Genomic DNA, 238,834 nt, shown 5'->3' with positions numbered 1-238,834 from the left:
CCACGCACGCTGTGTTCTCTCCTCAGCTCACGTCCCAACTTCATGCAGAAATATCAGGGGACTGACAGGAAAAAGTATGAGTCAAAACGAGTCAACATTTTTGTGTTTGCACATTCAGCTTGCAATGCATTTTATACATTTGTGAGACCAACAAGTTATATTGACTAGGAGGGGCTTTAACTCATTTTACAGCGACGAGGACTATAATCTCTTTTCTCTGTGCGCGCAACATTACCGCAAGGCTTTCCTGAGCCCTTGTTGTCCAATGTTAATGTATTGCTTATTGATTATATTGATTCAATTTGGCTGGATGATCCTCTAGATTTTTACAATCCATTGTCTTTTCAGTTGCTCAGTGACCAGGCCAATATGTTGTGCTTTTCAACGCAGCATTCTGGATTGAATCAAGCTTTGTGTCATCTGGCAGCTTGGTGGCTCTCTGGTCACTCCGCATCTCATTAAAAATAATTGGCTGGGACAGACATCCTGCAACCCATCATCACTTCCTGTTTGTCTGTCCATTAATCCGACAGCAGCCCCCAATCAGGGAATATTGGTGTTGCCAGTTTACTTCTTTAAAACACAACAAGGGGTAAAAACAAAACAGTACGCTCAGTTGAATTATCTTTTTCTTTTTCTTTTTTTTCCTGCTGACACAACACAATTTTTTACACAGAGAGGCAGACAGGTTCGGCCTCACACACATTCACACAATCTCATACACCTATCAACGCCTCAGCGCCTTCCCCTTCTTTTAAATGAGGCTTCTCGACAGCCATCCCCATATCAACACTTTGGTCTGCCATTATGTCACTTCTAACAGGCTCGTCATATTCTATGTGTATGTAAGTGTGTGATACTGCATGTGTTTGCAAAGGAGAAGGCAGATCCCCTGCTGAGTGATTTTCTCATTCTTCTCACTGCTGCCCCCTTGTACAACCTGATCCAGATATTATTACCACCATTATGAGGGCAAGCCAGTTCCAAGTCCATGCGCTATTACGACGCTCATCTGTCATGTAGCTTTTAATGACTTGCTGTGGCTGGGAGAAAATTGTCTCACACAGTGGTTTGAAAGGCTTGCAGGCTGGTGCGGAGTGTTTTCTGTGGTCATCTGGAAGAAATGTTGAAGGCAAAACAGCATCCAGGAGTACGAGGGAGTTTTTTGTCACAGGGTGCGTGTGAGACGGAGGGGGGGCTAATTGTCGAACAAGATAATCTCCCCCCACACCCTCAGACAACTCTTTACTTGTTGTACTAAATTCAGCACGGCGACGTTAAAAGCGTCCACAACCACAAAGCAGCAGCGTCTCGCACAATAAACGATGGAAATCTTTACACACGAGAGGCATCAGAGTGTCGGAGCAGGGGGAGAGATAAGGTATGAAAAGGCCAGACCCCGTTCCAGAACAATTCTTTTAATTGAACTCGACCAATCTGATCCAAGTGATAGCGAGCAGACTCCCAAGAGCCGAGCTAATGAGAAATCAATGATGACAACTACTGGAGAGAAAAAAACGTGCGTCACCGCAGCTAACCTCACAGGCCAGTCTTATAGGTATCTTTAAAGGACATGATTGCATATATGTTTCACAGTTACTAGATAAACTCGGACTTCTCAATGCAAAATTGACATTTAATTTATTAGTTTTTGTGCACAAATACATGCAGCATTAGGAGCTAAAGAGGACGAACATGTACGTGATTGATAGTGCATCCTGCTGCTGCTTGGAGAGGGTATTTAAATAGGTGGATGAATTGGAGTAGGAACAACACGTGAGGAATCTTTCCCCCACACTTTGCATCATCGGCCTGTCTGACTGCCTGTCAGCCGCATGGAAATGTTTCTGAGAAGAGAAGGGGGGGGGGGGGGGGGGGCTGTTGATTACTTGAGCTCTAGGTGATGAAACTATCACAGGGGTGTGACAGAGTGAGGAGTTGAATTAGGGTTTTGTGTCCCCCGTAGGTGGAGGACAGATTTGAAATGGCCATTTGATGAACAGGAGGACAGGACTGTTAAACAAAAAAAAAAGGAGGCTGCACCTGTGGAAAATAAACTCTGGCTCGAGTAAATAGAAGACAGAATTTGCACCTGAGGCCAATGTGTCTGAGAGCAGGGTGGAAAATGTTGTTGTCATCCTAAAAAGATGTTTGTGCACCCTCACATGGAGCTGATCCAAAGACGCATCTATTTTCTATCTCTGCACTGATTGCCTGTTTTCATCTACGCATTCTCATTATTCTCTCCAAAGAAATGATTTTAGCTTGAAGAGGTCGTTGGAAGCCACGTGCAACTTTCAGACACGGGGCCAAAATCCTTGATCCATATAAACAACTATTTTGAGTTTATCCATTATTGTGCAGGAATGTTTTTTAAAGTGGTCACATGACAAACAGAGGAAGATGAGTTAAAAAATGAAAAGCCTAAATGTTTTGTAAACTGTGAAGAATAATTCGATATGTCATTTTTTAAAACAAAACGTACTGTTCAGCAGTGTGACCTAACTAAAGGGTTAGGATCCTCTCAGTCACACCTAAAAAACCTGACAATAGTTAGGGACACGATGACGTGGCTTTTACATGGCACGATGTTTAGATTTGTAAGGCCTCTGTTTTTCTTGAAGTCGATGCATCCCAAAGAAATATGCCACCTGTGTCAAGAGGTCACAGACCCTCAGTGTTTTAAGATAAAAGTTCAGCAAACAGCAATGCTACAAAGGTGAGAACAATGGGTGCATTCGGATTGGTCCTCCTATGTACTTTCACTATCCACTTTGCCTTAACCCTGTGAAAACGTCACAGGAACTACAGTTTACAGAAAATGGACTACAAAAACTCACCTAAAAATGTGTCCCCTGTGCCTTCTTACCGGTGAAATAATCCTAAAAACCACATGGTGTGAATAGAAATAATAGGTAGGCTTTATTAGATACCAGGAAACTTCACTTTGATGGTTTTATAACGTCAACATCACGTTCAGAGCTTACCACTGGATTTAAGATAGTTTTGGTTAATTATTGCAGTGCTAACCTCTAGGGTCTGCTTCTCTTTTCCTTTTCTTTTTTTATAAACAAGGTTTTATAGGCCTATTACAATTTCACATATTAAATCATGAAATAACAGCAAATCATCTCCACAAACATGATACAAGAATGTATAAAACAAGGTTCACCTTCTTCACACACATAATAAAAAAAATGAAATACATTCAAAGGCTGTGACGTCAAATCAATATGCAGATTGTCTCCACATTCTCCTCTGACAGATGGTTAGTTTTCGTGAACGCTCGGACGCATGAGTCGCTTTAAAAGTTGCGGCCGCAATGAATTGTGGGGCGGCACTTTCATTCTTTCGTAAAGGATGGTCCAGTGTTTCCTCTGCTAAAGGAAGTTATAAAGGAAGGATTGAGCCACCTTTCCTTAACTTTTAGAGAATTCGAACGGCTCCGATCATGGCCGCCACTTAACTGCTCTCGGGATTAAGGAAAAAATGCTAGTGAAAGTGGATAGGAGGGACAATCCGAACGCACCCAATGTGTGGGTGTGAATGTGATTACAGCCCTATTATGACACTTTGATCACAGGTGTCAAACTCCAGTCCTCGAGGGCCGGCTTCCCCAGACTTTTAGACGTCTCCCTGCTCTAACACACCTGCTTTAAACCGATGTGTTGTCATCAAGCTCTGCAGAAGCCTGACAACGAGTCGCTCATTGGATTCTGCTGCGTCGGAGCAGGGAGACATCTAACAGTCTGGAGTTTGGAAGACTGGAGTTTGACACCCCAAATGATCAACTTGGAGACAACATTTACACTTAAGAATTCACGTTTTATTACAACTGCCAACAGAAAGAAAGAGAATAAATACTCATAGATTAATACTGCAAAGTTTATTGTTCCTTCTATTGATATGCTCCCTGATATGTTAATATTTTACTTTTAGTGCCTCACATCCTTTCCTTCTTTGCAAAGTATAAAAACAACATATATTTACTTGAAGATCATTTTTGATCGATTTAGAGTCCTTGTATGAAATGAACATTTAAAAAAGCTATCTGTTCATTTAAAATAATAAAATCTGTTCAACAGCTCAGGGAACTATAGAGTCTTATCTTTATCCTTTTTAGTCCTTATGTTTGCTCTGCACTGAATTTCTTGCTTGCAACCATTCATGTCAGGAAACATTGCCCACTTACAATAGCTCCAAAACATCCAGCTGCCTGGATTCTCTCTTTGGCTTTTTTTTTTTTTTTTGCAAGGACGGAATCTGCCGAGGCTGACAAGAAAATAGCTAAACCCAAAAACCTGTGTTTGTCTTCCCATCAGGCCGTGCCAGTCAGGCACACGGTTGCACCGTATACCACGTCCAAACATGGAGAGAGAAAATATGACGGATGGACTGATGTTGGTGAGCTCAGCGTGCGGTCAGCACGACATCACACATCCATCCACAATGCCACCAAATAAAACACCCAAGAGCTCATTTTGGTATCTTTCTTTGCTGAATGTAGGGCAGATATGACAATGACAAAGTTGTGAGTGTGCAAAAGGCCAAATATGTGGCACATGAGAGAGGAAAGGATTGAAAGAGTGTAAGGAGACTACTTTATAAAAAATAAAAAAAGACCAGCACTGGGAAAGTCTCAGTCACAGTGAGAGAATAAAGAAGTCAGTCAGTCGCTGGAGGATGGAGAGACAATTTAAGCTGCTTCAAATCTCTTTACTCCTGGTCAAATAACTACAAGCGCAGCCTCACAGCCAGTTGGAGGGGAATCCAGTGAGGACATTTTATTGAGTTAGCATGAGCTCAAACTGAGTGTAATGCGAACAACATATTAGCCAACAAACATCCAAGACACAAATCAAAAGCTCATTTCAGTCATGAATGGCGAATGCTGATTCCAATAAGGCAAATACAATCATTGACTCTAAAGTGTAATGTGATTTATATACTGGGCTGAGCTGAAGCTAAATACTGCTCATTCTAATTCAATAAGGTCAACAGAAAACAAAAAAAAACACAATCCAGACGTAAACAACTTAGGGCGCAAAGTTCAAGGTGGGAATAAAAAACGTGTTAATAACATTTGCCAACTGCAACAGTATTCAAGAACACAATTACTTTGTGAGTAATTAAGGTAGCCCTGGGTGTGATATTGCTGGCCTCTCTGGGTCCCCAGCATAGTATCCACAGTGTTAGAAACAAATTGGCTCTTATTGCTCAATTAGGAGTGGTGTAGTCCCTCCACCAGCCCACAGAGGTAACATTCCCACACCCATTATCTCCACAGCTCCCCGCTGAGAGACACTTTCACACCTGTGTGACAGGAGCCAAGCACAGGGCTGTTAAAAGCACCTTGTTAAAATCTGCTCATTTCGCTTTCTTAATTAGAAACATGCACGCTGTTCTCCGCCTTTCCCACAAAATCATCACCCAGAATTACTACGCAGAGTGGCAGAAAGCACCAAGCCCGAGCGAGGAGGTTGTCCGTCTGGCAGCCCAGGTTTTAAACAAAGTAGGAAATGACTAACCCCGGAGCTGTTAATGGAAAGCTGATACTTCCTCCCTAAACCGTCTGGACTGGTTTGTTTACAGGCCTGTGGAGACTGAATGGTAACGATGGATTAGCATGCTAACTGTTTGGGTCAGTGTTTTAGGCTCAGCAAGGCTTTAATGTCCCTCATGGAACAAACTTCAGTCATTCAAGAAGGGAACTGGTTCTTCTAATGGTTAGTCATTTATTAATTCACTTTTTACAAAACCTTTCCTTAACATCAAATTATAGCTTAGCAACACAGTCACACTGGTGAAGTGTGGGTTCCTTACTGAGGAATTGGCAAAATAAAACAGAAATGTATTACTGTTATGCAGGCTTACTAGCTTAACATCTTTAGTGGTAACACATTCACGTGAGGAATTTATTAACCAACTCCAGTCGTTTGCTTGGATACAGATTCAGCACAGTCCCAGATGTTGCTTAAATGGTTTTAAGTTTACACACCGGGCTTTTGCGGCTAGAGTTACATGAAGATGACACTGCAAAACTTTTGTTTGTTTTGTTTTGCTTTTCCTTGTCCCCAAAGCGTTACATTTTGAAAACTACAAATTAAACCTCCTATTTGAAGATACAAAGAAATTCAACATCAACACTGACTCACCAGGAACGAGTCAACCAGCAAGAAAACACATTATCAATGACATCCAGCTTTTATTACTACACTGAAAAAGCTTTACAGTAACATCACTATGCATTTCAAGTAGCTCAATCTGTACATAGGTGACCCATGAGAAAGTGACCTTTGAGACAATTGGTCTATGTAGCCAGGCTGGGAAAACAAGGCACAATGGAAATTATATGCTTAAAATGTCACAATGCACTACGTTAAGGTGGGATTATATGTCAGTAATAAAGGTCTATTAAAAAAAAGCTTACTCTTTGGACCGTGTGTTCACATGCTGAGAACAAAAGAAAAGCACTCAACACTTTTTCATATTGCAGCAGCAGGTCTCCTGCTGTTTCTTTTTCTACAGCAGACCTTTGTGTTGTGTGTGTGTGTTTACCTATTAGCCTATTTAGCTAATAATAGCTAATGGATGTGTGTATGTGGGAGTCTTTGGGATGCTTGGTCGAGGGAAATCGGATTAGTTCTCCTGTGTGCTGTGATGTGTGTAAGTGCGCATGCGTTTTTCATTTTATGGGTAACCACTCACTCAGAGCCTGCACTATTCAGCAGAAGACCTGGATTGTGTGTTTACTTGTACAAATCCTGTAATATCTAACACTATTGTGTGTATTTTTTTTCCAAAATATATACGAGGAAGAGCATTTCACTTTAGAAGAGCTTTGTATCATCTTGTGCGGCTGTTGGACAAATCCTGGACTGTGGATAACAGGATATTGGATCTCGCTATAAGAAGGAAAGCCTCCAGGTCTTCACTTCCTGAAGAGGTTTAATGTTGTTTAGGTCCGCCGATTTGGGAGGTCATGGAAAGTCTTTGAATTCTTACTGACACTACCTACTCAGAGAAAAAGAGTAACTACTGCAGGGTTTAGAAACTGAAGGGGCTCTCGGACTTCCAGGCTTACTCTATGTCAAGCCCTTGTTTTTTTCAGTTTCACACTAACTGTCTGGCATACTTGTAAATGACTGTAATCTGATCAATTATCCACTTTTTTTTCTTATTGCCCCGAGGCCCTCTACTAGGTTAATCTGGTCACGTTTATGACAGATTAACAACAGTCTTTTTTTTTTTTTCTTGTCAGGAATCTAGGTTAGCCTGCATTTGTGTGCACTAATAACCCCTCTCTTAATTCTCAACAAATCAGACTTTATTTTTTTGCTCAAGCTCCTGTGAGGAGTTTTTATCAGGCGGTGAGACATTCTCAAATTAATACAGATGCCTGTACGTGACCTACAAAAGTAAATGAGACCATCAGGGACGATTCCAATTGTGTCTATAGTTGCTTTTTTTTTTATCTCTGTAACCGCTGCCACGTAGGTGCCAGATAAGGCAATTTACAGCCCCTTTAAATGGAAAAGATTTACAAAGTGGGGCATTCATTTAAAACAATATTGTCAACGTTTTTTTTTACAGTTAACACCAACCACTCATTCCACTTCTTTTCTCCCTATAGCTGAACTTATAATCGTGTAATGCAGAAAGATAAGAGACTTGTTTGATTAAGTTTCTCCCCCTGTATTTGTGCTCAATAGCCTAGCGATGGTTAGCATTGCAAAGAAACAAAGAAAGTAAGATGCCAGTTATGATAAAGTGGAAATATTGTTGAACTGGTTTGCTTGAAACCCAGTACACTCCATGTAGCACTTCTTATACGTGCTGCCCCACTCACTCCCTGCCGCACTGTCCCCTCCCCTGGCAGCGGGACTTTACCCCCCCTGCCCTGCCCTGCCCTGGTACAGTATGACCTGGCCATCTTCCCAGCACAGTATCTCTGAACACTTTTAGATGAGTCCTATATTCGCGTCTCTTTTTCTCCCCGGTGTCCCGTGTGAGGCTGAGGGCGTGGGTGGAAGGATAATGGGTGGCTGTAAATAAAAAGGAACGGAGAAAAAGAGAAAGGGTGGAGGCCAAACAGGTTGCAGGGAGGCAAATTGTCTGCTTATCTATTCATCACAACTTCCCCGACACACTATGTCAAATCCTTTGAGAGTTCCCCCAGACCCCCCTCTGAGGCCATGACTGAATTTGAGCTCTTATTACAAGTTTTATTTAAAGAGCACCGCACTTCTTTGGGTTTGACGTCTTATTAGAATTTCAATGTTTTTTACGTCTCCTCCTCTGACTCAGCACTTTTTTGCAAAGACAGCATTCATTTCTAAATGTTACACAGACTTATTTTTTTAAAGGCAGTGTCCATATTTCTGGGGCTTTTCTTCCTTTTCTTCATACATCGTGTAGAAAAAGCAACCATATCTAACGGGAGCAAGTCTGGCATTTTAGCAGCACTTTTATTAAAGGTGAATTAAAGTAACTGTGCTACACAGTTCAATCTGACATGTGATCACATATAAGTGAACAAAAAGAGCAAAAAAACAGGTTTAAAAACGTGTTAATTTAAAAGCTAATGTCATCCCATCTTTACAAAAGTAGAAATGACATGTTGTTTTTTTTGGTACAGCTATCGGAGATTGTCTCTCTTTATTTTAAATTAGGAAAAAAATAAATGTAGATTTTCAAAGGTGAGGCCAAAGATGTGAGGTCTTTTTAAAGTCACAGAGAACTGATGACTTCCCCTCAATAAGAGGGAATTTATGCAAGGTGAACAAAGGATAATTTGCTGCCCTCTATTCTCTCTGGACGTGAAGGAAATGAAGCCTAAAAATAACTTTCGACTTCTTTTTTAAACTGCATTTAGGGTCAGTATCAGCGTAGTCCCTGTTGAGAATTTCCGTTACCAGGGTGTGTGACCAGACTGCGACCCGCAGAGAAGTGAAAAAAAAACCCCAACCCAGCGGGACAGGATGGAGAGGGGAGCAGATGAGAGGCAAATGGTCAGATACATGAGAAAACAGAGGGAGGAGACTGAAGAGAGGAGAATATGGGGAGAAAATGTGTAACAATGGAACAGCAGAGGGAAGAGAGAATAGATGGGGAATCAGATGGGACAATGCGAGAAATCCAGCATCAGCACTCTCATCAGTCATTTGTCATTTGGCATGCAGAGGCTGCGGGGGAGAGCGTGTCGCAGTTTTTATGATATCGAATGAAAAGAGGACAAATGGTTTGTGAGTGAAATGGAAGGAAAATGGAAAGAAAGAAAGAAAGAAAGAAAGAAAGAAAGAAAGAAAGAAAGAAAGAAAGAAAGAAAGAAAGAAAGAAAGAAAGAAAGAAAGAAAGAAAGAAAGAAAGAAAGAAAGAAAGAAAGAAAGAAAGAAAGAAAGACAAAAGGTTAGAAATGTAGGGATGATGTTGTCTTTTTACTGTCCTAGTCCCTCCCCACACACACACACACACACACGTACAGTATGTGAGTAAAAAACATACTCTACACAATCACACTCAAGACTGAACTAGAAAGAAGAAGAATGGAAGGAAGAGACTGCAAGAACATTTCCTCTACATGTTCACGAGGTCATGGACTTTTCAACCCTGGTTACAGACACACACACTCTCTCTCTCTCTATATATCACACACACACACACTGGTGTGACATCTGCTGTGGATAGGCCCTGTCACACTGCAGTCTCTGCAGGGGCCGGCCGTCACAGATGTTCTCAGCGAGGTCCTCAGTCCATCCCTTCCACCCCTGGGAGAGTTCAGAAAGGGAGTCCAGAGAGACAAGGAGACAGGAAATCTGTGCTTTTTCAATTTAACAGGCCAGTGGATCCACATCACACTCACAAACACCCACACACTGACGCACACACACAATCCAGAGCTTACTACCACTAATATGAAGACAGAGGATAATGACTTTGTGTGTGTGTGTGTTTTGTGATCGTACAGAAGCATTTTCACAGATAGGAATATTATCAGAAAGTGGGATTGTGGTGCGTTTAGGTGCAGTAGGAAAAAGGACGCAGGAGGTATGTGTAGGTGTATGAGAAAAGTGCAAATCTGTGGGAGTGTGTGTGGTGTCAAATTGACTGAAAAGTGTGTGTGTTTTTGTGTGAGTGTCTTTGAGACAGCGCTGAGATCCCGATGCCTGCTGGTCATTAATAAACATGATCATGAATGTTTAATCCACATCAGCGGGGTAGCAGGGGAATCCTTGTGGGTGATATTGACAAAGTCCAACCCCCCCCTCTCTCTCTATCTCACACACACACACACACACACACACACACACACACACACACCTACACTCAACAGATTGTAGCAGCGGCAGGAGGGAGGTTTGAGGCGCCCAGTTCTTTTTGTGTTTACAGTTTTTATTCACAAACCTTGAAATAAATCTCAATATGAAGTACTTCCTGTAATAAATACAGTCCCGTCCAGTGGAAGTCAAGAAAATGTGCCTGTTGTGAAATAAATTCGCTTTCACAGCAGCCCTTCAGGAGTTTTATTTGAATGTGCAACAAAGCAGTTATTGAAGTTTGACTGAAGAAAAGACTCTTGATTTAAGAGACCATTTGAAACAACTGAATCTATGTTGGAAACAAAAAATAACTCTTAACCCTTGATTAAAAAAAAAAGAAATGAAGAAAAAAATTCTAATGAGGGTGGATTGTCTTCAAAATTAAATTACTTCAATTAAGGCTGCTATTGTTTCTGAAGATGACAAGACCAAACTGATCTTAAGTTCCGTTTCCATGGGGTCCGGGTCTGTTCGCTTTGGTTCGGTACCCTCAAACTGGCGTTTCCACCATCAGAAGTTGGGAATGCTACCAAAATAAGGGATCCATACCATCCTACTTTTTTTGGTACCCTTCTGTTGGGAGGCCAAGAAGGGTACTGATCTGGCCCCAAAGGGTTCCTTTTATTTACTCCGTTCTTCACCGCTGAACTTAGATTAATAGCGGGCTCCACTGCATTGGGCTGCTGTGATGTCACACTATTTTGCAGCTATCTCCATCTGGCTTACACTCCGATTAACAAACAGCAAGATCTTAAGAGTTTACTGTACCAAACTACTGAACCAAACCGGACTGCTGGGTGGAAATGGGGCTTAACAGGACAGGAAAAGGTCTGAAGCAGTGGGTGGGTCGGGACCCAAAAGTGAGTCGCATGCAGTAAGTGTTATCAGTGGGTCGCGAGCAGTAGCTTCATTAAACCTGTTAGTTTGGTTCAGGTACAAAACGTCTGATGGAAGCTGCAAGCTGCACCATGAAATAAATCTGATTGGTTGAAAACCGACAGATAATGTGAGTCGCTGGGTTCAGTGGTTTGGTCCTGAGGCTAGACCAGTTTAGAACCACTGGTCGAAAAGGTCTTTAAAAAAAAAGGTTCCTTCTTTGAAACAAAACAGCTATCTGGACCAATTTCAGCAATAAGAGCGTCTTCAACAATGTATTCCAAAGTGACAGCTGTGCAGCAAGTTGCTACAACTATTTGTATGCAGTGTGTATTATGATTCATGTCAGAGATTACATTGCATTTCCTTCAGATTGAAACGGGTTTAAAATAACAGAATTGATTACGTTTCAGAAGCTGATGATGCATAACAGTTGAGAATTCAAACCATTAGTTCATCATTAATTCAGAAGAACAAACTACCACTCTAACAGCCTATTAAAGCGGCAGAGAAGAAGAAATGTTTTCACACACACACACACACACACACACACACACACACACACACACACACACACACACACACACACACACACACACACACACACACACACACACACACACACACACACACACACACACACACACACACTTGTTTTCAAACATTGGACTAAACCTCAGATCGTTCTATTTCAACATATCTACAAAAAAACCTCTCAGGCAGAAGTCTTCACTCTCGTCCTTCCAAAGCAGACAGTCACACTGTGTTTCAAACATCTGATATGACTTCATGTGGATCTAAGTGTTTGCCCAAACATCAGTAAAGGACACAGGTAGGTTTGATCGCAGAAGCTTGATCCCTACAAATCTGTCAACCCCCCCCCCCACACACCCCCTCCACTCCAGAATGTTTCTGGTGAGTCAGGAGTTTCTTATCTCTTTAATTTGACATCGTCTGCTCCGTCTGCTGCGCGCACTTCTGAGGGGACGCCTCAGACACGGAGGAGGGATCGGGCTTCTCACCGTCGTAAACAAACTGGCAGACAACAAGGAGGTCTTCTGGACTAATTACCAGCTAGTTGCTGCGCCGTGCTAACAAACAGCACAGAGGGATCAGGGCGGACCGGGGGCGAACAAACACTCACGTGTGGGCATGTACACAGACGCACACACACACTCACTGTGTGGAGTACTTAGTGGAAACAATGAGGCTTGTATTGCCGGTTGATGAACCAGGTGTCACATCTGCAGGAAGACGCTGAGTCAGCCTTTAATAACACCCGTTTATAAGGTCTCCTTCTCGAGGGATGACGGACGTGAGCGTGGGCGACAGTGACTGAGTGAGAACAAAGAGTCTAAAATGTGTGTGACGTATCAACGTTGTGATAAAAGGCTTTATTGAAACACTTCACTGTATGTGAAAACGCCTTTGAGTGTTAATATGACTGAAATGTATGCATGCATGCAGCAGCTCACTAATGAGAGCACACCGGTGTAAGTCTGACAGCAGGAAGCTGCAGCTCGTACCTGCCTGTCTTAGCTGATACATATCATACTTCCAAGTTTTTACAAACTTCCAGGCACAATGTGCTGCGCTGTCAATCGCTTGCTCAGCACTTTATCCTTCGCTGCATTCCTACCAAGCACACCCATAATGCTAGTTTGTGTTGGCAGATTTAATAAGCTCCCCTGTCACCTAGATTACACACAAACACCCAGCAACCCCCCCCCCCATGATTAATGACTGGGTCCTCTATGAAAACCAGGAGAGATGCTCACTGTTGTCTTCTATTCCGTACTCTTTTCTGTATCTTCATCAATCGGGACCTTTAACCTCGTGCGCCCCCCAGTGACCCCCCCCCACCCTCAGCCTGCAATAACACCCAGCTGTTTGAGACGAGAAGCAGAGGCAGAAACAAAGAATCACACTTTTTTTTTGGGGGGGGGGGATATAGTTCCATGAAATCAGATGATACGTTTACTGATTTTAGTTTTTTTGAAATGGGGCCCCTAACAGGAAGGATTAAGGACAAACAATGTCACAGTGTGGCACACACGAGTCCTAAAATGTGGATTTATTGTCGCTACTGTGTAAACCACATTTGCACTAATGGGTTTAATTGTAGTTGCGTTGTTTCACCACTCACACACGGTTTGCTATTTGTGTGTAGTGAAAGGTATTCAGTGTAGACCACTGATAACGCGCACACACACAGACAGACAGCCAGCAACCTCCTCAGAATGCAAACACACACCGACTTGGCAAACAGAGGCTCACCCTCCCACGGCTCCCGGCGTGCATTATAAAAAAAAAAAGAAAAGAAAAGAAAAACAAACTTTCCAGCCTCAAGAGAGGGTGCAATGAAATGTGCTGATGAAAGTTGAGAACAAATAGAGACAAGTTCCCACCTTCAAAAAACAAAAGTGGAGCAACACTCTCTTTGTAGAGGAGAACATTCACCAGAATTAACTAAGTCTGGGGATGATGAACTTCCTGGATTCTACAGAGAAAGGCACCCACATGCACGCTAACAAGACACGCTGTACAGCCACAAAGTGAAGCTGAAATGTCTGTAAATAAAACAAAACTTCCAGAGTGATCAAAACTAGAGGTACACAGTTTTAGTATTTTATTTATATTTATATATTTAGGCTTTAATTACACAATCTCAATAGTTAATTTTGATAAATCACATTTTTAATCGCATGTTTGAAATCCCATCATTACCCATTTAAACAAAAAATTGCTGAGAGAATTTGAATGGCTGTTCAAATTCAAACCTGCTTTTAAAGGTAGGGTAGGTCATTTTCTGCAGATACACTTTCTAAGATTTTGGTTGAAATTGTCTTTAGGTCCTGACAGTAATTAATAACTCATGTGCTCTGAAAAAGAAACGCAAAAAAAAAAAAATATCTATCATCTGAAGCACGGAAAAACTTCGACCAATGTCAGCACTTGACCACGTTTTATAAACTAATCAAGCCTCTCTACTCCATGCATGCATGAGCCCACACTCAAAGCATGAGCTGAAATCCACTTTTGGACCAATGGCGCTCGTGCATGTAAATGAGGGGCGTGTCTTTTGAGGAACGCAGAGGGGAGGAGGTAGGTGAATACGGAGAACGGAGAAGATGCTACTTTCAAAATCATGCTAGCTTTAAAAATTAACAACCCTGCCTTTAAGGGACCATCTGGTAGGTTGAAAGGCTACAACATGAACTTGTCCTCTGGACTGGAGTCATGAAAGAAAAGAAAAAAATCTGTAAGTTGTACTTTTATTTTTTTAATCATCCATTTGTTTTGATTTTAAGTAGAATCAGAGTTCATGATAACGATAAGGTGAGTAACTGAACTGACCAACAGTAGGCATGTTGTATCTGTTTGTTAGTTTGTTAGGATGCGAAAGGCCCTCCTCAGCTCCAGCTCTTTGCCTAATCCTAGGGAGACAGCATTTCCAAAATGGCGTCAGCCATTGATGGGCTTCAAAAATCTGCTTCAGAAACCAATGTGACGTACGTCCATGTGTCATACAGACTATGGCATGACTTTTTACGTCTCTTTTTCAAACAAGGCGGAAACAAACTCCTTTTGACTTCATTGAATAAAACTCCAAGCTTGAAATATTGAGCCGGAAAATAACACCACACCTTGCTTGAGTGCCCTTGAGCAAACCACTGAGTCCCCACAAAGAAGTAGCCTCAGGGCTTCTACCGCTCTAGCTTCCTCCACTCACTCTCTCCAATGGTGTAGGGTGGACAACTTTATGACCTTGGTGCCTCCCTCAGCCAGTTTTCAGCAGGGCGCGGCCTGCAGCAGAGCTGAGCTCATGACGAGGCCAAAAGTTCTCGGGTGAAGGGAACTTTGGACACCTCTGCCATGTCTTGAAAAGTCTGCTGGCTCTGATAACAGGGAGCCATGAGGGCAGAGGAGTCTTAAGGGCAGCAGAAACGTACACACACTCTCTCACCGTGGTGAGTAATTACTGTGACTGCAGAGCAGAAGCCGAGATAGGGGATTCCTCTCCTGCATAACTGGCTGGACTGAAGATAGATGACTCTGTGTTTTGCCCTTAATCAATCTCTCTTGCTCTTTTATGCGTTTGAGATGCCGCACATACACAGAATCTGTCTTTCTCAACTTGGCACACACTTCTCAAGGAAATATAATATCTGGCTATCTGGCCATGGCAAAAATAGAGACTGATTTAAGTATGCAGGCTTTAGGTGGCCTAATCAATCGCTTGAATCAATTAAAGCAGAAAGTGAGAAGCTGCAGAACTGGGCGCAGTCTCAACCTGCAAGAAGCTTATTCCATATATCACACCTCTCCTATATCGATCTGAAAAAAGGTATAGTAAGAGGTATGTGATGAATTAATTTCAGCCCGGCGGAAGTAGGAGAATTCTGCGTAGCAGCAATTTTCTGTGTCCTTCTTCTTGTGTCATGCCTGCTGTTGCTTTAAAGAAAGGAATTTCATGTGTAGATGTGTTTCTCTGTGGCACTGGAGGGCTTTCATTTGTCTCACTGCGAGTAAAGAACAGAAGGTAAGAGAGCTGTGCACTGCAGATTTTGAGCTGTCACACTCCAAGAACTGAGTCTGCCAAAAACATGCGAGCGCCTCACAATGAGAGCTGTAGTACCACACTGCCCTCTAATGGTCAGAAGTGGTACTGACACTACACACGCACAGGCTGTGGGGCTTTAAATGGCAACTGGAGAACAATATACATAGTGGTAATGAACCACAAGTCTTCAATATAACCAAAATTAATTAAACAGATCCTAACCGAGCTAATTATGCACTAATGTACACCTATAGTCTAATCAGAGATTTAGGATTTCTCCATATGTCATATTAAAGTCTATTTGCAAGATAAATCTTAACCGTCACCTTTTCCCCTTAAAGTGAAAACACAGCGGGGAGTTTCTGCCTCTGCCCTGCAGTAAAAGCATCACCATCCGGTCATGACATAACAGCATATCATTATTCAATCCCATTATGGGTTTGGTGTTCTCATTAGTTGCCTGTGCCGGGGGTCAGTCTGAAATAAAGGTCAAGCCTACTTTAGTTTGCTCTCATGGGTTTATATGGAGTCTAAAAAGGGCAATGCTGTGCATCATACTTGGCACTGGATCACCATCAGACCCAGACAATAAGGGCTACATTTGTGAGTGTCTGTTTTTTGGCTAACAAATCAGATATGTAGGGAAAGAAATGTATACAGTGGAGCCTAATCCTGTCCTGAGCTCAATCTGAAAAGCCACACGGAGGCCGATTTATCATGAATCCTAAATTAACACAACCTACGTGAGGGAACAATAGCTTAAGGATGCTGTCTTCCTTGTCGTGACGATGTATTATTTGGGTTCAGGGGGGTAACGTTGTTTGTTCAGAGTGTCAGTCTGTCAGAAGGTCAGACCTTGCAGAGCACCCAGGCCTTCGGGTGCTAGAAATGTACAGACAGTCATACTAGGAGGGCCTAGCAGATATTTTTGGCTTGGCCCTTGTAAGGTCTCAGGATGCTAAATCGAGAGCCAAAACGATGAAGCATGTTTTCCGGGTGTATTAATGTTGGGATTAGCAGGCTAAAGCTCAGGTGTAATTGCAGGTAAAAGCATTACGCAGTTCGTTGAGCTCTCTATTGAAAATAAAAGCATTGAAGCTGCGATGTACACGATTGTTTAAATAAATCCTCTGGCATGTTTTTTTTCTGCCACTAGCCGGGTCATAAATGAGCACAGAGGAGCTTTGTGCTGAGTTGGCGCTTCGTCCAGATGTAGCAGTTTCTGGCAGTGCTGGGTTGAAAGGGGGGGGGGGGGGGGGGGTGGGTAAAGTTGCAGCAAGCATCTTCTACCTTTTCTATATTGTGCAATATGTTCTGTATGCATGTTCCCTTATTAACCTGCTGTTCTGCTCATTGATGTGCCTAATGGATCTATACCCGAGATGACTGCTTATTGCGGTACATTGCATTGTTTTGTCAATACGGGATTTTGTTCAGTGTCTTTCAGCTGAGTCAAGTTATAGTCTAAAGTTTCAAAATAAGCAAACTAAGATTGTATTTGTACATACCCTTGTATTTAAGGGTATGTGGCACTTATCTCAGTAAACAGTCAAGTATTTTTACTTTTTCATGATTTCAAACTAATGTGTCTGGATTACAGTCAGTTTGAAGATCCAGTGTGGATGTGAGTGCTCGGGTTTATCTGATTGGCTTAAGCCAGGATTAATGACAATAAGAAGGGAAAAAAAAAATCTGATGCACCTTCAACTTTTATTCAACATCACAACTCCTGTAGTAGACATTTGGTCTGAGAGAAGAGCAGACTATGGATTTCTAGCAGTATGTCTCAACAGAAAAGCACTACAAGTATGAAATGAACAAGAGAGACAGGAGAGTTAAAAGGTGGCTACAGGCCTGCATGCACAGAACGATGGAGTAAATAGACGTGTTCTGCTCTAGGTGAGTGCTGTACAAACTGCCCAGCTACTATTCAAACGGTAGGCCAGTCAATTTCTGTGCTAATAGCGTTGTGTTTATAGAGCTATCAGATACCGAGTTGCAAGCACAGTCCGGTGTATCTCACACGGTAGTGTTGGGTAGCATCATGAGTCAAATCCGTTCAAAAAGGCACAATCCCATCCTCAACAGTCACCCGACAAAAGCTTAAAGAAACATAGTCAGAGGTCATCACAAGCTAGAAACTACAAATCCCACTGTTGCATCCAACAAAGTGCTCTGTGGATGGAAAGTATAGCAGCAACTTGAGTTACGAGAACATCAAATCGACTGAAGAGACAGCACACAATGTGTACCGGTCTGTATAGCAGTCTGAGATTCCGCTGGTCCTGGGTCAGAAAACAGTCCTAAAGCAACATTTTTTTTTTTTTTTTTTAAACAGACAAAGCATGTTTATTTCAAACTAAAACAATAGGTACTCAACATAAGCACATCTCTCTGTTGATTTTCTTTTTTTCCCCCCCCTGGCATGTCATTTTCTGTTCATGGTTACTGTATAATTGGAAACAAATTACAGACATTTATTTAGGGAGCACATTTCCATGTTTTCAGGTTAAAATTGTTCCTTTATTCCAATTATAGTAGCCATACTGGTCTCCCTGTACGCAGGCTATATGTTCTTCTTCGAAACAGAAAGCATTGCAGGTCACCACAAAAGTATTCATTGAAAACTTTGCAGCAGCATTTTAAAAGAAGAGTAGACAGAAATGGAGCCAGCAGCTGCTGTTTTTCGAGTTCTGTATCCATCGTCAAACACCCAGGATCTCTTACTCTCTTCCATAGGAAGGTCAAAGCTAATTTATCCCATACACAATTGAAACATTTTGGTAGGCAATTCAATAAAATTCGTCAAGCTTAAAGTCATTAAAACGGGTGGGCGTCAACACAACTTAAAAAAAAGGAAAAAAGGAAATCAAAGAAACAAAATAGTCTATCAATAAATCAGCTAATGAGTCCTCTATTAAGTACACTGGTATTTGTGAGAGATAAAATCATTTGTTATTGGTTATCAGACGATAACTGATGTGAGTCTGTATTCACCATGTCCCGTGTGGTGGTGGTGGTGGATTTGCTGACATGAGTACAGAGAAGAAGAGACAACTTTACAAAATGATCTTTTACCTACTGAGTGATGATTATGTCCCCTCAGTGTCTGTGACAGTGTCTACCACAGGCTGACTCGCAGCTTCCTCCATGGGCTCACTCTGTTCATTGTCTAAGTCCTCAGGAGAGCCAAGCTGCTGCTGCTGCTGCTGCTCCTCCTCCTCCTCTTCTTCTTCCTCCTGCTCTCTTTCAGGGAGCACGGACCCAGGAGAGGGTTCCTGAGTGGACTCGGGAGAGGGTTTTGGTGATGCCTCGGGTGAGGGCTCGAGGGAGGGCTCAGGTGTGAGTTCAGCCACAGTGCTATTGTCTGTACCAGATCCATTGACCCACTGTGGTTGAGGTGAGGAGGGTCTGTCTTGTGACTCCTCCTCATCCTTCTGTGGGCTTTCCTGCTCCTCCAGAGAGGGGGGCATCTCTTCAGGGGGGCTGGCAGCTTGAGCGAAGGCCACAGGTGAGTCATGGGGTGAGGCCTCGGCCAGCGGGGAGTCTTGGCACGGGGTCTCACTGTCTGGAGAATTGGAGGTTTTGGAAGGGGACTTGGGTATCGACTGGTTCGGGGATTGTGGAGGGATTTCGGGTGGTGGTGATGACTCTGCCTGGATGGGGGCCTCAGTCTCCGGACTCTGACCCTTGCTGCCGGACGAAGGCTCGGGTGAGTGGGCAGGGGTCGGTGACTGTGTTGGAGGCGTCTCAGACAGAGCTGGGGTTTCTGACTCTGGTTCGGCTTCAGCTGCTTGGCTCTGAGACGGAGGAGGCGACTTCGTCTGGGCCTGAGGCAGTGGCTGATTTAGGCCCAAGAGAGAGGGCTTTGTCTGAGCTTGAGGCAGGAGTGGGGACTGAAATCTGGGCTGAATCGGGGGGTTTAATTTAAGTGGTGCGAGCAGCTTGCCTTGACTCAGGGACAAGTTAGGATTGAGGGGAGGAGTTGGGAGCAGAGGCGTTGGAAGAGGGAGGAGAGGAGTCCAGCCCCCTCGTTCATGTTCTCTCTCGCGGTCTCTTTCCTTGTCACGATCTCTGTCGCGTTCCTGCTCTCTGACGCGATCTCGGGTTCGCTCTCTGTCTCTTTCCCTCTCACGCTCCCGCTCTCTCTCTCGGCTGTGACGGTTTCCATTCATCTCCCTTCGGAAATCAAAATCTCTCTCATCTCGGTCTCTTTGCCTGTCCCATGGACGCCTTCGTTCATCAAGGTCTTGATGTAACTCACTGTCGAAAGGCGCTGCAGCAGCGCCGCCCCGGTTCCAGGCCTGTGACCCTCCAGCGGCCCCAGCATTAGCTGGAACCCCAGCAGCTCCTCCCGCTGTCCCAGGGCGGCTCTCGAAGCGGTTGGGGAAGTTCTGCCCGGGTGTGGGGCGCTCTTCTTGGAAGCCTTTTGGGCCACCTGGGGTCTGCAGCCCCCCTCGCATGCTATCTCGTTCATCAAAGTCTCCTCTGGTCTGGTTCCAGCGGTTATCAGGGGTGAAGCCTGCAAGGGCTTGAAGACGTCCTAATAAGCTGGTTCTGGCAGGCTGAGTGCCTGGAGTCTGGAGCAATGGAGGCCTGCCTCCTCCACCACCTCCTGGTCCTCCACCACCCCCTGCCAGGGTATCCCTGTGCTCAGGTGGAGGGGTCCTCAGCAGGCCAGTGCTCTGTTTCTCCATTGGAGGGAAGCGGTAGTCCTGGTCCTTGCCCTCATCAGCTCCAGATGATGACTCCTCTTCTGTTTTGGATACATTTTCATTGGGTAAATTGGGGGCCCTGTTGAATACGTCCAGCTGAGAGAAAGGAGCCCTGGCTCGGGCTTGAGCCTGGAGGGAAGTGTCGAGGAGGCCTGCAGCCTGCTGGGCGGGTCCCTGCTGCATTAGGAGCGGGAAACGGGCAGCAGCCCCAGGTTGGAGGAGGTTAGGTCTCACATCGAGAGGCAGTAAGCCAGGCATCCTATGACCAGCCAGACCAGAGTGGTGCAGCGGGTGTGTGAGGGATGTAGGATGCATGCCGAGGAGACCCATCCCACTGCGGACTGCATTCTGCATACCTGGGGACAGAAACACAGCAGCATGAATTAATGTTCAAGTTTAAGGACAAACAAGAGCAACCTTTATGACCGTTATTAAAAATGATAATATATGATCAGAGTGACCTCCAAAATCAAATGTAAACAAAACGTCAGTGTGCTTTAACACTTCTTCACCTTGCAGTGTCAGCTCTGCAGCAGCATCCATACCCTCTGCAGACTGGGCCGTCTTGTCATTAGCGGCTTGCTGAGTTTGGACTCCCAATGGGTTGAAAACACTTCCAGGGATGGCTGAGGCCATGAAGTTACCAGGAATAGTGTTGGCCGGAGGAATCATGGCCCCGAATGGGGAATCCTTCATAGATTCTTGGCTGGTTGCCACTGAGGACTGCACGAGAGCTGAGGATGGGCACAGTAGAAGAACACATTTAATCAAAGATAATAAACTCCTGAAAAGAAATGCCTATTTTTTAAATAACTATATAGATTCACAGACGTGTATGTTGTATTAATACTGGTATGGTGGGTAATAAACACTCACAAGTAGTTGCTGTGGCCATTCCTCCTGTCTGTGCTGCCTGCATGAAACCTGCACAACAGCCAACAAACTTTGTGTAAGCAATCACGTCTTTATCTCCTATGTGTATATACACATATATGTGACTGTTTGTGTCAGATACCTGGTGGAGGCTGTGAAGTATTAAAGCCGGCTCTTATAAAGGGTGGCGGGGGCCCGTAGCCTGGCGGAGGTATACCCATGGCGACAGAAAAGTTAGGAGGTACCAAACCTACAGCACTGGGAACCGCTTGGGCCACTGGCAGCTGGATGGGAGAGATATGAGAAACTAATGAGTTTTACAGGGTATGAAGCTACATAACGTCCTGAACATGTCTGATAGCTTTGTCACTAGTCTGCGAATGTTGATCAGATCAAGAAAAGTGCTCTTTGCAAAATGCAATTTTACTGCTGTCATCCAAATATCACAACAATTAAGACGCGTGTGCATTCTACTCATGTACTGAGACAGAACCTGTACAGTACCTGCACAGGCATCATGGTGACCTGCTGGCTGTAGGTCTCAGTCTGGGTGTTGGATGCTGCTGTAGTCTCAGTGCTTACTGGCAGGCTAACAACTTCCTTAGCTGGCTCTGCGTTCTTAGCTGCTTCCCATTCTGTGAAGAAAACGTAAAGTCAATCTTTGAATTTATTTCCTATCAGTGTTTGGAAACCAATCAAAGGATTTCATTACAAGCCAAAAGAAAACAAACATCAAGGAGATGTAGTAGAAAACAAGATGATGAAATTCAATGTGCGTCTGTGAGCACACTTGTCTGTGTATGTTAAACAGATTTACAAAACAAACAAACATCGCTAACATGTGATGGTGCTAATGAAAGAGGATAAGTTGATCTTTTCACCATCATTAACTGTCTCCTGGTCAATGATTCCTCCTTCGGCAAAGCCATCAAGGTCATCCAGCTTCACCTTCTCCCACGGTATGTAGGTGACGCCGAGATCAACGTCCCAAAACTGCTTGTACTCTTGCTTTACCCCCTTGTTCAGAGCCCATGCAATCTGGTTGAAAAAAAAAACAACAAAAACAAATAAATGACAGGAGGAGTTTTTCAAAGACACTTCTGGGGGCATACGTGTGCCTGGAAAGCTAAAGTGAGGTTTTACATTTAGAGGTTAATGGAAAATTACATTACAAGAACCCACAAGGAGAAGGAGAAGACAGTCAATCACATTAGAAAGGTAATGCATACCTTGATGATTTTAGAGCCAATCTTAAAGGAGCCGGTGCTGAGCTTCTGCCGGGCACGGTATGCATCCTGTCTGTGGACCATACAGATGTATGCACAGCCTCGAGGAGGGATCATCTGCAGCCACACACACATTCACACACACACACACACACACACACACACACACACACACACACACACACACACACACACACACACACACACACACACACACACACACACACACACACACACACACACACACACACACACACACACACACACACACACACACACACACACACACACACACACACACACACACACACACACACACACACACACACACAGAGATTACATTGGAAGGTTAAACAAGACATAGCCGCACAGTGGATAATGAAAACGACTTAAGTGCGTGATGGATGAGAAACGAGTTAATGAGAAAAGGAGAAAGCGGGAATGTGTAGCCAAGAGGAATGAAAGTGAGTAGGAATAAAAAAAGAAAAAAAGAAAAGAAAAGATGGGAGAATGATACAGATTGTACAGTCGTGTGTTCATGACAAACCAACGTTCACCAGAAAGACATTACATTTTGGAAATCACTGCTCTGACCATGTCACAGGGTTCGGAGAGAGAAAAAGTGGACTTACATTGATAGACTCAATCTGGCCAAACTCTTCAAATAAGTTGGTGAGGTCCTGCTGAGTGGCCTTTTTGTCCACCTGGCCCACCCACAGAGTGGTGCTGCACACTGTGTGAGTACATGTTTATTCATTAGAGCAGCAGCAAACAACATTTATTCACGGGACAAGGACATCCACTTACCGCTGAGAGTCTTTGATCTTATGGGAGGCAGTCCCTTCTTCTGCCGCTCCTTCTCCCGCTCTCGAGCGCGCCTTTCACTCGAGTAAGAACGCGACGACTTTCTCTTGCGGTCTCTGGAGCGCGAGCGGGACCTCTTGCGGTGTTTACGTTTGCGTGAGCCAGAGCGGGACCTGGACCGTCTCCTCTTGGGAGACCTATACAAAGAAACACGAGACATTTGAAAATACTAGTCAGTTTCACTTCTGACAGCGTTACCATAACAACACGGACTTGCTATAACATAACACCCTTTTTATTCAGAGCTCATAATTACACTTAACATTTGTGCACTTCACAGATTCACTCATGTTACCAGTCAAGCCCAGGATGTAAAAGAAAGGAATTCAATAACATGAATAATTGAGGCTCTAAAGTTTTCTAACACAACAGCTCTTATTTGAATATCACCTCCTTATGGAAGTGACGAATAAAAAAATCAGTTTCAGATCTCTTAAGAATACGTTTGTTTCTTTGGCCATGAAGGAAACACAGTCAAGTATGTGACACAAAAGCAGTTTTAAACAGTGCAAGCCACACAGAACAAAATCAAGGGAAATGTTAGCACGCTTTGGTCATTTTAAATCAACTTTTCCAATCACAACTTGTTCAAGTGACTTTGGCATACAACTGCTTATCATAGCCTTCAGAGCCGCCCATCATTTTCTAACAAGGTGAAAAGATTCAAGTGTCTTCAGTTGACAGTAAAGGATATGTCAGCAATATTCCAGTCATTGAAAAAATCCACACGATGACAAAAACGGATCGTGGCACTGACCTGGAGCGCGACCTGGAGCGTGTTCGGGAACGTGTGCTCCCAATCTTCTTCTCATCTGCATCAAAAATCTCTTCCTCCATACCGTCAGGGCCTTCATCCAGGTCCATGTCCTACAAACAACCGAGTAAACAGCAGCTGTTTACACAAATACAAATATGACTATGATCAACTGTTTCTGTTGTTTTTTTTTACCACTGGCCAAACGTACCTGCTGCTGGTTGTCTATCGAGTCATCCACCTTGTTGTCTTGGTCAGAAAGCTGTTGCTGGCTGCTCCCCTGTGCAGATGAAACGGAGTTCTCTTGCCCAAAGATGGAGTCCTGCCCATCCAAGCTTAATGCCTGGAAGATAAAACAAGAAGAGGGGTTTATATATTTTGTGTTATTTATGATGAGTCGATGCAGGCAAGTGGAGCGTATTTACACAGATCATGTTTGATCTGAGAAATGAGCTGTGCTTTTGGAACCTGGGCAGCCTGCGGGAGGATTATCATCTCTGTATATGGGGCGCAATCCAACAACTATAGGTTTTTTTTTTTTTTCCAATTACCAAACTGAAGCATTTGAGTAGCTTGCAGGTACTATTACTATGACATTATTACTTATAGTATAAGCTGTTAGGGTCTATATGTGCAGACCCTCTGGGTGAAATGTGGAGCCTATAGGATGTCCAGATAACCAAACAAGTTGATTTGATTGCAAATACTTTTTTTTTTAAATATTTGAACACCAAATCTGTCAGCGGACTTAAAGATCGCAACTATCTCATGTTGCCGTAACAGGGGAAGCAAATATGCATTTATTAAAGCACAGAAAGCTTGTGCACATCATCCATCCTGCACTGTGTGTGTGCGTTGTGCGTGTCTACCTTCTGCTGGTGCTGTTGGTGCTCTAAAAGCTGCTTCTGAAACTGCTCCAGGTTCTGCTGTTGAAGCTGCTCAGCCAGCTGATGGAAGAGAGAGCTGTTGATGGGCTCTGACACCATGGGCCTGAAAGAAGTGAGCAGAAACATGCATCACAATCAAGTTTTAGAGAAGTAACAGCGTCATCAATTAAAGACACTGAACTCACAGCTGAGATGAGGACGCGTCCTTTTTGGACTCTTCGCCGCGTTCAGAGTCATTTCCAAAATCGAAAGGGCCCAGGAGCTTCTGCAAGACACAAATAACCCGGTTCTCATGAAGAGGCATCAAGGGAAGGAACATTCAGAGCACTTTGACTGCTGACTGGAGCATTACCTTATTAAAAGAGGAGACCCGCTGCTCCAGTGGGTTGAGGCTATTTGCAGTAGCAGCAGCAGTAAGTTGAGCTGTCAGAGCTTGCAACTGCACCACCAGGCCAGCATCCAAGGCCTGCAGCAGGGAGGGCTGGGGCTTCTGCTGCTGCAACTGTAGACTCTGCACCAGCTGCTGCAGCTACAACAGATCATCACACAGAGTCTTTTTATTTCATCTTTAACACAAAGAGTCAAACAAACTATAGAGGCGACTCAAGCTAAATGACTCTTCTTCAATAGCAAAGGTTTTTTTTTATTTTTTAAATCAACAGCTCATGAACTCCGATGTTGGTTACAGATGTTGACTAACCTGTTGTCCCTGGGGACTCTGCAGGATCTGAGCAACAGCAGCAACAGTGTCTGTGTTGGTAATCTGGGAAGCCCAATCAGGCAGACCCTGGACTATGTTAGCCGGGGTTGCTGGTGTAGCTGGCGTGCCTGGACACACAGAGACAGTGGCGATGAAGGATACGTATATCAATAATCACAGTTTGTGTGCATGTGTTTGAAATGCGTGTAACCTACCAGGTGTAGTGTTATTGACGGGAGCAGCACTGCTGGGCATGACCGGCGTGACACTGGGAGGGAGAATCCCTGCAGCCATGTCCAACAGGGGCTGGATGATGTCACTCTTGAATACCGCATTCTTTTGCCACAGGTTCAATACTCGCACTATCTTACTCTGAAAACGCCAAGAAGAACGACGGGAACAACAGTTAAAAATAAAACAAAGAAGTGGCCAGGCAACCTTTGTTTATGTATAAATACAAGACACAGAAGACATGTTTCTTTCCTTTAACGTAGAGGTTAAATCATTTTATTGTCATCGTTCTAAACACATGAAATGACTTATCATTAATAATGCTAAAAAATAATGTGCCACTCCCTAATCCTAAAGACACCTTCCTGTAACCCTGAGGCGTAATCGATATTTAAAGAGGTCTGATATCAATTATCATGACAAGCGAGGAGAAAAAAAAAAACCTATTCCAAGCTGTCTGACCTTGTCATCTGAAGGGCATCGGTAGAGGTGCTGAAACGTTGCGATGATGTTCTTGCTGAAGCGTGGAGCAAAAACATCCTTCTCTGTTCCAAACTGGTGTCTCGACTGTCTGACGATGGAGTCGATGACATACAGCCCGGGGACCTTGTATTCAGGTTTGCACTGTAGACACAGGGGTAGAAAGGTGGAGTACGTCTTAATAACGGGGAAATAATCGATACGTGCATCTACACTGAATATATAAACTATCCATCTATATTCACATGCCCTTGTCAGCAGTTATAGGAAAAATCTGAAATTTAACAGAATAAACCTCAAAATCAATTTTCATTTACAGTCCAAGTTTCCTTACAAAAAAGAACTTTAAAATGAAACCCCTACAAGCCCTGTTCAGATAGCTCACCTTTTGTATGAACTTCTCCACACTCTGGACAACGTGCTTGTAAAACTGAAAGACACACAAAAAGAATGATTTTGAGTCACTTGAACAACAGTATTTCACGTTGTGGTTGGAGAAACATGGTCAATAATGGCCGGGGTAGCTATAAGGTCATTTATGCTATGCTAGCAGCTCGGTTCAACAGAAAGATTAAGACTTTCGTTTGCAGAGGAGCAGATGGATGTTGTAGCTTTATGTCTGTTGCAGAAATTTACACTTCAGTGTATGTCCACATGTTTCAGTACACCTTATAATGCTGCTGTGTCACAAAACATGGCAGTAACTTTACCAATTACTCTGACTCCAGCTCTCTGTTGAGCTTTGGAGAGTAACAAAAACTACATCCCTCCAAACCTCTATCGTGGATACTTTGATTGTTTTCAGCTCTTCAAAAACCAACAGAAAATAAAGTATAAGGTCTGTCATCTTAATAAACAAACTATGTTCACATTATAGATTAATTAATTAATAGATTGTGGCTCTATACGCAAACAAACCAGCGGTCTTTCTACGTGCACTCGTGATATGTGAATAGTGTGTATATATGTGCATAGTGTATATATGTGAATAGTGTATATATGTGAATAGTGTATATATGTGAATAGTGTATATTTGTGAATAGTGTATATTTGTGAATAGAGTGTATATATGTGAATAGTGTATATATGTGAATAGTGTGTATATATGTGCATAGAGTGTATATATGTGAATAGTGTATATATGTGCATAGAGTGTATATAATGTGAATAGTGTATATATGTGAATAGTGTGTATATATGTGAATAGTGTGTATATATGTGAATAGTGTATATGTGAATAGTGTATATGTGAATAGTGTGTATATATGTGCATAGAGTGTATATAATGTGAATAGAGTGTATATATGTGAATAGTGTGTATATATGTGAATAGTGTATATATGTGAATAGTGTATATGTGAATAGTGTGTATATATGTGCATAGAGTGTATATAATGTGAATAGAGTGTATATATGTGAATAGTGTGTATATATGTGAATAGTGTATATATGTGAATAGTGTATATATGTGCATAGAGTGTATATACCGTAAATTCCGGACTATAAGCCGCTACTTTTTTCTCACACTTCGAGCACTGCGGCTTCTACTCCGGTGCGGCTAATGCATGGATTTTTTATGGGGGACAATGAGCTTCTGCCGCAAAAACATTTGACTTCGTCACGTCGGATCTTAATATCAGTCATTTTGCGCTTCATGCACGCACCCTCATGATGGAAAACACACGGAGAAATACATATGATGTAGCTTTCAAGTTAAAGGCGATCGACCTGGCTGTCAAAGAAGCTAACAGAGCTGCTGCACGTTAAGATGACACTGACAGCGACAACAGAGACTGAGGAAGTGAGTAATGAAGTCATTCTGAGGCAGTGAATGGATGGACTTTTTCTTGTGAAATATATTACGGTCATCTTTTTCATCAGCCGTGTTACAGACACCGTCGGCTAGGCTTCGTATTGTAACGGTTCATGTTGTAAAGTCAGTAGTTGATAATGTGTTCATAATTCCGATTATGTGGAGAGTCAGTGAATGCACCAGCGAGAACGTGTTGAGTGGCTGTATGAGAGAACGCTGGGGGAGAGAGTTGGATTGTTACGGCAAGTTATGTGTTGCTCTCCGCTGTAAACGGCGTGGTCACGGCCGACAGTGATCGGGTTATTAAAAGTTATTATTTGAACGCTCTCGTCGTCCTTTAACGTCCGTACGGACGCTACAGTATTTGCGGATGTTACCGGTAGCCTACGTCTGTGTAAATAGCTCTTGTTATAGCGTGGACACCTGCGGCTTATAATCAAGTGCGGCTTATATATGTACAAATACATTTATTTACTTATTTTTAGCCGCTGCGGCTTATATCCAGGTGCGCTCAATAGTACGGAATTTACGGTATGTGAATAGTGTATATATGTGAATAGTGTGTATATATGTGAATAGTGTATATATGTGCATAGAGTGTATATACGTGAATAGTGTATATATGTGAATAGTGTTTATATGTGAATAGAGTGTATATATGTGAATAGTGTATATATGTGAATAGAGTGTATATATGTGAATAGTGTATATATGTGAATAGTGTATATATGTGCATAGAGTGTATATATGTGAATAGTGTATATATGTGAATAGAGTGTATATATGTGAATAGTGTATATATGTGAATAGTGTATATATGTGAATAGTGTATATATGTGAATAGAGTGTATATATGTGCATCTTTCACAGGGATTTAACGTCACCACGCCATCGCACTCCAAGTGAAGTCTCCTGATTCTATCCTGCTGCCTCCTCACATCAGTTCATTCAGATTTTTGGTGGAAAAATTCTAGAGGGTGTGCAGGAGAAACTCCGGATGAAGTCTGATTAAAACGTTTTGGGCTTTCTGATTGTTAACAAGTCATCGATTCTCCAAACGATTAATCGACTCGTAGGATAATCTTCTACGCAAACGCTTCTATCCATCAGCATGTAGCTTTAACATGGCTCTCACTAGTCTCTCAAACGAGCCCGTCACAAATGTTTCTGCACTATTTCAATGGGTTAGCCCTGAAGTTTGTTCCAACTTCAGCTATGGTGCAGACCGATAAGTCTCCCCCCTCAGCTTTGTCACTACAGTCAGGACTCTGAAGCAAGAAAGGAAGAACACTTTCACAGTCGAGGGACAAATCATCTCTCAGTTTAGAAGTTTGAGAACCTGATGGGACTAAAATAAAAAGGACCAAACAAAGTACAGTAGTAGCTGAAGACAGACTACTTTCTTAGGGTGTTAATGACCTACTTAGAAATGAGGTACATTAAAGGTAAAGAGCAAAGCAAGAAGGAAAAACCGCATCAAGTTCACTTAAAAATAACATCATAGAACACTGTAAAGGAGCTTTTTCCTTCCAGCTTTACCAGTGCAGTCACTGTTAATACCAGAGTCAATCATGGGTTGCTTTACGTTTTTTTGGATCTTGTGATTTGGAGAGATTTATTTCAGGCTGACTACAATAACAGAGCCACACTGTTGCTCCTTGTCATCATCAGAGAAGCAGAAGAGGAGGCTCAGATCTTCATATTCAACTGATCCTCCATGCTTTAACAGCAGTGAAATAGAACTGTAGAAACATCTGACTCTTTATAAAAGTGTCCCACAGAAGTTCTTCAATCAGCCAGCAGATGGAGCCGAAGAACAAGAGAATGAGTGACCAAGAGTGGAGTGGAATGTTAAAAACCACTTCAAGTATTATTGCACTTTAATTAAATAAAACTTAAATAAATAAATAAAAGTTCAAATCCAACGGCTGAGTCCAGTTGAACTGATACCTTTGATCCTTTGGCTCTGAACATACGAGTGTTAGTGAGTTGTCATGAAATCCTTCCTATCCGGTTTAACGTACAGATTGAATAAGTACGGATCAAACCCTTTGATTCATTAACTGAGAGTATAACATTTTCAAACAGTGACGTTTTCTCCTCTCCTCTTTTGTATTTTTTCTTCCTATGTGTTCGTCAGGAACATTTTCACACATGGATAAAGGCATTCATGTGAACATGAAGTGTTTTGTGTTTCTGCACTATTTCAGAACTACGACCCAGCAGTGTTTCATAAAGTCATCCAAACAACAACTCCTGATTTAAATGCGTCTCCATCACAACAGTAGAGCCTTGTGCACGGAGGTGAGTTATTAATGAGACAGCGAAAGAGAGTGCAGAGTATCATCTCCAGTAAGCAGCAGTGTCACAAGCATCACAGTAAAAAAATGATGTTAAAGGGATCTCTCTGATCACCTGCAGAGCAGGAACTCACCACTCACAACACAGACATCAGAGCTGGACATAGACTGGGACAATAGAATACACTTGCATCTATGCTATGATGCTGAATAGAAACCAAAACCTGATGATGATGCTGATAGTTCGCTGTGCTGCAACCTACGGTCAAACTCAGAAGTTCATCCGTCTTTATTTTTTAAAATGTGCATCCTCAATTCACTCCACCAACTCCATGAGTCTCTACTCAAGTCATCAGGACATCGTTTTGATACGTATGTTTCCCTCGCTCACAAACACATCACGTTCTGTTCAGCTCTGTGTGCCCACACAGTCACAGTAAACAGTTTTTTGCCCTAACTAAAATAAAATAGAATTTTATGACTAACATTTTAAAAATAAAGTAGCAGACAAGTTGGACAAGTGTGTGGTTTGAGTATATGTTAAGTCATTTTGTTAAATATGTCACAGTATGTGTTTCAAAGTCCTGATTTATTCTTATACTTGATGACATACTGGAGTATGGAACCTATCATTCCACCCTGGGGCTGTTTGTAAAATACAGTGATCACATATAGCTTCTTCAGAAAGGCTGCAGGTGGAGCCTTAGGATTTTGAAAACAGAGTTTTTTCTCAGAGGTGGCAGCAGCAGGAAGGGCAGCAGTTTGAGCTCCTCTCTTTTCAGCACAATAAATCCCCTTTAAGAACTTGTGACTCGTACATCTGAGTGACTACTTTATCGATCAGGAAGGAAAACAGCAAACGGAGAGAAAGATGACAGAGATGCCACGACAGATAACAGCTGGTTAAACAAGATCACTTCAGGCATGCCTTACACTCCAGGGCTCGTAGTCACAAACATTCAGAGAATCCTCTCAGAGAACTTCTAACTTCGCTAAAAAATTACTAGCAAGGAATCTTTGCTTAGAAGGACCTGAGCAACTCTGAGCAAGGAGACAGAAACTTTTATCAAGCGTGGTTGACCCCGTTGCTACGTATGACTTTTTTTCCTTTTTTACAAGCTTTGATTGGTTTATCCCAATCAAAGCTTATCTTCATGAAGTATTTCATACAAATGTCTCCATTTTCTCTTCAGCCTGTTAGAAGTCCTCCTCACAGTTTTGCACCTTAGGATTCTTTTAAGGGCTAAAACAATTTGTTAATAACTTTCATCAACAAGTCAGATATTAAAAACACATTTCCAGCTAAATAAACGTTAAATATTTAGGTAATGCGTTTGACAAAGACAATTAAACTGAGATGAGCAAACCCTTAGAACAGTAGTGCCCAACCAGTCGATTGCGAGTTAACGTAAATATTGCGCAATCACAGGCGGCGCGACGTCGCGAGGAGGTCCGCGGAGGGTCTGAGCACTCAGCTGCGCATCTCCAAGACTTTGTAATGATGCGGACGTCTTTGCACCAACCGCGATGCGATGATTGGCTACAGAGCGAGATATGTATGACAGGAAGTTGACAGCTCTCAACAGTAGCAAGAAGCTAGCGATCAGAGCGTTTATACACTCCCAAACTTAACGTGTGTGTGTGTGTGTGTGTGTGTGTGTGAGAGAGAAGCAGTGAGAGCAGGTTTGTGCGACTTTGCACTATTAAAACTGACAACAGTGTGAAAGGAATTTGTCTGTGTATGAGAGAGGAAGGGGTTGTGATGTGATGGAGGGAGGGGATGTGATGTAAAGAAGGGAGGGAGGGGATGTGATGCATTGCTCTTAGTGTTCAGCACTTCATATAAAAATGTGCTATATAAATAAAGATGATTGATTGATGCTTCGTGGTTGTGTGACAACAAGGAAGAGCATTGTGAAGTTAGTTTCTGACGACTGGAAACAATGTGTGTGGGTTTGCGATGTTGACACTGGACTGGTCGATCACGGGAAGTTGGCTACTGGAAAGTAGATTTTGGGTCAAAAAAGGTTGGGCACCCCTGCCTTAGAAAGTAGGAGTATACATGGTATATATGGACTTGAGTTTCTGATGACTTCACATAGAGCTGGGCGATATATCGAGTTTTTAATAAATATCGATATATTTATTCAGGCGATATAGAGTAGGACTATATCGTAATATCGATATAATTCACGTAACATTAAAAGTTTCATCCGTAGAGTCGCCAGTATGCCTTTTTCCATCAGTCTCTCTTAACCCCGCCCCGCCTCTCTCCCGCTCTGTCCCTCTGAGTGACACTAAGCCCCGCCCCCACTCCCTCACAACAACAAGACATCATGGAGGCAGACAGAGACGAGAGTAACGCAACCGAAGAGGAGTTGGTCAGTAAAAAGAAAAGCACCGGCTCTATAATTTCGAGATGGTTCGGGTTTAAAATATCGGATGAGCAGCAATGACTCGTGCTGTGCCTTATGAAAGAAAAGGTGAAAAGTGGGGCCAGATAACCAAGGCAGTAGCCTACCATATTGCTAAGGACATTGTCCCCGTTGCAACGGTGGAACAGGACGGCTTTAAACGGCTACTAAAAGCCATGGACCCAAGGTACCAGTTGCCCAGTCGCAGTTACTTTGCAAGAGAACTTTTGCCGAAAATGTACACTGAAGTCAGAGAGACCCTTTCCGTCCGGCTAGCTAACGTGTCTCACTTTGCGCTGACCACCGACATGTGGTCTAGCAGGACCTGCGAGCCGTATATGAGTTTGACGGTACATTTTATGGAGGAGTGGGAAATGAAGAGTGCCTGTCTCCAAACCAGCTATTTCCCACAAGATCACACTGGAGAGTTTTATATGAAGATGCAAAGATATCTGTACAGGGCTGCGCCCAAATTAAGAAAGAAATCAGTACCTGTGTGGAAAATTATTTTTTGAGAGCAAGGAGTTATTTTTATTCTGTCTGCTCTGTTTACATTATTTGCATAGCTATACAGAAAACATTTATGATGTATTTTATTTGAAGGAGTAATTTCTTTTATAGTAATTTGTATTTCACAAACAGGTCATTTATTTTGTATTATTTCATTATTGTGCAGCTGACTGAATAAAAATGTCTGTGTGACTTGACATTTGGGCTATGTTGACTTGACTTAAAACTCATATTGTTTTTATTTTTTAACAGAAGAAAATATCGAGATATATATCGAATATCGTGGTTCAGCAAAAAAAAAAAATCGAGATATATATTTTGGTCCATATCGCCCAGCCCTAACTTCACACCCTGTCAGCAGTGGATGCTATGAAGTAGGGCTGGGCGATATATCGAGTTTTTAAGATATATTCATATATTTTCAAGCCAGATATAATTTGAGACAATATTGTTAATATCCATATTGTTTATGTTGTATTAAAATAACCTGTCTTCTGTAGAGCTGCCAGTTCACCATATCTCACTGTCTTCTCCCTCTCTCTCTGCGCCAAACTCAAAAAACCAATGGATAACTAAACGCACAACTTATAACGTATATAAAATTGTAAATGATTTGGCACCACCGCCATTAAGTCAATTTATTAAGTTTCGCTCAGTGGAGTCAATAAGATCTACAAGAGTATCTTCGACAAGGGATTGTTTTGTGACCATCTGTTGCTCTGCTTTTGGCCAATCAGCTTTCTGTGTGAAAGCATCGACTAAGTGGAACTCTCTCCTAGACGACATGAAGAACTGTCACTCAATCTGCAGCTTTAAACACAAACTGAAAGATCTGCTAAAAGACGCTCAATTCTGTAACCACTGACCTTCATACATTTGGGTGCGTCTGTGTGTCTATGTGTTTGTCACTGTGTGTGTGCTCAGTGTGTGTATGTAGAAAACCCCTGCTATGTTTGTCACAGACATTTTATATTTCGTATTACTATATTAGGTTTTAATTGTAACTGAGGGACTGCAGATGTAAATTAGCTCTGAGCTAAATCTGGTGCAATACATCAAATGGCAACATTTATGTTTCATATTGCACATGGTCCCTTTTCGATTACAAAAATTCATCGAGGAATTTTCGCTGCCTCGAGGCCTCGTTTAGGTTTTTTTTTTTGCGTCATCAAAACTATGCTATGAGTATAAAACATGTTTAATGTAGCTGCAGCTACCTGCTCCTCGCTCTGCTGCACTCTGACTCTTACACACAGACACTTCAGAGCTAACGCACACACACGTACACACAGTCAGCACACAGTTGATCCGTGATCCATACGACCAAGTCGGGAACACGTGATCCGGTCAAACGGTCGGCTTTTCTCCGTTCACTCTCTCCGTGTTTGCAGCTAACATTACGATAGCAACGTCATCTCACAGTCTCTGTAGTCTCAGTCTCTCCCTTTACAAATAAAGTTGATAATAATAATAACAACTTACGGTAGTTTATTTTGTGATGCAGAAAATGAATCTATTTTACATAAAAGTAGTTTATTTTCATGCACGTATACGTTGAACTTGTGTCACTAACTGTTAATATAAGACATCGATATATCTATATTGAGCATTGCCATTCAGCGAAAAAACATCGGGATATAAGTTTTGGTGCAGATTGCCTACTTTATAGTGTCCATCTATATAAACTAATCCATACATATTCACTGGTTGCTGACCCAGCAGTAATATGTTAGCAATTTTGCTTTCAGTGTCTTCAGTGTGCAGGGACACTGTGACTCACGAGTGCAGGAGCACTCCCGACCGTCCAGTTAAGAAATCATATCAATAAACCAACGTTAAAGATCTGAATGAAGTCCTGGATATGAGAGAACGTACTGTGAACCAGTCGATGACTGCAGGTTATAAACCGGTTTACTGAAGCTTTTCTTCCTCTCATGCATTCTGTGTTCAGTGTCTTTAATCTTCCAAGACTTTGAGTTGAAGCGCTCAGTCACTTTAAAGCAAATAGACAGTTGGTACATAGTTCATTAACAAGAGCCATGTGAACTTAATATGAAGGGAGAGAAAATTCTGAAAGTCTGTCTGTATGGTCTGAAGAAATGTGAATTACTACAGAATGATGAAGCTCATCTGTTGAAATAGCAAAACAAAACCTGTACCGAGTCCAAGTGGATCCACATTTTAAAGACTGACATCTACGGACAGTTTTATGACTACGGTTTGTGAGCATTAGGTGGAGGTGGGAGCATAGATTTAGGTAGCCTGCCGCGAAACCGCTTTTTGCACGGCCTATTTTTAAAAAACACGGCCTTGAAATTATTGCACGGCTTGACCTCGGCCGTGCAAATATCTACATTTAATAGACGTGCTTACTACACGGGTTTCTATACGGTGCGCTAAATATCTGATTAGGCTACATTCTAATTCTGGCAAAGAATATGTTTGTCGAATACCGGTACTGAAAAGCTTAAACCCGATCCCGTTTACGTTTCTACAGCCACCCGTGTCCTATTTGGTAGACGGCGTGTCAGCCAGATGATGATAGCCGCTATGTAAATAGCGTCATATGATAGCAGCTAACCGCTAACTAATAAATTCAACAAAGGAGAAAAACGCTACACAAACAAAACCAACGAAGAAGACATCCAGCAGTTCATCCACTTTGTCATTGGCATGTGACTGTTTATTACAAGAACTCAATCCAGCTTTGTTTCAGAGAAGGCTGTGAGCGGCGAGGAGAAATACACACGTAAACAATCAGCTGTGTGTTACAGTCAATGCTTTAAACACGGCGGAGTTTTGTTTACCGACGTAACACGGGAAGTGACGATTTTTTCAACCAATCAGCAGGCTGCAGTGTTTAGCTCCACCTTTTCGGGTCAGCGCCACATTCGAATATGCTGACAGATGATTGACTTATCAAGGTCTAGGGATCTATTATTACTGGATGACACATGTAATATTATGAATTTATTTGTTTGTTGTTTGTTTTTTAAAGAAAGTGCAGAGAGAAGTAGTGGGCCAACAAAGGGGTTAGACAACATGACCCAAGTGAGTCAAATGACAAAGGGGTGTGTCAGGGCAGGGGCTGTACAGTAAATCAATATTATCAAGCGGGAAAACTAAAATGTGAAAACTAAAATGTGTAACAATGCATCTTATTGAACAGAATGCACAATTTAGAGACTTATTCAGTTTTCTTCAAAACCAGTGTGTTAGGGAGCACATAACCTCCGCTCCGACGTGCCGCGCCGCCGTGAGTGACACTGAAAAAAAATTGGACCCCCTGTATTTTTTTTTGCACCCCCTGTTTTCCCATTTCTGCCTAAATCACTGCGTGGGAGTGAACGATTAAAGATCTCACATACATCCGTTTGTATGGACCTGGTGATCTTAAACATTTCATCATTGTACTTTGTAACAGAAAAGCTGGGCGACAATCTGTGTCCAAATATACAGTCTGAGTGCAGTGAGTGGCTGAGAAGCTGGAGGCAGTGGCTGCCTTTCAACAATGACACACACGCACACGTGGGCTGTTATTAAACTGATGCCTCAGCAGTTATCAACAAATGATCTCATCAGAAGGAGTAACAGAACACAAGTATCACAGGACGTCATGCTTCGTTATTAGTTGTGCGTTACGTCTTTTAAATGGCCTGTGAGGGTCAGTCGCCGACAAATTTGTGGTCATGAATAATTTGTCGAGGCGTTGTCCCAAACAACTGAACTGTCCCTCCCTTCAGTCCAGCGGTGGCGGTACGAAACCAGAAATCTAGTCATCAAAGAAGCTATAGTTTAAAACAGAAGACATTCACTCAATGACAATGATGGTGTCATGTGATAACAGCAGCACGAGCACTGAGGAGCAACGAGTAGCAAAACAATCCCACAGTCTTCAAAAGTGTGTTTTTACTCTTAACCCTTCTCGTGATGTGGAAGTTTGCTGACTATGCAACAATTCATCTGGTGAACCACACGAGTCTGACAATGAACGAATATTTAAAGAGAAAAGCTCGGTGTCAGGATGGCAGCAAAAACATACTGTGTGAATAGTTAGATTGATCAAGTAATGTGAGATAAAAACTGAAAAATCTATCAAAAAAAGAATCCCTAGATTTATCGTTTGAAAAATAATGGAGCAGCTCTAGTCAGGGAACGGTGCAATCCGCTGATCGAGTCTTTTAATCTATGTCCAGGCCAACTCTCTCAGTGAATGTTTCCATACCATGATGCACAAACTGATAAATAACAAAACAGGAAGCCTTGGATACTTTTCCCGCACAGACACTTTGGCTAAATGTAAACGACATTGTGACAACAGAATGGATGTTCAATGCAGCATCAGTTTGTGACGTCCAGAGAAGTCAGCAGAAACTTTTTAAACCAGATTCTGAATACATGGTGTTACTGTCTGCTTGGCCCTCATCAAAGTGTGACTGGTGTTTTTAATGGATAACACCGTTTTCAATGTAAAGCCACTGCTTTTGTCATTTCTGACTGCAACTCTTCTTTCATCCCCATCGATGACTTTGTCCTAAAATTGTAAACGTATACGGTGACCTCCAAGTTTATTTCAACTTTAAAACTAAACTGTGTTGTTTCCATTTCAAGCTGTGTTTTTTGAAATACTCAATAACTAAGTAGAAAACAGTTCATCCGATATGCACTCATTAGAAACAATAGTTAAGCATATTCACTGTAGACACCATGTCAGTGAACTATGAGGGCAAAAAAAACTAAAACAAAATAATTGTTCATTAATCATCATCGAGGTCAAATGTTCGACTGATCGTGAACATCTCCCAGTCCGACTTTCATGTTCATTATCAGACTCCATATGAATGATAAACTTGAATCTGCTTGAATGGAGAGTTCGACACTCGTGCTGAGAGCAGCAGAGGTTTCAGGTTTTTTTTTTTTTTTAATCTGACTGTGTGAACTGGGCCTACTCCTTTCTTACATTTCAAAATGAGTAGAATTCCTAATTTTGCAAGTATGCATGATTCATTAAGCACATATACAAGTAAAGGAAGGTACAATGCCCCCATTTTGGACCCTGTTCAGGTTGTTTTTACAGATAAAGAATAAGACAACAACATTAGAGAGAGGAGGAATCACTGATTACCAACATGGCAGCCTGGACAGTAAAATACAGTGCATGAATAAAAAAGCTTTTAGACATACATTTGAATTACTAACATGATTTTAAAGAAGACACTCCTCTGGCTGAACTCTTTCATAAACAGCTTTGGTCTATAACTATGGATTATATTCAGCTGAGGTACTGCAGACAGAGCAGAGAGTATAAGAAACTAGAGAGAGCGTGCTCTGCTGTATGTTTGAGGCAGCCTTTAAACAGTTGTATTACTGTTATCAGTGACACTTTGGCCCAGTGCTGAGTGTGCAGCATTTATCTTGTTTGTTTTCCTTTAAAAGATACATTCCAGAAAGAAAAGATATTTCAACGAGTCTGCATTGTGTTCTGCACTTCACGTTTCATTCCAAAAGGCTTCAGATCAGTGCATGATGGAAGGTGAAAACAGTAAGAGAGGTGAGTGTGGAGCAAACTATGATAATGCCAGCCGATATGACGATACATGGGTCGACCGTGCACATGGCTTTTTGAGCAACAGATCACCAGCACAGAATCTGAAATATTGTGTTGATCTCCACTGGATCACTTGGCCTCCTCATCCATATTGACAGCAGGTGTGGATGAACTGCTGCAGGTGGCGTCAGCCACCAAACATTATTAACATTTATAAGGACAAGGAACTAAATAATAGTGAGGTGACGATCAGGGATAAATCAATAAAACAATGATTCAATCAAATGGATTTTAAGTCAAAACATACATCTCTCATCATTTGAAATTCCGGCCCTATGCCTGGTTCAGTTTCCAGCCAGCTAAGAACTCAAACAAGCAGCTGAGACAAAGAAAGAAGACAACTGTCGGGCCACACAGCTCTTTTGATCTAACACGTTTGCATTTTTCAGTTTATGATCGCCATCTAAGATCTGGATTCAATAAACAAAAAAGCAACCAATCTCTCCTTGCTGTCCAATCATCGCTAAAGACGTTCAAGTAAATGTGTGATACAGACTCTGTACTCGGAATCTTTGGGTGTCTCATGATTCGATTTTGATTCTTGGTGTCCCGATTTGATTCAGAATTGATTTTCAATTTAAAATTATTCTGGATTTATTGCTCCATAGATTTAAAGTCTATTTTTGGAAAAGAAAAAAAATAATAATCTGGAAGTTATCAATCGATTTTAAATCTTAGAAGAAACTCAATTTTTACATGAATCGATTTCTTGTTCCGCCTCTAGCCTGTACGTAAACAAAAAGAAGTCTGCTGTTACGGGCTCTCTAGTACAGGGGTGGCCAACCCTGGTCCTCAAGAGCCACAATCCTGCATGTTTTAGATGTCTCCCTCTTCAACACACCTGATTCAAATGATTATCTCGTCATCAAGCTCTGCAGAAGCCTGATAACGATCCTGATCATTTGAATCAGGTGTGTTGGAAGAGGGAGACATCTAAAACATGCAGGATTGTGGCTCTTGAGGACCAGGGTTGGCTACCCCTGCTCTAGTAGAATATGTCGACAGTAGCGATATAAATATAATCTGCTAATAGTGATCAAAGCAGGACAGAAGCTTCTTCTGTGAGGCCGTTCTGCGTCCGTCAAGACAAATGTTTGTCCAAAGCCATCTATTCATCAATTTATCAAAAAACATCAATTCTTAACTACATGACCGTGTGCCACAGATGTCATCTCATTAGTATCCTGTCATTCAAACTACATATGAACACTTGAATACAGCTAGAGAAAGTATGAAGGTCGACAGTCATGCCGACACTAGGGTCTTAGATTATTCACCATTCGAAGAACACGGGCGGAATTGCAAACTTTGACGCCAACAACCATGTGCACCTGTTCACTTTTAAGCGCAACAGAACCACTGATGATCTGCACAGCTGCAGCTGATAGTGCTGTTTGGGTACATAATATCAAATCGAACTAGGACTGCAGACTGCAGACTGTGCGATATGGAAGCAGAAGATTGCCTAACTTGATTCCATTTAACCAAATATTCGGCACTATTACACCAGATGAATGCTCATCACTACATTACCCGTTTGAGATTTGAAGGAGATTTGAATGTGAAGAACGATAGACTGAATGTGTCACGAATTGTTCTTCCATGAAGCTGCGCGTCAGTGAAGCACAAACTACTCAGTAAACCGAGCCTGCTCTTAAATGGCTGGATCAGGTATCAGTGATAATGGGCCGATCCAAGGGACCCATCTATGAAGCCAATGTAATTAATATATTTCTATGCTATTCTGTGTTAATAGCAAGCATCTGTACAAACAAAGTCAATGTCACAAGAGTGTTGGTAGGCAGTGCGTAATATCCGCCGAGCAAACAAATGGACGTCCCAGAACACCTGACAGCAGAGTGGATGTAAATGCTGTCAGCTTCACTGCAGATAACTGAAGCTCTGACTGATCATTTTAACACTGAAAAATAACAAAAAATAAAACTGTAAACCGATCTTTCAAAGGTCAATATCAGGGTGCACCAACCACAAGTCACAGTGCAGGCTTTGGTAACTGCATCACATGCAAGACCTGAGGGAGAGGCCTTCTTTGTTTTGGCTGAGGATACAAGGAAAGACTCGGACCTAAATAAAACAGACAAGTTGTTTTTAGCTCAGCACACAAACAGAGAGGACTCAACAACTTGAGTTGTAAAGCACTCCATCTATAGTTACATATTTCAACAGGCAGTAGAAGTGATAGGCCCAGCACAGTCCAGGTACTGCCGACTTATCATGCCATGGATATGCACAAACAGGAAGACAACTCAAGGTTTTAAAGGGTTTTTGTGGATTTTCACACAGATACGTGTTGCAAAGTGTTGATACTACATTGCGTGTAGTGACTTTGTGTCAAACACTGCTACGTCTGTTCTCCTTTTCACCTCTCATGTGTTCGTGCGGGTATCAGCCGGTGGCTGCGTTTAACATCAAACATGAGAAACTAGAGACCACCGATCCACTTTCCATTCTGTTTGTATCGTCTGACTCACACAGCCCTCGCTGCAGGTGCAGCCAGTCGCACAGACACACAATCCTACTCAGTCCTGAGTCTAGGAGTCAATGCTTATCAAAAGAAGACGACGACAAAAAAAGGATTCCTATCGTTTACAGCTAAACTGCTATTCACAGAGAGATTTCTATTTTTTGTTGTAAAAGTTGATGTCCCTGATTGAGGAGAACATTTACTGTTCAGCCCCGTTTCCACAAAGCGGTTCGTCTCGGTTCGGCACGCATTTTGTGGTGTTTTCATAGACTAAAGGCGGGAAAGTTCCCCAAATTACCAAGACTGTACTGTCCTTACTTTTTGGTACCCTTCTGTTGGGGTGCTAAGTATATCGAGCAGACCCTAAAAGGTGGAGCTAAACGCTGCAGTTAGTTGATTGGTTGAAAGGATCGTCACTTCCTGTGTGACAGCAGCAAACACAACCCTGCCGTGTTTAAATACAGTCGATTCTTCACTCGCACAGCCTTCTCTGAAAAAAAAGCTTGATCGTGTTTTGTAACAAAGAGCCACATGTCAGTGACAAAGTAGATGAACTGCTGGATGGCTTCCATCGTTGGTTTTGTTTTGTTTTTCTCTTGTTGAATTTATTAGCGGGGCGGCTGTTAGCGATTAGCTGCTCTCATGTGATGATATTACGTAGCGGACACGGTTACCAGCTTACGCCGCCTACCAAAAAGGCCACAGCACAAACAGGATCAGGCTTTACCGAACCAAACTGTACTGATCCATACCGGACCGCTGTGGGAAACGGGGCTTTATTGAAATGATGCTTCTCTTTATGTGACAGTTTTTTTCTACCTATGTTTTAAAAGCAATGTCTGAATAGAAAGTGAGTTCAGGTTTCAAGTGTAACTGCTTGTATCATTACTGAGTGCGTTTACATGGACTCGAGTATCCCCATTATGAGCGGTTTCCCGGTTTTGAACATATTGGGGATATACATGATCAATAATAGTATCCCGGTTTCTGATCACTGCATCTTATTTGTGCAGGCGCACATGATGTTTCGTTTTTTACAACACAAACTGCAGACATTTACAAATATAAAAGACATGAAAACACAGTGGCTTATATATTAAAAAATTGAATTGTAACAAAAATATCCCTTTAATTTACCACTTTATGAATCCAAAATAAACTACTAAGTCCCAAACAAATGTAATATGAACTATGAAAGGTCCATTTAAATTGTCTTTTTAGTCTACAGGAAAAGAAGGAAGACATCCACCAACGCGGCCGTTTGCTCATGCAAAACAAACTCAGTCCATCCAAAAAAGTGAAAAAAAGCAATCCAACAAAGGTAGTCGATCGATCACTGATATACCAGAATAAGAAAAGAAGCGATCTGACCAGGATGCTCTATATTATAGCCTAACTTCAATTATATTTTGTTTTATTAGCTAAACAAAACTTATTCCTCTCTCCAGAATAAGACGCTCTCGTTGGGGCTGTCATGTTTGTTTTGCGTGCACGTCACTTGGCTGAGTCTGTGCAGGTGTTGGCAGCTGTCAGAAGCTGGTGTAAGACGTATACATGCCACGGTATTCGTTTTCTTTCGGAGTTCTCCACGGAGCCAGATCGAGTTTCTCAAAAAACAATCAAGATAAGATGTTCACATGGACAACTACAAAACCGGGAAACTCAAGTCCATGTAAACACACACACTATTTACAGCAATGTGTCTATGACTGAAAAATGATCATAAATGCTTTTTCTTTTTGGCCCATCAAACAGTTCAGTCCGAGAGAAAAATCTGAGATCTGAACTAAGAGATTTGAGACCTGTTACTAATAATGAAGGAGGGAGCTAACTGAATCATAGCAGTGCGTTTACAGGAGACACAACTCTGTTGCTCTGCCAAAAAAAAAAAAAAAGGCCCTCTTGCACCAGGGATCCCTCTTGAACGTATAAAATTACAATGTTTATGAATTCTGTCTTCGTATACTATACTACCAAGTATACTGATGGAGTCTAACCGTTGAACCATTTACAACTCAAAACAACTGTAAACAAGCTGCTTTATCCTCAAACACCGTCAACCTAAAGCATCTCAAACAAGACCAGCCCACGCCTTGTGATTCTGTCTTTAAGAAACATTTAAACAAATGTCAGATCTATTTGCATTAGTGCAGCACAATTAACCTAATCACAATTTTAATGTGAGAATGAGCACTTGCATGACGGCACAAAAAGCTGTGATTTAAATAAATGTGTGTGTGTAAACATTCTGATCAGGGTCTAATATAACACACCAAGCACCAAATGTGCAGCACAGGAGCAGCCAGAGATCTGCTCATGTTACGTGTGGAACAAAAAATAAAAGCATATATATATATATATATATTTTTTTTTTCCCCCTTAATTTCCATATCTGATCAAGAATCTGTAACTCACAGTTAATCTGACATAATGCCTTATTAACTCAAATAAGTGTACTGGAACAAAGCATCGTTTTGATCGGTAGATGTGAAGTCTACCCTTCATGACATCACAATCCATAAGAATCGTACAGTTCTACCAAATGGTGCAGCACTAGTTAGCATCATCACAGCTCGGTGATATGCCTCGTCAAGCAACATAAAAATGTTCTGACTGTCCAACCAAAAAAATAACTCATTGCCACATTTCAGTTTAAATGAGGTCATCAGACAATTTCAAGACAACAAGAGCTCAAAACCGAGTGATGACAACCAGAGGGTGATTGTTTCTCTGAGTGTGTAGGAGCAAATTCAAGTGAAAAGAGATTTCAGTCTTCTTCCATCTTCCGTTTGAAACAACCCATACTCCTACCTAAGCTGGTTAGGGACTCTCTTTATCTCTTTGTAACTCTCTCCACCCCATCCTCCTGCTTCACTTTCAGTGCTTTGGGGGAGCTGGGAGAGCTGCTGAGGGAAGGGGAAACGGGCGTTATTCACAAGAAACATGAGGCACAGCAACACCAACAGCAAAGCAGTTCCTTAATAAACAGGAAGAAAAACAGAGCAAGGAGACGTGATCAGTTCATGGTAAGGACGCGTGTTGTCAGGCCTTGAAATCTTCTATTAACAGACATGATGTGATACCAAAAACCATAATAATGACTTTCAAAACAAACTCCACTTTAAACGTGTTTAAACCTTTTTTAGCTCAGCTGTTTTTCAACTTAGATGAACTTGTGTCAGTGACTTATATAAAGACCGGATATAAAGAGAAAATTATATCCGACATGTCTCCCTTTAGCTCTATTCAGACAGCCATAGTTAGACCACTTTGCCTTCAGTGAATGTCTCACTTGTGTCATGGAAGTGTGCCGCCTTAAGACATATAAACATCAGCAGGTAGTTTAAGGGGTGAGATGGGATAGGGTGAGGGTTCCGCAACGCCAAAATGTCATGTGAATTCACACACTGGGACACCAGTATTAGAGTGCTGCAGAGTATGTCTGAGTGTTTGAAGGTGTAATGACGGCGGGGCTGAGACGGGGGTACTGTGCAATGAGAGGGCTTTTATCAGCAGCTGTGTCTTTGAGAAACTTAGCCTACCCTAAAAAAAAAAAAAAATAGATTACTGATCGCGATACAGAGACCGCGATACCATACATACTGTGACACTGATTTTGGATAATGTCCTACACAGAGTTCACTACAACACTTGTTCTTTATTGTTGAGAATTACAGCAGAGACTCAAGAATCCTACAACTTCAAACACTTCAGGTCCTCACAGATCCAAGGAATACATTTCAATATTTTAATCCCAGAGTAGTTGTGGGAAATACGGAAAAAAACATCAGGATTTTGCTGTGGCAGAATCTAGATCACCTGTTTTTTATCTTAAAGATTCATTTCCAAGTCATCGGCTAGTTCAATCTCTTTTATCTCTGTATAATGTTTTAAAATACACAGAATCTGTGCTGATAAGTTCAGTCTGTTTGAAAAACATCTTCAGGGGGTCTGGAGGTCTCCTCGAGAACATTTTTAGCACCAGAAATGTCTTTCCCTTCTTTTGGATTAATTTGGACACACAGTTTTCTGCACCACTCTGAGATTAAGCTCAAGTACTGTGTCCTCTTTTGTCTCCTTAAAATCTCTTTTCGTGTTCATCAGAATCATTTTTATACAGTGATGCATTCATGTGAAAACATGTAGACTTCAAGCTCTTGTATTTCGACAAGCAGCCTGCAAACAATAAATTATCAAATATTATTCAGAATGTGTTTATTCTGTGACATTCATAGAGTGGGCGGGACATTGTTGATTGACAGATAGTCACTGTGGTTACTAGGGTTCCGATAGCGATACTAGGACTGGAGTATTTGCCGATACCGAGAACCGATCTACAACAGTATTTAATGAATAACCTGTATTCTAGGATGAGACTGGGTATCCACTGTATGTAAGGCACAATCAGGGTTTTTCAACACTGAAACACAAAATAAAATAAATACATGTGTAAGCTGACTGAATATTCATTCATTATAAAAAATGAATCAATATGATCCAGTACTTTTGTTAAACTTAAAAGTGACAATGGGCAGGGGGGGCGCCGATAGCTCAGCGGCAGCGGCAGCGACAGCGCGCGTACCATGTTGCGAGGCTTTGCTCCTCGCGCGGGCGGCCCGGGTTCGCGTCCGGCCTGTGGCCACTTTCCCGCATGTCTCTCCCCTTTCCGACTCTATCCACTGTTCTATCAATAAAGGCAAAAAGGCCAAAAAAAAAAAAAAAAAAAGTGACAATGGGCAAACATCAGCGGTCCAGATGTCTGTGGTGAAACTCACTGCAGTCACATCTTTGAACTCTGATGATAAGTGGTTGCACAGTGTGTTTATGCTGGAGCCCGACGCACCGATTTAGCAGAGAAAAGCACAAGCGGGAGCGGAAGTCAGACACCGAAACAACAATAAAACATTTGCTTTATTTTCAAAGAGTAAAACACTCCGTTTTGACGGTTCAGAGAGATGACTATGTGTGTTTGTTTCTCAGTTTTACACCACATAATATGTATTTACTGCGGAAATTCCTGTCTCAGTACTCCAGCAAACTAAGAAGGCAGCCGGCGGGTGTTAACGGACGAGGACGCATGGAGCCGGACCAGAGCGGACAGATGCACAGGTATACTCTGCAGCACTACCGCCACCCCTTCAAACTTTATCTTTGCTTATATTGCAATTTGCTGTTTAAGTTGTTGTTGGAAAATATCTTCAAACTGCCAAGCCTTTGTTTGGAGCCTTTTCCATGCTATCTGAGCTCCGGTTAACTCTCCATCTTGACCAAAGCTGCTGGCGCACTAAAGAGGACATAGTACGTGCGCGTGGTTGGTGTGAACACAGCAACACAGAACTCAATCGAACAGCTCAGCTTTGAGGATTAGCTCATTGTCACAGATCCTCGATCCAGCTTTTTGGGTCAGGATTCGACCGATATCCGAAACCAGAATTGGACTGGTGCCATCTCTAATGATTCCTCACTCTCTCGCCTGCCTGCTGCCTTCATGATGAGAGGAGAACGAGCTGCTGACTGACATCACTTCAAGCAGCATGCGTGGAAATAAATGATTGTGCCGATCAAAATGTGCTTTTAACCTCATCGTTCTCCTCGCCTCCCTCTGCTTTGTAACGTCTTTTAACTCTCATTTCCGTTATCACAGCCGGTGAGCTTCGAGTGGAGAGACTTGTAAAAATTAAGAGAGCAGAAAAGCAGACTGTTTTATGTGAACGTCTCTCAAGCTTGTTCAAACGGTTTGTTGCGTCTCCATCCAAAGAGCAAACCTTCACTGTGCAAACTAAGCAGCTAAGTGATTCTTTTGCCCTGTCGGCTCAGAAAAATCTCTAACAGTTCTGTATCACTGGGATGGTTATTTTTTAAACAGACTAACTCTTAAGTTTCATTTTTATTGTCTGCGATGTATCACGCTACGCTGTGGATCAAAAGGGGAGGTGGAGCTGCGCAGGGACACTTCAACTCTTTCTATACAAACTCGTAAGTAGGTAAACACTTCTCATTAATAGCAGCAACATCACAGACGGTTCATCAGTAGGAGTAGCATGTTTAAGATACAAATTATGTTTTAAAAATACTGGAACTGACTGCAGTAGGGATAAAAAAAAAAAAAAAACTATATTTTTAACAAAGAGAATTTTCTATTTTTCAGTGGGAAGGGGAAACGAGTTCAAATACTTTAAACAAACATGATCCATCATCCGGTCTGTGCTTATTATCAGACAGAGAGAAAATATGATTTGATTCAGAAGTGACTACATCATACCATACATAGGAGTCTCATACAAGACTTGAGATCAACAAATTACATTACACATCCATGTAGTAGTATTTAAGTAACCTTAAATAGCGTGATAAAAACTAAAAATTAAGGAACTTGGATGAGTTCACTTCATCTGTTGAGTCTTAGGATCCATTAAATAACTTTTCAGAGGTAAAAATCGACAAATTGCTTGTTGTGCGATTGCAAATGTTTTCTTCTTGTGGGGTTATCTTGTGCTGAGCACAGAACGGAGAATAAGCAGCAGAACCTCAGTTCATAACTTTGAAGACGGACTATAAAAATCATTTTAAAATCTCAGCTCACACAATACCAATAAGCTTACCGGTTATGTGCTCGGAGAACTAATGCTGCATGGGTTAAATCAGGATGGAGCTTTGATAATTGACAGTAAAAACTCTCACAGCTGGGGGTTAAAGTCAGATATACGTGTATTTAAGTTGTCTAAAATACACACACCTCTTCTCCTTCTCTCTCTTACCAATAAACAAAAGCTTCACTTGTATCTTTACAAATATGTCCCATCAGCTTGACATCTGCAGATATTTCCATCTGATGTGTTTCTTTCATGATCTAAGGGACACAGCAGATTTGACAGGCATGCCTGCTGTTGCCATGGGGATTTCTGACGCTGTCTGACAGTTTTGGGAAGCGCAATCAGTTAAAAAAAAAAAAAGGTCGGGTGGGAATCTGCTCGTGTCTGCGCGCTCTCGGTGTGCGATTATGGAGGGGGTCGTATGACCAAAACCTGATCCGGCCATCGTCGGCCTTGGAGCTCCAGCGTTCACTGCAGAACTGACATCGAGCGATCAGGCTGAACTTCTGCCTGGCTTAAACTCAAATCATACGAAGAAAATCTGAGTCTTAATCGTGCGTACAATGTACAGTTAAGATTAAAGTCGAATGGGTAAATCTTTAACCCCTTAATTTATTTGCATTTTCCTTATTCTTTCATTAATGGTTGTTTGATGAATAACTAACATTCAACACTGCTTCAGAAGCTACTCTGAACAATCCAGTGACATACTGTGAGTCCTTAAATGTGCCGAGGTCTAAACTTACCCTCTACATATTTAAAACTTATTTCCCCATTGTACAAGGTTTATAAATTCAAGTTAAGGAAAGACATTTGTCTTATAAGAACTAACAGAACATTCCAGTTTCATGACTATTGGCTGTTGCCCATTACCTGCCTTAAACACAACATACTTACTTTTATAGCCTTGATTCCAGACTTGGTGATCTGTGTCATCTTGGCCTTGGAGATGGGCGGCTTGTACTCATTCAACGAGTACAGCTGAAAAAAATGAGAAGAAAAAAAACCCCCTCTTAAATCACTTGTTGTAACTACTAAAACATAACATTGAGCATCATTTAGCAGCTGAAGTTTGCGTTTTGTGAACCAGCAGCAATCTAACGTTTTAACCTCTTTTGCCTGCAAGCTTTGTTTACAATGAGTCAAACCAAAATCTTGGAAATGTGTTTGTTCAGAGCCGTTTTTAGTCTTATTAGATGTTGATATTGAGAGGATTCGCCTTTGACAGGTTTTATATTAGATCATATTTAAACATCTGCAGATATCAACTGTGTTGATGTCAGACGCTGAGATCTGTTATGATGCATCGATTTAAAGCTGTTAAGCAGGGATCTTTTAATTCTGAATACGATTAGAGGTTTGGCAAAGGACGAATTGATGTATTTTCATGGTCAAAGTATGCAGATTTAAAGACACAATCCAGGGACATTTCATTCACTTGATTGTAATAAATTAACTATAATGGGTAATTGGAAAGCAGTTTAAACAAAAAAAAGGAACAGGAAAATAAGAACAATAGTTTACACAATGTCATCATCAGAACAATTAAAGAATTCACATTAAGGGATTCACAATGTTCAGTGTATTTCTTAAAAGCTGTTCTTTGTGTTAATGATGACATAGTGTCAGTACATCCATCTCTGTTAGCACCTCCCGGAGCTAACGGTTACTGTTAGCCTAACAATACAACTGTCTCAGGTTATCGCGTCTCTTAATTATTACGGCCCGCTGTTCATCAATACGGTATCGCCAATACAGTCAGTACAATGTGACAATAAATATATGTCAAAGCGGAGGGAAGCGCTAACTATTTTAGTCTCGTTCATAAGAGTTAACTAGCTACCCAAGTTATCGCGCAGCTGCGGCGGGTTTTTAGACTTGCAGCAAGCTAGCTACTCGTTATTAGCACCAGTCGATAGAAATAACCTGTCCATAGTTTGGCAACGAAACAACTTATGTATAGAGAGATATATTCAATTCCCATCCATAGCCCAGACAGTTAACATGAATTGGACGCATAACAACTTCACATTCTGGATGTATTGTTGTGCACGGACAGCGGCCCTGTCTGCAACTTGATGCTAACGTTAGCCAACTAGCCACCGCAAATGTGAAGAATACATTTTCTACACTTTGTATGTTCACATTTCTGCTAGGGTTTCAAACAAACCTCGTTGTTAAATGCTTTGACGGCCTCCATTGTGTTGTATTCGGCTGACGGGATACTGTAAATAATTATAGATATCTCCTCAATAACCGGTTCGAGACAGGCATGCTCGACGGCTGCTGAGATGGAGGAGACTGCCAATATGGCGCAGAACCTCAATGGAAACTCTGCAGAGACCAGCGACTCCTAGCGGCGTCATTAAGAAACTACACATTGAACCAAACGTTCCCTTCGATTTGTTTGCATCAAAATGTTCACACAGTGGTTGCTTTACACAGATAGAAAAATCTCCAACGGTGACACCGACGCCACCAATAAATTCAATCCGCAGTTACATGTATTACAAGATTTTATTATACTGTACACAAAGAGGCAAACTGTCTCTCATACCAGAGATCAACAAATTACATTACATATCCATGTAGTAGTATTTACATGACCTTATAGTTTACATTTGTAGCAGGTGAAATGCCATTCAGAAATATGCAAGTATGTGCACAGAGCATGGTACGAGTACATTTTATTATCATTATCGTTATTCAGGGCTCTGAGCTGGTAAATTTACTTTATCTGGAGCTGTGGTTGTGTATAAGTGGGTACATAGTCATGCCTCAGATCCTCTTCATCACCAGTTTGTATATAATGTGCAAAAGGTTTTTCCGTCAAATTACTTAGTGCCCTGGCTCTGCCTTAAAGAACATTATTAGAGTTGTTCCTGAGAATGACTCACATGTATCCTGTGTAAGGCTGAAGAATACTACCACAACTTGCCTGGAGTCAACTAGAAGTTATAAACCTGGAAACTGGTTAGTATTAACGTCTTTACAACGTCAGCATTCATTCGCAAGTTATCTATTCTTCACTTAAAAATGGTTTGATTGGGTTAAATACATATAATTTAAGCTTTTAAAAAAAGAAATAAGGTAGATTTTTCAGTTTCAGCTTAGTTGAAATTAGACAGCAATGCAATTGATTTGACACTTTAAATGTACAATCTTTAAATATAATGACTTGTGTCCAACATGTATTCTGTTAGTGCAGGCCCTGGTGTTCAGTCTGAAAGGCTTAATGGTAAGTATGACATTGTAATTTCTCAACTGCACCATGCACACAAATGATTCCAAAAGTTACTACGAGCAAATGTAACAGACAGCGAGGGTGCATGGCACCAATAATTGACCAAAAACACTTACAAGTTTAACAACTGATAAAACATAAGTAGACAAAACACACTGTAAAAACAATGCAGAGAACAATGGAACTGATATTTCATCATGCTCCATCATTACAAATATAAAACAAGTTATACACAGGTTCACAGCGTTACAACATAAAAACAATTGTGTGTATGATTGGCTAATCCTACACCTGCGACAGTAAAAGGAATACTACGACACATCTCACACTTTAATGTGATCTGCCTTTCATAAAATGGTTTGTGCCATCTTCACTAAGGAATGTAAAACACTCTTCATCGATCCAAACGACTTATTGAACAGAGTTTTAAGACCACTGATGTGCAACAGTCGTCTCAACTGCAGATGCACAAGTCAGCCTGTGTGTCCAAAGAATGTGAGATTGGGGTCCTTTGAGTCCAGATCACAGAAATAACAATAACGAAGGCTTTATAAACTGGTCTCAGCTACTGGAGCAACAATGTCCGATGCTGCAGCTTTTGTGGACTCTGGTGCCCCCTGCTGGTGATGTTTAACATAGATCTCCTGCACCAAGGGTGCATGGGCCTCCTTCCATTCTCTGAACCTGCCTGACGTCAGCTCTTGGTCCGCCAGCACCTGCTCTATTGCCTGTAGGTCTGCCTCTTTCGCCTGTGCCATAGAAGAAGGCAAAGAAAATAGAGAAAATTATTTGAAAGTCTGTTTGCTGCGCTTTGATGTTCTAAGATAAGATAGTAAACAAGCAGGAAGAGTGAAAAAATAACTATCACACTTTGAAATTCAAAGAAAGTACCTTTAATGTGCTGTTGAGAGTCCTTATAAGGTGCAGTCTATCATTGACAGTCTGGTTTTTAGAGCGTTTTATAAAAGAGGCCCTGAACTCCCTTTTGGTTGATGGTTTACGATCTCCTATTGGCGACAGGCTGGCCTCTTTTAGATGAATATACAACTTCTCCATCTCATCTGAGCTGTTTCCATGAGGCCCTGCAACAAGTGAGATCAAAAATCACAATCGACTTACTACATGCCCAAAATGTGAAAAGGCTCAAAAACTTAAAATAACTTAGATATACATGTATACAATTCAACACATTATTTATTTAAAATCTACAGCAGAAAAAAATGTGAAAAGAAATACTACAAAACATTCCTATGAGCACTGACGTTAAGTGGATGTTCTCTGCTGGTGTGTTTCAACCTTTTAGCCTTTTGCCCTCCGATCAGTTTCATTATGAAGTGGGAGGACTGACCACAATCTCCTTCCTAAAATACACTTGCTATTCACAAGTATCTCATACGACCCCAGTCAATGAAAAGCAACATTTTCCTATTAGGCTCACCTTCCTCTTCAGCTTCTGACACAACTCTCAGTCCTTCGCCCTCCACACCAGGACTTTCTTCCTGGTGAGTCGAGCTCTCCAGCCCCTCAGAATCCTCGACTTCGGTCTCCCCGGGCGGAAGCTGACGTGAGTGTACTTGAACTGAGCACAACACTGCCGTTTCACTGGTGGGAGGGGTCGCCTGTGAGACCAGGTCCATCCAGGACTGCCTTTGCTTGGCCAGAGAGGAGGAGGAGCTCTGTGATGTCATCGTACTGACGGGGGATGATAGTGAACCGTTGGCTTCACTGGGGACTGCAGAAGAGTAAGGGGGAGGAAGGGTACCCTGAAACATGAACACATCCACGTCAGACAACATAAGAGTGGGAAAGAACATGCCGGAAAGCAGAAAAGAGTTAAATGAAGCTTCGCGACATGTAAGAAAATCAAGCCGGTCATCTTCCTTTCCAAAATGCTTGCAGGAAATTTCTCTGCCGCATTCACACAGCGACTTATTGCAGGAATTTGACCTTGAAAGGCTGGGAAAAGTCGAGATTCATTATTGGTAAAAAATGTGGATATTTGCATTTACAAGTTGCTCCAGCTGGAAGTTTCCGGAGGTGTGTGAAAAAAACAGAAATTTGCAGCGACGGATGTGACTGACCTGATGCGTGCTGCCAGGTGGATCGACCGCATCCACAGAGTCCCGCAGGGTTTGTTCAGAGTAAGGTGGCGGGGGGATCTCGGTGCTTTCAGCTTCTTCGTGGTCACTGGCTTCACTGTAACACTCTGCAGGGACACGCGCACACAAAAACTCAGAAGTGTATTCAACAAGTTACCAGGTGACAGAATAATGGTCTTTCATAGGTGCTCACCAGCAGTAGGGTTCGGTTCTGTTGGCTCATACTGAATGGAGGCTAACCCAAGCTTATTCAACCACCTAAAAAACAACAAGTGCATTCAACTTAATGAGACGACAAAAGAAAAGGAAATTCTTGGAGGATAGAAACAATGTTTGTACGTCTCTGACTTACAAATTCATGTCCTCGTGGCTCTCAGCAGCAAAATAAAACATCATGACCTGCGGGTGGCAAGCTTTAAACGCACTGTGTGAGAGAGAAACAAGGAGAAGAAGTTAAGAAAGGATCAGCAGAGCAAGAAAAGTAGAGCGAGGGCAAAGATCGACAGGACTTTCTGAAAAACTTTGGCGCTTGATTTAGAGATTGTTTCAAGAATAAACTCTTCCGATCACCCTGCGTGGGAATCCTTTCCGTGTCGTCGAGGTCCAGTAACAGATACAGAAATGAAAAGAGTTCCATCCTACAGCTTGTTGTGGGTGGTTTTAACATGCTGTCTGGATCAGTTCAAACAGAAAGTTAAAGGACTATAACGAGGAGCTTACTGTTTCTTCTTGCACTCGATGGCTCTGTCGATCATGAAGTTGGTGAGGTCAATGTATCCTTCAGCCTTTTCTGCCTGCAGCACACGCACAATAACACAATAACATTTAGGGTAAAAAAAATAATAAAAAATGGAGGATTTCAAACTACTTCCTGACTGTGACACCTGCCGTTTGAACCGTAGTACGCTACTTCTTCTATTTCCTCACTTCATGTGACGGTGACATACAGTAAATGTGATGGAAATCTTCATGCCGGTAAAGCGAACACGTCAGTGTGTGTAAAAGTCAGACCAGCCATTAGTGACGGTGTCGCATTCAGGAAACACAGTGACAGTGCTTGGCAGTTCCTGCAGTGACACGCTTGGCAGTGAGACACAGCTGTGACAGAAACAAGAATGACTCATCTGCAGCCTGTGGTGCCTCACGCTGCTTCTTTGACTCCATGGGTACATGTGTGTGTGATCACAAAGATTACCATTGATCTGCAAAAGACTTAACTTGATACGTATTGATACGTGTTGTGCTTTTTTTTAAAATGATAATCTGGATCTATTATCTGTGATCAGATTATTTATGCTCGCAGAGCTGGTTACTTATAGTTATTATTCAGCATTCATGACAGACCCAACAAAATTCTCAAATATAAATTGGTGTCATGTTTAACTGCAATGAATAGTTGGTGCACCCATGGGCACCATAGGGCTGTGCCCGAACACAGATGGAGCAAACTGGGAGCCTAAGTCAATCTCAGTTAGGTCAAAGCAGCAGCTGAATCTGTGTCCATCGGGAAGATAAGACTCCAGAGCAATATAACACTGAAAGCATCAGAAAACATTTCCATTACAAATTTGAGTGTTTTTTTTTTAATTCAAACGTCTTTTTTTCTAACTTAATGTCATGTGTTTGTATTTCTTTTGTTTTCCTGTTTTAATTGTTTTTAATATTTTTTTGTCTTGATGTTTTTTTGTGAAGCATTTTGAATTGCTTGGTTGAAGAAGAAAGATGCGTTAAAAAATTAAAATTGACTTTACTATGGGTCTGTAAAGAAGAGGATGAGGGCCACTGACATTTTATTTCTCAGAATTCTCAGGAAAAAAAGAAGTCTGACTCTGAGACTAAAGTCAGAACCACAAAAACATTTGTTCTGGTCCTTATCCTCTTCCACAGGTCTGAAATCAAGTATGAAGTGAAGTCAAGCTGACTTTTATTGGCAGCCCTACAACTAAAAATAGATAAAGTGTGACAAGTTCAAGTCGACAAAATGTAACCAGTTCAGAGGAAACTGAACTGCTGAGGAGAAAAAAAAGTGTTAACTTGTTACAAAAGCAGTTTTCAACAGTGTCTGTCTGTCGAAAGTCAGCCACATTCAAACATGTTTCATCTTTTACAGTGTATCTACGTCGCACTCTGATCATGCAGCAGGAAACATCCAACACTGAAATATCTTCAATAAAACACATCAACACGAACAATGACTCTATATTCTACTGATGCACTGAGGTTCATCACTACAATGAGTGACACAGTGTAAAGAGCGAGGATCACATCTTCCATTGTTGGAACAAAAGCTGCTTTCAAACTCACTACAGCACTAAATGCTTTTGCAACCATCGCACAGAAGAAGGGAAGCCACAGTTCTATCTTCAGACACTCCCGCTCGAGTCATAGATAGAGTTCAAATGTGTTTTTTTAATCAGGTCATATTTATTGTTCAACATTTATCAACCAGGGAAAAACCTTTGAATCTGTTTTTGCCACAGCTTTCAATAAACACTAAATGTTGATTGTATTTTTGACATTTTAGTAAAACACCTCGTCTTATGCCAACCACTAGTTATTCCTAATACTTGTTTATTACATCCCATAATACACTGCGTACATAGTGATACCAGTTAAAGCACTTTGAGACAGACTGCGAGTGAACAACATGGAAGAAGATCTGAAGAGAAATCCGGTCTTAACATTTTGAAACATTAAGAAGCTTGAGCTGCTGAACATGTTTGTATTCAAAACAGTTCGTCTGACCGAAAGGTTGTTTGTTTGTTTTTTCTACTCACCAGCTGGTTAGCGTACCAGTAGAGCGATGTCCTCTTTAGCACAAACCAGTACTTCTTCCATTTGATACCGAGGAAGCCTTTGCTCTCTTTCTTCCTGTACAGCCAGCCCTGGTGGTCTGGCTGACCGAGCTCTTTGACTGAGATCCGTCTCCTGCTCATTGTACCATTGCCTGTGCAAAGACAAATAAAGAAAAAAAAAAGCACATGAAGCCACAGCACAAACACAAGTAGAGCAATAGAGGAAGCAAGAAGTCGCAGAGATTAAAATCCTGAAGTGAACAACTAAAACATTTCCATTAGAGTAAAAACAGGCCACTGTGTTCGGTCAATAACGTATTGAACTCTAAAAATAACACAGGCCAAACATGGACAGCATCCACTACAGTCATTTCCAAAGAGGCCCAGCTGCATTCAGCCTACCTCTTCCAGTTAGAAATCAAACAGCACAAACATTTTGAAATGAATGAAATCAGTTGGAGTCTGAGAGAAATCTGAGACACTGGTACAGAGAACTAAAATAGAGTCAAACTGAAGTGAAACTAAGAGAGTAGGCTGAAAGCCCTGTGCACATGACACTTTGCACACACCCACAGAGGGTCCAAATTACAGCTGAGGGCACACAAAGAGACAAAGTGATGAGCGCTTGAGGGTGACATCTTACCTCCTCGGCTCTTCTTCTTGGATTTATGTCGGAGGGAAACCTTCAGGGAGGAAAGCGGTGGGGAGAAATGTTAGGTCAGAGAGACAACGGAGCAGGCTCTGTCACTTCAACTGAGGTGATGCTGTGTGCGGCGTGAAACATCCTGTTTCTCACACATGTCGCATGCATTTTTTTTCTCTCTCCATCGCCCCACTAACCCCCCCCCCAAAACATCTTCCTCTGTGGCCTGACTCCCTGTCTTGCGCATTGCCTCTCTTTGTTCCTGGGTCGCCGTGGCTGTTTTACTCAAAACAAACATGCCATTATTTGGAACCAGGCATTTTTTGTTTGTAGCATAACACATTATCTCAAGAGAGGTCACAAAAGAGCAAGTAAAGGTCTTACTCTTTGTTAAATTGTGTTACAAAGACCCAACATTAGAGCAAAAACTGCCTTTAAGAGACAGAAACTTCGAGCAGATCCAGAGTTTTGATAATGATGAAGAAGGCGAAGGATAGAGACAAACAGAGCAACAACAACGACGACAAAAAAATAAGATAGAATTAGAGCTACAATGTCTGTAATGATTGTATTTAACTTTGTCATCATAAAATAGGAGAAGCAGAAGTGGATCAACCATTAAAAGAAGAGAACGGTTTCAATTTCATTAGATGAAACTGAGTCTGAGTAAATGTCATGAAAAATAAGGAAGGAAGACTCACAGGGTTGTAGTCATCAGCAGCCATGGAAGGGGGCACAGATATGGGGAAGGCAGCCTGTTGAAGGAAAGCAGAAGATGCAACTTATGAGAAAAATCAGGTTGAAAATGTAAAAAAAAACAGTTTTTTTGCTTTAGCACGACAACAGGAAGTGATGTCATGGACGGACAGCAAAGTCTATCTTTCTCAACTTGACTTTTTGTCTTTCTGTAAGAGTGACAAAAAGCAGCACGAGCACCTTGAGGAAAACATGCCTCTCCTTTCTATGGAAATGCACGCTTGGTCACATGAGCAGAAAGTTTATAAACTTAATTAGCATTTAGCACACTGACTCACAATTGTCACTGTCAGCCGTTCTGCATATGAAAGATGCCTGCCTACACTACCTGAAACCTTTAACCATTCAAAGTCCTCTTTAAGGGCTGCTTTACACCAAAACAAGTTTGCTTCAAAGAAAAGAGTGTTTTCGCAATTCATCAACAACCCAAAGGAACGTTGACTTGAGAGATTTTGAGACATCCAAGTTGCCAATGTTGACCAACTTCCCCTTCAGTTAGGTTCCTTTTATGCAAAGTGTCACAACTGCCGAATGGAGACAGGATATATCATCGACAATTAGCCACACTTTTAACAACCTTTCTCTGTTGAGAAGCCTTTTAAGACTGAACAGAGTCAAAACCAAAAAAGGAATTTACAGAAATGAAAAATCAGGAGATGTCCTGTTGCAGGCTAAATGTGGTTGTCAGTCCTGTTGCAGTCTCTCACATTTAACCACACCTCACAAACCTAATCTACAAAACCCCATGAAAAAAAAAACATACTAGACATGTCGACACATACCTGATACTCTAAAAGTTCATCGATTTAAACACAGCGTATTATCCTCTGTTACAGCTAAGCTCCCACAGTGACAGCCAACCTGACAATGCTTATCTCCACTAAAGTCCTGTGTGTGTCTTTGTCTTGCACAACACAAATGCATCATTTCTTGTTTTCGAATGAACTGGCTGTGTGAGTGGGAGATGTGATGATTACCACAGAAACCGCAGCACAAGCCTGACTGTAGGTGCGTTAACTAAACTTTTTTTTTTTTTTTTTTTTAAATGCAGACGTAAAAGACTGCGTGTTGTTACACTTCTGAGATTCATATTAAACAGATGTATGTGCAGTTTGACATTTAAGTTCCCATGTGCACTAACTAAAAACAATCTGTTCATTTTGCTTCCTGGTCGACACGATCAAGAGGAAATGTGGAGTAGAGGTGATAAACAGCAACCAAGGCCAAACATCTTGATTTGTGACAGATTTTAGTAGTTAAGTTGAACCGAACAGGAGAAGTAAAGGCTACTAGCCTATGTAAAAATAGAAGCGAACAATAGCCTGCTCATGCTATAAAAACAAACATCAGGCGGAGTGATGGAAACAATCATTTTGTGTTTTTCGACGTCAGCTAAACAGGACGCCAAACTATCTTCAATGTGCTGTCTGTTCATTTTCTGTAGACTGAAAGGCCACGTCTAAATGGTTTAAAAGTCTCACAGAAACTAACGAAATTAAAAGCATCTTTAGTCTTATTTTTACCTGTATTCTAAACGACTCTAACACGTTTTATCAGAGCACGTAAACGCCTCATCGTGTACTATGTCCTGATTGGCTAGAAAAGCTGACGTTCATTGCAGCGTGTTGTGTTTTGTAGCAGAAGCCAAAAACACATGGCAGGCCTACGAAGAAAGAAAGTTTCCAAATAGTTTTTAACAATGTGCATAAGTCGTTTCTGTACCTGCTGCCACCATAATTCCAATGAAAGCAGTTTTGCCCGGCAGCTCTGCTCAAAGTCTGACCAAACCTTGACGAGCATTTCAACAAAAAGGTAAAAGAGAGAGAGCTGAGTGCGGCTGGTTTCAGGTGAGTCTCGGTCCTGTGAGGGTGTGACCCCCTTCTCCACCTCCACCTCCAAACTCTAAATCAAGTGACAAATACACATGGGCACCTTCTCTGTTGTTCAAAGCGTCAACAACTTTCGTGACGTTGCTTCATGGTTAAGGGGGCTCTGCAAATCAGGTAAAAAAATTAAAAAAACTGCCAAGAAGAGAGTGCATCCTTATCGCGTGAAGTCCTCGCAGTTTTCAATGAGGCCACCAGGCGGCGCCAAGTCATCGCGTTTAGCAGCCTCCAAAGCCAACTTAAAACAGGAGTTCTTCTTCGAGGTACATAAAAACATTTGGTGGCTAATAATGTAGGAGTTGGTTTTTATTCTACTATTTACGTGTTCAAGCCGCTTACTCACAACTTATAATATTTGCTAAAGCTTAATGAAAGAAATTCATAATGGAAAGGTGTTATAGTCAGATGAGAGCTACACACCGTAATAATAATAATAATGATAATAATACATTTAATTTATAAGCGCCTTTAGAAAAACAAATCCAAGGACACCGCCAGGGTTAAAAACAAACTAAAACATAAAAATTAAAAACTTAAAAAGGAGAAACATCTCTCCCTGAAATGCTTTCACAGTTGTTTCCTCCAAATAAAATGACAATGAGTGTTTAATATAATCCATTACAGCTGTGGCTCAGTGAGTGTGGTCTTGCTATCCAAAACGTTCACAGTCTTGTAGCCTATGAGGAGCAGAGTTTGTAGCCATAACATCGCTGCATGAGCTTTATCTCTTCAGACTCTTGGATGTTCTGGTCTATGGTCTGTTGTTGGCCTGTGTTTGGATGGCGGTGAACCAGCAGACACATTCCTTAGTCCTGCGTTATTATAGTCTCCATTTCATTTCTGCTTAAATGGATAGAGGCCTCTTGTTTTTTTTCCACTTGCTATTGTACTGCAGCGAGTGGAATGAAGTGACGATGAAAAGACCCCTCTTTTTATATCTCCCACATTCTCACACCGTAGCTTCCTCCTGCCCTTTCCCTCCCATTTGTCAGCCTATCTTTGTCATCCATATCGTATAACTTCCCTGTGTTACCCCTTAGCCCCAGGAAAAGATCCCCCTATCAACATTTCAATTAAAGGCATTGAATTAAATAAAAGATTTCAACACAATTCACATTCTTCTTATTTCTGTGATGGGTGGAAAAATCACAGCATGTCACTTTAGGGTAGTTTAAAGGGGCACTTTGCTGAAGCTGCATTTGGATGGAAGTGAGGTAATCTAGCCTGCGACTCGTGTCAAAGGCCTGAAGGACTCGTGGGAACGCAGATTGGTCACACTATTGTAGCACTCAATCTCCCATCATGATCCATGCTGAGAATTGTCACGGCACTTAGATAATGCCCCTCCCCCTCCCCCCACCAGAACCAGTGTGTCTGTGTGTGAGGGAGACACATGAGAGAGGGGGCAAACAGAGTGGCTATTATTCAGTAGGGGGAATCTCTCACAGCGTACAGGGGGAAGGGTGCAGGGGCTGGAAATGATATCAAATTCAAGCTTGCTGGGTTTGATTGCATTGCCTGCCACTCACGTGTTCAGGGTAGTAACTGAGTGGTGGCTCTGCAATGGTCAGCACATATAAATGTAGAGCTCACTGGATGTGTTAATTGACTATTCATAGCTCTGACTGAATCACTAAATATAAATAAACCAGGGTTGGGTTTGAATGAAAATAAATTACTCTCATGCAGCATATGTATCAGTATAGATACGCACACATACAATCAAAGTGAAGCCAGAAACTTAAACATATGCCAAAAAGACTTCATTTATCTCTGCATCACCCCTTTTATCTTTTATTATACTGTACATATATGAATGCAGGGTCAAGGTTTCCTTGTGCTGGGAAACAAAAAGTCACCATTAGGTCATAAATCTGCACAAATATGATTTGTTCCCATGTCCATACTGACTGTGAACCTAATCAATCTGACCCCCTGCAGTGGTCTTTGTGCCACTGAGGAATAGACAGTAACTCACGGCACTGGTTTATGGCCTCCATGTGTATTTTATTTTGATAGAAAGTAAAGAGTCTTCAGTTTCATCTCATTTCTACATCTGCTACAGCCAATACAGGCTGAATCCAGTGAACACTATTTGGATTACGACTAAGTCTACTGCCCTATCAGCCACTTTTTGACGATTCAGCTGAATTCAAATGCTTACAGTTTGACATGGAAACTTCTAGCATATTCTTTTATCATGTTCAACAGCTTGGATGGTGAACGGTCCACTAGTGGTGATTAGGGGCTAAACTCTCAGCGAATAAAACATGTACCTGTTGATGCTACAAGAGAAAAGTGAAATAGATTTCCCTCTCACATCTCAGTACCTTTTATTACATTATATACCTTAGTCATTGAGATATTTCATACATGGAGAAAGTTGTGCTTCTCTTGTTAACTGCTATCAGGGGTAAAAGGGGTTAATTTCCTTCGCCAAGCAGACTTTCACATGTTCGTCATGTTGGATTGTTGTTGTTCTGCTCTGTTTGTTGCCGATACAGAGCTGTGACTGTGTAGGAATGTTGCTTCATCTGTGTGAAATGTAATGAGTCTATAATTAAGGCTTTATCTTTCACTTCCTTCCGCTAAGCTCAAACCACTTTCATCCTTCACTTTGCAGAGCGGACTTACAAACACGTCCATGTTTGCTGGTGAACTGTAGGGATTGATCGCCTCTTCTTGGAGGCATCCCGAACAAACACTGAATACTTACTGCTTGAGAGAAGGACCAGGATCGGATCTGTGGTTGGTTATACCTGCAAGAGATAATACAAAGCAAACCTTTAATAGTTTGAAATAGTCCAGTAAAGCTGTACTTCTAAGCAGTGACGTCGTCTTTTACAAAAAAAAACATTTAATCATCGTATTTCAGATCAGACTAAAGTGGCTCGTGAACATTTCCAACACATACTTATCGCCTCCCAGCTCGATGGTAACCAATCATTATCATCATCTATGTTCCAATCCAGCTTACTTTGATAGAGCCTGAGCAACACAGATCCCACAGAGTCTGTTTAAGGACTGGTATGTCGTTTGTGTGAGAGAGCAGTTCTGATAATACATTTGGCAACCAGCCACAGCAGCATGGGTAGACAAGAAAGTTCCCAATGCTTAAAATACTCGATTTACCTCAGCCGGACCTCACCCTGCAATTTTAGAGTAGGAAATTGTCTCTGGCTAGTTTTTTCCTGTCATCCATAAATTTTCACGTCTTTGTCTCCTCCTCAAAGTACCAAGTTGCAGTTAGCTCTGTTCTCCAGCCTCCACAGATTGAGCACCACTTTATTATTTTTTTTAGCAAACGAGATTGTTTTGAGAAACGAACTAGAAATAGAATTGATTCACCATCACATTTAACTGATTAAAATTCATATGACATCTGATTATGCCCAGCGTCAATCACATTAAATTTCCTTCATCAGTGTCACACGTTTCTTAATCTCGACTGACGATGAGTCACCTGCTTCGCTGAATTCACGACAGCCTCTCTCTGTGTACACTAAATGTGAGTAATGAGTTTTGATTGAGCGTGCAACCAACCGGATGCAGGGTGTTTGTGTGCGCTTCTTATAATAGAACTGCCACCGAGGGTCTGTGCCTTTCGTGTGAGGCGTTTAGTCATCGATCCCGGTGTTAATGTGGGGAGTCACACCTCCTCGGGCACCGAATCCGAGACCAGAGGAGACGCCGAGGCCACGGATGACGAGCTGGAGGAAAAGCAATCCTCGGATGTAGTCATATTTTCGCAGTGGGAAGTGTCTTTTTTTATTAGTTGGAAGCGCAAAAAGAATCAGGATTTGTCATAACAGTGACATTTCAACAGATGCTTCAGCATGTGAAGGTGTCTTGGGGGTGGATGGCAGAGAATATACACTGGTGTGTGGGCAACATTCAAACACTTGGATGCTAGAAGTCCTGGGAGACAGCAGTGTCTCAAAATTACAGAAACTTATCGACCCTCCTCAGCTCTTAATTTGTTGGACTTTGAAACTTGATAGACTTGTGTGTACTGTTCCAAAAAAATATCCTACATTATATTCAGGAGGTTAATGAAGCTGGGATGTCTTAGTTTTTTTTTTTTCTTCCAAACTTAAGGACTTACATACAGTGCATGCCAATGAACAAAGATTTGAACATGTGATCAGGAGTCTTTGATGTTGAGTTTTTATTATCAGTCTAAGTCAGAGCTGTTCTACTTTTACTTAATCTGTGCAGGAGGGAATCACCCTCTTCCAACCACGTTGTTACAGTTTTTGTTATCCACAGACACAACTCACAATTACTTCAAACTCTATAAAAAGATTTCTGTACCATTACACACAGCTCTTGTTTTCTATCCCTCAGCTGTCACCATCTGTTTGTCTGACTCTCTGTATTTCAGCCTCCATATCCAGGGCATATTTTCCCTGATCATAAAAAAAGCCCACCCAGTGATAAACTTTTTTTTTTTTTTTTTTTTTTAATCCACAGCCGGTGCACTGTCACTTCCTGTCTGAAGTGTATACACACCATGGTCTTCTGTGTCTCTTTCTGACCCCGCAGACTGTGTAGCACTGTATCTGTGGATATGTGTGAGAGGAAAAGGAACTCACCGGTTGAGGAAGTCACTGCTAGAGTGCCAGTCAGGTCCCTGTGATACATAAAGATTCATGTGTTAACATGCCTGAGATGGAATCAGCTATTATGAAATGGTTGTTTTGAAAGCCTCAGGTAGATTCGATAACATCACCGATGCTCGACTGATTCATTTCTGTTTGTAGAATTACACAATGCAAAACTTGATGAGGTGCATTTGGAACACTCAGTGTAAACCTGCAGCACCTCGTCTTACAGTAACATTTAATTAATTTGATATTCTGCTGATGTGAAACATTGCTTGTTGTGGCCAAATGGAGCTCATCCCCAGAACAGGAAAAAAGGACTGATGTGATTTGTGATGAATTTACCAATAATTCAGACTATTATTTTCATCCAACCATTTGTGATGTGCAGACATGACATGTTAGTTGTTAGCAAACTTTGCAGTGGGTTAAACTAAGAGCAGGTTGTATTTAAGAAGACCTCAGGTTCCAGAGAGTGCAAATTAGTAAGGACCGCAGGCGACAACAGTTTGGCAAGCTGGGGCAGAGCAAGACAAAGAGAAAAAAAGAGCAGGAGAGATAAGAAAGGAGGCCCATCTCCATTCTAAGTCATGCACAGAGAAGTGAAGGAAAAGGGCAAAGAGGTGAGAGGTGGGTCATTCTTCAAAGATCTTCAGTTCCATGATGCGAGCTGATAATCATCCCCAGGAAAACTCTTCTTCAAAAATCAATAAAAAAAAATGGCAGAAGCCATCAGGCAAAGTAATCCTAGCCTCCCGTTTAAATGTTTAAACAGCAACATATGTGCAGGAATAAGAGCTCCTGATGGAAAAACCTGCTTTGACCATATGGTTCCCCAGCTGGAATTTAAAAACCATCAAAGAGTCAAAGTAGTTACATAAGCATCAACACCTGAGACGCAGAGAGAAGGTAAGTTGACATTGGCTATCCTGTTTCACCGCATGCTTCAAAAACAAGAGGCCGTGTTCACCTCACAGGTCAAAGCGGGTTAGAAAGCCAGCAGGCTCAACAGTGGAAGTTAATAACGACTAAAGCAACCCTCCGCTGACACTTTGGTGTGAAAAAATATTTACTTTTGAGGATTGTAGAACAACATGGTGTAGAGATGTAGGTTCAGAAAAAGAAAACGCCCAGCATGCTGTGGTACACAGTATTCAACAACCAACAGTCAAATGAAGACAGCACAAGGTATCACTGAAGTAAACCCAACTTTTTAATAAAACACTATTGAAAACTTACAAAAGGCAGGTAAAGCAACATCAGACACTACTTCCTCATTTACTTAAATAATACTGTCATTCTGTCCCTCGTGATCTGTTCGACAACCTCGACTATTTAAAGGCTGTTTGACCTGTGTGTCTTCGAGGATTTGTTTCTATCACTGGCTTAAATAGAACATGCATTACTGTCAACTTGATGTATGTATAGGCCATTTAAGTAGGTAATTAAAGAGTCGACTAAACAGGATATAAAAGTTTACTGACCTGAGTGCGTAGCCTTAAAACCAGCACATGTATTTACGAGTGATCAAATATAAACAAACCAACCTACCAATGCAGCATTGTCTCGTTGAGCGACTATAAAACTCTTTCTGCAGGAGATGCATAGCTTACAGGAGGCAACCTTTGGTAAAGGGAAATGGAACTAATGTACAGTCAAAGCAGTATGCCCTTTGTTTCGCTTGGTTGTTCCTTTTTAACTTAAAAAAAAAATGCAAAGAAAAGCAAAGAAAGCAAATATCTGAATTGATAACTTTCCTTCAGTTTGAAATTAAAGTACCAGAGAGCATTCGACTGAAACACAACATAACTTAATATTTACAGAGTCCTTAAACAGCACACAAGGCCAACGTGTATCCTCTTGAGGCAGAGATGGTTCTTGTAGTCAGGGATGAGGTGGGTTGTAGGCAGTGTTAAATGGATGATGACACACTGTAGTGAGCACTACAAAAGCAAGTTTGGTTGAGGAGTAGTAGTTGGTAGTAGTAGTAACACCAAGGAAGAATGGAGGTTGGGGGGGGGAGAGAAATGTGAGAAAGGCCCAAAAAAAACAGCTGGACGTTGAAAAAAAAAAAAGGCACTGAGGAAGGACACAAGACAGGAACAGGAAGCCCGAACAGGAAGCGCATCATCAGTGAGTCAATAGCTTAAGCCGCGTGATCCAACTGACCAGTAGGGAGCGCTCTGCTGTTGCGCGCTTGGAGACAGGGGCCACAGGAGCCTTTCTCAAGTCCTCCTGGTAGGGGATCGTGGCGCTGTTGTGCAGGTCTGAGTTGGAGTAGTAGCGGCTGCCCCTGATGTGGTCGACTCTGACCAGTTGGCGTTCGCCAGCTGGCCTGTAGGGCGGGGACACTGAGGGGACCTCCTCTGCGATGGTGGGGATCCTCTCATTGCTCAGGTATCTGTACAGGAGGTCTTCACCTAAAGAAGAGGGACAATGAGAAGTATAAGAACAGCTTTAAAAAAAAAAAAAAAAAAAAAGTGGTTTGAAACTATTTCATAAACATGCAGAAAAATCTTGTGACGTTGACATTGTGGTAAGATTAACCTCTGTCCTATGACTCATACTTGAGTCATGTGAACATGATCAGCACCAAGTCAAATCCTTTCAATGAGATATTACGTGAGTGTTTTTTGTTTCTCATTTGTATGAATTGCACCATTGTCGACCCATGAAGATGTAATCCGTTCTCACTGAGAGATAAACATGAGACAGGAGTTTCACCTGAGAGTGAAAGAATGCTCGTTCATACCTTTCCTTCCCTGTGCCCAGGGCTTAGCATAGGGATCTACAATTCCAACACAGGTGTCCACTGGCATGGAAAGAGGCCGAGGCTTCCCTAGAGATGAGAGTTAAAAAAAAATAAAAATAAAGATAATAATAATAATGTATTAGCTTCACTATTTGAAGATGATTTTTATTCTATTTCCTTTGGCGGGCTGATTGCCGGGATGAGAAAACACTGACCACGAGAGGACTTGTGCTCCCTCATTCTGGGCTGAATCACGTTGGCCTCGATGGGACAGCCGACGCTCAGCTTGTGATAATCCGCGATGGTGCAGCGCCTTCTGCTCTCCTGGTCCAGGAAGGAGTTGGGTGACTCAGAGCCCTTTGGTCTTTTACTAATGCTGGAGAAGGAGTTGGTTCTTTCCTCTCTGCTTGGAGAAAAAAAAAAAAAAAAATCTTCATCACTCATTAGTTTCCATACTTGACCGTTTAGGGCAGTGTGCCACAACAAGATTGATTTGTATGCTTGTGCTGTATCGTGTGTGATTTCAAGTGAAACATAGAAGACTCTCAGCTACAAAACTATCGAGAAAATGGAGTGTCTGGCTTTTAAAATCGATGTGAAGATGTTCTGTCATCCTTCTGGAGGTGGAGGATGAAACAGCTGTTGCGTAAGGTCTATGGTAGGACCGGGTGGGAGGTAAGTGGGCCGGCGAAATGCAGAACAGAAAATGCACTAGGATGGGAGGAAGGTGAGGCGACTCCTCCATCATTAAAGAGGATATTTGGCAAAGGTGGACTACAGGTGAGTGGATCACACGACGAATATGAAGTTATTTCATGCGTTAGCTGTGATCAGACTTTTAGGACTTTAGGTGGGTTGAATAAACTCGATACACAGAAGCTTGGCAGGTGAAATGAGACAGCTCACCGTGGAGTGTAAGGCATTGGAGGAGGAGGCGGGATGTATAAGTCCACGATCGCAGGCTTCTCCTTTTTGGTTGATCCGTTAGCTGAGCTGCAGGGTGACTGCGCTCTGATCAGGGACGAATTGTTCTGAAAAACACCACGGCATTATACATTTTAATAAACAGTTCACCTTACGTTTACCCTCAATAATTACTCTCATACAAGTATTTCTCTCCAAAAATATGACTAAATATGACTTGCTGCTAACTGGGGGGAGGGGAGAGTTTACCACAAGTGGTGAGACGTTTAAGTACTTGTGTGTCTCTCTGTGAATAAACTGTCTCGTTCGAGGTACGGAAATATTGTGAGGTTCAGAATAGCTCTTTAAACATGTACTTATAGACTCACCACAGTTAGGTTTCCTAAAACTCAACAACATTGTGCCCTTCACTGAAATGTAACACTGCCAGTCTAATCAAACATAAATAACATGCCTGATGATATAGTGCAGTAAAACGTGATCTATTGATGAAAAACTACATTGGATTTTCCGATCTCGTGAATCCTTCCCTTTCTTTCCTTCTCTACATTTCTCCCATGAGTACAAATGATACTGTGTTACAAAGCCTGTGTCATTCCTTCCTGAATCAGGGTGTGTGATTTGTGTCTGTTTTGGCCTCTGGAGCCTTATCATCAAAGATAAACTGAGATGTCTCACGCTGATACCTCTTACGACTTGTTAAAACAAGAGGCTGTTGGACATACTGACATTGTGCAGAGGGAGGCTTTGTTGTTTTAGAAAAAAAAAAAGCCCACTCGACTCTGATATCGTCTCATCTTGCCTTCTCATGCTATAAAACACGCGTGATAAGACAATACCAGAGGCTGACACTCGCTCGTCTTGGTTTACACAGGGCTCACTTGTCTGCCGCTCTGTTAAAGGGGACTCAGGTGGGGAGACGTGGTTAAAGTGAAGTTAGGCCTAATGTGTTCACGTGAGGGAGAATACCTAATTGGATTACAGTGGAATAACCTTATTAGCACAATGTATATCATCGAACCCTGACCTCTCTTTGAACATTAGTCATTTAGGGTGTTTCCTCTTTAAAAAAAAAACAACAAATAATAAAATACAAAAATACAAACAATGAATTCATTCAAGTCCCTTTGTTGCTTGTCTATTGCAGCATCTGGTCACTTTGCTTCTAATAAACATAATGCAATCTAAGCAGGCAGCAGGGAAACAGGCCGGCAGCGTCGTCTCTCAAACTGAATGACGTCAGTGGATGTTATTTGTCTCAGATGTTGCCCGTAAAGGAACACGTTGTTTATCAGTTCAGCCGAGCAGCACTTTCATGGTGGCTTTTTGACACTTGTCTGAACACGCAGCTTTGGAACCAACTCCCTAAAAAGCTGATAATTGTTTGACAGTGACTAGACTCACGGGCTGTTGTTGATCTTTGGTAATTAAGGAGGATGTGTGGCAGCTTGCGTGCAGGTGAATGTGTACCTGTGACACTGGGGGCTTCCAGCGCATGTTCTTGAGAGGGGCGGGGGTGAAACCTGTGGTGCCCGAGGGCCTCTTCTTCAGAAGCAGAACCACGCCTTTCGGGTCCTCCCTCAGTTTGACAACCAGGTTTTTCAGCTGCCAGCCCACCTGTTTAACATGATGAGAAAACACACCATTGACAGTGCATTAATATGTATAGCATGTACTTTTATTGCCATCATGAATGATTCGGTGTATAGACTTATTCGTACCACTGTCTGCTGGTTAACCTGGATCACCTCGTCGCCAGCGTGGATCTTCCTGGTCAGGTCTGCAGGTGACTACAGAACAAACAGAGATAAAAGCCGGATCAACCACTTGTGTTAAACAGAAACCATACTGCCATTCCATTCTGATTTCTAGCTTTTGAAATTCTCCACTCAAAAGGAAACATCAGTTGAAAACGAAAAGCAGTCCAAGTTCAAATCGTGAGAAAACACGAGCACCCTCTGCGTGTATGAATATCACTTTAATTGTTTTTTGTGTCACACGGATGTCGAACAGGATTAACTCGTCACTATCGGTGATGATTCAAGTCCTGATTCACAATTAAGGACCGGAGGCGAGGACACGACCGTGGCAGTGATGCTGGTGTATTAGTCACCGGCTGTTTGTCGAAGTGTCGGGAAAGGTAGGACTTCTGTTTTGTGGAGGCTGTTAACTGGATACTGCAAACAAACAATTCCCATTACAGATGAGCAATTCCTCCCTCCTGCAGATACTTCGGTGTGCCCTCCAGTCGAGGAGGAGGAAGATTTGTGGGTTTTTTTAAACTAGACGAAGCGTGTTGTTTCGACAACTTTGATGCAAAAAAACTCCTCAGTAAATTAGAAAAAAAAAAAAAAACATTCAAAAGTTTTTTTATAAGAAATTACATAATAATAACTGCTGAAATCAAACACATGATCAGCATTGCAAATAGCTAACTATTTGAAATGACCACAACCAGCCGTTCTCATTTCCTTTATAACTGAAGTTACTGACGCATGGGGAAGGGGGCGGAGTTTAGTCTTGTGGTTATTTTATTGCTATACTCACATGTTCTGTGGTTCCTGTGATGACATGTAACCCATCATAGGTAGACTTGATGTACATTCCCTAAGGAAGAAAAAACACATTATTAATGGTCTGAGTACAATACTCCTAGCAGGGGAGGAATGTATGACAGAGATCTTAGGGTCACAAGTTGGCACACATTGCATGGATCCCTAGCCTTGAACTGTGAGGCAGCCATCGGGTTGTGGACTGATTTATAAAAAAAAAAAAAAAGGAAGAAGAAGAAGAGAGAAAAAGAGGGAATTAAAAAAAAAACCAAGTTCCCAGCATTCCTTACCAGCCCCTCTCCTGGTTTGATATTGGTCAGCTGGACTTCGTCCAAGCAGGCCGACTGGCTCATCAGAGGGTCGGAGGTGGTTCTCACAGTCTGATCACAGATGCTGTTTAAAATCTTTGACTGCAGAGGAAAAAACACAATGGAATGCAACAATACATTACTGAAGGAACATTTAGCTCCAACAAACTTCTGAAAGCGATTTCAATTGTTGCGCAAGATCCTCTAATAATAGTATTATTCATAAGGACCATCTGAGATATGTACAGGGACACTGCTACTGTGACCTAAAACTCAGTTTGTTGTACTCCCTATGTACATGTGTGCAGTATATGTAAAGCTTAGTGAGCTAGGGGAGACCATTGTTCGGCTTTAACTGGATGAACCAGTGCATGATCATGACTGAACCAGTGCATGATCATGACTGAACCAGTGCATGATCATGACTGAAAAAGTCTTGTCCACCACTCTGCTTGTTGTAGGAGAATTAAAAAAATGTATGAAGGGAAATTGTTCTGCGGCGTGCCTATTGGTTGAACGCACAACGATTTTAAACATGTGCATGAAACAAAGAGCTAGACACAGATTGCTCTGCTCTAATGTGGACTGGACTTCAGGATGTGTTTGAGGAGAGACAGAGCGCTCGAGGAGGCTCAGTGTTAGCTCAAAGAGTCTGCAGAGCGTCAGCAACAGGAAACACTGATTGATGGGGGTAGGGGGTGGGGGGGGTATTAGAGCCTACGGACCCGTCTGCTCCATTCACTCAGAAAAACTGACCTTGCCGAGTGTCACACAGTCGCTATTTAAAAAGGCATTTACCTAAACAACCAGCAGACCTGTTCCTCCAATAGAGAAACCCCTCGGGACTCATTTAGCATACATTACGTGGAACAATGTGAAGAACTTACCACTTCCAGGATCTTCTCTTCCATCTCGTAAACACTGCAGTCCTAATGTAGAAGAAGAAGTGAGGACAGATTAGGCTTCTGAGCAGTAAAGAACCGGGAAGAGGAAGAGGCTTTTTCAGTGACTAGAAACGCAAAAAAAAGTACAGGGTTGACGTAAATAAGATATAATCAGCATTCCAGATATAGAACTGAGAAAAAAAAAAGAAAAGAAAAAAAAAAGCCACAAATAAACAGCTTTAGATTCAAATTACCTCTCTGCCTAACTTCTGGGGAAGCTGTAAGTGCATAATGTTCTCTGTGGTTCAGTAAACTGTATTGGAACGTAAATGCCACACTAACACACATATAGTGAGAATGTGCAGATGACATGGTGCGGAACAATAGGGTAAAAGAAAGCGTAATGGTGTTCAGAAAGCCCCTCATCCAAATAATGGGTCGGGTTTTCCTGCATCACTGCTTCCCGTTGTTGAAAGTGGGTGGGCTCGTGGGAGGACACAGTAGCTGTGACCCTGGTCGTCTGGAGGATGAACCGCTGATAGAATCTGCAAAGTCAGCCGGGAGACTGAGCAGCGTTCACTTCCAAGTCTCCCAACACCGCACTCATAGACTGCAGCTGGGCTAAACACAGCTGAGGCAACAGCCTCCTGCAACAACTGTGCTGTTGGTGGTGAAAGGGCCTGTGGTTAAGTGGGGGGGGGGGGGGAGTGGGGGGGGCTCCGCTTGTTTATAGAATGGCTGTTTGCTCGTAATGCCCCCAAGGCAACTCATTCATCAAAAAACGCAGGTGAAATGCTTCTGTCAAAACGTAAGAGCACAGAAAATCAATCCCCGTACTGAACATGTCTCCTATTTCATGAGGAGGTTCACAAACCTTTTGTCAGTGCTAAATAAAGAGAAAAATAGTGTTTGGGTCCTCACAGTATTAGAGACATGAAGAGGCAAGTGCCACGTACAAAGAAAGCTCTGTTACTCTTTGTAAAGCCATTGTGCACACAGCCAATGGGGGTCGAGCAAGTTGTTGTTTTTTTTTTCTTCCATATTTCCATGGCTTGCACATTCCACTGGGCTAAAGGGGAGCGTGTGTTTTTCAAAATGCACTGTGCTTGACATAGTGTTGGTTTGTTTGCACAGACCAGATTTGCATGACCGTCTACAGCCGAGAGAAGAAGGGATCCTACGCTCGCTGAAATCAGGCTTCAGAGCCTTTTTTTTTTTAGTGAAGTCAGAAACGTGACTTTGCCACGTTTCCATTTTTTGGGGGGGAGAAATAAAAAGCCAGTGTAAACAATAAGTAAGGGGAAAAAAATATTGGTGTCATACGACTTCTATTAATCCCAAAACTTTGTTCCTATACATTCATTCTCTCAGGCCAGTTGAGACTGTAGGGAGGTTTTTTACAAAGAATGTGGCTATGCTTGCATAAACGTGCAACTGCATATTTCTGTCAGAGGCTGTCGCTTGTTTAGATGACTGCACAGCAAACAGAGCCAAGATGGCTGAGCTAAAAATACAAACTTCAACGTTTAGAGAGGTCGTGAAACCAAACATTTTATGCTGCAAACACGGCTTGGAAACGCTCATGGAACAAAGTAAGACAGGAAATCAAAAAAAAAAAAGGAAGTTTGCGCTGGGAGAAGTTGAGGGACCTGGGTGTACTGATCCCTCACATTATGGACTTGATCCCACAAACTGTGTGGATCAGATGACTCTGTGTGTGTGCTGCTCTCTGAGCCTTTGATCTGCCATCAGAGCGGATTTGCATGGTCGACCAATGAAGTGGCAGAGAGAGAGAGAGAGAGAGAGAGAGAGAGAGAGAGAGAGAGAGAGAGAGAGAGGGGAGTGCTGGCACAGTGCAGAAACCTGAAGGGTAGCAGCACTTCCACTGGAGTGACATTAAGTCTTTGGACTAAAAAGTACGAGACATGTTCTTGTGACTCCCTGTTTTTCATGAGGTATTAACATGTCATGCGGAAAACTGTGGAGTTCAGTGTTTGGCCTACATAATGGAATCTGTGCTGAAATGAAAAGGAAATAAACCGTATATCTAAAAAAAAGACATAAAATGTGTTTGTTGAAAGCGAATGACCTCCACACCCTCCATGCAGCGATGGGCGATGCGTTCACAGTTTTATGGCTGCGGCCCTTTTGTACACACACACACACACACACACACACACACACACACACACACACACACACACACACACACACACACACACACACACACACACACACACACACACACACACACACACACACACACACACACACACACACACACACACACACACACACACACACACACACACACACAATATAAATTGTGTGATCTGAAAAGCTCTAATTCTTGGCTGAAGTTCATGAGCGAGCGGGCGAACCTCCGCCATCCTCCCCCGTCATAAAACTAATCACTGTGGCAGACTGCTGTGCAACCTGCTTTATTAAGGAGGGGCTCCTACTCTGGCCTGCGTGTTACTACGAGTATCACAATTTGATGTTGTGCAAATTTAGAAGATACTTAAGTTATGGGACGAGTTGGAATTAAGCAGTTGCATCGGTGAAAGTGTTCTCTGCTTAAGTCATTCGAGGGAACGTAATGGCTGCAGCCTTTAAAGACTCTTTCAGCACCTTTCAGGAGGTTTCTTTTTTTTTTTTTTTCTCCACCAAAGCCTCTCCACTTCACATGGCACTGTGGGAAATCTACACCCCCACTTCTGCCAGATGACCATGACCAAGACACCCACAGTAAATCATGAGAGGTGCTGAAATCCCAGACACTGGTGGTGAAACAGGCACTCTGGGAAAGACATTTATTTTGATGCAATAACCTTTTTAAAAAAAAAAAACATGACACCTGCAGTCTCAGTGTCCACTTTCACTGGCAGAGTAAAATGTTTCAGTCAAAGAATCTGGAGAACAAACGACACGAGCTTCCGCCTATGATAACGAGGTAAAGGCCGCTCAGCTGCTGCCTCAGTTTTGCACGTTTATGACCATTTACCATCGGTTGTATGAAACTGACACCCTTCCGTGTCCTGATGCAACGCAAGAGCAACTCTCAGTCAAAAGAAAAGTTGTAAAAAAAGAAAAGAAAAAAAGGGTGCACATTCAACCGTCTATCTTGAAGTCTCATGGCCCTCCTCCTCATCCTTGCATTAAACCTTAACGCAGGAAGTGTGTCCTGCTGCGAGCGTCTTAGAGAGGCAAAAACAGGAACCACATGGCTGAGGGAGTACAGCAGCATGCGGAATGTTGGCAGCCACCTTTAACAGAGCGCCAGTGGGTTTTATGAAACTAGAAACACAAAAGCAGCGTTTACCATTAAAGGTCCCTGCACGAAAGGGGGTCTCCTCATTAGGCTGAAGGGAGAAAAAAAAAAACCTCAAGGAAAACATCAGTATTTGCAATAATGTGCTCCAACTGCTGGCTTCAGGGTTATGTCATGGCTGCCAGACCACATTTCCCATAACTCTCTCCTTCTGCACTTTATACTCAATGTCTGTGCCCCCAGGTTGGGTTGTACTCAGTGGAAAAAAAGCTATTGAATGTGTATGTATGTGTGCGTGTGTGTGTGTGGAGGTTTGCCAGAGGCGAGGCACACGTGTGCTGTGGAGCTAACTGGCGTGCAGACCTGTTGAACTGTGGTGGTGAGCTCCAGGCACAGCTGAATGATCTTGTTCTTGGTGGCGGTGAAGTCACTGATCCCTGTAAGAGGCGTCCTGCGAGCAGACAAAGAAGGAAAAGGAGAAGATTAGAGGCAGCAGTGGGCAACAGAGCAGCAGAGTCTCACACACACACACACACACAGCACATGAAGATAAAAGCTTTTCTAACAATTGATATCATTTAACCAGAAACATTAGATACTGACTTTTACACAGCAGGAGGTTCAACTGTGTCATATTATACACAGGGCTTGGCCACGGACAAATTTAACTATATTCAGTTATATTTGAAATGGTCTGTTTGGTATTCATGTAAACTTAAAAGATTATTAAAGTGAAATTGTTAAACAAAAGGTCATTTAAAATGCTCCTCTTAACCCATAAACACATTTCAATAAAATGTCTCAGCTGTTTATCTGTGAAAAAAAAAAATCCCCTTCTCAAATCACGTCCACAGAGCATCAGGCTGAGAGGAGGCAGCACTGACTAAAGTCTGGTGGAGAGCAGTTACATAGAAAAGGATTCATCATCTATATCTTATTGTTTGAAAATCAGAAGACCATTCATGGTATCCAACTTAAAAAAAAAGGGGAAAAAAAGACTATTTATTTATTAAAACTATTGTGTTCAGACTGTCTGAAGATTTATTTTCTGTTTGAACATGTCCAGTATAATGTTCAGACTGATCTTTATTATGACAACAAAACAAAATACAATATCAGAATAAATGGAACACAAAACAGTCTGTAAATGTCTTTGTAAAAAATATATATTACTGTGTTACATCTGCAAATGTAATGTAAACTTTATTTACTTTTCAAACAATTTTTTGACTAAATAAATCAGAAAAGGCTGTTTGTGCATATCACCATTTAAGCTACATTTTAAATCATGATGTCATTTTAAAAGCTCTAGCCAAGCCTGCAGACAGATTAATTTCAGCGAGCTTACACATAATCCAGACAACCTGCTTAACATGTCCTGCTTTCATGATGTGGTGTGATTTGGAGCATGTCGTTTGGAAGAGCACGGTGGACTTCGCAAAGCGACCCCGATGACCTGCTTTTCTTCTGCCAGGAGCGCGGATATGTTCAAAACGACTCAACAGATCCGAGTGCACTTGTATAAAAAATAAAAAAAAGGAAGCGATGTGATTGTCGTTACCTGTCAAGCCAAGCCAGGAGGCTTTTTGCAGCACCGATCAGCTCCACCACAGACGTAAGGAAGTCGTTGGGAGGCTTTCGTGAGGGCCCGCCGTCGTCGTACGCGGGGCTGTTCCTGCGCTCGGATGTGGCCGTGTGCAGACTGTTGGTGGCAGCTCTCATCCTCACAACGAGATTCTTCAAGTTGTCTGTCTCTACACCATAGTTCTGAAAAAGAGAATTTAAAACCCCATTGTATCAAGGTGGAACCAAAATGAAAAAGAGAACAACTTGAGATCAAAGCAACCAACCCTGCTGCATAGTCTAGACATGGGAGGCACTTTAAACAGGGGAGGGGAAACATGTTGATTCCTGCACAATGAGAGTGCAATCGTTTCTTTGACGGATACGACTGGAGTGCACTTCTCTGTGAGGATGGCTTGGGCATGACATTTCCCAGCCCCGTCTCCATGTTTGTGTCCCAGCGTGTGCAGGAAGGGTGTGCACGCGCATGCCATCACCTGACTCCGATTCAAGCGGAGCAAAGTCTGCATTCTTTAGCCCGGGACAGTTTCCTGCTTTTGCATTCCTCAGATTTATAAGTTATTGATGTGCACAAAGCAGTTGAGCGTTGTGTCTCAAAGGGTCACCAAGTACACACTACAGACCAGCTGTGCACTTAACCGCTGCAGTCTGCAGAGCACCAACACTACGCATGCGGTTTTTTTTCTTCCTTGGCTGGTAATATGAGTGTCTGAGACTGAGCAGGACTGCCTGACCGAGGGCTGTTTTCAGCGTTTGTGCCATGTTTTGATTGAATAATGTGTTGGTATAAAAGGTAAACAGAGAAAGAGAAGCCTGGCTCCTTCTCCAGTAAATATCCATGGACATGGTGTTGCATCGCTGCCAGTAGTGTTGCTGCACGTGTGACGGACCAGTTGCTAAATATGCTTTTCAAGGAGTAAAGCAGCACGTGTTTGGGACACTGCGAAGGAAATCTGCAAGTGGTTAGCGTCTGCTTTTATTCCACTGCCTCTCTCCAAAGTGTAATTCCACTTGTTTCAGTGTCGCGGAATTACCTGAAGGAAGCTGCACTCGCGGTACACTTGACATGAAATGGATCGTTTACATCTCTTTTGTCATGTTTAAAGAGTCAGACAATATACAGAACAAAAAAAAAAAAAAAAGAAAAGAAATGAACCACTTCACGGTTCCGCTTCTCCTTCAGTCGCTCACACAGTGAAAGTGGAACTTGAAAGCAGTGCGAGCACTTTGCAGATCACACGTCTCGCCTGGCTTTTTCATTAGCGGGCGAATCACGCATTCACAGCAGCTCGAACTGGCTCGCAGATGTCCAGAGAGCCTCTGTCCCGCACTGCAGCTGAGCTCAGAGTCACGTCTGAAGGCCAAAACCTGTGGTTCCAGTCCAACGCAATTTTTCATTCTCATAACAGCGGTTGGGAGCCAAATCTTCTTGCTTTCGGTGGCTTTTTATAGACCTTCAGATAATCTAGAATCAAGATGTGTAAGCTCGAGCTGGGGCTCGGCGAGGGGACTAAACTCTGGTATCAGCGTCCTGGGGAGAAATGGAGAGCGGCTATCACAACAAAGCACTTCCTGTCCTCGCCACAGGCATTACATGGGTCCAACTTGGCTATAAAAGATACATATGCCTGTAGGGTAGATATAGGGTGTGTGACTGTGTGTGTATCAGTCCCTTTAATGTGCCATCTGAGGTTAAGTTGAATACATTTTCAGCATCTCTTTGGCTCACAACGAGGCCGGACCATCCATCATATGCTGTATGTTCTATAGCAGCTGCATACAGTGTGTGTGTGTGTGTGTGTTTATGTGTGTGAATATCATGTGGTGCTGATTTTTGAGTGGGTCACTTGGGTCTTCGAAAAACCAGAGAAGAGTTGGGTTTCAACTTTGACTCTGCAGAAGACATCAGGTCTGAGAGAAGTCCAATAAAATTAATTGAAATGTTCCCGTGTTGTCCCCAGACGGTTTTTGGCTCTTGATAGGTTCGGGTGAAGGAGAGTATGTTTCCTGCAGGACTGTGGGAGTTTATGTCAGGCTTTCATACATTCTGATTGAGCTTTGAACCGACGACAGCTCTGTGAAATCAAAACGCTGCAATTATCGGGGAGAAATCATCAGTACGTGTGCACAGGAAGCGTCTGACCTGACAGTAAACAAAAAAAGGGTAAGGAGGGGAGGGGTGTGAGAGCTTGTGTGTGTGTGTGTGTGTGTGTGTGTGTGTGTGTGGGGGGGGGGGGGGTTCTGGGTGCTGGTGGCCTGTGTTCCTGTTGGTAGCTGTGACCTTGGCTCAGTCAAAGCTAATTGAAGGGGGGGGCCTCACTTCCTCCCACGGGGCCTGCTGAACACCACAGTCTCATTCTTTATAAGGAAGCCTCTGACAGACAATAAGCATTTGGCTGGACTGCTTCAGACAGAGGAGAATGGTTGCTACTGTAAAATCCAAGAACTCCTGGGCCTAAATGACACAGAGAGAGAGGGCTGTGGCTCATGGAGAGTCGGTTATCTTTCAGCAGGACGGTCGGGCGTTCGATCCCCAGCTCCTACAGCCAAATGTCCGATGTGTCCTTCAGCAAGACACTTAACCCCACGTTGCTCCCGCTTCGTCTACGGTGGCACATGAATGTGAGTGAATTGGTTTAGTTATTACTGGTGGGGACTTTTCTGCCTCCGTGTGTGAATGTGTAGGTGTGACCTGCAGAGTATAAGCACTTTGAGTAGTCAGAATTCTAGAAAAGCAGGATGCAAACTCAGTCCGCTTATATACAACATGCCAAATATTCATTTCTGACTACAGAGTCGTACTAATCTAGACTTTACAGTGCGCACACAAAGAGTATCACAGCCTGTTTTAGGGAAGAACAAAGTGTTCATGCAGGAAAAGGGGTTCACTTAAAAAAAAAAAAAAAAAAAAAAACAGAACCATGCTGAGAAAGCACTTTGGAGGCCAAATTTATGAAGCTGCTCAACAGGAGAAGTCCTCGAGAGTTCACTGCCTTGATGTCGAGGTTCTGGGGTGAACGAAAATCTGGACCTGATTACTGTGGTGGTAAAAGAAAGGTGATGAACCACAGGATGTACTCTGTGGTACATATCCTATGAGGAGTAAATGTAGAACATTCTGCTTCAACCTTTTTTTTTTTTTTTTTTTTTTTTAAAAATCAAAGACATCCCTGCACAGTTTCCAGGTTGAAGCTTAAACAGATTAATCATTGTGACTCACAAACATACAAAATGGGCAGATAATGAAAATTATGAGCGATGTTGGAAGATCAAAGCTAACTTCATCATGCGTCTGCTCCATTCATAGAGTTAGAAAAACATACACGGTATATAGTGGCTTTACTGCGCTGAGCTAGCAGATCACTAACAAAACAAATGCACGATGCAGCCTGAAGATTGTAAAAAAAAAAAAAAAAAAAAAGACAAAAATAACCAAGCTCTAACACGATTACTGTAAAACACTTCTCAAAGAGATGTATGAAGTCTGAAACGCTGACGCTGATCAAAACGCAGGGACCACAATCTGGGCTTCTTTATGGCACAGGAAGTGATAAAACTCCAAATAGATCCCATCTGCCTGGAAAGCTGCGTCTCCTTCAGCTGGAGCATGGAGGGATTTCATCGTTCTCTCGTGCTCACGAGGTGAAGGAAGAGACATTTTGGTTGGCTGATCGTCTTGGAGCTGAGATGATGGAGAGAGAGGCTCAGCTGGTCTGCTCTCAATCGATTGAAACTGTACCAAGACGGCTAAGCGGGACAGATTTTAACAACGGGAAGGAGCCGACACTTCCAGCTTTTAGAGAATAGAAACTAAAAAGACAAATCCAGTTTGACCTTTTCTGAACGTTGTGTATAAAGAGCTAGCTTTCCTCTGATCCATCAGACAGATCAAACTATTTGTCGTAGCTACACGATAACCACCAACTGCCCCTTATGTCAAACTATTTTAAACTGCCAAAGCAAGCCCAAGGCCTCTCAGGCTGATTTCTCCTGATTTGAGGGACACATCTACTCCCTCATGCCCTGAGGCTTCCTCACGTGCCGTGATGCTTCAGCACCGCACTCTGCTCTGTAAGAAATGATCCTTTGTAGGGGGGCAAAATGACCAAAAGAAAGCTTCAGTTTTGTTAAAACTTTTTTTTGTTTTTGTTTTTTTTTTACAGATTATTCCATACAACACTGTATGGCACTGTATGGAGACATGCCTCATAAAAACCCAACACAGCAAGGATCTACCGACCAGAGCACACAGTAGATCGACAGCCTCCAGCACCAGTTCCTGATGTCCAATCCTGGCGACGCCGAGCTCCTCCAGGTCTTGGTGCGTGATCTTCAGTAGCTGCTCGCCGCTGATCTTCTCCCGCTCGAAGTTGTTCACATACTGCTGCAGGCTGTCGTCCAATCCTGGACACACAAGTCAAACGCAAAAGAGAAAAAAAGGGACTCGTAAGTTTTAATGTTCAAACACGATATGAATATGGCATGAACACAAAACCCCAGATATTATTTCTTTTTGTGTGTATCCTGTTAGACTGTGTGTGTGTGTGTGTGTGTGTGTGTGTGTGTGTGTGTGTGTGTGTGTGTGTGTGTGTGTGTGTGTGTGTGTGTGTGTGTGTGTGTGTGTGTGTACAGTGCAGATAAAGAACAGGTGTGACTGCTCTCTTTGCTCTACAAACACACCATAAACAGGGAGACGGTTGAGACCTTTAAGTCCGTTGGACAGGTTAAACAATAGAGGGCTATATTTGTGAGTATGTGTCTAAGTGGGTGTCGGCGGTTTTAGGGACGTCCCCCCCTTATTACAATTCAAAGCACCAAACACTCATTTGATGGACCGTTACTCTATTCGATTGCTTTGGGCTTTGAAGTACATCTAAACATAACTCACGTGAGTGTACTGTGTGTGCTTCTGTTAATCTATTTTAGAACTTCTTCTTCCCTCGCAAATACATGTAACGTGCCTGTCAAGTTTCAAGAAGTACAGATATACGACACAGAGAAGAACAAGCCTTTGTGTGTGGCTGTTTAGCGATGGGTGTAGAAGTGAGCGCCATCAAAGACCTCACAGAAACGGGGCAGCTGCAGATGCGTGGCCCTGCGCCCTGCGTTTTCTCAAAGACTCTCTCTCTCTCCCCATATCAGTGACGAGCCACTGGGTGTGTGCCGTGCTCACTAAGTCCTCTTTGTGAATGGCCCCTCGTATCTCTCTGCCTCTGTGATACTCTGGCTCTGCATGTCTGTGTGCATGGGGAGAAGAAGTTGATCCTGTGTCAATCATGAACACGTTTCCTTTCAGCTATTAGATGGATAGATTTAACCACTCAAGCTGCTTACTTTTTTTTTTACTCTAAAAACATTGTTTTATTTTTACAATGCATGAGTGCAATCAATAGGAGTGTACATTCTGCTACTTATGTTTGTTTAGAAACAAATACATGAAGTCACACGCTACAGATTTTAGATCTGTAGCGTGGAAAGGAAAAAAACAAAAAACACCTGATGAGCAGGACAAATGTCAGCCAGGCTTTACACAATGGGAAATCTTTTTACAGCAGGTGCAGTGTGCTCTTGAACTATGCTATTATACAGCATGCTTCTTCCAGTGGCAGCTAAAGATTGGCTGCTTACACTGCTGCTTTTTTTTTACAGCAGTGTAAGCAGCCAATATGTACTTAAAGACAGAAGAAGAAAGCCTTCTCCGTTTCTATTCGGACCTGATGCTTTACTTGTCTGGTGACCTACTGTATGTAATCAAACCCTGTGATGCAGGGCTTCCCAAACTTTTCAACCTCTGACCCCTAAAATAACAGGGCCAGAAGCGGGGGACCCCCAGTCTACCCCCCAAAGATACAATAGCCTAAAAACCACTATATCATTTTATTTAGTCATTTATTGTAGTAATTAAATGCAGCTGACACACTGATGCTACATTTTAGGATCTTCACAATACTTTCCTTTCAGCGTAAATCTCTCATGACCATGGTTTCATCCTTCATTGAATACTTTATACATATTTTTGAGGTCAAAAAATATACTGTTATTATACTGTTGCTGTGTTAATGTGCCTCTAGCGCAGAAACGATCTTTCACATGTGCTCTGTGTGTGTCGCTCCGTGGCTCACCCTACCAATAGAGGACTTCCTTCAAGTTCCATCAAAGCATCAACGTTCACTTTTTAATCCATAAGAAAATATGAGTGGGAGCTCGATTCATCTCCACTGGATCAAAAAGAAACTCTATCAGAACTTGTTAACCATTAGCCTCCACACGAGTCAGGTCCAGTTAGCCTGATTAGATTGTTCTCATTCCTCAGCACATTCATTCCCAGGCATGGCTTCAACCCTTTAACCCTTGACTGGCCGACAGTCTGCCGACAAATCCACTCCACATTGTAAGACTTTAAAAAGGGGACTCGTGTGGCCTTCACCCAAAACAGGGGGGAAAAAAAAACAAGCCAGCCACAAACAGCAGGCGGATCGCTAAATACAATCAGATGAAAACAAAGATAAAGGAGGAGGAAAGTTTCCCTTCCTGCTGGGTTAAAAAGGCATTTCCTGTGGAACGGTGCCACTCTCCTCATCGTCCAGAAGAAGAAAGGGCACCAGGGGAAACGTGTGGTTCTGTTAGTAAACTCGCTCAAGCTTTTGTTGCGCTTTTTTAGCTCCGCTCAATCAACATCTTCCAACCAAGAAATGTGGGAGCGAATCTGTCAACTGATCAATGAACAGCACAGTCTCTTCTCTACACTGCATTCACCTTCAGTGGGTTTTTTTTCTCCCCACACACTGAAGACAGGTCAACATGCATCCTGATCTGCTCTGACATGTGTTGTTGCTGCTTTATGAATCAAAGACAGAGCAGAGACATACAAGCAGTTGTAAAGGGCTTTCCACAGTACTTTTTTTCTAGTCTTCTGAGGACTCAAAGTGCTTTTACACAAGTCACACCTACACATTCACACACTGATGGCAGGGGCTACTGTGTAAAAGGGACCAGAGGAGAAACTAATCCCATTCATCCACATTCACACGTGGCCAACGAAGCAGCAGGAGAAACTTTGAGTAAAGTGGAACATGTAGCTGGGGATCAAACCCCCAACCTTCCGGTTAGGAGACAACCTACTCCACTAACTAAGCCACAGAAGTCCCACTTAGAGAGAAATCAGGGGTCCTAAGATGAAGGTACCCAACTGTTGACACCTCGAGACCGGGCGGGCGGGGGGGGCTTCTCTTACAGTGGAGCTTATAAAACATTTACTAGGCCTCAATCAATGGCTGCCGGGGTGTGTGGGACTATCAATTCTCATTAAAGCGAGAGTAAGCAGTAAAAGGAGATGGAGTGTCAGGTTACTGTGAATTGAGCGGAGGAGGAGGCGGCACAAGGGGGACGGCGGCGTGAAGGCTTTTCAAAAGCCGTGCACGATGAAACGCTTTGGAGTTTTACGGCCCTCTGGGAAGCACTCGACTAAACGTCCTCAGACCCCGAGCCACCAGGTGTTACCGTGAGTCCCACATGTAGCGGAACATGTAAGCCCACTTTTGGGGGTCTGATCTCTACCCATGAGTTGGGAATCACTTGTGTAAACAATGAAAAGCTCATCGTTGAATCAGCTTGTGTTGTGTTCCTTGTTACGCTCAAAAAGGAAAAAAAAAAACGTACTCCCTAGAAATTTGTTTTTATCTCACATCTGAGCCAAAGCTGTTCGAGGTGACCTGATGAAATCTGTTCATGCTTCTTGTACACAGTATGCAATTCAAACATCAATGCATTTTTGTAGGTAATGTAATAAAAAAACTTATCACATCACAAAAACACGGTCTGAGCGGTTATCTGAATGTAATCTGTCAACAAACAGACTGAACAGTAGGCACACAGCAAATGCCAGTCTGAATGTCACCTGCTGTTTCATGTGGGGTCTTACTTACCACCCACCATCTCTCCCCTCACTACACACTGAATATACGTAGGACAGGTTATCAACACAATGTTGTCAGTGTATCGACGCACGCTCATACACACAGGCATATTTTTTGGACAGCTGGGAACGCAAGAACCCCCCGATCGTCCAGCCCGGATGCAACAAGTGGAACCAGACCCAGTTGGAGGCCGACGAGCTCGGCAGCCTACTTAAAGGCTGTGTAAGCACACATTTTTGGCAACCTAAACAACAGAAGCTTCCCCCCCCCTCCGCTTTGCAAATGGCTGAGCTATTCTTGTCATAAACTCAGCCTATCCACATAGAAGCGGAAAAAAAAACAAAAAAACAGATTTTGTTTGATGTTGCCAAGTACAAGAGAGCTCAGGACCCATTTCTGGTTGTGTGTTGAAAAGGTCATGGGAACAGCAGGCAAGTTTGAATATGACATCTTAAAAAAATAAATAAATAAAAAAAGTTTAGGAAAATGTTGATCAATGGTGACCGACAAAAGTTTGAATGCAGCTTGTGGTTGCCAACTTTTTTTGTTCTCAGGGGTTTGATTTCACCAGAAACGAGTGAACAGTCTTTCACCTCCTACAGAAAAGAACCAAACAAGCTCCCTCCTCTTCACCTCCACCAACCCCTCCCTGTGCTCCCAGTGGGAGATAAGCCACACTGTAACACATAAACAGGAACACACACACACACACACACACACACACTATCCCCAGTGAGAGGGCCAGTGGGAAAGCTCCTGGGTGTAGAATAGCAGAGCCACTGTAACGCTGCTGTCTTTATTTGTCAGGCAAGCCCTTCCAACCTGCAGGGAACGGTCAGGAATTTGACTCATTGTTCTCCCGTTGAGCAGCTCCATTGTGGGAATTCACAGCGCCCGGGCACAATGGTCTCTGGTCAGAGCAGGCTGTGCTGTAATTAGAAGGAAAAAAAAGAGAGGAGAAAGCTCCACTCGGCTACTGCTAAGCTATGTTCTAATGCATGACTTCACAGGGCAACAACAAAGACTGTATATACACACACACACACACACACACACACACACTGGGCTGGCCCTTCCAATGGGAACTGGAGTTACACAATGGAGCTACATCTCTCTATTAAACATGCAGTATCCTCATCTGAGACCAGTTTACAAAGTTTACACAGTTTTCTGTGACGATCACTCCTACGACATGTTAGTGAGGTGAAGATCTGTGTGTCATGACTCGAGAATGGATTTGAGATATCTTGAAATGTTTTACAACTCTAAAAAGAAAAGGACAAGTATTTTTTTTTTTATTCTGATGATTTTCGGACAGCTGAACTGGCTCTGATTTTGTGCATGTTTTCAGGTTATCACCGTTTCCTCCAGCTAACAAACATGCAGTCTAATCTTCAATTTAGACCGCTACAAAATGACACCGACCTCAAAGTGAGACGACCCAGCTGAGGCTGGTCTGTCCACACGCAGACAAAGGCATCTCTGTCTCTAAAAGGCGTGATGGATGATGACGGATGACGGCAGATAGGGTCAAAGTTCGCGCAGGGCCGTCGTTGGTCGAGGCACATCAGCAACTCGTGCGAGCCTCTGGGCTCAAGTTAATCCTCACCTCAGCAGCTTTCAATCTTAAACATCTCGTCCGATTTGAAAGTTCGAGCTCGGGTAGGATCGCTCGGTTCATGTTGAGTGGAGAAAGGTGAAAGGTTGCTTTTTGGGCGTTGCAAGTCAGATCACAGGAGGTCAAGAGAAAAATGTTTTGGCTGTCGCGTGGGCTGATGCATGATGACTTTTTGGCTACGAGCGCATCTGAGGATTAACGAGATGAAGCAAGAACTGACACCAGAAACAGATGAAGCAGACGGCTGCAGGCCCAACAGCGAGCGTCTCCTCAAACTAAATCTTCTTCAGGTGGAGGCGTGGAGAAAAGGAATATGAAAACACTCGCACCACACAATCAGTCGAAATGCCTTCAACTAGAATATCTCAAGACAAAAACATGGATCAGGAAGAGTCCTTCCTCAGGGTCTTTGCCTTTTTTGAGGCTCTCGTCCTGGAAGAGAGAGAGCTGCTCAGTCCGATATAAGCCCGGCTACTCAACTGCATAAACGTGTTCCTGGAGTATTCAGTGTCTTCCTGCTGGTCGTCTGGCAGATGTTTGACTCATTCAGCGCTACATCAGAGCGGGGAGAAATCAACAGTAAGGTTTGGAAAGTCGCTTGTGTGAGGCAATTGATGTTTTCCTTCGTGCACACAGCGGCTGACTTTTTCCAATTGGAGCCCCCTGAAGTCAAATTTGATCATCTGAAAGCAGCAGGACTGGACATATAAGGAGTGGGGACATTTATCACGGGACCAAATGTTCAACCTGTGCAGTCATTAAGCATGCGATGAAGCTGCTTCCTGCTTCACAGGACGTCATTTTAAACTCATTCACTGATAATGGGAATATGTCCAATTACACATAGCATTAATAAAAAAATATATCATTATAGTGACAGAGTCTGTTGCTTTGCCCGACATCCTGGATTTATGAAACATCTGTTTATTTCATGTCTTGCACAAAGAAAACAAACGGTTTGTGGCGGATGTGAAGAAGCAACTGTGGCAGATTTGAGTGGGAGGTTGTTTGGAGTGCACGTGTGTGGAAAAGCAGCTGATCGTTCATGTAAAAGGCCTGAGACAGTGTCAGGGGAGTGTACAGCTGTGTGGCCCCCCGTGTGTTTGACAGGGACCAGGGGTCGTGACTGGAGCGAGCCTCTCAGGCCAACACAAACACTCGCTGCTCTCCGGCCACGCCGCAGCCTGTTAGCGATAGCATAAACAGCCACTTCAGAAAGGACAAGGGCTTTAAAAATGTCTCCACCACTCCTCTGCCCTCTGCTTCTTTTCCAAACCACCATAATCGTTCATCTTTTTGTGGCCAAGTATTCCAGATGAAACACCGTTTTTAAGTGTCCTTAAACGACACAGTGCAACACAGTGGCAGCTCTAGGATGGGAATCATCTTTGCTCTTCCCAGTTTAAAAATAATAACAATTTTTAAAAAAGCATCAAGAAAAGCAATTAAGAACTTCCACTCTGTGCGGCCCAGCAGGAGTCACTAACTGAAAATGGGATGTTGCTCAACAGGCTCTGGTGTGTTTTGTGTATGAACAGGATTTCTAAACTACTCACTCTGCTTCAATGTATACATTATGTCCAGAGGAAAACAACTGTGATTAAAGACTGTTGATCTTTGCAAAGACAAAGAGATGGAGGGAGAGAGGCTAAACGTTCGGGATCAAAAGGGCAGGGACGGGGGGAAAAAATACAAAGGAGAGACAAAGAAGAAAATGACCACGTTTAAAAGTTCCCTTCTTCGCCAGAGTCCGACCCACAGAGACATAAACAGGTTATAGAACCCCCCCCCCCCCCCAACACACACACACACACACACACTCCCGTACACCGTATGATCAGGGTGGCCCGACGTACTGATTACAGAGCAGTTTACTAACAACATAATAGTTGCCTATGGAAACCACAGTAAAGATGAACACGGTTTTAGGAGGGAACGTGTCCGTGGGAAAAGTGTGCTCTTATAGACACCATGTGACCAGTTGAGACTTATCTTTGCATACATTATGTTGTGTTGCAATGTTTTGGTCGTCTTTGATGGTTGAGCGTAGTACTTGCTCGGTTCCGTTGTGCATCACCCGTGGAGCGTCTCTTCATAAGAGCTCGGCTCGACTAAATCTACAGCAACACCTCTTAAATCCAGTCAGTGCGGCCCCCCCCCCCTCCCCCCCCCCCCCCCCCCTCCCCCCCATCACATCCAGCAGCAGGTCTCGGCAGGGCTGATTCCCTTCCTTGGTTTCCATTTACACATCTGACATTGTTGCCCGATTTCTTCCAAGGCTAAAGCACTTTGTTAACCCCCCCTCTTCACAATGAAGAGCCAAAGCAACGACTGGCTCTGTAAATAAAAGGGAGGTTACTATGGTGACAGTGGAAGTAGGGAAGGGGGGGGAGGGGGGGGGGGGGGGGGGGGGGGGAAGGGGAATGGGGGTTAGATGCAATTGTAGGAGGGTGAATTAGGGAGAGAAAGAGGAGACGTCAATGTCAAAATCTGAGGATTTACAAGTAGCTTGTGTTGAGGGTCAGAAGAGGAGAAGTCAAAATGAACATCATCTATCCCTTTGTAGAAGAAGAATAAACCACTAGCATGCTAACAACAAGATTCACACTCAATAAAGAGCAACATATCATTAGCTGTCCCTTAAAATCCCCAGGGATTAAACTCCTGTAATGTGGCAGCCTTCAGGCCCGGGGGAGCTGTTCTTCTTCTTCACCTGCAGACCGTGTCATGGGACCTATGACACATTTATTCACACACTGCATGTTGTCCTGTGCTCACCATACTGACAGCCAGACTGACTGTCTGTCATGGTGTTTCAGGACGAGTCCTCTCATTTTGTCTTTGTGCTCCAAAGCAGTGACAGATGCATCCTGAACACACATAAGTTACGCCGACATAGAGCACAAGAGAAATCCGCAGGTGAGGTTTGGACACCTGCTAGCGCGGCTTCCCTGACCTAAGTCGCATAAAAGGGACCGTCATGCTGCCATAAATAATACATGTACTGTTCTCTGGAAAGTGAACCGCGTACTGTACAAACAGAGATGAAGAGCACGTGAGTAGATTTTCCCAGGTGGTTGTACCAATGGGAACAAAAGAAAGGATCAACAGAATCCCCCATGATTGTTTCTCTGGTCTGGAATATCCTCAAACAGGAGGTACCACTCCCTGCTTGAACTAATTGAAACCCTGGGTTTGCTCTAATATCCTTTGTTGAAACCTACTGAATCGAGTTCAATGGAACACATTTCGTTTAATCAACTTTCTGCCGCTTAAAGATAAAAATAAAAATAAAAAATTCAGATAGTACAAATTTATTCAGTTTGTCGTTGTAGGAGGTTCAGAGGTTGCAAACCGAGTCCTAAATGGTGAAGCAGGTCAGGCTGGATCTTTCATGCTTGGCTCATATTCTTGAGTCACCTGCATACAGTCGATATACGTTACTGTTTGGAGAGGACAGGAATGAAAGCAGTAAATTGGATTTTACATCATTAATATCTAACCGCTCTAAGCTTGAGGAATCTTAACGACACATTCAGTAAAAACATCATGTGAGTCAGAGCTCTGTCCACGTATAAGTATTATGAACTTTCCAGTTTTGTGTTCTGCAGAGCGGCATGGAAAAATCACAGATGAAAAGAACCACAAACAAAGGATTGGGCCTTCCCATTAATCATACAGGTGTCTTTCAGTTTCCTGGTTCAAACACTTTTCACCCACCGAGCCAATCAGGGTTCACGGAGCCATGCCGGTAGCGTCTCAGGGCTCATCAATGCACCGTCAAATGTTGTGCAAACAAAGGCTAACACATTACAGCTGCCTTGTCTATCGGCACTCTCTAATGTAAGAAGACAGCACACGAGTGTTGACCGACTCGGGCACGTCAAAACAAGAACATGTGCATTGAAGCCTACAGACAATAACATGAAGTCCCAATGCGTTAGCTGCACAATGCTATCCTGCAAACACAAAATGGAATGGGGACAGAAAACAAGGGGTCAGGGTATTCTCTTGAGGTTTAACTGGAGTCTGTGTTTCCGATGGGTGACTGTCGTGTAAACTGTGTGAATAACTTGAAAGGAATTCAGTCACTCGAGAGTGGAGGACTGGGAAAATCTGGACTAGTCTGAACATGCACAAGCTCTGATCTGGCATCTGCCCAAGATCACAGTTAAACCAGAAGTGAGTAACAGTTAAAGATTCCTTCATGATCGAAATTAAACGACACGACATTAAAGCATAATCATTGATGTGACCATGTACGGTCAGGCGTTTTAGATCTGTTAAAAGCGTTTGGTGGCTCCAAATTCAACAAAGGACATGTGTGACCTGTTTTGACAGCCCATTCCCAGAGGTGCTCGGGTTTGGTCAGGGGGGAAAAAACAGTTGACTGCATTCCTGTCATGTTCTGGGGTTATCTGAGCATTAATGTGTTAGCAGTGCTTAGATAGCACTGCCAGCCGAGCCACGGGCTGCTTTATTTCTCCCCACCACTACGCGCACAGCTCTGGTACGGCAGCGATTTGAGACTCTTAATAACATTGGTAAGACTTCAATTGCATGACTGCAAGAGGGAGCCTTCGGGCACAGTAAAAGCAGCGAGAGCCAGCCCGGGACACGCACTTGACATCCCTGCACGAGAGGTCAGTCGGCATGTGATCCAAGTTGGCCCCCGCGTCCACTGTGCCACCTAAGGTCTGATCTTTTATTCCCGCGGCTTAAGCGTAGCACCTTACAAGCAGAGTCTCTTTGGGAGCCGAGCCAAAGAGCTTGCAGGTCCTGCTAAGCCGAGATCATCCGGGAGATTTGCAATGTGCATTTTAGATTTGAATGAAAAGCAAACTGGTCTAATGCGGTCTGGCAGGCATTTGAGGGGACACTCTCCTCTCACGGCACTCAGAGATGAACCGTTGGAGATACATGCAAATGCAAAGTGATTGTGGATTACTGATTAAAATCTTCCTCCCTGCCGAGGCTATAAACGCATCACAGATTATTAGCTGGAACTAGTAACACACTTTATCAAAGCTGTCTTGCAGCCTGAAGTGAGTGAAAACTTTCAAGCGCAATTTTAAGACACAGAATGTAGTTTTTTTGTGTGTCTTTGTCTCCTCAAGATTATTTCTGCAGAAGTCTCCATATGGAGCAGCTCCCGAGGCTATGAGACTTTGGACACCAGGCCGTGTGAGAAACAGGCCATGGAGGGGCCGACAGGAACCAAACCAAGCCAATCCCTTTCAGTCGCCTCTCCCCAGAGGGAATCCTCTTACAGCACTTCCCCTCAACTCTAAAGGTCATTTTCTATGGAAAGGTAACAGGGTTATCTGCTAAATCAATTGAACACAATAGGGCTGATTTAAAAAGCTAAATAAGTTGAAAGTGGTAAAATGACAAAAACAGGAGCTTTCTCTCTAAGGGAGGACAAAGAAAGAATAGAATAATGATTCCAATTTGTGACTTTCCTGTAATACATGGAGCCTTTTGATGGGCTTAACAGATTCTCGTTGTTCTTAAAGATTGCATTTGGAGTCATTGAACACCTGTCCTCTCCGCACATCCACACAGTCTGCAATCTTAGCTAACATGGATTAATCAGACCAGGGGTCTTTTAAACCCAAACGTAGTACTCCACTAGTTCCGATTGAGCGACACTTCACAGAAGCGTTGGACGCCTCAATAAAAGGTTGAGGGGGTCTGCACATCTGTTCACACTCCAGTCAAGGAAGTGTCTGTTTTAGCCCTGATAAGGATCATGGACCATCACTGGCCCACACCTCACTATCAGCTCGAAAGATAAGGCTGCTGAAGGTAGCCATCAGTGGAGCCATTCAAGCATGTGTCGACTCAGACACGAGCTTCATGTTTTTCCCCAAGCACTCATTTGGTCAACGACAAAAGCACATTCACGCGCGCCACTTCTCTGACCGGCGAGTTATCACCCTGGACCTTTGGCGCAATTTGAGAACACGGAGAATGCTACGCGAAACCTTTGCTACAACTCTTGTGTTTCCATCTGCATGACATCAAAAAAATCAACAACTGTGGGATGAAGTGGTTGAACTATATCCGACCGTTCATATCAGATATGTTGTTATGGGAAAGGGTCACACACAGATGGAGCCATTCTATGAGTAGATGTGTGTAAAACGGGCCTCTTTGTCAACAAGGGCTGTGAGAAGTCCAGCCTACATCAGAAGAACTCTTGCTCAAAATAAATCCTTATCAAAAATACACACACCTAATACAGTATGTCTGGATTAAGAACTCTGAAATGTGATGAGCCAGTATTCAAGTATGGAGAGCTGCTACTGGAGGACAGGCGGTGGATTTGTTGAAGTGGGGGAAAGGGCACTTAGTTTATTATATTATATCTATACTGATCTATACTTCTTTATATTATATTTTTATAACTATATATTTATACTCTAGTCAAAACTGCACTATATTTATTATACTTTATAACTATCAATCTACTGTTCACGTAACCCTCTGATTACACGTCACTTTAAAAAATGTTTTCACTGGCCATTCACTGCACATTATTAATGTTTTTTATTTTTCATTGTCCTGTTGAGTTCATCCCATTATAGTTCTCTGTATATATCCCCCCATACTACTTTGGAATTGTATTTATGTTGCTATTTTATTGGGGTTTTTTGTTTTTGTTTTTGAATTCTGTTCTGCTGCTGTAACGATCGAATTTCCCCACTGGGGATCAACAAAAGTCACATCATATCTTGTAGGATATAGCTCCTTAAATATAGCCTTCATTAAATTGCTAAATTGTGTAATCAATTTACTTGCAGAGCAGGGACATTTGTACTGTTATCAGTCAAGTGCTTGTGTCCTCCAGGTTAAGTAGTTGCACACGTGACGTATGGAATAGTGATCACATGAACACTGGTCCATCTGGAAGATCAGAGTTTGTGGGGAGGGAAATATGCCTCAGGGCCTCTTTAGTCCCCAAACAACAAATAAAACTGTGTTTAAATTGAAACAAGCAATTCCCCTTTCCCTGGCAATAAACATCCACCAACCACTGCTTGATCTCCTTGAACAATGGACGCAAGTCATTAACGACTGCTGCAATACACAAAAACAGACAACACCCTGAGGCGAATGAGAGCGTGTGTAGGGCCTTTTGGGTGCTTTCTGGGAGTTGCATTTCACTTTTGTCATGCAGGCGCAACCCCTCTGGAAACAACCGTGTTTGTCACTGTGGCGTAAACAGGTCAACATTAGGCCATGACCCTGCTCCTGGCATGGCTTCCACTTCGCTCTGATGCTGCTCGTCGTCGGTGTGAAAGGATTAAGCAGGTTGTTCTTCAGCCATCCGTGAGTACATTGTGGCTGTTGCTGCGTATGAAGGCAGCGCAATGTCTTCTTTGTCATGGACACTGATAAGAACTTCAGTCCCTTCTTGGCTATGTACTGGTACTTAGTCGTTAAACACAAACATGTTAGACCTGATAGTGGAACACAGGCTGAGACTAAACGAACATGTCCTCACTGAGATTGACTTGCACGTTGAGTTTACCTCAAGATATGACATGTTAAAACTTTCAGAATTAAAGGAATACTTCACCCCCTTTGCATTGAGCTTTGTATCATTAGAAACCTGGCAGTATTTTTTTTTAATGGTCTTGCATGCCACCCTCATTTTCCCCCTGAGTCGGTCGAGCTCTGTGTTTCTGTTCTGAAAAGGAGACTTCGACGTCACAAAAAAAATCTTTTTGGTTAGCAGGGCTGAAACTACATGGCTAGTTCCTCGTGTTATAGCTACAGATCTATCACAGATGAGTGGGCGGGACCTCACTCCCAGAATCCAAAACTGATCATCCGCCATATTGTGTGTTAGCTATATGCTAACAGGCTGTGTGGAGAAAGCTGATAATAACGGAGAATGGCGAAATAAAAAAGTAGGTTCCAACTTCAAACTGATAAAGATGAAGAGGCAAATCACTATTTAGAATCAGAATCAGCTTTATTGACGAGTTATGTTTAACACATAAGGAACGTAGCTTCAGTAGACTGTGCTCTCAAATGTAGACATGAAATATTAACAACCACTAACAAGTGATTAGAGACTGATACGTACAAAACTACATTTAGCCCTGCAAAACAACAATAAGGAAAGCTTCCTTTTGTAGACGACTGCATCATCTGTTTGTCCTCACTGTCACTACTGCATTATATTTTAAAGTTACATCATAAAGTTGTCCAGCAATAAATAGATGACATGTTCTGATGTCATCCATTGCCTGGGTTTGTAAAGGGATGAATAAAATGTCCTTATGAATGGCCTGCTGTCAGTTCACTGTTCAATGTTTGCAGGAAGGTCTGAAAATCCACTGGTTAAAACCTAGAGACAACTGCTGAGTCAGATTTGAACAAGACTGACAGCAAGGGGGGGGGGGGGGGGGGGCGGGGTGGACAACTAATCCTCTGTGCGTGGGTGCCCTGGCTGAGCCCTTTTCACTGGACACACTGAAACTAACCCCACCACCACCACAATCCCCAATAGCTCCCCACTATCAATGAGCACTGGCAGGCATGCTTCAATCAGCAGTTATAGCACCACATCACTGTTATACAGCCAAATATTTTCAAAAGCAGCTCGACCCGACACACTAACTGTGGAAGGAAGTCACCTACGTTTGCTTGGGGAAGTTTCCAAATTTTCCTGACAGTAAAGATCAACAACTTTGTGTCTTTTTGCCGGCCACATAAACAACCCATTACTCTGAAAGCCAGATAATATACACACGCACAATTTAGATATGTAAGTGTTGGAAACAACAACGCTGTAAATATGTCCAACCATACTTCACATGCCATTTGGTCTCCCTCACTGGAAATACCAACGCTGTGACTGATCCAAAACTGATGACGGCATTCCTCTGGGAGTCTGAAACAGGTAAGACTTTTATGGGTGTCAGAATCTACAAAGCACTAAAAGCACCAGATGACTGATGAGATTCAACAGATTAGACAGTTTCCCCAAGAAAAAACATACAGGTTTACATTAGAATGAGTAGTTTCATCCCACATCATTTATGAAAGTGTAGCCCACTATGAGTAAGTGATTTCATAAACAAGTGTTCATTGTTATTCCTCACCTGCTCAGTTACACAACGGAACTGGTTTGAGGTAAAGACCCGGGGGGAACAGTGTTTAGTGACTTGATGTTTTTGATATATCAATGTAAGACGAGCCTATAATCGGACGAAACACCATTTCTTCACACTACATCACAGTGTGGTCTTATGTCTGTCAGCCAGAACACAAACTACACTAATTCAAAGATTAGCAGGTGTATTAAAGTGCGGCGCGTGACGCTCGTGTGAATGAAAAAAGCTCAACTTGCTGACAGTGAGAGTAAAAGAAATGCAGTCGTGTTGTTTTGTGTGTCGGCTGAGGTATGTTGTCACACAGGAGCAGTTTCTATGAAACCAACCCGAGATAACTGAGGAGTTCAGAACACAGAAACTTTCAAAGAGGAAGCAATGTCGTTAATGGACAATTGTTTCCGTCAACAAAAAGTAAGTTAACGCGATACACACACAGCGCTCCGAGGCTTACCTTTCATCCAGTCTAAAACTTGCTTTGGTGTCCACTTCGTTATCGGCTCCATGACTTCTTTAACGCAGTCAAAGACACAAGAAACGTGTCTAAGTTTGTAGACGAGGGTCTATGATTTCAAAACCAAGAAACTTGCGCTCACATTCTTCGCAACAGGTCGGCGCTACTGCAACTCGTCTGTGTTCACCCAGTACACGACTCTGGACACGCGTGACTGGAGGCAGGACTGAAATCCCCCACAACTCCTCACCGCCCGGTCTGGGATCACTGCTGCGTTCACGGTCTATTGAGAAGTCCTGTAAAACTGGAACCTCGGTGCTTTGGAAATAAGACTTAAAAAAATCGAGTATAACATGCTCTTTTCAGATCCAGATACATTTGCAATTTGTGCAGACATTGTTATTCCACCATTTTAATGTTTTTTGTGTGTATTGCATACCTTTTGATTTGAATCCTTGTGTTTCAACAAGTAACAAGAGGGAAATCCTATAGATGAAGTTCACAATGTCGCCACCAACCTATCTTCTTCCTATCATTTTTTTTGTTTATTTGTACCTACCGGTTTGATTTTTTAATTTAGAAAAAGACACAAACGTAATTTTGTATTTAACTTGCAGTTTTATATATTGGCATAGAAATTTACAGAGTCTAAATGAATGTAGCGCATGATGTTTTTTCACCGCCCTGTTTTAAAAATGAAGGCATGTCATTGTGTATGAAAATGATAAATAAACAAGAACACGGACAACGTCTCAATCCGTCCATGTGATTTTAATGGCTACTTATGGTGTCTGCTCGTACATATATTTTTGTAAAATTTAAACACATTATTTTTCTATGGCAAACTGATCCTTTTAAATTGACATTACGTATGAACTATAATAAGCTGACTTTGTTATACCATTATTTAATAAATGAGAATACAATATTTTACAGAGGAAAAAAACATGTCACTCAGAAGGGACTCATTGTCTTTATTAAAACTGAATGTGACCCACTACTGCTCTCTGTTGGTCGTTTGCTTCTTCACAAGCATAATAATAGACTGAGCAGTCTGCCTTACATGTCTTGTACAGACATGCTCACAACGGTGCTTAACATTGTAACACCCACTAATTGTAAACATTGCTAATTTAAATGATATAATGTTATAAGTTATAGAAACGGAGCAGTGAGCGCTGCTTCTACTGCATGTCTACTGCTAGAACAGCGCCAAAGACGAGCACCATGTAGCTTTATCTGTCTGTATGCCTTACATTTTTAAGAAGTTTTATGGTTTCTGACATTCGATTACCTTTTTTCATCTTACTACTTCCAAACAAACACACCTTGCATGGGACAGTCCAGACCTTACCAATTACTTTACAGCTGGAAGATGTGCACTGCACTGTAATCAGCTGAAGATTAAAGCTCTGCTGTTATTAAAGTTCAGCACACATCAATTTGTTGTGAGACAAAACATACTGCCTAAATACAGTTACTTACAACAATTTGCTTAACTTCCCACTTGCACTGCCCTTACATGCTAATATTACTGATCAAATGACTGAAACAAGACAGACAATTATTAAAATTAAAATAAAAAAATAAACACAAAACAAAAAAACACCTCTGCAAAGAAGTTACAACAAAGATACAGGATTTTTTTAGGCCATGGAAATTGCAACAAAATCAAGTACATATTTGTATCTAAACAACAGACAACAAATGTTTAAATTTAGGATGTGTTCAGAAATCAATGACTGGTGAAATAAGCCTGAAAGTAAATCAATGCTAGAAACACAGATTTCAAGGTTAAATAATATAACACACTTCAGATTTAGGTGAAAACAGCTCTCCACAACATACACTTCAAATATTCGTCAAGATAAGATCCATCTAATGTTGGTGTTCTCTGTTGCCAGACATCACAAACATTTCAGATTGCAGCTAACGGGAGAGCCAGAGCCCCGCTCAGTTCTCATGGGAGAGGGCTGGATTGAAAGGGATTTTGGGTGGTGAGGAATTCAGGGGAGGTCCTCCCTGATAGGATTAAATGAATCATGGGATTGTTGTCGAGGTGAGGCAGAGGGATGAAAGGGCTGTTTAGTCTGTTTGAGGAAGTCAGCGTCCAAGCTCTGTGGCTGAGGGCAAAATGCAAAACTGGAAGAAAGTTATGAGCTATTCTTGGCTTTTTTTTAAAAGGTTAGGATAACAGAAAGCTTTCATATTTCCTCATACAAACAGTCAACTTCAATAATCACAAAGCCAAAGCTTTAGAGCAAAGCCAAGATACGTATCCACATTAACACAAAGAATGAGAAGACAAGCAAACTCTGCATGATCATTTATTTTAGCCTCATAGTACAGGAAGTCCAGTTTTGGCACTGTATATTATTCTGGAATCTACCTTAAATATCAGACTCACAAAGTCATACAAACAAAGACAGGAACCCCAGCACAGGAAGTTATCCACTTCACTTTCTAAAATGTCAGGATATGAAGGGATAAAGATGTAATTAGTGTTCAAATAAACGTACTTCATGGAGCTGACAAGTTTGCTCTTTAAACACTGAACAGATTTTCTACAGAGGAGGAAATGTTGCACATTAGCTGAAACACACACCGTGAAAGCGTCTCTGTTGTATACTTTGCATTGTCATCATGTGAAGCTTCATATGAAAAGCAATCTATTGTATATGTATGGTATCACAGATTTTTAAAAAAAGATTAGGGATACTGGATTTCATAACATGTAAGCATTAGAATGAGTTGGCTACAGCTGTACCTAGAGAAATACATCATGAAACTAATGGCCACTTTAAACTTGCAATGGATACATGCATTTCAAAGTGGCCTTGGAATTTTCTGAAAAATAGAATGTCATTGCATTTAAGACTCACATTCTTTTTTCATCCACAATGCTGCCATCTCTTTGCGGCTCTGGATTCTAGACTTTTGTATGGACACTGAGACACTTCCTCACTGTCTAAATGAAGGTTTAAGGCGAACATAAAGAGAGCAGTAGTAGCAGTATTTTAAACACACAGTCGATTCGATGGCCTCTGTTTGCTACAGAAGACTTAGGACTCAGGCTCCAAGTATCCAAGTCTTTCATGAATTGAACATTAAGCTATGCAAGCAACCTGTCTCTCCAAAGCAATAACCTACTGTAAACATGAACACATTTTTTCCTACAGTTTCATAAAATTGGATGTCTGAACTTTACATCTCTGGTATAAGGTCATGAAAAAATATTGGTGTTTTGAAGGCTTCAGACATTTTAACTGAAGATATTTCCAATGAAAAGGCAAAATAATGCTGCTGTTTTTTTTTCTTCTATAGGGCACCCTGTGCTGTTGAAACAACGATTGGTCTGGCATTGAGGTACTCTAGAACAAAAACCTGCAGGATCTTGTTGAGGTTCTGAATGGTGGAACGATCCAGGTTCTGCTCGTTGTCTTCAAACTTGTGCCAAACAGATGGGAAGGGGTAGGGGATAAGGTGCAGGACATGTACACCTGAGAGAGAGAGGCACATGATGAGCACCATCTATTAGTACAATGCAATGTATGTAACTGATCATGAGTGTCATTAGTTGTGTTTCCTGGTATGCATACTTTTGTTTAGGAATGGTATATGGTCATCTTGTATGGAGGCAATAGGTCGATTAGGCCAGAAATATTCCACGCTGTCAGGATGATCCACAAGCTGGTTCATGGAGTGTAAACGCTTTTCTGAGGATATAGGGAAGAGGACAATGAGGGGAAACTACATCTCTTGATTCAGATTTTAAAAAACTTTAAATTTCAGTAATTCACAATTTAATAATGCATCGATTTACTTATTCATGCTGACCAAAAAGTGGTTAATGCAAGTGCTGGCAATTCATGCAGCTAACCCCAAAAACAAATCATGGTGAATCCTAACAGGTGCACAAAAGCATGTGATATTACCTCAAATAAGTTATGAATAAAAATAAAATAAAAGTAGCTATAAGGCAATGATTAGAAACTAAATAATCTAAATATTCTGAAAGGCCAAATTGTTTCTTATCAAGGCATTAAAAAGAAATGTGTGCACATGGAAAAAGCTATTCAGACATTGTTATTTGTGGCCATATATATATATATATATATACACACACACACACACACACACACACACACACACACATACATATACATATATATGAATGGTTCTCAAATTAAAATGGGTTGTATGTGGCAAAGCTTTAAAAAAAAGAAGTGCAATAGAATCAGTAAAACATTTGATTATTCACCAATATTCTGCAGTCTGGAGAGCCATTGCACTGTGTTGGGGAACTGACTTCCAAAGCGTGGGCTAGGCGCCCCAATCAGGTCCAATAACACAAACAGGTCCTGGAGAAAAAAACACAAAAGAGGTCATGTGGAAGGAGGGTTATGCTCTCGTTAAAAACTCACTTTAAATCGTAAAAAAAAAGCCCAGAACCACTGCAGTGAGGTGTTGTGGTGTAACCCACTGACATCAAAGCTCAACTAAATCTCTGCATGACACTGAGAACCAATTTGTCTGTTTTATTGCATCAATCTCACACGCTCGGTCCTTCAAGATACAGCATGCCTTATCTCACACTGTCCACACATTTTGGTGTTGAACTGTAACACTATCTCTCCAAAGCTAGGATACATACAAACCTACATCAATTAATGTGGTGTCTTTTTATCTTGAAAGTATAATATATAATGTTTGATATCAAGACATCCAAACCTCCCAGATGATGACATATTTGGCTTTGAGATTTATTTTCAAAACAAAACTATTGAAGACATCCACCTCCCTTGCCTCAGTGTCTGTGTGGTCTGTGTGTGTAAGACAGATCAGGGTTAAGGAGATTGTACTGAAGATGATACGGGCTAACAAAGGGATGATCTTGACTATTATCAAGAGATTATGCTTATCTCAGGTTGTTTAGGAAGAGAAGAAAGAGAAACTGTGATGTACTATGCCGTGGAGTTGGTTGGTGTCTGAGGCTCCAGGGGGATGAGGGGTGTTCTCCATCTTCTGGGCCAGGTGGCGAGAACCATACAGGGAGTCTGTGGGGGTCCACTGGAAAAGAGCCTCCTCGCCATCAAAGAAGAGCAACTGCAGGGTCAGGTCGGGACTAGAGCACTACATGGGAAGTAAAGAAAATGAAGCTCTGCGCCACAGCAGTCTGCAATTCCAGAGTTTTGCTGCCACCTAGTGGCCCTGAGATTACAATGACACAAATGCTTTTGTTTTTCCTCAGGAAGTTTTTTATAAAAAACATTTCAGTTAATTATTTAGTGTCACACCGTTCTAAAAAATACACTTCTGTTTTGGGGAATTACATTTTCTTTAATTCTTCAATTGTATCAACTGCAGTATTCATCATCTATATGCCTCATTGGCAGTTGATGTATTTGTATTCAATGTCACGTCTATTCACTCAATGACCTTTGAGTCAGATAGCTGAGTCTGATAAACTTGTCCCATGGCTGATCTCTCACTGTCACAGGCATTGATGTTGTGTACCCACTAGACAGGGGTCTGAGCTCAACTATGAAACAGAAGAAGGCCAGAGGAACAAGCTACATGAATACCAATTTTTTTTTAAAATAAATCATAGTGGATTAAATCTCCATTGTTGTTGTTGTCACCATAGTTGTCTTAATTCTTATAAAATAGAACAAAATCATAACATTTGTTCTAAGAATGTTTCACGTTATATTTCGTTTGTTTATTTTGACAGGGAAAGTGTTCAGCAAATTAGCTGTACCAGAGTTAGCGAGGAGCTAATTTACAGCAGGAGACATTGATTGTGCTTTGATCATTCATTTTTCGCAAAACAAAAAATCTTATTGTTTTATGGTGAAGCTGGTGCCTAATAGAGAATATTTACCTGCCATAGAGCCCTATTTTTGTTAAAAAAAAAAAAGTCAACCCTTCATTTGGGTTGTCATGGGAACACAGATGACTGTAGGGCTAATATCACAAAGATGTATTAATCCGCAGCTACAGTAAAAGTAGGTCCTAATCAATGCATCACTATATGTCTTGTCTTAAAGTTGCATAGAAATGTGTGACAAAAAAATCTTCACTGTGCTATGGACAAGGAATAACAAAGTAAAAGGATTTAGAGATGGACTAAGGACAATGTTTTTTCCTTAGTTTGTCTTATTCTTCCTGTAGTTTAGTCCTGTCACTGTTTGACACAGGTGTCAAACTCCAGTCCTCGAGGGCCGGCTTCCTCAGACTTTTAGATATCTCCCTGCTCCAACACACTTGCTTTAAACCAATGCGTTGTCATCAAGCTCTGCAGAAGCCTGATAACGAGTCACTCATTGGATTCAGCTGCGTCCGAGCAGGGAGACATCTAACAGTCTGAGGAAGCCAGCCCTCCAGGACTGGAGTTTGACACCCCTGCTGTTTGACGTCCCTGCAACTCATGACCACAACTCGTCCAAGCCAGAACTACACAATGTAAATATAATGTGAAGATGGTCTATCCTTGAAAAGTCTAATTCAACCTTTCAAGCACCAGTAGTTGTAGTTGTAGTAGTAGTAGTAGTAGTAGTAGTAGTAGTAGTAGTAGTAGTAGTAGTAGTAGTAGTAGTAGTGTGTGCTATGTTGTTACAACAGATGATTTATGAGAATGGTAATAATTGTGATTGGATCATCACCTTCTGAGCTGTCAGTTCTTCATCCAGGGCTCGTGCCAGCTCCAACATCATGGCACAGGGTACAGCAGAGTCAGTAGCACCTTGGAACTCCATCCCATGCCACTGTGGAGGGTAATACTTGGAGTCATAGTGACAGGCCAGGACCAGACGGCGATTGGCTGATGGGTTGAGGGTGGCAATTATGTTGGTGAAGGGCAGTGGGCCATAGGGCGTTTGTGACATAAACTTATCCTCTGTTACTTCCCAGCCGGCTCCAAGGGAACTGAGTGTTGTTTTGATATGCTGTGAACAAGCACAAAAACAAACATTTGATAAAGATCTTTCATGATGTTGCTTTCCTAATCACCTTAATTATTAGCTTTTCTATGTTTGAGGCAATTAAACTTCTGAAGAAAACAACACAAAAGAGTGAAGGACATCCTAACAAGTATAAACCAGTGAGATTTATTCCCATGCATCTAATTGCTATAATGTGGCCAAATGAATAGGGTTTCGCATTAGCAACAAGAAACAGGATATGGGATTTTTCATTAAATACTTTTTCATTGTTTTCCATTATTCCCTTTTCCATGTTGGGTGAGTGTTTCTGTATTTTAAAGTCATCTAACCATGACATATTAATTTGCATATAAACTCACCTCTTGCACGGTCTGGCTGCCATCAGATCCTGGGTACCTGGTAACCAGCAGTGGCCTCAGGTCCCTCTGCCACATCTGCTCCAGGTCAGTGTGAGACAGGGCTGTTTGGACTTCATCTTGTGTTAGAGTGAGAGCTCTGTGATGGAACTGAACAGAACCAGAGGAAGCAAACCAAGATAATACAATTTAGATGGGAAACAGAATTCTGGTGTTTTTGTATTGCCACCTGAATTTGTTTCCAAGTATTAAAAGATCTGTTTCTGCTTTCAAGTATATGCTAAATTAATTGAGAAAGTTAATTTGACAAAAGCACATTAAAAAGATATTACATAAAAATAGCACATAAAATGGATGTTGTTCCGTCTCTGACTAGTGCTATGACAAACCAATGCTTGCAAAAGGCTCCTAGGTTAAAAGTGCATCAACCGGCAGTGGAGGAATACAGACACTATTTTGGCTGCATTTGTTTGATGCAAATTCTTGACAATAGGCGTTACAGAAATAAGTCTGTCAGAAGGTAATTTAAAGGGGACATTTTTCCCCCTTTGCGACCTTTTCAAACAATCCCCTATGGTCAAAATGAAACATCTGTACTGTGCTTTGGTCAAAATATAACATGAATCCAGCGCCAAAGGAGGTTTGTGACCCTATAGAAACCAGCTCTCCCAGAACACTCTGCTTTGGTGTGTGCATCTATTTAACTGCAATGACCCCCCCCCCTGAATTTTCCCAGTAAACATCACCCCTTTGCTAACGAGAATAAAAATGGCAGACCTGCGCAAAAGTTTTGCTCTAAGCTGGGGATGGAGTCCATGGGTGGAGAGACCAAATTAAGGGGAAATAATTACCACAATCCAACTTGTGATGTCACAAGTTGAGAAAATCAGAAACAGAGCATTCTTTCTGTGTTTTAAGACTAATGCAGACCACAATCAAAGGACTGGGTGGATTTAGTTTGCATTTTATGGATTGATAGACACTCTGGTTACACAAATATATGTTCAAAAACACTGTACAAGTGTTTTTCCATAATATGTTCCCATTAATGACAAGTATATGTCTATATCAGTTTATCAAAAAAACATAAGGTAACATCAGGTATTTAATTCAATCACATGTGAATAGAAACTCTTATCACAAACAGAGTACAAAGAATATTTTTAAGCTCCTACTTTCAGTCATGCTGACACAGCAGGGGCAGTTTTACAATGATGCTAGTAAATTGAGCAATGTGGTGGATGACAAATAGCAGAAGGGGACAGGTCATTAAATCTTACAACATTGGAAAATTTCAAAAAAGTTCTTACTGAGCTCAGAGGAGACAATCCATCCTTTAAAGGAATATTAAAGTCACTTACTGTACTATCCAGCCATGTCTAAAAAACCCATAGATTTTTTTTTTCATCAAACACTGTGTTTCAGACAAACTGTAAATTTCACTGTCACGCCTCCTCAGAGATACACAAGAGCCAATTAGACCTGTGTGAATAGATGTTGATTAAATGAATTCAAATACACACGTGTTCCTTTAGAAAAGCAGGGATCTTATGAAAAGTGAAGTGTGCCCATTAGCGTGCCTTTTTTTCTCTCACATCGACGTCTGGAAAAACATGGTTGTAAAATAACACATCAACCTGTAAACAATTTAAGGACGACAAAATGGTTTTGGATTCGGGTTTCAAGCTATTAGGATTGATTCATTGCTAACACAGAGTCACGGGTTAAGAAAACATATTGATCCCCTGATCCCATGTGTCCTTTTCATTTGGTCTCAAAGTTCACCTGCAGAGAACCACGGTAACAAACGAGAACATGAAAAAGGGCAGAATTCAGGATGTAAAAGAGTATCAGAGCATTGTCTTTGTATAGTCTGTGTATTACACTGATCAAGCTCTCCAATTATAGGCTGTTGATTTAATGGAAATTAGAGGCATTCTAGAGTTTCCGAATCCAAGGTTTACTACTTCATAGCTTGTTTTGATTAAATCCAAAACCCCAAACATCTTTCACAGTTCTATAAATCATATTATTTAAAACGCTTGCATGTTTTTGTAATTTGTTGATTGTTGTATAACTTAATTCAACCACATCAGAAAAAAACATTTACTTGCAAAATCAGTACACAATATGCATGTAGGTGAGGCCCACATTGAGTAACTAGTAGTCAGCCAAGTAATAACAGAGTGGCAGTGTACAGCACATCAGGTTTATACTTATGTGGTAACTGACTGAGTATAGTCATCCAAAGAGCTGGGGGGCATCAGACTCCCAGAGGGTTAAAAGGGGGTCCATTTAAGGTCTATAAATATCAAGACTTGCAATTGGAGGATCAATGAGGATGGCTGTGCTGCCATAGCAACTAGGCAAAGAGGAGAGGAAGAAGAACAGAGATGAGGGACATAAATGGCCAGGTTTACCTAGGTGTTTCTCAAGAGAGTTGCACAACAGTGCCAAGGAAGAGGAAATGAAAATATTATGAATATCCAAACTGAATTTGAGAGCTTATAGTTTCCCTTTCATTCACTACTATTTGAAGTAGCATTAACCCTTTTCTTAAAAGGAAAACACATTAAAAAGACACATTAACTAATTTGAAATACACATTTATATTACATTTCAAAAATGCTAACTGAATAATCTAAATTCTGGGAACTTTGAAACGATATAATAAGTTCAAGATAAATACATAATTGAAATAATTCAATTGAACACAGTAAATAGTAAGCAACATGACTATAGGGTTTTATACAAACACGTTGAAAGGATTTAATTTGTTTTAGTCACTTCCTCTCTAGAGACTGCTCGTGGTATGTGAACATGCAATTATGACTGGTTGGTTATATTATCACAACATCACATGTAAATAGATCATCTTGATGAACTGACCTTTTCTTGTGTCCAGGGAATTCCATTGGTGCAGTGGATGATTGTGAGCCAGATAGCCACAGAGTCAAGAAAACGCATTATTGAGAGACCGTGGCTCCGCTCAGCAATCGTTGTTGACTCGTCTCTCAACATTCCTGTCTCTCCTCGGGAAGGCTCACAGATCATGTGAAGAGCAGGAGGGAGGACCCTGGGAGGACCAGCGCGTCACGATGCTGCTTTGTATTTTGCGGTGTGTTTATGTGCTTACCATGAGAGTTTGCGAGGAATTTAGACAGAGTGACTCCTTATCTAATTAGATTGATAATTGGACATTATCAACCACAGACAACCATGTAAAGCATACATAAAGGCTGATGGTCACATGACATAGTCACTCCCGTCCTATAAAGTCTGTAACTATTGAGCAATGTGTTTTTTTTGTTTTCTAAATAAAAACAATATTTCAATTTACTAAAATGTATCTGTTCAAAAATATTATTCTTGTCATTTGCAGGAAATGTAGCTTTTCAACCCGTTTTTCATACAGAACACGTTTTAACGATACAGACCCATAATATTGATTTTTTATTTTCCTAATTGTAAATCACATGGTGTAAATATTTATCAACTGGTGAGCCTTCTATTTCTGTGAAACGAACACCAGTCATCGACGTCATCGACCACGTGGTCTCATTGTCACGTTGTCAACCCGGAAGTTTGGAGTTTGGAGCTGGAGTGTAGTCCACTCGTGGAGGCGTTAAACATGTTTCACCCATAGACTGTCAATATTAATTCACGTCAAACTGTTGTCAACGAGTCGCAGGATCTATCTGAATAACCATGGATGAAGACGTGTGCAGCTTAAAAGCTCAGCTCGAGGAGAAAGATAAAGAGATTTGTGCTCTGAAAAATAAACTGGCTCATCTGGAAAAGGTACGAAAGTTTGAATAAATTACGTCCTTAAATGAATAAGAGTTATATTCTTTTGGTTATCTGATAGCCTGTTTGTGTCTTTGGAAAAAGTACCTTTCAAACCACTCTTTTTTTAACTCGTGTTATTGTGCACCTAGCTATAGTTTTATTCAGGAATCTTGGGAAAGTGACATTACAATCGGTTACAGAATCTCAGTGACCAATACAGTAAGAATCAGAATATCTCCTCAACATGGCATTTAAAGAATAGCAGTGTAAATACAGACTTGGCCTACGATACAGACTACTATAAATGTGTGCATTATCTTCATCTTAAGGTATTTTGATATTTTCAGATTTAGATGGTTTGAGACAAAAACACGTCAGTTGCAAACATGCAGAAGCACAAAGATCAAATATTTGCTGGAAAACAGTAACCAAAAGTCTAATTTAAATAGGAATGGTTTAATATTACTTGAGCAAGACAAGGTTGTCGCTTGATAAAGCACACTTTAGTCTACATTTGCACATATCCCAATAAAAGCAACACGTCTGATTTTGTTTCTTAAGCCTCTTGTTATATTTCCTCTTGTGTTACAGAGCTATACATCTGTATTGGAACTTCATGACAAAGTGACCCCCCTGACCCCCCTTAAGGCCGAAGCAACCCTCAGCAATGAGGACATCATGCGTTACAGTAGACAGCTCCTTCTGCCTGAGCTTGGTGTACAAGGTACAGTATGGTGACAGACAGTGAGGGTCTTATATGCAGTACAGTGCTTTTGCAGCAAGTCTTGATTGAAGAACATTTTGTGCCTCTTCATTCTCCATAGGTCAGCTAAACTTATCCAAAACTTCAGTACTGGTAGTGGGCTGTGGAGGACTGGGCTGCCCTCTTGCACAGTATCTTGCAGCTGCAGGAATTGGTAGGTTATCCTGTTGCTTATGTCGTTGAGTGAAATAAATCATATATTTGGCATATTCAAAACAGTAAATCCAAAGAAATGAACGTCAGGTAGATATTTGCAACAATAATTAGTAATTTAAAATACCCCCAATTTTAAATATGTATTATATATATATATATATATATATATATATATTCACAACCCCTGATTTATAAACCACTTTTCTTGTGAGTATGTTTCTCTTTCAAAGTCAGAATGAATTTACCTTTCACTGCAAGTGAAGCTCACCAATTACACTTCCATCCATCTGTTCATTGTCTATTCTGCTTTTCCCGTTTGGGGTCAAAGAGCCCATCCCAGCTGTCATTGGGTGACACATAGAGACAGACAACCAGCCACACTCACATTCACACTGACTGACAATTTTAGAGTCACCAATTAACCTAACGAGCATGTCTTTGGAGGCACGGGGAGAACATGCAAACTCCACAGCTGTCCAACAGGAATTCAAACCAGGAACCTAATTACTGTGAGACAGCACAACCACCGCACAGCCCCGATTACACATTGGCTCTTTTAATAATCGGGTAGTGTACACTTGAGGGCAAATGTATACATAATTATGTAGCTGCTAGCAGAAACATGCTAATAATAGTCTTGTGTATGCTGGTTATATAGTTTAATATTTGCTGTTAGCCACCTCTGAGGGACTTGTTTGTCTTTTTGTCCCCACAGGACGTCTAGGCCTGCTTGACTACGACGAGGTGGAACTCAGTAACCTGCACAGACAGGTGCTTCATGGGGAGGAGAACCAGGGCCAGGCTAAGGCTCTGTCTGCTGCCAACGCAGTTAGAAGGTACTGATTAGAGACTGAAACATTTTCCTCTTGACATAGCAAGTACCAAAGCACCTTATGTATCAGTATAATCTAGTACAACAGTAATCGAGAGCGTTTAAGAAATGTATTCCTGCCTAAACCGATGTTAGTATTTTGATATGATGTGTACATTTTCTGTAACTATGATAATCAGTGTTTGTGCTTTTTGTGTGTAACCCTTGGTTTGCTGTATAATACATGCTGGCGCTTTCCAGTCTCACCACAGGTTATATTTGGTTGTGTATTTCTCCCGCTCTACAAATATTGTGTAAACATGTTATTTAAGAGACGGCTGTTTTTGGTGCCCCTCACAGTGGGCCTACTGTGGTTAAGTTATGTATCTACAACCTTGACCACATGAGGGCGCTATTTCTCCATCCAACAAAAAACCTAGACAGTGATTTGATGCTGTAACACTCACACAAACACTGACACTTATATATTTGTTTATAAATGATATTTCAATACACACATGCTACTACTAGAATTAAAATAATCTTGTATACAAATATCTGTTTTTAAGATATTTGTTTGTCGTTTTGCATTTTTCTTGAGTAGTTGCAATGCACTTTTAAACTGAACTACTACCAACCCCAGCTATGATATTGGTTTTGAAACGGTTATTTCAATTCTAAGGGTATCTATTACGATTTATCTCTCCAGGTTGAACTCATCAGTGGAGTGCATCCCCTACCACCTGCAGCTCTCGCCAGAGAACGCCTTGCAACTCATTCAGCAGTATCCTTCTGCAGAGAGATCAAGCGGAATTCCATTAGGTGTCGTTCCTACTTTGACCGCATTAAAAGAACTTTAAACTATTTGTAAATGTGTTCATGTCATTATAAAATCATATAGTGATGACACCTTGACTTTCCTGATGTCATATATGACATTGTGGCTGATTGTTCAGACAATGTCCCCACTCGTTATCTGGTGAACGATGCCTGTGTGCTTAGTGGCAAACCTCTGGTGTCAGCAAGTGCCCTGAGAATGGAGGGGCAGGTAAGGCAGAAAAGCCATTTGTTGCAACAGTGTGGCAAGAGTCTTCTCAGCTTTTCTAGATAATTTCATGTAACTTTACTCTTAAAATGCTCTTCTTGTTTGGTTGTGTGTTTGTGTAGTTGACAGTATATAACTACTGTGGAGGCCCCTGCTACCGATGTCTGTACCCAGTCCCCCCGCCCCCAGAGACAGTGACTAATTGTTCTGATGGAGGGGTGTTAGGAGTAGGTAAGTATTGTCCAATCAACTGCTTAGACACTGTTAACTTTGCACTGAGTTTTTATTAAACAGGTCTCTTTTTAAGTTCCAGGAATAATGGGCTGCTTTCAAGCATTGGAGGTGCTCAAGATTGCTTCTGGACACGAATGTATCTTTTGATTTTACACTCCTAACCATACATTGGTTATGGTTCCCCCTTTTTGCTAGTTTGTTTCTTCAATGAGAATTTTCCTCCAAAGCGTTTGGATAAATCAACAAAGACCTGCTGAAATAACTTTCACAGTAGCTAAAGTTAGGGATGGTAAGGGTGTTTTTGTGGCTATCTGATGAAATTATGCAAAAAAAGAAAATTTCCATCTGCACCGCCTGGACTCTGCTGACTCTGCATTTGTTATTCCTATGAGAACTATTATGAAGCTGCTCTGATAGTGATATTTCTCACGCTAACATTAAGACTTGCATCATTGAGTAGTTCTGCCCAATCCTGCCCGCTGTCTTACATTGTAATCCCAATGCTAACAACTGGCTCTAATGTGTCATCCTGCAAAGTTCTGCATTGTTTTCCAACCAAAATGCATTAATGCTTTGATTGCAGTACACAAAGGGAAGATGTAAGAGCTTGTTCTTTGAATATGGCAACATGGTGATAAAGTTCAAAAAGCAGCCTTTCCTTGACCCAGTGTGACAGCTTCCTGCAGACAGCAGCTGATGATGTTTGATGCCCAAGATGCCAGATTCAGGTCCATCAAGTTGCGCCCCAAGCAAGCTGGCTGTGCTGTGTGTGGAGAGAACCCCAGGGTGACCCAGTTAGTAGACTACGAGGCTTTCTGTGGGTCTGCTGCCACAGATAAGGTTGGTCAAAAAAATAAGCTTACTGCAGCTCATCATGAGTTTCTGCACTATACACAAGAATTTCAAAGACATTTTTAAACTGCTATAAGTGTTTTTTCAATCAACGGAATATTTGTCATTGATATAGCAGCTCCAAAATTTCCTTGCCTGATTATTTTGTATTCCAGTGCCGCAAACTCAACCTGCTCTCCAGAGATCAGAGGATCACTGTACAGGTAGGAAAATTGAGCTCCAACAGTTGGCCTTTGCGTGACTCGCTGTGTTTAGTGCTGATTATTGTATGATTAGTCACAATTTTCTCCATTTTCTTGTGCATTCATAAACTGATTACATCTCAGTGCTGACCCGGCCCCAAATGGGAAATGAGAGAAAATGTGCCTGTAGATTTTCTATGGGAAAGAATAATATGTTCTATTTGGCACTCAGTGAAGTTGCAGTGGATTGCATCTGTTTATGTTTCTGCAGAATTGGCGCTTTCAAACCCGCTGAGTCATTAAGCACAGAGATGGGGATCATGATTGATTGGGCTGTAATGGAGATTGTGAAAGGGGCTGCAGTTAGAAACAGTTTTGTTTCCTGTGATTTAAGGAAAAGCAATGTTCAAATGTTCATACTACTCCCCAAATACTAATACGGGCATCATTGCAACATTTGCTGAGGGTCATTCGGGTTTCCCTGTTTGACTAAAGATATAAATCAATGTTTTTTTCTTTCAAAGCATAACAGCCACGCCTCTGAAATTATGAAGCTGTTAGTATGTGTGCATTTAAGACTGTTGTGATGTAATTCCAGGAGTATAAATCCTTAAGGGACAACGCAGAGCCCCATCTCCTGTTGGATGTGCGCCCTCGTGTGGAGGTGGATATATGCCACTTACCTTTCTCTCTCAGTATCCTTCCAGTGATTGGGCCACAACATTTGCTTCATTCTGTCATGATGCCATACTGTCTTTTCATTTTCCTCCTGTCCTCCATATTCCTTATCGAAGAACCAGACATTCCCCTCTCAAGTTTAGAGGAGAGGAAGAGTGAGAGTATCCGATTACTTCAGGAGAAAATCAGCCAATTGAAACAGCAGATGGCACGTGACTGCCAGCCTCCAGGTAGCATGTCAAAACACCATCCGAGGTCTGTTTAAGATGAACAGACACGTAGAGCCACTCCTGAATATTCACAGTGGTTCGTGTACACTCATACTGCTGGATGAAGGCTTGTTTTGGACAGCTAGTAGCACATTGTAATGGGGTTGCTAAGTGACTCCTTTTCCAAAACAAGTCCGGTCAACCTGAGCAGCTGGCCTGGTTCAGAGAAATGAATATTAAATTTGTTATTTTGGTGATGTTCTGGATATTCACTATGTCATGCTTCCTTTGTCTATGAACTAAATTTAGCTTTTTGGAGCTTTAGCTTTGCATTTTATGAAGTCTTGGATGTTTATTTGGGCTCTATAGGGATTATAAACATGTTTTAACTTATTGTAAACTGATTTATTGAAAAGATCTGACTCATGCAAGTGAATTAGTTTATTCATTAAGAATACATGGTGTCAATACAGTTATTTCAAGGTGTTGCCTCTCCTCTCTGCTGTTTTCCCTCCAGTGTATGTGATCTGTAAGCTGGGGAACGACTCTCAGAAGGCAGTGCAGGTTTTGGAGAAGATAAGCGGATCAGAAATGGACAGTGTCACAGTGAAAGACATCAGTGGAGGTCTCATGGCCTGGGCAAAGAAAATAGACCCTACATTTCCTCAGTATTAACGCATTTTTACCTTTGAAAAATAAAGTCTTCAATCTGTCAGTCATCGTTGTTGACGTGCTTTTATGTATTTAAGTGCTGATAGTCCTGCTTTTGGGTGAATTGTCATGAATATTAAGAATGAGTTGCAACTTAGCCAGTATAACAATGGGGGCAGTTCCTTAAATCTGTTGTGCAACCTAAAGTGCATCAGTTCATCAAGGACATGAGCTGGCAGTTAGATAACATGTAAGCATCCTGGCAAAATCAAGTCTCTCTTCCTGTTTTTTTACTTTCTTTCAAGCCATTAAAGTTGCCATGTTGAAGATAGTATTTCCTTGGGCATTAAACTCATCCATTTCCCTTATTCAGTCCTAAATCCACACATTTGCTAACATAAACCTAAATGTCTACTGTCTGCTGACTTACAAACAGCTTAGTAAAGACTGGAAGTAGTAACCTGAAAGCAAGCTGCTACTTTGTTATTTTTTTTAAGTACAGACAATTATTTATGTTGTTGGGGATTTATAAGGATCCCTTCAAGACACCCTGCGGTGTACAACCGAACCTGCTCTTGTTTAATAAAGTTTTTTTTTTCTTACCTTGGCATGGTAAAGTTCAAATAACGGAAAAGAAAGGCACATGCGCATTGGTCCAGGGTCCATTGGAGGCGCCATTGTCTCACACAGACTGTAGTTCAAATTTTGCTCTCCACACATGGAAACTCAGTTATGCGGAGATAACAAAAAGACTCCAAGCCCCAGACACTGTCGCTGCCCTTTTTTTCCCCCTCAACGAGCAGGGGGAGTAGTCACAGCTGGAAGGATAATAAGATGCGCATGAATTTACACTCTGGAATAAAAGATAATAGAAAATAAATGGAGCGCTCAGTAAGTCTGTATGTAAAAGTGAAGTTGTAAGCTCGATGAGGGAAACGACGCGACGCCTTTGTGCCACGGAGTGCGGAATAATAAACTTCACACTCAGCTTTCCCCACTTGATGGAGTTGCAAAGTTTCTCCAGTCTGCTCACAATGGAAAGAAAAGCGCCCTTCGCTGACTGTAAAGGTAAAGTATGATACCACAGAGTGTTTTAAGCGACGTTTGGATTAAACGGGCATTATGTGAAGCTGCAGTGTGACTCGGTACAGCAAAGTCTCATGTGAATGTATTAATTCGGCTCTTGTATAATTTGTTTTGCTGGCATTCTTAGATCGGGTTGTCTTCTGCCAGCGAGCCAGTCGTAAGTGGGAGGGGTGCAGATGTTCAGAACAAGCTCTGGTTCCAGATGTTTGTGGAGGTTGAATTCTTGTAAACAGAAACGATACGCTTGAACAACTTTTACTTGTCGTTTAGACTTTTAGTTTAACAACCACACTGGTCATGGTGTGGCGTCTAAGTAATGTGTAAGTTGACAAAAAGTCAAGAAATATCATGTTAAAACCTTCGACATACACGAACGTTTAGGCTGTGGCTCCTACTGTACGGTAAAATGACAGTAAGAATGCATGGGTAAGCTAAGAGCTAACTCAGAAAAGCACATAGAAACAAGACAGTGCAAGTCAACACAAGTATAAATCTAAGGGCCACTACCTGTGGACTTTCTTTTCAAGTTTCAGGAAATGTATAGGATGAAGATGTGAAGATTTTTCAAACTAATGCATTCTTTTTTAAATATCTGTGGGTGGTTAAAACAATTTTCAGAGTGTGTTCATTGCAAAAGTAGGATGGCTGACGCACTGTTTTATTAATTTCAGAAAAAAATACAAACAATACAAAAGTATGTTCAAAACTGTAAGAGAGGTAATTGTTTAATTCATACTGCATTGCCTCTTCGGAAACAACAAAATTAGAGCTAATGTCCACCAGAGCTTATTTTCTCACCAAGGTGAATCGTATTACTAATCTTATTGAAACAAACAAACAAACAAACAAAAAACAGTAGGCTATGTGTTTTTCTTTGTGTGTGTTTGTGGTGACAGGCTTCCTGTGGTCGGAGTGGATTACTGACCTCAGAAAGGAGAAGAATCACCAATCCGGGATATGAAGTTTGTTGCAGTGATTTCACAGCAGAAGTCTGCGGATTGTTTGGAGACTTTTGATCCAACACCTGCCAGTCTTGAGAATCACTGTTTGTCCCGTCAGCTGGATTGGCTGCTATCCTCTTAATTTATGAAAGCAATGTTAATTTGATCAAAATAAACTGCTGACTCACTACGACTGATGAGGACCAAAGATCGCCCTTCCGAGCGTTTATCTACAGAGATCTCCCTCTGATTTTTTTCCTCACCAGCCTTTACTAAAACCTCCACTATTCAGCATTTCACGTTGCCATTGGAAGAAACCCAATGTCTGCCTACTCTCCTCCATCTTTACCTCGAGCCTTCCTTCACTCTCTCCATCCGCACCACCCATCCTCGACGAGCCCACCTGGACCGCTTTACACACGGCTGTCCAACGGCAGTCACAGCGTCCCCAGCCCCACAAACTCCCGCAGCTCTTTCCATGGGGTGTCCTTCCTGCTGCAGATAGGACTGACCAGAGAGACTGTGAACCTGGAGCCCAGTGACTTGTCGCTGTCCTCTGTCAAAGACCTGGTGTGCTCCATAGTGGATCAGAAGGTAAGTCTCATCTGTCACACACTTGAGTTCAGTATGAGTTCTATTTTTATTCTTATAATCTCATAATTTTGTGTGTGTGTCCTTTGAAGAAAAATCTTTTCCACATACATGTGGAGCGACTTCATGAGCTTGCTTTCAGACTAGCAGTTATGCCAAAGGTAGCAGAGGGCCAATATGATGCCCCCGACATGTGTTTCGCCATCTTCTACCATATTCATCTGTTTTGGTTTTGTTTTCCAAAGTTCTGGGCCTCGTGCCCTAAAATGAGTCAAACACCGCAGAAGCATGCACACACAACAGCACTGATGCTCCTCCAGTGACAGGGCAGCATCAAGTAGCGCCAGTTATTTACATTGCGGTATAATGTTGCTGGACTAACGCGCTGCACATGAGCTCATGACCACACACACACACACACACACACACACACACACACACACACACACACACACACACACAAAAACGACTCTGCGGTTTTGCTCTGCCAATGTGATGTCGGATCCTACTTTATTTTCCATGACATTGTTGATGTGTTAAAATGACACTGAAGTGTGGTCTCAGCGAAGGAAGTGCTGTAGCTTTTCACACAAGCATAGGCTGCATCATTCTCTGTCATTTGCTCTCTCATATTTCGGTGCGTGAGAATGTCAGCGCAAATAAACGGCGCCAGCTTTACTTTACCCGTTCTTGCATGTTTTTGTTGAAAGTACAACACGCCACAGATTGATCCGTTTTACAGGTCAGAAAATGTAGTGAGGAAACTACAACTGCAAAATAGCGAAAAACAAGTAAATCACTGGGCCTGACAATAATAATACGTTCATTTTACCAGCAAGTCATTCAATTACTGCAATGCAGATTAAAACTCAAGTTTACCAAATCTGTTTTTATTCATTTACCGAACAATATTGTTTACATATGCCAGGGCTTTATTCAGAAATGATCTTCTTTAAGCACAGAGATGTGTTCATCATAGCTGCGTGGGATTAATGGTGAGCAAAGCCTGCTTGAATAATGAAATGGCTCCTGTGTGCATCTGCAACTTTCTGTTTTTTTTTTTTTCATAAACCTCTTGTGTATAATGATGATTGCTCCATTTGTGTCAGTAATTATCATTGAATAAGTGCAAAGATGATTATGCAAAGCACTTTCATCAGCCACCAGGATCTGAACATTTAGGTCAGACAGAGCGACGTTTGTGCGAGAGACGCAATTAATGAAAAGAAGGAAGAAAGACACGGGGAAACAAACAAGAGCAAGATAGTGAGGGAGCTATTTGTATTGCGCCCGTGTCCTTTGGTTCCATGTTGTCCAAGTTGACATTCCAGAGGAGCTTGGTAATGTTGTTGTTCTTTACGAGGTCTGCTGATTCTCACTTGCTAGTTATGAACAGTTCTGGTCCGCAGAGCAGAAAATCCTCATCACTGCGCATACTTACATGGATCCTGTAACATATTGGCGTAGTCGCAAGAAACTGTCACAGGAAAGGGTGGGAAAATGCAACCTTAAAAAAAAAAAAAAAAAAATCAGTGCAGTTTACTCATTGTGGATTCAAAGTATCTGCCACAATGAGCTCATGGTCACCATTTGCTTATGTTGAATCTCCTTACTTAATGTCACTACGGATCACTTTAATTCATCTTAGCACAGCAAGCTTCTAAAATCATAAAACACAGGTAACTGTCTGGTTTTATGTCCAACAGTAAAAGAAGCATGTATACAATAAACATCTGAACATATTCTACATCCTATCCTCGTTTTATACTGTAAATCATTACTACAGAACACATTCAGCCTGTTCATCCTCATTATTGTGTATTTCTTCAACACTGCCAAACATAGTGTACTGCCTAAACTATTCGATGAAACGCAGCCATATGGCTTTAATATTAATGGAAAATATGACTGTGGGCCTTCTGCTCTCTGCAGTCCATCCCTGCTCTAAAATATGCATGACAATAGTGAGCCTCGTCCTGGCCAACTTTTTACAGCTGAGGAGCTCTGACCCTGGCTTAGCCGTTGACAGTCGTCCCAGGATGTCTCCAGTCAGCAGAACCTCAGGTGTCTGTCAGCAGAGGGGAGACAGGAAGACGTTTCAGACCTCTTGGGGGGATATCTGCATGAAGACAGATTTTGGATGGTGCATTCCCCCTCTTGGTGCTGCTGTTTCCTCCACTGAGAGCTGGCCTGTTTCACAAAAAAAGTGACTCACCACTCAGCCACGCAACAAACAGGGATGCTTATCCTGACTTAAATCTGTCCAGTCAAGTTTTTTCTGCTGTGTCAGTGGACTTTCAGAGAGGGGATTTCGTTGTATGTAAACCATGATATCAGCCAGCTGGAAATCTTGGACGCATATGACCTTGTGGTTGAGCGGTTAGTTCATCAAATTGCAGATTATCTGGTTCTAGGTCAGTCTGCCAGCAAGCCAAGAACTGACATTCAGTTTTTCTCTGTAGCTTATTTTGTGGCATCTCAGATTTCTCTTTCAGTATTCAGAAAGTTGGAGTTCCCCAACTGTGTCTTTTCAGTGTAAGAACCCAGATGACTTCGACTCCTCCACCTCTGGGAATCTTTAAAAATGACAAAACCTAATTTATTGGTGACATAAGGGGTTCATTGGAAATCCACTTTAAATACCACAGACAAGTCCTAGGGTCAAAGTAAAATACGAGATTTCTTTTTCGTTATTCTCCATGACATTCTGTAAAATGATCTGCTGATACTGATAGTTTAATATACACGTTTTGAATAATGGCTTGTAAGATGTCTTATCAAATGCCACTTTAGTTAATTCTTTGCCGTCGTTTTAAACAGGACTTCCTTAAGAACTTTCAACTTTTAACAGTCAGAAAGTACTTTAGCATCCCATGCTAACCAGTCATCCATACTTCAGTACAAATAAGATCATCTTAGATGATACATATACATAGCTGTAGATATACCACATCCACTTCATGCATATTTATAATCCCACCTAAACATTCATATTTTAATGACAGTCAAGATGCCTAGCCATTCTTCAGTTCAAGCCTGCTCGTATCTCCAATTCCATCTCAGCTCTTAAAGCTCGTGACCAGCTGGAGGATAGAAAGTGTGTTATCTTTGAACTTGTTGTTGTTATTGTTATGAGTACTTTTTTAGTATTATATTGGTGTTTCTATTTGGTTCAAGTTCCTTACAGTGTTTCCAAAATTTCCGACATGTAATAACTATACTACACACCACCATCATGACTGCTTTTTGCATTCAAACACTGCCACAAAAAAATTCACTCCACCCTCAAAGCCCTTATGCTTTAGCAGAAGCACTCTGTATGCAGTTGAACAGCTGGAAAACAATTCCAGATGCATGTGCTCCTTTTTCACCGTATATGACGTGTAATAGCTTTAAGGGTTGACATTTCACATCATTCCTGAACTCTTTACTTTTGAATCGCTCTCATTGTTTGACAGGGAGTCACGCACTCGGTTATAATAGCTGTATATTGTATAGATTTCGTATGGCCCATTCCTCTTCCTGCTTAAGATTCCACCACATGACTTGGCCAGCATCCAAAGGATAGATTTGCTTTCTCGCTCTACTCTGTGCTGATCTGGGATTCGTTTTGATAGTGGTGGTTTGGCCCACATTCACCGACAGTAGTGGTTAAAGTCAACCGTAGTCCAGACCAACCTGAACCTGATATGTTCAGTCTCAGTCATTTTGAGAGGTTATTGTGGTTACGAGTGCTGCAATTTACTGAATACTCTAAAATTTGACTGTTTTAGTGTCACCACTAGGCACAAGGGTATCAACTCAAAGCAAGGCTCCTTGAAGACTGTGAGAAAGGGTGACTGGAGCCAGCCAGTGGGTGGTGGAGACCCTCCCAGTCGGGTACCATACAGTCCAGATCTAACCCATGATGGCCCATTGACAGCCAACTCCAAGTCAGGCCAGCCTTGTTTCACTGGTCGGGTCTTGACTTCTCTGTCTGGTTTTTCGGGCTTGATGAATGGCGTGAGATAAACATCCATAGCTTCCACTTGTTGAGCGCTTCCTGTTTGGTGTCGCCCAAGTTCTCTGGTGCAGCAAGCAGGGGAGCAGTGGCGGGACAAAAGTTCACGACTCTCTGAGAATGACTCCCAGTTAGCCAGCTGGCCAGCCTGGACAGCCAGCCAGGCAGCCTGCTACAGAACATTCCTCTTCAGCCAAGCATTTTTTGAGGATGATGTGATGTTGCTCGAGATGGGTGGGATTAGACGGCTAGGAAACTGAAATATTTCAAGCCAAACACTTGCTTTGGTAGTAGGGTTAGGGTTGAACATCTGACAAAATATGACGGATGCTGTAATTGGATTGAAATAATAAAGCTTAGCTATCAGGTTTTATGGCGCTGTTTAATATATCATATTTTTTTTTCTGTGGATGCTGTCTTTTAAACGCTTGTGGCAAATCGTTTTAATAAAAACAAAGAATTTACTGTGAGGCTTGGCATCAGTTAAAAGTTTCTCCAGCTATCAAAGAGGATGCCAAAAGCTCTGCAGAAGGAAGTACATCTGAAGTGCTTTTGGCATAGGTAATAGAAAACAAAACCTGCAAACTATACCTCAAAGGTTTTGTTTTATGAATTGCTAAGTTTTAGCGATTGTTCTTGCGATGTTTTGCATTTTCAGTCCAGCTGGAATTGCGGTGAAAAGCATCTGCCTTAGCCACAGGTTTCCCCACTGGTTTTCTGACAGCGCTGTAACTCCCTGCCTCTGGTCGAGGTCTGTACAGCTGCCTCTGTAATTAGCGAGACAAAGACCTTTTTGAGTCAGAAAACAGTCTATGGTGGACACTATACGGTAGAATTGCAAAGTGTTATAAAAAAGAGAGGAATTTGGATTGTTCTTAACTGTTCAGTAATGTCACTGTTGGGTTGCAAGGTAAACTAACACTTGGCAGGGAGTAGAAATTAGGTCAACAATCCTTTTTCAAGATTCATTGCTTTGACTTAAACTGGCCGAGGCACTGCTTTGGTTGGCTTTTATAAGTTTTTATGATGGTGTACTACTGTAAACCCCTTCAAGTAGGTAACTGTGTCGTATTTAGCGTTTGGGGGATTAAGCTTTAAAATGTAAGATCAATACTGACTTTGAAGTCACCAGCAATTCAGACCTAAAGTTTGTAATAAAGACAGGTTTGGTCTGAGAAAAAAACCCCATCTAGACATGAGTAATGGAAAATGGAGTTACAAGGAGAAGCAAATGAAAGATGAAATAGCAAGAAAGGCGAGTGCAAATGGAAAATGGAGGCCGCAGTTCACATCGACCAAAACTAACTTAAACACACGAGAAATAAATCACCGCCATCTCCCTCGCTCCCTCCCTCCGTCAGTATAAGCCCACATCTGCATGTTCCTATGGAGCTGGCAGACATATTTCACCCCAGAGGACGTCTCAACAGCACAGGGCTTTATGTGTAATATACATGAGGCCAGACGTTTCCTGGAAAGCACATTCAGCTCTTTCTCAAGAAAACACAGGTCACATTAGAGTCAGAATAGTCAGTGCTGGTATGGGTTCTGAAAACGCTGTCATGGCCTTTGCCTTTTTCCAACTTAGATGCTTATAAATGTTCAAATGCAGTCATTGCCAATGTATTCTAAAGCCATATAGGAGCCATGTAGCCATATGAAGTCTTCCATTTACAACTCAAAATCCTGCTTGCACAAGGAATCTATCAATTTCCCCAGTCTTGGAGTAATTTGTGGAAAAGGGAGAGAGAAGAGAAAAAAAGGGGGGGGGGGGGGGGAATATCTCTGAAGTTAAGTGAGCTAAGTAATTTCTACCATCTGTAGTGCACATTTCTGCCGCCTTGCTCCCCTCTAAATGTAAAGTGGCAAGGCAGAACTCAGGGCCTGGCCACAGGAGTGAGCCAATGACAGAGTGGAGAAGAGTGTGGTCCTCTCTTGGGACGGGGGGGTGGGGGGGGCTGGGATGGGCCCTTTTGGCAGGCCTTTACGTGGGGCACAGTTAAGGTTGTGGCTGCCGTGCCCCTGATGTAAAGGCAGTGCCAGACCATCCATAGCAGGGTCACTCCCGCCAAGTGTGCCTCCGCTTTGGAAACATTCTGCTCTTCTACACCCTCGAAATGCCCTTCACCATACTCACGATTGGAGATGATCTTACGTCATTCCAATCTCTGTTATTACAGGCTGAATGGGCTTTGATTGTGATTATATTGAAGTGGCAGACACACAGACAACTGGAATCATTTCCTACTCAGGAATCCTGGTGACGTTGTCCTTATGAAGTCGGCCACGTGCGGTGATTTAAGAGCTACTTCCTAAGCTAGTTTCCATTCATAATTCTCTAACTGTTGCGTAAAACAGTTAGCTGAAACAGGACATCACATTTCCTTTATTAATTGACTTATTAACTACCAGGGTGTGTTCTCTCTTTAGACTCTTTCCAAATGGCTACACTCGCTGACAAACTCAGCACACTTAAGGACCTCAACCATAACAAATGCTGAAGAGCAGGGGCCTCTAACCGGACCCTCTTCAAGATATTAACCTTTGTGCATTTGACCTCTTTAATCATCTATGTCCCTTATTCTGAATGTAAAAACATTTTAAACACAAAAGTGTTATTGTTAGTACAGGGGCGCTGTATAGCGTGGCAGTAACGTTGCGTGCACCGAACACACAGGCTATGGCCGTCGTCGCGGAGGCAGTTAGCTTGAATCCGGACTCTGTCATCCCCCACTCTCTCCTTCCAGCGTGTCAATGTCCCGCGGTGAAAACAACATGCTTTTTTTGTTGTAGCTACAGTCCTTCTAGCGTGGCATTATTGATCCCTGCAGCAGGTAGCAGAATGTTTTATTCTGAGTTGTTTTCTCAGCACTGTTTGCCTTTCCTGCCTTTCAGCGTCCTGAGTGATTTGTCAAACTGATAGGAAGGTGGCTGGGGAAGTGCAATTACATGTCGATACAACCAGAATACAACAAGAGACCTACTGTTTTTGTCTTGGAAAAGGCCTGAAGGAGGGCTTGAATGCTGCTCATTTCACAAGCAACGTTTTGCCCCCCCCCCCCAATGAAAAAGCCCCGCAGGCAGAATGAAAAGATAAGTGGTTTTATTACAACTCTGCTTTTGTTCATTGGTTTGTTTGAGCTTTTTTAAACTCAAGGAGAAACAGTCACCCTCTTAGCATGACTCTGTTTGTCGTTGTGTCTTTCTCCAGGCATTCTCGCTGTTCTGTTAGTTCCCCTCAGAGCCACTCCCTGTTTCCATATTCTCCCTGCTCCTGATCTTCAATCTGCTGTGGTCGGCAGAGCGGCTAAGCTTGTTCAGTTTGTTTGCCTGCGTTAAAAATGTGGGTTTTTTTATTTTTTATTATACGATGCACTTGCTATTATTCCAGTCGTTGTTTTTACATCTTTGGAGAAATTGCCTGTGAGGTCTGTGTTGTGAAGGAAGAGGACAGCTCGGGTTCAAATAATTGTTCATTTTAGTTCGGTCCCATTCTTTCACCCAGTCACAACTTTACTTTTGTAAAAACACAAGATGAACAAAAGATCATGTTGTAAAAGAAAGTCCTTTTATTTGATCACAGCCAAAGGGACAACCAGTTGGTGCCTGTCCAATTTCTGAAAAAACTCCTCAGCCGTTAATGTTTCTGTCGAGTAACAGCGTGGCGTTCCTACATCTTGCACACCTTCATACCTCTTGTTCCAGCAGAACGAAGAGAAAGTGCAGTCACCATTAATCTCAAATAAACTCCCACTCGCCGCCACCTTCACCTGTTTATTTGCCCCTTGTAGAGTTGAACTCGGCGGTTGGGAAGATGGAGTATGTAATGGAGTATATCTCTTTGGCAGAGGTGCTCGTGGAAGATCGCAGCGGGGCAATAACTCAGCAGCAGCAGCAGCGTGCGGGGGCTGAGAGCGAGCATGTTTTAGATCACACTGTTCTCTTCCTGAGAGGCCTTAGTTCCTGTGACTCAGCCTTCCATTTCTCTACTTTGGTTCTGGACACTGTTAATACATGCAATACAGATGCACACACACAGACAAACATACACTCATACTGACATAAATGCACACAAGCAAACGCCCTCAGTTGTGCAGGACATCGTCATCATCGGAGGTTTGAGTCAGTTTCTGTCATGTATGTAAAAAATTGTGTGATTAGGCCAAAAGCCACCTGGCTCTCATCGGGGATAAGGTGGCTCGAGACCAAATAACAACCTCATCACCATTATTTCCACTCCTCTTTATGGCTTTTTGTATTGCAGGCCAAATTACGACAGAAGAGTTTTGTTTTTCTGGATACAAATAATCAAACTTGTGGTGAAATTGTTGAGTGAGTTTTGGCAGAGGTTTGGCTGAACACATGCACCAGCCCATTTCAGACTGCTTTTTGTTTGTTTTGCAAGGGAGCTGTAACTAAGCTTTTACTTTCATATTTATTCCATGGCAGGGGACAGGGTGGCTGACTGTGGCTCAGTTGGTAGAGTCAGTTGTCTCTCAAATGGAAGGTTGGGGGTTTGATCCCCAGCTCCTGCAGCAACTTGTCCGATGTGTCCTTTGCTTCCGCTCCTTCATCAGTGGTGTGTGTGTGTGTGTGTGTGTATGAATGGGAGAAGATGATGGTCACTTTACACAGCAACTTCTGCCATCAGTGTGTGGATGGTTGTGTGAATGTGACATCTGGTGTAAAAGCGCAAAAGACGAGAAAAGCAGTGTACAAGCTCAAATCAATTTACCATCCATTAACCATTACAGGTGTGACTCTGTGAATTCCAGCATTGTTTGGGAGCTCCAAATAGACACAGAGTCAGACACAGTGCTGTGCTCTCCCCTGCCGACTCAGCTGAAACCACCATGCCTCTCTAACACCTGTGTTACTTAATAAGAAGGTGGTACAAAAGGGGTATCACATTGTCCTCCCATTTCATCTCCACGACATTCAGAGCGAAGGCGAAATGCCACAGGGGCAGAAATATCACGGCTTGAATCTGCTTATGATTGTGGTTTGATTTAAGGGGACGTATAATGAAAAATCCACTTTTACAGCGTTTTTGAACAGTGTCTATTGACCTACAAAATTTGAAATCAATCCATCCAGTCCTTTGTTTGTGGTCTTAAGACTCAGAGAAATGCTCCGTTTCAAATGTTCTCAGTTTGTGACATCACAAGTTGTATTCTGGTCAGAGAATCCCCTCCCCTGTTATCTCCACTCATTGACTCCACATCCAGCCTAGAGCAAAACTTTTGCGCAGGAACGCCATGTTTATTGTCTCCACAGAGGAGTGTTGTCTACAGGGGAAACTCATTTTGCATTTAAAGAGACACACACACCAAAACGGAGCGTTCAGAGAGAGCTGGTTTCTACAGGGTCACAAACCTCCTCTGGTGCTTGATTCATGTTATATTTGGACCAAAGCACAGCACAGATGTTTCATTTAGAGCACAGAGGACTGTTTGAAAAGGTGGAAAAAGGGTCAAATGTGTGCCCTTTAAACTGGGTAAGATGTATAACTTTGTCAGTCTACTGATTAGTGAAAGAAATCTAGGGTGCCAAGTGTAGAGTCTAACATCACACTGTGATCTGGGTAGTACCTGGAACTGAGTTCAGTGGTTAAAGTTGTGATTCCAGAAATGCAGAAACATACACATGCAGTCAAACATTCACAGCTCTCAGTCTACAGTAAGAAGGAAACCAAAAGTGTATTTATTGCATAATGAAGCTTTTGGCACAGTTTTCGCAGGAGGTGAGACATTTTCAAAGGCTCTGAGATGCTGAAAAACAAATGTATTTGCCTTTAAGCTGCCTTGTTTACAACAGCTGCATAGACAGAAGAAGAAAGGTAGCAGATGAGTGATAGTGAAGATTCTCAGCTTGTGTCGTGCACATTACCGTCCTGAAAGTGCAAGGTTACGGTGTGATGCACAGTGAAACTGACTGTAACGCCAGATGTCTTTCAAGTCAAGCTTAATTCCATGCTTTGCTGAAAAACGGTAAGCGCCGAGAAGCATCAGATGTCATTCAGGCTGGATGTGTTGTTTGGAATAGCAGACCACTGATACAGCCTCATACAGAAAAACCAATGAATGAACAATGAGCCATACTCTGCCTGCCACATGGAAGGAAAGGTTAGTCAGCGTTTAGAGTGAGAAAAGCACAGCTTCTCTTGCCACACTCCCACCGAATGAGTTTCCTTTCCGCTGCATGTGGCCGCTTCACTCAGTTACTCTAAGTAGAGTCTTCCTTTTGCAGCGGAAAAGAGGCTCACTTGACTTCAGCAGGAGCACATGTTATGAATGTGTGTGTACTGGAGAGAGATGGGATGAGTTTGTTTGATCCTGCTCGCGTACAAAGATGCCTGCTTGAATATAAACCATATGGAGGCAGTGCTTTGTCTGTCAGTTACACAGAGACACCCGTCGCCTTCTGCCTCCAGCTTTAGTGTTTTCCTTGGCCCAGTTCTGCAAACAGAGGTGCAAATAGTTCTATGTTATATATCATTGAAATTAAGCATCTCAGTAATTCTTTTGCATGCACTGGCTGCAAAGCAGGAGGGAAGCACATTATGCAGCTGTGGCTCACTTCGTCAGTTGCCTCTCTACTGGAGGGGTCAGGTTCGAACCCCAGCTCCTGCAGCCTCATGGTCTATGTGTCCTTTGGTAAGACTCTTAACCCCAAGTTGTTCTCTCTGCTTCGGCGGCAGTGTATTTACATATAGAAACCTCTGCCTCAGTATTAGCAGATGGCTGTTCCGTCATGAGCCCGGGTCAGATTTAAACTGGGCTCTTGTAATAAAGAAATAAGTAAGGTCCTTTACCTGCTTTTTGTAAACATAACGATGAGCATGGTCTTGTTACCTGCTCTTTTGTTAATGTTAACAGACAAAAAGTAAGGTCCTTTACCTGCTTTTTGTAAAGCGTCTCGAGATGACACCTGTTATGAATTGATGCTATGAAAATAAAGATTGATTGATTGAGTATGGAGGTTTGTCAATGGGTAGGTGTGACCTGTGGTGTAAAAAGTGCCATTTACAATTTAGGATCACACTCTGATAGAATACCTGCAAAGTCATTTGTAGTTCAGTGTTGTTGTCGATGACAGCTTGCATCACAAGCTGTCATCGACAACAACACTGAACTACAGTTGTTTATGACATTGAGCGCTACACTGATAAACTAATATGAGAATCTCCCAAAACGTTGGGAAACGTAGTTATTCATTATGTTACCACATTAGTAATTGTTCTCTTGGCAAGGCACAGTGACTTCCTGGAATCTGGGCGTTACCATGAAGTTGCCAGACAACCAGCATACAGTAGACTGCCTCCAGCCAAGAAACACTCTCGCATTTGACTCGTATTAAAACAGCTATTTTTTTTGTACGCATACTTACCCTTTTGATTGCAAATCAAAGAAACTAAGATTCAGGTCTAAATGGTGAGCTTCTGGATTAAGTGGATATTTTTGTTAGCTTTGGAGGCTAGCGTTTTCCACTTGCTAATCATTGCACACCAGTTCACACTCCATTGTCTGACTCCAAATAGGCAGTTACAAATTGTGAAAACTAAAGCATAAGAACCAAGGAGTTTGCTTTTCTTTTCCACTTATTCTTAAAATAGTCCATACTTTATGCAAGAAATGGCTAATGTGTTCTGGAGCTTCTTCAGCCTTAAGTCGGTAAAGTTTTCATTTTCAAACACTCTTCCAATAAGGTTATCAAGACCTAATGCTGCTACCCCTGGACCCAATAAAGACGTACTCCACATTTGTTACTAATGCAGTGATAGCCAACACCTGTAAACAGAAATGACTGAACAGAATTTAGTTAACAAGGTTCCTTTTGCTATGCTAACAGTCTATTTGCTCTAGATATATTGACTAGTCAGGTATCAAAAGTCTTACTAAACTCTTGGTAAGTGAGCAAATGTGCATATCCTTTTAAAAGTCACACTATTCCTTTAATGTTTGTTGCCCAGCTAAAACTGTCTCTTGTAAATGTTCCTAATTAAACAATGTCATTTTGTGCTTAATATGACAAAGACACAAAAAGACAATAATTGGAAGGCTGGCTCTGCTTCCATCTATAACGTATCCCTAATGGACATCCATGCAGATACAATGAATCTGGTTTTTGTTTTATACATTCTTATGGTCTCTGCTTTTTGCTGATTCCAGTCAGTTTATTACACTTGGAAAATTTCCTCTCTTAAGCAGAACAATAAATAATGTTATTCAAAAACTTGAATTGGATACTATTGCTGAGAAATGTATCACATTATGTTTAAGTTGAATGTCCTTCACACATACAGCTCAGTGAGGACAAGTACATTTTTGAAAAACAAAGCACCCATATTACCGTATATGGAAACTGTAAATGGAGAAGCAGAAACACTTCATGTTGAACTGAACATTGGAAAATCACTTTCGATGAGGCTGAAGCCCTCAGTTAGTGAAACACTGGTTGCACTTGGGTTTTCCTTGCCATGCTGTTGGAAACCTTGATATTACTGTAATAGCAAATGAAAACAAATACAATTCCACTGTTGACTTGAACAAAGTTTTCCACAGCTTGTTTGATGTGACTTCAACCAAGTAATTACACATTTTCCCCCCAAATGTTCACATGAGAACATAATTGGATTTTCCAGTGCATTCATTTGACAATTAATTGAAGTATACTTTCTCTGTTGTGGCCATGAAAATACACCTCATAGTCAAACTATGGTTTCACCATTGTCTTCACATTAAAAACAACTTTCCTATTTGTAAAACTTTCCAGATGGCTCGTTAGAAGCCATAGTTTCATGTCTTCACTGGAGTGTGTCGATTTTGCACATGTTGTCGCTTAAAGGGGACATTTTAAGAAAAATCCACTTTTGAACAGTGTTTTTGAACATTTATTTGGGTAACCTGAGTGTCTATCGACCTACAAAATTTGAAATAAATCCATCCAGTCCTTTGTTAGTTGTCTGCACTGTCTTACCACACAGAGAAATGCTCCGTTTCAAATTTTCTCAGTTTGTGACATCACAAGTTGGATTCTGGTAAGATATCCCCTCCCCTCCCCTGGTATCTCCACCTATGAATTCCACATCCAGCCTATAGCAAAACATTAGTGCAGGTTCGCCATTTTTATTGACTCTACATAGGAGTGGGAGGAGGGAAAACTCAGGGGTTCATTGCATTTAAAGAGACACACACACCAAAACGGAGCGTTCAGAGAGAGAGCTGGTTTCTACAGGGTCACAAACCTCCTCTGGTGCTTGATTCATGTTATATTTGGACCAAAGCACAGCACAGATGTTTCATTTAGAGCACAGAGGACTGTTTGAAAAGGTGGAAGGGTAAAATGTGTCCCCTTTAAATTAACTGTATATATACGTCAGAAATCACCAAGCTCTTTTCAGAGTTATTTTCCAAGTTGGAATATTGATGCCATTTGATTCAAACCTCTTTTTATTTTGCTCCATTAAAGTGTTTTTATCAGGACTGTCATCATATATAAACCATAAAACACAACAAAATCCGAAGCTGCCTTGAGTCCCTGTGGGAAGAGTCTCGGGGGACGTGTGGTCCCAGTTCTGGCACTTTTATGTAATTGCAGGTTTATCATTCAATGGACTTATTTATTTGGTAAGACAAAGAAACGTTTATCCTTCTGATCTTGTGACAGTCTTAATCTTGCCACCTCAAGCTAAACCAACAATGGCCGTCTACCTCCTGACTGCGGTTCGATGTTTCATGTGGAGCATACCTTTCATAAGGATTCCCTGCAGAGGGTTTGCCCTTTCTTCGCATTGGCATCATGATGAAAACTTACCTCATGTTGTCTCTCCATGCAGTTTAATTTTCTAGGTTCAATGTCTGATTCTAAACAAAAATCTCAAATAATAATAATATTTTGGAGCATTTACAGTGTTTTTGTAAGGGTGATAGTATCAAATAAAAGTTTAAATCCTGGCCTTTCACTTAATTGACTGTTTATAAATTGGTGAAAAAAAACAACATTTGGTTGATATGTATAATGACAGTAATATATGTTTTTACTGTTTTTCTTCCACTAAATTGTGGCATGAATTCATTCAGTTTTTGGACTATGAGTCCGGATAGTTGCCCCAGTATGTCACAGTATGGGGCGGCAGTAGCTCAGTCTGTAGGGACTTGGGTTGGGAACCGGAGGGTCGCCGGTTCAAGTCCCGGCACGGACCAAGTCCGGAAACTGGTCTGGTAGCTGGAGAGGTGCCAGTCCATTTCCTGAGCACTGCCGAGGTGCCCCTGAGCAAGGCACCGAACCCCAAAAACTGCTCTGGAGCGCTCGCTGTGGGCAGCCCCCTCACTCTGAGACCTCTCCATTAATGCATGTCACTAGAACCCTGTTTGTGCATGAGTGTGTATCTCGGCCTGTGTGTGTTAGACAGAGTGTAAACTGAATTTCCCCTCGTGGGATTAATAAAGTATAAATTATTATTATTATTATAGGTTTAACAATTTGATCATTTAGAACACATAATAGATAAGCTTCATTAGCTTTAAAGCTGCATTATGTAGTTTTGGTAGTGAGATTTGAAAGTTGAAAAAGTGAAACATTTCTTTGTTATATTTTCTAAACTAGTTACACAAACGTTATTAAATTAAAAAAATGGGTCCCTGGAACACTGTTTAGAGCTAAAAAGCTCTGGTTTCACAGTTCCGGGCACCCCACCATAACTTCGTTACTATCGTTTTTAGGATAGTATTTTAAAGCAGTGTTCCAGGGACCACATTTTAATCTGTGTATATGGAGTCATGAACATGTGCTACAGAATCTGCACAGTTCTCCAACGTTCACATTTCTCTACCAATACGCCATCGTCCACCTCTAAACATGTAGCCAGTTGAAGGTGTGATAATTACCTTATTGTGTGTAATACACTTATGTGTAATACACTGTTACCATCACAAGTAGTTTCAGAGGTGTAACAGGTGTGAAACATCAGAAACAGCAGAGTGTGTGTGTGTGTGTGTGTGTGTTTGTTTGCCAGCTTGAGTGTGTTTGTATGTAAAGTTCCTGAATTTCCCTCGGGATCAATAAAGGACTATCTATCTATCTGTCTATCTGTCTATCTGTCTGTCTGTCTGTCTGTCTGTCTGTCTGTCTGTCTGTCTGTCTGTCTGTCTGTCTGTCTATCTATCTATCTATCTATCTATCTATCTATCTATCTATCTATCTATCTATCTAGTTCCATTATAAAAAAAAATGGGACACCAAAATTGTTTGTTTGCAACATTTCATGTATGAGCACGAAGTCCTAGCGATGTTGCAACTGCGCTCTTCTAAAATAGCGCTGTGTGAAGGGTTATTCTGGAGACTGCCTTTCAACTTATTCAGCAAGCGTGCCAAATCAAGCAGACGTGTTTTGTCTTGATATCTTAATACGTGAAATGAGTTAGAAGTTTTCATGCAGAGACAGCTATTATTACAACCCTTGTGGTTGCAGAAGTCTTGTTATGAGGCCACATCTGTGTTTTCCGTTTCTCTGGGTGGCTCCCAATGATCAAAACATGTTGTTAGTGGCAAAGGTTGTGAGGTCAAAACCTGACTACACAATGCATATCTTATACCCACTAAAGCTGTATGATGTATAGACACACAGCTTCCAGTATCCATGATTCTGATGTTGAATTCTTTGCCAATAGAACCTCTTGTTGTTGTTATTTGTCACCGTCCGGTTCCCCTTTTCTTTCTACTGACTCGTCCTCTTTCTGCTCCTCCCAAAACGCCCAGCAGCAGCTTTAGCTTCTGAGAATGAATTCCATATTCACACAATAAGAGCCATGTCAGATTTGTTGTTCAAAGAGGGAAACTGCAGAATCCATAGGCCAGCATGATAAAAAACAAAAAAAAACAACAAATCACATGACAGTGTGTAGCCAGAGATCACATGACTATCATACAGAATTACAAAACGGGCGTTTTCAAAAGCATCCACTTTGAGGAGTGTTTGTGAAAAGACCCATTGTTCAAATCCAAAAACACTATGTGAGTGCGGATGAAAGGCTGGCTGTGAAAAAAATAAAAGGGAATTTGGAATTTGAAAAAGAAAAAAAAAGTTTTTATGGAGAGTTGAACCAATCAGCCAAATCTATGAAATAAATTAGAGAAAAATAATCTGCAAATGCTTTGATTGCATATTTTTAAGGAATCATAGTAGTACTCATTATAGCTTATTCCCCTTTATGCAATGCTTCAATTAAACTTGATGTTTTTGTATTTTTTTTGGGGAATGATTCATTAAAAGGGAGGCATGTAACAGCAATGTTACTAGCCTATAAGCTATCATGACTTTTCAATGAGCCATTTTTGCAGTTGACTGTTTGTAAATGTAACTTTGTGGATTACGCTTCACATTCATGTAACGCGCACACACACACACACACACACACACACACACACACACACACACGCACACACACACACGCCCCCACACATCTGTCTGGCCTGCTGCCAGACCAATAAAGGTGTGAGGCAGCATGAGGTCAAGCAGCATACTTTTCCTTACTGTAATCACACAGCCATCTGCCAGAGCCTGTGCACCCATCTCAACACTGCTTCCCTTTTACCACCCACCTCTGCCACATGTCACACACACAAAAACTCAAACGTCTAACCCATAGACTGTAAAAAAAAAAAAAAACCTCCGTCATCATGTGAACACTGTTCTCTTTCGACTAAAAACGTTATTTCCCTCCGTGACCGAGGGCCCAAACACATTGATTTTGGGTTATTTTCCAGGGATGTTGAAGAAATTCAGCAGAACACACAGAGCACAAGCCGCTGCTTTGTTTTCAGTTTGAATGTCACAGTCGTTATCAGAAGAACATGCATAAGTTTTGACTTATGAATAATAACCCCTAATATAACATTTTGAGTTTTTTAATTCAACTGATAGTGCAGGACAAATCATCAGTGTTGATCAATGCCAAACTCTGTCATTTAAACCAGATCTTTTCTCAGAGCCGCCTTGAGCTCATTTGTTTCGCCAAAGAAATGGGATGATATTTCTGGTCGGCCCCGCACGTTGGCCTTCTACCCCTTTCGTCTCCCTCTTTTTTCCTCTCCTCTCTTTCCTCCAACTTTCTGTCCTTATAATAGGATTTAGCATATCAATGGCGGATTAGTTAGTTTAACAAAAGCTTACTACTGCAAAGCCCCCTTTCCACTCGTCTTTGCAGTCTGACTTGTGGACCTCACACACAGCTCCTCTGCACTGGGGTCTTTGGTGTGCGTGTGTGGTCGGGGCTGCTCGGCTGAATGGATCTGCGTTTGAAGTTGACAAAAGACATGCTAAGTCACTACGGGCTTCCGAGGTGTATGCAGTAGCATGTGTGGGATGTGGTGTGTGAGGGTGCATTAAGTGTACAGGAGCGCAGGGGAGGTTTATCCTGTCTTGCATATGTGTGTGTGTGTGTGTGTGTGTGCAGATTTCTGCTTTAAGCCTGCAATGGTCTCACAGGTTCGCCATCAATTATCACTTAATCTGTGATCTGAACAACAGACTTTTAAAATGTGCCCTCAACCTGCCAATCTATTGTTATTGTATCTTGGCTTCCTCCTGCTTTAATGAGGCAAGGAGAAAAAAAAGAAGAAAAAAGTAGAGTGTCCTCTGCCCTTACAGCCTTTGCGTGCCGGCGTGCAGATGCTGCCGCGGCTCAGGAATGGACTGCTCAGTCTGTACAGTGGAAAAGTTTGAGCAGGGTGCCAAGAGGAGGTGACTCCAGCTGGCTCAATTTGGACTTCCAACATATCATTTTCATGTGTATGTGCGGGAGAGTTCCAAAGCAGGCAAATGGAGGAAAACCCCACTGTGACACTGCACCCAGCTCAGGAAGGATGCCCCCCGCTGCCTGTGGTGGTGTTGGTTTGATCCATGTCACATTAATCACCTGAAAGGGTGACGGGAGTTGAGGATGTAGTTGTGTTAGAGGGGCGGGGGCAAGTTGGAAATGTTCCATTAAACTGGCACGTGCCTTACGAAACGTGTTTTTCTGTCGTTTTAATGCAGCTGAAAAAAAGCTCTTCAAACAGGTGCTGGTTGATGGTTGACTCTTATGTGACACAATGATTGCATCTTATGTAACACTTTTTTGTCTCATATTAACCTTACAGAGAAACACAACTCTATTCCTGAATTTTTCATGAGGATTATATCCAGTGGAGGGACAAAATAGGGATATGGCACTGCATCCGTTGTGTCACGTGATTATTGTATTTTAAGTTCCAAATATGGATTTTGTAAGAATTAGAAATACAGGGTTATATACATATTTCCCTGCCAGTTTGACTGACTCATGAAAGGAATGCAGGTAACACAGACAAAGTAATGTGGAGAAGTTAATAACATGATAAAAGAAGAAGAAGGGTGCAGCAAGAAGCAGTAAAAAAGTACACGATGTTCAAAGAAGTAAAGGGTGGAGTCAAGATGAGAAGAGACAGCAAGCACATTAAATCATCACCTTTTTAGCTGAATTTGATATTCCTCAGGTAATTAAACCTCTTGATGTGTCTTTACACGAGTCTCAGAATGGCTGCATCATGATATTTTCATATTTAGTTATCTTGGGCCAGGTATCTGCAATTCTTATCTCTAGTCTATTGCCTGGTATTATTAACTCATGTATGACACAATGGAAGATTTCTTTGTGGTCGGATATCAGATCTTTGTGAAGCTATTTCCATGTTAGACAAATGCATGCACACATTTATACATGCATGCAGTTATTGTAATTGATAGTGATAAAGTGAAGCACCTGCAAGCAAAGAGACTTTATCTAGACTGTCAGTGTGTGTAGTGTACTAGGGTTACTTTCTATCTGTACTATAGAAGAGGCAGCCAATGCATTTGAACTCAACAGAAAAGGGCTTTTTGAGTAATTTAAGTATTCTGATACTCTCAGTGCACTCTGATGCTTTGTTTGAATGCACCTAAAAGTGCTTCACCTTTCCTGTTCTTAGTGAGTCTTCCTAAAGGGAAGCATTGTGATCTCTACAAAAGGTGATGTTTTGTGTAACGATGTCGTTTTCTGATCCCTGTTGGGAAAATTCTTCTCTTCCGCTGGCAGATCAGACAGGGGGGACACGGGGACAATCCTTTGTTGGATTATCTTTCTCCGACCGCATTGCTGCCTCAAGCTGCTGGAGCAGCCCTCGGTAGCAATCAGTTTCTGTGCAGAATTACATTTTTGCCTTCTCGCGGAATCATTCTTCTGGCTTTTGGCGACACGAGTCATCCGATACACCCATGTTTTCCTGAGCCATCAATCTGTCTTGCCGTCTCTGGATCTGTGGTTCTTGGCAGGGGAAAAGCTCCAGGTGTCTTGTGTGTCCCCGTGCCCAGACGATTTGCCAACTCTGGTGCTCCTGGGCCGTCGCAACATTGTTCTATGTGACCCATTGTGTGTGACCCTGGTTCAGAGGGAAACAGCTGGTGGATCCTCCAGTACCAGCCTGCTTGGCACTGAGACTGATCCCAATCCTGAGCGTAAAACTTCGGTGTCCTAAATCTCCCTTTGATACAAACCATGAAGGATAACATGAGACTCCCTCCACTGGTAATCAGCTCCTTTAGCTCTGTCAGTTTGACAAAGTGATGCACTGTATTCTCTTTAGCAGAGTCACAGAGAGAGAGAGCCTAAAACATGTTGGATTTCCATTTTCTATGTTCATATTTGCCTTTGCATTGACTGCGTGAAGATTGTCACTCTTTAAGAGGCTGTATAGGTTGCCGTCGGAACAGGAAGTGACTCAGTATTAACTGGCGCTGCACTTCCTGTGAGCTGACTCTCCTCTGCTCCTCTCAGGATGTTTACCTCCTCCCTCCTCCTTTTCGGTCTCCCTCTACCCCCCTCCTCACAGCCCCACCCCCCCTCCTTGATCACGTGACTTTATGTCAGCGTACTAAGCTCCGAGTCGGACCTGGTCTGTGCAGGTTTAGCTTGACCCCCAAACTTTATCAGCTGTGTCAGCTGAGTTCATGTTCTTGGCTGTGATGGGACTCTCTGGTGGTTTAAAGATGACTTCATCTTTCTCTTGAGACACGTCTGTATTCCCCCCTAATATGTCACAGGTATCTATCTGGTCAGCCATGCACACGCACTCATAGGCCTGCAGCATACAATCAGTGGCAACGCAAAAAAAACAACCATGAAAATTATTTTTGGATTGTAAGAAAGGCTAGAAACACAATCTTTTGTACATATTTAAAAATGTATGGGTAGAACATTATTATCTGAATTCATTTTTTAAAAAGCACCTGGAGACCCCCCCCCCCCCTCTGGGTGTCTCACACCCCCCCCCCCCCCCCCAAAGGTCCCGACCCCTCCCTTTGGGAACCACTGCCCTCGATGTTTGCACATGCGGTTGTACCGTAGATTATGAAAACTGGATTTATGGTTTTACCATTACATATGAGATGTGTCATTGCATGCATCATCGTCACATCGCAGGCTGTGGGATGTCAGTCAACTGAGCAGAAGGACTTCATAGCGGCCACTCTTGTCTGTTTGTTCCCAACCAAGACAACTCCTTTTCTCATCTCCATGACTAATGTACAATAAAAGTCTTTGTGAAATCAGAAAATGACTCACTAAACGATATAAAGTACATTTGTTTATTTGAAAATGAAATTGATGGTGACGTTGCCCTCTTAGTATGGGGTTGTCCACTTTTTTTTTCTGCAGTCAGAACATTTCTTCCGGCACCTGTATGCATTCTATAATAATCATAAAACCATTGAATCTGAAGTACATTCAGAAACAATTTACCCTGCTAATAAAGACAAACCTGTCGACTGCTTTCAAACAAAACTCTTCTGCTGTTGTTGTTTATGATGTTGACAAAGACATGACATTTTCTTCCATCCTCGCTCCAAACTGAACCCTTTACAATTAATAATGATGAACAGTTGAAATGCACAGAAATTCTTGTCATTACATTGAGCTGTGTGTCCTGAAGTTAGACCAGTTGAGAACGCTGCTTTATGGGTGTTTCCTCTATGTAGAGCTCTGATCTCGAGTCCTTGGTTGTATATTATTACCCATACTCAGGGAGATGTAAGCCTTTGGAAATGACAGAAGTGAGTGTGCTCGTATGTATTCCTGAGAGATCGATTATAGAAGTGACTGTGAAACTAAGTCAAAGTGATGAGCTTTATCTGCACCTCTTTGTTTTTCTTTGTCCTTGTACTGTAGTTGTTATCAGATGTGGACCCACCACGATGCTCGAATCCTTTAACGTCTGACATTTTGCTTTCAGATAACTCTTTATCCTTAGTGATTGAGCTTGGAACTGAGCCAATAGCTTACATCTTCACTTTGTGTCTACCTCTTTCTCCAGTTCCCAGAGTGCGGCTTTTTCGGCATGTACGACAAAATCCTGCTGTTCCGCCACGACTTGAATGACGAGAACATCCTGCAGAGGCTCACGTCGGCGGAAGACATCCATGAAGGAGATCTCATTGAGGTGGTGCTCTCTGGTAAGTTAGCTGCACGCTGAGGTTCGTCTTACCTTGAATATGTTGTTCTCAGATACATCAAAACACGAAGTTGTACTTACTTATATGAATTGTTGCTTCACTTAATCTTTGTGAAGGAATACGACCTTATTGGCTCAGAACGTGAAGGAACAAAGGTGCAGAATGGATCACCTTCTTGGATATTTTAAAATGTACATCAGGTAGCTTTTTGCTCTTCATGGAGGTTTGTTGTCAGAGGGGAGTCTGGGGGGAATATGTTCTTAGTGTATGTAGCTGAATAACTTCTATGAGAAGTTTGTGTTTGTTTATGTGCGACAGAAGTCCAGTAGAAGTCTTGCAGTCTTTTTGGCAGGTTTTTTTTTTTTTTTCTTAAATCAATCTGAAAAGCTCAGTAATTGAACAGTCAGCAAAAGTTGTAAAAAAAGAAAAAAGTTGTGCAAAGAAGGAGATGAAAGTTATGGCTTTCCTCGACTTTCAAAACAGGACAAAGAAAGGTCATAAATTCCACCCTGCACTATAAACCAAGTGTTTTAAAGCCCAAACAATAAAAAAGAAGTCTTCAACTAATAAACTTCATGTGTTCAGGGTTTTTGTGCCTTGTCATACTTGACACCCATTCCAGTAAACACAGCCTGTAATGTCTTGTGTCTGTGTACTCACTTAAATATAGCAGCTCAGATGAAATGTTATTGAGCAACTTTAAGCAGACGGTTGAACGAGTGCATGTTAATTACCCAACATACAAGCTCTCCTTCTTTCTGTTTTTTTTTTCTTCTACCCTCAAAGTTTCCAGAAGATCTGCACCTTTTTTTTTGTCTTTATCAGCTACACAGGTGTTTGGCCTTTCTTTGCCACTTCCTGCCATGAATGAATCAGCTTCCTGTGCAGCGCTGAGACCTACACACGGCTTAGAGAGTATCTGTTCTGCTGTAATCCGTTCTCCTGCTCCATCTGCTCCATCTCCAGCGGGAAGCACCTGACACCACCTGTGCTGAATATCTCCCCCTTCTCTCCTGGGCTGGGAGCATTGTTTGCAGGGATTTATACGGGGGATGATTGTATAGGTTCAGGATCTGAGGATACTTCAGGCAGCAAGGCTGAGGAATGTAGACTAAAGACTGGAGAACTTCCTTCTTTTTGTTCCTCACTGTCTGTGTTTGTCTTGTGCTCTCTTTTGTGTCTGCCTCTGTTGCTCTCTTTCCCTCCTCGCTTTCTCTTTTTTCTAATCCCTCCTACCTCAACAAATCCATCTGCAGGTGTAAGCCTCAGCAGTGGAGCCTGACAGTTTACTGCCTGAGATATACTCTCCTGAAAGAAGGAGAGGAGGATCTCCGATTAGCTACATACAGTATGTAGCACATGCTGCCCCTTTTTTCTTCATCTTGCACGCAATAAACTTGGCTTTCTCCTTGAGGTGGGCTTTGCATGTCAGACTCTTGATGACTGTTTGAGAAACACGAGCTGAAAGATCAACCTTCCCAAGCCTTTCATTTGGTGCGGGAAAAAAATATGAAGCTATTCCGCCCAGCAATTTGTCTCCTATCATCTTCCCCTCCGTTTTTTTTTTTTTTTTTTTTCCTTAACCAACCTGTTTGTTGGATTCTGTGGCTGTGGGAGAGAGAAGATCTGGATTTTCTGTCTTGCTGCGAGAAGGAGGCAGAAGTGGCTTTTTCTTGGCTGCCGTCTCAAAGAAGTCCGCTTGTTTTTCCTGCAGTAAGTGATTGTAGTAGGCCCGTGGAGTGTAAACACGCTCTGATGTGCAAGGGCGGCCCTGGACACAGTGAACACAGCGCGGGCCACTTCGGCCCAGGAGGTTTGATGTTTGACCTGACTTAGTTGTCCCTTTGTTCTGTTTTTCACTCCCTGAAATTCCCACCCTGCTGTCACAAGCTCGGGGAATATTGATATTTCACCTTCTGTTTGTCATAAATACGCTTGAGTCAGATGGAAACTTGCAGCCTTCAAATGGAAACTCGGCCACCTTTGAAACAGATACTGCATTTATTCAAGCCCCCTTCGCTCGTGTGAAGTGCTGCTGGAAAAACCTCCCTTCCAGCTCATGTTTGAAGGTTATTAGCACGACAAGCCGAACATAACTTCTCACGACGTGCTAAGAAGCCAGTTGTTATGCAGACGTGTGTGAAAAAGATTGGGAATGCTGCTTTTTTTTCTGTGTTTGCTGCCAGGGAGCTATGTTCACTCTGTGACATGTGACCTGCTGGAGTTTTTTATTCTCAAACCCAAACACTGATCAACGAAGCTACCTAATCCGCTAAAAGGAAGTTAAAATGTTGCCTGATTGTGGTCTAAATTAATATGAATAGCTGAGAGGATTTTACAGAGGTGTTAAGAGAATAAATCATGAGGACAATAGATTTGTTTTTGCTTCCAGGACTTAAAGATCAAATAGGTTCAGACAGGCTTTTTTTTTTTTTTTATTGAATGTTGCTGTTCCTGTGAAATCTTAATGAAAAGATCTGATGTTCTCAGGCTTTAAGGATGTTTTTAGTTTTCTTCATCAGGAGCATGTGAAGAGAGGGAATGTGCTTTTTGTTGTGTATTGATGTTTCTGTATCTCATCACGGCCTCAACAGCTGAGAATGTCCTCAGCAGTCCAAAAGAAAAATGTGTTCGATTGGATCACTTCATGGAAAACGCAGTAGCACACACACACACACTATGACATTACCATCACCGGCTGTAAACATTAACCATTTCCTCTGGTTGGTGACGGTGGCTGTGTGAATGATTTGCACACACACACACAGGGACACACTTCCAATGAAAATCAGAGGCGAGGAGCCTCCGTGTTTTGGCGGTCATACCCGATCTTACTCATCTTCACGTCTTCTGGTGACTCACAGCCATGATTTACCAACTCTGGCTTCCAACAATGAGCTCACTGTGTCCGTTTGATTCAAAACAACACAACCATGTTGGAAACCAGAAGAGAGAATTTGAAAAAAGGCATCATCCTCCACTGAATCCTCTTTGAAGTTATGTTTGTGATATTGATGCACTGAAGTGATATGACAGCATCATTCTGGATTTCTCTGGACTTTTTGGGTGTGCCCTGAATATAGAGGTCGTTTCTGCAGATTTGGCGCCCTCTACTGTATAAAGTCACACATGTATTTCTTTGCCCCGCAGATAGAAACACAGATTTGTTTCTCAATCACGTACACACTAATGAAATAGTTGCCAAAAACGTGTAGAATGGCGGCTTCTTTTGTTTTTGCCTTTTTTGGCATCTTTGTTCATCATCTTTCCATCTCGAATCCTTTTTGTTTTCCTCGTTTATGTTGATTTTTAAGTGAGTTTAAGTTTTCACCTCTGTGACTTCTTTTAGCTCAAGCCACTGTTGAAGACTTCCAGATCCGACCCCATGCCCTTTATGTCCACTCGTACAAGGCCCCCACCTTCTGCGACTACTGTGGGGAGATGCTGTGGGGTCTCGTCCGACAAGGGCTCAAATGTGAAGGTCTGTTGCACACATACACACGCCTTGTAGTACAGAACCCTGTGTGTCATTACCACCTACTTATTGAATAGCTAAGGGACAAACGCCAGCTCTTTGCCTGCTGTCTCGTACACAATCCCAGTGGGAGATTAAAGGCGAGTTCAAGGCTTGACAATCAGATTGCAATGGAGTAATCGTGGCCTATCAGCTTGCCTTTTTCTGTCTTTGTTGGGTCAGTTTTGAATTATAATCTACAAGTTAATTCCTCTATTATATACTTTGAATTCATCTCAAGTGTTTGATTATATATTAATGCAACATTCATAGCTGTGTCTTATCTTATTTCGAATGCCTCCAACTGTTGATTGTGATTTTTATGCTTTCAGGATGCGGGTTAAACTACCACAAGCGCTGTGCCTTTAAGATCCCAAATAACTGTACCGGTGTGAAGAAGCGGCGACTTTCCAATGTCTCCCTCCCGGGACCATCCCTCTCTGTCCCTCGACCGGCACCTGCAGAAAATGCTGTGGTGCTCCTGGATGAGGTGAGTTCTGATTGGTCGAGGCTTGAGCGTATTAACCCCGCACAGACATGTAGAAAACCCCAGGCATACAAGGCAACCAGTCAAAAGCTGGAGAGGCATTAGTATCAGCTTATCCTCTGAATGACGGGGGGGGGGGGATGTTACGACTTTTCTTATTCTCATGGATAAAGTGGGCTTGCTGGAGTTTGAGACGTCGTCAGAATTCCGACTTGAAGCCAGATGGATTTGCCAAGAATGTGAGGCAGTCAATTATATGCTGCTCACGGGCTTTGTCTACAACAGCTAAACGTGTCCAAACTTATCATATTTGGCTCTCTTCCACGGCGGAATCTCCTGGGCCCTGTTGTCGAATAGCACTGATGCAGAAAATTGAATTGAGCGGCACATTACTCCATGGAGAGACCCTCGGCGACTCTTATGAAACACTTTTTGCATAAGCTGGAATATTCCTCTCTTGTCCGTGTCCCCTCCAAAGGTCATCAGGAAAATGAAATTATGCTAATGACATTGAAGGGCCAAGTTTATGTGGCTACTCGTCACGTTTTTTTAGAGAAAAAATGCAGAAATGTCTTCCTTCTTATTCCTTTCAGGAGCTTCCTGAGTTATTCAAAGTAAACCAGAGCTTAATGCTCTGATGTGGTCAAATGTGACAGAGCCAATCAACGTTTTTTGACCACTTAGATTTTATTAGCTACACGAAGTTATTCTAACTCTGTTCGAGACATTTCTTATTACCTCCGTTCTCTCTGTCTATTGCTGTGTCATTATTCACTCTTTTGAATTACGTCCTTTGAAGCCGTCTTTCCACTTTTTGTCGGTTCACGCCTGCGTGTTTTTTTTGTTGGGTTTCATTCTTTCTAATTTCCCCTCTACCTCTCTTTTTGTTTTACCACCCTCTGCAGCAGAGGTCTCACCAGGAGGCCGGGAAGAGGATCCTGTCCTGGAGCGGTCGGCCTATCTGGATGGAGAAGATGGTGCTGGGCCGGGTCAAGGTGCCACACACCTTCGCCATTCACACCTACACACGTCCAACCATCTGCCAGTACTGCAAGCGTCTGCTCAAGGGGCTCTTTCGCCAAGGCATGCAGTGTAAAGGTAGTGATGGGGGTTTATTACAGGATATTTAAAGGCGCTACATGTGACTTTCAAAAACACTGTGTTTGTAGAAATATCTCATGGCCGTCAGGCGACCTGCCCCAGTAACCTGTCGCTCGCTCTCCCTCACTCGCTCGTCACTTGTGCTCGCACAGCATCAACATCGCCCCTGAAACACTGGACGTTAATCAGCATAATGTTTCCAGAGGAGGTTAGTGGTCATACACACGTGAGAGTGAATGAGTCCGTGTGTCTCGTTCTCCATCCTACAAACGACAGTGCCGGCAGGCGCTGCCTGAGAGCAGGAGTGTGTGATGAGTTTGTCCGCCTGAGAGAGCTCCAAGAACGGATAGAAGTGTGTGGAAAGCGGCCTCTGGCTGTGTGTGATGAGTTCGAAGTTTGTTCTGCTGATTTCTGTAAGCGGAGCGGAGTGAGGAGGAGGTTGAGAATGCAAATAAAATGACACTGCCTGGAGCTTTGGCGGGAAATTGGACCCGATTTCTTTTTTACACAGGCAACACAGATAGACAGTGAACATCTACTTTTTCCACATCAGCTAACGTTTGCTTATTAGTGGGTCAAAAACTTGTAGCTATATATAAATCATGTGGCCATTAGGTAGTTCACCTGACAGCCATGCGGTGTCGCTATATAAAACACAGTATTTTTGAAAGTTACACATTTCCCCTTTAATTGATTCCTTACCATTTTATTGTTTTGAAACGTTTGCATCATCTTTTTAAATGTCATCTTTTAGATTGCAGATTCAACTGTCATAAGCGGTGTGCGTCAAAGGTACCTAGAGACTGTTTGGGCGAGGTGGACTTTAATGGAGGTAGGTTCTGCCATCCAAAACCCCTTTGCTTAGTCTCTATCACTTGCGATATAAATACAATGATAATTAAAATATATGAAATGCACATAATTATAGAGCCAGCCAGCCCTGGCCCTGACTCTGACACTACCATGGATACCATGGAGGTGGACAGTAACGACATGGATGGGGGCCGAGGGTTGGACGATTCAGAAGAATCCTCGACCCCCGATGAGAGGATGTTCGACATGGACTCCCCTTTGTTGGACAGAGAGAAAGATGAAGAGCCCATCAAGACTATCAGGTGTGATGATGTTTGCTTAAAACATGTTATCCACTTTCCACTTGTCATTTCTGGTTCCAGTTCCAGCTTTTTTTTTTGTTTCATGGCTTGTACTGTGCTGCTGCAGATGTTGTGTTTTGAGGTGTAGGGGGCACTGTTTACCCTACTACCAGCAGTTATTCTGTTCCCTGCTGAAAATCCCTTTCAAATTCTACGAATGCCAAATGCCTGTGCAGGGTGCAAAAAATAAATAAATAAATAAAACTAGGTTGATGGGAAAGCAAATATAAGAGGTCTCCCAAGTTGGCTATAGTCTGTTTCATAACATTATTTTGATCGAAAGGAGTTACAGATTGTCTTCATAATCGATGTGTTTGTCTTCTGGCTGTGCTTAGTCCTTCCACTAGCAGCAACATCCCTCTGATGCGGGTGGTCCAGTCCATCAAACACACCAAGAGGCGGAGCTCCACTGTGGTGAAGGAGGGCTGGATGGTTCATTATACGAGCAGGGACAACCTGGTAAGACTGATAACCCCAAAAAGTCCAACAGAGGAGCCCAGTCAGAAATGAGCAGTGCTTAGCCTGTATGCAGGGGAAAAAGTCCTTCTCCAAAGCTGTTCACATGTGTTGAATTCAGCCCAGTAGGTATTTTCCTCATGAAACTAAACTTTAAAGTGTGGAGAAATATATATATTAGATCCTGCACGCTCTACCATTTGGACTAACTTGTTGTTTGTTTCCTTGTTTAACAGCGGAAAAGACATTACTGGAGGCTGGACAGCAAGAGTCTGAGTCTGTTCCAGAACGACACCGGGGCAAAGTTCTATAAAGTAAGCACATCGTCTCTGCCTTCCTGAAGGGAAATCAAGATTGTGTCCTCAGCATCGAATATGTAGTAGCACTTTACTAACAAAGGGATTGTTTGTATTTTTTGAATTGGTTGTTTGAGGTAAAAATCAGTGGACAGTTTGTGTCTTCACAGAGATGGAAATCAGTCATTCTCTGTTTAAACGTCTGCCGCAGCACTGACGCAGACTCTAATCATCGGATTTCTTAAAGGAAGAATGTGCAACACTTTACATATAAATACAGAAGATTTCAAGTTAATCCTCATGAAATATCTCTCGTGAGTCGTGATTGTGTGTGTGGCCATGAGGGAGAACTGTTTACATCTTTTGACATGGGCGAGAGTCAAGCACTACAGAAAAGAAGACATATTCTCACTGGCTCATTGACGTCAGCCTTTTTTCAGATCCCGGTCATTCTGTGTGGATTTACATGCAACGTGAAGCTTCGAGCTAACTAAAGTGTGCTAACATTAGCCTACCATCACAACAATGAAGACCACTCTCAAAAGCAGCTAAAGCAAAGGACAGTCTTGTCGACCGCTTGCGCTTACTGGTGCATAATTATGGTGCGTTCCATTTGACTCCTTCGTGTTAAGCGAGGGGGGCTGGAGGTGTGCAGCTGGACGAGAGTGGATGCTTCCATACTCTATTTCTTTTTTTTTTCACTTTTCCTCTGAGCTTCGCTTTGCTTCCACACGCTCAGGAAGTTCTGTTGCCAGCCTTGAACTAAATCAGGCTTTTTATTGTTTAAAGACTTTAAAGATGTTACACTCTTGTGATTTTTCCTGAACAGGAAAAGACCTTGTCAACATATATGTCACTGTATCTAGTTGAATGATAACACTCTGTGGTCCAGCTGCACTGAGCATAAAAATCAACGCACAGTTATCATTTTATCTGTTGAGGTGTGAAGAAAACTACATTAAAATAGTGTTGCTTTACCTATCAGGAAAGATACAGTGAGCCAATTTGCACATCGTTAAATGATAACGGAGTAACTACTTCAGGACATCGTTGGTGATTGTCAGAAAAGCGAGCAGCTTCATGTACGTATGGCTCCTATAAAAGCTCCCAAAACGTACTGTTGCATTAGCTTGTCATGATTACAAAGCGGTGATGCCAAAGTTATCTACATACCCAGGTTGTCTGACACATTTATACGAGTGGTATGTAAATCATCTTTAGCTCGCTGTGTGACTCAGCCTGAGGGCTGTCGTGTTGCAACTGTAAACTACTCTGAGGTCAGTTCAGTCCGCTGACATTTCCCCCCGCGCGCTTCTTTACCCTTCGATCAGCGACTCTTCCTTTTCTGAAGCGGAAGGATCGTGTCACTATCCTCAGCAGTTGTCGGTCAGATCGGACTTTTGAGGGAGATTCGAAGGGAATCGAAGGGTGATGTGCTGCTCAGTTCTCTCACTTGAATGGATTTCTTTGTGTGTTTTGATCGAAATTCCTTCAGAGGAATTTTCTCTGAGCTCGAATTGTAAAGTACGTCTCGGGGAGTGTGACACTTTCCCCTCAGTTTCAGCAACGTGCTCAGTCATTTTCGCTGCCGCAGGGGCTTAAAAGCACAATAATTACACAGTGGGGACAGAGGGAAGGAACTACAGCCTGCAAGGTAAAGACTTCCACATGTGTTTTTTGCTCGGTTGGGTGTTTGTGTGTGCAGGGTGGGGGATATAATTCTTTTTATTGTGATGTCGCTGTGTGTGTGTGTGTGTGTGTGTGTGTGTATGTTTTGAGACTTTGACACCTCCTCCAGCTGTGGTCAGAGTTGTGCTGCAGTGGGACGCTGTGTAGGATGCAGCAGAGTTTCCACAGTGCTTCTGAGAGTGTGTGTGTGTGTGTGTGTGTGTGTGTGTGTGTGTGTGTGTGTGTGTGTGTGTGTTTGTGTGTGTCAAACAGGTGTTTTATACTCAGCTTTTTGTTGAACGCCTTTGTTCATTTTTACCTTCTCTCTCACTCCCTCTGCGATGCTGGTTGTTACACAATCTTAAAAAAAAAAGACTTAATGCACTCACTCTTCTCTCCCAATTATTCTGTCACACCCTGCGTGTCCTGCCACTAAAGCCTTGCAAAAGAAACCTCAGCAGGGGCCGACTCCTCAGGGTGTGTTTACTGGCAGCTTTATGTGGTTCTTTATTATCAACTTGGCACTCGGCTCAGTTAAGACGCTCAGAGGGCTAATTGAAGGCTAGCTGTAAATGCCTTCTTCCCAATATGCTGAGTTTTTACCCCATGCCTTTTGCTTCAGAGTTGCACATTTTCTGTCCATGATGGAGAGCCGTAGATCCTCTGAGGGTTTTCCTCTCCGGAACCACAGATTCTCCACATGTTCAATCTGTATCCGGGAAAGTGTTTGTCATGGGCATTTTTCTTTTATTTCTTGCCTGCTGCTCATCAGTGTGTGGCCACTGTCCTCCCCTCTCTTCATTTCTTTATACCTCCAATCTGATTAGTGGCGGTCGCGTGGTGGCCCGCTTGCCAGGCATGGCAGCCATTTTCACCATTTGGAAGCCATAACCGCCTCTCGTTTGAAGACGAGACCCCTGTACTTGTGGCTTTCTCTGAAGACCCTTTCATGGGGTGAAGGGGCTTCTCTCTGTCTCCCTCCAGATTGAGTCCTGTCACACTCAAACGTTGCACCCACAAACACACACATGCACGCACACCACCACCGTACGGAGGAACGGTACTTGCCGTGTCTTCTCTTCTTAGTGGCTGGCGGCAGCGCCAGCGGCTCGTGCTCAGATGGGGCCTCTGGCTGGCCCTGCCTTGTAATCAGGGAACCGGAGCAGTTGAGCGGCCGCCGGGCCCGCTCACGTGACCCAGCCCCGCTAACCACAAGCACTTCATCTGATACTCTTGTGGTGAGCCCCGTGGAGGGGACAGCGTGTGCCTCTGCGAGCCCCCATTGGCTGGAAGTTCTTTGTGTTTTTAAATTGTTCCACCCTCCCTCCTCTCTTTGATTTGACAGAAAGTGTAAAGGAGAAGGGGGTTTTAAAGCGTGCTCAGTCTGTCCTCTCTGTACGCGCTCACAAGGGAGAGAGAAGAGTAGCAGAGAACATTCGATTTCAGACTATTTTAATCATCTCTGTGATTTCAAACCAGCCTGGAGACTTTTGGATTGTGAGTGTTACCACTGTTTATCCTCATGCAAAGCCTCAGGGGTTTCAGTTTTAATGTGTTTAGATAAGATGCAGCATTTTTTAAAAAGCATGATTTTTAAAATAGAGAGATAAATTGTAGTTTAGTGTGTGTCTTTTCTACCTCCTTCCAGTTTAACGAATTTTCTTCATCAACATCCACCTTTAAATCAAAATGGAGATTTTTTTTTTTTCTCTGTTTTATTTGTACCTGTCATGTTCAGATTTGTGGATTGATCTGATGAATGGTGCATGCTTGTAGAAATGGGCACATGTGGGGTTTTTTCTTGTCCCATCCACTGATGACCGTTCTGTGCTTTGTTCAGACGTTTTTCATTGTTGGTGATGCGTCATGTAAATTTGGTTGACTATGCTGACAGCTCTTTCGCCCATGTGAATCTCATTTTAAGAAAAACCCAGAGATGTTCTCTTTGTTTCGGTATTAGTTGTAATCTCTTTCCTTGACTCCTCCCACAGGAAATCCCTCTGTCTGAGATTCTCCAGGTGGAACAGTCCAGAGACTACAGCAACCTAGCCCAGGGCAGCAATCCACACTGCTTTGAGATCATCACTGCCACCATGGTGTACTATGTAGGAGAGAACAACTGCAGTCACTACCACAGCCCGGCCCTGGCTGCCTCAGGAGTGGGCATGGAGGTGGCTCAGGGCTGGGAGAAGGCCATCAGACAGGCCCTGATGCCTGTCACCCCTCAGCCCAGCGTGGCCAGTGCTGCCGGACAGGGCAAAGATCATAGTGAGTAAAAACAAACAGCTCTACTTCTGCATTAAACATCAGTTTTGTGATGATGACTGACTTTGTTGTTAAAGACATTGTCTGCTGCTGAGTTTTTTCCGAACAAAATTGTTATTAACTTAGGCAGCAAATACAATAAAAACAAATATAACCATGGAGACGTTATTATGTGGGCTTATATATTTTGGGTTTACTTGAATAGTAAGAAAAGCTTTCTATTCTCTTGGCTCACGTGGTCCAAAAAAAACAACAACAACTTTTTGTCAGCTCGCCGAAGCGTTTGAAAATGTGAAAAAAAGAAAGTTCTTGTGTTATTGAAAGAAGTGAAGCTGTGACTCGAGTCTCTGTCTGGGGACCACAAATGAACGGACCTGACTGCAGACAAACTGAGATGACCTCACAGTATCAGGACGGAAGTGATTTTTTTGGGGGGGAAGCTGACGGCTTTTATTTGATATTGAATCTTTGGTAATTCATCGTTTCAAAGAGCTGAGTTCCCCATGAGAGTCACGCTTATTTGCAGCAAATCACAACTTGCTGTTGGCATGATCACAGAAGAGGTTACAACAGGAGACATGAAACTGAAGGCGTGACTTCTTACATCATCTCTGAAACTCTTTTATCACTCAACGATGCCAATAAGCTGTTCACAACGATCCTCATCGTTTTGACATCTGAACTCATGAAAGATTTTATGTTGGTTGATTAATTACCAATAGTTCATTAATAGTGACAGTGGCAAGGCAAGGCAGCTTTATTTATGTAGCACATTTCAACACCAAGGCAATTCAAAGTGCTTTACACAAGACATCAAAAGCATCAGGACAGGGGAAATAAAAGACACATAAAAAAAAACAGTTATTTAGAATCACTATAAAAGGTTAAATATCACTGAAATTATTCAAACTTAACATTTGTTCAAGTAAAAATAATTCAAATAAAATTAATTTAATTTAATTTATCCACAAACATCGAGAGAAATTTTGCGGTTCATTGTCTTCGTGCTGTTGTTCTTCGTCACCCAAGATGAAAAGGCATTAGATCATTGATCACTCCATTATGCTGTTTGCTTTTATCTTCGGCTTTCTCCCCCATTGGCTATGCAGAATTGCCCCAAGTGGCTGCCTCAAATTTCCACTTATGAAATGCATTGAATGCTTGCACCATTCAGTCATGCATAGCTTCCCTGATCAAATTTATAGCCAGATGATTGTGTAATAAAATGCTTCATTTGTGGGGTTCCGACTTATTGCAGTGCAGCTGGGATAAACTTGAAGCTTGTGTGGAAAAAAAAAAGTAATATGTGAGGAATTCCTCATGCACTAATAAGTTTTCCTGACTATGAAAAACAGTGGTAAAGTTTGTCAATTAGCTGAGTGTTTAAACATCTCATGTTTTTCTCTTTAGCAGAGCTGTCCATCAGCATATCTGTGTCCAACAGCCAGATACAGGAGAATGTGGTGAGTGGGGACTTCGTTTTTCTGAAAGACGCTCTGTTGCATGAATTCCCAGAACGCTCTCCACATGCACGCATTTATGAGCTATTAAAGAATCTGTGGTGGTAAGATCAGAAACGTTGTCCTGCTGTTTCTTTACCAAGAAACTCCAGTGGAAGCTTTCATGCGACAAAAAGGAGGAAGCTGCAGACCCATTTGTTTCGGGTCAAGGGATGTTTGTCTCACTTTCATTTCTGCATGGAGTGAAAGTTAAATATAAAGAAGTCCTTTTGCAATAGCAGAAAACATTTAGAGAGAGGGCCATTCTCTCTGTGGTTTTAATGTTGTAAATATCAATCCATTGCATAGGCCGACATGGAAAAAATGCACAAATGTTACAGCGGTAAAAGTTAAACACGACAGTAACAGTGCACATTATCTCTGTGCAGGATATTGCCTCAGTTTACCAAATATTCTCTGATGAGGTTCTGGGATCGGGCCAGTTTGGCATCGTGTATGGAGGTATGTTTGGCTCATGCATATGGAACCACTTATATTTTATATAACAAAAACTTTACTGTGGATTGTATTCAGTTTGTTACAGTTAAATTGACGTTATTCACTTTCTTGTGCCCCTTGATGTTGATGGAAAGGGAAACACCGAAAAAGTGGCAGAGATGTGGCCATCAAGGTTATCGATAAGATGAGATTTCCTACAAAGCAGGAGAGCCAGCTGAGGAACGAAGTGGCCATTTTACAGGTAAATATCCGAACCTTTCATCATATCCCCACAGGATGTTTTACTGCTTTTAAACCAACGTGTCAGCACCTGTGTCTCACGACTCCTTGATGTGTTTTGATGGTACTATTCTCGACAGAATCTGCATCACCCAGGTATCGTTAACTTGGAGTGTATGTTCGAGACGCCAGAGCGGGTGTTTGTCGTCATGGAGAAGCTGCATGGCGACATGCTGGAGATGATTCTGTCCAGCGAGAAGAGCAAACTGCCCGAACGGGTCACCAAGTTCTTAGTCACACAGGTTGGTGTTGCAGGGAACTCTTCTCTTCTATCTTTTCTCTTTCTTTTTTTTTTAAATCGAGATCTGTACGTTAAGATTTTATTTCTGAGCATCTTTGACTTTAATACACTTTTAGATCTACACCGAGTGTGCTGTGATTTGAACTTGAAATAAGATCAGTCCACCCAAGACATAATTTTCGACCTTTTTATCTTTAAGCTGCTAAAATATGTTAATAGCATCAACATGTAAAAAAAGATCACTTTATCTTTCAGGGAGCTTTGTAAATGTCATTTCAAGCAATTTTCAATTTAACCCCTTGACGCCTGAATTTGTTTCCAAGTATTAAAAACTTTTTTTACATGTGTTTCTGCTTTCAGGTATATACAAAATTATGTTGAGAAAGTTAATTTGACATTAGCACATAAAATAGATATTACATAAAAATAGCACATAGAACGGATGTTGTTCCGTCTCCGACTGGTCCTATGACAAACTAATGCTTGCAAAAGGTTCCTAGGTATGTATTGAAAGTGCATCAGCCGGCAGTGGAGGAATACAGACACTATTTTGGCTGCATTTGGAGCGGAAAGGGTTTGATGCAAATTTGCGACAATAGGCGTCAAGGGGTTAAAAGTCATTCATACGTTTCCTCATGGACTGTGGGATGTTCAGTACAGAGACTTTGTACAGTCAGCATTTTAAAGAGGACACAGAAAGGAGAGCACTTATGTGCAGGTACTAAGACTAAAGACAGAAGGACCCCTGGGTGCTGACTGAGTTTATTAAGACCTAATAGCAAACAGTTTGGAAGAGTTGGCTGCTGGTGTAAAGCAGCGAGTTTTAATGTAGACAACATCCTCACCGTCACGTCTTTTTCGGTTGGTGACTTTGAACTGTGAACTTTCACTTTGAATCAGTTTTGAACGTGTTGTCAGTGGGGCCATAAAGAGCTTTTAAATGTCATTCAACAAAAACAAATGTTGCTGTTATCCCTTTCTCTCTGGATACTTTTTAAAAAGTAGCTTCCCTTCCCTTTCTTTTCCTCCCTTCTGTATTTTTTTTTTTTTTTTTTTTTTTGGGGGGGGGGGGGGGGGGGGCCTCTTTTCCAGCTCCAGGGCCTGTTTATTCTTGTGGTCCGCTGATTGGGGGGAATTGTTTACTGGATCTGTCTTCATGGCATCGCAGCCTACTCCCTGGCTGTGGATTACAGCCTGCAGTGTGCTGGTGGCTTTGTGGCTTGATTAGAAAGAGAAGCAGGCCTCTGAGCCCCGGCCCCCCCCTCCGTCCCAAACAGGAGCGGGGCCATTAACAAGAGCCCCATTAGTCGCGGCAGGCCTGGCTCTGATGTGGCCAGGAGGACTTCTGTCAGAGTCAGGGTCAGGGTAGGAGAGCCAGGCGCACAGTGGTTTTGGTTCAGGGCCATAGGCAGACATGCGTACAGTGTGAGCTTGTGCCAAGCCTCATGAATATAGATGGGATGATGAGATGAGATCATATTTCTTTATGTAAAGGTGCTGGTCAAGATGGAAGTATTTAAGGGCATTTGCATGCTTATATTATTGCTGTCATGTTCTATATGGAACCACCGCACATTTTTGTACTGCCTAGATTAAATAAACATTGTCCTGTTTAATCCATACACTGTTAACATTAAAGGATTTTGATGCTGGAACTTAAAGCAATTTCATCTGGATTTTTTTGGGCTGACTCTGTCTGGGCTTTTCGATTTCCTCTTCCACTAGATCCTGGTGGCCTTGAGACATCTGCACTTCAAAAACATTGTTCACTGTGACTTAAAGCCTGAGAATGTTCTACTGGCTTCTGCAGAACCGTTTCCTCAGGTAATCAGGAGTTATATATATATATATATATGTATATGTATGTATATGTGTTTTTTAGTTTTTTTAATTATTATTTATTTATTCATTTTTTTGCATGAGTGTTTAACCATGTTTTCTGTCTACTTCCAGGTAAAACTGTGCGACTTTGGCTTTGCCCGCATCATCGGCGAGAAGTCATTCCGGCGGTCTGTAGTGGGCACCCCGGCTTACTTGGCTCCAGAGGTGCTGCGCAGTAAAGGCTACAACCGCTCCTTAGACATGTGGTCAGTGGGAGTCATCGTGTACGTAAGCCTGAGTGGGACATTTCCTTTTAATGAGGATGAGGACATTAACGACCAAATCCAGAACGCTGCCTTCATGTACCCCCCTACGCCCTGGAAGGACATCTCTGCAGAGGGTAAGAAGACCACTGCAGGAATCAGACCTTTTGTTGTCAAGGGTTGTGTGCACATACAAGGACTTCCCCCTCGGTTAACTTTGCTTCTGTGTATAAGCGTTAAAGATAGAATATTGAACTGGAAAGAAATAGTTTGACTAAAATCCAAAAAGGTTATCTCCAATGCTCGATCTTGCCTGGCCGATGTTAGGGCTTGTTGCTGCTGTAGACAGTCAGACCTGTAGCCTTGGATGCGTCGTCTCAGCCTACTCGTCTCAGTCTATTCGTCTGGCTCGTCTGAGCTTTGCTTTAATTTTTCTGTCTGTGGTTGAGATGAGTCACTTTGAAAACTACTCAAACTGCCGCTCATCCCACATACAGTCTGTTAGGTAAAGTTAACCAACTACAGTAAGCTGTTAGCTCTTGTGATACGCTGCTGATCCTCATCTTATCCAATATAAGAGTCACATCTTTTAGTATGCTGTCTGTATGAGATGAAAATTCACTTTACGAATGAAGTTCATGTTTTTTTACAGCCACAGATCTCATCAATAACCTTCTCCAAGTCAAGATGAGGAAAAGATACAGCGTGGACAAGTGTCTCAGCCATCCGTGGTTACAGGTGACTTATAAACGTATTCTCTTTGTACCTTTGACACAGCTGACTTTTTCTGTATAGATACATTATTTTTGATATTGTCTTGCTGTTTGCTGTACATTTTCTTCTTCTTTTCAAAAACAATGTTATTGAAATATTAATGGAGTTTATAACAATTAAAAAGATAGTACAGGGTCATGACTAAAAAGGCCTAAAATCAACCGCTACAAAAACATACCAATACCACATACCAGAACAAAGACCGGACAGAAACCAAACAAGGCAAACAAAAGAAGACATAAAATACCCCATTTCTTTGTCATGCTGATTTCAAGGTATATTGCTCTGCCACACTACATTCACATTTGTCCTTAGCAGCAGATGCATGTGATTTTAGATGAGCTCAGAATGTCCAACAGAGTTCTCTGTAACCTACACTTTACTCACTGAATACATCAATCAATCATCAATTTTTATTTGTAAAGTGACATTTCATACCAGGTGTTATCTCAAGACACTTTACAAAAAGCAGGTAAAAGACCTTACTTATTGCTATGTTATAAGGGTCCAGCTTAATCCGTCATAGCGTGGCAAGAAAAAACTTCCCTTTAACAGGCAAAAATCTTCAACAGACCCGGGCTCATGAAGGAACAGCCGTCTGCATAAAGCTGCACTGGGCTTGAAAATGGGATAGGGGGAGATGGGATAGGATGCAGAAAGAAGCTACATGTACATGTAAATAACCTCTGAACATACTTAAAGACTCAAAGCATGAACAATTGTAAACTCAAAATGAATGGCATTTCCATCTTAGAGAAAATAATGAAAGTCACATTATATTTAAACATGATTTAGGCGTCTTTGTACATAAGCTTCCATGCATAAAAGGCGGAAAGAACTTCAATAACTTAATATCGTGAACACCTTCCATCTGTTGAGAACGTACTGGTTATGCTGGTGTCTGTTTCCCTCAGGACTATCAGACGTGGTTAGACCTCAGGGAGTTTGAGACACGACGAGGCGAGCGCTACATCACGCACGAAAGTGACGATGCGCGCTGGGAGGAGTTCGCAGACGAGCACAGTCTTGTTTACCCCAAGCACTTCATCATGGCTCCCAACCTGGACGACATGGAAGAAGACCCCTAGTGGCACAGGGTCCTAACTACACCACCGAGTATTTAAGACAAGAACTGTCCCTGAAGCTTTGAGAGCTGAGGATGTTCCATCCCGAACTGTTTGTTTTAGAAACAGAGAGGGAGGCCGATCAGGTGAATGACCCTCTGGAGGCTTTAAAAGAGGAGAAACCCCGACAGAAGCTGTTGCGTGATCCGCTGCTACAAGCAGCACGCAGGTGGAGATGTGTGTTCAACACAGACACCTTGAGAATCTGTCAGTGGAGAAGAGTGTTCATCTTTTTTTTTGCACAATATCAAAACATTCCATGGATTTGCTTAAGTTTGGTTCATTTGTATTGTTTTGTATTGTATCTTTGTAAACGTGGTAGATCTTTGCACTATATTACCATTAAACAACAGCAATTGAACAGAGACACTATTGGCTGCTACAAAGAGAGAACACTTTTAGTGTCAAGTGAAGGTGCAAAATTTCCACCAGTGATATTCAGCAGAGTGCAGTGTTAAAAAGCCCCCAAAAAGTATTTCTAATCAACATCTGTCCTGAGTATTATGCTCGTAGTGTGCACTTTGTGTAAAATCTACTTTCAACAAAGTGAACGATAGACTTTTACCATTTATGTTCACCCTTTTTTTGTTCTTTTTTTCCCATTTTTTCCCCCTGAATGATCATGCTGGACACGCTGCGAGACCAAACCTCTCATCATTCAGTACAAGCAATAATGGAGCCAATTTTCCTTTGTTCATCGTGAAGCTGAAAAAGCAAGAACTCGAATGTTTGAGCATTACGTTTCTTTGTATCTTTCTCATGTTTTTCTTGAAGTAATGTGATTTTCCAGCTCTGGAATATTTGTTCCTGTTGCTCCTCATTTCTCTGAAGTGCTACAACATCCACAGAGACCAACTTTGGATACATTGAACAAATTATTTTTACGTCTTGTTTGTTATGTTGTCTGGACTTATTCAGCAACCCGATTGTTGAGACAGTCGACAAAGTAACAACTCTGTATGAAGACGCTTTGGTTACATGGGAGTTTAAAGTACTACAGTTTTGTAGTTTTTCTATTGGTGTATTTTGGGAGTACGTTCTGTCCCCTCGTTGTCCTTCCCCTGTCTTTGTTGCCGCTGGATTGGCAGGTGTCAGTGTTTTGTATATTTCAGTACATACCAATGGAATTAAAGTCAACTTCTTAAATAAAAACAAACGCTTTCTCCTTCACTTGATGACTTTAACGATATTTTTTCTCAGCATGAATGCAGCACATAGACTGTACTTAAAGATTCTACGTGCCTTAGCAGCCGTGTCTTGAAGGTCTGTGTGTGTGTGTGTGTTGCATCATGATGTGTGACTGAGTGAGTGTGTGTATGTGTGTGTGTGTGTGTGTGTGTGTAGTGGTTTCGCATGTCAGGTCCCATTTTTCAGCAGCTGGATGTGATTGTTGCACCACACCACACAGTTTGCCGAGCCAGTCGCTCACCACAACAGAGTGATGGCATAGTTAAAGAGGGTGGTGTTGATGTGGGGGTTTGTGGAAGACTTTGAAATTGTTTAAGATTCCTCGATCATAGAATCTCTGTAAGTACCAAGTGTTTGATTAGCATCAAAGATATGAATTGAAGTCCAATTTCTAGGCTTTACTTCAAAATGGGCTTTTTGTTTCAGGTAGTAAAAAAAAAGTCAGTTGCCCCAAATCTTTCATGTACATTCCCTGATTCCTCCACCCATGTTAATGACCACTGCTAGCAGTCATGACTAGCATTATTGCAATGCTATTATCAAATGACCACAGATGTGAAGTTGAAGATATCCCCTTTCCTCTTAATGGCACTCAGTAGCACTCGTGTATCTGCTTGTTTGAATGATTTCAAGATGTGAATCCTCTCTGCAGGCCAGATGACCCCATTAACCTCTGCAGAGGGGAGACATGTAGAAACTGAACAGGAACAGAGGGATCACAGAGTTCACTGAGTTGGTCCCCACACATGCAGCAGAGAATGAATAAAGCTGAATTCCTCTCCCATAATTTGTCTCTGTATTTGAAAGCAGCTCTTAAACACTGCGCGTCATGGAGAAAGAGGAGAAGTTACAGTTGTTTAATAGAAACGAAGATTATGGCAAAGCTGCTGAGAGAAAATAAGTGCAATGTCTCCCTCATCTGGCTGCACTGAGTTGTAAAGGTTATAAGACTACATGCTCAGCTTCTTTAATCTTCTTTAGAGCTACACAGAACTCCTCATTCTGCACCCTCTAAAATATTAGATAAGTCAATAAAATGAAGTCAAATAAAGCAATACTTTTGACAAAGACCTCAACAAACTTCAGAGTGTCTCCAAAACTATTGTGCTCAAACTATTATGTGCTCTGTAAAGAGAGGTGAGGTCTTGTGTTGTATTGCAGTGAATGGCATTTGCTGGCTTTTGCATGTATGGAGGTTTGATCTATGACACATTCACTTGCAATCAAACTGACAGGGTGCACTCAGTGCCTTTTATTTACACTGCATTGGAAGTTAAAATAGTACTTTAAGGTCCATATTAGAGGCCCTCTTGATTCACAACTTTGAAAAACTTTGAAGTAGTTTCAGGTCTGCCTTAACGCTTACATTTGAGATTATAAGTTGAGATAAATTTGTATTCAACATGAAAGAACTGTTGTAGTCAAATTAATTTGTATTTACCTCACAATGTTTCAAACCAATATGTTAACCATCTATCTCAGAATGTCAGATGTCACCTCTGCTCTGCACAGCCACTTGGTGTCATGCGATCTTAATTACAGATGTAAATTTGGTAAGCTTAATATATCATTTTTTCTCGTATCAATTATTCATTTCAAGTCAATACTCTTCAAGTTGGAAAACTTCTCATTAGTTGAGATGAAATAAACACCAAATATTGAATTATCACATTAACACTATAGTGTTAATGTGTGTTAATTATATAACTTCTAGTTAAATTGACTATGAAGTTACCATTACTTTTTATGTTTTTTCAGTGCAGTGAACGACAAAAAAGCCAATTGCTGTCATGTCAGACTAGTTATTATTACTTTGTAACATAGAATGTATTATTTATATTCTAAATAACTTAACACTACTGTGGAAAAACAAATATCACACGCATTCGTAACATTTTCTCTATATGGCTGAAAATATGTTAAAATATCCTTCATCTTTAGCCATTAAAAAGCAGTTCTCTTTGCTGCCAGAAGGTGTCAGTGTCTGTAAGATTAACTGGGGTAATAGCGACGCAGTCTTTGAGGACACTTCTGACACAGGATATGGATTTGGAAAATGATTTATTTTATAGAAGTTTCCAATACAAACAACTTTGAATTAAGGTGTCACACTTAATAAGTGGAAACACTTGAAATAAATCCAATTTATTGTGAGCTCATAAAGATCCTTCTAGAATTTAAGTAATCAAAGACTGTGGTGTAAGAAGCACGTCAGAAATAACATCTGGTGAAGGATCAGAGACAGCGATCTGTCTTTGTTGCCCTGATCCTTCAGTCTGTGTGTATTTGTCAAGCAGCTTTGCCTGGTAGCATCACTGCAGGTCTCTCATCACCTCAATGGGAGGTCTGTGTGTCACACATCCTCCTCTACATCATCCCCACCTTTCCTCTCCTCTCCTCTCTTCTGTGTCCTCCATTCCTCTGCTTCTCCTCTCTACTCCACACTGGGTATCCATGGGTTCCAGACCAAACAAGCAAACAAACCAACAAACAGAACAACAGAAAAAGCCATCACCCAGACGAGCTCGGCCTGAGCTTGTGGGGGGAGAGAGAGATGGGGAGAGATCTTGTTTGCTTTCTGGGACGGTTCCATTTCACTGTGATGGCAAAGAGGGCCTCCCAGGACACGGCGGCCCACACTTCTGTTTGACTTCCGAGGGGGGGCGGGGGGGGATCAAGGTGGTCCTCTTTGCTGACACATCACCTTCCGAGCCAATACACAGCTAGCTGCGGCCATGGGCCTGTGGCCTTTAACTAAGCTGGCCCAGGGTTCTTTACCTGAGGAGCCTGTTGGTGTGGCATTCAGCTGCTGGCCTTTAATCCTTTCAACGCTGTCCTTCAATCATGACCAGCAAATAAAGGGATTTATTTGATGACTTTCATCTGTCATCTCACACATACTGCAAACTTAAGCTGTGTTTTCTTTTTTTTTTTTACAGTAGATCAGAAATTTCAATTAAATAAAATAGTTTATTTACCTAAAAGGGGAAGTGTTGACATTAAAGCTATTCTCTTACTCAGGAGAGCAGTAGAAAATATATTAATGTAAATATGAATACATGACATAAGAAATGTATATGTATATATATAGCAATTGATACAGTGTGTCCAAAAAACACAGATAATTGGATAAATTCAGTGCACAAAATGGATGTCTCTATATGTCAGATGTCTCTGTAAGTAGTGTATTTCAGATGAAAAGGTCAAAGCTGTGTGTGTGGTGACTTGTAGCCACATCAGTACATTGTTTTGTTGTCGAGAGGAAATGAAAGCTGGAAATGGATTCCCTGTCTGGGAAAATGCAAATGAGCTACATAGGTATGTTTGATTTGCTGACTCCAGCTGTGCCTAGAGAATTTCCCTGACCCGTCCTATGCACCGGTTGCTGTGTGAGGCCACATGTACCCAATGCAATACACAACCCCCCCTCCTGAAAGGGCTGGTCATTGAACTCTCAGGCAAGTGGCAATATTTGCTCACCTGAAATACACACATCTTGCCAATTGGGGTCGGGGTGGGCTCAGGGACTAGGGATGGATCCCTTGATGCAGCTGTGGCCCCACAGAAAGACCAGACCAGGAAGTTTTGTGGCTACAGGAGGGTGGGGGGCTCTCTTGGCGGGGGGCTGTTTACCCTTTGTGTCTTTAAGGAGGCAGGGACTGTATTTGTTCGTAGCTGCAGGAGGCTGATGAGGTGCTAATCTGTTGAGTGGCTGTGTCATTGGGCCCCTGTTGCCAATAGCCTGTTAGCTGTCAGGGCCTGTAAAAAAGGCACAATTTACAGGCCCCCGGCCAGGACACAGTCATCGGTGTCCACGGGTAAGCAAACACAGATTGGACACTTATGTTGTTGCTCTGGTAGGGCAGGCTTTACCACCGGGCTCCTGGGGTGACACGTAGGCAGCCTCTTTTCAGCCCTCTTCATGGGCTGTCAGCCCCCTCTTTGCTCCTCTGTAAACACTACAAATTAGCCATCTGCATATGGATGGGCCCTCAGCTCATACAGGAAGGAGACAACCGCCCGATGGAAGGAAGAAGATATAGCCTCCCCTCCGCTGTAGACCAGATATACATTCTCCACTATCAGCCTTTTTTTAATTTCTACCCTCATGCATACGAAACAAGGATAGCACATTCAGCCGGAGGGATTTCAGATACGTGTGCCTGCTCAAGAGAGTGTGAGATTTTGTTGTACGGCGCTTTGAAGCATGGGGATAATGAAAGTGCAGGCCAGGCCAGTTGTGTGAGATGGGTTCGGGTCAGCAGTCAGAGGTAATCCCAAACTTGAATTTTCCCATCAGCCTGGAATACAGATAAGACAGGAGCAGATATGAGCTGCACTCAGTGACTGACTGAGAGACTGATGGGAAAGGGAAATAGGATGAAAGCCTCTCTCAGATGTAGAGCTGAGATGTGTGTATATATATGTGTGTATTTTCTCGAGAGGTCTGTCAGGGGTGTGAGGAAATTGATTGATTTTGGCGCTCACAAGAAAACTCGCATTAAAGATTTCTGCAATTTACGAATTATAAACCTGTTCATTTATAACACGTTGATTTAAAATTAGATTTAAAAAAGTTGATCTGTTTATTTTAGTGTCATGGACAGAATGCTCAAAGGTTGTGTTTATGTTTCTCGACTCAGTTAGGATTAGAAAGACCATCCCAGAAACAGAACTTTTTAATCAGCAGGCCAGGTTTGCCCTATCGTCCAGCCTGACGTGGATCTGACAGCACGTCAACCGGGCGTGAACGGCAATAGCTCATTGTGGATTATGGCGTGGGCTTGATGGCAGTGATATTTAGACTCAGAGCTTCCCATGGGAGACCGGCACTTTAATTAACATAGCACTAGTGGCCCCCCTCCTGTTTTAATTGCCTTCAGTCTGTGATTAAATGTGTATTGACTCTGCAGTTGGTCCACTAATGAATAACAATGTGCTGATTTGGTGATATTAAATCTTTTGGCCCTAATACACATCCCAGCCACGCTGCTTGAAAAGTTCAGACCTTACAAGGAGCCATGGCATCTAACCAACTCCATGTTCAAATTTAAATTAAGTACAATTGTACATTTTTTATTCATCACGTAACGTCTTTTACTGGTCTTCATTTTTTAATCTAGCGGCTAAATTACATCTAATTATGCACAACGTTAGTTCAATGTTTCTAAAAGTGCATCCAATTGGGCACCATGTCGGTGTGATATGCACATATCTGTATGTGCCTTTAAAAGGAACACATGTTGGGTTGCAAGATGGTCAGAACTTGCTTTTGCTGGTTTCAAGCTTCCTGCATTCTAACAACAGAGCTTCAAATGAAAGTTTTCAAAATATATAAATCCTGTGTGTTTCTCAATTTAAAATTCACAAGTTGGCAGTTTTGCCTGTTGATCAATTTGAATGAAGAGGTTTTGATGCATTTTCCAGTCAAATGTAGTTTTCACAACCTTGCAACCCTATTGCTGGTCATACTTATCCTTAAACAGATTTTTTCATTTAGTCTTCAATAATCAATCCATTAGCTGCAAAATTAAGCTTTTATCAGAGATGTCTCATCGAAAGCAGAAGCTAAATGTGTTCTAAAATCTTTAATGCAGATGTAATTCCTGATGAATTGTTTTCCCATCAATACCAGAGCTAGTACAAACACAAAGGTTATCCAATCACCAAGTGGAAGTTTAATAGGTTTTAAATTCTGTTTATGCTTAAAACTGCTTTAATAAGAATGAGAGCATTATTTGTTCATCAAAGATAAAGCCACTGTAGCGACAACATAAACCATGTCATATTGGATGTGTTCTTACAAAGTTGAAACTAAAAATCTGCTCTGCTAAAGAGTCTTATTGCTGCATCGTGTGACATCTGATCTGTGCATCTCCTGGGATCCTAGTGTCCTCTTCTCCTGTGGTCTAATAGATAAACTGTCACCTTGTTTGATAAATGAAGGGCAGCGGTCAACACAGGCTCCTTTACCATGACAAGAGACAAGTATTGAACCTGCCATGGATACAGTCAACATAAAACATATCGAATGGCATTCCTCCCCGCATTCCTCTCAATATCAAAAGGTGCGTATTTGAGGATTTCCTTAGTGCGTTTACGCCTGTGTTTGCGCCCTGACCCACTGAGGCCAGTGCAATAACTTTGGACTCCCTCCCACCCTGCATCTCGTTGCTGACCACTCTCAGTTTTTATTTAGCTGCCTTGTGTGCCTTCCCAGTCCAGTCGCTTTTCAGATTCATTTCCAGGTAAACACTGTGTGGCCAGCCACAAACCTGCAGCCAACAGGCGTTGTCACAGCTGTGGCAGATAATGGCAAGTCCAAACTCCAGCCCGGCTCTGGAATGTTTACTGTCACCACAGGCAAGTTGGCAGCAAACATTTTTTTTCCAGTACTTTCTAAGAGGAAGACTTTCTCGTTATTAATTTTATTTTGATGAATTACATGCTTAACCTCTTTGCCCTGTGCTGTTCAGAGTGACTCTTGCCATCTCAGAAAGATACAAAAGCACAAAAAGAGGCATTCTTGAGTGAATCTTAAAGTTTCGGCTAAAAAAGAATCCCTACTTTGAAAGCCGAAAGCCTTCAAGTTAACACATTCCTGCCAACAACTCCTGGGTGTTTGAAGGAATGCTGAAGAGTTCCGCCTTCCTCTCACAGAGCACAGAGCACCCTATTCTCAGCACCCCTGCCCCGCAACATCCAACAGCATCTGGACCAGAAAAAACAAGCTTAGTGGTGTCATTTTAGGGCCTTGCTCATGCAGGTGTTGTGCTTTCACTTCTTTAACTTACTCTTTAAACTTTCATCATTTCGTGTTTGCTCTTGTCATAACCAGCGAAGAAATGACACCCGGGAAGTGTGAATTGTAACACTGGTCATCATGAGGGCTAATTGATCAGGGAAGTGGCAAAAGTAGTGCTGAAAGAGGAGAGATGGGAAACACCACTTGTCTGGACTGAAAAATGCACTCATATGGAAAAAAGGTTTACTGGAACACAGTGTCCTGCTTTGTTTTTCTTGACTCATCCTTGTGAGAGAAAGCAAATACGTTCTCTTGTCATTTGAAGTGTACACACAGGGTTTTGCCTCTTTTTAGAAGAAAACACAATGTTTTTGCTATTTGCTACATTATGCAACGTACTATACCACCTTTATTTTTTTTGGGAGCAAAGCAATGAAAGAAAACTGAGATTAGGATTTTTTAACATTTTGGACCAAATTATCTCAAAAAAATAACATTCAAAAATATAACTGATGTTGGTCAAATGGTGTTGCTGTTCACTGGAAACCCATTTCAGTTTCAGCTCACGTATTTGCGAAAACACATCCTTTATATTGAACATTCCTCATGCCTACTTACTTAGAATGTTTTTTTTCTTTTCTGATTATTCCATGTAATGCACTGGCAACGATTTGAGGAATTATTTGACATACAGCCAAAAAAAAGCCGGTGAATCTGAGCTTCAACAACAACCACTCCTCAAATGCTGCAAGTTTGGTATTTTTGTTGTTGCAACATATCTTGAAGCTTTGTAGTTACTTCCCTTTACAATTTGTTTTAACATTCTAGGGGCAATTACTGATGAGACAAGATATTAATATCATGTGTTGTACAAACTCCTGATGGTCGACATTTGGACTTTTTTTTTTATTACTAGGCTTTATTATTTAATATATGCTTGAACCAAAATGTTTGCATTACATTGAACAGTAATTACTAAATCATTTTAAAAAATGATGGCATTACTAAATTGTCCTGTGTCTCAAATACTCCAGACAAGTACAACTAGCTCTCCAGAGACATTTTTTTTAATTACACACTGATTACTGATTACTGATGTTGCATTGTTATCATTCCTCATTTGAGGGTGTCTAAAGTGTTTTAGGCCAGTCAAAAGTTTTTTTAAGGTCAGTTATTATCCTGGGGGTTTCTCCCCTTTACATATGGGACATTAACCTCATAAATTACAAAAGGATTGAAAAAAAGGATCCAAACTCTGGGTGACAGAGCAGTGGCATTGGGCCTGGTTAAACTTGTTGTTTTTGACTAAATCCAAAAAGTGACCTTCACCCATGTCAGAGGACTGTGGCAGGTTGATGATTAACTGTGGAATTAGTAACATTGTGTATCATTCAGGAACATAATGTCATGCAGGTCAAGGACACTGTGGATTTGGTGTCTTTAATTTGGGGAAAAACTATAAGAATGTACTTTTCATTCCACACTGGTTTGGTTACAACAAACATTGTTGTGTGTAAAGTCTTTTTTCTTTTCTTTTTGACTTAGCAAATACCATACATGCTTACTAAACACAAATCACAAGCTTTCTTTTGTTTTCCATGAGGTCGAGATTCTAACAGTCCAACATTAGTTTCAAACTCATTTCATTTTATCGTCTTTATTCTTAAATATTCATTTTTACGCATTGTTTATAAATGTGTGTATATACATACAGTATGTTATGTGAGGGCCCACAAGAAACACTATATATGCGCCTATAACTGATCAAACATGAATTTGGCATTTGGTGCATACTGCTATTTGATTGAACTGTTTTGCCATTATTAACGTATTCAAGCCTAAAAATGGAAAGCCTAAAATTCTCGTGTTGACTGAAAGAAGCCGGGAAAGCGCAGATTTGACCACCTCCAGCTCTCTGTGCTGAAATCCCCAATCCTCAAACACACACACACACACACACACACACACACACACACACACACACACAGCTTTTTCTCATGATCTCATTTCCAAGTTAAGCAGACTCTGTTAGTCCCTCGTCAACACGACAGGTTTACTCGCCTTTACTAATGGCTCTCTATACTGATAGTTATGCTCTTGCGTAAATATGGAGTCAAATAGATGTACCACTACTGACACGTGGCTGGCACCGGACTGAAGCCTCACCTTGATGTTTGTGTCATACAAATACTGTACGTGCAGCAAGGATTAAAGGGCCTCTGCAGGCCAGAACCTGGCCGTCTGACGCTCAGAGAGTTGATAAATGTAGAAAAAAACTTTGCTTCTTTAAAAAAAAGGCTCTGGGGAAAAAACCAGAATACATTTATATTATATGGAATACAAATAAATACACCACGACGCTCTGTTTTAGCTCATTTGAGATTTATGGTCAATAATATATATATTTTAAGTAACAAAAACGTGTGTTATTAATAAAAGGGGTTATGTATAATACAGCAACAATGTTTATTGTGTAATCAAGTTTGCATCATTTTAGTTTCAAAGAATAAAGGAAAATCACAAATCACATCGCTAATTTTCGTCAGACGTTTCATTTGAATGAATATGGCTGCTTTATATGCAACAAACCAGATGAGGAAAACGACCGAGAGAGGGCGCTCTAAAGCTGTGCGAGGCATATGCAACATTGGTTTAAAACGTTTAGAAACGCTCTTTTTTTTAACTGTCCATGTTTAATATGGGCCAAGAATTGCTGCAATTATTTAGAAACAATGCGCGCAATTGAAAGGAAAATTAGATCTGTTTATTTGAACTGGAATACCATTGTTTAACAGCTCGGGGAAAGTGATGCAATGTCTTTATATTCACTTCTAAAGTGGTCAGTTTGTATCTAACTGATTTCATTTTCATGAATCCCCTGTGCACCTCGACACGCAGGCCCCAATTATAAATATGATGAATAGTCACAGCAGGTCAAGACTGTCGTTTAAAAAGCGGCGTTTGTTCTTATTGTTTGAGTGATCCATAAGTCATTGTTTTGTGCAACAAATCCCTCTCTATACAGTGTGATCTGCAATAATTAATTAATGGCTGAATATGCATGAACACATTCCTGTAAACGCATAGACCCCATTTTATTATTTGTTTTATTTGTGTTCGTCTTCTTTAGTGTTTTGTTTTAAAACAATGTCAACAATCTTCGAGATAGTGCAATAAATTCCTTGAAGGCATCACAATAAAAATGGATCATGACTTTAGCTCAGCTGGAGGAGAATGAGCACGTTGGAGGATGTGCGTAATGAAAAGCGCACTAAGGAAGAGCGCCAAACATTCCTTTTATGGCTCTTTTTTTTTTGACTTAGCCAAAATACAAGAAGATGTTTATAATGACGCTTTTCATTAGAAAGTGTTCTTTTCACTCAGTGCAGGTGTACAATTGGGGCTGGGGGGGAGGGGGAGCCTGAGGAGTCTCACGCCTAGGTGCGAGGAGATTATTCAAATAGGGCCCAAGGCGTAGAAGTAGGGATTGGAGGTTTGCCTAGCGCACAGAGCTATATCACAGCGTTAACAGGCAGCACGGAGCGTCATTTCAACTCCAGTCACTGACAGACGCATCTCACGGCTGCCTTCATAAGACACACATGCGCCAGTTCTCGACGAAGGGACACACCGAAGACACGCATACTTAGTGGTCCCCAGTCACCTGCTATTAGAGACACTTTCGGCTTTTCCACTGCTGGGAGACACTTGGTAAAAGTCCTCCATGATGCTCGGAGCAGTTAAAATGGAAGGACACGAACACACCGACTGGAGCACCTACTACGGAGAGCCCGAGGTGGGTACCTTAAATATATTTTTTTTTTCTGTCTAAAGCGATCCCATTTTATACAACTCAATATTAGCCCTGAGATAATATTAACTTTGTGATCAAATATTGACTTGAGGCGCCTCCAAATCCTCCCCCATCTCCACGCAGCGCACTATCCTAACAGAGTTGCCTGACATGTCGTGTTGGAAACTTTTCACTCGGATTATAATTTCACAAATCTATACGTATCTTCACTTGATCAGATTATTATGCTTTTGTCTTCTTTCCGCTCAGTTAACGCCTGAGCTGTTTGAGTTTATGGAGATGGATTCAATTATTTGGGCTGCAGTCGCTGCAGTGTGAGCACAGCCTGAGGTGACAGGTGTCAGCGTCGACATCGTACCCTTTTAGCGGATTGTTTGATTTATTTTTCTCACAATGCTGGTGACACTTAATGAAGGCTAAAATCAAACAAATTACAATTATTATTATTATTATTTTTTGTATTATTTCATTCAAGGGAAGAATGCCACGTCTACTTTAACATAACTAAGCCCGTGCGTAAATTATTTTTAAAAAAGTGATCTTAAACTTATTTAAATTAAAAATATTTCAATTGTGAAATATTTCAATAAACCTGACCCTTGTGTTGAGTTATTACAGTCGGTTTGATTCCTCACTGTAATACTTTGTTCCATGACACTGATGATCGCCTCTCTCCCCCTGACAGTGTTACACCTCCGTTGGCAACATGAACACGGGCCTGGGAATGAACTCGATGAACACCTACATGAGCATGTCCGGCATGAACACCACCGCCAACATGACGGCCAACTCCATGAACATGTCATACGTCAACACGGGCATGAGCCCCTCTATGACCGGCATGTCACCCGGCACCGGGGCCATGAACGGCATGGGTGCAGCAGGTATGACAGCCATGAGCGCAGCGCTGAGCCCCAGTATGAGCCCCATGACGGCGCAGCCCGCGTCCATGAACGCGCTGACATCTTACACTAATATGAATGCCATGAGCCCCATCTACGGACAGTCTAACATCAACAGGTCCAGAGACCCCAAGACCTACCGCAGGAGCTACACGCACGCCAAACCGCCATACTCCTACATCTCCCTGATTACCATGGCCATACAGCAGTCCCCCAGTAAGATGCTGACACTGGCTGAAATCTACCAGTGGATAATGGACCTCTTCCCTTTTTACCGTCAGAACCAGCAGCGCTGGCAGAACTCCATCCGTCACTCTCTGTCCTTCAATGACTGTTTCCTGAAAGTGCCCAGGTCTCCGGATAAACCCGGGAAAGGCTCCTTTTGGACTCTCCACCCTGACTCCGGGAACATGTTTGAGAATGGCTGCTACCTGCGGAGGCAGAAGCGCTTCAAGTGCGATAAGAAGACCATGAAGGATTCCGGCCGTAAAGGCGGAGACGGCGGCTCCTCCAACAGCAGCTCAGAGAGCTGTAACGGCAACGAGTCTCCTCACTCTAACTCGTCCTCCGGCGAGCACAAAAGATCCTTGTCGGATATGAAGCCGGGTCAGGCCCTAAGCCCGGAGCACGCCGCCGCCTCCCCGGTGTCGCAGGGGCAACACCTCATGTCTCAGCATCACTCAGTCCTCGCGCACGAAGCGCACCTGAAGCCGGAGCACCACTACTCCTTCAACCACCCCTTCTCCATTAATAACCTCATGTCTTCGGAGCAGCAGCATCACAAAATGGACCTAAAGACTTACGAGCAGGTGATGCATTACTCCGGCTATGGCTCCCCCATGGCCGGGGCTCTTTCCATGGGCTCCATGGCGGGAAAAGCCGGCCTGGATTCTTCCTCCATACCTGACACGACTTACTACCAAGGCGTTTATTCCCGGCCAATCATGAACTCCTCATAAACTCTTTCCCCTCCATCCAATGTGGACTTTCTCCCCCTGCAATTTGTACATTTGTAAAAAAAATATAGAGTTTGTGTACAATATGTATTTCAAATATTTTTGACGTTTCCCACCGTTTTAGTTGTCGAGTTTGTTAGTAGCCTAATTATTTTGAGAGGATGTTGACATTAATAATTAAAGTAATGATAATGTGACGAGATCTGTTCAGAAGTCGGCTTCAGGAAAGGACCCAAAGACCAACAATACTTTCTGTAAAATATTTCACATCTGCATATCTGGATTCCTAAATGCATTTAAATGCCTCCCAGGATTTCTTCAATCATTTGTGTAATTCTATTTATGGCTTGTATATGTGTATTCTTGTAGTGACAAGAACAGAATCTATATTAAAGTGTTATTGGGTTGTTTTCTGAATATCAAGTTGTTTGACCATTATTATTATTACGCAACAACAGAATACATTAATATATTTTTACAGCAACTTTAGCTCCATATAGTGAACACAAAAGAAAGGATAGAACAAAAGAAAGGATAGAACAATATTCAAATAGAAAAAAAATATCTAAATTTAATAGTATAATTTTTAACCATTTCACATTCTACTTTTGGTTATTAAAGAAACTTAAAAGGATGAAGAAATTCCCTCTTTCAAAATAAATAAGGTTAACGATAGGCTAGGTGTTTTAATTTAAAAAATGGTCCTTATCCCCGCGTGCTGTTCATAATGAGGCGCGTGTTTTCAGCAGGGATTAATAGCTTTGCTGGACAATATTGTGCACAATGCTCTCAATTTGTCAGCGGCAAAATGCAAACAAAACACACACGTTTATTAATCCCAAACACAAATTGGGATATTGATGGTGGAACGTTTAAAAAAACAAAAAAAACAACAACAATTCAGCCATGAATTAATATTTTACAAGTAAAGTGGTGAAGAAGTAGACCCTGTGTATCAGTGCGGAAGCATTTTAGGCAAAATCCTGCCTGCTACTCAAAGACAACATCATTTTCAAAAAGGCTTCTAAGAATGTGATTTATTTCAACAATTTATTTTATTCACTTTTTCAAAAAGAATTGTAGGCTACATTTACATATTTGACTCATTTATTTCCCTAACATTTAAGCTGCTGCTGCATGCTAACGGGTCAAATAATAATTAATGCATTAAATCAGCCATTTAAATTCCCCCACACAGTCAGACACATTATGATTCCATCCTATCTACACTCATTCAACACCATGCCTGCCTGCCACTCACCCAGGTTGATCTCCACTTACACACAGACACACACACAACCCAAGCACTGCACTCACTCACTCACTCTCTCTCTCTCTCTCTCTCTCTCTCTCTCTCACACACACACACACACACACACACACACAGCAAAGTTTAGATGAGTGAATAAGATTAAGTGTCATTGTCACATAAAACAGCCTCCCGCGGCGCAAGAGAATACTTGGTGGAAAAGGGGGCTGATTTGGGAACAGAGCCGCCTGAATGTGATGCTCTAACTTCTCTCCCTTCAATCTGGGGGTCCATTGTCTACCCCCTATTTTAAAGTAGTTGGACCCTCCCCTCTTGTTAGATAAGATAGGCTATAGTTGTCGCCCAAATGAATCGAACCCCCCTCCAAAACCTCCTAAATCTTGTCTGTTCATTCCCTGCTGAGCTCAAATCCAAGGCCAGGGGACTTTTTTTTTTGCTCCCTTCAGAACCAAACGACACCCCTTCGACTTCTGAACACGTAGGGCCTAAAGTGTGCGTTTATTCTCCAGACCCTCTTTACAGATCGTACTTTAAACAGTGTGATCTGCGAATAAACAAAGGCAGTAAACAATAGAGTGGAGGCTATGCCCACATATAGGGAGAGTACACACACAAACCAAATTGCACAAGTGTAAACTTTGAATAGGAAGCTGCAGCTCTGTAAATTTACACAGACATTAAATTTCGTTCTATTCATTTTAGACATATAATGCTAAGCTGATTTTTTTATAGCACACTGATCGATATCTCTGTAAAATAATCATTTTTTTAACTAGCGGGGCAGTGAAATCTTTGCTTTGTGCTAAAGTCAACAGTGACAGAGTTTGAGCTCAAATAAATGCCGTGATGTCTGGAGCCCTTTGCAGAAGGCAGAAGGCGAGCTTCTACAATGGGCTCCTGTGCGGCTTGCCAACAACAAGCTCCGGCTATTTTGCACAGGTATGAAGCTTTTAATTTTTATAACGCTCTTCTTCTTTTAAAAATATTTATTCTGTATAGAAGGGAGAGGAGGTTTGGAGGTCGATGTTTCTGGGCTGCATGAGGGGGGGGGGTCGTGGTGGCGGTGGTGGTGGTGGTGGTGGCAGAGGCTGATATCCTAAATTCATGAGAAAGGAGACGTATTGGATTTCATGACAGGGTGGTGCAAAGCTGAGGGGATCTGCAGGATGTGTGATGGAGACTGCTGCAAGTTTCTGGGTCATTAAGTTGTGTGATGGAGAGAGTTACTAATACTCTGCAAAAAAAAAAAAAAAGGAAAAAAAAAGAAGAAGTCACGAATTGGGTCAGTTTCATTGTCATTAAGGTGCACTTTTAACTTGTGAAAGAAGTCAAGAGAATATGTGTTTTGAGGGATGTTAATATTTAAAGAAAGATCAGCTTAACAGACACGAGCTCCTACAACATATATGTAAGCTCTAATAGATTTCATGTTGATTTGAAACGGCACGCAGATGAAGATTTGACTTTACTTGTGAGAGAAACATGGGATTAGATGGATGCTAAATTCTTGAAGTTTGATGTTTTGCAGTGTGCGTCTAACTCGTAGGTATTTTTCAACGTTTGCTGAAGCGATGAGCCTGGACCGCTTTTATCATATTATAGTTTTAAAAAAAAAAATCTTAGTTTTTCATGCTGTATTATAATCTGTAGTTATTAAATACACACAACTTTTATTTTTGATTGTGATGCAAACCTTGTAGGCTAATAAGTGAAGGTAAAATCGAGCCATTAAGGCAAATTTAACACAGATGTAGCCTATTCGAGACAGAAGATTACAACAACAACAACAAGAATAACAAACATGTTAACAGCCTAATAAAATACCAATAATAACATTATAATTATAATATTAATATCATCAATAATAAACGCCAAATAATAACACAAGACTTTCATTATTCCTTTTTCTTATCAATATTAATATTATTAATATTAATAATAATACATTTTAAGCCCTATTTTAAATGACTTCTTCTAAATTTTAAGCAGATGGAGAGCCCTCCAAAATATCCATCAGCCAGTATTAAACAATTGCATCCCGACGCAGCTCTCATCCGATCCTTTGTAGGCGGGATAACCCGAGTCAAGCCCTCTCCAGCGTGCTCTGAGATGGGAATGGCCTTTTGGAGCCCGGCCGGTTCAAAGGTAGCCAACCTCAATCTGTACTGGAGGACAAAAGTGCGCAAAGGCCACATCTCTGAACCTTCCCAATCTCCTCCTAACTGTGTGCAGGCTTTCCATGATGGAGGAAGAGACATCACAGACCTACACATCTGTTGTTATAGCAACTGGATAAAGGATGGTATAGCCTGTTGATCCTTTTTACTCCGCTAACCTAATTTCTTTGCAATTTCTTTGTTTGTATTTGAATAAATTCTTCATCTAAGGCCTGACAATCAGACCTCTTCTGTCAAAACTTAGACTCAAGGCTTCAGACTCCAGTCTGACTCTTCTGCGAAATCTACAAGAAATCACAACAGGCCTATAAATAATATGAGATAGGCTGTGTTTGAATAGGGCATGTAAAAAAGTAAAATAATAAGAATAATAGGGCAAATTGACTTAAAATATATGCTATTTATAGTTCTGATTATTTTGTTAAGAATAAAATCTATTGTAAATAACAAAAGACAATTTATTGTTTTTACTCCAGTCATGTCTTCTAGTAGCAACTAATTGTTCCAGACAAACAAAGTGAGATATTTCCCCTACAGCGGTTCATTTAAATGGTGAGGCGAGTTTGGGCCTCTTTTTTCAGGGAATGACTCAATATCCTAAGCCGAAAGCAAAACCACCCATGGGCGTCAGCTGAACACAATAAGGTAAAGGTACCACGATTTCTCAACAACATTGTTATGCATGAAAATTTGAAAATAACAATTTAATTTGTTAAGAATGATAGGCTATAGCCCATGTAAAAAAAAAAATCGCACCAGGGAATCAGCAGCTGCAGTCACTTCTGCGTCTTTTATTAATGACTCCTCCACTCGTTTTCTAAGAGCTCTTCATTAATTAGCTCCTCAGGCTATCTGAATGATATGAATCAGGTGTAAAGTTATTTCATGGAGTAAGATATTGTTAGTGCGCCTGCCGCACCTTTAGGATCCGCGTGCTGCAGCCCACGGACTGGAACACCCAAGTAGATCTGTCTCCATGGTGACGGCGGGACACCGGTCCAACAAGCTGTAATTCTGTCTCAGCCTTTTGCAGGGGAGGGACCGTTCACACTAGCCCGATTTAACTCCTCTTTCAGCAGAAATACTCCTAATCCCATATCTTAGCACGGCTAACTGCCGTCCCTCAGTATATTAAAGGACCACAAAGTCAAAAGCCACCCATGATTTCTCAGCAGGAGGCCAGGCCCGGCACGGCCCGGCCCGGTGTGACGCTCCATCCTCCCGCCGTCTGCACTCTTCCACAACAGACAATTGCATTTGTTCATTATGAGCAGATATTTGCAATTAATGTGTCTGGGAAAAAAAAAACAATGGCTGAAGAAAACTAGGTAATAAAATAATTACAGACTTTTATTTTATGGGAGATACTACCTCGAAAAATCAATTACTGATAAAGGCACAGATATTAATATAAACGCTAAACTTATCTGACTCGACTTTTAAAATGCATTCTTGTGTAGTCTTTACTTCAGCTTTATTGCCATGCAGTCTATATTTGCTTAATTATTGTTGTATTGTATTGTTAATCATTGTCGGGCACTAATTTGCTTATAATAATGTAATGTTTTACTAAAAACAGCAAGTAGCAGGCTATATAGTCTATATTGTGAAACGAACAGCACTACACCATAATTCAGACTTAAATAACCGATTTGTTTATGTCTTATTAAAAAAGCAACATGGATCATTCAGCCTGTTGCAATATAAATAAAATTAGATTAGGACTAAGCTACATAAATTATATCTTACATTTGCAGACATTTGTGTTGTCATCTTAATGATTTTAACTATAAAGAGAGAAATAATATATAAAAATAAAACATATCCAAAAATTAATTGTATATTAACCAAATATTTCAGGACAGCAACGAAATTCAGAGGGACTGTTACTCTGTGGTGGAGTTTCTGCTCCCACAGTTTACATCAAACATGTCTTAAAATAAAAACCTCAATAGTTATGTAGCTTAAATCATCCGTGGCAATATTCTTTTTTTGATTAAAAAAAAATTAAGACGGTTAAATAAAGTCAAAACAATATAGTATTTAAATGTAATAAATTAGAATTCTCTTAACATTTTCTAAGCTTTAAATGAGTTGTTTTATGTCAATGTCCTTTGAATTAAGAATTACGTTTGGATGATATTTTTGATGCAAAGCATTTGCAAAGTTTTATAATAATTTTTTACTGCATAGTTTAGATTTAAATCATTATCTTGTCTTTGGTGTACTGAAAACACTTTACCTGTGCTTTTAAAACAACACTTGCAGTCTGTTCTTCTTCTCCTCATTTGAGTTTAATCAGGGATGAACAGATGTGTAAAGCCTTACTTAACTGTGTCCTCATCTGGCTACCACTCTTGAGAAATGAGACATATTACTCTCTCTACCTGTCCCCTTTCTCTCATACTGTATATCTCTTATCAATGCTTAACTTTGAAATAAAGTAAAGAAGAAAACTTTTGTAAGTCTAGCTGTATAGAGGTCAGTCTGGGGTTCTGTTATGATGGAAAGAAGAGGTGTATGAGTGCCTGTGTATGTAACAGAGAGAGAGAGAGGGGCAGATATGGCAGGATGGACAGGGTGAGAATGCGGCCGCAGACTGTGATGTGTTCGCACTCTTCTGACACAACTATGTGACATTCCAGTTTAAGACTCCTTCATGTCCTGAAAAAAAAAGAGAGACAGAGAGAGAGAGAGAGAGAGGTCCACCAACAATGCCCATTGAGGGTTGTGAGGCAGCAGCTGGTGGGACGTGCAGTGACCTAAAGGCAATCTTTTCAGGCCAGCACAGGGTGCCTCTCACCAGCCTGCTGCTTTTATACATATGGAAGTGGATGGATGGTGGCTTTTTATCATTGTTAAGTATTGCAACACAGGTCTGGGAGCTTTTACTAAGAGGAGTAGAGTCCTCACAACAAAACAAAACCAATCACCACTTTGACTGCAAATCAAAGTTGATGGACATACTGTAAATATTGTGCTTTCCATCTTGTGCTTTGAAAGAGATAAAATGGAGATGACAAGCAGAGGCCTTTGTTTCTTGGGAGTGCTGAAGTGAGGCTCAGCGCACACTGGAGGAGGAGATTAGCCCCTCAAGGAGAAAGTGTACGCAAAAAACCTTCCATGCAATTGAAAAAAATGTGTGACCAACCAGGCTGAAACATATTGTATTGGATGGAGATTAAGATGCCCCATGTATGAAGTTAAGGCTTTGCTTGCTTGCTGATGGCTGGAAACATTTTTATGCATGCATGTCCTCATTCTTCTAGCTCCTCTTTGGTGATTCTACAGGTTTTTCCCCATGGGTCTGCCTGCATTTGAGATCAAACCTTGTTGGCAAAGCAACCATAAAATAATATGTCAGTCAGCTGTGGTAAATGGATGCCTGCTTGGACAGTGATTGATCTGCCAAGGCTTTCTTTAGTCCCCTTGAGGCTTGATACCTCCAGGTTTTAGATTCAGAAGTAGCCAACACTGATAGATATCTGGAGCTTCTGCTTTGGAACAGAACCACGTTATTTCCTCTTCTCGGACCCATTTCCCCCAGTGTGGCACATTTAGCAGCACATGGCCATAACATAGAAGCCAACATGCTGCAATCATCTCCTCACTTCCCCCTTAGCCCCAGTTCCAGGAAGTGAAAGCTGCGCCTTGCCAGCCAATCACACAGAAGGACACCCAACTCATTAAAAGTTAATGAAACCTATAAACGTGGTGCGCCAGCGATTCATTTAAACCCCCAATCCAATCTCCTCTCCCAGCAAAGGCAAACAAGCCCGTGTGCCCCCAGTGCCGTCCTCGGAATAACAAACTACGGAATATTTTGTCCTGCATATGTTCACCCATGCAGACATGTGCACTGTGATAGGCTCTTACAATGGGACTTGTCCAATTTAGAGAATGGCAGGATGGTGTTCTGCAGAGGTGAATTCTGTAATCTGCGTCTGAGTTGAATTTAATGCCTTTACTTTACACCGTTCAGCTTGTCAGAAATGGCGGCGATAGATGCCATTTCAACATTCATGAGAATCACTGACATTCAAATAATGTGCTCATTTTAATACCATAGAGTGGCAGACAAATCTGTGTGAAAATCCTGTATTTACCTGTTCATGGTCATGCCAGTGTCATGAACAAATCTTGATTCATGTAGATAGAGGAGACCAGATCTGAGTGTTAACTCCTCTCTTTCTATACAGCCTGGTCTGTTCATTTCAGGACACTCTCACCTAATAGCATTGCTACTTCAATTTGATAACAACCCGTTAACAGCAATAAATCCCCACCTTACAAGTGTCTGAACCTAAAGTGCGGAACAATATCCCCCCTTGTCTTTAAGACCTCCATTTCAACAGTGCCCCATAGTGCTTCCCTTGGGGGATTCAAATTAAATTCTCCCCATGTATAGTGCCACTGTCAGCCTGCTAATGAATTCCCATACCCTGACTTGAATCAAATTAATCCCCAATCTAATCCCGTATAAATGGCTGGGTTATTTATCATGGAGAGGCGGATGCTCAGCCGAAGGATTGAGGAAATCTGGGAGGTGTCTACAGGGTTGTTGAGCAGATTATGATGAAGGATGATGCCTCTATGTTTCCCCCTCTGCAGAGTAGTCCCCTGATACACACTATTTAACCCTCGCCTGCTTGACGCTGACAGAAACATCACCACGATTGACACTTTATATCCTTTCACATCAAGGAGTCAACTGGCAGATTTATTGGTAAGAGCTGAGGTACTCTTATCTGGAAGTATAACCTTTGATTAAAGGGGCCTCTGTCACGTCATGATTAATCTGCGGGTGCTTTGGTTACAGTTAAATAAGCTGTGGAGTTCAGACTTGTCACACGCACAAAAAAAACTCTGCTTTAGGTCAAAATGTCAGAGACAGTTGCCTGTATGTACTAATGCAAATTCCCCACTAAATTTCCCTCATATGCAAAACTTCAGTGAAAAGTGGTTGCATCTTTTTTGGAAATATTTCCGTATCATTATTATGAATCTGAGAACCACCAGCATGATGTTTTGTCATAAGTGCGGAGTGAGAGACAGGTAGTTTGTTAAACGGCTTCTTTATACAAATAGCACAGTATCATGCAGCATGTCGAAATATCGCTAATGCTTTTTAGATGCAAATGTGACGGTCCACACTGTTGTCAGATGCATTTGTGTGAAGAAAAGCAAAGTCCAGATGGTGGCTCCAGGTTCAGTTATTGGTGTGTGGCTCTGAAGACTGGAGCTGTCGGAGCGCCCTTTCCTGTGTTGTTTTTGGCTCTTTCTTATAGGAGCCAGCAGAAAATGAAAACACAACATCCCGATATGCCAACATCATTATGTTTTTTGTTTTTTTTTCAAACCAAAGCAGTTCTTCTTGAAAAGTATATCTGCATAGGATAAGTGTGATTTACAAGATTGATACATTGATTGGAAAAGTAGGAAATAAGCCAAAAAATAATTTGACTGTATCAAATGAAAGACTATTCTCACTATTAGTAATTAATACATCAACATATTTATAGTCAATGGTAAATTAAGATGATGCAGAAGTTTCTATAGTTTGCATATATATGCATATGTATGAGATTTGCAGATCCAAGTATATGATTTACTGTGTATAGTTCTTAAGTAAGCAGAAGCATGGGCCGGATGTGAGGATGACAGACGGTTCTGAAGTCACTTTGGCAGTTCAGAGGACAGTTTGGAGCCTTTAAAGCTCGGTCCACCAAATGTCTGAACAGCTATGGTTTATTGAGGCATCTGTAAGCTTACTCATTTTATTGCCAAGCTTGGCTCGTGCGCCCAACGTCATGGAGAGAGGGAGAGAAAAATCACCCACACAAAAGTTTGCTGTTTGCTCTCATTCCACCAAATCCTTGACAGCCGTGCTATAGCCCATCACTATTCACACCATTGTGCTGTCACAACAACTAAACACATCATTTGTGTTGCAGAAACTCATCCTGTATGTATCCAATACCAAATGTTTGGCCAGTGAGAAAGGCGGTGGTTGGGGCGGGGGCTGAATAATTTGCTCGGAAACATTTTACCGAACATTTGGTGATAAAAACGCCGGCGTCAGCCCCAAGGCTTAAAGCAATTAATTCAGGATCCTGACATAAACTCTCCAATCCTTTGACAGCTTGGAGCTGAAATAAAAATGCTAGTTCTCCTGGGAACGGCAGGAGATAGCTGGCTCTTTTCTGGACTGTTTGCTCACTGGCCCTGAGAGCAATCTTCCCCAGTCAGAATGAAATGCAAGGACACAAACAATGTACCGGCGAGAGAATGGGAGATGGGGAATGAACAGTTTGGACTATTTGCTCAGCAGAAGGGCAGCCACAATGGCCGGCCGATGGCTTTCCCATGCATCAAGCCTCTTAGTCTTAGGCCTCCCTTTGTTGCCTGGTTTCTTCTTCCCCGGCCAGATAAGAGCCCAGCTGCCCTATACTTTTAATTCCCATTGTATGGCATACTGTATGGTCATTTATCTGGGCACATTCTGCCTGCCATGATGCTGTTTTCTAATTGAACGGGTTATCGCGTGTGTATCGTTGGTCACCTTTGCATGTGTACTCGTTTAGGGGTTGAATCGCTCTCACTTTGCAATAAAAAGCCCGGCTGTCGCCAGGGAGGGGGGATAACGGCTGACCCCTCTTCTCTTCTTCGAGGAGGCAGCACAAGTCAAGCACAGAGTGCGATAACGATATCCAAGTGGTTGTCAAACATGACTGAATTATCACTTTAGAGCAGTTTAGATCATTTGTATTAGAAAATGAAAATACTAAACTATATTTCAGAGGCAACATTTTTGGTGAAGTGTTGTGTTCCTATAGTGCCCGACAACGATGTACTTTTCCAGCCAAAGGAAGAAAGCCTCCGAGGGCTCTTGAGGGAAAAATGAGATGCGGTCATTATATGACCTAATAGCAACTCCAGCCAGAGGAGAGGGCAAACACAGCGAGTGTAGTGGCTCTGGCTGAGAGAAGGATCCATATTGTGTTCTTTTGTTTTGGTTTGTTAGTTTGTGTTTGCATTTACATTGACCAGTACCCTGCCGAATGTGTATTCACACTCAGTACATGTTATGCTGTCTCCATGGAAGGAAATGGAAACAGAGTGCCTGCCTGCTGAAGTCTGCTGGGAATAAGATAACAATAGTAAACTTATCTGAGACCAACTAACAAATAAAGAAAGAAAAAGATGTTTATTGGGATATCACAGGACGAAGGAGCATATTCATGTATGTGCGGGGACACTTGCCTAAACACAAACATGCCCATCCCCCTCTGTAAAGGTTGTGGTGTCAGAGACCCCCTGGGTGGTCAGACTGAGGATGATTTCAACACAATATGATGCGGTGAAGGAAAACCTTTAAGAAAAGAGCTTCTCTTATCCTTTTTTTTTTTTTTTTTTTTTAAATTCTGCATCCGAATAATGGCATATAAATACATGTGCTGTATATAACTTTTCTTTTAGGCTGTTTAAAAAACAAATTGTGACTCAATGGTTACTACTATTTGAAACACACCGCTACACTGAAGGAAAACTGTTTTTTTCCACAGCAGTGAAAACACAGCCCATGATGATTCCACAATGGTTTATTCTAATGGCTAAGCCCTTAATCTATCAGATCAGATTTCAAAGTGCTGCTCGCTGTGCCAAGACAGGTCCCAGGAAGGAAAACCCTTTTGTTTGGGGCAGAAAATTTTAAATTTAAGACCTGACTTTATTCATAAGAGCCTTAATCACAAAAAAGCTGTGGCCTTTTACGGAAGCAATAACTCAAAGAGCGACATCAAGAAACAGTAAGTGCTTGTTTTCACATCCACCTTTGGTGCACCACTAGTGTTTTGCCAGCATGTGAGACCTCAGGTATGGCAAGATAAATAGCTGTCTTATTTGTGCCTGTGTGAGCCAAGCTCCTTGTGGGGTGGTGCTCTCAGCTTCACGCTCCGCCAACGCTGAAATAAAGCTCTGTTCCAGGCATTTCAACACCGCTTAAGGTTGTCCGTGGCCGTGTAATTTATGAGTTGAGAGGACTTCGTTTTTAAGTTCACTATGACCTACAATCTTCAGCATTCATGGGTGGAGAAAAGAGCTGTGTGAGTCATAGGAAACTTACAACACCCCTCCAATTACCTTAAACAATGGCGGTCTGAGAGATACCTGCAGAGTTCTACTGTGTGGTTCAGGCTCTAAATGCAATGTGACCCAAAAGTAATAGTAGGATGTAGGTACTTTAACCGGTCAGGTGTTTTGTCACCTGCAGGTCAGTGTAGAGCTTGCGGGAGGTGATACAAGAACTGCTTGCTTCATGCCCCACAGCTCTCAGTGGGTGGCCGTGTTAACAGACAGACAGACAGACAGACAGACAGACAGACAGACAGACAGACAGAGACAGACAGACAGACAGACAGACAGACAGACAGACAGACAGACAGACAGACAGACAGGCAGGCAGGCAGGCAGGCAGGCAGACAGACAGACATGCTGACTTGTGCTTGCTGGCACTGGTTGCCTCTTTGGCAACCCACAGCAGAAGAAAAGGTTGCCTCCTCAAACGTGACTGTTGTGATGTTTCCGGGCATTTGGATTTGAAATGTAGAGTAAAAGATTAAGTCTACATTTGGCATGTGTTGATTAAAAAAAATAAAGTTGAGCCGCATCAGACAATTGTGCTGTGACGTATCAACTGAGATTTTAATATAAAAATACAATGAAAATAAATCTTTTAGATACTTTTTTAAAAATGAAAGACCATTAATAGACATCACAACTGTTTTTTTGAAACTCCAAAATCTTAATTTTTATATATGAAAAGAAAACAACAACACAAATATTTAACTACTGTTTATGCTCAGTGGTTAAGATTTACTATATCAACACAATATTAAAAAAAACTGCATTATAAAAAAAACCATGGTGCTGTGTGGAACAGTGGAGCATTTATATCTTTTGTTTGCACTCTGTTACAATAAGTGGATGTACGACTGGATGATTATGTTTTATTACTAAGCCAACGCATAAAGGGAAATTAAACCGCAAATGATCAGGTTAGTTTTATTAGCAGCTCCACATATTACTGCATCAGGAAATTTTCAGTCTGAGCAAATATATATATAATATAACTAGGTTTATATTCAAATAAATACTTAAATAAAAACTCTAGAAAAAGGTAAGCATTTCTGAAAAAAACAAATGACCCATAGATTTAGAAACAAAAAAGAAATATTATAGAAAAAATGCTTTATGCTTTTTTAAAAGAAAAAAAACAACTTTGCTCTTTGTGTTTATTCATGCTACTTTATATTTATTGAATTCTATGAATAATAATTCAATAAACAAAGAAAACAAGGCTCCATCACATATCACATTTTAAAACTTTAAAGCTTTAAGGAAATGCAGCAGTATAATGAATCACGTAAAAGCATGTCACAAAAATAAACTCTAAATAATGCAGACATATTTCACTCTCATTTTATCAAACAATGAAAGAGTTAAATAATGTATTTATTTGCACAAAAAAACTATTATTACCAAGTAAATTATGAAATGTAGATATTCCCTTTGTCATTAATGTTCTTAACTTATTATTAAATGATATATAATTTACTGATTATTTGTGAGAGTTTTGCCTGAAAAGGCTGCTTAAAGGAAAAAAAACATCACTTATGCATGACAAAACAAATTACAGGATTACAGAAGTAAAATACAGAAGTATTATTAACTTCTTTATTCAAAAAATATCCCGTATACTTGAATGGGTGCACGCTTCCAATTATTTGAACACTTTCAGGGCCTGCACAGCCAGACATGGTTTTAGTGTTCACATTACCTCTCTGGCAATGTGTGAATGTCAACACCCTGTAAACACCTTTGACACACATGCTTGAATGCGACGGGCGAGTTAACTAAACATTCCTGGGTGTTCCCCATAAAGGTCCACCACTCATCCAGCAGACTGCACTGACCCGTCTCCCACTATCTGAACTGCACTCACTGATTTTGTTTTCCCTTTGTGAATTTATTCTACGACTTGTCTATATATATATATATATATATATATATATATATATATATATATTTTTTTTTTTTTTTTTAAGAATTAATTGTAATGATGAATCGGTCCACCTCTGGCAGTTTCCGTCTTGTGTATGTGACTTAAAGTGCTCTGGAACAATGCTTGAACCGGATTTGGGAATTTGGGAGTATAATTCTCGCCCCGTGCTTATCGCCACACCCAGACTATTTGAGTGTTTTGAGATGCGGCCTCCCTGAGGACAGATCGAAGGCGTCCTAGTAGAACTGCACATCAAATAAATAGGAGGATGGGATTTATATGGAGGCTGAGTCTCTGTCAAACAGGGCTCTGCTGACTGAAGTGATCCCCACGGCCCGAGAGGAAGAGAGGAGGGAGAAGAAGCCTAAGAGGGAGGAAGGATAGCTACAGAATAGATGCGCGCACACACACACACACACACACACACACACACACACACACACAGTCAAACACTCACACAATGTCCCTCTCAGTCCTGGGTTGTGACCGGCCCATGGCATTGGCCAGGTATGTCAGCTATGTTTGCCAAGCCATCCATCACCCATGCACCTTCCCTCCTGAAACAGGAACTTTTGTTTGAAGCACACACTTGTTAAGCCCATCCTTTGACTCCGCTCAACCTAATTTATTTCCTTATAGCCGAGACACAGGATTTATTAGCACCTATGTTTTGTTCTGTCTTTTCCTCTTATTGAGGTCTGCACAGTGTAAACGTGTTGGTGGAAACATAGGCGTGTGTTCGCAAAAGAGAGATTGCAAGCTACAGTTTGGGGACACAAATGGGTTCTTATCATATGTGACCAGGGTTAGCAAATAAACACACTGCAGCGAAGTCAAGCTGCATGTAGGAAGCAAAAGATTTATGACTGTATGACGCTCACACACATGAAAAGGATATGAAATCTTTATTCTATGGTGTGAGTCTTTGCACCATGCTTAACAAAAGAATTTTGCTTATTTTAATATTTGTTGAGAAACATCGCTTGATTTACTCAATTTGGGATTAAGTAATTCTTACAGGTTTTCTTGTATGACAAAAATATATAATTAGAAACTGTAAATCATGAGAAGCATTTTGTTACACAAATCTCAACAAAGTAAAAAAACAGTGAAGGCTTTAACACATTGATAAGTTAGTATATTTGATGGAAAAAAATGTTAATAGGTGAATAGGCTTTCAACAGTTACAGGAAGTGCTATTTTGTGCTTTAAAAACACACAAAAAGAATCATTTACGCTTCTCTTGGCTAGCTTCAGAACTGGCTGAAATAAAACCACCATGTGGGTTGGAATGTTTGCTAAAGCAACTACGTGAGAGCCTTATTTTACTCTCTGAAACACAACCTTCATTTATCTTTCGACTTCTCCTCGGAGCGAGAGAGCAGATATCACTAAAAGTGCCACGTTAATGATTGACTCCCAGCGCTCACAGCATCCTGCCTTGAGTGGCCACTTTGCCCGCTCTTGTGCTGCGTTTTCAGCCGTAAATGTTTGTGATCCCACTTTCCTCTCCAACTCCCATACAGTATTATTAGAACTGTGAGGGGTGAGGGTGGGGTCACCACTAACTTTCAATAAAGAACTATTGGCATGCTGAGGTAAATGGCAGATAAGAGTTTGTCTCTGACCCTTTAGTGCTTTATAAGAATGTGGCTGTGTAAACCTAATCTCCCTGCAAGATAAATTTGGGGCTGCTTTGTTGAAGGCAAGTTCATGCATTGCCTTTTTCTTGGCTCTAAAGCCCACTTTGACAGGCGTGAAATGAGTCCTGGACTTTTCATTGACAGTTCAAGATGGAGAGCAAACTCAGATTAGGGCATGTTAATTAATTGTGGGGTTGGTAAAGTGGACTCCGGTCCCATGAAAGACTTGATCTGTATTGTTGACGTCCTGGTAGTCAGGAACAACAGTTTAATCATGAATTTGTAGTCCTTTGTCTCGCTTTGCAGATGGAAGACTTCCAGTGTTAATAATCACAGTTCATAATCAATAGCAGTAAAACAATAAAACATGTAAAATAACATAAAGTCACATTATTATGCTTTCTCCCTGTCCTCTGCAGATGCACATGGCTTCCATTTGAAGGACACATCTTTCCAATGCTGCTAACCTGTCCTATCGTCACCCTGCATCAAGGAACCTGAAAACTTGTCCCCATCGATGACTATGTCTCTGTCTGACCTGTCTGCCATATGTAATATCAAAGCCTCTGTCAGCGTGGAGCTCAATGGGAACAAAAGAGAGGCCTCCATTAATGATTAACTGTTCTAAAAGCCCCGGCTTTTGTATTCCCATGGTGCCCGGGCTATCTGGCCACCATGTGACATGCTCACAGCGTTTTTCGAGCAGATTGGGGGAAAGCTAGTGAGCAAACACAGGTGCTTTGGAGCAGCGTTGCCGACGCTGTCAGGGACAACCACAAACAAGAGCAGCTATGCCTGGCTAAATGAATCCCCACCCCAACCATCGCCATCAACTCCCCCCCCCCCCCCCCCCTCCTTCTCTCTGTCGTTAGCTAACTTGTTTGCTAGCGCCACATAGCATTCTCCCAGCAAAGCCCTCCTTCCGGAGAGTCCCCACGTCCCCCCCTACACAAGTCCAGCGTCCACCACGGCCGTGCTCCATGACTTCTCACACCCTCCACAGAAACAAACAAATAAAAGTGAGGACTGCCGACCACTTCTTTGAGGTGATGGCATTTGCTGTGTTCATGACTAGTGGGAGAGCAAACAAATTAATGGTGTTCCAGTTTTCACTTTCCAAACCAAACTTAATGTCTTTTAGCTCAAGTGGGGCAATTGCACTGACCCTGGTGTCAAACGCTGGATAAGGGTTGCACACTCTTGCACTTGAAATGCTAAGAGGAGACCATAAGAAATGCAACAGGACTGGAGCATTGGTCTACATGAACGTGACATGCAAAGACATTTCACAAAATACCCCTGAATATACTGTTTGTTTGAAATTAGTGCTAATTAGTTTAATTTTTGCTGAGAAAATGTTGTAACCAAAAAGTTGAGATGTGTGGAGAACTTAACCTTTTCCACATAATCCAGGCAGACTGATTGTTCACAGTGACTGAGGCTGCTGTGTCGCTCAACTTTGATAAGACAATCAGATGATGGGATGGCGTTATCTTAACACGGCTTTCCGGCTGGGAGACAAATGAACAGTGTGTGATAACAGGAACAAAAGCTCGGCTCTTATTGGCTGCCTCATCTGAAGAAAAGAAAAATTATCAGGATGGAACCATCACAATGAGCACAGTTTATTTCTTTTTCAATTTTGTACTTATCCTAGGTCACAGGAAATGATTTTTTTTGATCAAGTAAATATTTATATTGACTCTTGTTGGCATTTTGCTTTCACAGTGTGCAATTACCTGTGCCTATAAAGCTGGTATTATCACTGAAAAGTGGTAAAAGTGTTTTTAAAACAAACAATTCAAATCAGAAGGAGAGGAAATTAGATTGTAAAAGTGAGACTGTTGCAGAAAACAACACTATAAAAACATATACTGTGAGAGGGATTAAGAAAAATATGTTTGTGTGAGAGAGAGGAGGGATTGGAAAAAAAGGTCAAAGTTGCTTCGTCAGAGACCTTCTTCTGATTGGTGAAGCACTACTTGTGTCTGGGTTTCTGACTTTTGCAGCCCAATTCTCACAGTCTGAGAGGAGTGTGTATACTCAAGGATTCACTCAGGCTTTGTTTGCTCTATCATCAAAAAGTGATTGAAAAACTTATTGGTGCCCTGGCAGTAAAATGTAAAACTTTCTTTGAACTAAAAGGGCAAAAATACATGAATAAAATGTTATTTTTTTTAAAGAGAAGGTGTCCTTTGTCTTATTGAAATTTGAAAATTTCTTAACAATGATTTTAATGTCAACACTGTTTTGAATGTGCACAGTTACCTCGGCTTCTTTAAATGGACATATTTTAAACTTTAATATATAAATTCTTTAAAGTGTTCGAACAAGTTCCTTTTAGGGTTTAAATGTGCAGCGATGGATCCACAAGAGCTCATCTCATCCCCTGTTCTACCTCTGCTGCTTTTTTTGCAGGGATTTATCTCCGACTGGCCGTGAGCTGAGTCTGATCAGAGGAGTTACAAATCCTCACTTTTAGGGGTCTTACTGTAATTCACAAGCCTGTTGGCCGCAGTAAAGAGTGGGGGCCTAACATCTTGAGAAGGATTGGAGACAACATCTTTGTTGCCTCCTCATTGTGTTCCGCTGAAAGTCGTCCAGCCCCATTGTCTGAGCAAACTCGGCTCAGACCTCGCCTCAATCAAAGAAAAGTTTTCCAGTAATGAGGTAAGACATGAAAGCTCTTTGAACAAGGGGACATGTTGAAAGGGCCCTTTTGATCTCGCCAGGCACAATGGTAAAAATTTGAAAAGAGCAAAGTGTGCTTTAAGCAGCAATGCACTGCATTAACCTTGTCTTTTGACAGGCACACACCTAGAAAGAAGTAATATTCTGCTGGATGGAAAATGGAATCATGAGTAATGGCCTCCTTGAAGGGTGCTAAATCTACCTGCTTTCTTTACGAAAACGACTTATCAAGCCACAGACGCAGCTGTATTCAAAGTCAAGCCAGCAGCCTTTTTGGTGTATTCTTACAAAGGTTATCCTATGTTTCCCCTTTCATAACATGCATGGGCACTTCTACATTTGTATTACATTAGTTGTGATTTTATTATTCATGTAGAAAGCACCTTAATGAGTCATGCATTTTAGATTTGTCTAACAAAGTGATTCTCGCCCACAAACTGAATAGAACAGTTTTTCAGGGTACCTCTCCCTTGTTTTATGAAGAGTGATAAAAAGTTAATGGCAGTGTATAGGAGCTGACAGATTACCCAGCAGCCACCTCTGTCTGTCACGGGTCAGTGCAGGGACGGCTCTGTCCCCAGACTCTGTTAACTAAGTGGGCCGGCACTATCTCTGCCCATCAGCCAGCCAGCCTGTCGGCTCCAAGGATAACGCTAATAAAATATACCTGTCTCCTACTTTGAGAGGCTGGTTTATTGTGGAGAGCAGGCAGCTATTAACTTCTGTCACTTAGCCGAATGATACTACAAAGGCTTTTTATAAATCTACAAGTTTACAGACTTTTAAAGCTGGCTCTCAGTGATTTCCCGCAAAAAGTTTGTTGGCAGCTAAAAGTGGTATCCTTATGACACTTTTATCTTTTAGATGAGAAGATGAGAAGAAAAAAAAAAGAGCAGGTGTTGCTGCATGTAAAAGATCCATATATTCACAAACCTTCAACATTGTTCTTGACACACACACAAACACACACTCCCTCTTTTAGCCTGCTAGTGTGTGTTCATTTTCCACATGGAGCTATAAGACAAAGGTGGTCCACTCAGGTAATGGAGCATCTGGGAACACAATCCGCTCAGGTGGAAGACCTCTGTGCTGCCATCTCCACGCCTGAACTGCAGTCAATGACAGACATATAGCCTGACGCCTCTCCAGAAGCACAAAAAAACCTGCGTCGACCAAACAGCCACAAGCTTCTCCCCACTGTTCCAATAACCCTCTATTCACTGAATTGTCTCTCTGCCTCTTTTATGAATACTGCCTGCGTCCCTTGTGTTCAATTACCTAAGTCAATATGGATGTATTGAACCCCAACATATGAGTCAAATCATAAAGTGTATATACAAGAGCAGGGATGTTATGGCCAACTGAGAGGGGCAGTGAAAATTACACTGGTGAATTGCAGGCCAGGAAGTAAACAAAGTGGTAATATATGAGTGTAATAACACTCAAATATGGTTCTAGTGTGCAGAGCATCTGTCCAGTGCTGCTTTACGCCAGTTTGACAGGAAGATGGTCATAGCATCTTTAAATGCACAATTAAAATATGTAGTAAAAAAATGAAAGTCCATGTGTCACAATAATGCCCGTGTGTGAATGGGTTTATATGAAACCATGTGTGCGTTGCGTGCATAAGACAGCTGCTGCTTTTTGGCACACACACACACTCACACACACACACACACACATACACACACACACACACACACACACACACACACACGCACGCATGCATAGAACACACACACGCACACACACACACACACACACACACACACACACACACACACACACACACACACACGCACACACACACACACACACATATAGCACACACACTACACACAAATACATACACACACAGACACGCTCAGGTAGCAGCTGGGCAGGCTCACCTGTCATATCAATAAAACCAGACAATCCCTTCAATCAGCAGCAGCAGAGGCTGAAGCAGACAGTAGAAGGAACAAAAGAGCGCAGGGGCGGAGAGACGTGAGGGAGAAAATGTGAACAGAGGGAGATGAGGAGTTGGTAACACTTTCTATGAACATTAATACCACAATGTGCTAAAGATGGCAGAGATAAAAGATGATCTGTAACCTTCATAATGCTTCTTTATTTAACAAATAGCTCATTAGCTCAGAATATTTCACAATAGTGCACCTTTTATTTACTATGACGTATAGGTCTAAATTACCATTATAACAGGAAAGTATAATATTCAATATTTTTTTTGTGTTTTTGATTAAATAAGACATTAACTCTGGAGAGAACATGCTGACGTTTCAATGGCTTGTGTATTTTATATTTTATCGAAAAAATAAACCCCTGTACAAAAGGCCTTAAATTGGTTTAGTTTAAAATGATGCATGTCCCATGGATTAGTGTTATTTCTAAAGGTTTATTTTGGGCTTTTTTGCCTTTATTTTGTTTTAAAAGATTTTTTGGTGGCTTTGTGCTTATAGTGAAGATGGTCAGTGGATAGAGTCAAATATCCTGGAGAGAGACTGGGGAACGACATGTGGGAAAGGAGTCACAGGTCAGTTTTGAACCCAGAAGGCCCGCTATGAAGACAACAGTCTCTTGACGACAACTGCCCAAAAAAGTTCGGCTAATTTGCAAACATTCCATTTGCAAAGAGCTGTAGGCCTATCATATTTAGAGGATACAGTATTCAGAATAAGCCCTCTGGATTTGTACTATTTACAAATAAAAAGAAATAAAGAAAAGTTGCTCTGCTTAAATCTATAATCTCATGACAAAAAAAAATCTTGAATTTATTTATTTTTTTAAGAAAGTTGGCCTTCCAGGTCACTTTACACGGGACACCTAAACAGAAAATTCATCTACATTTGTATTACAGATAAACACAAGTTTTAAGAAACACATTTTACACAACTAACCTTTGCCCTCCCGTGAATTAAAGTGGGATATATTGTATGTGTGTATTATAAATTATAGTTCCTGTGAAATTTTCTAATTCTTGTTCTGCTCCCAAGTATGAACTGCACCTTCTTTTTTGAAATAGCTGTTCGATCAGACAAGAGGATTGGCTGTGGATAAAGTGATGACACTTCTGATAAGATAAGCAAGCCCTTTAGAGACTTTCTGATTGTGTGTGTGTGTAGGTCTTTTCTACGTCTTTGTCTGTGTCTTCCTCTATGAGTTTGTGTCGATGTGAGGGTGCATGTTGCTGCTTGCTTGTGTGTTTTCTATTGGCATCAGAAAAGGCCTTGTACTGGAGTGAAGAGAGGGCCCAGGGGAGGAGTAAGGAGAGGGAGAGAAGCGGTGGAACAATAAGAGGTGGTGGAAAATGACAAGCTGGGCATAGAAGGGCTTCCTGAACGCACCACATCTAACAGAGGCTGTGCTGTGGAGAGAAGACGGTCCTCCTCCTCTTCCATTAACCCCTGGAGTACTCTGTTGCCCAGGTAGAGCTGACGGCTCTGACAGCTGCTCCATGGGTGGGATCCTGTGTTTACTTTTACCTGTAGACTTAGAAGACTCATTCTAAAGCCAATGAAAGCTCTAATGTGTCATAAGTGACAGGCAGAATGAAAACACTGTCATGCACCCACAAGATCATCTGAGTACCTCATGAGATTGAGCTCAATTAATTTAAGTGTATTACTGTAAACACTGTGATAAACAATAATAAAACAATAAAATCAATTCCACCCCCCCCCCCATTTGCATTAATCAAATGAGCTTCAGCTACATTGAGGCTGAATGGTCGGGGTCCCGGCAGCCTCAAAATCAGCCGAGTGTGATCAGGCTGATTACCTACATGAGTGAATTGACAAAACGTGTCCGAGGGTAGAAGTAGGAAATGGTTGATAAAGAATCTTTTGAGACACACTGACAGGGCCCAGTGAGTAAGCACCAATTTATGGATGAAGGCACAAAAAAGAAAGTTCCCAGTGTTCATCGGAGGCCAGTGAATCCAAAATGAACTCTTTTTATGAGGCTGACTTTGCCTCCGTGATGGCGCTCACACAAAGCAGCCAACAAAGGGCGGCAGTAAAGGGGGAGTTGTGACAAGATAGCGGCACAAAGAAAGAATCAACTTTCACGTGGCTGAATGCAGGCAGGAGCCCGGCCCAGCTGTTTTTAATGGCGATGCATTGACAGGAGGGCAGGCTATTTTTAATCGTGTGCACTGCTTTCATGCACACACACAAAACCCCCCTTTCACCAAGCTTTGTCAGTAACCTGCAGTGACCTGTATTCAAGGCTGCGTCAGGGTCCCCTGCACAAAAGATCCTTGAGTAGTGGGCTACAGGGATGTCTGCAGCTGAATGTCCAGTCCATAATTCCCCAGAAGACCACCACAGAACTCCGTCATGTATAACTATTAAAATGGTAGATAAACTATTTGATAATTGACACGACAATGTGTGCAGAGACATGTTAAGCCAAACTAAGTTTGCTACATCTCAAACTAAATAAATGTCTGTAATGTCTCTGCAAACATACGCACACACACACACCCTTATACACACACAAAGAATGTACAAACAAGTCTGAAAACAAAGGGCTCTTGTAACAGGGCTTGGGATCTTGATGAAAAATTCAAACAATATTAAATGGCGAGTGTCAACAGCAGACACACTTCTGCTGAGGGCCCTTCAAACAGACAGAGTAACTCGGTACACACATTACGCCGCCACAGTTCAACCCCTTAGTGTAATGATGATGGTAGCTTTACATGGGGCACAGCTTTTAAAACCCTTCTCCTGCAAACACTTGGCTCCAGAAGCCAAGGTTCCTGGCTACAAGCAAAAAGGTGCTGTGTTGGGGCATGTTTTTTCCCCTGAAGTATTACCTGCAAGTGCACGTCACAGGTCACCTGATTAACAGAGACCCCCTCCTCCTATTCCAGTGACCACTTCATCAGGAGTCACACTCCTGAAAGATGCAGATTAAGATATCAGTGCTGAAGGATTCCAACTGTCCACCTGCGCAGCGTGGATTTGTAATGCCTCCTGACAGGCAAGCTTTAGAGCCTGGCCTGTGATTCTCACATCCATCAGTGATTCCTCATCTCAGAGAGTCGGAAAAAGAAACAAGTCACATAAATATGTGGACGTCACTGCACACATGAGGTAGATGTGCACAGGGGAAGGATAAAGAACCTCTCTCCTAAGATGTGACATGTAAGTGTCTGTCTTTTAAAAAAAAAAGGGAAAAAAAGGGAGCTTGTATTTGAGGAAGAGAAAGATCGTTTTTTTTTTTTAACTTTTTCCTCATTGATTAAAATGTTTGTATGACTTTAAACTTTGATTTACAATGACATGTTTCATGTTTGCCTAATAAGAATAAAAACAGTGGAAAATAACAGTGTTATTGTGTACATGTATTTCTTACTTCTGCAGTGAACTTAGTGCCTCTTAAGTGCTACATATTTATTTAAACATACAGTTGTTTCATGCAGAATCAAAACCTCTAGACTTTCGTCTATAGTCCTAAATATATGAAACAGTTTTGAATTTTTACAGTACTCGTTATTTGTGTCACAGGATTGAATTCAAAATGAATTAAGGTCTACTGGCTATAATATCAACCTTTAAATTTGACTCATGTGTTTCTGCCTTTCAGACTAGAAACAAATACATTCTGAGGAGGACCACCACACAGGCAAAGGCTGTCCTTTTGGTAAAACGTCTTTGATGACTATCAATGACTCAATATAGGACATAAACATTGTTACCAATCCCTTATTTAACCAGGCGCAATCCTTACTAGTCCTTTTCTTGAGTCTTAATAGTGATTGGCATTAAGAGCCTGCTGTGAGTTTATTGACATTGTGACATGAATAAAAAGCGTGTATAAAAAATAACTCATCTAAAAAACAGAAACAACATATTTTGTTAGATTTTTGTATCATATGTGAGTTTTTGAGTTGTTAAAAGTTGAAGAGGGTTAAGGTTAAGTTTTATGTCAGAATCAAAATAGCAGAGGCATATAGCCCGACCTTTTTTGTTAAGTCAAGCTCCAAAAAAGTGTGAGAACATTTCCAGTTATGCATATAATTACAGTTATATGTGACATAGTCAGAGTTACTCTTCTTTTCCCATAATCTCCCTCCTAGACGAGTGGACGTATGTTAATGTGTAAAATAGGAAGAGTGTCCTTTTAAGTCAGAACTTGGAATAGTGTCGTCATTGTAAGATAGGCAAATGGTAAAATAAACAGCTAATCCTAAATAAAAACACAAATGTTATAAAGCTATTTGTCCTAAGTGCTGCATCTGGCAGCGCCTCAGGGCTGGTATAGCTCCATCACCACCTGTAGGCAGACAGCAGCTCTGTCTGGGAGGAGCACAACTGGCTGTGGTCGGACACAGGAAGCAGAGACAGCAGGTGCACTGTTATCACTTCTATAGAAAGGTAATGGAGCCACATCACAATCAGCAGGAAATGAAGCAGCACAGTTCAGCCTGATAGCTAACTCTTCAACAGCCCACAACATTTTAAACGTAAAAACATAAATATGTGACTATGATCTGGTGAGTGACAGAGGCTGACTCTCTGACTCTCCGTTTGGACTCTTTGTAGCAATCACAGAAGATTTATGATAACGGAAAATTTCTCAACTTCTGTGCCTTTTGTTTATGAGCGCTCCATGTAGACTCAAAGTGGTGTGACATTTACGGGCCCCGGCTTTGAAGAGGAGCCAACTGCTCTCCAAGCTGTAAAAGAGCCACCTGCCTCGCCTCACCTGCCCTTCTGTGAAGGATTAGAGAATAAAAACTCACAAGTTCCAGTGTCAGCGATAGACCCTGCCCAGTAGCTACTGTACAGTGCAGCACACCTTCAAAATCCCCCCAATTTTGGCTCTTGCAACAGACAGAAAAGAGGATATAAAGACAGAGAGCTGTTTTCTTTTCAGTGTCTCCCCTCGGCTAAATCTGGGGTAAGCCTGCTAATCCTGCCTGGTGTGATGACTCACAACGGGTGTGGCCAATGTGTTCCCAAAGATATCTCCTCCGCAGTCTGAATATCAATGGGAATGTTTATGCTGGCTTTGGGACTCATATTGTGTGACATCTAATAGTTTCTAATGATTGCAGAACACTTTCTATGTCCAAATTGATAAAGAAAACAGCTAATTCAGACCGCATACATGGTTTCTTTTATTTGTACTGTTTGAAAGATGTATTTAGTGTTGTCTGAGTGTGTGTTTATGACACATGTGTGTGTTTGTGTATGTGTGAAAGGGAGAGAATAGGTCCAGTGTCCCACCTAATTGTTATTGCGTCTGTGTTTGGCCTGGAGACAGTCGATAGGAATCAGTAGTGAGCCTGGTGGAGGTGGTAGGGGACCTATGGAGGGCTGTGTCTCCCACTTCCCAGTGTCTTAGTTGTAATGCATCCCTCCACTAACAGGGATCAAGGTATTAAGGATTCAGGTTATTTGTATTGATTTTATGTGCTGTCATACCGGGCTCGAGGACGCCCTCATATTTGTGGAAATTGCAAATTCCACCTCTGAAATGTCACCAGCGTTTAATCTCTTTCTGAGTGGTCAATATGGGACCATCGCACCGGTCCGACCACGTTTATTAAACAGAGACCAAGCGTTCCCTCGGTTGCCATGACACCATACGGTGTGCCACAGGATTGGTCCAGAGTAGAAGGTAACATGGGAGTCAGGAAGTCGAACATTAATAAGTTTTTAAGTGTGTCAGTGGTTATTAGATTGAACATGGATAAGTAAAGTTGACAGTGGATTAAGTTCAGCACAGGGAGGAGTATTCATAGTTGGGTTAACACCGAAAGAGGTCATAGGGCAGCAAAGCTTTAGTCTGTTCTGTAGGTCAGTGTGATTTGCAATAATACAGTTGCAAGGTTAATGCATGTAAAACACATATTAGATTTTTTTAGAATTATAAATTCAGAGAAGCGGATTGCAGCACTACTCAAGTGTACAAACTAAGGTCAGAGTCATTATTCTACGAGGAGTCTTCAAGGTCCGTAAAAGCAAACTGCTTTGTTGCATCTGCCAACATTTGCATGCTATTATCATCTTTGCTTTATCCGTGTCATAGCAAATGTTTCTCTTTCTCCTGTGTTTACAGGAATGGCCGAGCCACCCCTCCTCTCTCCATTCAACACAATCAAATTTACTCTGGCTTGAGTACACGTTTAGTGGGGACCATTTGTTTGAGGCAAACACTTAGGGCCCTCGTATGTCATTGACCAGTGTCCACAAATATAATCCTATCAAGTTCAATCTAAGGATGTCCTGCGCCTTTGTTTTCCTATTAGAATAAATGAAAATAATCACATCTGTCTTGTTTTATAAACAGTCACAAACTTCCTCAAATCTCTCCATCTGTTATTGTGACTGTGATGTTTTAATAACATTTTTAGGTGACATCCAGCTCACTTTGAGTATTTACAGTAAAAGAGGAACTGCACAGCTAACAAACATCAACCTGCCGGGCTGGACAGCGTGCATGAACGCACCCTTCCTTGCTTGTTGATAAACCCCTGCTTCTTCCAAAAGCCCTCAGTTGACATGTACCTACAGAGAAAGCCTTAGTAAAACAAGCAGGACCCTTGTAAATATGCAGTGCCCAACAGTGGCACACGCACTGTTGGCTTACAAACTGCAAGTGGTGTTTTTCTTTTTACCTCCAAATTTGCTCGGAAAACTAATCATGGTCTGATAAAGCCCATGGTAAATAGGGGAGAGATTGACACCCACATGTCAAAGTTTACATAGCCGAACCAAGAGTACATATAGGGCGAGGGAACTGTGAGGCCGAGCGGAGCCGTTCTGGCCTGACCTCAGTGAGTCTCACCAGTGAAATAGACACTTTGTGAGAGAAGCCACAGAGGAGGAAGATTACTCAAAGACCTATGCAAATAGGGATATTATTTGAGGATAGAATTTTCGTCCACACAAATAACAAGAGAGGAAAATATTATGAAGTGAAATAGAAAAAGCTGAAGGTTTTTTGTGAGTACTATCTAAATAGGTTGTAATGATTAAAGTGTGATTTTCCTTTTCACCTCTTCTTTAATATGCATTAAAATGAAGACTTTGGTTGGCTTCCCTCTTGCCAGTCGCTGTCAGCCTTCCAATTGCTTGATAATCCACAGCAAAGACAGTGCAGCTAACAGAAAAGGTTAACCCCTGACTGATGTGTCTGATGTTAATCTATAGATCAATTAGGGAGAGGCACACTGGGTCAAGCTACAGATATTGCAGTGGCTATTAGTTCCCCTATCTGCCATTATTACACAGTCACATGCTCAAACATTGCGCTGGGTTGGTATGCTAGGCACAGATGCCTAGGGTAAACAGACAGGCCTACATGGCTTGCACAAAATATTGATCTGACAGCAGATGGGAACCTTGATATCAGCCATTCAGTTTTCCCGTGTCTGTGTACACTTATGTGTGTGCTTGTGTTGGAACATTTGTGGCAAATGTGTTTGGGAAAATATTTAAAAGCACATATTGCTTGTTTGTTTTGCCTGAAGATAATCCGGAATATTCTACATCCAATTCCCAGTTTTAGCATTCCACGGTATGCTTTATTCTTCCATTAGAAATAGATGACTGCATGCCATTGACAGATTTTCATTTGAACAACTATAATTATTTCACATACAAAGTGCTTTAGCCAAAGAAATATATTGCATGTTTTTTTTAATATAATGTAGGGCACTCTATTGTTCTTGATTCACCCCCCTAGCCCCCTTCCTTTTTACACTGCAGCCTTAAGTATTTTCTCAGCCCTTTTCCTGATATTAGGTCATACAAGCTGCAAAATCCATTAACCTTTTTGTGCGCTTTAATTTACAAGACAAGAGATAAAAGCTTCTCAATAAGCTGGATACAATAACCCACATATAGTTTTGAAATGTACATTTTATATAACACATTCTTTGACTTTTTGTCCCTCTCATCATATTCAAAATGTAGAGGCATTTATATCTCTCTCTCACAAAAACACAGAACAAAGCATGAAACACGCATCAGCTTCTTTTGTTGCTTTAAGCTGTCTAAAAGAGGGATGGCTTGTCGGTGAGAAAAGATGGATTGTAATTTTCCATTACTTCATTCAAAGCTTCTCTTTCAGTTTCAGTGAATTACCCCGATGGTGAAATAACTGAAGGGGGGATGAAATGATACCTTGTCTATCAGTAGAATGAAAGAATGAAGTCCTTAATTCCCTCTTTCTCTGAGTCTGAACACAGTGATGTTTTGGGTGATCAAAATGGCTCATGCTGGGAAAAATGTCAACAGGAATGACCCATTTTATTGGCAAGAGATGTTTCTTTCTTTTTCAAAGCTGGCAATAAGATTGGAGAATCACATTATTATAAAGAATGCAAGTGCTCTCAACTTTTTTGAATAGGAAACCTCTACATATGAATTTGGATTTTGAGAAAGGGTTCGACTGGGTCACATATTTCTTCGGACTATTCCTGTGTGACACAATTCAGCCATCTTGTCCAAACACTGCTGATGGGTTATCCAACATTCCACACTCCTAAAATCTCAGGATCATCACAGCAGGGGTACTCAGGCATATTCATGTCTAATTATGTTTCTATATCTTCCTGCTCCGCCTTTCTGTTTTCAGAGCTCCATGGTGGTTGCTGGCCCTGGGGATCAATCACTCTGAGCTGCTTGGCCAAACACCATTGACAAGCTAGAGGCAATGCAAAGCTGGTCCATAGCCTCCATGGCATGCCACCATTCAATTAGTCTTGGTCAGCGGGAGGCGTGATTATTCCAAAATTAGTGATTATTTCCTGAGTAAACAGGCCGGATTGGGGTGTGTCATCCCTTGTGTGCCTCGCTGGTCACTGAGCCTTCACAAAGGAGGCTGGAAGCTAAAGGTACAGAAGACTGCTTTCCCTGAAAGAGCAGCCTGCTTCTCCCTTCTCATTGCCGGACCCTGCGGCTCGACAGAGCCCTCCCTGATAAAGTGGTATTTCCCGCATACAAAGGCGGCATCAGACTTAATCCTCAGCCGGCCCACACCCCCTTCATTCTTCCTCAGCAAGAGAGCACAATGAGCGCGGGCCTTGTCTTAATCCAAAAGGTGGGCTATCACAGTAATCTGATAATGCATGCTGATCAAAGTCTATTCAATGCTAATCAGGACAACAGATCAGCATTATGATCTAATTAGGGACACCCTGTGAAGCTACTACTAAAGTGAAATGCCAGAGCATTGTAAACAGCAAAGCTTGGCATTCAAATGACAGTGGAAAACTAAAGGCTGAATGTAATGCTTTGGTTTGAGCTTGACTCAAAGCTGTACAACAACCACTAAAGTAAATGAGACAGCTGACTTGAGTTAGACTGAGTGAAAGTGAAACCTACAATATAATATCCACTTTATATATGTCCAAATATAAAAATGTTCCTTTTTTTTGACTGTACTTCTTTCTTTTTTTAGACTCCTCACATAAAGATATATGAAGAGTTCATAAGTGTCATTTCATGTTCTCAACCTCCAACCGCAGTAAGAAAAGATGGGATTTGTTTTGATGGGAATTCTCTTTTTTCTTAATCTTGCTTCTCTCTGTCTGCCCAATTAGCCACGTACTACTAACAAAGCATCAGATCAATTACCCATTTACCTTTCGGAAGTTGTTGTTCTCCTCTGGGAGGCGTATCAGTCACGCCTTGCCTGCACAGTCATCCCCTGCAACTCCAGAAATCTGGGTGGCCACGGCTCCTACTTTTGGATAGACTAAGTCTACAAACTAAGAGCTTTGTAGACTATGGATAATCCTATCAAAATTGACTCCTATAAGAAAAACAATAAAAAGAAGAGCCCATTAATGACAGTTATATGTTTCGCATGGAATGCAGGAAGGCAAAATCGGCATGCGATAAGAAATCCTCGTGCAGCGAGAGACATCCCTTCCACCTGGGCCTAAAAAAACAAAGCCGTTTATGGATTCAGCACTGTTTAGATAATTCTTAGCTACGAAAATAAAGGCCAGATGTGCAGGCAGGAGTCTCATGTGGCTACATGTAGGCGACTTGTATGTGACGATGGAAGGCAGCCTTGTCGACAGCCATCGCTTTGCAAACTGACTTTCCCTTTCAGATCGTGTACAAAGAAAGGTTTAACCCTTTAGACTCCCATCAAAATGTATCATGACTGATACTGCGAAATTGAACTTGGCATAACTTCAAATAGATGCTGATTTGTGTATGATAATATAGAATATATACAGTATCTACATACTGCATTTTCTTTTTAAAATGTAGTATCTAAGGCTTGGTATTTTGAGGACGGCAAGTCTGGACAACAAAGCAGATTATCTGGCTTACTCATCATACAAATCTGATGACTTTAAATGAGTCAAATAGAAAAAGTGTTGGAGAGATTAAAAGACAGCTCAACATTTCAGTTTAACCCCTAAGCAGCTTCTGAGTTGCTTGAAGTTATGTGTTGTCCTGTGTGGGTCAGCTCTAAAGCACGGCCCCCACCCCCATCCTTAGTCCACGTCCCACACACAGACAGGAACAAAAAGACCCACCTCAGTGTGGCCCTATCAATGTCACCGCTTTGTGTAGCCGTCTTTCAGGGTACATGAAGTGTCTTTAGCCTCAGTGAGATCAATAGCGCGGCCAACTGTGTAGCAGCTAGTGGCAGCGGCAGAAGCAACGTAGAGCTGCGAGACCGAGGAGATAAAGCTGATCTGATTCAACACAATGTCAGATCCGTATCTTTGATCTACTTGGGTGCACTTTGCCTTTAAACAGAACTTTTTTTTCTGGTCTATTTTGTGTGCCAGAAACTGCAGCTGAGGTGCAATATTGATGTGCCATATCTCGATTAAGTTGAAACTGTCCCTGGGGACCTTTCAAAGTTTTCTGTGTACTCTGCTGAGCCAGATCTTTCCTGACAGTGACCTCAGTCAGCCTATAGGTACACTGGATTGGACAGGTCAGTTGCATTGATTTCCCATTCCCTCTTGGCACAATAAAGACTGTCAACGAACCACTGAGATGTGTCCTTGACCAAAGTGTAAACCCTGCTGTTTAAGCGTATCTACTTTTAACCCAGTAAAAGTAAAGTTAATGGTGCAATGATCCAAAGAATAAAATGCAGATTTAACCATCCATTAAAGTTCTTTTCATGGTTCTCCTTTCTAATCATATAAACTGTGGTTGAATATATGATTATGAATAAATGGAGACCACCAAGTTAGACTTTAGAGGTTTCTCTTCTTTTTCCCAACAGAAAAAGCCTGAGCCTAATTTGCCATCATCAGCTGCTTTTGTTCAAACAGGGACTGGTATTTGAGAATAATCCTCCTTCCATAGATGAAATAGTGTCTCGACAGGCAGCGGCAAGACTCTGTCAAAACCTTTTCCAGAGGCGAATCTTTGGGAGATCTACAATGTTTAAGGCTGAGAAAAGAAGACTTGTTAATGACAAAACAAGTGATGTAAAATTGCCTTCTGGCTTAAGAATTGACAATGAAAGCCTGGATACGAAGAAGACGTTTACTTTGTTTGTTTTGTAATGATTGCCTTCCTTTACTGTGACCATATATTTGGTTCTGATCATAAGTACATACTTAATGCATTTTATTAACAACAACAACAACTAGGGTATTTTAATAATTCATTTCCATGGACACACTTTTTTTGAAACCAAAATAGATGCCATTACTTTATATTCTGTGTCTAGTTATCCTTTCAAAATGCCACGTGTAATGTCATGCAATATCTGACAAAATGACCTTAATTTAAAGGGCTGCCATTGATGTCAACAGCAGGTAAATACCAAGTTGCAAATGTGCATTGATTGTTTAGATGCTCCAGGTTACACCATGCCAGTAGAGAGAACTTTTGTTTACCTCTCAAATTTCACAGAATGTTGAAGTGGCACTAAAATGCTATTGACATATTGCTGATGTGTCTGTGATAAAAGACAGATTGAGGTATAAAAATCGTTTGAGTTCTTATTAAAATGTTGATTTAACAAGTGTTGACAACATCATTAATAAATGCTTTTGTGTTGTAAAAAAGGAGAGCGCACACAAAGCTACACTCAAAATGTTTTTTTAAAGTATTAAAGGGCATTTATATGTATATATTAAAACTTCTTGCTATTCCTTTGTCTCACCAACACCCAAACTGGCCCATGTCGACACTGCAATACAACAAGGAAATGAGATGCAAATGACTCAATACATCTATAGCATATTTAAGGAAGGTTATTCACTGTTTCAATTTAGGTCTCCATTTTGTTAGATAAACATAAAACTGTTCAAAAGATGTACTTTGTTCTTCAGCTTTGTTACAAAGTGGAGAAAATATTTGGAATGCTTCAGGTTCTGAAAACCGCCTGTCATGGCCGACAATAAAGGGAAGCCTAATAGATGTAAGCATTGATGGTAAAGAGGACAAAAAGAAGCAGCTCTCTGTTCTGTTCAAACTGCCTGGCTCAACTAAAAATGAATCCATTTACTTCAGACTGTTTACTTTGTACTTTCAGCTGTAAAGGCAAAGAAATAAAAAGAAAAAACACCCAATTCACGAGGTGCAGGAGCCAAGGCCTAAACTTCTCTTTCACGGGCCACGTTTTTTCTGCTTTTTAAAATCTCAGACGCCAAGCGCCCTGGCAGCCAGCTCTGACAAGATGCAGGGGAGAGAGAAAAGATGGAGTGGGGAGACCAAACCAAACACAAAAACAGTAACATCTGCAGCCGCTTCCAGCCAGACAGTTTGATGTGAATAACTCAGCACTTTGTGCCCTGACCTTGGTGAACAAAGAGGGGGGGGTGGAGATGCCTCAGGAGAGGAGCGGGATGTCCTGGGAGGCAAGCGCCCAGAGTGCACCCCTGCTCGTTTCGCTGAGTTGGAGTTATTGTCCCCCAGCGGGGCAGAGAGGTGCCACCAGGGCACCCAGGACTGCATGCCACTTGGACTGTCATAGTTTCAGCACAAAGATGGCTGCATGACAAATGAAGCAGAGCTCTGCAGGAATAAAATGTCATGTTCAGAACAGAGCATTGTTGGGATCACAGCACCATATGAATGCAGATCAGGGTCAGGCAAATAACTATAGGAGTGTCTTTTAAAGGGATTGCAAATGTAGAGATAAATCAATGCAATGGCGAGCAGATGAATATATTATCAAACTTGCTAGAGGATGCTAATATATATACAGATTTATTTCACCTTAGTCCAAAGTTAGAAAAGGCAAATTCCTCCCTATCATATCAAAGGGAGACACAACAAAGCAACTGTGTACTTCAAGACTTAAATCTTACAAGTTCCTAATCCTTCTGAAGTCCACACGGGACCTTTGGTCTCCATAGCAACGGCAGGGCATTCAACCAAGTGATTGCCTCCAATGAATTTCAGATAAGACAAAATGGAAGTGAATTGATGTGATTTTAATGCAGAAGTGAGCGGTGGAGGGGAGGTCCACTCGGTTCATATTTGAATAAAGCAAACAGAGCAGACAAAAGGCTGACAGCCGTAAATGACATTGTCAGTACAAAAATTATCAGCCAGTTTACAATCTGTTTGCTCATGTAGAACAAACAGAATGTGTGTGGCATCCACGGGCTTTGTGAATGGCGGGGCCGGCAGCCGGCGGCGAGAGAAAAGCAGATATCAGCTCCCCCTGCAGCCCTGCAACAATTAGATAGCAATTTGACAGGCACACTCAAAATGTGAGTTTGTTGTTCTCTTCCAAGGGCAACACATTTTTTTTTTTTATTATCAAAAAGGAAATACATAAGTGACGCATTGGGAACAATGACAAATTATGTGACCTATGGCCAGAGGACTTGCAGGGTGGGATATCACAGGCGTAGGGAGACACATTCCAAACATCAGACCCTCAGTTACCTAGCAAGGACTCAAATCAAGGTCCCCTTTCTGCCTCCTTTGGTGGTAGGGGACCATTGGGGAGATCCTCCCAAAAGACAGCCCCGTTAGGCCCCGTTTATTCCCCTCTGCCCTTTGTTGCATTTTGTCACTTGTTTTGTTTAGACCTTGTTAACTACTCTATAGCCGCATGGACAAGCAGCAGCTGGTTAGCTTGTGGTGGGCTGCAAGGCATCAATTTTATCCAGCAACAAGGAAGGAAAACAGGCCAGCCTTGCTTTTGACAGCACCTTGAACCTTCACACTGTAATGCCGTCTGTCCATGTTGCCAAGCAGCAAGAGTTGGGGACAGATTAGTGGAAGAGAGTGCTCTTAATGCGCTAAAAGACAATAAGCAATACCATGTCTTAGTGGTTAAGAAGCACATTTAAGATGACTCCAGTGCTGGGAAAAAATAAATTTTTAACATGCTATTGAATGGATTTTACAAATATGAAAAAGCTAGTTTATTTGCAATTACTGCAGAAGTTTAGACAAAGTAGTGTTTTAAACATGCAAAAAGGAAAGCAAATTAGTATTTAAAAGATGTCTGCAGCAAAGGTGTGAATTCAGCCGCAGAAAACAAAGCAGCTTCTGAGGACATACAGCTGAAAAGTCAAATCCTGCTTGAAAGAGAGTTTTCTTGCTGGAAGCAGTACTACTATAACATCAAAAGGCGGTGGCCCTTTTAATCAAAGCTTGCCCTTTGAGATCTAAAAGCAGCAAACAAAGTCAGCTAAATCTTCTTGATACTGTGTCAAACTTGCCGTGGTCGAAAAACAGCCTGTCAGAGTGTTAATTGATATTCAACCCAAGATTCTGGTCCCTGTGCCGTGAAGCCCTGCTCTGTTCTCCGGCTGTGGAGATGCCGTTTAGTCTTATTAAAAAGTTGTTTGATTAGCCGGCCCTGGAATGGAGGCTGTGGTAAGGTCTGGCAGCAGCAGATAAAAGGGGAATGATAAATAGGCGAAAAGCCAGCCGATTGCCAGTCAGCCACTAGAGCATCAAAACACATCCATTTCTCTGCAAAGTTGATCCAATTATTGTCAGCCACTCACAGATAGCTACTATGCTTTACTCCTTTCAGTCCGGGCTAAATTGCTCTTCCCCTTTTTTGCCGATACGGCAATCGGTCATAAAAGGCCAGCCATCATTAGTGCTGTTTGAATTGGAGCCCTGTAGTGTTTGGTTAAGAGGGTAAATGCAAATTTGATGAAAGAATAAGGCTGCATTTACATATCAGCCTCAGCTCACATGGGGAGGGTAAACATTCTGTTTATCTCAAGTGTCATTTTATGATTTCAGTCGAATATAAAACCGACCTTGGCCCGCTAGGAGCAAAAGACTGAGGAAATTTACTGTTGTTTAAACACAATTTACTCAAGTAGAACTCTTCATAGAATCTAAGATAACACCTCAAATCAAAATGGGACGTTTTTTCTTCAAATGCATCAGGAACTGTGATTTTGAAGTTCTGCTCATCTTGTAATTCTTTTCTTTTTGAAAGATTTTTGTTCCTAAGTAATGATCAAAATGTTGTCTTTTATAAGGCGGCATTCTGATTTATTATCTGTTTAAAAAAATATTTTCAAGAAAATGTGAGATTGCCACGTGTGAAATATGTTTTCGTCATAACTTTAGTAAATTAATTCACCAATTTATATAAAAAATAGAAGTATAAAAAAAATTCTATTGCATTTTTTGTACATTTTTTGCATTTGTGTAATTGAGTGTTGTAAGTCCTTGTGCCCCATATGAGACATCAAATAATAAACATGCTTTCTGCATAAACAAGCTTTGTATAAGGTTCAAGTTAAGTGAATAAACTGACTCTGAATTTTAAATGATAAGAAAAAAAACACAACATATGTGGAAGTCATATCGATGTCAAAGGTGCAAATTAGACATTTATATTTTATTAAATGTTGATCATTTCAGAATATTTCTCTTAAGCAGTTTAAAGAAGAGAAGACACATCTGTCCAATAAAACATATCATAAATATACTCTCCCTGAAGTAACCAAATTCAGCACAGTCCTTTCTCAATTTCTGCATTGCCTCAGAATTGAGTGGGCTGTTAAAAATAAGGCAAAACACTGCCATCTATGGCTATGTTCCTAGGACTGCTGAGGTCCTGTGCACCCAGCACAAAGGCAATCAACTATTCCTCCAGAAAAAAAAAATGCACTGCTTGTTATTTGTAAATAAGATTAATAAAATATAATTGTTATCATAAAATTGTTAACACATGCCTGACAATTCTCAATGTAGTGAAGTAAAAAAGTGTTTTGGAACAGTGTTCACACCAAAGTTTCTTGCATTGCTCTCGGAGCTGACACGTTTTTGGCTTCCAAAATTGACAGATTAGACTGAAACCTAGATTTTCATCCAAATGGGCATCTGGTGGCCATATCCTTTAAGCAACACAATTCTGCACAAATCAGGGGTTCTGTCAGAGCTTTTCGTACCACCTGCTGTGTATCTTCCCCCTCAAAATGATTGAGCCTGCCTTTATTGTTTCATCATAATTTTATCTTTACACTTTGTTGGCCAAAATGCAACACACATTGCACATTTTGTACTTAAATGGGCAATATATTCATGCTGCAAGCTTCATATACTGTATGCATGTATAACTTACTGTATATCTCATGGCAGATACTTCATATGAAATAAATTTATATTGGCAATAAAAACACATATCCAGACTAAATTTTGACTGTGATTCAAGAGCGCATTAAGGCGCAATAATGAAGTGCATATAGCTGCCAGACTGGGGTAGCAGGTTGGCGGTGAAGCATAGAAGAAAGCCAGATGTCAGGGCTTCTATAGCTTAGGCCTTGACCAGGCCTTCGTCTGCAGCGGCCCTTTATGTAGCTCTCTGTGTGATGCACTGGTCCCCTATGGGAGCCCTGAGGCTTTACTGGTGATGAGACGCGATCTGTCCCGTCTGTCACCTCTCTCAAGTTATTCATACACCATCCATACAGTCAGTCCTCCAAGGCCTCTAATCCCTGTCTCCCGAGGTGGAGTACAGACAGCGAAGCAGACAGGAGGGCGGGTGGCAAGTCTGTTCAGAAGATGTTCAACACGCTGAGCATGACAGAGCGTTTCACATTTACAAAATTTCAGCAATGGTATCAGCATGAGGCTGTGGAGCGGTGGGTTTTATCTGCAAGTGGAAATCCTGCTTCATACAAAGATGTGCAAATGTGCAAGGTCAAAAAATGCAGGAAAAAAGCCATGCACAGAATTTTAGATCTCACTTTGCAGTTGCTATGATACTGGTTTAATAACATGTTTAAGGTTTAGATTAACTCTGATCTTACAACTACTTTTTCACTTTTGTTTTAATATACATGCTGAAGAAAGAATTACATATTTTTTTATAAATTTACTTTTAAAACTAGTTATATCATATTACAGTTTTTTTCTCATGTAATTTCTTAACCCGAGGACAAACTTATCAATATCACTTCAAAACTTTTGTCCAAATTCTAAAATAGTGCGTTGAAGATGATGAAGGTGATGAATATAAATTTGCTTGAGTCTCTAAATGAAAGGTACCATTATGAATAGAAGCCACTCCAGCACCCTTGTGACCACACATGAGCGCAAATTTGCTCAGCACATCATCTCCTGATGTTTACAAACAAATACAGAAAGAGTTTATGTAATGCATTCATTTAAACAAGACCTAAGAAACGAGCAAATAGATCATTCTTAGGGATTCTTTACTTTGCAAACACGCCTATTATGGATTAAAGTTTGACAATATGCCAAAGATATCAAGGTAAACTAGAACCGTGACTGACAACTGAAAGTGGTTTCTTTTTGTTCCAGTGTGTGTGTAAGGGAGATACACACACACGCACACACACACACACACACACACACACACACACAGTATAGAGTCAGAGTCAAAACCATACATAAAGGAGCTTCAGCAAGTGTCTCCCTACGACACTTTTTTTACCTCTCTCCTTCCTGGAAGCACCATCAATTTAGCGGGGACAACTCCACCACTCCCTTCATGGATCAGCACAAAAAGATTGATCTGGGACAGACACACAGGGTTCACCTCAGAGCCCATTAATCAAGTGTCTCCACTGTGTGTGGATGAGGTCAGATTCTGGCATGTTGTGTTGCAACAGCTAGGTCACACACAGGGCACTGGAATAAACCACAATATCTTAATAATTCAAAAAAAAGAGGGTGTGATTTGTGTTACTGTTTTCCTGTTGCATATTGATTCACTATGTGTGATCAGGAATGTTTGTCAAACTCAAATAGTATTGTTTTCCTGCAGAGATTAACCTGTTTAATGCAGAGAGCAATCACCCATTGAGGTTGCAATGCAACGTAGCTTGTCGTCCTGTGCTTGTGTGTGTGTGCGTGTGTGTGTGTGTGTGTGTGTGTGTGTGTGTGTGTGTGTGTGTGTGTGTGTGTGTGTGTGCGCGTGCGTGTCTGTGTGCGTGAGACAAAGACCACCTGTGCAGTGGAGGGAGCCGGTGCATTTGAAGCCAGAGTGGGCTCTGTCAGTTGGCATTTGATTTGTCACTCAGCAGAGACTCCGGCTCCGACTCAGTCACTTAGCAGGCCACACCCAGCTTTCCTCCATCTTTCTCTCTGCCTTTCCCTTTTCTTCTCGCTCCTCACAAGGTGTATCCAAGGGTTCACCTCCAGGCCAACAATGTTGACACACATACCTCAATACACGTGGCTCACACCCATGTCTGTCAGTGACTTGTGTTTAGCTGCAGCGACTAAAAAAGAAAAAAAAAAATCATTGAATGTCAGCTCTTTACCATGAAATTTGGTGCTGATTAGTTCTTTTAAAGATTCTCTGTGCTAAGAACGTTAATAACACAAGCTTTGGGAAAATTACTGCGTTTAAGCTTGGAGATGTTCCCACCAGGTTCACACACATTCACAAAACCACAGATTTGTATGCATCTCTCTTCCTTAGCCACATTTGGCAACAATGTGCCCATCTGCGCTCTGAATTGCGGTGAGACTGATATCTTTTTTATTGTCCTCATTGCAGGCTCCAAAGAGGGCTTTGATTTCATGCAAACCTACCAGTGTATGGCATGTCTGGTCTGAGTCCTATGTGAGAGGACTATGAGGCAGGTATTAGAATAAGCCACATCTGAGTGATGGAATAGGGATGCAGGTGGAGGACAGTTTTTACCCTCAGGAAGAGAGCTGAATGGATATCAGCCAAGAAAGGGGTCTGCTTATTGAACATAAGGATTCAAAAAAAGGTTATTATTTTAGATTATTATAAAAACTGAAGTGAATCTTAGAGTCACTCAACTTCTATTCAATTCGATTCATAAAACTTTAGTTGTCCCCAGGGACAATTCAAAGGCACAGAGCAGTAAATGAACCTCTATATTTAGCATAATCGATCCTCCACTTTTCATCATTATTACAGCTGCTCATGTTATTATTAGACTGATCGGTCTATTATCATAGTTGTCACTGCAAATACTACAAATACTTTACCATTATTTCTGTAATTGCCGCTACAAATCTTTCTCATTCATTGGTCTTGTTCTGTTTGTCTCTATCCTTTTTGTCCTGCATCTCCCTCAAACCCACTTTCAAAGCCCAACACAGTTTTGGCAGGTCAGCATGTATCTGGTTCTGTTCGAGGTTCCTGGCTGTTAATGGAAGCTTTTATGTGACACTGTTACTTTATTAAATGTGAAGTGCTGAGCTCATGATGGATTAATGCTGGGTCTTTGTAGATAATATAACAAAGAGTAAGGCCTTCACCTGCTCTTTTGTTAAATGTCTTGAGATAACATTTGTTCTGAATTGGCACTATACAACTAAAGATTGACTAGGTTCTCTTGAGATGATGGATTCTAACTCACCTAAAAAACATTGTTACCATCAATCAAAGGCATTCCAACAGCAAAGAACATGTCTGCATATCCATATTTTATGCATGCAGTCACATCTAAAATAGCAGTGCAAATACATGTGTCTTACCCAGGAAACCAAAAACAAAAAGATCTGACTGAAATTTCTTCAACGCTTTTATTCATGGAGGCTCAGGGAGTGGAGCACAAACCACCACATCAAACAGTTGATTCATTGACAGTGGATGCTGAAAGAGGTGCAAAATAAGGTTGTTTCAGTGAAACTTCTTACTCATGACTTTATTTCTTCTGACATCTTCGTGAAGCTTCATCCCACGCAGAGCAGCAGCCAGAAATAACAGCAGTTCAGAGTGCAACACGAACAAATAGCCCACCACTCCCTTGAAGAACAAAGCGTGTCTATCTGTAGCAGCGCTGGGTGACAAAGGGACAAAACATGTCTGCACTGTACTGATGGGAGTCAGAGGTGTCAGGCGAGAGCCAGTTTCCCATGACAGAGAAGTCTTTGAGGACACAATTGTGAGAATACTTTTAGTGTTTTTGATTTTTTTTAATGACATTTTGTTGCGATTCTAATTCCTTTGTGAAGTTATATTTTAGGGCAATTTATGCTTTAATTGTAAAGGAGGAGTGAAGAGAGACTGCACCGTTAGCAGTATAGAGTGGGGGATGACGTGCAGCAAAGGGCTTAGGTCTGATATGAACCTAAGTTTGCTGAGACGAGGATGATCAACTCTACCTGTGAGGCCCATTGACCCAACTATTTCAGATTTCTTCAAAAAAGAAAAACAATTCTGGGAAAAAAGCAACATTACCAAAACATTAAAAAAAAAAAAAAACTGTTCCATGGTCAGTTGTTGTCTGCCTGACCTTAAAAGAAAATGTGGAGACAATCACATGTGAGAGGTGTCCATTGCAGTAAGCAGCTAATAGATAGGATGGCTCAGACAATAGGTGGGTGCCACCCGGTCACATTCTTCACATGCCAGTCGGTCTGTCAGTGACCCTGAAACGGAGCCCACTTTCCCAATTAGGGTCATTAGTGTGAGCCAGTAAGTGCCCCAGTCACACATGGCTGCAAAGCAGACCCACTTTGGCACTGTGGAAAGACTCCAAACAAAAAAGAGCCATTGCAGTTTTTTTCACCAGTGCTGCCTGAGATGTCCATCAAGCCATTCAAGGGTTATTTAGTGAAGATGCAAGTGAGACTTGTTTAAAAGATTGTGCACTCTATCGGAAATGTTCAATTAACTGACATTTTATAAAAAGAACAAAATGAGCTGCATTATTGATTCAACACAAGCTTTCTGTAAAAATTAATACTTGAAAAAATCTGAAATTAGATACTTGATTCAAAAGGTGGGGTTATAGGCATCAGACTGACAGTTGTGGCAGTTGCTGCATTTCTCTCTGTTGAAAACAGTAGACCACAAGATTCACCATAGTATGGTGTGTTTTTATGGACACAACCCAGTGATACACCTCCTAACCGCCGCTCCTTGTAAGACCATCTGCATGAGCTTTTTGGCCTATTATCATTCTCATGTTGTATGGAAATAGAGAATTATTCCGTGAACGATATTTTCCTATTCCATACAATAGTCATCCAACTGATGGAAGCATTTTAAATCCGGTAAATTGAAAAGAACAGAAGCATTTACATTTGCTGGCCCATTTTTTTTAAAATATAGCCTTTGGAAAATGTTGTTACGTTAACGTTCGGCAGATGTTGTTGCTCATTTGACTACTAATTTGGGTAAATGCTTTAAATGTAGCTTAGAAACATCCGTTTATGGATATGAGGAAAACAATGCTGCTGATAAAGGAACCAGCAACTTCAGATTGTGTGCTGTGATTGGCTGTGTGGGACTGATACTCTATATATAAAAAACAAAGTAAAGAAAGTAAAGTCAAGTTTTCAAGTTTCACAATGTTTATGAAGCATCATCACATTTAGTAACTGACATGGCCTAGATTCTGATGCTTTTTTTGTCTGCTTGCAGCCATGAAATGTCACAGTTGTCATTAAGAATTGTCAAAGGTTTAGGCTATATAATGAATGTTAAGAACAACCACAGTTAAATTAGCAGGCAGTTTTAATGTAAAGCTTCTTTGTTTTTGTCAGGCAGCATTTACAGCCCATTTCTTTGAAGTATATACACTGTGTTGTCGATTTATATCTCTGTGATTGTAAGGATTTGGAAAACATGCTTTATTCCTCACTGCTATGATTTGCAATGAACACTACAGTATGTGCACCTGCATTCACTTCAACCATTAACAGGCACCATGTTTCATCTTGAGATAAGGCACGCTAAGAGATTTGGGAGGTGGCAGAACACTAAAATAATCAGTCATCAACTTTCCCATTCAAGAAACAATAAAGCAAAATAACTGAAAGAGAAATCAACGGAGGGAGATTAGCACTAAAGCTGTTGCCAGGTTTGTTGGTAAAAAAAGAAGCCTTTCTGCTGTGCAGCTGGGAGTTGTGCAGATTCGTCAGGTGAGATTCAGATAGCAAGTCGAGCCAGCTAACAAGGTGCTGAAAGGTGCTAAAGCCTTTGCAGAAGAGATGGCACCGTGTGATATGTGCAGTATAAACACAACATGTGTCTTAATACTGCAGGTGTCAAGAAAAAAACATAAATTTGGCCGCTTCAGATCTTTGCATCAAGACTGGGGAGAAGGTCGGGAAAATGGCAAAGGTACATTCACACGAAATGCTAACAAGGTAAAATTCTAGTGTGATAAAGCTAAAACGAACCACAACATACTGTACATGCACACATATTAAGTTAACACTGTTTCATTGAAAGCAGGCTGTAATGTTGTAGTAATGTCAATAAATGCCCTAATAACTCAAATCAGATGGTAGAGAGTGAGTGTACTCAGTGCCTTTAGTGTGTTTGTTTGATGAGTTGTCTGGCTTGTAGAGTCTGAAGCCACTCACCTCGCTCTCTGTCATAAAGAGGCTGTTTGCACAGAGATCCTCAGACTTACTGCACAACACATTGAAAGGTAGAGCACTCAAAATGCTAGCTGTTGATCTGTTGATCTCTGAGGCATGTTGGTAAATCAGAAAAAAAATAATCAGCCAGCCCTGTTTGTATAACTGCTAAGCCAACCAAGCATCTGCAAGTGAGCGACTATTATTTGCAACTCCAGCTGTGATAACTTACAAGTAAGGTAAAAATGGACATCAGAGACGTCATATTTCCCTGTAGCCATGCATATAATCATATTTTAAGAAATGTACAATAACCGTCTTCTATTATGGTAAATTAGATTTTACGAGACGTCAGAATCCATTACACCAAACAATGACCACTAATCATTGAAATACTTATAAAATAAATAAAAGATTTTAGAAGATAACAAATCAAGTTGTAGTTATTGAATAAGTAAGTGAGTAACACTGCCATCGAGTGGACATTTTGGACTGTTATATTACAGCATTTTAGTGGAAAAAAACTAAAGTATTCTTTGAAGAATACGGTACAGTAGTTTTCCAAACCAAATGAACACACACAACTGCAAATATCTAACATGACCTTGGTAATTCAACACACACACACACACACACACACACACACACACACACACACACACACACACACACACTTTATTACTTTCACAGCCTTATCCATTGCTTGCCAGCCTATCACCACATGCAATCCCTCTTATTGTGTTATCATTGTTCCGACAGGTGGTCTTACCTGGCCGTGGCTGGGAAGCAGGCAGATATGAAGGGGATGTGCAGGGGCAATAAAGCCATAACAAGCTGGTTGTATGGATGGGACGTTACATAGAGAGCACCACCTGCTAGATGTGAGGACTCTTTATGACCAGCTGGACAGTGTTTTATAGCACTTGTTTTACAGTGGCTTTGATTAGCAGGAAAGGTCAGGAGGAAAATGGAGAAGCTGTCATCGTCTGGATGTAGGATACCAAGTTTGTATCTGCTAAAAGACTCAGACAGAATTAGCTCACCCTTGTTGTCATAAACAGACAGAGGCTTAACTGACATAATCTGTTATTTGGAGCCTTTCCTCCACTGACAGAGGGTATCATGTCTTTCTACACCTTATTATGTGGCTCCACCTTGTGTTTGATATGGTGTATTGCAATAGTCCCACATAAAAAAAACTGCTGAACATTTAACATTTTTATAATCATAGTTTTTGTCAAAAATCCTATCACATAAATATATCTACTTTTAAATGTTTTTCTTAAATGATGAGATGTGCAACATTCACATGAAATTATTATTATTTTTTATGATATATATCTTTTTTTTATCTTAGATCACGACATCTATGAATTGATAAAGTATTTCTGATTATCATGAACTTAAAGTCAATGATGCTTGATTTGTTTTCTTTTCTGTTTTCTGTTTTGTTTTTTGTCTTGCTTTACTGTGTTTTGTCTTGCTGCAAGTGTTTCTGTCTTTGTGGTTTATCCTGCGATGTTGAGATTTTTCTGTTCTGTGGTTTTTGAAAAACTAAATAAAATATATTTTAAAAAAAAGAAAAAAAAAGTCAATGATGCAAAGCTCAACATGATCTTGATTTAACGTAAATCAAACAGTCAGTGTGCTGACTTTTGGGCTGAAGTAAATTTTTATTATTACGTGCGCCACATTTTGATTTAATGCTTAAACAAATAGAAAGTTAGTTTTACAAAAGCAAATAATTTGGATGAGCACTTATATAACATGCCTGTTACATGGAGCATGCGTTATATTAAAAAAGTGTTGCATTACTAAATTATAAAATTTTGCCTCTGCTGACTCCTGTTTGAAATAGAAATAAGAAAATCTACAAAATCATGAGCATCATAATCTTAAACATCAAGAATGGCAGTAGCTGAGTCTGTAGAGAAAACTCTGTGTTTGTGTGTGTGTGTGTGTGTGTGTGTGTGTGTGTGTGTGTGTGTGTCGGGTGGGGTGGGGGGTGGGAGCATTTGGTTAGGTAGCTGGAGAGGTGCCAGTTCACTTCCTGAGCACTGGCGAGGTGCTCTTGACCAGGGCACCATCAGCTCGGGAGAGGAGGGCTCGCTGCAGGCAGCTCACTCACTCTGACATCTCTTCATTTGTCCAAAGAATCCATGTTTGTGCAAGTGTGTGTATTTCAGCCTGTTTGTGCAGCATCTTCAATCAGTGTAAGTGTAAAATAGAATTTTCACAGGATTATTAATAGTGCACTTAGGCTCCTACAAAAATTATGTATCAAAAATGTTGAATGTTTGGCAAGATGCCAAATGTCTTACAACAATAAGGCCAATGAAAGAAATGCCAATAATGTGTTCTGAACAGGGATGAGGCTTTTTAGTCCAGTAAAATATTAGCTCTGTTTTGTCTCCCCCAGCTGTTTCATTGAAGTATTGTCTTAGGTATTTCATTTAATGCTGTGATCATTTCAGATATTTTACTCCATCATCAGTGCTTTATTTTCTCTTTAATGTTTTATATTCTCTCTCTCAGACAAACTTTTGTTTACTTGTTGTAAGAAATGTTAATATTAATTTATTCAAGAAGTAAAATGCGCACAGTGGCTCATACAAAACAACCTTTTTTTGTCAAATATCAGCTGGCCCTGTTTATGCATACCTGTATGACTCTAAAACATGAAAAAAATACTATTCTTATTGAATTTGTTATCATTAAAACAATAAAATAAACATAACACACAATCCTAATGTTGTCCTGATTATTTTTAAGTTACAAACATTCATATTTGGATTGCATGAGTCCTAAACCTTGATTAGATCATTAACACATACTTTCCCTGAAAAGCAATGTATGAGTAGGTTGTTTTCTTTTGCAAAAACACAGATCTTATAAATCAATGAACAAAGGCTGAACTCCATGTATCTATGGCTCAATCTCCCCTCTACCTTAAAGCCTATAGGCGAAAAACCCTTGCAAACTTTAATGTCCTTGTTCACCAAAGTAGTCCCTAGCGAGTCATGTAACTGTAACTGAGGACTTGTTGACCTGTTGTCATACCTTTTTGTTGTACAATTTTCTACATCTCAAGTTCTCACAATAGTTAAATTTTTTTCAACCTGTCCTGGTTTTATCAGCCAGAATAAATAAAGGGATACTTCACCCATTTGCATGAAGCTGTGTATCATTAGAAACATGGTAGTAGTGTTGAATGGTCGTGAATCCAACCCTCATTTTGCCCTGAGACGAGACAAAAATGTTTTTCTTTGCCTGGAAGTTTTCTTCATGTGATGCAATATGACGCTTTTTGCATTGTGTGGTGTACAGGACCTTTAATGACGCAGGGTGTGCAGCACATGATTACATGAGGACTTGAAACAGTATCAAAATGAGGAATGGGACACACTTTCATCACAGCATGTTACAATTTTTTTCTTTTAAATAATGTGAGATTTCTATTTTGTGCGCCAATAGAAAACGCACAGTAACTTACATGCATGTCTTTATTTTAAAAAAAAAATGTAATCAATATAGAACATATTGTTTATGTTTCTGTGACGTCACGCTCAAGGTGAGCTGCCCGAATGTTGTTGTTGTTTCTTACTGTATTTCTCCAGGTTTTGTTAATTTTGCAAATCTGATATTTTTTTTCTCAATTGATGAAAAAGAACACAGACTCGGACGGTGGAGAGTTCGACCCCCAGCTGAGCGACATTACCTGATAGATAATACGCATAGCAACCACTGCCATCAGTGTGTGAAAGGGTTTAGGTGTGACATGTGGTATAAAAGCACTTTGAGGTAGAAGACTGAAAAAGCGCTATACTTGTACACTGTGTCGCCAGTGAGTTTTTTTTAAAAAGAGAAATTAGCCATTTTTAAGTGCTTAGAGCTAGTTTACATCTGCAGTCCCTCGGTTACAATTACACATAATAACACAATGTGACATAATGACATAATAATAATCATATAGTAATACAAAATATAAAATATGTCTGTAACAAACGTAGCAAATTATCTACACACACCCCTACACACCCACTGGGCACACACACAGAGACAAACACATAGAAACACACACACACACACACACGCACACACGCGCGCACACACACAGATACACTTAAATTTATAAATGAAGATCAGTGGTTACAGAATTGAGCGTCTTTTAGCAGATCTCTCAGTTTGTGTTTAAAGCTGCAGATTGAATCACAGTTCTTCATATCGTCTGGCAGAGAGTTCCACTGAGTCAATGCTTTCACACATAAAGCTGATTGCCCATATATAGTTGTTGCATATATACAGTATAGGCGTTAACTTTCTGCCGCTCCATGCTCCAAGCTTCGCCTGTTCTCAGGAAATCTCTTCAGATGAGAGCAATGAGTAGGAACTCATGCAGCAATGCAGTCTGGTGTCAACTGGAAGACACCAAAATGCAGCTTTTGCTTTGATTGATGTCTATATTGTCTTTCAACACCAACTCCATTCTCGGTTGTCAGGTTGCCTGTTGGAGATCAAATAAGGGCAATGGGAGAAAAAAATAAGTCATGACTGGGCGTCCCTAATTGCTAATCCCTGAAATCGCTATCACCACACGCAATCCCTCTTATAAATCGCTGAAACCCTGAAAAGTTTCCCATCTTCCAGAGATTTCCAGACAATAGCCAAATGGTTTGTACAAGTGGAATTGACTATTGCCCCAACATGCACTGCACTCCTGAACATGTCCACAAAATACATGCATATGAGAATGCAAAGGTCTAAATGAGTTGCATCAGACTTATCAAAGGGACTTCAGCCCTCTTTCTCTCCATCTTTGCTTGTCTAACAATACATTGAATACTTCAGACAAACATCTGACATATCATTGATAAGTCCAGGCTATGTTGGGTCTCACTATACAACAGTCTGTAATCTGTTCTGAAAGAAATTGAATGTCTGGTGCTTTCGCCATGTGGCATTCCCTTAAATGGCAAAATAATGATGGCATTCAATGGTTACATTTGAGATTTTGCAGATAAACCTGTTCAGCTTAAAAGTAACATCATTTATACTTTTCTGCAAGCTGATTTTTTATTTTCTTGAATTCTTACTAGGAATTTGAAGTAGTCATGTGAGGCAGATCAAAACAAACCATGAATCTAGTTCAGAGTTTAAAAAGCATGTCTTTTCAAATGCAAGAAATCATGAATTAAAGACCATCCTTGAACTATAATCAGTTGGAGGTAATTAAAAAGCTCTGTGGTTCTCCTCCCCTTATTTTTTTTCCTGAAGCCATGTTCTGCTAATAGCTTTGGATCATGGTTAAGCCTTACCTCAAATGGCTCTTAATCCAGTGGGCCTGCGTTTGGTTACCTGAGGGAAATACTATCCAGACTCTCAGCAACCCCCACTGCAAAATTCTAGATTAGTCCAATATATATTAATCCCCCATTTATCTTTGTAAACTAAGGGCCAAAAATAATTTGTGAGAGAGTAAATAAAGGCGAGAGCAAGAAGATAGGCATGGCTCAGACAGAAGGCAGGTGCTTGCCACCTCATGCAACTCGTCACTGGGATTGACTCTCTAATGAGCATCTCCCTACGGTAAATACGGCGCCGCTCATTTTGCTCATCAACATTTCATGGGTAAGGTGATTATCCTTTTCAAGCAAACATGGGATGTTTCAGAGTTTCTAAAATGGAATATGGTCATCAAAAACACATGAATCCTCAAGACCCGGGTGTTTGCTCAGGAAATGAAAGAAAATGTGATGTTTATGAGAAAAGGAAAATTATGGATGCGAACCAATCCAATTCTTGAACTAAATAGAGACTAACCATCTCACTGGAAATGGACACATCACACCTTTTTATGAGCTAAATCCAAATTCTTCTCATGTGCTTGTAACCCTGCAGGACATGTCCAAAGTTTGACATTTACTGTTACCCAATAAACACAACAGTATAGTATACCACAGAAGGAATGTGTGTGATGTTTTGCCAAAAGGTCTAAATATGATTTCCGCATGATTTCAGGAGGTTCTTAGCTTCAGATAGACTTTTAAAAGAAGCTGTAAACTTCAGAATGAGGAGGTACAGTCAGCTGGGCAGTTTTTTACAGGACATTTTTGGGGACAACTCAGCAGAAATGAAAGTCTCTTTGAATCTACCACCAGGCTGTCCTTCTGCCTTACTAAAGGAACTCATTACAAGAGGAATGCCTCTCCAACCCACTCCAACAAACCCACTGAGAGGCTGGCACAGAGCCATGGCTGCCTGACATTGTACAGATGCACAATCAAAGGTAGGGATACCTGCATCAAAGACCTCATATGGGCAAAATAGACTACTCGTCTTACATCCAATATTTCATTGGCTTCTGCATTTTGAAGGTAACTTTTGCGAAAGTATTTGTGACTGGTATTTGTTATTGGTTCATACAGTATGGATATGATATATTTACAATGCAAAAAAAATAACTATGTCACATTGTGTTCCAGATGTGTCTGTGCACCATTTGTCTTACAATGTGACTGCTCTTTAACACGTGAGTCTCTTGTCAGTGTAATTGCTGACATAACCCACATCTTGAGATAACGCCTGTTATGAATTGACGCTATATAAATAAATAAAGATTGATATTCAACAGTAACACTGACATTGCATAAAAATAACTATTCAACAAAAGCAAGCTGAGTCATTAAAAACAATTACATCTGTACAAAGTAAAATAGAAGATGCACTCACTCACTCACTCACTCACTCACTCACTCACTCACTCACTCACTCACTCACTAAAAAATAGGACCGCTTAAGGATAAATGAAGACTTTCACCCTGAGTTCATCTGGTGCTTTGGTGTTAAAAAACAACAGGATCAAATTCAGAATCTGTCCTGTTTTGACTCCCTCTGTTTCTGGAATAAAACTAACATTGAAACAGTCTTTCTGGTTTGCAGATTTGCCGAGAAGTCCCTAAAAAGTAAACAATTGTTACCACTTGGCAGGGAAACCCCCAAACCATCTTCTGTTTTGAGAAGTATTTATTTTCAGATCCAAGATTTACAAGCTACCATCTGGGCAACACTCAGACAGATTATTTACCCAAAGAAAAATATAGCGGTGAAAAATTCATGACTGTGTGTCAGTCTGACCCTTGGTCGTCTCGTGGCTCTTCTACCTCCAGGATGAGAAAAGCCCCTCAGTGCTGTTGAGTGATAGGGGTTAGAGAGGAGGAGGAGGGGAGCCAGATGGCTGTCTGTCTTCATCCTGTTACATCCTCTCAGACTCTCGATGGCTGTCTTTTCATCACATCAGAAAAAAGAACAGATGCTGTCAATCAAAGGTGTACAGTAAAATGACTTACTGTAAGTAGAATAATTATAGATTGTTTATTATATTTTATTGTATTCATCCAATCATGCATTACTTATATAGCTATTCATTTTATATTGAAGAAATGTTTGGCTTTTATGCCTTTTTTGACTGGTAGGACAGTGGATAGAGTCTAAAATCAAATCAGGACAGAGTGGAAATGACATGCAGGAAAGTAGCCACAGTCCAGATTGGAACCCATGCCACCTGCTTAAGGGACAACAGCCTCCGTGTACGGGGTGTGTGAAGTAACCACAGCAGTAATGCCTGTATGGTTCTATTTTCATTCAAATTTCTGTCCTTGGTGGATATATGTGGCTTTATGTCACTTGTGAGGCAGCAAGATATGCAGCTGTCAAGTTCATAAGGTAGTCAGATATACAGCGCGAGGAGTGAAAAGAAGCCTTGTGGATCTGACAACTGAAGGGGGGTGGGGGTGTCAACTGATTTAAGTGGTTACTGAAGCCTGTTTGACGTTTTCTGTGTATTTCATATGAAAGCAGTATTTCCATAATCTGACATCTCCCTGTTAACCACTTGTCTAAATAGTCAAAAATCACCACTGAATTCCTGCTTTTATTTTGAAGGCAAAAGCTTCCAAATCTGCAGTTGGAGACTTACAGCGAGACAAGAAAAAGTTCACTTCATTATCTCCCGTTTAAAAGAATACACCGCAATTACCCAACCAACAAAACGTTCAAATGTGAACTGTACTGCAGGAAAAGACTCCCCAAATTACAGCATATTATCATGAACAATCTCTATTTTTACTAGAAACATATGCATGTGCAAACACACCACACACGCAGAGCACATAGAACACTTCCCAGTACAGCAACTGCTAATGTCTTCTGGGAGAGGAAATCAGCCACCAGTTAGAAGAGAGTGATCCGTTTTCCCTCCCACTGATGAGAAATGTAATAGGTTATATCCTTGTCTTCAGCTGGGATTGCCATTTCCTTTCCCTTTGACCTGTACATCAGATGGTAGACTCTTACAGGAATCAAGGTGCAGAAGAACAAACATGACAGCTGGAAACTGGAACACTGGGCCCTGTCTGTGGTCTAGGTCTTGGGCTCCTGGACTGGGGGCCATCTGCTCTGCTCCAGTCAGCCTGCCAGCCTACGAAGGAGGATTGGAAAAGTCATCAGCAGGCCTAAAACCAGAACAAGGCTCGAACACGGGTGGCCACCAACAAAAAGTCTCCACACAAATGGCTTTACATGATGTGATCACAATCTGATGTGCTGCAAAGGAGGGCGAACATAACATAAATGGCACTTTCCCGTTGAAAGAGAAATCATGGATGAGGTAACAGCAGTGTGCTCAAGGTAGCCAGAGAAAACACAGATGAACAGGGTTCTGTTTGTCTGCCAACCAGGCAGGCGGTCTCAGCCTGGGCAGCTTTTCTGTGTTCAAAACATCCGTCATCAAATTTAGTGTGAGGCGAAAGACAGAAGTGGCTTCGCGGCTTTCTTCGTCGCTTACTGATTAAAGGGGTCAGTCAGGGTGGTATAAGGGGGAGTAGACTTCTGTCAAGCTAAAGTAACTGCGGTATGCTGCAGAACAACTCTGAAACACATCCTCTACGATTATGTCATGTTGCCATTTGGAGCCAAACAGAACAATAACCAAGCTAATTTATGTGTTTGGATCCTTTCTCATAGAGGTGACTCATGCCAGGAAAATACAGAGCAGCTTGAATATGAGGGTAATAAATACAATGTTTAGACTTGGCTTGAGTTCCCTTCCCTTGAATATGACCCTTCCTACATGATTCCCTACAATAAGCAAACAGTGAAGTTGGCTTTGTGCATTAAATTTTTAGATCATATGATTTGTAGGTAGTGGTTGCCACAACTTTTGCACAGCATGCCCAATATCATGTGGTGCAGCATATTTAACCGCTGATGTAAACTAGTTCCATATGGCACAGTCATGTAAAGCAAAAAGAGAGACCACTAGAGGTCGCAACAGCCACATCACTGACGACTTGATCAGCCTGCGTTTGACAAGCCTGCACACTCAATTCCTCTGTATTTGCCTTGCATGACATAATGTACAGTATTTCTTTGTGCACACAATGTAAAAAGTAAAATTTTAACACATTTCACCAACAACTATAAAATAATTGAAAAATATACCATATAACATTTAGATACTAATTTAATGGTGAAATAAGAATACACGGGATCATGTGTAGTTTTTTTCCTCCTATGGGAAAAATCGATTTCTTTTACCTGCTGCCACATGTTTTTTCCTTCTTTCCAGCTGATCCCCCCCCCCTATAAAGACAGGGCCCTCTGGCTGCTCTTTGTGGTTCACATCCAGGACTGTTGGTCCTCGGGTCAGACCACCGGTCCCTGAGGAGGAAGGTCTTCACCTTTCTTCCTTTAAAACAACAGCGGTGGCTGGGTCACGGCTCTGGTTTTTTTTTATTTTTTTTTTTTACCAACATTTCCTCAAGATGGCTAGCAGGGAGAGCTACAGGTATAAATGACTTACAAGGGTGGTTCCGGGGGGAAAAAAATATCACTGTGATGTGCATGTTCTTAAACATTTGTAATATTTTAAATTCTCCTCTCTTAGCATTCAAAAAGTCAATGTAAAAGCTTAATGAGAGGTCATGATAACTCAACTCAAAGTTGTATGTTCTGGTAAGTTGCAGGTTGGGGTTAACTATAACATGATTGTTTGTATTTTTAGGTACTAGCTTTACTGTACACTGTGTGTCTGTCCTTCTCCCACATGCCCACACAGACGTAGACAAATATGTTCACTCTGCTCTCTCTTATTTTTGGAGGCGCAGTAGGTCCCTTTGCCAAATACAGCTTCAAACTGTCTGGACTCCAATTCAAATGGCTCTATAACAGTTAAGAAACCTCGAGGGCCCACAAAGACCAAAAAGAAACAGAGGAAAAAGTGCAGTTGGCAGCCAACCACACATATTCACTGAGCTCATCCCACCAGGCAGCAGTAAATCATTATGAAAGCAAAAGACATTGTGGTTGATGCTATCATCTAAGACCAATAAAGCGTCCATTTGTAGGAACAGCCTCCTCACATATAACTGTCACTAACTGTCAAGTCAGAAGACATTTCCACCCCCTGTGGCTTTCGTGGATTTTGTGTTTGAGAAGAGGGATGAAGGTGAAACGCGTTTGAGGCAACTCTCAAGGAGACTACCCAGAAATGAAGCCCTTGAATCAGACCAACCCGTCGAGTTGATTGACTGAGATTTGCCTGATAGATTTTTATTGTTGGTTCCCACAAAGTGACAAATTAGTTCCAAAGAAATGTAAAGGTGCAGGTCTGATGTTGGTAGTTATTTGTCTTACAGTCTTGTTTCTGTTTGAGGAATCCAAATGTGCTTATTTTCTGTGCTTCTGAGATTTTATTCCCAAAAGTTTAAAAAGTCCAAATAAACAAGAAAGAGAGGATGTGATGTAGGGGCTCTGGTATGAAGTACACAAGAGATTTGGTTGTTTAAATTCATTCTTTGACATAGTTTATGCTATTTTATTGCAACAGAGGATGGCTAATTGTTTCAATAAGTATCATGGTGCACTTGCTTGATGTCCCTTATGAAAGGGAAGGAAACTGAGGGCGTCGTCCTGTGACACAGGCGTCAGTAGGCACCTCATTCCCTCTGGGCCTTGCTTTGCTTTTAGGCTCCAGAGTGGTGTAAGCGGTTTGTCTCCAGCTTAAAAGACATGGGCCTCTGCCAAGTTTAAACCCAACCCAGAGACATCAACCACTATTAACTGGCTTCCTGACCAGGGGCAGGGGGAGGGCAGAGATGGAGGGATTCCCAGCTGGAATGGGGGGGTGGGGGGGCTGGCGTGATCATCCTCTCCGTCTCAAGCCTCTGTGATCTGGAAGCAAGCTGAGATAGCAGTGCCCCGCAGTTTACACTGTGTGCAAGGGAAAGGGGACGTGGCCATGCAACAGTATTTACTTCATCACTGACTTCATGTGGGTGGTCCCCCTCTCGCTGGAATACAATGGCTGCACCAGACACTGCTCACTCACATACTGTCCTGCCTCATTGGAAAAGCCATAAAACACAAGTCGTCCAGGGCTCCCAGGCAGTGCATGATGTATTCTAAGATTTCTGTTTTCTTACAAGTTACCTTGTATCTGCTGGTTGTCTGCCAGGAGACTGAATGAGATATATCAAATGCTGTTTATTTTTCCTGTGATATTATATGTGCGACTAAATGTGATTTGAATATTCCAAGTGATTATTATATTTCTTAATAACTACTTTGTGTCATATTTAAAAGATGTAATTGGTGTTTTGAAAATCTAGGTAGAAATATTTCCTGAAGGAAGCACATCCTTATTCCATTTAGCTGCCATCTGAATCTGGACTTTGTGATGATACTGAAACCTACCCCACAGAGTGTGTCTGATGTGATTTTGATGTGTGGATAAGAACAGAAAATCTGCTTTGTTGAGTGATCTGTGCATGACCTAGCTGTATGACCAGAGGCTGTGGAAATGAAGCAGCCCAACTTTGTAATTTCTTGGAATTGACATCTGACCAGTGAGGAAATCTGGTCCAATATGGCTTAAATTATTGCACTTCCATATTTTTTATGCCTCACTGGAAATGGGAAGCTGCACTGTAAACCAAGGTTGTATTATCAAAGTGTAAGTGTAAACTGTCACTTCATATGAAATCAGCATTCACAGTTAAACAAGGCTGAAAAGCACACAACTGATTCGGGTGTTGATAAATGCTCTGGATAAGTCTCTAGAATGTTTAAGTCTCTGAAACATGAAACTGCTTCAACACTAAATTTTCACAGGCTTCTCCATTAATCTTTTCTCCTTAACATAACATGCACACACAGACACAAACACAAACACACACAGACACACAGACACACACACACAGACACACACACACACACACTGTAATGGAGATGTAACTGGAAGAGTTCTCGCCGCATATGGATGCCATTTGTTAGCTGCACTGAGAATGTATAGGTCAGTGTTACTCTTTGGTATCTCTCTATCCATCTGTTTTCACATTACTTGCAAATTATAGTGTCCTCCAGACCCAAATGAACATAAATCAGGCCGGTGAAAGTGCAGAAGTTTTCCCATCTGTCATAAAACAATGATTTAAAGAACGGGTTGTCAAAACACAGCGCTGTGAATTCGCCCCGCTCCCCAGCAGAAGGAACACAAAGCACCATCTCATCGGAGTAATTTATGGCCTCTGAGGGAACGAAGGGTGATTAGGGTTTAGGCCACCAACAGCCAGAAAAACAGTAGGAGCTCCAATAAGGATGGCTGGAAAACCTAGACCAAATTTATCAAACAATTCAGCAAATTCTATTTCTGTTTGGAGAGGAGAGCGAGATATATGGCCTGTTTAGTAGACTGGTACATCTCTGGAACATTTGGTCACACTGCCTTTGTGAGTTTTGGAGATTCTACATTAAATAATCGTAGACCAGTACATGTGATGTATTGGTCAGCTGGGGTGCCAGAGGCCAAATCAAATATACAGCGGGTCATTCTTGGCCTTTAAACAACATATTCATGTAAATGATGTCACCGCATCTCTATAAAATTGTTTCTTTTATAGGTGGAGTTTTAGGGTGAAAGCAGCTGTGTTCAACAGTGGGCATGGGTGTCTAGCATCCACAAACAAATGAACTTGTCAAAAAAAAAAAAAAACGCCTTATCCTTAAATGGCCTTTAAAAACTGAAAGGCATACATTGCAACCAAACGTGCACAGTGGGACATGGCTTCCTGTATGGTAAGTTAATATATTATGATTAGCTCAGTGGAACGGTCAGCGAGAGGAAATGCAGGGGTAAGGGGCTTGCACTAACAACAGGGTGCTATTGAGGCGAGGTTGGGTGGCTACAAATTAATACGTTTGCTTATTGACACTTACACATGTCTGTATATAAATGCAGATTTCCTGTGAACCAGAAATGGGGGCAATAAAGTAAGCCTGGTCATGTAGCGATGAGGTGGCCACATATCAATAGGGCAGTTTTCTGTTCATTGTGTGAGTGTTTCATAAAGAGATGCTTGTCTACCAGATCTTCACGAAGTGAGGCTACAAAATCATTATTTATCTACTCAGTCTTAAAATATTGTTTTTCTGCAGTGATAAAGTATGTTTATACAGAGGTAGATACATTCACTCTCTCTACGCTCATGTTACTCTCTTCACATGGGATCCTTCGATGACTGTGCAGGTATTGCTTTTGCATCTATTTTTACAACTGCTCTTCAGGGTCCCTGGACAGTCATTGGCTCTCTGTGGAAAGAGTCATGGCCCCCAGCCCCCACAACAGAGTTGAGACCCCCTGCCCACAGGGCTACAGGTGCTTTGCTATTAAAACATTACTAATGTATTACTTTAAACAACCTCATAAACATTGGTGTCCTTCTTATGTTTTTACTGAATTACCATCATTAACATTCAAATTAATGAGAATTAATTTGTGTTTTCTGTGTGATTGTTGACTTTCATTCATGTCCATTGTTTGTGAATGTAACTGCTGATATTCTATATAATTTGTAAACTCAGCAAGAGCTTGACGTCCATTAAATATTCCTCAACAAACTTATTTGGGCTAATTGTGTGGCTACCTAACAATGTCCTAAACCACTGGAGCCTCAGGTCCCTGGGGAAATTTTTGCACGTCTGCTAACCAATCAGCATAAGGGTTCTACATCGCTGCTGGCGGTCCAAGCTGGGATCCAAAGGCTGTTCTGGCCAAGTAGTTGCTTATTTCTCAGGAGACCTGCAATGCCCTCGCTGGGACTCTTAAACATCTGAAGTGGAGTGAAGTTCAGGGGCCTTTGCAGCCATGGCCACACAGACCCTGCTATCTGTTTAAACAGCAGGTAGTCCCCAACTCCTTTGTTTGTGTCCACGGCTTCCTCCAACAGTGCAGGGGGATTTTCCCATACAGCCTATCGTTCCAGGGCCTTGGAATATGTCTGTTTTCCAGGATGGAGCTTGATGGAAACAAAAACACACATTAACAGTACGTATACCATCTATCATCATTTTCATTAGTCTTTGTACAAGAAAAAGTCACACAACATATGTGAAAAGGTTTCATTGATTTTATAAAACAAACAAACTTTGCCATGTTTGCACAAACTAATAATGCAACAATTGTGACTCTAATATGAGATATAAAATCATTTGTAAAAAATGCTGAAGTTGAATGATTATATATTCATCATTTATAATAAATGGAAAAAGGATAGATGACAACAGAAATGAGTAAAGATCCAACATGTCTGAGAGTGAATGTGTCCACTGTCTGCACAGTCCAACAGGTCTTCTTCATTGAGGTGGTCTCAGCTGGGTTTCTATTGCAGCCCACGTCAACACCACTGACAGCAAAAAGCACTTAGGGACCCACAGATCACTTTACCATTCGTGCAGCAGGAAGGGAAGCTCGATGTGTGCGGTGAAAGGTTGGAAAAGGGAAAAAGGGAGTGGAGGGCTGCACATTTAAGGGAACTGGCCAGTAGGTGGGAGTATTGATGCTGGTTTAACAGACCTATGATTGAAAGTACTCAACATTTTTGGAATAGAAAGGGAAAAGCAACATTAACATGTCAATGACCCTAAATAATTACTGCTTTTTTTTTCTTATTATTTTCTAATGTTCATGATTCAAACCATGTGACTTTGCTAGTCTTTAAGCCTTTGTATCAAAATTCAAAGTAAAAGAAGTGTTGAGAACACTTTTTGAAAGTTAATCTAAAGTGCATGGTGTGCTCAGAATGCTAGGTCAATATAAAGATTAGCATCTTGTTTGATAAGTGTGTTCCAATTTGGTTTTGTTTTGTTCATCTCCCAGTATATTTTCTTCTTTCAAGTTAATAGCTTAATTACCAACATTAAGGGTCAAGCCAGGGTACAACTGGAAGACATTATTCCATTTCAATGCTTCATTTACAGCTAGGTAAATATAAAAACATCAATTCAAATATTTGCAGGAGCATGTTGGATGTTTGCCTTTGTGATACAGTTCTGGCAAAGTGGAGGATCTGTGAAATGGAAGTACTAAAACAGATCAGCAATAAAGAAATAGAAAACTTAGACATGAAGCAAAGGATACAACCAACAAAAATATTTCTCTTTTTTGTATATAAAGTAACAAAGGAACAGTTGTTTTAAACCTTGCCCCCCAAAAAATCACAACATTTACTGAATAAATCTTTTTTATTTTTTAACCATTTTATCTTTACAATGATGTAATAAATTGTATCTTACTTGGGAGAAAGAGGTACAATATTTTGAATCAGGAATTTTCCGAACTTCAGCCAGTGTCAGCACTCACAGCACACAGAAACCAGATCTTATTTGTGCTTTCAGCAAGTAAGGTCAGCCTCAGTGGATCTCAGCAAGCTGTGTAATTCATCCGAGAGCTGCCTAAAGTCTGTGGCCCGCACGGCCCACCGCTCTTTCTCTTTGTGGGTTACCCAACGCAGGCACATTCCCTCATGGCACATACACACACCCATGCTGAACAATACATCAGAAAACATATGCAAAATATATCTGCACATCCAGCTCCATTCATGCCAAAACATAAACATAAATACCTTAAATGTTTTTCGATTAAAGTGTTATTTCAGAACACTGTAACAAACACTAAATCAAATATTTTGTTTGTTATTTTTAAAGTAAAAAACACAAAAATTAAAAAGAAAAGCCTGAGAGGATTTTGAAAATGTTTTATAGATAGACACAACCAGACTAACGTACAAAATACCAGATGTGTGTATTTGGCCAATCTCCTAGAATTCTCATAGCATTTCATATATTGAATTATAATTTCAGCTCCTCTGTTGTCAGAACAATGTCTTAGAAATGTTGTTTTAAATGGAGGAAGATATTAAAACCCACTAAAATACAATACTATTTATAATTTAGCTTCACTCTAAAGCCTTCACAATGAACATCCTTGTTATGAGCGACTAGCAAAAGCATATATAGGAAAACAGTTTCAGACTGCCGGACTAAACATAAGAAAGTGTGTTCTTATGTATGCAGTCGGCATATGCTTGGTTATTGGAATTGTTGGCCTGATGCTGGTGCAATAATGCAGTCAGATGAGGCCAGGCGCCAGTATAAGTGGCAGTCTCACCTCCACTAAGCCTGACTCCGAAGATGTCTTTTAACATGGGGAAATGTGGCCATTCACGGCCAGCCAGGCGTTTCAATGAGCCACATTACCTGTTGCGCCATTGTTTTTCAAAAGGCAGCTCTGAACTTGCTTTGATGGCTGGGAAGCCGGCCTGCATTTCACTTTGTCATTCTGATGAACCTCTCTTCATTCTGATCTGCTGAGTCTTGCAAACTTTGTGATAGTGTAAGCTGAATCAGGGCAGGATGTCATAAGTCATGGGTTGTCGAGATAAAAGAACTAACATTATCTTTACCATTCTTTTTTTTTTTCATTTTAAGAAAAAAGATTATTCCAGAGTGAAGACCATTTAATAACTTCGTCACCATTTATTAACTTTCTCACCCCTAAATTGTACCATTTTCCCTAATTGCGTCTCTTGATGTTGTCTCTTTGGCAAAAAAAAATAAAGCTTTATCTTTATATACTTCAATGCTTGATGATCCTCAATGCATGTGCTTATGTTTTTTGAAACCCTTTGAGCAAAATTAATATTCCACCAAAGGGATGTCGGCCATCCCTCATGTCCTCTGTCACTCATTCACAGCCAGTCATTTGTAAGTCACACTTTGCCTTTGAAGAGAGTCAGGCACTCACTAGGGAGGAATTCTGTCTGAGGGTAAAATCCTCTGGAAGAGACCTATGATTATATCGATATTAATGGTTCTGTAGGTCTAGAAAGATGTTTTCTCTGCTGGATCTCGCAAACAGAGCTTTTTCACAAAGAGTAGGGTCATCTTAAACTGATTAGGGGGCTGAAATATCAGGTTCTTTTTGAATGCTTGTGCTGTGCCGTTGGTCCTGTTGTGCAGAACCCGATGCCAGATGCAATAAATTATTAGTCTAAATCAGAACAGAATGCCAGTTCTACATCAGGATAGTGATCCATGTAAGGAAAGAAACCCTTTATGTTTGATGTAAAGCAAAGTACGAGTGTCAGGGTCTAGTCCATCTAAATCCAAGGCTGTTATTTACTGTTTCACATCTCACATGAATTTGGGTTGTTCCTGCTAGTGTATTGTATGAAAGGGCTTTGTGGGCACTCAGATGATTTAGTATGTTTTATCCACAGCAAAAATGCACATTTGGCCAAGCACTACTTAAAGAAATGCAAAGCTGGTTTATAATTCACACGAAAGGCTTTGTACCCATTTAAAAAAACAAAACAAAACAAAAAAACAAAGATTATAGAGAAAGTCTACATTGTTTTCTACATGCCTCATTGTAATGTGAAAAAGATGCACAAACAAAGTACGGTAATCCAAAGAACAGGAAGAAAATCCTGGCAAAAAAGCTTTAGAACTGTACAAATCTGAAAATAATAATAAAATAAATAACAATCACAATCTTTATTATTTTTTACCTACAAAGCTCTTATTTAATAACATAACACAGACAAAAACCATGAAGCACAAAGTTACAATCCACACTTGGAAATGGAATGGAATAAGATGCACTTTTCTGCAAGGCCACAAACTCTCTAGGCTTCAACAGTCATCAAAATCACATGGGATATGTTGGCCTTGTCCAAAGCAAAGTGTCATTTTCAATATATCTGCATACCGTTTACTGCCTCTGCGCTCCTGTTATACAGTCTACAAGGGAGGAGATTTAGGTTTCAGCCTTCTTTAAAGATCTTTTTAAAATCTTCGCTCACTTTCGTTTGACTTTTTTTTTGGTAGACTTGTACAAGACTAAAAGCAAACAGATATTTTCTATGCAATCATATCTGATATAAAGTACCTGGTATACTGAACTAAAGATAGAGGTCACAGTATAAGTAAACCAAATAATTGTCTACATGCAGCACAGTCCTCAGACAGCACACAGACTTGATACCATCGAGAGCCACATATACTGAGCACAGCACAGCTTGACTTGATGCTGGTTTAAGAATCATAGTAATCAATCAATCAATCAATCAATCAAACAGCTTGTTACAGTTCAATGACAAGACAACCCTCTCTCCCATGTGGAACCACAAGTGAGTAAACACAAGACAAACGGTTCAACAGTTTCACAAGTGTCATTTTTAGCAAGCAGCATCCTTGTCTTCAGAGCGAAGCAACAAGATGCTTCCTGTACCCATCGGCGGGGACTGGTCCGGGAATATATGAACAAGATTTCCAATAAAACAATGTAACTTTGACCAGCGTACAGGCTGCAAAAATCAAAACCAGATGGGCAGCCCATGTTCAAAACTGCTAAATGAACACCAGATCGTGATGCAGTTAGTGTGGTTATGTTTTTCTTCCACTCCATGCACCACTAACAGACATAGCATCAAACACTGCACCCTGTCACTATGGAAAAGGATATGTTAAAATAAAACAGTGCCCAGAAGAAAGATTTCTTTTGCACACCGACACACAAAATGGGCCTCCAGGTGTGCATGGGTTTTAAAAGGAACTTTTTCCTATTTTTTTATATACAGGAACACAGGCACATCAGCTGAGCATTGCTTCCTGTTGCTGGGCATCTCTGAGGCATGTTGGCTTAACAAGGTTACTCAACATATGGTAGTAGAGTCAATTTGTGCCATTAAATACATTTGAATGTAGCTGTTATCCTCAAAACAATGTTAATATTATGCATACTCATAGTAAATATCATAGCAGGCTACAGGTGATAGGATACTCTAACTTCTCGACCAAAATGTGACAGGCTCTCAAAATTAACTTAAAAGTTTAATATACACATGCACCATATTGGCGTTATTAGTGGCCTTTGGCCTAATGTACCTTAGTCACACACTACATGTGTTTCTACGTTTGTATTTTTAAAAAAACGCTTTCTCAACTAAAAATACACAAAAACAAGCACATTAGCCTGGTGCTGTTAGATATTTGCAAAATATCTAAGGAATGAGGTTGCATGTTCACACAAAAATAATAAAGACACTTGCAATGCTTACATTAATATACACAAAACAAAAACAATATAAAAAGTATTGTTGTTTATCAGCCCAGTCGAGTTCTATCTGAAGGAGGATCAGAGGAAGAGTTTTGCTACACGGAAACAGGAGGTGGCAGAAGTTCCTGGTACTGCATGAACTCACCATGACCCAGTTTGTCACCATCATCAGGAACAGTGTGCTGACCAGCATGTACCTCACCATGGCTCAGGTGTACAAATACCACCAGGATGAGAACTACTGCTCTTCATGACCTAAGCCTCGTCGGTGTTCACAAGCTCGCGCTACCTGCTAAGTATTCCAGATATTGTTCTCTGTTAAAGACTCCGTATGCATAAATAATTGTTTATTACATACTGTAATAGTTGTTTTATGTTGATTGTGTGAGGTGGATAGTAATGATAGTATGTGGATCCAAAAAGGGGGTGCCTGCAGCTCAGAAGCAGAGTTAGTGGTCTCTCAACTAGAAGATCGGGGATTCGATCCCAGTCACATATTCCTTGGCCAAAAATCAAACTTGCTCCTGCATCTCAGTAGACAGTGTGTGAATATGTATAAATGAATTGGTTAATACTGATGAAAACTTTTACAGTAGCCACTGTAATCAGTGTGTAAATGGGTAGGTGTGACCTGTGTAAAAGTGCTTTGAGTCGTAAAAAGACTGGAAAAGTGCTCTACAAGCTCAAGTCCATTTACCAATTTAACAATGATTTCAGTATGCCAGCTACACTACATGCTTTATTATTTTCCTATTAATATGTCACGACGCAGAAGTTTTTGACTTTATGATTCATTTATTGCATGTTTTTATACTTTGGGTTTTATTTATCTTATGATGTTGTGTTTTTATTAATACTCTATTTTTATGGCCATTTTTAGTACACATAATTTAACCTCTGCCTTGGTAGATTGATTACCAATAGGGCACACCTGTTTAGCTTTTAATGGACATTCATTCTGCCAATGAGAGGCTAAAACAGAGTGACCCCTGGGCCAATCGGCAGTCGGCGATGGGCTTAAAGGGATACTTCACCCATTTACATGAAGCTGTGTATCATTAGAAACATGGTAGTAGTGTTGAATGGAAAAAGCGTCATATTGCATCACATGAAGAAAACTTCCAGGCAAAGAAAAACATATTTTTCTCGTCTCAGGGCAAAATGAGGGCTGGATTCACGACCATTCAACACTACTACCATGTTTCTAATGATACACAGCTTCATGTAAATGGGTGAAGTATCCCTTTAAAGGCCAACACTGGGGGATGAGGTGTGGGAGAATCCGAGCACGCAGCAGGAGACGGCGGGACACGGATGGAAGAAGATGGATGAGGACGGAGATGGAGACGAGGACAGAGACAGCGAAATCGGACACGGAGACAGGGAAACCGTGTACGGAGAGAAAGACGGACGGGACGCAGGTGGAGTGCGACGATCAGACAACACGACAATAGAGATAGAGACTGAGCCAGAGACAGAGCCAGCACCAGCACAGGGACGGCGATAAAGACCTAGCCACAAGGGGAAAACTGTTACGACGCCGAACACACACAGCGGCGGATAGAGGCGCTGTGTCAGTGTTCTGAGTATACCTTTGGGAACAGTAGTAAGAGTCTGGTTGGAGTGCAATGATATCTAGTTGTGTCTGTACACAGTACTGACACATCTTTCTTGTCTTGGCAGTGGCATTCTGCAGTGCGTGAGGAAAGAACGACGCCTACCACATCATTGTATTCTTTTAATTATTGTCAGTGCTGATCTCAGTCTGATAATTCAACGACCTGTGCATCATAACTTTTACTCTATTTTAATCAACACTAGCAGCTTCAGGGCCCATCCCTCTGCAGAAACAGCCAACTGTCAGAGACAGTCAGAGGAATGGTCGACAAGGGAGGTGTTGTTGGTGCTGTGTTTTTAGACCTTTGTAAAGCTTTTGACACAGTCAACCGTCAGGTCCTAATTGCTAAGCTGTCTGCTTTTAACCTCTCCCCGTTGGTACTCAAATGGTTTGAGTCATTTTTAACTGGTAGACGTCAACATTTTTCTGTAAACAACCAACGTTCACTTGCTCTCAACCTACGCACTGGGGTAACACAAGGATCCATACTTAGCCCACTATTGTTTACCTATCTATCTATCTATCTATCTATCTATCTATCTATCTATCTATCTATCTATCTATCTATCTATCTATCTATCTATCTATCTATCTATCTATCTATCTATCTATCTATCTATCTATCTATCTATCTATCTATCTATCTATCTATCTATCTATGCTCCATCTCTGCTGGCTGCCTCCTTGTTATGCCTTGTACGTGTAATGTACGGTAAAGGATGAGTAGTGGTGATTAAAATAGTGTAAAAGTTATGATGCACAGTTCGATGATTTATCGGGCTGATCAGCGCTGACAATTGAAAGACTAAAAACGACTATCTATCTATCGTTGTTTTGCCCTGCATCAGAACACAAATGTATGCGGATGACACCGTAGTATATGTGCATGCCAAGACCAAACATCTGGCTGCTGCCAAACTCACCACAGCCATGGATCAGATAATCAACTGGCTAAACAGTTCCTGCCCTCAACTTAATGTCAATAAAACAGTAGGAACATTTTTCACGAAAATAACTTGTAACATTGTTTCAAATATAATTATTTGTGGTCAAAACATTAGTATTGTTATGCAATGTAAGTATCTGGGCATCATCATTGATTCTACTCTTTGTTTCAAAGCACACATCAAGAAAGTGTCCAATAGGGTTAAATTAAGCCTTGCCAATTTTAAATATATTAGAAATGCTCTAGCTTTTAATGCTGCCAAGCTGTTTATGGATGCCACGATCATGTCACATCTAACATACTGTATAACAAGCTGGGGGCAAACTAACAGCTTGTCATTAAAACCATTAGCAACCCTCTACAAGTAAACACTCAAAGTGCTAGACCAGAAACCCAACAGGTCACATCATTGTATTATAATAAATAACTGTAAACTGCTGAGCTGGGAAGATGTAATCCAATACAAAAATATCTGCCTGGTTTTAAAAAATGTGCATAATACCGCTCCTCCTCCTTTGAACTCATTGAAAACTCAATGTAATGTACAGCAGTCAGTTCACTGGAAGCTCCACACGTGGTGAACTTCTCATTCCGGTTAGAAAAAGCACATTTGGTCAACTATCATTTTCTGTTAGAGCAATACAAAAGTGGAATTCACTGCCCACCACTATCAAAGATATACACATTAACTCCACCTTTAAAACATGGCTTACTGCCAACTTTAACTGCACACATTACTCTCTGTCGGATGTGATATGTTCGATGTGACATTTCTGCTGCTGCTCCATCTCTGCTGGCTGCCTCTTTGTCATGTCTTGTACGTGTAATGTACGGTAAAGGATGAGTAGTGGTGATTAAAATAGTGTAAAAGTTATGATGCACAGATCGATGATTTATCGGGCTGATCAGCGCTGACAATTGAAAGACTAAAAACGACTAAATGATGTGGTAGGTGGAAACACATTTATTTTGTAGAGCCAGATTCTTGTAAATTAAAACTTAAAACCCACACTGCGTATGTTCAGCGTCAAAACAGTCTTTCCCCGGTTGTGGCTGGGTCTTTATTGCCGTCCTCATGCTGGTGTTGACTTTAGCTCTGGCTCTGTCTCAGGCGCCGTGTTGTCCACTTCACCTCCGTCCATTCGTTCATCTTTGTCGTTTGTCCCCGTCCATCTTCCTCTGTCCTTGTCCTGCCGTCTCCCGCTGAGTCTTCCCTTTCTTCTTTCCGCTTTGCCTTTAACCCCCTCTCCAGCTGCCGATTGGGCAAGGGGTCACCCTGTGTTGCCTCTCATTGGCCGAAAGTAGCCGCTGGAAGCTGGAAAGTAGCCGCAAAGGCGAAAGCTGCTCCTTTTAATGTAAAAGGGGATTGTCCACCAAATAATAAACTAATAAGCTAAACTAAACTAAATACTGTACATTACAATTATATACATATTTCTGTGCAGAAACGTGATTATTATGTGTGCCATTGGTAAAAATGTGATTGGGATAAAGGGAGGTGAACTCTTTAAGTGAGCATGCATTGGCCATGCATATTTTATCATTAGGGTTGAAAGATTAAGTTACCTCTTTGCTGCAGAAACAGTAAACTGAGTGAAGGAACAGTCAGCTTTCCTGTTAAGACTGTAATGCAATTTTCTGCACTGAAGAGGGCCATTCTCAGAAATTAGCCTGAAGACATACACACAGAAACTCTTTGCTTGGGGTGAGGAAGGAAGTACGTTACTATAGAAAAGTAAGACAGGAATAATGGAAAATATAGCAACAATCAACTGAAATCTGTGTGCTATGCAGCAGGAAACACTTCACTACTGGACTATTTAAAACTCAAACAGAAACGCAAATATAAAAGGACAAAAAGAGTAAAAAAAATGTGATGCAATGTGTTACTGAGTGATTGATAGTTTTAGTAACAAATTTCAATGCTGACAGCTTTTTATAGTGCTGCCAACTAGAGGAAGGAATCAAGGAGTCAAGGTATAATACTGAGCTTCTGGATGATTGGCTGCTGGTCAACTGCTGCATGAAGAACATCATATAAATGCTTAATTCACTAATGCTGTTTGTCAGGCTACTTAAGACCTGCCTCAGCTCTAACTCTTTGCCTGTCGTTATGTTGACTTAAATTTCGGTTGAAATAGCATAATGGCGACCTCTATTGATGTGTCTTGACCAAGGGTATGTTACTGAAGGATCTCTGGATTGAACCTTGACCTTCCTGAAAAGATCATCGATCATTAGGTTAGTGGATATCAATCCAATGCCTAAAAAAAATTGAAACCATGAGCCTATGCTGTTTATTGTTTCAAAAGTGCTATACGATAGGCTGATTGAGTCACACACACTATGCAGGTTTGGCATATAGCCACAGAGGCAGGTGTAAACACATCTTTTTACATGCTGCTCAGTTAACCTGTATATTTAAGAGTGCTGCACAGTATGACGAACACTAGGCGACTGTGGCGAAATTACTACAATAGTAATTTTTGCTAATGTTACCTATCTGTTTTGCTATCTTCGAGTCTTATTGTCCTCCATGTCCAATAAAAAAACATTTTCTTGGGAATCACCTTCAAACAGGAAGTGAGGCGTAACAACGAGGCAACCTGGATGGTGACAGCGGCAGCCCTTGACCCCACGTGTGTTGATTGATTGACATATGACACAGTCTTCTCTTACAGCCTCAGGAAATATTGCTCATACTATTTACTCATTGCAGGTTTCTATGCATCACCAATTGTAACTTCACCTGTGAGTGCACTGCTTTGTAGGAACATACTTGTATATTGAATTGCATTTCGGACAGGATATGGAATGAATGCCCTAAAGCTAGGCAAAAATAGGCAATCAGATTAGGATGTAGTGACATCATCATCAAAACTGTTTTTATTTCATGCCTATCGCTGGGTGACACACAGAGTTCAAGGTGAGAACATGAAAGGTCTGTGACAGCATTATCTAATTTGAAGTAACTTAAGCTAAACCTTCACCTCTATGTTGTACTATTGGCTCTACATAAATACATGTTGTGTGAAGTTTGACATGGTCTGTTTGTGGTTAGGTCGTGCATGGACACCCTGAGGCAAGTTCATGAATTTCCTTCACACTTCTTTCAAAGCTCCTAATATATTACATTTCCAAAGAAGGAGTGTTAGAAAACACTCTTTCTTAACCAAAATGGGAAATGGAATTGAGTTTGTAGAGCCGTTTTCTATTCTTCTGACGACTCAAAGCACTTTGAGACTGCCGGTCACCCCTACTTATTAAAACCCATTCATACGCTGATGTAAGAGGTGGCTATGTAAAGAGACCATCAGAAGTAAATAATTCCATTCACACACATTTATACACCGCCAACGTACAGTAGCAACTTGGGGTCAAGTGTCTTGCCTGAGCCGCTTATAAAACAAAACTACAAAACAAAGTATTTAAGACCATCTTTAATATTTTGAAAAACAAAGGAAATACATACACACATTGTGCCTCTGATAGTTCCTTGTTAATGACATTGTAAAAATCTTCTTTTTCTTTTTTTAATATTGCCAGAATTTTATTGGTAGAGATGACAGAGAAGTAGTAACACACCATGTGTGACTTCTCAAAATGTTATATTAAAGGGAACTTACTAAAGCACCTGGCTGACCGAAGTACAAGGTTTGCATATGTTTTGTTTGTTGTGCAAATTAATGTTTCATGACGTTGTTTTGTAGTTTTTCTGTTTTGACGATAATTTTGTGTTAATCATGATGCTGCATTAGCTCAATGAGCCGTTCGGTCATGTTCAATTGCATGTATCACGTTTAACAAAGATAGAAGCAATCTCCAGTGCTGAAAAAGGAAGTCAACGTAGAAGTGCAGAAAATGCAGTTCCTTGAGTATTCACTTGAGACTGGCTCAAAATGCCCTGGAAGTCTCAAACACACCATAGTTACAGTGCCTTTTTTAACAACAAAAAGAAACAGGTTTACAGCCTGGTACCAAAAAGATTTAGGTCTAGATAATTAATGTCTTTTGGGTAAACATTGTAGAGAGGGTGAATGCATTTTATAATGCATCCGTTTTTATTATATGCAAGATAAAAGTTATGAATAATTAAGGGCTTGTCTGATATGACTCTGCAGGAGGGCCTGCTGTAGCTGTTTGTTAGGAGGTTTTAGGCCTGTCTCAGCGCCAACTCTTTTACTTGTTTGATCAAAGGTTTGGTTGAGGCAGCATTTTAATATGATGGCCGCTTCAAAATTCCTGGTCAGTAACCAATGGGCGACTATGTCCACGTTTTATACAGTTTATGGACCAGATTGAGCAATGTTGTTCACAAGTTTGTATTTTTAGTTACAATGTCTTGGCACAATGTGTGCAAAAATTGGAAGGTTGGTAATACATTTAATGTTGATTTGGGTTCAAAGGTGACTTTTTATTTCATTGTAAGTTGACTGTGCTTACTTGCAGCACTGTAGCTAGTCATTTTGCTATTTTTCCTATTTCAATATGAATACTTTTTTGTAAGTAGTTTAATAATGTAAATGTCTTTGTGAACCATCATTTGGACAGTAGATGGAGAATGCTGTAACCACAGTGTTTGTCTTACTATATTAAAAGAACACTGCATGTTGGAATAAATGGTTTCCTTTTGTGGACTGTATGCTTATTGATTGGTTTATATCAAATTTATCTTACAGAAAGTTAGTGCTTTCTAGCTGAATAAATTATTAATTAATTAACAAGTATCTATAGAGCAGCTATTAACCCAATCACTGACCATTACTAAATGCATAAACATATGTCTAGTTAGCTTGTTATTCATTTACTCAAACTTTTTTAAAGATCTGACAATTTCATAATATCTGGTTTGTAATTTTTATTATGGTTATTTTATATAGATGGTGAATCAATCATTTATAAAGTATAAATACAGAATCATGAAACACATTCTTAGATTAACCTATTTATCAACAGTTAAATATTTACAACTGTCACTTCCTATGTAGGAACAAGTCTTTATAGATGATGGATAACATTTTAAAACATTGATTATAGTATGCTATAATGACTAGCTAATGCATTAAGAATGCTGACTTGACAATACAGGTTTCTATTATCATTAGAATTCTAACTAGATCAATGTTGGCTGTCTCTAAACATTGATAGTCTACACCTGCCAACATGATGACTCAAAAAGTTGATTGCCTAAATTGAAAGCGGATTTATTTCCCATCAGAAAATGTTCTGTTAAATAAACCATTTGTTCATTCTAAAGAATGAATAAGGTTTCTTGTTTGAGTTCTAAATGATAGAAAGCATGTAAAGAATTATACCAAAGCAGCATCCCATCCATGTTTTTGATTCTCAACTCTCCCTATGATCCCCATACCTGCAATCAAACTTCATAATCACAATGTGATAAAAACTATCAGCTTGTCTTTTGTCTGAGATTTGAAATAATGCTTACATTTTTAAATATCTCCATAAATTATGCTGCCTGATGACTACCACGTTGGTTCTAAAGTAAAGTTCAAGTGCCAGAGTAGTTTTTGTAAACACAGGACAAATGACTGCTTGGCCCTGTAGCAGCAACAAATCCCCAGGTATTCAGATCTGTGATTAGACCTACTTAACCTTTGGAATAAGAAACTTCAACCTCTATTCTCCCTTCATCAGATATTTTTATATTTTTTGTCCAAATCAATGTTTGTTGAAAAGCTGCTAACTCTCCTTTCATGCTCTTTAAGCACACTGGATTAATTGTGTTTTACATGCTGAAGCAAATGCCAGCTAGTTTAGAATGGATGAGCTCTGATGAATCAGATTAAGATAATGTTTTAAAGCGTTTCATTCAAGAGCAGCTAGTAAAAATCATTTCTGTTATGTTCTCTGATTGTTTTCTGTGTATGACACATTTATGTTAACTTACAATCTACAAAGCTCAATTCAGAATTTATTAATTAGGTAAATAACACAATTTGGAGATTTTTTTCTTCTTAAAACAAAAGTTTCTCCTGAAGAACCAGGGCAGGAAAGTCCCCAAAAAGATGACTTAGAATATCTTCAACAGACTTACATACTCGATGTCCACTTTATTATTTCTTGCGGCTGCATGCATAAAAATACATATTTTGTGTTGATTTTATAGATAGTAAATTGGTTGCCGTGTTTATTTGCTTCAGTAATGTCTAACAACTGCAGAAATATCTGCTGTCCCAGTCTGAAGCAATCTGGGTGTATTCTGTTTGGCATGCTTGAGTGCTCTTGAAGTCCACAGGGTGAAGGGGAACTACATTGGATCTCAGCCCAGCTGGAAAACTGTCCTGTGAGCAGCTCTTCAGCTGTGAAATGGCAAGTCTGCGTTAGATACAGCAAACTGCATGAGCACAGATGAAATAACTAGAGAGACAGATGGCTGAAAACTTAAAATCATAACAGAAGACTTTACAGCTACTAACAGAAATATCTATCAGAGTAAGGCTTAAAGTTGTGTCCCATTAATATGGTGTTTATTTACCCACTGATCAATAGGTTGCAAGAGTAGCAGTTATAAATTATGTGAGAGCACGAGTGCTCACCACGCCGCACTCACACTCAGCTGGTTTTGATGGAAGGATGGGATCATGGAGACTCTTGGACGACTGTGAAAGGACTGTGGACTCTGGCGGTCTGCTGCAAAGCTCTGTGGGTGGGAACACACAACAGTGCCCTCAACAACCCAAGCCCTACAGTACTGGAATAAGTCGACCCGACCCCATGGCCCGCGACACAGAGGTCCAACGGCGCCTGTCGGCTGAGCCTAAAACACCATTTCTACACCAGATATATTTGTAAGATTTGGTGGTGCA

General features: G+C 41.4%; 6 protein-coding genes across 9 annotated transcripts; 3 read left to right on the top strand and 3 right to left on the bottom strand.

Moving 5' to 3' along the window:
* Positions 1-17,450: 17,450 nt before the first annotated feature.
* Positions 17,451-50,575, bottom strand: scaf8 (SR-related CTD-associated factor 8). 2 transcript variants are annotated; one of them, XM_079369037.1, is made up of 20 exons: positions 50,383-50,575; positions 49,110-49,193; positions 26,875-26,919; positions 26,472-26,633; positions 25,994-26,150; positions 25,779-25,906; positions 25,431-25,607; positions 25,264-25,343; positions 25,061-25,181; positions 24,403-24,534; positions 24,195-24,304; positions 23,381-23,574; positions 23,206-23,306; positions 22,577-22,690; positions 22,229-22,385; positions 21,852-21,982; positions 21,490-21,631; positions 21,351-21,398; positions 20,987-21,208; positions 17,451-20,830 (listed from the first exon to the last, which is right to left on the bottom strand). In XM_079369037.1, the coding sequence occupies exons 1-20, from the start codon at positions 50,410-50,412 to the stop codon at positions 18,852-18,854; spliced, it is 4,314 nt and encodes a 1,437-aa protein (XP_079225163.1). In that variant the 5' UTR covers positions 50,413-50,575; the 3' UTR covers positions 17,451-18,851. The 2 variants fall into 2 exon arrangements, with proteins under 2 accessions (XP_079225163.1, XP_079225164.1); XM_079369038.1 differs by lacking the exon at positions 50,383-50,575 and adding an exon at positions 44,431-44,525 and having other exon boundaries at positions 49,110-49,195.
* Positions 50,576-50,715: 140 nt separating this feature from the next.
* On the bottom strand, positions 50,716-95,901 carry LOC306840032 (connector enhancer of kinase suppressor of ras 3-like). The gene is made up of 25 exons (XM_079369043.1): positions 95,631-95,901; positions 80,755-80,918; positions 76,492-76,697; positions 75,294-75,381; positions 71,663-71,704; positions 70,758-70,877; positions 70,463-70,522; positions 69,637-69,705; positions 69,386-69,532; positions 67,898-68,022; positions 67,207-67,394; positions 66,992-67,078; positions 66,409-66,659; positions 64,231-64,268; positions 62,352-62,394; positions 57,695-57,748; positions 56,994-57,033; positions 56,333-56,502; positions 54,276-54,349; positions 53,908-53,979; positions 53,749-53,813; positions 53,538-53,662; positions 52,895-53,219; positions 52,348-52,538; positions 50,716-52,205 (listed from the first exon to the last, which is right to left on the bottom strand). The coding sequence occupies exons 1-25, from the start codon at positions 95,680-95,682 to the stop codon at positions 52,005-52,007; spliced, it is 2,997 nt and encodes a 998-aa protein (XP_079225169.1). The 5' UTR covers positions 95,683-95,901; the 3' UTR covers positions 50,716-52,004.
* Positions 95,902-97,944: 2,043 nt separating this feature from the next.
* On the bottom strand, positions 97,945-106,144 carry qpct (glutaminyl-peptide cyclotransferase). Its single transcript, XM_079369029.1, has 7 exons — positions 105,820-106,144; positions 102,934-103,080; positions 102,296-102,577; positions 100,596-100,763; positions 99,892-99,991; positions 99,230-99,346; positions 97,945-99,130 (listed from the first exon to the last, which is right to left on the bottom strand). Exons 1-7 carry the CDS (start codon positions 105,982-105,984, stop codon positions 98,949-98,951), a joined length of 1,161 nt encoding a protein of 386 aa, XP_079225155.1. The 5' UTR covers positions 105,985-106,144; the 3' UTR covers positions 97,945-98,948.
* A 312-nt stretch (positions 106,145-106,456) lies between these two features.
* mocs3 (molybdenum cofactor synthesis 3) lies at positions 106,457-112,364 on the top strand. The gene is made up of 13 exons (XM_079370095.1): positions 106,457-106,731; positions 107,311-107,443; positions 107,544-107,636; positions 108,354-108,474; positions 109,159-109,233; positions 109,380-109,497; positions 109,617-109,725; positions 109,802-109,864; positions 110,405-110,568; positions 110,736-110,783; positions 111,361-111,457; positions 111,563-111,670; positions 112,167-112,364. Exons 1-13 carry the CDS (start codon positions 106,639-106,641, stop codon positions 112,322-112,324), a joined length of 1,380 nt encoding a protein of 459 aa, XP_079226221.1. The 5' UTR covers positions 106,457-106,638; the 3' UTR covers positions 112,325-112,364.
* A 624-nt stretch (positions 112,365-112,988) lies between these two features.
* Positions 112,989-154,995, top strand: prkd3 (protein kinase D3). 3 transcript variants are annotated; one of them, XM_079369045.1, is made up of 19 exons: positions 112,989-113,368; positions 114,283-114,921; positions 136,286-136,424; positions 139,774-139,905; positions 140,271-140,428; positions 141,334-141,523; positions 142,281-142,358; positions 142,455-142,641; positions 143,016-143,139; positions 143,373-143,450; positions 147,092-147,368; positions 148,776-148,828; positions 149,254-149,326; positions 149,458-149,564; positions 149,683-149,844; positions 151,569-151,667; positions 151,797-152,064; positions 152,580-152,665; positions 153,616-154,995. In XM_079369045.1, exons 2-19 carry the CDS (start codon positions 114,649-114,651, stop codon positions 153,787-153,789), a joined length of 2,658 nt encoding a protein of 885 aa, XP_079225171.1. In that variant the 5' UTR covers positions 112,989-113,368; positions 114,283-114,648; the 3' UTR covers positions 153,790-154,995. The 3 variants fall into 3 exon arrangements, with proteins under 3 accessions (XP_079225171.1, XP_079225172.1, XP_079225170.1); XM_079369046.1 differs by having other exon boundaries at positions 112,990-113,368; positions 141,331-141,523; positions 148,779-148,828; XM_079369044.1 differs by having other exon boundaries at positions 112,990-113,368; positions 141,331-141,523.
* Positions 154,996-165,133: 10,138 nt separating this feature from the next.
* On the top strand, positions 165,134-167,853 carry foxa2 (forkhead box A2). The gene is made up of 2 exons (XM_079369589.1): positions 165,134-165,554; positions 166,258-167,853. Exons 1-2 carry the CDS (start codon positions 165,483-165,485, stop codon positions 167,431-167,433), a joined length of 1,248 nt encoding a protein of 415 aa, XP_079225715.1. The 5' UTR covers positions 165,134-165,482; the 3' UTR covers positions 167,434-167,853.
* Positions 167,854-238,834: the final 70,981 nt, after the last annotated feature.

This window comes from Symphodus melops (assembly GCF_947650265.1).
Source record: "Symphodus melops genome assembly, chromosome: 19".
Taxonomy (NCBI): domain Eukaryota; kingdom Metazoa; phylum Chordata; class Actinopteri; order Labriformes; family Labridae; genus Symphodus; species Symphodus melops.
The sequence above is the reverse complement of the archived record's forward strand: the minus strand, read 5'-3'. Positions and strand labels throughout refer to the sequence as shown.

What these genes read in the sequence shown, in the direction of transcription:
- qpct (XM_079369029.1), bottom strand. Translation starts at nt 105,984, where the DNA reads ATGATCTGTGAGCCTTCCCGAGGAGAGACAGGAATGTTGAGAGACGAG. An exon ending in TTCCCTGGACACAAGAAAAG is followed by an intron (nt 103,081 to 105,819) that starts GTCAGTTCATCA and finishes GGTTCTGTTCAG; the next exon opens with TTCCATCACAGAGCTCTCAC. An exon ending in AAGAACTGACAGCTCAGAAG is followed by an intron (nt 100,764 to 102,295) that starts GTGATGATCCAA and finishes CTTCCCATGTAG; the next exon opens with TGCTCTAGTCCCGACCTGAC.
- prkd3 (XM_079369044.1), top strand. Translation starts at nt 114,649, where the DNA reads ATGTCTGCCTACTCTCCTCCATCTTTACCTCGAGCCTTCCTTCACTCT. An exon ending in CGAGGTGGACTTTAATGGAG is followed by an intron (nt 142,359 to 142,454) that starts GTAGGTTCTGCC and finishes ACATAATTATAG; the next exon opens with AGCCAGCCAGCCCTGGCCCT. An exon ending in CGGACAGGGCAAAGATCATA is followed by an intron (nt 147,369 to 148,775) that starts GTGAGTAAAAAC and finishes TTTTCTCTTTAG; the next exon opens with CAGAGCTGTCCATCAGCATA.
- LOC306840032 (XM_079369043.1), bottom strand. Translation starts at nt 95,682, where the DNA reads ATGGAGCCGATAACGAAGTGGACACCAAAGCAAGTTTTAGACTGGATG. An exon ending in TCAAACCAGGAGAGGGGCTG is followed by an intron (nt 70,523 to 70,757) that starts GTAAGGAATGCT and finishes TTTCTTCCTTAG; the next exon opens with GGAATGTACATCAAGTCTAC. An exon ending in CCTGGTCCTTCTCTCAAGCA is followed by an intron (nt 57,749 to 62,351) that starts GTAAGTATTCAG and finishes TTCCTTCAACAG; the next exon opens with GCTGCCTTCCCCATATCTGT.
- foxa2 (XM_079369589.1), top strand. Translation starts at nt 165,483, where the DNA reads ATGATGCTCGGAGCAGTTAAAATGGAAGGACACGAACACACCGACTGG. An exon ending in CCTACTACGGAGAGCCCGAG is followed by an intron (nt 165,555 to 166,257) that starts GTGGGTACCTTA and finishes TCCCCCTGACAG; the next exon opens with TGTTACACCTCCGTTGGCAA.
- scaf8 (XM_079369037.1), bottom strand. Translation starts at nt 50,412, where the DNA reads ATGGAGGCCGTCAAAGCATTTAACAACGAG. An exon ending in AAGATCAAAGACTCTCAGCG is followed by an intron (nt 23,307 to 23,380) that starts GTAAGTGGATGT and finishes GTACTCACACAG; the next exon opens with TGTGCAGCACCACTCTGTGG. An exon ending in GCCAGATTGAGTCTATCAAT is followed by an intron (nt 22,691 to 23,205) that starts GTAAGTCCACTT and finishes GTGTGGCTGCAG; the next exon opens with ATGATCCCTCCTCGAGGCTG.
- mocs3 (XM_079370095.1), top strand. Translation starts at nt 106,639, where the DNA reads ATGGATGAAGACGTGTGCAGCTTAAAAGCTCAGCTCGAGGAGAAAGAT. An exon ending in TCTTGCAGCTGCAGGAATTG is followed by an intron (nt 107,637 to 108,353) that starts GTAGGTTATCCT and finishes TTGTCCCCACAG; the next exon opens with GACGTCTAGGCCTGCTTGAC. An exon ending in GCCTTGCAACTCATTCAGCA is followed by an intron (nt 109,234 to 109,379) that starts GTATCCTTCTGC and finishes TCCTGATGTCAT; the next exon opens with ATATGACATTGTGGCTGATT.